General features: G+C 41.4%; 1 protein-coding gene, 1 long non-coding RNA gene and 1 other non-coding gene across 3 annotated transcripts; 2 read left to right on the plus strand and 1 right to left on the minus strand.

Moving 5' to 3' along the window:
- Window positions 1-36,498: 36,498 nt before the first annotated feature.
- LOC119646705 lies at window positions 36,499-239,990 on the minus strand. Its single transcript, XM_038047282.1, has 4 exons — window positions 239,220-239,990; window positions 157,321-157,389; window positions 80,701-80,788; window positions 36,499-40,615 (listed from the first exon to the last, which is right to left on the minus strand). The coding sequence occupies exon 4, from the start codon at window positions 39,922-39,924 to the stop codon at window positions 37,294-37,296; it is 2,631 nt and encodes an 876-aa protein (XP_037903210.1). The 5' UTR covers window positions 39,925-40,615; window positions 80,701-80,788; window positions 157,321-157,389; window positions 239,220-239,990; the 3' UTR covers window positions 36,499-37,293.
- On the plus strand, window positions 197,565-213,698 carry LOC119646706. Its single transcript, XR_005248764.1, has 3 exons — window positions 197,565-197,798; window positions 197,875-198,094; window positions 213,565-213,698. It is a non-coding gene; the product is annotated as an uncharacterized LOC119646706 (long non-coding RNA).
- A 36,196-nt stretch (window positions 239,991-276,186) lies between the features above and the next one.
- Trnat-ugu lies at window positions 276,187-276,258 on the plus strand. Its single transcript has one exon. It is a non-coding gene; the product is annotated as a tRNA-Thr (tRNA).
- Window positions 276,259-288,358: the final 12,100 nt, after the last annotated feature.

The following is a 288,358-nucleotide window of genomic DNA, read 5'->3' on the forward strand; positions in this document are numbered from 1 at the left end:
GATATATGTACGTAGGTGGATTTCGGTTTTTGTAGATTTAGGATAGCAGGTTTGATGCTTTGCTTTATATGAGCACTCATTGCACGCTTTTTGGGGGAAAAATATGGGAAGGGGCTTTGAGATATTTAATGAAGAGAACAAATATGCACAAGTTTATCCAAATACTTTAAACAATTAAGGGTTTAATTCGGCAAAATCATATGTATATAGATTACTTGATGTATTTGCTAAGCATGTTCATGCCTAGTATAGCTCTTCTACGGCCGGGTTCGTTGTTAAAGGATTATATGTGGAGCGTGAATGTGTGAATTTTGAAAAGCCGTGGGAATCTAATCCTAAATGACCGAGCTAAAGTGGTCTGTACGCTACTAAGTCTACGGATAAGTGGATACAATTTCTATGCTTCTCACTAAAAGCGCATAGTTGTTATTAGAATTTATTAATTTCATGTCCTCGCGCTGACAGTATTTGCAAAGAGGTAAGAAATGTTTTTAAATTGCTTTTTATATCAATAAATGCAAATTAAAATAGAGTCAAGTTTGGCTTGTCTCAGTAGATAATTTGTTCATTTCACCGTTGCCAGAAGGCCGAAGATAACCCAGTTTATTCAACGGCTTATTTGGTTCCGGGAACAGCACCGGCCTCTGCCCCTTCCTCTCTAGGAAAGACCTATCCTTTAGATAACCTGTACACGGACATATTTGCTGCTGCGTTAGTTGCCAACGTAAATTGGTTATTCTATGCGTCGGATACGTGGAGTAGATTTTTTAGCAACCATTGTATCTAAATATAGTGTAGAATATTTAGGGAAAGTGACTTTTTTTATATTCAGAGTCGTTTGAAAATTACAGTATTAAACAGGTCAAGTGTCGTCAGGTTTATGTCGATCACCGTAATAAAATGCAAATTTATCGATCGGAATGACGTTCGACTTTGCTAAAAGAGCGAGAATGGAAACCAAGGCTTTGCAAGGGTTCTTTGAAGAAACCGAAGGTTTATGGGTTTTCATGGTTAATAATCACATTCTAATTTTTAAATGCGTTTTTCTATAAACTGCATTTTAAAAATTGGGTGCAACAATTGGCCAAAATCTTTCTAACGATGTTTTGTTTAGGGATTGAGGGGTCCTAAGTATGCATCTACTTTATGTCGACCGCACCAAATGGGGAGTAACTTACCCTCTCTTTTCTTTGTCCACATTCACCAAAAGGATGAACCCCTTAAGCAACTTTAATGGGCGTTCAGAATTTTAGGGGAGACATCCTCTCGAAGGGTATTTTTACAGTGGGGAATTAGTGTCCTACTCTTGACGAAATAATCTCGTGACTATTTCACGCAAAACACAAGGATAAGAAACAAAGGAGTATCCTTGTTTTCTTAATTGTCGAAATTATTGACCTATATGCGCCTCTTCATAATTCGAGATCTACTGCTGTTTTTTTTTTTTTTGAACGTTTGTCCTCGAGGAGAGGCTGTTAATGGTGCCGGGGATTTCTTCGCTTGTGGCTTTGTTTTCTGACCTGCCGGCGATATTCTGGTACCATCTATCTAATTTGCAATTTGCAAATTTCACTAAAGGTTCTATCGTCCCTTTGGAAAGGAGGATTTATGGCCTTCTCTGCAGCTCTTCTGACTTGATCAATAGTCGAGCAGTAAAACCAATACACCGCCGATAACGTGTCCTCATCAAATGATTTTATGTTCTTCGGGTCGTCATAGCTGTTTATAAACTAGGGCCTATTACTATGAGTTGCTTGTCAATGGCGATGTACTATAAATAGCCTGCGTCTCTAGTCGTTCTATTTAAAATGTTCGTGAATTTCCCACAATATTGGTACGAGGTAACAGTTTAAACTGTAGACATCATCATCCTTTGTGCACCTTCATTTGTAATGCTTTTCTACTTCATGGATTATTCCATTTCCGAACTCCGCCATGCTATTAACATAGTATGCTGGTCCCAAGCCCAGGTAAAGGAGGAGGGTTTGAGGCAACGTACTCTGTACTATCCTCAGTAAAACAAAAATAAAATGCTGAGATCAGGGAAAGAGATAAATAGAGTATAGTTGGAGTTATTCTACTATGCTAAATCCTATCTGATCTCTCTTGGTGACAGGCCCCGCGACATGTCGACCAAGAAAATGCATAGAATGTTGTTACAAACATGATGATCGGATTAAGTCACAGGCCTCGGAGAAATGCTAGGGCGTCCACCTCAGTTGACGCGGCAGGACGGGCCCCGGTCCTGTCGAGAAATGGGCAAGGGTTCTTGACGCATGGACGGCGTCAGGACGTAAGCAAGTTAGTCCGCACACAACGAACAAAACAGATACGTGTCTACACGCTAAATGTTGGTACCCTAACTGGAAAGACGGAAGAACTCGCAAAAGCCCTTCGGAAAAGATGCATTGACATCTGCGCTTTGCAAGAAACCCGATGGTCTGGTGCCAAAAGCTGCGACATTGAACGCGAACGCGGTAAAAATGGCTACAAACTTCTCTATGTTGGTAACCCACACACTCAATATGGTGTTGGCATTGCCATCTCAGAGGGTTTCCGTGATGCCACGAAAGAAGTCGAACGATTTGATGATCGGCTGATGAAGCTCACCATTATATCAGCTGATCGCACTATTCACTTCTTCACCGCGTATGCACCACAGACAGGTCGACCTGATGCCGAGAAAGATGCCTTCTGGCATTTTACCACTGTAACTGATTGCAAAGTCGTTCCCTATGAGACCATCGCACCTCAACATCGGCCGTAGATTGCCGTCCTGCGAATTAAGCCACCGATAAAACGGCGTGAGGAACGCACTGGCCCGCCGCGCATTAAATGGTGGCGATTTGGTGAGAAGAAAGAAGAAACGGTCTCACTCATACGATTGCCAACCATTACGAATGTGGAAGAATCATGGAACCAAATGAAAGACACGATCCATAAAGCGGCCTCTGCAACCCTCGGGGTCACCAAGCCGGGTAAGCGGTACATGAACCGAGGTACTTGGCTTTGGAATGATGATGCTGAAATGAAGATCCGTGAAAAGAAACGCCTCTACCACAAATTTCTCGACGATAAAACGCCTGCTAATTGGCAAATTTATAAGAATGCCAACCGGGAAGCAAAGAAAGCGGTCGCTGTCACCCGAGCGAACCACTTCAAAAATCTTTACGATAAACTGGACACTCCGGATGGCGAGACAGATCTGTATCGACTTGCTAAAAGCCGTGATGAACGCACACAGGATATCGAACACTTCTGTTGTGTTAATGACAAGAACGGTACTTTGCTTACCAACCGTCGAGCCGCAACGGATAGATGGCGAGAATACTTCGAGCAGATTTCAACTGAAGAATTTGCTCATCCTCCACTTCCACAATCATTGCCGACATTTGGAGCAGTTCCACCAGTCAGCGCAACTGAAGTCGAGGAGGCAATAAAACAAATGAAATCGGGGAAAGCAACAGGACCTGACGACATCGCATCTGAGCTCTGGAAAGCGAAGAGCTGGGACCCAACACTGTGGCTCAGTGAATTCTTTAGCCGGGTTATTCAGGAAGGTAGAACACCATCCGACTGGCAAGAAAGTACCACTGTTCCAATATGAAAAAAGAAAGGTAGCGCAGCAGAATGTTCAAATTACCGTCCGATCCGGTTACTTTCCCATACCATGAAGATTTTTGAACGCATTCTTGACAACCGTATTCGCGAAATCATTGAAATAACCGTGAATCAAGCCGGATTTGTCAAGAACTGCGGAACTACTGACGCAATACACGCTGCGCGGTTATTCATGGAGAAACACCGTGAGAAGCATCGCCCTCTTTACATTGCCTTTCTGGATCTAGAGAAAGCGTTTGACCGTGTACCACACGAACTCATCTGGTATGCTTTACGACAACACTTCGTGCCAGAAGAACTCGTGCGCTGGGTTCAATTGCTCTACCACGATCCGAAAAGTAAAGTTCGAAGTATGGCGGGTGTATCAAAACCGCTTCGTGTCTCTGTTGGTGTTCATCAAGGAAGTGCCCTCTCACCACTCCTCTTTGTCCTTGTTATGGACACCGTCACACGGGATATCCAACGTCCAGCGCCCTACATACTGCTTTATGCAGATGATGTTTTCCTAGCATCTGATAGCAAAAATTATCTCGAGCTACTTATTCAAAAATGGAATGATCGCCTCATGCAACACGGTCTCAGATTGAATTTAAACAAAACTGAATTTTTGTCGACCGATCCCCATGAAACAGGCACAATCACTGTCAGCGGCAGTGATCTGCCCAGAACTGAGCGATTTAAATACCTCGGGTCAACGCTATCAGGCAATGTAGAACTGCGTTATGAAATTGCTTCACGCATTAACGCAACCTGGATGAAGTGGCGTTCCACAACTGGTGTCCTTTGTGATCGACGTATCAACGAACGTCTCAAATCTAAAATTTACCGCAATGTCGTCCGGCCAGTCGCTCTCTATGGTTCTGAGTGTTGGCCGACTATAAAAGACAATGAACGGCGTCTTGCGGTAATGGAGACGAAGATGCTACGTTGGACTAGTGGCGTCACACGTTTAGATCACATCCGAAATGAGGATATCCGCGATCGTTATGAGGTTGCACCGATCGTGGAAAAGTTGCGAGAGAGGCGTCTTCGATGGTATGGTCACGTAATTCGTGCAAACGAGAATTCACTTGCCAAGATTGGTCTGAACATCGAAGTCGATGGTAAACGACCAAAAGGCAGACCTAAGCAACGGTGGCTTAATACGCTGGATGGGGATTTGAAAGCCGTGCATGATTCAAAACCAACATTCGAAAAAATGTGGTCAAAGGATAGTATAGTTAAGGCAAAACGTGGATTGGTGCCCACGATACAGCATAAAACCTGGCAAGCACGTACTGAACCTATATCAACAGATCGGCTACCAAACAATATCTCCACCTTCACGTGGTGACCGCTGGGATTTTTTCTTAACAAAGAGTTGCGAGACGAAGACGAGTCTCCTGCAAGGAGACAAATTGAACCAATTAATCCTGCAGTTTGGGGTTAGGTAGGGCTACATAGAGAACAACTCGATACTAGGCCACAAAGGGATCTTCGGCCTGGAAGGAAGTTACAACGATGGACCCGAAAACGAAAACGATTTACCCATTTTCTCATGCCCCTGCAGAGGAGATTGCACAGAAGGATATCTTCTACGATTGAGCAAAACGTCCCAGGACTAATATCAAAATCATACTTGGGAATTTGAACAGGAGAAGACCTACTACATCATATATTATAGCGGCAAATCCAGTAAATCATGTGCTCGGAGTAAGTTTCTTAGTCAGCTGAAAAATGAAATACGCTATTATCAGCTTTGAAGCCTGCCCCAAGTACGATATCAAAATCATACTTGGAGATTTTAAAAGTCAAGAAAGTACGGAGCCCGTATTCAGACGATACATCGGCTCCCATAGCTTACATAAGGATACCGATGATAACGTATTGCAGACTAGCAGCAAACCCAGTCGTTCTTTCTGCCTGATTTTTGGGTTTTTAATAGTATCTGCTGCAGGTGCCGACCACTGTTGAACATTAACTTGGCTTTATGTCTTTCACCGGAAAGCTGCTTGTTGACACTTCTCTGTCGCCAGTAGTGGATATCCGAACCGTGCACCATAATTTCATCTCCTTCCTTAAGTTCATTGATTAGTTTTTCGGTTGTAATTCTAAGTATTTGCTGAAACCTTAGAATAGCTGAAATCAACATGAGTTGACATTATTCGGAGGAAAATTGGCCAGGGTTTACGTCACTGTTTTAGGAAGAACTATGCTTTTGAAAACTGAACCTGAAAACTGGAATGCTATTGGATGTCACAACCCGTAGCTGGAATAGCCTAATCATTAGGAAGATACGTATATTGGATTAGCAGATATGTGTGTTTTGATGAGATATTTTCGGAACGGCAAAATGTAAACAAATTGTTATTAAATGAGAAGGTGAACTTCTCTCGGTATTTGGGCACCTGTCATTGTTTCGGTAGATTTCGGCCCTTTTCAATATTTACATAATAGCGAATTAGAAAATAATCTCGCACTTTGCCATGCTGAAAGAGCTCAGTAAGGAAACCCCAGCTCAGATGTGTGTTGCTCAACATCAATACCACTCCATTATAGTTAACTTTGGCGCAAAGATAAGATATACAGAAATCAGAAATGACCGGCAATACTTGCATGGAAACCTGCGAGCACATCATTTTGGGTGCTTGGAATTTGCAGGTCAATGTCTAGGTGCATTGTAGAATATTATTCTCACTATCTTATCTAGGCAGAAAAACCGTATTTGAGAGAATGTTAAAAAAAATAATTATTGAGTCCAATCGATTACTTCAAGCCTTTTTATTTTTCCGTAGTGAGGATGATAAGAACGATTGATTGAGCTAAACTTGAGTTGGTGTTTCAAAAACTAGGCATACTACTCATTGGTGCTTCACCAAGGGACATTTTCTCGAGAGTTTTCTTCGGAGCAGTTGAGGATACGAGAATCGTCAGTTAAAAGCATTACGGCAAAACAAGTCGTAACAATGTGACTGCGTGCAGAAGTTGTAAGCACTACGGTGTAGACAGAAATAATAAATTCTAGTTTTGTCTTGGCGAAAAAAAGGTCTATCTAAATTTGTTTTCCTCAGTAAAACAAAGGTCATAACAACCAATTATGAAAAGAAGAAGAGAAAATGAAAACAAAAGGAATGCAAGAATTCAACTTTCATAGTGAGGATGTCCATCTAAAAGTGGGATTAAAAACCCAGATAATTAGGTTTCGGTCTTTTAAAGTGAATACCTGTCAAGTTAACTTAACACCACGGTCTTCCTAAGATGGATAGATTTTGTGCCAAGAATCAGAGCCCCGCTGCAACAAGTACAATATTGATGGTGTCTACTAAGTGCGCGGCTCAGTTTATTCATACTAGTGGATAGAAGACCTACTTAAATCTCTATGACACTAAGGAGCATGGCATCCGTGTTGAGGCCCGAAGGTCTCTGTTTGCTCGCACGTAACCACAACCCTCATGAAACTCTCACTAGGAACCCATCGTTATAACCAACCTGAAAGCACGTGAGACAGCAATTCTCACGAGTCAAGTGAGTTCAGGGCCTATCCCAACTGGTAAAGTTTTGATACCTAACGTCACTTCAGATAAGTCCCCGTGCAGACTCGGGATCCTCCTAAATGGGCCTTTAGAGCATTCATGAAAACTGCATATCCTGGTGCCACTATGAGGAGGTTCTTCTCGGTTTTGGTCCGGATGACAGGGTCGCGGCCCCATCTTCCTCTCCACCACCAGAGAGCACGAAAATCCAGGTAGTTGAAAAAGCCACTTATTTAAAGATAAATTTTTACTTTCAGCACAAGTAGAGTTCACTGTATATCCGCACGCAGTGCACATCCATTACATGAGATATGCAGTGCATTTCTCCAAGCAGGAGCTCCATATAGCAGGATGGAGCTCAATATCTTAACAATAAGAAGTACTAAACCGATCGTGACCTACATATATTCAGCGTTATCCTACCCAGAGCCATACTCGTGGTGGATACTTACTTCATGTGCACCCCCAAAATGGGCGAATTCGAGGCGATAATATGATTATTGATTGAACCTAATTTCTCATAAGCACAGGACTACTTACGATTCTCCCTCTGTTAGTCCATGGTTCTCTAAATAAACGTTACTATTATTAACTGTTTCCTTGGTATTCACTCAGCCAGTACTATCATCCAAGTTAATTAATTTGACGATAGCCGTTGTTGATTCGGTCCCCAATTGTATGGCATCAGCAGTTATTCTGACTTCACAGAATCCATACTGCCGATCTGAAAAAGCTCAGTCTTCCTCACGCGCCTCAAGCAGGCTTTCTGATAGGCTTGTTCTTTCCTTTTCATGATTCAAGCCGACCGAAAGTTAACCAGTCTACTTTTTGATTAGTGAGAGGTTTCGCTGAGGAATGCCAAATTTCAACACTGAATGGAGTACGGCTAGTACGCAATCGGAGAAGAATCATCGCTGCGAACGAAATGCGGTCAACATGTAACCTTTGTTGCAAAATTTCTAGTGAGCATAGATTCTCCACACCGATCATGCTTCTTCTTTTGTTGGCAGCAGTCACGTGAAGGAAGGTCACACAAGATCACACAAGGAGAGAACAACGGAAGTCGATAGATACCTCTGCAATCGCTGCTGTCTAAGCTTATCGACTACTGTGGAAATATAGATCAATCAGCTCCAACTGGATCTATTGGCCTAGAAGATGATCTATATACATATTCGTCGTGCGAAGAGAAGTGTATGTAAAGATTTCAGGCGCCTTAGCCTAACATCAGCAGATGATATCTTCTGATATTCGCAGGTGTTTGTTTAGCCTGTAGTGTCCTCTGAATATTCCCACTAGAATCCTTCTTTCGCCGTTAAGGTGAAACCACATATGTTGCAAGTATATATTTCATGTATTATATTAAACTCCCTGGGCTGATAGATTTCTGGTACGCTTACACATTACATTTCTCTTATTAGTTCTTCTCCTTTCTAACTGTTATAACCTTTCTCAATTTGATGGAAAGGTCCTTGACCAGGCCTTAATGTACCAGCCACGGCATTTCCATATGAGCTTTGCGTTCACTCCCTGTTAGAATCGCAATGTTTTGCTTCCTATAGTTCTTTCGAAGCTTAAAGAAGACAAACCAGTGCATATCATGTGCTTGCCCATTTGGTCAACTTTCAGGTCGTTTAGTCTATCTACTTCACGATAGCGATGGTAGCACCTCTCTCTATGGGCAACCTTGCATTATGCTCATGACTATAGAATTAGCACCCCCCTAATATATTTTCCAGTCTTGCGCCCATCTAGAAGGTCAGAGAAGAGTAAAGGTATTTCTTATTTCGTCATGCGATATGTCGTTTAAGAAAAGTTAATGTTCAAAAACCCGCACTGAGCACATCCATTAATTGATACAGATTTGATTGATATTCCTGCATATTAAAAGGTTAGTTGTAATGTAATTCGCCAGCATCTTCTTCCCTGTTTCCAGTACGAAAGTTGTCAGTCAAAGGAGTCATACTCAGAAGAATCCTTTCCGCCTACTTTTGGAATGAAGGCAGTCCCCATTTTACTCTTGCTTTCCAAAATAATAATTTCGCTGATTTCATGTTTTCTTTATTCCTACTCTAGTAGGTGTACCCTATACCTCTCATTTTCAGACACATACTCGACGTTGTTCCTCCCTTGTCTAATACCTGATTTTGCAGTCTGTTTGATAACATCTCAGAATGCGCTGCAATTATTTCGTTTGGCTTCCTTGATTGCTTGATTATCTATCGTCAGTCTGTTATCGTGCCTTAACCAACTTTCCCTTTTTGACCGGTTAGAAGACCTTTGATCACCAATCTGGGGTTCATTGATACGGTGTCGTCTTAACCGGATAGCTAGTCAAATATGTGTCTATAACTTCAAGTTAGTTCCTGTTGCCCTTGTCTACCTCTAGATGAAACTTATTATATATAGGCTATTTCTTATTATCCTGTCCATTTGACAATTGATCCCGGTTCCAAACTGAATTATTTTGCGCTTCAATATAGAAGGTTCATCTAACACTTACCAATTTCTAACTAACGCCTTCATAAGAATAGCCCCCAGGGTTACACCCAAGACCTCTTACCTAGAACTAACGGTATTTCAAATCTGTTACTGTGGATAAATCCGAGATTTTGGGTAGGTGTCTTTACTTCCCCAAACAAAATTTTTTACGTAGGTTTTGCAGCGGTTCTGAAGTGGCAATACCTCCGGCCCGCATTGCTTCAACAACCTATTAGCTATGACGGAAAAATGGCGGGACATCACGGCCAGATTTTTAATTGAATTTGCTTTTAGAATTGAGGAAATATTGTACAACGTCAATTCACTCGCATCCTTTTTATCAAACAGAACATTCCCGGTGTGGAACATCCACCACGACTCCGGACCCTCAATCTCCCTTCCCTGCAACAACGCCGCATTTTCCTTAATATATGTACTCTTTTCAAACTCTATAATTTTCTGATGGACTGCTCTCTCCAACTCCCATATTATTCATATTATTGTCCGTTTCACTTCTCGTAGTACGGACATTTTTTAAGTCTCCTCCGCGGAGCTCGCCATTTACTTTCATTACCCGATCCCAATACTGCGTCGATCCTACAACAGTCTTTAGCTTAGATCTTTTGCCTTGCTTAGTGTAAAACTAAGGAAAGTAGTTTTAAGCGTAAGTTATAGCACATACTTGCTCCTCCCTCCTAGGAAAACATATAAGTGGGAATTTGCTTTCTGTGTATTGTCCTTAACTGAAATAAAAAAAAAATATTTGGGCATTCTCCCGCACATTCATGTGGATCCGGGGTATGTCTATATTCCTTTCCGAAATCTACCAATTTCTTGCGCCCAGGGGCTACGCTGCTTTTGGTATGGACCTCATGTCGACTCCGCTATTATCTCCAACCATAGTACCCGCGTTTCCTACTATTGAGCCACTGCTTTTGTTGGATATCGGCGATCAAGAGTCCGCTTGCTCAGTCCCATAAACCAATTCCGCACAGGCATGGTAAAAGATCTTGTTTGAATACAGCCAGTTACCCCCGAATGCTAACTATCCAATTAGCATTGTTTGCACAATATTCTGGAATGGAGGTGGTAGTTTCGACGTCTGCGTCTACGTTTTAAACATTTTCGTAAAAATAGAATCACGTTGTGCACGAGCTATGGTATGGTTATCAGTCGCAGAATGACGAATATGTAGCAACCTCAACACCACTTGGGTCCAGTTGATAACCTCCAAGATTTTGATGAACGAACATTCATGCGTCAATGGAAATTTGACTGCGTCTTATCAATAATGGAAGATTAAAGCCAAAATATGACCGCAAGTAAATAAGAAATGATCCGTAACCTTTTCTCTCTATGAAATCGAAATTAGGTGCAAATTTTCCACATAATACAGACAGCTTGGATCGGTTTTCCCAAGAGCTTAGTGGACTCACATTCCTGGCTGTTTCAAATCTTCCAAGAAAATCTCTTCAAACATTTTCATTCACGGCTCTGATGATTATGCTAAATTGGGGTGAATGGTCGGGAAATCCGACATTCTTTGAAAAGGATATTCACACAATATTAATACTACCCTGTAGATTTCTGGGGCAAACAAAGAAATCAAACGGAGGAAATCTCAGCAATTTTTGGGGTCAATTAGGGCTTTCGAATGGGAAAATAGGAAATGAAAAAGCCATTCGTCAAGTTGAATTGTATCCGTAGTATGATGCTGTCTCTCCGTGGCTCCCACTTTCTGTCAGGAGCATGATTTTATATCTCAGACTCAATAGAAAGGCAAACTCCCATCGCTATTTTCCTCAAAGTCATAATAGAAAAGTCGGTCGTTCTGCATTTTGTGGCCTAGGAACCCAGCGAGGAAAAACCATTCTCTAGTTGCCTTTTTCCTAGAGTGAGTTTCCCACAAAATGGGACTCCTATGAAGATATTGATGCCATGTCTAAGCCATCGCTTAAATTTAATGGAGACGATCGAAAGGAGTGCTTGGATGGAAATTGAAAGGATATTGCAGGTTTCGATGGGTTTGGCGAAGGTAGTGTGTGTGGAGCCATGAATGGAATTAGGAACGCATAACACGTACGGAGATATGCTTTCAATATTAGCCCGTGAACCGTGTAAAGAATTTCAGCCGCTTTCGTAACGGACATTGACGAACGAATAGAGTGGCCCTTCAAGCAGAAAGCTTGAATATGACTCGGTAGGTGTTGCCGAATGTATCGCGAGAATCCTGGAAAATATTTATGAATTACGAAAGAGACTGAAGTTAAATATCTTAGATAAATTTTTGGATGTAATTATCAGAGCAAAGCTCTGTGACATCTCATTGCACGATTGACTTTTATTCTACTATTCTATTTACTTTCGCTGGTCCCCATTTTTCAGTGTATTTGCAACTCCTGTCCTTATCGCTTAATATAGCAAACTCGGCTGATACAAAACCCTGCCTGCAATCTAAAACTAGCAAATATCTTCTGTATTCAATGGACACTCCGATGATATTTCTGCACTTTAGTGCCCTTCGGCCTAGGTACGACGGAATGTAATGGGCCGACTCCTCCGGGTAATAGGAAAATCATGTCGGTCCCCGGTAAAATTTAAACCGTAAATGTTTGGAAATTTCCCGGGTACACATCCTTTCAGCTTTTCGAGTCCACGTATTATCCATTCCCTCTTTCACGACGGTGGTCTCATAACCAAGCATTCTCAAGCGATCCAGGAGATGACGACAGGGACAATGGATGTTATAGGTTACAGGTAAAAATTACCAAAATATTGTGGGTTATGGCTTGAGGCTTTTTATCCGCACCGGGCTGGAAAAATACGTAACAGAATATATTGAACATGATAGAAAATTTCCCGCCGCCTCACAAAAAAGACATCAAATAAACAGCACTTTCAATTTATGATCTCGATTTTAGCTTTTGCCCTTATTCACGGATACGGAGCTGGATTGAGACAAACACAAAGATGAAAACCGAGAGAACTCGAAACTCCTCATAATACACTCGGAAATAAAGAAAACAATTTTGAAAGACTTTTACGGTGTTCCGCACACATATTTTGACTTCTTTGGAATTTTCAAGTTATTATTATTTTATGGAGTTGATGGAGAACGAACGGAACGACCCTGAATTCCGGTGCGGCTGAAAGCAGTTGGGAGTTTTATGCCACCCCCGAAACAACCAGATAGTAGCGCCAGTGGCAGACAGAATGGTGTGGATCATAATAAAATGGAATTTACACACCTGGTGACGTCATTGGGATCGTATCGGTTTTCCCGTAAGCCCCGGGAATATCGTTGCTACCTGAATGTTTAGCGGATTTTCAATGAAATTGCCTCGAATCATAATAAGATGTGAGAGGATTTTCTTTTTTCGCTCATAGAAAGACGAAAGGTTTCAGAAAATGGCAGCTATGTGGTGCGTGCCTGCAATAAAGGATTTTTCCTCGAGAAATTGTTTTGTGTTGTCAAGGGATTATCGCTTATTGATTGTAATTAGTTTCGTAAAAAGGAGCGTGGGAATTTCGTATTGGGATATTCATGGTTTTTTCAATAGGGTTAAGGATATTACTTCCCAAAGAAGATTATTTTATATCCAATGGAAATGTTTGCTTAAATCCGAAGTCGAAATCAAGTAAAATGAAATCCAAGAATCTGGTTTTAATGCAAAGCTGGTGGAATATTTAGAAAGGCATTGCTGAGATAGGGATGCCAATATATGATCCTCGGCTATGATACTCTGAGACACCTTGTTGACTTATAAGGCTTTAGATTGTTCGATGTAGCACATATTATCGGTTGTTGAATTGGATGTGTGTGCATAAAGTGAGGAGAGGCTCAACCCCTGAGCACTTCGCCCGCGATGGGTTATTTTAGGGGTATTTTCCTGTGTGTGTCCCTAGAATAATGAAATCCTAATGAATCTAGCTAGAGAACTAATTCTACATTCGCGAACGATTTTTATGTTAATCAAAATATTGCTCTACACCCTCAGGTCTACTTGTCTATCTCTTCAGATCAGAATTCAATCGCTTGCGTTTTATATTTTCCCAAAGAAGCATCCCACTTTTCTGCTTCAGAGTCTTGGTTCGACTGTCATCCATTGGAGTAGACAACCTGAGCATATCTCGCCAGTTACCTCAGTTCATTTTCTGTGCTTGAGGCTAACTTTGTGTAGTCTACCTGTCAAATCCAAAAGCATTACATGAACTCGAACCAATTTTTCTAATATCTCCTTGGATGCTATTTTCCTGTAGGCCCAAATCATTTGGTCTATAAGCTACTCTCATAGCAGTACTCTGAATAAGCTGCAATATCAGGACTGAGTTCCATGTTCTGGAAAAATCCGTCTTTGTAGCTATTCATGTCCTTTATCAAGAAACTTCTTTTCTAGATTAACTACCAGGTATTTCCTTTCTTCGTACAATTAAAGGGTTGTTCCTCCTCCCCCTCCTTCATCATCACCAACGATGCAACAACCGGTATCCGGTGTAGGCCTGCCTTAATAAGGAACTCCAGACATCCCGGTTTTGCGCCGAGGTCCACCAATTCGATATCCCTAAAAGCTGTCTCGCGTCCTGACCCACGCCATCGCTCCATCTTAGCTAGGGTCTGCCTCGTCTTCTTTTCCTGCCATAGATATTGCCATTATAGACTTTCCGGGCTGGATCATCCTCACCCACGGGTCATTAATCCGTTGACCTACCCACCGCAACCTGTTAAGCCGGATTTTATCCACAACCTAACGGTCATGGTATCGCTCAGAGGCTTCATCGTTTTGTATGCTACGGAATCGTTCATCCTCATGTAGGGGGCCAACAATACTTCGGAGTATTCTTCTCTTGAACGCGGCCAGGAGTCCGCAATTTTTCTTGCTAAGAACCCAAGTCTCGGAGAAATACATGAGGACTGGCAAGATCATAGTCTGGTACAGTAAGAGCTTTGATCCTATCGTGACACGTTTCGAGCGAAACAGTTTTTCTAAGCTGAAATAGGCTCTGTTGGCTGCCAACAACGGTGCGCGTATTTCATCGTCATAACTGTTATCAGTTGTAATTTTCGACAATAGATGGGAGAAATTATTATATCAACGGTCTCAAAGTTGTAGTCCCCCATCTTTATTCCTCCCGTTTGACCAGTGTGGTTTGACGCTGCTGATTGGCTGGTTTTTGATGCTGACGTTGCCACCATATACTCTGTCTTGCCTTCATTGATGTGCAGTCCAAGATCTCGGGCCGCGTGTTCGATCTGGATGAAGGCAGTTTGTATGTCTCGGGTCGTCCTTCCCATGATGTCGATATCGTCAGCATAGGCCGGTAGCTGGGTGGACTTAAAGAGGATGGTACCCCTTGCATTTACCTTAGCATCACGGATCACTTTCTCTAATGCCAGGTTAGAGAGGACGTGTGATAGGACAACCCTTTGTCTTAGACTGTTATTGATGTCGAATAGTCTTGAGAGTGATCCTGCTACTTTTATCTGGCCTCGCACATTGGTCAGGGTCAGCCTAGTTAGTTTTTCCAATTTCGTCGGGATATCGAATTTCCTTATGCCCTTGTACAGTTTTACCCTGGTTATGCTGACATAGGCGGCTTTAAAGTCGATGAAAAGATTGTGCGACTGATGTCCACATTCCAACAGTTTTTCCATCGCTTGCTGGACAGAGGAAATCTTATCTGTTGCTGGTTTGCCTCAAATTAAGCCTCTTTGATATGGAACAATGATGTTTTGGGTGTATGGGGCTATCCGGCATAGCAAGATAGCGGGGAATATCTTATAGATGATACTCAGCAACGTGATACCTCTGTAATTGCTGCACTGAGTGATATCTTCTTTTTTATACATGAGACAGATAATGCCTCGTTACCAGTCGTCAGCTGTTAATTCGCTCTCCCACACCTTGAGCACAATTTGATGAACCACTTGGTGTAATTGGTGGCCTCCATATTAAACCAATGGGGCTGTAATTCCATCGGCTCCTGGCGACTTATGATTTTTAAGCCGATCGATTGCACGGACTGTTTCTCCTATACTTGGTGGTGGCAGTATTTGTTCGTCGTCTTCAGTTGGCGGGACCTTCAACTCGCCGATGTTCTGGGTTTTCAGTGGCTCATCAAAGTGTTCAACCCATCGTTCCAATATGCCCATTCTGTTGGAAATCAGATTTCCCTCTATGTCTCAGGAGGATGAACATCGAGGTGTAAGGCTTCATACTGCTGACTTGTTGATAAAACTTCCGCGCCTGGTGCGGTTGTTCCCTGTACTTTTCTAGTTCACAGACTTGTCGGTTCTCTCAGGCTTCTTTTTCCCGTCTGTGAAGTCGCTTCTCCACTCGCCGGAGTTCGTGATAGGTCTCTGTGCGTGCCCGCGTTCTTTGAGAATGCAACATTACTCGGTATGCAGCATTCTTCCGTTCCATTGCTAGCTTACATTCATCGTCAAACCAGCCGTCTCGACTCTTTTTACGGCTGGGGCAAAGTATGTTTGTGGCCGTATTTATGATGTGATATTCTTCAAGTGATTGTGAAGATAATTTGTTGATGCTTCATCTCCGCGTCCTCTGTTGACTGCGATTATTGCGCGATCCATTTCCCTCTTGTAGCTGTTGCGGCGGGCTGTGTTGTGGATGGCTTCAGTGTTAACTCTCACCTGATTATCAGAGGGTATTCTGGGTGGTAATGTTATTCGAGCTTTGAGCACCATGCCAGCGAGGTAGTGATCCGAGTCTATATTCGCCCCCATGTATGTCCTGACATTCATCAAAGTTGAAAGGTAGCAGCGTTCGATCAACATGTGGTCAATTTGGTTGAAAGTGGTTTGGAGAGGCCCGCAATTGTTTCTGGACCGCTTTCCGCGCAAACCAAGTACTTCCAACAACCATCTCATCTCAGGCTTCAAGGGTTTGTTCTACTGCCTCGTCGAAGGTATCCTTCTCCGACTCTGAAGTCTTCTCTGTAGGGGCGTGAAAGTTAATGAGATTTATATTTATAAATTTGCCTCGGAAGGATTGAGTGCGTAGCCCTTCGCTTATGGTTTCAAAGCCAATAACAGTAGGTTTCATTTTTTGGCTGACTAAGAAACCTACTTCGAGTACATGGTTTACTGGTTGGTCGCTACAAAATATGGTGTAACGACTCTTCTCCAGGAAACCGGTTCCTGCCCAACGCATCTCCTGCAATGCTATTACATCAGCTCTATATTGTAAAAGGGTATCGGCTAGCTGCTCAGCAGCTCCATCTGTGTACAGGGAGCGCACGTTCCATGAGAAAATGCACGAATTGTTATTCTGTTGTTGTTGCCGGGTTCGTCGTTGTGTTATCTGTCCGGTCCGAGGATCCTGTTGTGGCTTCGTAGCAAGTTGTTTTCCGTGTAGGGTTGTCAGCTCTACCCAACCTCCAACCTGGAGGACAGTTGGTACAATTTGTCCCGTTTTTAGGTGAGGGAGACTTGCCTCCATCTTTCTCCGTCTGTAGCTTTTCGTTAAGAACGAGCTCCCAGTGGTCACCATATGGAGGTGGAGATAGGGCTTGGTAGTAGAGCTGTCAGTGTCAGGTTCAGCAGGCGTTTCGCAGGTTTTATATTCCACCGTGGGTACCAATCAGCAATTCGCCCTGGGGCCTATGCTACCCTCTGACCACCTCCCCCTCCTTATTCTCAATAATTCCCTCGTGGCTTTATCTGGATTTACTGAATCAAATCAGCGGCGTGTTGTATCCGACTTGGTACCATTCCGAGACTTCTGTCAACGAGCAGAAAAACTACGCCCATCATGCAATTCACATAGCATTGAGTCGGTCAGGGCAGGCCCCAGAAATGTAGGATGGACGACTCCCTAGGGCAGCTTTTTTCGCTCCTTTCCTGAGGTAATAATCGGGAATGCCTTAACAGCTTGAACACGCTTACGTTTGGGGATTTAGACGTCTGAAGTGGTGACGAGGTCTCCACTCATTATTAGATTTAGGGACCATGAGTTGTCGCGAGGGGAACAACTGTCTAAACTCTGCAAATACCCTGCTTAAGAAGTTCTTCGAGATAAGATAAGGGATAGTGTTGAACATTATACTTATCGGGCTCGGAGAGACTACAATGGGTGGTAATGTTGCCGTCAAAAGTGACAGAAAGAGTGCTGGATGTGCAGGATGAGATTCTCCCTGCGGAAGTTATGGTGTCAATGAGGCACCTTCAATATAGATCCGCTAGCAAATTGGTGGCACAGGAAGCCTGTCGTCAACGGCACAGGAAGTCTGCTTCTACGATGGAAATGTCAATGTCCGCGATAATAAAAAGCCTACTCATGCCTACCTGCCTGTAGCCATCTATCAGCACGATAGACGAAAAATGACTGTTCCGGTTTCGATCGGTTTAATTTGAATTTTTGCACGGTGAATGCCGTTGCAGTTGACTTCATTTGCCCGTTTTTCAGTTTTTTTTTTAATTTGAAAATCGTTCTTTTCGGGGTCACTTATTTAGTAAAATAATTCGATTTTTTACGCTTAGAATAATATATTTATTTATTTTTCCCGTTGACTTTTTCCTCCTCTCTTGACTTTGAAAAACAATTTTCATGCTTTTTGCGTCTAGAGCTACCTACCAATGAGCGAAATTTGCCTTCTTGTATTGCAGCCAGAACCATGCCAGTCACCGTGTTGATTGTGTTGACAGTTGATCAAAGTTGCCTCCGTTTTCTCAAATAACGCGCAATCTATTGTAAATCACTCGTTCAAATAGTTTGTGAATGGTATTGACCAGACGTATTGGGCTACTCAATGGTTTACCTGACTTCGGAATGAATGTAACCATCGCTCGAGGAATTTCTCCCGTACAAAATTAAACAATCATACCTGGAACTGTCTTGGCTGCCACTTTTTTGGCGATGTTTGAGATACAATCCAGCCCTAAAGTTTTATTTTCAACGAATTTCTCTGCTGGGTTTACATATAATGCAGGAAAACTCGCTACGTAGCAGCTTTTAATATATGTACATTTTACCTCATATCTTGCCACGTCTGAAGCAAGCCTCTGGATGCACAGTTCCATATCGGTGCCTTACTGTTTTTGCCTGCTATACAAACTCCACTATGAGGAATTAGCTACATTGCTTTTGAACAAGTTCTGGGAAAGTAGGTATGTGCCCGCTGTCGCTTTCCTTTCCAGCTTTCGCTAATTAGACTAACTGACAGCACTTAAAGCATTTTATGCACTGGACTCTGTTGTATCAGGCAGACTACTCATTCAATTGGTATTGCTGTAATCGGTGTGTTCGCTGCTTCGATAGGACGACCGAGCTGTTCGGTTCGCAGTATAGGCCTTCTTAAGTCGCAACACATTAGGCTCACTCACTAGTTATATATGTAGGCCTAATTGGAGTTGCAAGACTTCAAATATCTCGAGGAAGGTCATTGCACTCACCACCGAATCCTTGTTAACTTTGACCGCCATAGCGTCATCTAGTGACAATTCGATTTTATTTTGTAGATTTTCTAATCCATTTTGAAGCGCTTTAAGGTCGATTTTCTTACGTGCATAAAATTTTTGCTCAATTCAATCATTATATTAGATTTCCGGGCAAGTGCACTCGCTGGCGTTTGTTATGATGAGCATGCCTGTCCTGGGACTCTTTTGCAACTGTTTGTTATTTTATACTTTCATCCAAAAAGATGTGTTTTTTTACGGCTAGATAAGCTTCTGTTTCCTGACTACCCAGGTTGTTCTGGCCTCGGTTCTTCTTTTTTTCCATTTCGCTGTCTATTGCGGAGATTGTACTTTTTCTTTTCGCAAGAGTTTCTTAGAAAAAGATTTCTTCAGCATAGTTTATGCTGCCATAATAACTTTCTGTTGGCCGACCGGCACTATTTCTTTTTATGTGCCTTCGCATCCTCCTCCGATCCTTGATCGCTAACTACCGTACTCTATTAGGTTCTGGATCATTTATCCCAACCTTGTGAGCGCATTAGCCTCAGTTTTAGAAGCGACTGCAGCTGCTACTATTTGGATGTGGATTTACGAGCGGTGATCGCATCGATTTAGCGCTCGGTCTGAAAGAAACATTTAAATTAATAAATAACAAGTCGGAATACCGGAAGCTCGCGCTTCGGGTATAAAGGTTTTGTGTTCATCTTATGTGAGAAACTTCAACGCACATTTTTCTGTCCGTATATAGCTACAAATCCAACATAATCCTTCATATTTTTCCAAACTACGAGACATACGTACATATTACAGCCATAGATATCACACTCACCCTAAACAAACAAACTGCCTATTTTCGAATACTGTACACATATAGGCACGTATATAAATTGATCGTACCCATATTTCCGATTTACTTCTTATATCTATTTGAATTAGGCACTACCCGCAAAGTTCATTAGCACGCATATATTATATACCTACATACATACATGTCTGGTTGACAAATGACTAAAAAACTAAAACAAAATAATTCTCTGGGACCCAATTCATAAGAACTCATTTCGTTGTGGTATTGACGAATTAATATGTGATGATGACGTCATGCAGGTTGTAGAGTGCACGAAATTCACAAAAAATTGTAAAGTTTCGCCCCCTATAACTTTGTTACTAATTGTTGGATTTTCTTCAAACTTGATCAAACTATGCATTGTATTCTTCATTTTACGCATGCCAAATTTTGTACTTTTGGGATGAACATAAGGGGGGGTGCCGGGTAAATTTCTAAAATGTGGAAATATACTATTATTAACTTTATTTGTGCAGATAACGGAACCGGATATATTTTGAGGCCTAGATTTCGTAGAGATGCACCACTGTGATTTTTTTCAGAATTTTCGGTTGGATAAGTTCGGAGAACGAGACCTGTTACACTTTTTGTGGGTCATATTTTGAACCCTCACTCCCCTATGTTTCATCTGATATCAAATATTGAACCAGATTCGAAAAGCACTAATTGATACCTTTCATTTGATACCCTACATGGCTACATTCTATGAAAAAAAAATTTGCACCCTCCATTCACATGTATGGGGAGCCCCCCCTTAAACTTAACACAAGATGGCGCCACTTACTGCATGTAAAGGGATCACCAGATTACATACTCTCACCAATTTTCGTGACAATCGGTCTAGTCGTTTCCGAATAAATCGGGTGTGACAGACAGACAGACAGACAGATAGACAGACAGACGGACAGACGGACAGACAGACACCGTCTCGATTCTAATAAGGTTTTGTTTCACACAAAACCTTAAAAATGGCGACGCCGTTTTGTTGATAAGAACTCCAGGAAGCTTCCACCACTGTCTGCAGTCAGATAATTTAAAAACAAGTCGGGAAACCGGAAGCTGGACGCTTCAGGTACGAAAGGTTTTGTGTATTTCTTAGTACGTAGCACGTAGTATATCGATATATTATGTGAGAATATCCACTTTCGGATGATATTGTCATTCATAGTCTTCAATTTGCGAAGAAGCCACAACTTTGACGTATTATAACTTTGTTAGTAATAGTGCGATTTCCACCAAACTTGGTAAGATCATGCTCTATGTCATACTCTATATTGTTGTGAAATTTCGTCGTGCTAGCATGAACTTAAGGGGGGTTTTGCAGTCAATTATTAAAAATTATAGTAATATACTATTATTAACTTGATTTGTACAGATATCACTATGGAAGGTATTTCGGAGCCCAGGCACCATATAGTGGCAGCCCTTTGATTTTTTTCAGATTTTTCAGTTTGGTAGATTCTGAGAATGGCCCCCTTAAAGGAATGATCACTTTCAACCCCCCGTACTCCCCACCTTTCCAACAAATGTCAAAACTAAGACCGGCTTCGGAAAGTACTAACCGAGAGCTTTCATTTGATACCCCACATGACTATATTTGATGAAAAAAAAATTTACACCCCCCTTTTGCATGTATGGGGACCCCCCTTAAATTCAACGTAAAAAGATGTAACTCACTGTATGCGTGAGCGTTCACAGTTCCCACCTTTCTACCAAATTTGGTGTCAATCGCTACAACCGTCTCCGAGAAAAATGCGTGTGACGGACAGACAGACAGACAGACAGACAGACAGACAGACAGACAGACAGACGGACAGACAGACAGACAGACAGACAGACGGTAAACCGATTTTAATAAGGTTTTGTGTTTACACAAAACCTTAACAAACTTGTGGTCATTTTCCACTTCTTAATATTTCCACTAAACCAAAATCCAAAAGTTTAAACAATTTTTTTTTAAATAGAAGAATCCCAGAAGAAGCCCTTCTCTCTGTCACACTCGATTTATCGAAAACGGCTGAGTGCATTATCATCATTTGTGAATCCCATTGCTTATATGTAGTAGCGCAATTTTCTATTGAGTTTAAGTCGCCTTGCTATACATATATGGAAAGATGGATGTATTTTTTCTTCACAGAATATGGTCAGGTGGGGTTTCAAATGAAATGGCTCAATTAGTACGTTTCGAAACTGATCAATATCAGGTGAAACATGTGAGTGAGAGGGCTCAAAATATGTGATTTAAAAAAAGAAACCGATTACGTTGTAGGAATCTATCCCTCGAATCATATATAAAATTTAAGGGGGTCATCCCGTGTGTCGGGTTGGAGAAATCGATTTTTTTTGCATGAATTGTATCTATATATAGTGGAGAATATGTGGGCAAACGGATTTTCCAATATTCCGAGTCGTTCAGAAATTACAGCGTTAAACAGGTAAGGAGTTTACAGCCGCGGCTAGAATACTCGATGAGAAAGAGCATCGAATCTTTTTTTACCTGTTAGTTTTTTACCTGAGCCTTATAAATTCGAACACAGGTATAAATATAAAAAGATAGAAAATCAATCAATTGTTTAAGCTTATTTACTGTTAGGAATAAAACGGATAATCCAGTCTAGAGTGAGCACTGAAAGGCTTTCAAGCTATACTCAGTTATATTTTGTTGTAAGTATTGTGCTCTTTGTGTGTTCAGTGATTTTTTTAAATGGATCGTACGAAGGGAGATCGCTTTAACGTTCAACGTCATGCTCGCACTAAACAACGAGTACTTCATGGGAATCGATACTTATCAGAGAAGAAAAAGGACTTCGCATCAACATCAGCAAAGAAACTTTTAGCAAGCATGAACATGGATGTTCCAATTGCGACAAGTTTTGTATATTGTATATTGGATTTTGCTGGAATTTTCTCCGGTATTTCTTTAATTGGGCAACCTTCTTGCATAAATGTTCTACAAACGAAAATCCACAGCATCAAAATTGTCCAGCAGGCGAGGACAGCTGGTGAAAATGGCGCAAAGCGGAAGCTCAAGGAGCACTGGATAGTTTCCACCACGAGAAGGCACCTTTGACTGAAGAAGTTCAAACAGTCATCAAAACTATCTACGAAGGTTTGTCACGAGATAATCTCTTGAACAGATGTTTAGGAGCAGCGACCCAGAATAACAATGAGTCGTTAAATGCATTGATCTGAACTTTCGCTCCTAAACAGTTTCATTCTGGGACCAAGGTCGTAGAAATAGCCACTTTTCTGGCTGTAATTATTTTCAATGAAGGATGCAATGGCATTCTCAAAATCCTAGTGACAATGAGATGTCAAGTTGGTCACATATGTCAGGTTTATGTCGCCCGCCGTAATGAAGCGCGAATTTGGCGGTCCGAACGACCATCGATTGACCTCGCTAAAAGAGCCAGAATTGAAACCAGAGAGCAACAATCGGCCTCACAAGACTTTTTTGAAGAAACGGAGGGTGCTCTCTATGGGCCAGGTATAGCAGATTAATGGTGAGTTAAAATGTTACTGTTGATAATCACATTTAAATTCTCAAATGCGTTTTTCTCGAAACCGCACCTTGAAAATCGGCTGCCACCATAGCTCAAAATCTATCCAATCCAATTCTTTGAAATGTTCACGACTTCTTTAATACATATTTCTACGGTCTGCAAACTAGGATAATTGCAGTCGAACCGGTCGTTTTTTTTTATTCATAAAAAAAAGCCGTAAAAAAACACCTAAATCCAAAAAATTAGGTTTAAAAACCCACCCCCTAATTATCCTAGTTTGCGGACCGTAGAATATTATCCACATTAAAATGCCGTTTAGTTTTTTTTCCTCAGATGAACACAGCGCCTTCCAGCGTGGCAACAGAAGAACACCTTTTTTTGGAGATGGGTGCATAAATTGACACGTATTCCTAAAACTAGCTACGATATCAAACTGAAAAATTTATGACATATACTAGAGACATCAATAAACATATGATGGAAAAATCACGTTTCTATCTTTACCCAGTCCTCCAAAATAATTTTTCAAAGAAAGGCAAAAAAAACGGCCTTCACACGAGATGACCCCCTTAAGTCTCGAAATACGTCCCGTTCAGATATTTGATATTTTTTAAAAAACCTTAAATTATTCCTGGAAGTACAGAACTAGAATGAGTATAAACGAAAATATAAGAAGCAATACTCAATTCTACCATTATTTCCCACTTCGTCTTAGTTCACTGCCCAATGCATCGCACAGACAACATATTCTATGTATATAAATACAGCTATGGACAAAGAAATGGCGCACTAGTTCACTTATCACAATCATATAAGTTAGTGTAATTCTTTAGCATAACAAAAACGTAAAAACCTATCGTAAATTCAAGTGCATACAGAAATGGAGTACCTTTGCTTTCCCGTAAAAAAAATTAAAATTACAAGATTTTTATGTTTAGGTTTTAGAGGAACCATATTTTTTATAACTGGCTCACATCATCCATCGTCCTCCATTTCTTCTTCCATTTCTGCCGTATACTTAAGACTTTCCAGTCCATTTACGACACACCTCTATGTTGATTTTTAATATTGTATATTAAGTTTGACGTACTTACCTATATTTTAACCTATTCTTCTCCGTCTACTTAATAATGGCTTCCACACATAAATAGAAAAAGCTCCCCAAAACTTGACATTGCCTCCGCCATATATAACTGTTTTTGTCGTACATAATAAATTAAATTCTTCATCTTTTCTCCGGTGTAAAAATGTCCTCTCATTGGAACCTATATGATAAACGTTTATTTCATTAGTAAAAATTATCGTATTCCAAAAAACGAAGATACTTTTTAGGAGCATTTTCTAAAATGGGAAGCAAGCACGTTTTAGTATTCTTTTGACGCTAATGGTTTTTGAAGCTTTATGTAAAATAAAATCTAATTAAAATCGGTTCAATGTCTGTCTGTTTGTTTATCCGTCTGTTCGTCTGTCTCTGACACGCATTTTCTCGCAAATTTCTCACACCTGAGGCATCGAGCTTCCAGTTTTCGCCTTGTTCATTTATTTCAGTCGCGGCTTCGCAGGACAACTTAAAAGAATTACCAGCAAATGGATCAGCTGACCCACTCACCACAACCTATTGAACCGGATTTTATCCAGGACCAGGCGGTCGTGATATCGCTCATAAATTCAATCGTTACAGAGGGTATGGAATTGTCCATCTTCGCGTAGGAAAATGGAGGATTCTTCTGTCGAACGCCGCTAAGAGTTCGCAATTTTCCTTGGCAGAAACTCAGACCTCCGAAGAATACATAAGGACTAGCAAGATCATTGACGTGTCCGGATAGCGGAGTGGTTAGAGCGCAAGGCTGTCGTACGGAAGGTCGCGGTTCAAATCTCACTGGTGGCAGTGGGATTTGTATCGTGATTTGACGTCGGATACCAGTCGACTCAGCTGTGAATGAGTACCTGAGTCAATTCAGGGTAATAATCTCCCTGCGCTAGTGTACCGTTACGGTCTTCAATGAAATGCTCTAACACACTTCAAGGCCCTGATCCAACATGGATTGTTACGCCAACGATTATTATTATTAAGATCATTGACTTGTACACTAAGAGATTCAACCCTAAATTGAGACATTTCGGGCGGAATACTTTTTGTAAGCTGAAAGAGGTTCTGTTGACTACCAGTAGCCGTGTGCAGCTTTCATTGTCATAGTCGTTATCGGTTGTGATTTTCGAACTTAGATAGGAAAGTTATAAATGGTCTCGAAGGTGTAGTCTCCTCTCTTCACTGTACTCGTTTAACAAAATCAAATAGCACTTAATGTTGTTATTTTTTTTTCGTTTTTTTGTGTGATATAAGATCTTGCACCCATCGTTACATGCTCGATTTGGATGAAGGTAGAGTGATCCTGCTGATTTTATCTGGATGGTAGATAGTGCAACTGATAACAATATTCCAACAGTTTTCCATCGCTTGTCGCAGAAAAAAAAATCTGATCAGTCGCTGATTTGCCTAGAGTGAAACCCCTTTGGTATAGGCCAATGATGTTCAGGGCGTATGGGAAACTATTTCCTTCAAGCTTGGTGGTGATAGCATTTGTCCGTCGTCTTTAGTTGGTAGAATCTCCAACTCGCCGATACGGCTGAGAATCAGATTTCCCCATTTTTCTCGACAAGATGGCCATCCAGTTATCATAACACCATTTATTTGACCCTTACGCGAATCTCTACTTCGCCCATGAGTAACAGAAATAAATAGGAAAATTTTATGTCCCATATTTCTCTCAAAAATTAAGAATCAGCATTTTTTTAGCAAGTCCGTTATTTCTTTGTTAATAGCCGACACTCGTCGGCCATCTTGGGACATTGGGTTCCACTCCTTAACATAGAGAGCAATGGGATCCTCGCTCATCTTTCATGATTCCACTGTGATTTCCACCTTCCAAACACATCGCCCCCCGGTGTCAAGTTTGTGCACCGCCCAAGTTCGTCGTTTGAAATAGTATCTGGCCTTTGTGTTCACGAAGTCTTCAAGATTTTGTGTGACAGGGTTGTCACCCATATAAGAACACAGAAAAAACACTAGCACAGAACATTCTTAACTTTATCTTCGTGGTAAGATTACCACATTTGCAGAGTTTAGACACCGACAGCACCGGCAGCAGAAACCTCTCTTCCTAGGTGTCAAAATTGATAGACGCCTTTGATGTTCTGCCCATTAATGCCCGATCTGCAGAATGCGATAACCAGTCAGGCTAAAAAACTTTTTGTTTGTGTTTTGTTTGTGTTTATATTTAGTGCAACTTTATTTGCGTTTCTTTCAAAATTCATAGTAATTTGGCCAAGGTCCATGACTTGATAAGAGAGTAAACAGATGTTAGCTGCGTAGTTGTAGTGAGGATGTCATTGCCGATTGAACTCATCCTCGTCCTTCCTCATAACAAGAAGAAATAATATCGGTGGCAAGATGCAACCGAGGTGGATTCCGAATACGAGCTGAAATTCCTCTGACATGTTACCTCAATGCAGAACGTGACATTTTGTGCCATTATATGTGGCTCTGATAATACTTATTAATTTCTTCGGAGTGTCTATCCCACAAAAAGTACGCTAGATATACTTCCTGTTTACGCTCTCGAAAGCTTTCCCGAAAACGATGAAGAGTGGGTTTAGCGAAGATCAAAACTCCGCACCGCAATGCAAGGAGAGCCTGCTGTCTGTTGATCAAACTTTCCAGATGTCCTTTGATGCATTCCAGGATGATTTTAGCTATTATTTTTGGACTGCAGGGAGCACACAGATATTTCAATTGTCACACTCAAAACGGGTCCTTTGTTTAGGATCTTGATGATCATCTCCTTCTTCCACCCTCTGAGAAAGGTCTCGGATTCCCAAGATTTGCTATGAGTGGGAGCAGATCTGTACAGCGAGGCTGTGGGAAGACCGTCAAGTCGGGCGGCTTTATTCGGTCTGAATGCATCGATGGCCGAAATTATTTCTCTTCTGATTGGTACGCATGTTACGGTAACTGGCGTAACTTTCGATCAAAAACACTTTCAACCCTTCATCGATCAACTTCCACGTGGTTAGCCAGATCTTAAGATGACGACCTGCATAGCACTCGAGTAAAGTGCAATTCTGATGGCGGCCGAAAACTCGATATTTTTGGGCAGATCAGTGTATCTTCCTACCGATCAGAAAAATTTGGATTGTCTCAGATCTGGAACTCTGGGAGAAATTTCGATTGCAATACGCAAATAAAGATAGGCGACCATCAGATGATGATCCCTTCCGAGCCCGATGTTAGCCCCTATCTTGTTACGCACATTCCAGAGATGTGTTGAAGCGTAACTAACCTTATGGCAACTTTGGGCTCAAAGAATATGCCACCAACTACGAGGCGGTAGAAACTTCCTAAATCCATAAACCTTCCACCATCGTCGTTACGATCGCCATGAGCGTGCTTCCTAATGACATGTTTCAGAACACAATGTCACCTTTAGGAAGCCTCCTCTGAACTGCGTGTAAATGCTGCTAGAAATCATCCTTCTTCACTATATCGGAAGTTTTCCTTAGCACGTAGCGCTATTCAGTGCTGTCAAACAAGAAAAACACAAAACCTTTCATACCTTGAGGATTCCCATCTTGTTTGACTTTAGAATCCGGAGGACCAAGCGAAAATTGGTATTTACTAGACTTATTCGCCTCCAAATTTCATTCTCTTGCTGGCCGTCCTTTTTCAGGTGTGCACTGAGATGTAGGAATCTATGCAGACTTCCAAGGCTGTACTCTCCTATCGGTATCCTTTTTCCTGTTAGTGCTGAATTTCTTGTTTTGATCATAAATTGTTTGGGTATTTTTGACTCTTAATCCAGTTTTCTTTGCTGCCGATTTCATCTAGTACTAGAAAAGTTGCTTCAACTTCTGATGTTGAGTGTGCCATGATGTTTGCATTTTCCGCGTCCGCTAATAATTATGGATTGATTTTATTGAGATGATTGATGCTGAAGGTGGAAAGAATGGAAGTGAGGCCATCTCATTGTATCAGACCTGAATTTGTGTTAAAACTCTGTGTGAACTCATCTTCTATCTTAACCTGGCATTCTGTGTTGTCCGTGGTCAATTTGGTTGTTCATACCAGTTTCTTTTTCCGTAGCTGCGCCGGTTATCTTACGAACACCAGAAACTTTGTTATCTCTCTGATCCTATAGAGCTGTTTCAAGCTCACTAAATGAGGGTAATCGTGAATACTGATACTCGAAGTGGAATGATAAGTGGAACTGCAATGTAAATTCAGATAAAGCAAATTACTAAGAAAGTTGCTTAGCCTGCAAAAGATGGTTAAAATTTCCTAGTACTTTTAAGGATTTTCATAGTTTCGGCAGAACGTTTTTCAAAAAGCTTCAAAGATATTACTTACCTTTCACGAAATATCTTCGAGTTTGAAAAACAATTTGCAAAAATAAATTAAATGAAAGCCAACATTTTATTTTAAAATTATTTTTTTTTATTTTCATCACTCCTTCAAATTCATTCCCATCCTATAATCTGCTGTTATTTTTTAATGTATGTGTTTTTTTTAAATTTATTTCCTTTTTTACAGTACCAAATATAATATATATGTATTTAACATTGTTTCCAAAATGTTGTTTAATTTTACATATTACTCTTCTTAACATTTTTTCTGGTGAATGTGCTTCTATTTTATCTGGTTTTGTATCTCTTCCTAATTCTTCATTCTTTAAAGTTTCGAATTTTTCGCTTTACATCATCGTCTTCATTGTGTTTATAGAAAATGTACAAATTATGTAACTCACTTTATACATTACATATAAGAAACAAACAAAGGTGGTATGAAAAATATTATGTACGATACTTTGCTAAAACTCCTTATTTGTATTTAATAAATGTGTGTTTTATATTCTTCTGAAATTCTTAGAGGCAAAGTTCAAATTCACTCAGTGTTTATGTTACTTTTATATTTTTCGGATGTGGTGTTGTTTTTTTTCTGTTTTTTTTTTGCGTTGTTTTATCATCATTAATGTTAAAGGGGACACTATGTTGTAGTTTGTCAATATGTTGTTCCGAATTTGTCACCTAATGTAATTTCGTGGGGTGGAAATAAACTATTTCAAAATTCTTGCATAATACAATAAAATATGGGTGTAAATATAATATCATTAAAAAAAGTGAAAACGTTAAAATATCGAATTTATGTTGAGCGTGCGATGTGCAAAGCAGGCCGTTAACGAACCAAAAAGTATCTTTTGCTAAAATAGTTAGTATCTCTTTGCAGACCACGAGCAGATAAAATCTTTTTCAACTTATTTCCTGTCAACTCGAAAATTCTATCTGCTCCTGGTTGCATATTTTTTATTGGTAGGCACTCCTGTACGGCCTATTCCTATTTTTATTGATAACAAAACCCAGGTTAGGTCCAATGAATGAGAATTTACGAAACAATTAAACCTCGCGTGCCTATTTACTCTCACTATTTGACAAGGGTTTAGCCTAACTATTTACAGGTCCTACATTGAATTGAATACATTTTTTGCAATGATTTTTTCCGTTTCAACATAAATTTACCTAATTTTATAATAATAACATTTCATTTTGTGTGAGTTGTATATAATGTTGTCCGTGTTATAAATTCTAATATCATCGTATATTTAGCATGATTACTTAGGGAGTAGTTTTTATATCTAAACTTTATGTACATGTTTTGTTACGCCGAAGTAATAACATGATTTATCTTTTAATTATGAATTTGCTTTGTTATCGTTACAAAGTTGTTTTGCAGTTGGTTGTTCTCTTTCAGGTGTACACCTTTTTACGATTTGAAAATGGCATTTGTCTTCTCACACGATAAATATCAGTTTTAATAACAATCAGGCTGATCAACATGCCAGGTTTCATTCTAACTTTCCAGAGATTTCCGGGCTTTTTTTGACGAGCTTGTTGTGTATTTGGTTTGGTAAAGTTCAAGTAGTATTTAATTTAAGAAGTTCGCCATAAAATTTATTGTTTTGCTACAAAGCTACGATTAGATTCGGGATACCAAAATATGTTAGCTCACAGAGTCATCATTCTCAGTTGCACAATAATTACGTTGCTAATCCATATATTTGATAAGATAATTGAGGGTTTACCAAATTTCTTTTTGTTAAAAAAAAAGAAACTTTTTCAACACTGGATTGATCGACAAATAACAAGAATCACACCGATTCACTACAAAGCATAGTATTCTGGCTGAGGGAAGATACACTGAAAAAGTAACGCAAAGATGCAAACTTGATTAGACAAAGAACTAAACTTAGGTGACTGTCACTTTATTTGGAAACAGTTTAACTTATTGACATAAAATTTGGTAAGGACTTTGAAACCATTGAAACTCCCTCACTTCGCGTGGCGTTCCGTGGCGTGGCGGTTCCGTTACATGTAAAGGGATGATTTAAACCTATTTTGCACCCAATGTAGGCAAATGAAAAAAAAATGTCGGGGAAGGCTTTCTTCTTCACAGTTGTCTGCGAAAAAGGCTTTGGGTTGAAGTATACCACGGAAATCGCTAACCCGATTTGTGAAGAGTGGGCTTTTGATTTTACTAACAACATTTAACAGTGTAAGAGATATGTCTAGTAGATGTACATGATCAGGATAAGATTTCGCAGCTCTATGGGTAGCTTAAACAAAGTAATCACCACTATATGCCGGTGAACACTGATAATTTCATGTAAACTGGCACGCCATATTGCTTCGTGTATATCATGCACTGTAAAATTCCCAGCAGAATTTTCGTCAGAAGATAAGATGGATGTCGGAAACTGTAGTTATGGTCACCTTTCAAATATCTTTACCAATGGGTATGCTCGCAGGTGTAGGCTTCCTGTCAGTCCAAGTAAATAAGCACAGATACTATTTAACCTGAAGAAAGAGCTTAGACTAGTATTTAAAAAAGAAATTGATGTTCTTTTATGAAAACTTCGCATTATTTTCTTTGGAAAAATTCCATACATACATGGCATTTGTTATTCATGCCGTGGCAGGACGATATTTTGGTGCCCCCAATCAGATGTACCTCAGGTTAAGAGGAAAAAAATAATCCAGTACAGATAGTAGCTATCTTAAATTAGTCCATCAGTGGAGGTTGAGTAATAATGGACTACCATGAAAACCAATTTTAACTTGGCGGCCTACTTCCTGACAAGTGCCATGAAACCCGGCTGAGTAAGGACATAAGGGAGCAGATCTATGCACTTCAGGAGCCAATGGTTGTTATTATCACAGCAGGTAAAAACAAGCATGACGCACTGGAGGACAAGCTATCCTGTGCCTTGACAAACGGAAATTTACTAGAAGTTTATTATTTCATATACTGCATCTCGATGTCAATCCCGATCGGCTTCCGCTTTTCGATAATGACCAACTTCACAGCTAGACCTAGAGCCTGATAATAGTAAATCTTATTACCACTGGCGAAGTTTTGTGTCTCGCTTATGAAATGCCTATGGTAAATAAACGGATTCAATAAAAGCCCGTGACTATTAATAATTGCATTACAATGAAGCTGGCAGTCTTTTCAGAGGACTATTTCTTGTAGAGCGTCCAGTTCTTTGAACTAGTACATAACCGATTGAATTTCAGGTGTCTGCATATTTGATACGGGTATTTCTTCCAAAAATCTTTAGAAACTAGTATTTTCCCAAAGTCTATAAAAGGGAACAAGCCTTGAAACTAACATCAACGTTCTGTAAAACGTCCACCTAGCAGGTGGATGATAGCTCAGTAATATTGATATGCATGAAAGCCTGCCAAAGGGTAGTATAGGCCCCAGGGTGAAAAGAGTGAACAAACACCAACAGCTCCACTACCAAACCGCATCTCCACCTCTACGTGATTATGGCTGCGAGGCGAGTCTCCCACGTCTAAAAGCAGGATAAATTATCCCAGCTGGTCCTGTAGGTTGGAGATTGGGTAGGGCCACAAAAGGAGTCTCGCACGGGATGGGTATTATAACTACGAAATCGGTAATAGAAGTATTAGGCAGCGAATCAATGCTTGATGTCTGGCAAGAGGCACTATCTGCGCCATAAGAAAAGGAAAAATTACGTAGTGCAGTATTATAGAGGCATCACGTTTTCGAGTACCATGTGCAAAATATTTCTCGCTATTTTGCTAGACCAAGTAGTACGCTCAGAGCCTCATCGGTCCATACCAAAGAGGATTCGCTTCAGGCTGGAAACCTAAAAGCAGGGCATTCATGTTATGTAGAACAATTCAAAGAACTTTTCTGTTCAGTCGCTAAAAATATAGTTCAACAACACGATAGGTGACATTGCGTTGACTATACATTGCGAATTAAAGTACGACAAACAGCAACTTTAGATTAGCGCTTGAACTGATTTTGTTAGTGCGTTCAAACACGGTTGCAACTTCACTTGAGATAGGAACTGCTGAGCGTAAATGGTCGAACAAAACTCAGATCAATTCTCCTTATTCTTAAGTTGAGTTCAGTGTTAAAAATTCATTGTATGAGTTAGGGTATTAAAAGTTCAGTCAAAGTATTTCCTAATTTTCATAAAAGATACACAAATCTTGCGTTAAACGGAGGCCACGCTTTGGTGGTTGACTGATGTATCAACTGTGATCAAACACTAGAGTGTGCTGCCTTTCTTCAACTTGAACTAGAATCCGAGCGGCATATACCACACTCCCTTGGTTAACCGAGGTAAGATGGTTAGACTCTGGAGAGTACCCCTCTCCCTCTTGCGGCAGTGTACTATTATACTATGAAAGAAACCTCCTAGAAGCAAATATGAATCCGGTGTCGGATAATGCCTACAACAATAGGAGTGAACCCGAAGATATCGCTGACATCCTTCACATCCTAAAAACCGATTTCGGATTGCATACTGACAGCGAAATTCCAATTTAAAATGAAGAACAGTTTAACAGTACTGGGGACAAAGGTTAGTTAATTTACTCTGGTGAAAGTAGCCGCGGGTTAAACGGCTATTGCCTTTTATTAGACCCTTCATACTATTCATTAAATTCGCCAATTCGATGGAATCCCTCTTGCGCCGTTCACAGGGTTTGAGGTCCATTCTTGAAGAAAACCTTACCTAGGTACCTTCGCCTGAAGACTAAGGAAGCCATATTGCCTACATTTAGCCGCGACCATCAACCTTAATATTCGCCAAGTATGAGCGCAACAAATGAGGCACTGAAATCGACATTAAAAGAGACCTCCATTCGTAACGTCTAACAAGGTTGGAAAGCTTCGTTCCTCCAAATCATTGCAGCCTTTATGTTCCAGCTGTCTTTCTATAATGGGAGAATTATCATGCTGATCGGAGAATAGGTACCTTAAGGAATCTATGGAGGTATATTGATGGACATTGGGGTACCATCAAAAGTGGTCCTTTCTTTGTCTTCACCTAGTTTCTCGGCAACGTCGCAAAAGAGCGCCTGAACGTGGAAGTGCATTAACGAACTTGCAATATTCGAGCTCCAAAATCACGATAAATCTCATTAAATGAAATGAAATTTGCAACACCGCTGGTGTGGGAAGCTGTTATAGCTAATAGTGATTCCAGTAACATATTTTATATTAAGAAATTCCTTGCTGCTGGTCTATCCTTAGATGGTCCAGTTAGAGATGCTAGGCAGGCTAGTCATCCACAATGATAAAAAGCTTAGGAGCTAAATATCCACCTTCATCCATGTGGATGCAATAGCCACGTTTACATGAGGATGCAGACTACTGCAGCAATCAGATACAATCAATATATTCAAACGGGAATGGTCATTGCATCCCCATCATGCTCTTTCTACGCAAATCGGGCAAATTCAAGTTCTTCCCCAGATAGTGAGAAAGGGGGGAAACCGTTACGATTATTGAGAGTCCATTAAAAAGAATGCTCATTTCAGGGTAATTTTCAGAGGATATTTGCGTTATCCCTTTTGTCGGAAAGATAAACCCTAAATGATCTTTGAGTTCCTCAAAGGACATCACGAGAGTTTAATTGTTTTCTCTTTGGATCTACCTGCCTATGTAACGGCGTAAAGTGCGCGGCTATTTGGGAACTGAGACAGATGCGACATCGGATGAGGATGTTATCCGCCGTAGATCTTTCCAGAGTGGTTTGTTAGTGAGTCTTCCCACTCCCCTCCCGCCCACCCACCCATCCTCTATCCCGGAGCAAAATGGCACAAGCAGAACAGTGGATGCACAAGTTTCCCAACAATTGATAGCGGCAGATGAAACACATTTTCGGCGCTTAGATCTGGTTGACGAACACGACAATGGCAACAAGGTCATTTAATTAAATATCATTCAAATGCATAAAATGTCAGATGCTACATAAAATCTCAGATTAAGTTAAAATCCAAGGTTAAGGACATAAGGCTGTATGTTTTCATCAATAGTGGTTAGTTACGGTGCCGTCAGTGTTTCTCAAATACCACGAAGGCAGTGATAATATATGGCGAAGTTTTCAAAAATTCATAAACTTTGGCAAAACGTTTCCAAATTAATTGAAGAGGCCAATAGAACCGGCCTGAAAATAAAAGCTACCGTTTTAAGTCCGACGATTTATTGAGTTTTTCTGGTTTGCATCCCTCAATGGACCCGTCTAGGTGGCGTGATTTCCACTGAGACTATCGTGTTTTTTGTCACACCATTCACTAGTAGCGCTAGTTCAGCTTCCACAACTCTATGAAAATGGAGACATACATATCAACACAACATATTCTTCTTCAGCCTTTGTCCCATTCAGATGCGTGGTATGCTCAACGTAATTACTTGCGCCATTTTGCCCGAGAAAAAACTTGATCTGGAAGAAGACGCGAGTTTTGCGGATGACCATTCAGCGTATCAAACTACCTTTGCTTGATCGGCCCTTTGGTCTTTTTCCATCGACTTCAATGTTCAGACCAATCTTGGCAAGTGAATTCTTTTAGCGCAAATTACGTGACCATACTATCGACGTTGCCTCTCGAGCTATCGCATCATCTGGCCTGATCAGATATAATTTCGGACGAGGTGTCAAATTACTAGACCGATCAGATATCTGTGAACGTGTTGATTAAAGGACAGCAATGACGGTAGAGAGATCAAATATCACGAAGAATTCTACAAATAGCTATGTCTATTCAGGAAACGCCCCCTTTTGACGCTAGTTGGCACAGAATAGGTGAGGAGGAGTAAAGGCTTCCGATACACAGCTACATATTACCATAAACAGGCAATATTAAATCTTCTAGGGAATAACTTCAAATTCGACTCGGGTACGCACTCGACAGGCGGCATTCAAAATGGCGGTGAAAATTAGGGTGTGATGCTTGATTTTTATTTGGTCGTGACGAGCAGTCATTTTTGCAAGTAACCATAAATAGATTTCTGTAAGTAACCATAAATAGATTCCCTGACCAAAAAAATCAGAAATGAAGACGTCGGAAGTTATCTTAGCCATGTTCTATATGATCTCGGAAATTTCAATAACAGTGCAAAGAAACAGTGCAAACTGCAAGTACTTTATATTCCAGGGAAATATAGAGGTATATGATACCGAGTTTCATTCAAGTTCATCCAATTGACCTCGTACCAATTGTGACTAAAGAAATGACTACGTCCAAAAAAGAGGATTAACATGATCCCCAAATAATGCTGTAAAATACGAGTATCAGACAATGGTTACCCTGCTAAGTTCGCGAATTCGCCATTAGATACACTACCTTTTTTCAAATTTATTCAAAATCCAGTGAACCTGGTAGAATGGTACTACCACCTTGTAAACAAATTTCATTCAAACCCAAATACGCGTTGAAAGTAAAGATTTTTCTCACCAACATTAAGGAGCTTAAGGACATGACAGCCATAAGAGTTAGGTACCTACAACTTAGGAAATCACGCGCTGTGAGCAAGTGTTGGGCCTCTATTAAGTAGGGCAACCACAATGCTGCATATTTCTGAAACTCGTGAAAATGTCTGCTTGCAGGGTTATCTGAGTGGCATTAGTATGAATACTCCCCACAATTCTGGTAGAAAATATGAACCCAGGGTTGAGTCTCATAGCCTACAAAGGTCTCAGAACCGCGCAAGCCAGAAAAAAATAATTTAGTTGGTATTTTGCTGGTACTATAGATACTAAGTTCCTAAACCAACATTCAAAATGTTTTCGGTGCCTTAAAAAAGCGAACAATTTTTCTGATCGATATACAGTTAAATCTCAATAATTCGCATTCTCGGCTAATTCGTACTAATTTTTTGAACCTCAGAGTCAATTTTCTTTACTTGGTACTCCTGATAATTGGTAATACTGATAATTCGTACCGAACCGTCAGGCCCTTGACGATACGGATTAACGAGGTTCTACCCTAAAGTTTGGTTCGAAATACCATAAATTCCTATTTCGATATGGACATGTGACGTAAAGCGTTTCTTTGTCTTTTAGTCAAGCATGTAAGCATCTCATAAGGTAACTTGCCACCTACCGAAAACACAATTTTTATTTTTATCCTTCTGTCAATTCATTAAAATCATCGTAATTTGCAATGATTAAGCGATGTGAAAAGTATCGATTATCTAACTATTTAGAGACTGAAAGCCTATGTAAAGATGAGTAACTCCTTATAACCCTAACAGAACAGTTTAGAACATGATACGTTGAAGACCAGCACTAAATCCATAATTAATCCCAAGTTAGTACTAGTGTGTTTATCTAGTAGTAGTAGTTTGCATCCTTCCGATTACTTCAGTTTCTTCAGAATTCGGAAATAAATTAAGAAGACCTTATGACTGTTACCAATAACTAAGTCAATAACTAAACCCGAAAGCTGTTAACCTATGATATAAACAAATTATAGTGCAACCGAGTCATCCATACCACAATCATCATTTGGTTCCGTTTGAGTATGGCTTGAACTTCTCTGTCATATATCTGAACTTTCCTGTGAATCTCCAACATATCCCTCATCTGGACTATCGGCCAAAGGACCTGCAAGATGACGCAGCTTAGAATGTTCTGCTTCCTCATCTCCTTCAGGAATTGTTTCTGGTTCCATTTCATTGGTTTGTTGTCCCACGCATCGTCTCTTCACCTCTGTTGTTGCAGTGGAAGTACTGGTCGTTGGAGTTTGCGTTGCACTCGATGTCACTACAGTTTGAACGGGTGATGCAGTTGATTGCGCTAAGGACTGCTGTTGTGGCTGTGTTTGCGATTGCTGGGATGGAGGTCGTGAAATCACCGTTGATGGCGTACTACAGATCACTTGACCTGTTGGAGGAACTGATGCTGAATAATGGATTGGTTGCGCATGGTATCCTGGCAGGCAGGGAGGCCACTGTTGAAAACCGGATTGTGCAGCGTTAAGAGGATCTCCGGACAGGAGGACATGGTCACTAGTTTTATAACCTTCAGGTGGTGAAGGGAATTTCACAGGATGTAAAGGATACCCTTCGGCCGTGAATCGTATGTTTTGCATTGCATATTGGTCATAAGTGGGTGTTCCAGTGCGTTGTAGGAATTCCGCTTCCAGGCTATATCGAGCACCTGGATTCGAAGCGGAGGCGAACACTTTGTTGTGACTGCGATTATGTGGAAGTGTTCTGTAGAAATTTTGTTGATTCATTGGAACAGCTGGTCCCGCTGTGTGCATGTGGTTATTACTATAGTCATAGGCATATCCGTCTTGCCCTAGGAAACATACAGGATTCAAATGCACATCCACCTGATGCTGACCTCCTGCTTTCGCATGGAGGCCTCGAGGTATAGTGGACATGGGAGGCGGAGCGAATCGTGCTTGGATACCTGTCGGCCGGATTATTTGTGATCCGAACTGTCCTGGCAATTGGTAGCAATTATCAAATGTGCCCTGAATGCTACAGGGGCCTGTAGAACAATCACTTCCTTCATATTCACTATCATTTTTCAATTTATTCTTTACACTTTCTGCATCGTTTACTAGGTCTGGATTTTTATCCTGGTAATTTCGTAAGGACGATGGAGGGCTGCAGTATTGTGTGGGCATATTTCCACTGGAAATACCATGAGCATCACCTGCGTTAAGTGGAGGACTTGAAGCGGATGACCCAGTAAGCTGCATACTACCATTGTCCATCATATGCCCTGTGGGCATTGTGGGCACGTACATCATGAAATTTTGCTTCATCGAGCCCTCGCCAATCATTATTCCATTTTCCTTAGATGTCTTTGGGGACATATCCTCCTCATTTATTATAGACGGGCATTTTAGAAGTCCTGAATCACTTGTGGCGGTATCTGTTTTACGGCTCTTATTTTTGGGGCTCTTTTTCCTGCACTTTATTACAATTGTGCAGAGTAAAAGGATAAATATGAAACCGGCACCACCACCACCAGCTATGATTATATTCATGTAGTTTCTTGAAAACGAAACTTCCTTCGCGATGGGCATTTCCTTCATGAGGACACGTATTGTGTAATTGCTGAAACTTGTTCCTGCTGTATTGCGGCCTATGCAAGAGAAAGTTCCATTATCTTCCGGCCCTACGTTGTAGATGAAAACTTCGCTGCGTTTTTCCTCACCGCCAGATTCATCAATGTAGTAATACATATGGAGATTCTCCAAGAGAGTATCATTATTAAGAACCTGACCATTGAAAAGCCAAAGAACTGTCGCTTCGGGAATCGCACGGACAGTGCACATCAGTGATATGTTCCGTCCTTCCACTATTTCCGTATATGCTGACTTAGGATCTATATCAGGTAGACAGGCCAATTCGTCCTTCTTGAGGGACTTAATAACTTGTCCTTTAAGCCGTGGTGGTTCAAGACACCGCGGTTCCTCTTCCTGAGGCGTATTGTAATTAATCAGCCACGCATGAACGTCTGTTAGTCTACAATCGCACGTCCATCTGTTACTCTGCAAGTTGATTCCATGCAGTGATTTCGGAAGGATGTGGCTGCCTTGAATGAAGGCGATGCGGTTGCCGTCCAACCGCAGCCATTCGAGATTGTCCATGCCTATGAACGCTTCATTCTCCACCTTCTCAATCTGACAATTGCTTAATTCTAAAGTCGTTAAAAATGCTAAATATCTAAAGGCTGCACTTCTTAATTCTCTAATTGGGTTCCCACTGAGGGAAAGTCGCATGAGTGATGTGTAATCTTGGAACGTTTCGCTTGGTACTTGCTGCAGCATGTTATCGGTGAGATCCAACTCGACTAGATTCGACAGACCCCTAAAGGCCCGTTCATGGATCTTAATCAATTGATTACGCGCAAAGAATATTTTCTGGAGATTTATTAAATCCATCCGAAGGAAACGTTCATTCTGCAATACCTGCAGGCTGTTCCCTGAAAAGTTCAAGACTTGGGTTCCCGCGTCCATTCCTTCTGGTATACTGGATAAAAGTCGGTCACCGCATTCCACCGTCTGCTTCCCACCTTTCCACTTGCATATACAGAACGATGGACACGCTGATGTCAATTTGTCACTCATAAATGCTATAAATGTCAAAAACGTGACAAGGATTAGATGATAAGAGAATGACCCCCGGCGGCGACTGTTCATTTTTATCATAATAGCGAAAGCGTCAGTGTAGGGAGGATTTCAATTGGTCCGCCTTCGTTGTTGTGAACGCTTTTGTTCCCGGCGGACGTGAACATGAATGAGTAGTGGCAGGTCCTTATTTTCGAACTTGTTTTAAGTAAAATTGATGTTCAATGTATCGAGATGATGTCCTTTTTGTCGGTGAATGAAAAGGATGTCAGCTTATTAATATGCCCAACCAGGAGATGCTCCTAATGATACAGCACGACGACGATGACTCGATATCATCTTCTATCCCCCATCATAGATCCTTTCATATCACAATGGCAGATGGCAACGTTCATTAGTTGGATGTATCAGTGCTAATCGCTGGCAGCTTCAATTTCTTTCGTTCTTGTCTTGATCCTGTCTGTCACATCCCCTTTATCCGACCAACCTTCCCGCTGAATTGAATCCTTTTGACTTGAGCTTGGCACCGAATCAAGCGTCTGTTGTCGCCGTGGGGGATGATGGTAGCTGCCTACGATATTCCTTGATGCTTGAGTTCCTCCTTGCTTTCGTTGTCGATACTCTTGCTAATAACGCTCGGGTGAAATTATTGCAAAGCTAGTTGACAATAGCTTTCCAGTTGACTCAATGCCGAGCTCTCCCGTGAAAAAACGTTTCCATTAGTGTTTGCACAGACGATGAGGTTAGTGATGGTGTCAACTTGTCAGTGTATCTGAAAAGATATAAAAGAATGATGAAGGATGCCATAAATGTTTGAAGCGAAAATAATGGGGAGAAATTGTGCACTATGTGTTATTTGCTTAATGGAGTCGTTTGATTGATAGTTTGATCAAATCAATTTGAACATGTTTTGGGTTTTGTAACGTGGAGCAAGTTAAGGGTAAAATGCAGAATTTTAGCTATGTAGAATCTAATGGTATGCACCTGAATTCACCTGCAAGGACTTTGCATAAAAAGATGAATTCAAATTGGAACAATGAATTCGCATTTACTGAAATGGCTTGTGTTGTGTAGCGTTAACTTCCTGGAGATCATTTTATTTCTTAACATTGACTTGTACTGTCGTGTTGCTATCAATGAAATAATAAAGGAAACGAAAGGTCGTTTTCTTCCTGATAAAGATTTAAATCAGCTGAGGAAGCTCGAAAATAGGTGGAAATCCGTTAAAAGATAGAAAAGAAATAAGTAGCCCTTTGGGATGTCGACAATCCTTCGAGAAAAAGAAAACTGCTCCCAGGGAACCGCAATGGGCGTGGGCTCACAAAAGTCGATTACTGGCGTCTCCAAAAGTGTTTATATCCAGTAATCAAAAATTAAAGCAATTATTAAGAGAAAACCAAAATAACTGGAATAGGTGGGAGTTACATGGAAATATGTGCCTTTTATATACTTAAGCTTTATCTCCCAATTCTGTATTTTTCAAAAAGTCAGTGTAGAGATTTCATTTCCTTAGTTGGCAGTATAAGTCATTGAGACAATGCTTGAAATGCACGAATCGAGCAGATCGATCTGGGCGAAGAACAGGAAGTGCTGGGCAAGTTAAATATAGCGACGACTCAAAGACAGGGTGTTGCCATTGAATTCTAAGAACTATGCACGGTAACCTTGCACACGAACAACTGCGTTAAACTAAAGGAGCCAAAGGATTTAGTAGTGTTAAATGAATTATAATGAGGAAGGCGTACCAAGCCACCGAAACTACAATAGCATAACATAGCCATGGCATACCGGCAAAGTAGTCTGCTAGAACTGACGCTGGAAGCAAGGTAAAAGTTGGTTGGGTCGCACATAAAGTGATAAAGAAGGTCTACCCTTCTCCCCATGTTTCAATGCCTTTGTACATTTTGTCATAGTTGATTTTAAAGATTTCTTTCATGAACCCTTCTCAGAAACTGCGCAACCCAGAAACGTGGAAAAAAGTCACGAAGTTCCCATTACATATTTGCGGGGTATTAAGCCTGTCGATTGAATCAAAACCAAGTGACCAAGGAGAACTTCCACGTATTCACACTGACTTCCTGATCGTGATGTAGTTGGCAGATGCTCGAACCCTGCACGTGGGCTCATTTGAAGTGGCTTCAGCAACGAAAGTTTCCCAGAAATTGTCTGGGATTATGGGAGCCGGGTTAGCCCTCTGGAGAATTCCTAGGGGATGTGCTCTCGACCCACTTATATGCAGTTGGCACCCTAGTGGAAACTACCACTGGGGTGGCGACTCTAGTAATGTCCACATCTTTCGGGTTTCAAACGTGGAGTTGGACTGCACAGCTCCAGTGCCATACTCTCTAGTTCGACGAGGGTTTTAGGTAGGTCTTGCATCCACCAGTATGATTGCTTCGCCTAGTATCGTTGGGCTTGTCACAACAGAGCTCTGATTGAGACTGACGCCGTGAATTCATTTATATACATTACACACTACCTGCAAATAAAACAATTCTACACTCAAATGTTCTTACACCTTACATACACAAAACCATACATGAAACGTTTGAGCTTCCGGTTTTCGACTTGTTCAGTTGTAGTAATTTCATTAAATTGATATCGAGGAAAAAGTGTACATGGTATAATTCAGATCACTACTAGGGGTGGCCGCGGTTGGTAAAGAAGGTTTTACGGACAAAAAAATATTTAGTATTTGGAGGACATACAATGGGGAAAACATCATCCACTTCTCAAGAAGTTGGAAATGGATTGGCTTAAAAGCTACTAAGGGAAATTTTGAAAATAAATACTAGGTTTCCATAGAAATTCGCTTTATTTAGTAAGCGAAGTCTAGAGAAAGCGGCTAGTAGCTAACAGCTGGGAATGCAGTCATAAGTGAAAAATATTCCCTCTGATGCGATGCTGACAATTTGTGATGCGTAAAATACAAAAACTGTACACACAAAAATTTGACCTAATATAACTTTGATATTGATAGGAAGATTCGCACCAAACTTTCTAATATCGTGCCCTAATTACGAATGGTAATGCACTTGTTCTGCGAGGGATTTTAGGGAGCTGTTTACCACAAATTTACAAATTCTGTCCATATAATGTACTATTACTAACTTTAATGAAGCAGTTATCTGGATGGAAAGTATTTTGAAGAATCGATTTTACATTGTGTATCTATGAATGAATTTCTCCTCACTTAAAATTAACAGTCGACACATCGAAAGACGAAGAGCCCTTTGCAATGTTGGATTCGGTACTACCATTTTATATCCCTAAATCAGCATCAATTTGGAGTCCTATAGCATCAATACTCTGTTTCTACTGTCATTGAAAGTAACTCAGGGAAGCTCACATTCCCTTTATATCTCATGGCCCACCTAAGGTGATATGTCAAAGATCATGGGAGACCAAGTATTATCACGCCTGAATGTTATTTGTGGTAGGAAAGAGTATCAGGTAAGGATGCAATCTGTCACACAATGGTGTACATCCGATTGTGACTAACGATAGTCAATTCATTGACCTACTCTTAACCAAGAATGTGATAGTGGCTTCCTTTTGAATTGGGAATCGGAGGGATAGATACGTAACATGCTCCTCCAAATAGAAGTGAAATCATCTGGGCCATCGATGCAATCAAGCAGGGTGAAGCCACTAGAATTAACGATTCCTCGCGGAACTATTCCCAGGAGCTGCTTCAGTGTTTCCAGAGCTATCTTATCTGAACATCCTGGGAATTTTTCCAGTCAGATAAGAAGGGTTAAGAATCAATTTTGGTTCAGTGTGATAATTGAAAGGATGTTTGCATGCTCATTGCCACCGAGAAGATATTAGCTTAAATTATGCGGAACGCATCAAGGGAGGCCTCGGAAGCTTGATCGATGTAGAGCCGAATAGTTTGCGCTCTGGTTATCCTATAGATTTTTGTGGAACTTGCGCGAAGTTTGAATCTCCGCTCCATCTGTTTTTCAACGATTTCACGAGGGCTTTCAAAAAAGTCAACAGATTGTCTATTTAAAAACCATAGGGGAAGCAGGCGACAAACCCCAGAGGTAATTATAGCTGTAGCCAAACCGACCTATAACGGCTGAAATTGTCACATGCTCGATTCTGCAACCCAGAGTAATTTGAATCTATTCATTATTCCTCTCAGCCCACATTATAATGCTCACTAATTGAAGATTCCGCTCACATCAAAATGCAATCAATAATTGCAATGTTAACACATTGTGAAAGTGGAGTCCGTCGTTATTTGTTCTGAGGGCGTTCTTCACATTGCCTTTGCTGGAAGGGTCTTATGAACAATGTCATCTTTCCTTAGACACCTCGCACTGCCGGTATTTAATTTCTTTATTTATTTATTTTATCGATAATAAATGGAGAATACTTCAGTTACTTATTTCATATAAGTACACATGAAAATCAAAAAAAAAAATTACAATCAATCAATAATTCTATTTTTGGCTAGGAATAAAACCAGAGGAGCAAGCTGCAAACCGTTATAATCACATAAAATTCTGAGCGAGAGGTGTTGAAATGTGTTTCTGAGTCTACACAGCTGTCTATGAAGTCTTTATACAGTTTGGAAACATAACGGGTGTCGAGGAGTTTGCAATATGCCCAAGAGAAAGGTGTCCTGCGAGTATCTCCCATCCAAGAGGAAAGTCATATATCTGCAAGGAGACATACAAACCAGTCACTGATGGAATAGTAAAATTACGGACCGACATCAAGGCAGTCTTTCCAGCCATTGAAAGGTCCCTCAATAGTAACAAATGAATGAAAATATAGAAGCACCTGCCAGATCAACTGAAAGAAGCAACAAAGAAGAATAATTTAAACTATTTAAAGCAATTGTGTAAAAAACCCGATAGGACCAGTGTAGCAGGATAGATTAACAAACTCGGAGAGCTTGGTAAAGGTCTAATTAAGAGGTCGCCTCATGGTTCTGAATGGCTTCAGAAAACTGTCGAATCACAATTTAATTTGGCAGAAGAAAACCAGATGGGCATATTGAAAATGATTGCAGGATATTGGAGCTCGGCAAAGAAGGAAGGACAGTGGCCCCTGGCTACACCAATCTAAGGATTGGAAACATTAAGCCAAAGGAACTGAATTCCAAAAAGTGATGGATAAACCCATTCCTGAAATTGAGAAATGGCTTCAGCTGAGATGCGGGTATTATAAACTACAACCTTATACGATTTCTATGAGGACAAAGTGGCTTCTTTAAAGGAACTATTTTTAGCGCTTTGACCTGAATTACTTTCCATATTTACCTAAATTTGATTATGCACTAGATGACATGAGGCATGCGCTACTTCTCTGTCCGATATTCGAGCCCCAGAGAAAGGAACTAAACGAAGTGCTCAAATGAATTTATGCTCAGAAGATATAATTGAGAATTACTGGTCATGTCCTTTTACCGGAATTCCCAACTTGAATACCGAACAAGTGGAGCTTGTGCCTAGTCATAGAGCTAAAATTAGGGAAAATCTCTTGAAGGTACTTAAGTAACGATAGTCCATATAAAGCAGGAAATAATGTGTAAATTTTATTCCTTAAACTCTAATTACTTTGGCGAAAGTCGAGAACTTTGAAGTTAAATTTCTCACTTTGTAATTACCTCCAACTTTTCAATAGACTAAATGACCTATTTATATTGAGTATGAGAGCTTCCATATTTTTTACATACCGTCTACCTTATTAGGTAGTCCTTTTGATGTGTTCGAATGCTTTTCAGCGTTTTATGGGGCGCTGGTACTCTTTAATTTAATGAATAAGAAGGAAAAAATGGGCTCATCATCACGCATACATTACTTCCCCTCCGAAGTATCTAAAGGCATGAGTTTTGCTTCACGATAACGAACTCCTGCTTTTCATTTTCGCCATGCAGTGAAAATTTCCCTATGGGGGGAGGATAGCAAGACGGCAACAGGCTGATGAAGAGCTTACCGTGTTTCGTCTGAGGACCCCCATCATCGATTCTCCACTCGAAGGAGGCAAAATATCTCATAGTGAAATATATGTTGAATTCACGGCATTTCAAATACTTTACTCTAGGCAACCACACCCTGAAGAACCTATTCCAACCGGAGATTACTTTGTAAAACATATTTTTACCTTTCCATAAAGTTCTAGTATTTTATCTAGCGGAGAATTTCGCCGTGAGTTAAAGAGGGCGACGGGGCATACCGTAAGTATTTTATACCCTTGGGAATGTTTTTTAGGAGAAAATTCTGCTGAAGTATGTTTAACTTTTGCGGTAAAGGGGTATCTATGTGCCTAGAACTCTGAGCCATATCTTGATTGGAATTATAGCCTGAATTCTTAAAATCGAGCGGCTCCAATGCGGGAGACTGAACGGGCGGAATAATAATTAGACCTCCCGCAGCTTTAAATAAATTTCTAAGAAGTATGACTCAAGTTCGTAATTGTTTTTCGGCTTTCGCTTTCAATTATGACTTGATTTTGCTTTATCTTTTGCTTGAGTGCCCACCCAGTGAATGTGATTTTCATTATCTGGTCGTTGAGAATGTTGCCCTTTTCCAAGCCATTCATAAGTCATCTAGAACCGATTGCATTCCACGTGCCAATGCGCCCCATGTGGCATATTAAGCGTTTAGTTACGCCAAAAGTAACAAAGTTTGTGATTTATCTCTCAACATGGCTAATATCTCGTCCTCAAGGATTCCATACTTTCGCACAAGGATCCTTTGCACCCGTCTCAAATTGCGCCCGGATTGAAATATCTCAAGGGTATCTATCGAGTGTCCATCGAGAAATTTTTGAAGGACCATTCATTGCAACCAATGTATCATCCACTCTCGCTTGAGCGCTTTTAAGAGCTTCAACGTAAAGATGCAATTATGGTTGGCCCAGGGACCATTTCAACCAGACCTTCAACGTTTCGTGCTAATGGAGTTAGTGCCATGGCCAGAGAGAATAGAGAATTACCCTTGCGGGGAGGTTTCTTGATTGGCCATCGCTTAAGCGAATAAAGTGCCACAGAATGGGGTAAAAATGGCAGAGGATGGGAAAATATTTGCTACGGGCTGTTACTGTTGTTGCTTCGTTATGTGCTCAAATATTTAAACACAGATTACAAGCAAATAGAACACACTTTTGCGTTCGGTGTTTGACTTTGAGATTAACAGGTCATGCCGAGCGATGTTGGGTAGAACCCTCTCGGGAGCGTTTGGGTGTGACTTGGCGAAAGCCAGGTGTTTTCGTGTCAATATTAGCCATTTGGATGAAATTTCGTAAAACGCACGGGTGAAGCTCTTGGTGTGGAGGAAGCTATTGAGATTTTATTTATGCCGTAGATTGCTTTCGTCTCTTGTCTGATGGGAGCGTAAAGGAACACAGAGAATTATACGTTATGAAATCTAGATAAACAGGAGTGACAGAATGTAAACGAAATATTGATTGGAATTGTTTATGTTCATATTAGTAGAAAGTTGTCCCAAAGTAACTAGAGTAAATAGAATTGCACACTACTCGTCCTCAGGTTCTGCAGGTTAGTTGCCTTGATTTTATCTTGGTAGAAGCATAGATACGAAGCCGTTTCTAAAAGAATTTATTGTAAGCGTCCATAGCTCCGAGCAAATAGTCTCTTAGAAGGAAGAGGTATATATTTCAGAATTCAACCAAAGAACAGAGAATTGTTGACTTATAGCGTATTGATTTAACGTATATCAGTAAAATTTCATCAATTGTTGCATATGAAGTAAGACCACCGTGTCTAATTTGCGCCGTCTAGTTAGGAGAAGGACGCTTCAGGTTTGAAAAGTTTTGCGTATTTGTTGTTTAAGGATATTTATGCAGAACTGGGTCATTTGTACTTAGCTAGCAATGTATGCATTTCGCGTATCAGACCATTCATTCTAGTATGATATTGATATTCAACGTTTTTGTTTGCTATAAATTTACACAAAAGATACAACTTTTACCTCCTATAACTTTGTCCAGATAGCTCAGTGGTTAGAGCACTAGGCTGTCATACGGAAGGTCGCGGTTCAAATCTCACTGGGGGCAGTGGAATCGTGATTTGACGTCGGATACCAGTCGACTCAGCTGTGAATGAGTACCTGAGTCAAATCAGGGTAATAATCTCGGGCGAGCGCAATGCTGACCACATTGCCTCCTAGTGTACCGTTACGGTCTTGAATGAAGCGCTCTAACACACTTCAAGGCCCTGATCCAATATGGATTGTTGCGCCAACGATTATTATTATTATAACTTTGTCAATGCTGGCAGAGTTTCAATGCAATTTACTTCTAGGATAAAATTGAGAGGGTCTTCCCTTCCATCGGTTGGATTTTTCGGTTGGGTGGTCCGTTAAAGAAATGGTAAATTTCCAGACTCCACACTAATCCCTTTTCCACTCAATGTCGAAACCAATTCTTGCTTCGAAAAGTATTAATCAACGCCTATGATTTAATACAACATGACTATATTAGGTAAAAAATGTTACGCGCTCCCTTTGCATGTATGGAGACTCCCCTTAAACTCAATATAGAACCATGTTACCCATTACATGCGTAGGTGTTCACAGTTCCAATCTTCCAATTTCATGTCAACCGTTAAAATCGGTCAACGCTGCACCAACCGGTATCTGGTCTAGACCTACTTAAGCGATTATTTCAGTCTTAAAAGTTTTTCTTTTCCGATTTTGTTTACTTATTTTGATCGATAATATGTTCAAGGACAGCCTTTATCCCGTTCACAAGCGGGGTCGGCTCGTCGTGATTCGTTTCGCCATTTGGTTCAATCTAAAGCCTGATCTGGATGCAATCGCGAGGCTTTGAAATCCCAATTAAAGGTATCAAGCTACCGTTATTTCAGCTGGACTTTTTTCTCGTTTGCCATCGATATAATCATAATCGGATGTCATCAAAACCTGTCACTAGTCGGTAATATTGTTCTTCTCCATTACCGCAAGACGCCGTTCATTGTCTTTTATAGTCGGTCAACACCCAGAAGCATTGAGCGCTTCAGAATTAACGCTATTGCGGTAAATTTGAGGTTCGTTGTTGTGTTGTGGAATGCCCCTTCATCCAGGTGGCGCTAATGTTTGAAGCAATTTTCTAACGTAGTTCTGCATTGCTGATAACATTGATCCGAGATATTTAAATCGGTCATTTCTGAGCAGGTCTTTGCCGTTGCTAGTGATTATGTCTGTTTCATGGGGGTTTCATTCCTTTCATTTCTAGACAAGTTGCTCGTTATTATTTTTGCTATTAGACACTAGGAAAACATCATCTGCATCAAGTAGGGTATAGGGCGCTGTATGTTGGATCTCCCGGGTGACGGTGTCCGTAATAAGAAAAACGAGAAGTGGTGAGAGGGCGCTACCTTGATGATCACCGACGCACGAGTCCTTCTGACGTTAATGTGTTGCCGTATAGCATACCAGATGAGTTCCTGTAGCACACGGTCAAACGCTTCCTCTAGATCCAGAAATGCAATGCAATGTTAAGAGGGCCATACTTCTCCATGAGTAACCGCGCAGCATGTATTACGTTGAAAAAAACTCTCTTCCACATTAGTCCAACCGTTTCGACCATTCATTTGAAAATTTGGGTGTTTAGTTCAAAAAGAGGGGCCGTGAACCATAGACATGGAAGAAAGTTTCTTCTCAATTGGTCCGATCCTATATCAACCGGATGCGATTGAGGACTTCCTCAATGCTCAAATAAAGTAATTTCGATTCGGCCTCATCTGGACCTAAATATACAGGCGGATTTCACTAGGACAAAATGTCGTGTTTGCTATCACACATATGTTAAAACAATAAAGCGATTACCACCAGTAGCCACTTTCGGTCACGGTCATCCCAGGACAGAAGTGAAGTGGCGTCTGATTAGCCTCTCCTCTCTCTATACACATATTTCGCAGCGGGCGTCGAACGGTTTCTATACAGTAGAAATCAACAATAAAGGCTTTTCCCAATACATGGTTCTTAGGCGTTATTTTTCCCACGATGTCGATATCGTCAGCATATCCCGGTAGTTGGATGGACTGGAAGAGGATGGTGTTTCTCGCATTTACCTTTACTTCACGAATCACTTTTCCACGACCAGATAATTAGATCGTTGTTAATGTTACTCGAGAGTGATCCTGTTGTTTTTATCTGGCCTAATCGTGGCACGATTGTGGACATTAGCGATAAATATCGTAGCAAATCGCAGACAGCTTCTAGCTGTATATTGATGAAGTATTCTCCGAACATGCTCCACTTACCGGACAAAACCGTGGAAAATAGCATGGGACCAGTCGAAGAACGGTCGATTAATGCAGCGGCTACTCCTGAGCAGAAGTATGTGGAGAAATTACCTCTATAAGCTCAATTTGGATGAACGGCCAGACTATCCTACATGTGCCTGCACAAGATTCGAAAGCCGAAGAAGAAACTTTAAAGGTGAAAAGTGTGGTGAGCTATATGGTGAAGTAGGATACAGGGTAGAATGTAGTAGTTGCTAAAGGAAGCACAAGCTAAGGGAGGCATAGAAACAAATTAATGCAATTAACACCGCGCACAGCAGTAGCAACAAATCCACCAACAATTAACAAAAGGGACTTTGTGAAGAAAATATGCTAGGTTTCAATCGGTAAGAGTTCAGCATGCTGATGGAAGGATTTCTTTCTGCTACAACGAAAAAAGACGGCAGACATTGAATCAATTTTAATAAACTTTAATTTTACATCAAATCTTTCAACTTTCATTTGATTAAAAGGAAACTACATACCATTAATACCGACGTGAACCAAGAATGCAGCCTTTATGCCTTTTTTATAAAAATTTAAAAAGTGGCGAACAAATTTAGTTAATGACTTCTCCGAAGTCCTCTATTTATATGGCTACCATAAACTTCTTCTACTATTCTGCGCCACGTAATTCTAGAACAACCCACTGTAGATCGTCCAGTCCTGACGCCGCCATTTATGGTTACCGATATCCCCAGATGAGGTATAGGGTGTCCACTATACCTACTTGCCTCTACGCTCTCCAAGGCCTCCCGAAAATGCTACACTCATCAAGTGTTTCTACAATGACCCACTCTTTGGCCACACTAGGATAATGACGTATCTTAAGTTATCACTCTTTCATAAAATATGAACCACAGGCCAATGTCTATTTTGCAGTCAACACATCTATCGATACCGAGCCCGTACATTAAAGGAGCTCTTGTTTGAAGCGGTCGTCTTCCATATGCTACTTTCAAAACAATTGTACTTGAACCAGAGACAAGAGGGCTCTCTAGTACAGCAGCGCAATGGCGCAAGAGGGAAAGGAGTACCAACATCTTACCTCACCTGATCCCAGAATGTGCAGCCTATATTGCTGAATTTCACGCTGAAGCTGAAGTAAGAGAGCATTCTGAGCAGTTTCCATATGACTGTCGAGAAACGTTCGCACATTCCCGAACTCAGTCACCGCTGATGGAATCGAATAGTCAAATGAAAAGACTAGTCCAATTGGAAAGGGTGAGAGCCTTTTCTGAAGCCGTTCACAAGTCTCCATACGTTTTAATCACCCTTTACGACATATAAGGAGAATTGTTTCAGCGGGCACCGACTTCTCTTTTCAATAATGAATATAATTATTCCGGATGAAGCTTACCCTAAAGTTTAGTGACTTTTTCCTTCTGCTCTCTCAGATTTGCTTAAGATCAAAGAAAATTACTATGGCTGCTTATGAACTGAGATGGTTCGGTAGTTCCGAGAAGTAAGACGCTCATGTTTACATCTTTATCTTCACGGGGGTCGGCTCTCTTCAGCAGTCTAACCAATTTTCCGCCCTACTGCTTTAGGTCATTGTATTCTTCTTTCTTCGCCCTGGTAGGTCATTATATATATTCTCAGTAGTCTTCTTGTTTCCTCTCTACCGCTGCTTTACATTCTTCCTCAAACCGATCGCTTCATTTTTGTCGGGTTTGAAATCCTTTCTCGTGTCCAACGATATTTTTTATTACAACTTAAAGTTTCGCTCAATTGTCGTCACCTGAGAACTCATTAAGGTGTGGTGTACGCTGTTCATTCTGAAGTTTAGAAGTGCCAAATTTTTTGAAAAAGCTGGATACTTTGCGAATCTTTCTTCAGCCTGTGACTTGTTCAGAAGCAGGGTCGGCTCGTGTTGATCGGTTGCGCCATTTGCTTGATCTGAAGCGTGGTCTGGATGGAGTAGCACTGCTCTCAAATCTCCATCCAAAGTATAAAGGTATCGTTGTTTTGGGCGGTCTTTTAGACGTTTCCCATCGACTTGGCTGTTAAAACTAACCTTGGCAAGTACCCACTTCAGGTAACAATAAAAAGTATCCTTCATTGGTCCCTGCGTATCTTTCGGTGGAACATGAGCACTGAGCCAAAGCCAGAACTATATTCGGTGTTTATCCGGAGTGTGCCTAATCGTTCGCTGATGGTTTTGAAGGCTCTAAGTAAAAGTCTTTAGTTTCTAATTAACTCAAAATACGATCCCAAACTCCCAGTTTTCAGAAAGATTTCATGTTTATAATTTCACTATCCGCGCGGGCTTCATTTCCACAACTTTGAGTATATTTCACCTGTGCCTGCCCCTAGTCTGAAGAGGAATTGCGCATTCTAGGTTCCAATAAGAGATTTCGGGTGGAACGAGACCTTCGATGATCTAGTCTGTCGGTTTGGCACCCACATGAGGCAAGTTTCGTTCCTTAATGTTTGACCAATCCACTTCAACTGTGCCTTGAGGTAACGGTGGAGGCCACTTTCCATGTGTCACTCATAAATGGTAACACAGGGAAAACATCAGCGCAAAATAGTTTCAACTTAATATTAGTGTTGAAATAACTGAATTTCAAAGCTTTTGCTGGTGTATATTTTCAGTCTGATTCTACTTGCCTTCTGTTGGAGAAAATGTGATGGCCCATTGAAGACAAGAACAACGATATATAAATCTGCGGGGAGACCGTTAAGTTCAGCGATTTTACTCCGTTTGAGTCCATTGTGGCATAAGATCATTTGAAATATTTCACATGTTATGGCAGGGAGCCATTTTATTCGCGAGAGGCGGAAATTCACCAGACATGACATAGTTGAGAAACGAGGTGAAGTGTTCTTTTCATCGTGAATGAGGAGTCGTTAACGGTCGTCCCACACAGAACCTTTACAACATTTGCGACAAAATGCCAGCTCTTTCGTGATGATGATGTGTTTACCCATGACATGTCTGAGGAAATTGTTTTCAGACCACACTTTGAGATTCAGATCACCCGTCACGATCACAATCTCACCTTAGCCTGGACTGCGTTCAGTTGCTCCTAAATAGCCTTATTCTCCCCTGAATTGAAAACCACACGAAAATCAGGGAAGCAAGAAGCATTACGAAACCCGTTAAAGCAAAGTACTTTCCTTGGTACTTACTACATAGGCCACCTCTAGAATCAACCCACGAAAGGATAAGATGCTGGGATCATACTCCATGATCAGAGTATCACTAGGAAATAACTATGATGCAAGGGTAACTAAAAGGTCCTCAGAGGGCTTCCACTTGAGCATAGTTTATGTAATCCTGTATTGATGGGTATTGATCCAGATCGAATTAGCTCTAAGATGGCGGAAGGTGGGAATATTTGAGACGTCGCCCGGGCAGAAGTGAAGAGACTGTAAAAAAAGCAAAGAGAACTGAGGTTATGAAAACTCTGCTTACGCGTGAGATAACATTTTTTGTGCAAGTTCTCTTCAACATCCAATTTTTAAGTAATAACCAAACTTTCCCTAGTTTTTGTTTCACTGCATATAAGTTAGCAAAGAGAAAAAAGGTGGAATGAAATGAAGTCCTTTACCCGAGACAATTATTAAAATCGCAATCTACAAAATATTCAATTCCATTTCTCATAACATTTCCACTTGAATTTTCTCTAAAATGCCTTGTTTAGGTAAGAGTTCTCCTACACGTGCCTGGTTAACCCTTTTCTTTTTTCTTCCACTATATATGCATGTGTTTTTTCAATTTTCAGAAGCAACAATACCCTTAGACTCTCTCTAGTGAAGAAATGTATCTGTCGCGAGGACGATGATGTTTTCCTTCAAAACGTTATCATATCCACATGGAAGCAATTTTATCTATCTAAAAATCCGCCCAACGAAAATTAGGTTACAAAACTCATCGAGGAAACGAATTGGAAGCATGTGTATCGGATATTGTAATATGAGATGGGCTCGGAGGGCGTAGATATGAGGATATGTGGGAATAGGGAATTCAGCGAAAAAAAGCTGCGTTTCCAAGTGGGAAAAATATGTTATTTTGATATCGTGAAAGTAAGGGTACTTGTGATTTAACAGTTTTTGAGTTTGCTTCGCTGGCATACTTTAAAGCAGAGGTAGACAACATCGGCTCACTGGACCAGTTATGATTTGGGGGTAAAGGATCAAGTTGCTACAGATACAAAACAGAATAGGGAAAGATTGATTAAAAACTTGCTAGCTGGGAGCAATGCTATTTAGGAAGAGGCACTGGAAGATTCGAGCATAATTATCATAAATACTTTATCAAGTGTTCAAATTTGGAACGACTCCCACGCCTACTATGATTTCACGAAACATTTAGTACTTGGTTTCAATCTAAACAATTAAATACTATCTTATTTGCTATTTTGCCTGAAGTGTACACCAAATTGCATACTATGAGTGTTTCCAAAGCATAGAAACTAAAACTTCTTCAAAGCGACGAGCCATGTTTTCTGAAAGATCTCCAATCTCTTCTCCGTAGACAGCACACTTGAAAGCTTAACATCTAACAAGGTTTACGAGCGCCTTGACAACGAAAACTCTTGGGAAATTATAATTTATGGATAATCCATGCTTGTGACTTTCCTCGACTGTGTGCAATTCGCTAAACCGAGTATACTATCAAAATTGTCCTACTAAGCCTTCCGCGGGTCCTTACGACGCCATTCATATCATCTAATATGGCCGTGGCGGTGGAGGTGGTAGAAATGACGGTTTAGATTATCTAGTGAAAATTCTGGAAGTGATTTATATTAACTAGATTAGGGATTGTGCGTTAAATCACAAGTTCATACATTAAACTTATATTGGCAGATTTATGTAGCCAACCTAGCGCAACGACATTCTAATTTATCTGGCACAAGGCATTCTATACGAGGAATACAACGTAAGTAGTTGCTGACAGCTATAGTGTCTCATTTGCCTACGTTGCTTTGGAAAATATGTACTCATATCTATGAAGAGGACCCTGAAGCTTGTTTGAAACTAGGTTGGATAAATTATCACAAAAGTTGCTTTAAAATTCATGAGCCCTTGTAGTGCATATTCGTTCTTACAAGCGCCCAAAAGTTTTTACAAAATTTGGAATCTTGTTAGCTGATTAGAGCCGAGAGACTAACTTTTATAAATTTCGCTTAATGTGAAATATAAATGAAGAATATGTTGGATGCCAAGGTATATTCGTATTTCAGTAAGTTTTCTCAAAAGCTGGAAGGAAACCTGCTTTAGGCGATCTGCATAACTCTCACTACTAGGAAGAATATAACCTTGACTGTACGGAGACCTGTAATAATGTCAATATCAGGGAGGATGTAATCCTGATTCTTTGAAACTCAGCCAAGAAAAAGTACAAATATTTCTTTTCAACCAGTAATAACTCATATCTTAACGGTGCACTTATATAAGATGCAGTTACTAAATTACAGCTTAGAATATCATGCCATTAAAAGATTGATAGATTTCGACTTTACACTGATTCCAGGATTATGATGTTGATTAGTTAGTTTAGCTCCGAACACTCAGGTGTTCAGTAGGACCCATTACACTATCTCCCTAAATCGCTTATTCAATGGCCCCCACCCGCGGCGTTCACGGCCTTTGGCTAATTTCCGAACTACCTTGAAGGAAAGAGTGGGCACATTTTACGTCCAAGGAAACCTTAACGAAGTATCCTCGCCTGAGATCTCAGAAGGTCGGGCAACTCCACATGAAATGCCGAGCGTGTCCTCCATCACATTAGCTACATATTACAGTCGAGTCCACCAACCCCACTTTTTCCTTGCGGTAGTTTAAGGAGCAGTACCTCAAAGGTTTTCATGTCCCACCACCTAAGGAACACGAAAAATATCACTATAGTGGCCCAGATCCTTTTACAAAAATTTTCACCTGGCCGCAGGAGTTCAAATTTTTGCATTTGGCTGCGTCAGGAATCTGTCGTTCAGTCAGCCAAGTTTCAACAGCAACCGGTCCTAACTGCTCAACTTTATATATTGTTGCTACTTAGATGTGATATTGCTGCCCGACTGCCGGAAGAGATTCGAATAGTGCGACCCCGCCATTTTTGTTGCACACACTCTCCTGTAGCCAATGAAATTGTATATATCTCCGGCTGAAATATGGTCGTCACTTTTCTGGGTTAGTTTCATAATCAGCTTTTGCAATCATATGGTCAGCAGGCATCGGAGCTATTTCCAGATGGACGAAAGATCGTATGATTGACTGCCTGCCCACATGCCAGTGGTATTAACCTAATATGTGTCCTTCTCCTTTCCTTTTTACTTCCAAGTGAATAAATGGTAGATTTAAGACAGCTTTGAGTGCTACGGTGGGCGTAGTAATCATTGCTGCAGTAGTACGTAGGTGATCGGGCCTTTGAATCTGCGCCATCAATTCACTTGAAGCCACCTAACGATGCATGCATATACCAGAATAGGTTTTTTTTTGAGCAGGTGAAGAATTGTGAAAGAAAGCCTGGAATGGAGATGTACTTCCACATGCTCAACCGTTTGTACTAGCTGGATGTCCGCCCCTAAAAAGGTGGTCCAGCGGCCCCACATAACGTTCCTAGTGAACATAACTACAGAGTCCAGTCTTCAAGGTGTGAGTCGTGTACGGATGCACTAACTGCAGATTACCTGTAAGTTTGCATGCAAGCGTATCCAAGTGAAGTCAGTGAAGTGGTCACTTAAGAATGTATGTATCGTATTTTCGTAGAAAGGAAGTTAAACTGGTGGGCCAGGAGCTTATTGCGTCTATGTATGCAGGTGAGTTTCAAATATCACGCCAGTTAGTTGGAATATACGCTACATGTTATGATAATATTCCAAATATTCTGCCCTTCGCTGATTTAAATAAAAACTCTGGTATTACAGACGGGGGTCAGTTATATAGATCTTCCTAATTCACACCAAATATGAGTCGATCATTGGGCGGTTGCTTACACTATTCATCTACCTCTGCAAAAGACGGTCCTAATGCTGGTTTAAAAAGAAGAAAAAAATGCCTAATTATATACTTTGGGTTCTGTAAAACACAGACACAAAAAGCAAGTAGATGGGTCGTTATTATTATGTTAGTGCCCACTATCAACTAAATTCACTACTAAGGTAGTGCCTTCCTTTTGAGCCCGTAATTAAGAATTCACTCGAAAACGTTCCATCTTGTGACAACAAATATCTAAAAGGAATTGTAATTTCTAGGCTGGTCCGGATAGCTGAGTGGTTACAGGACAAGGCTGTCGTACGGTTCAAATCTCACTGGTGGCAGTGGAATTTGCATCGTGATTTGACGTCGGATACCAGTCGACTCAGCTGCGAATGAGTACCTGAGTCAAATCAGGGTAATCATTTCGGGCGAGGGCAATACTGACCACATTGCCTCCTACAGTATACTGTAGTGTACCGTTATGGTCTTAAATAAAGCGCTCTAACACGCTTCAAGACCCTGATCCAATATGGATTGTTGCGCCAACGATTATTATTATTAATTTCTAGGCTAACAACTTGCAAATCCGAAACTTGCGTGTCAAGGAAACATTATGCACTCCTCGAATATGATTGAAATAGCATTTCTTGCTCACACATTGTGAATGTGATGGGTGATTTAAATATGAAGATGGTGTCTGATAACGTCATGTTTCTTCATTTCTGCAGCGTTCATCACCATGCCATAGACAGATCATTAATTAAATGCCGAGCTAGATACAATGTCATTAATTTCAACTAACGCCCAACGTACGAGCAATCATATCGTGTACATTGCGACCAGTAGAAGCGTTTTGAACTGTCTTCCAGATGTGCGTAACAAAGGGGCTCTGACATCAGCCTCAAAGGTGACCATAAACCTGATAGTCGCTTGTTTGTTTCGGCTGGTGTTTCCGGGAGAATTGGAGAACTACTTATTATTTAATAACTTAAAAGGCATAAACATCTAGTGACTGTGAATTTATCTTAAACTTAGCTAGACTTAATGAATTGAGTAACTGCCTTTTCACTCTGCTGTCTACGTTTTGTGAGCCGTGATTTCTGGCTAAAGGCTCTAGTCTAGCAGTTGGAGCATTGTGTCATCATCTAAAGTATACGCTGAGCTTTTCCATAACAAGCCAAAATCGACCTGTTTCAAACTCCTTGACTGCAATAGATATTGTGTCAAGTCATTTTATACTAGGAACCTAGATCTCTCTTCGGTTTTCCTTAACATTTGTGTGAAGTTATCCCCTCCCGCTGCAACGTTGGCTGCTGCATGACGTGCTCCGATGAGGTGCTGCTGTTGGGCCTTTCAATTTTGCAGCTACTTTATAGAGTGTCTGTATTTCGTCGTCTACTTAGGCACCCCCACTTTGTTCCTCATCTACAAGTCTACCGAAAATTTGTAATAATACTGGCGTCATAATTAAGTGGCCCCGAACACTAAGTCCTCTAGATAGCTCCAGCGTGATCTCAAATGATTCGTCCAGCATCTATGTTTCTTTAATGGGATCCAACTTTCTCCTGACGATATAGCGCCAAACTGTTTCCAACGTGCTTCTCCTCGAACGTCCACCCTACCTTGACAAGTTCCTTTAATTTCTTAAGCTGATACTATGTAACATGGAACAATTCATCAGATGCTCTTCTTCATGAACAGCTTTCAGGATTTAGATGGCATTTCGCCATGTATCAGTTATTTCGAGAGAGTGCAATGCAGTTAAAAATGTTCGTGAGAGGAGTCCTAAAATCATATCTGAGAAGGTTTTCTGTATTTTCCATGACAATCTAAATTACCTAATTTATTTCCGATTCAATTTTCATTTGTTCCGTCCAGTAATTTCTCCTCTTCGATACATCAATTTTGACCATTTTCTTCCCCGTTTCCATAATTTTCCTTGTGCTCTCGGTTGCTTTTGACTAAGTTCAACTTCATTTCCGCCTATTAACTTTCATCTTGATTTTCTTGAGTTTGGATTTTTGTGCATCCTTTTTAAGGTTTAGTGTCAAACGGATTGCCGTTAGTTTTTCGCATCGGAATACTTCCGGATATAACCATAGCTGCTTTCCCCTTGTTTTTTCGCCAGAGGTAACTTCTCTAGTTTTCGGTCATTATGGTATATTAGTGCAGCAGCAAGCCTCTCTCCAGCAAGCATTCTAACCAATCGCACGGCTATTCAACTAAGTCTGCAGTGTAGCTCAGGAAATCTTCAGCATGAACATCAAGATTTTGGACATTCTCACCAAGATCGTGTAGAAGATCTCCGAGTCTTCTATTATCAGCGCCAAACCGAGGCACCTGACTGCTCAAATATGACAATAACGCCTTAGCTTTGATAAATATAGTTTCAAAAAACCGAACCTTCCGATTCTGCACGTAGAATTAGTATCAGGGAAGAGAATCGTGTGACCTGTTGATGAGTGACATACCAAAATGGTCATCAAAAGTTTCGTGTGCAGAATTATACATCGGAGATGTTGTAAGTGCGATTTACCACGCAAAGAGTAAATGGCTCAATGTGGTTCGAATCATACTTTTCGAGGCATGATGACCATCTGATAGTTTCTTGCGTTAGCTTGCGTGTTGTGTCCTCCATTTTTTGGTAGTGCAGAATTACGACCTTCCAGGTTCAACATCGACCACTTGCAGGATCCAGCTATCGTGCTGAACGGACGGCATATATACTAAGTAACCTTCTTATATGACCTTACTGACTGTAGAATTGTGGAAGTAGGGTAAAGAACTGATGTGGTTGAAAGCTCTATTGACTGCTGTAAGTGATGGCGTGTGCGACGTACTCGATGTTCGATACCGTACCAAATCCCGGCAAGTTCAACGTAGTACGCACTGTGTCAAGAGATAATTTGCTGCAGCGCTAGTTAGGGGAACGGAAGATGGCGCAGAACACAACGATTTCAGAAGTGTATATCGCATCATGAAATAGCTTGCATGTCGTCGCGTACCTTTTGAGGGCCCTGTGAAGGACATTAATAGTCGACTCCTCATCCACAATGATGTGCAACTGAAGAGGCGGAACGAAGAGAACAGTTCTCAATCCAGTGAGGTACCCCCTCTTGTAGATTAAATAGCTAGCAACCACACCGACACGGCACATGCGGACTATTCGTCCGTAGAGTTATTTATCGGTGCCCTAGCAGTTACTACAGTGAAAGTGAAGGAACGGGATGATCATTAGCACCCACCATTGAGTGTGGTAGTTAGAGAGGTATCCGCGTGCTTGCCGCCCGCGCAAGAAAGATAGCTAAAATAATCCTGGAACACATCAAAGAACATCACAAAATTTGATCGACAGTATAGCTGGTTTCCCTCCACGCAACGAAACCAAGGTTCTCACTTTCACGGATCATTGCATCCTCTCTATCTGCATTACTGGGGAAAGTATCAAAGGCGTTGATCAGCTTATGTACCTAGGAAGCGGGGTTTCTTCCGACGACCTGACCGACCTAGATGTTGCCCAACGTGTTAGCAGCACTATATCCGCTTTGATTGCCCTGTCTAAAATCAGGAAATGCCGCTATCTTAACACCAAGATCAAGTTGAGACTGCTCTAAGCTAGTGTTCTTTCTAAGTTACTATATGGGAATAGCACAGACAAGGTTACCGCTGTCACTCGAAGGTTGAAAGCCTTTGTGAATACCTTTCTGCGTCGTATCATCAGCCTGATATCATTATAAACGAAGAACTTAGTCATTGCAGGCCCGGTACCCATATGCGATGTGATCGGAATGCGGATGTGGCAGTGGATAGGTTGCACATTAAGGGAGAGGTGACAATTAGATGGATGGCTACGTCATCCAATGGAATTCACTGTTCCAATGTGGCCAACAAGTAGGCCCCCCATAAAGGTACTTAGCGTAGAACAGTAGGAAAGGAGTGGGCGTCTTGGGAGAGCAGAAGAGCATTTCGGGTAACCACGAACAATGGCGCGTAGGTGTGGTTGCCCCGTTATACCAAATCAAGGGGGTAAATGGCCGGTCAATATATATGCGCGTCGAAAAGAAAAGATCAAACAAGTGGAAAGCAATTTAAGGAGGTATTCTAGGCTAATACATATTTAAGCCATAAACCTCAATGTGGGGCATAGAGCGTCCATTGCAACTACGTGCCATTGCCTATCGTTATTCGAGAAGCGTAGAATTTTCTCCCACTGTTTAAAGCCACGTGCGGCCATCCTGAGATGGTCGGTTCCGTTGCATGTTATAGCTTCCAATGGAGTTATTGCCTTTTTTCAATAGGTCACCTTTCCACTGTCAGCTCGGTCTTATCAACACGATCTCAGAAATTTGCCCTATACCTCGGTACAGTTCTCTACTTGTAGCTCTGGAGTAACAGTAACGGCAACTTTAGACATGGTACTCCCATGTAAAATTATAGTGAGAACAGGGGCGCATGGCAGCGTAAAAATTTTGTTGGTGTTGAGATAGTTGTATTTCCAAATTCTGGACAAACCCGCAAAAGCAGATGCAGAGCAGTTGTTGCACAACACCATCATCAAGAAGCATTGGCACATTCCAGACTCCAATAATAATTCGTAGTCGAAAGACTAGTCCAATTTCGAGGCATGGTAGCCATTCCCTAATATTAAAGAATTTCGAAAATTTCAGGTTGCTAGCCCACAACTCTCTATCCTTTAAGTTGCCTTAAATGACCAGCATCCACTTCCCCCTCCCCGCACGCAGGGGAACAGGAATGTCAACGTGCTAATCGATAAAACATTCACGTCGTCTTAAATAATAATAACCATTGGCGCCTGAATTAAATTCGATCAGGGCCTTGAAGTGTGTTAAAGCCCTTCATTTAAGACCGTAACAGTGCACTACAGAATTACAGCACCGTGTAAAAGACAACGTGGTCAGCATTGCATTCACAACTGAGTTCACTGGTATCCAACGTCAAGTCGCAATACAAATCTCACTGCCACTAGTGAAATTGGAACCGCGACCTTCTGTAAAATAGTCTAGTGCTCTAACCGCTAAGCTATCCGGACATATTTGCCTCTTAAAAGTAAATGCAGTCAATCCGGGTAGAGTTTACCCACCTACTCACAGAGACGCTTTGCTGTTAGGCGGTCATTCCGACTATATGAAATGTTCAATTCTTTTCTCTGAAAGATGCTTGGGATCGTCTATCCCAACTAAGAATAGTTAGGACGGATTCTTTTGTGGAAACCAAATTCCGAAGTCGATGCTTGGTATTCAAATCACTAAACATTCACCATTCTTAAAGTTGCTCTCCTGTTCCGCTTTCGCTTAAGATATTTGTGAATATGGAAACACGGACTTTACAGCTTATCTCCCGGAAGTGGGCAATAAATATCCCATCATCATCTACGCAATGATTTCTTGTTAGTCATACATCATAGAAGTTTGCGTCAAACCTTGTGAAAATATGTGTCCCTTAAGAAATAACGTGCAGTGTATATGGAAAACATTATCACGTTTCCCGCATATACTCGTATATACATATGAACATATTTCATTCAGTCAATTGAATTTTGGCAGGTCGTTTTGAATTTTCCGGGAGAAATATTTGATCTGGTTCCGTTTTTATGGAATGGAATATACGAGTACGCGTACGTTTGTGTTGGGATCATTTTCCGATATGTCCTTCCAAAAGCGATAGAACTTGTATGCAATTTTCCAGTTGTTGTCATGTTTTGTAATATTTTCATCAACTATTTGGAGTACTATTTTTCCGATCAATTCTCTAGAAAGCGCCCCCATGCAAGGATATATTTTTGTATAAAAAGTGCAGAGTAAAATGGTATCAATGCGAAGTGAATTTTTCTGGCGGGGAGAACCTTCAAACGACATTCAACATAAATTGAATGTGGAACAGGTTCGTTGTGTTGTCATAGTTTGTTGGCATCGTGGTTCTTTTTGTTGTCACTTTCGATAAAATAAAATTTTCGAAAATTGCTTTTGGCTGTGACAGCGTTTTCAGGATGTGGAACACGAGAATGTGTAATGGAACAGATGGATAGTTGGCGACTGAGAAAGTAGATTGCTGACCGGCTGATAGGGGGTTTCAGGAAGCTTTCGCTGGCTTCAATTCAGTATTCATTTGAGTATTATGTGCCTGCGGCTGACATACATAGTTGTAACAAATCGGGTTTTTGAGCTATTTGACATACTGCCAATGTCCATATTTCGCTTCTGGTCTTTTCGAATCAATTTCAATATATTCTTATGTGACTCGATTTATACGATTCAATAACATGTAGTGCTGCTGACCCTCCTCCAAAAATAATCTGAATAAATGAATCTACAAACAGTGATTTGGTCTTTCTACCTAGTGGTTATATTTGCTTTTAAATTGCTTTAAGAATTAAATTTCTCTGCACAAAAAGGTACAGTTCTTTACAGGAACAGTGCTGGGAATGTATTTCCAAAAAGATAGCATTCACAGCTTTGAGAACACATTCCAATTATATTTATTTTGATTTCCATCACCGCCTCATCAGCACTCGTATTTTCTTCACCCGTGTGTGGGTGGATACAAATAACCTGCTATGCTTCGAAATCGCTTTGGCTATGCCACCCTCCCTCCCAACCGCGGAGAATTCAGAACGTACCGCAACTAAAAACCACTCCATTAAATTGAGATCAAACAAAAACTTGAAACGTGACAAACTTTTTGATTCGTTCCCGTAATCAGATGGATTGGAACGTTACGTACGAGCGAATATCTGAAATTTGGACCCCGTTACCGCGGTGTACAGTGCAACGTGATGCTGACTCGGTTGAATTGGTTCGACCTGTTTTTCCTCCGTCACCATTCGGAGCTATAAAAAACTCATTCATTCGAGCAATGATTTTACGATTTAGCAACTTTTCCTCATCGCCAAGCATCCTCCAACCAAATGGACTATGCGGAGGAAGGGAAAAAGTTCCTTGCGGCAATGCTTCCCGGTCGACATTGTCATGATATTTGTACTCTTTGTTCAGGGGTTTATTTGAACTGGAGCTCCTGGTTTTGGGTGTAACGTGAAAGAAAAAGTGTTCTTTTGGTTTGCAGGAAAAGTGCAAAAATTTATGCAATTCATATTTTCTTGCAAATATTGAATTTTTGGGAACACTCGGAAAACTTCTCTCCTGAAAAAACAGGAAATATTACGTACCTTCGCTGGTAAACGTGAAGAGGTACTTTTTACTACATATGCCATGTTTGCAAACATTTGGAAGATAAAATTACTGGTGCGAAACATATCACAATTTTAGATTAAATTTAGTGCCCAATGCGTTTCATACTCATATCTTTTCGACCAAAGCAGGCAATTCAAATCCGGGTGCAAATAAATGCCCCAAACCAACCAAAAAAATTTTAAAAACAATTTTTTTCAGATTTTTAGTTTTGGTAGTTTTTGAAAATGGATTCTTGAAATAATTGATAAATTTCGAACACTCGCACTCCTCCCCTTTGCAAACAATGTCAAGTACTAATAGAGAGCTTTTATTTGATGTCCCACGTGACTATATACGGCGAAAAAACCATTTAGGTATATTGGCTTCCATATCCCCCTCCCCCCTCGCCCCCTTAAGTTTAAGGTGCAACAATGTAATTCACCACATGCGTAGGGATTCACAGTTGTTACCCTCCCACTAAATCGTTTCTGAGGAGGTGCGTGTGACAAACAGATTTGTGAGGAGATCTCCCCTCAGGCGCGAGCCCAGGTGGTGGATAGGGGCATACGTATTGATGTGTAAATATATGTTCATACGCTTTGCTGTTCTGACTGTGCATGGGCTAATGGTTGCTTGTTCCTGGTCAGTGGACCAAAATGGCTATTGAGAGCGGAGGGAAAGTCAATGAAGACTATTTAAAAACATTAACCCGGTTGGGGGCCATGTTTGAGCGCTGGCAATCGAAACGGCAAAATCCAAGGGGAACGAAAAAGGTGGATAGATCAAAGTAGTTCATACAAAGCCGAAGAAGAAAGCGCGCAAATCCGCCCAGATACAATTGTGATATCATAAGCGAACCCTATAGAAACCGTCGCGGAATGGCCATATGGGTATATTGTCGACAAGTCATACAATGTACTGCAAGTCAAACAGCTAGCATCTTTTTCTGGCCAAAAATAAACTAGTTATCTGTGTACAGTTGTTACATTTCACCAACCCTGACATTGTCCGAATTTGATGAAATGCTTGACAATCTTGTTCTCTATGCAAGGAGTCGTAGTCCAAGGGTGTTTGCCGGTGACTTCAATGCTTGGGCCTTGGGTAGGGTAGCAGAGAAATAAATGTAAGGGGGCGCAGTCTGAGGAGTCTGCGTCAATCGACCTAAGCTTTGTTAGCCCTGCACTGGTGCATGGTATATCCTGGTGCATCACCCACAGCGACCACCAGGCAAATTTTTTTGATCTATGAGTGAAGCCACAGAGCAAAGAACCATCATACCTGAAACCGAGAAAGGTGTCAAGCTGCGCTGCAAAGGCTTTGGATGAGCAGACCTTCCTAGAGGTGTGGCTAGGCCATCCTTAAAAAGCATGCGCTTCTACGGAAAGAGAAACGCCAAAGCGTATGACGAATTCATGCCTAGGAGGTGCTCATTCCTCAGTAGAAGACCATACTACTGGTGGGATAGTGAACCAATCGGCTTTCGATCACCCTAACCAAGCTGGAAGAGCGACTTAAAGGGCGGTAGGCAGAATTGACCAGAGGCAAAAAGAGCGAGCCTATGAGAAAGCCCGCAAAGCCCTCAAGCAGAGCCAGGGAAACCTCTCAGATCAACAGTATGGGTTCCGTAAAGCCAGATCAACCACTGACGCCGTCAAAATGGTTACTGCCCTGGCCGGAGATGCAATTCACGGAAAAGGTACCGCTAGCAAATATTGGGTGGCGGTGACCTTGGACATGAGAAGTGCATTCAATTCGGCCAATAGGAGCCGTATACAGAAGTCTCTGATGACGATTGGTGTTCGCACCTATCTCGCTTATATTGTGAACTGCTACTGGCGAAAACAGACGTTCTAGTATCACAACGTAAACGGACGCGTACTGGGCCTACTGCTGCAACGATGTTGATAATTTTTCGGTGGGGGTGGTGGGCTATGCCGACGACATAGAGCTGATTGTCGAGAAGGATCTTGAGGATACTGTGTTATACTCATGCGAAGCCATCAGTGCAGTTAAGGGTTCGTTAGAGAGTTCTAGTCTCATGTTTGCGGAGGGAAAAACATAAGCGGCCGTCAACACCAGGCGCCGCAATCCTACCAGCAAATACCTGGGAGCGATGATAGACGCGAAACTCAATTATAATATATTTTCAGGACTATCTCAGGTAATGCTGCATTTGTCATCTCGGGAATGCTGCCCATTGACATCTTGGCAGATGAGCTGACGAACATATATAGTTTATTTCTCCTTTATTGCAGCCGAAGAGCGCCGAGAGGGAGGAATCTCTGAGTAGATGGGAAATGCATTGGGAATGCTCGGGAAAGACACAGCGGACATCTAGGCTTGTAGCTGCTATCAAGGAGTGGTTGGAGAGACGGCATGGTGGTATCAATTATAATCTTACGCTATTTCCCACAGGCCACGGAGGATATCGTCAGTATTAGTGCAGGTTTATACCTCACTTGATTGTCCAAATTACAACAGAGTTCCAGAAAGCCCAGAGCACATATTCTTCCACTGTTTAATATTTGTGGGAAGGAAGAACCTAGAGGGGACATGTAGCAGTGGTGCTCGTACTAGAAAATCTAGTGCGAAGAATGCTAGCATATCAGGGGGACTGGGACGCTATCAACTTCATGGTGGCATCTATCCGGAGCAAACTGCGAAAGGTAGACGAAACGAGAAAAACACGGGTGCGTAGGCTGCATAGAGATGAAAGGTGGCAAAGCTAGAGTGCGCTGACTCCGCCCCGTAATGTAATAATGTGGTTACAGGGCATGTGGAGCTGGCGTGTCCATGCCAGTGTCTTTCGAAGATTTCCACTTCCTCCAAACAAAACCAAGTCAGGAAACCGGAAGCTGGGCGCTTCAGGCATGAAAGGTTTTGTGTATTACTTATATAAGGACATTGGAGTGTGCATTTCCACCCTTAATCACGTAGCACGTAATATATGCATATACTATGTGAGAGTATCCACTTTCCGATGATATTGACAGCTCAGCGTTGGCCACCCACTTCTGTATACGGCTTGAGTTTGCCGAATTGAATACAGTATCAGGGTTATTGCCACGCAATACTTGCTGGTACTACCCTTTGCAAAAGTTTCGTGTTTGCAAGTCAAAAACTAATTTGATGGCATCATTGATCTGGCTTTATAGAATGCATACTGTCGATCTGAAGGGCCTCCGTGGCCTTCATCAGCCAAAATGGATTTTACGCGAGTTTGAAGGCTTGTTGGTTATTTCGTACAGGCCAGGAACTTTGTACTCACCTATCCTGCTGAAAATCTTCAATAGCTCGTCTGTGATTACCGCCTGAACTTCCGTCACATTCAGAGATCTCTCAAAGTTTTCAGCGCCCCTCTCTTGTGGGGGAAATAACCCTGAATCATCCCATCAAAACTCTTTAGGTGCTCCCCTATTGCTCCACACACGCCTCAGAGGAAAATTCCTTAAAGTACTCCCTGGATATTCAGCTTGAGATGTTTGCCGACTTCCTCATACGCATGCTCTTTTTGCACCTGATCGTTCATCTGGCTCAGTTGCAGGGTAATTGAGCGCCAGCCAGTTGACTGTTAACATGTCTTGGAGATACATTGTGTCACATGAATTGCTTTTTCCGTGGGGCCACCGGCCTTCGTAGGCTGATTTAGTCACACTTCCATGAAGCTTTGACATTGCTTTTGCAAACCAGCCTTATGTCCTTCTTGGCTTTGTGTTTGATGTTTCCTTGCTCGTTGGCTGTATCCATAGTACGAAGATAATTGAATGGTGACCACTGTGGGGGTGGTCCTCGCTAACTTGCCAAGATATGTAACCATCAATGCAGGGCTAACAGAGGTCAGGTCTATGATTGAAGCAGACCTTCCTTCCAAAAAGCACTGGCATTATCTCCGTTAGCCGAAATCATATGCATACCGTTTCGTACATATGTATTTCTCATATTTCTACTAAACTTATAACATTAGATTGTACCGTTTCAAATCAGGTGAACGAAGAAACATCTCGTGGTCGGTACCTCTAGAGTATGAGGAGACTACCAAAGGTTACGTAATTACGGAGAATCTGAATTCGGAGTAAAAGCGTCTAACATACTTTAGCCCTTTGTGTTATTTTCTGCTTCCCCATTCACCTTCGGACTTTGTCCCCTTTACGTCGTGAATAAGGCTGCCCAACATGTCTTCAAACTCAGACAATATGTGACTAGGTGGCATGTAGCGACTGTACACGTACACGCTGCTTATTTTTGCCACACAAAGCCACTAGCCGACTGACTCATGATGCATTGCCTAAGACAAGCCCATAATATCACTCCACCAGTCGAGTATATGATCGCCATGAAGGCTTCTGTATGGTTTACGTGGTAGTCTGCTGATTGAGTTTTATTTGAATAAATCTCTTTTTTTTTTCAATGCAGTCAACACGTTATCACTTCTGGCAATTTAACGGTTATCGCCTCCCTCCTTTCTCTCTTCTTTTTACGCCGTCGGTAAGAGTCCAAATGTCAGGCACTTAAAGTACCTCTTTAATGAAATCTGCTCTCTGAGAAGATAAGCACCTATCCGATTCGCACTTTTCCTGACACCAACAGCTTCTGTGCAATCACTGCGGTAATCGTATTGTGGCCGTTTGTGTACTACTATAGGCTTCTCTCAGATTTACAATAGATGCACCCAGTTCCTCCAACTTAAATTGGTCTTACAATGTAGTACAAATTTATTCTCTCGATGTTACTTCATCGCAATCTCGCAATGAATATAGAGCTTCTGTTTTTGTACCCGCACTGTGGCATTCTCCCCAAGTGGGTCCTTAACTTGGTTACGAAACTCGTCAGTTCTGCCCAAGCCAGATTTCTTCAACTTAAACATTAGATCGCCTCTCTCGGTCTTTCGGATTTTGCTGACATACCCGCCTAGATATCCATATAGAGACCCATCCACCATTTTGTTCCGGTTGCCGATGATCGTACTTAGAGTAGAGGTTTACTCCCTTCCGTACTTTTCGTTCCGTTCTTCGAAACTACTAGCGTGCCGCTGTTCCTTTTGAGGGCCTGTTGATTCCCTAGGGGATCACATTTTTGACAGCAGATCGATGGCACTACGGTTAAGTGTCATCTGGGTTGCCGTGACATAGTTTGGGTGGACACATTTTTCTCTGACACTCTTTTAATTTGATGGCAGGCCGATGGCACTACGGTTAAGTCTTACCTGGGTTGCCTGTGATACGGGTGGACGGTTTTAGCTTTTGTTTGGGTGCTCTTTCTTCCTCCTCCGACCTACTATAGAGGACTCTAACAGCTCTGGCCATGTTTAAGATAACTTCGTGCACGTTGTACTTTTCCTTGATATACTCGGATAACTCAACTATTTTTGCGTCAAGCTGCATCATCGGAAGTTCTTCCGTGTCAGATCTCTGCTTTCTATGAGCCTTGTCCGTATTATTCTTTTTAGGCACATTGGTTTAATTTTCCTTCCCATTGCCATTTTGGTCCGCGCACTAGAGATGGGCAAACAGGTGCCTATATACATCCAGAAAAGAAAGTTCATGAACGCATTTTTCCACATCTAGAGGTATGCTCCTGCCACCTGAGGCCACGCCTCTTAGACGCTCTGGCAACTCCTCATAAAGTTGAGACTGAGGCCAATGCCCTCTCTATACTGTTATATGAAGACAATGCAAGGCAAACAACTACGACTGTCCTATGGAACTTCGGGGCTTCGTCCAATTTATATCTGCGCGGTGACATCGGGGTACGTTGCCCCTGTGCCACTACTGAAGAACTTCGTCGGCCTACGGACTAAATACAAATGAAAGTGTTGATCAGCCGAAGTGGTACTGGATAGGTCATTGAGAAAAAATGATAACTCCGTTGCGAAGTTTTGCATGGAATGGAATCCATTATGCCAGGTTGGCTGACAAGATGATCACTTTAGAGTTACGTAGTCCAGAGGAATGGAAGCTTCCCGGAAAGCCCCTTTGGGAGCAGGAACTCAGTGGTAAGAACCAACACAGACAGTGTGGACGCCTTTGGCATATTATGCCCCATTATGGCATTCGTATCGAATTCAAAAAACTCCAGATTTCACTGAACAGTAGCTAATTTGAGTATGTAAGTCTCGATTTTTCCGTAACAACACTGTATGTATTATACTTTAATATCTGAAATTGAACCTTTTCAAAATATTCTACAAGGAAAGGTCTTTTTAAAAGCTTAAATATGTCTAAGTCGTCTAACCTCCCCTTGAAAATCAGACACATTTTAAACTTGATAAAAGGCTCATTTTCTGCAAAAACTAGAATGTTCGAAAGGAGAACTTATTTTGTTTACGTTATTATGACTGTTTCTTTAGCTATTCTAATTCCGCCACTAATCTTCTCTTCATTTTTGTCTTCCTTTTTGTAAGTAAGGGGCTTTAGTTACTATTTCGGAATTCAGAGCAAGGAAAGAGAAACGGCCTTCCCGCCTGGTTAGGGAGGCTGGATAAATCACTCATAGCTCAATTGGATTCATTAGTTTCATTGCTGAGAAGAAACAAATTTTTCCCTGTGAGCAATAATGTCATCTGTGGGTTTTCTAGTTATGATTTCACCTAATTACATTTGACGGTCTAGAATGGCCAAAAGGGAAACTTCATAGCATCGCAGTTGCGAAGCGAAGTGGAAACAGCCAGCCAACCTTATTGGTATGTAATAAGGGCTGGGTCCGGTGAATATATTACCGAGAGCTCAAATATTCGACTTCCTTATATGGATGGAAAAATTTAATAAATCTTGTACCCAGAGCAAATGTTGGCTTCATAAAGACTCACATCATGCGCACCAGTTACTTCATAATCACTGAAAGAAACTATATGGAATGTTCCAAGTTACCTTGTCAACGTCTATAACGTCAAACCTATATGAACGGTGCACAATGCGATGTCGAAAATTGCATCGCTTTGATTTCACTCATGTGGAAAATTAAATTTTTTTCCCTTTCGCCATCGTAGCAAATATCCTAGTAGTCTTTACTGCATTTTTCTCCCCAGAGCAATCGTCTTTTTGTAGAGTTTTCTGTAACAGTGTTTATATGTGGTATGTTCCCTTCCTGGGCTAACAGTCGTAACAATAACGACAACTTGCTAAAAGTCATAGAGCTCATTGAGGAACCCCGAAGCCTAGAGCCGGAGCTTATTAGCTTTATGGGCTTATTTTCGCTTCGCTTAACACTTCCTGAACTACGTTTTTCGTTCTGTTGTGACCACATCGTAAAGGTATAGTCGTACCTTGCAGAAAGCAGTTGACGGTGGTCAACGAAGGGTGGCGAGCATTCAATAATTGCGAAAGTAGCTTGGTTCCACGGAAAGGATTCGATTGTAAGGTGCAGGTTGAAAAATAATCTGCCGGCACTCCTTTTGCTGCTTCACCTTGTTCCCGTGAAGTTTCATTTTGTCGAACTAGAAATGTGTTACCTGACGGAAAAATTGTCCATTCGTACTACCTTCAGGAATGAAAATTTACATTTGGGGTAGAAAATGGGAAACTAGTGGACTTTCTCGGATTCATATTGCTCACCGAACACCGCGCTTAGTAAGTGGGAACAACCCCACTATCAAATGGATGTGTATGTACAGCAACTGGGAAGGTTCCTTTCAATTTGTTTAATGCACCGAAAAGGTAGAATCTGAATTGTTAAATAGCACTGTACCCTTGTAGCGATTTTAGTGTAATGAAGTGTGTACCTCAAAAGGCGATTACCCTTTGGTAAGCATTGTAAGAGGGGTTGAAAGTAGTTACAGCGGAAATAACGATTTTGATGGTCATCAGAATAAACATTTATTCTAATTAAATTTGCAAACCATTCTGGAAACAGTTCGATACTCGCCATAAATGCTGAACGTTTTTGGTTTCCAGTTACACGCATATCAGCCGAAATATTTCCGTTGACCGATTTTTATAAAAAACATTCTAACGTGAAGCAATCGATTGAATAAAACATCCGTTTTTATCTGAATTCATGGAAAAACTGCTGACGAAGTTCTGGCATCCCGAAACATGTTTCTATCTAAAAGGACTCAGTAGATATTTCCGAGTTGATATTAATAGTCGCTCAAGGTCTTCATGCAGTACATGACCGTGCCTAGAAGAACAACCGACACAAAATTCAACACCCCCACGCAACATTCCTAAACAAGTTTTCCATCAATTACTCCCCCACACACTTGGAAGCTCTGATGTGTTGTTCACCCGCAACTAATCACTTTAGCCATTAGTCATCATATACTGCGTAAATCATCCTATCTTAAGGTCTTTGCAAGAAGCACCCCCATTGAAAGATAACCCGAGGAAAACATTTCAACTTGTGCCCGTGGCCAAGTCAGAGTCCATCGCCAACATCAAAACAAACATCCCGCACAAACCCTCGAATATACATTTTTTAGGAGATGAAAAGGAATACATGCATACATACATCCTTACATGCGTGGATAAGTCCACAACAATCGCCTTTTGGCACAAACACAGCTTCCGTCTCCAGCTCTCAATCTGATTGCAATCTCGAATAAAAAACAACATGGAGTCTATTATGTTTTTCGTGAAGTCTCCATTGTAGTGTCCATTTGATTCGTTAGTTAAGGGCAAACACAAAACTTTTATCATCATAAGCGCCAAATTGTGGCGGAGTGAGGATGGTGAGGGCAAGCAGGAATAGAATATTTATTTCTTACGCAATCCCGACTAGCGAAAGTCCGCACTGACTAACTGGCCGATGACGGTGGATCACAGTGGAAGCAGTGATATAGGGTCGTCTGACAACATCCTCGTGTAGATAAAAGCGGAGCACTGTCATCCGCATGTCCTTTTTCATCGTTCGAATTTTAAATAAATAAATGATGATGGTAACAATGAAGGACAATCAAACGAACGCAAAATTTCTCTTCGGCAACTATTGTATGAAGTTTCCGGAAAACTTTTTCCCTTCAATGTTTTATCTAGTCCTCGTTTGGTGTGGCTCGTCATTGTCCATCGTCCTTCAGTACATCTACTATGCTGGAAAAGTTGTCTCAGTGTTAACGACAGCACAAGTTTGACAAACTTTTTGCTAGTTGTTCAGAGACTTTGAGGAGACTTTCTATTGAGAAAGTCTGTTTTAGCTCCAGGAGGAGAGTGTGAATCTGGGTTTTTCCATGACTTAGTTTAATTATCAATTTTTAATTTTTGTCCAAAAGATAATTTTCAGTTTGAAATTTATTAACCGAATATACATTCATTGTGCTTAGCTCGAACAAGATGAACAAAAAAGGATCTACATTTTAAGAGGGCAGAGTATTTAAAAAGAAAACTCCTTTCAGATGCAAATAAGCAGCAATTAACAATTAAGCTCGGACCTTGTTTATGGTTTTCTTGAAAAACAATCCGGATAGCAAAGAATATCCAAGGATAAGAAAACGTTACTTGTAAAACAAAGAACTACTTTATGGAAGTGAATCGAAATAAGTGTTTGCTGCTTTGCTCGCCTCGATCTTCCCTTCCAAAGAGCTCACTCAATCGGTAATAAATATGAACGGACGACTCCGACCTATCTCTCTTCCACTCTGTCAATTGTACAGTGTCTGTACGAAGCTTACCATCGATTCCAAGGTGAACTACCCAAATCTGGACTTAGGGCCATTTTCCCGGGGGTGTCAATTTCTAGGATGAGTACCAGTTGCGCCAACGTAAATTATGGCCTTCCCTGATCGACTTTGCTCCGGAATGCAGATAGTGTAAATACTACAGGGAATATCTGATCCAGAATGCCTGACAAAGTGTTCTTAACTCCCCGCTTTTACAGACACCGCAATGAGGCATCGTCTTCCGCTAATGACATTAACGGTCATCAATATCGAGCTTCCACAAAAAGTGTATCCGCATTAATGTTTCGAGATCCTGAGAATCCTATCAAATGACACCAGTGGTCCTGAGTTTAAGTAGCCCCCAATCTGGCATAGTATCATCGTAAATTTAATAAACGTCGGAACTGTTTTCAGTTATCGCCCGCAGATTACCTTAACCATATGGTTTTTAGCCCGGACAAAGTTAGCTCCATAATCACTATATATTTCTGAGCAGATACCGCCTTTTGCTCTGGTTCGTTTTAAAGTGGCCAGAAATGCTTAAACAGGTAAATTGTTGGCCTATTTCGGTTAAAGGGTACTATAAGTGCCTGGGCGAAACCTGGCTTGGTACCCACGGTAGAGCATCAAACTTCGGAAATGCCTGCTGAACAAATGCCGATACATTTCCTCCCAAAACCCTATCTCCACCTCCACGTTGTGACCGCTGGGAGTTTTTCTTAATGGAAAATTGCAGAAGGGGAAGGATCAAGGCGCGTCTCCTGCCCCTAAAAATGAGACATATTGTATCAACTGGCCCTCCATGTTGGGGGTTGGGTAATGCTGACAATCCTACACAGAAAACCGTAGTTACGAAGCCACGAAAGGTGCCTCGCACTGAATGGATTTTACAACGACGAACACGGAACAAGGAACATACGCTCTCTGTAAAATTCGAATTCTGCCCATCAGCGATTCGATACCCCGCCTCAATTTAAATGGAGACGGTTTAATGGAGAAGAGGCAATATACTATATATTAGAAAGGCCATCCAATAAATTATGTCCTCGGAGTCGGTTTTTCAGTCAGTCAAAAAACGAAGCGCAATAATAATATTCGTCGGCGGAACTCACTAAGGCTGGACATTGCTAGGCTGCATAGGATCAGCACTGGCAAGGCTAGCAGACGGGTGAGAAATAAAGTGCCGAGGATTTCCAGAAACTATGCCATCCCCAGTGAAACATCGGTAGTTGAAATTCTGGACGTATGCAGTCGATTACGACGGCATGACGAAAGTTCCTACAAACATGTCCAGAATGCAACATACGCGAAAAACCAGCTGAGTGTTTTTCAGATCCCAACAGAGCATCTAGACAGAACAGTTTTCAGTAACGGAAGCGAAACTATATTGGTGCGGACTTTGGGGATGAATAACCGCCCAAGGCACCCGCATGATACTTTGCCTGGCATGAATTTTGCAAATGTTACCGAAAAGGATGTTCGACGGGCCGGCTCAAAAACTGGATGGACCCCGGTCTGGATTGGGTGCAGAATTTTTGGTATAAGAAATTTACCAGTATACACAATCGGTTGGAACATAACAAAAGTCAGGTTGTGAATCGACCAGAGGAATTTCCACCTTTCCTCATTGCGAGAATTACCTACCTTATCCCTAAAAGGGACACGATGTAGTATCCAGTAGACACAAGACCGATTACTTCCTTCCCACCTCTTTACAAATTCATAACATCCACTATTTGTAGAAGGGTCAATGCGCACCTCGAGACCAATAACATTCCGTTCGAGGAACACAAGGGCTGCCGAGTCGGGTCAGGGATTTGCAAAGAGTGACTCATTATCAACTCGGTAGTTGTAGGACAAGAAACTAGCCTATAAAGCTTAAAAACCCCTTTAGATATAGCAACTAAACGATTATGATCGATGTGCAATGTCTATATCGCATTGATCCAAAACTAATAAAGTTTTCGACGACAGTTAGGGAAGGTTGGCATACTACCTTATCAGTGCATACATCTGAGGGTGGCAATACCTCAGAGCGTATCCATATACGGAGCGTCATTTTCCAAGGGGATTCTTTAAAACCCCTTTGGTTTTGAATAGCACTGAGTCCCCTCTGATCTCTACTGAATTATGCTAGAGGGCAGGGTTTTGCAATCAAATATGGCCTACGTACTAAGTGCGAACTGACACGCTTAATGTATTTAGATGATATCAAGCTGTATGCTGATACTGACGATCACCTTAGAAGTCCGTTGCGAATAGTAGACATGTTCAGCCGTGCTATACGGATCGAATTTGGATTAGAAAAGTGTCGAATCTACGCCACCCGCAAATGTCATCACGAGTCGCATGCCGGACATAGCATTAGTGACCTCCACATCAGATCTATGACCGAGAGACCTCTACAAATACCTAGGAATTCTGCAAGGAATCCATTCTCGAGGTGGTGATCTGATGGATGTTCTACTGCCCGAATTTCTGCGATGTGTAAAGCTGGTCCTGAAATCGCATCTCTCGGGAAAGAGTAAAATAAGCGCATTGAATGTACTCGCTATACCTTCACTGGCTTATGCATTTGAAACATTGACGTGGACGAAAACCGATCTGGAAAACGTCCAGTGGCGGATACGGACTACTATGCCAAAATTCCAAATGCATCATCTAAACGCTGCCCTGGAGCGGCACAAAATCATCGTCAAGTTGACTCGCTGCGCGCTAATTTTTATGCGGCTGTCTGTAAGGCAGACTGGGGACTGAGTGCACTTAACTTGAAGGGTCAATCTTTCAATGCGGGTGAGGTGACGTCGAATTAAGAGCGGATCGATGAATGGAAGTCGAGGACAATGCACGGTAAACACGTGAGTTGTCTTTGGCAGCCATTTGTCGATTTGCATTTGTCGAACAAATGGCTGTGGAGCTCTTTTCTGAGACAGAAGGATTCCTGTGTACATTCAGGACGGAGTGGTCGGCACCCGAGCTTATAAAAAGTTTATAATGAAAGAGCGGGTGGAGAACGACCAGTACATAATATGTGGTACGACATTAAAAACATTGGACCATTTCATTTCCGGTTACACTGTTATGGCAGCAGTGCATGTATGTATGTAAGGTGGTCCATCAAAACCTTACATACAACAAACTTTGCATACAAGCATGGGCTGAGCATGGGTGTCCAGTTTCCCGATATGAGCGGCAAGCAGTACTTGATACTTCTGCGTCCAGCATGTATTGGGACCGGCGAGTTCTAACTGATCGCCATATTCCACACAATAATCCTAACGTGCTGTTAGTTGCCAACGGGAAAATGAAGACGGGTCTCTCCGCGTATATTGTGGATAGCAACATTGAACGGAATATATGGTGAATAAGGTAAAATATGAGCTACTGATAAAGGAAATCAAAGAAATTTGGCGTATCGGTGGTTGTAGTTCCCAGAATGCTGTCAGCTACAGGTATTGTAAATAAATCCCTTACGGCTTCCCTTGATATCCCTGGACTCTCACACACTCCGGTTCAAACCATGCATAAATATACCATTCTGCATGTGTTGTCGGGAGTACTCGACGGATTCTTCCATTGAGCTACTATCAGCGCCGCCTTAAAATTGAAGTAGGTAGGATCGTCCGAGCCTAAATGCTTGGCACTTAGTGCTAGTATTAGGTAAAATCCGATATCTGCCAAGATTGTGACAACTCGGAAAGTAACAATCGTGGGCACAAGAATCCATATTGGATCAGGGCGTTGAAGTGTGTTAGAACACTTCATTCGAGACCGTAACGGTACACTACAGTACACTGTATTAGGCATCGTGCTCAGCATTGCGCTCGCCCGAGATTATTCCCTTAATTTGACTCAGATACTCATTCACAGCTGAGTCGGCTGGTGTCCGACGTTAAATCACGATACAAATCCGACTGCCTCCAGCGAGATTTGAACCGCGACTTTCCGTACGGCAGCCCACTCTACGTTCGCGAAGCAAATTTCGAAATATAAGCCGCATTAACGTACACACCGGTACAGAGTAGGCTGTAGACATGGAGAACGATAGTTTTTGCGAAACAGTAGAGCGATGCCTGAAGGCCTGTCCCCGATGTGATATCAAATCAAACTTAGAGACTTTAACAGTCAAGTAGAGTAGAGAGTCTTCAGGCGATATCTCAGCTTCCATAGCTTACGTAAGGATATCAATGATAACGGACTACGGATTATTCAGTTTAGCAGTATCTCACAAAATGGTTATTGGAAATACCTGATTTGCACGAAACGGGGTCCTCAACACCCATGGGCATCTCCAGACGGGACCACTTTCAACGAAACTGAGCACGTGTGGATTGAACGCGAAAGAACGCGTGAACGCGGCGCAGAATCTTAGATAAACTCCATCGAGTGGAGAAGTGAATTCGCAGACTGAGAAACGAAGCCTAGTAAAACCAACAAATCTGTGAACTCGAAAAGTACAGGAAGCAATCGCATTGGACGCGAAAGCTTTACCAAGTCATCAGGATGAAGCTTTAAACGCCTGCTCATCCTGCAGAAACGAAATGGGAAATCTGACTTCCAACCAAATGGGGATATTCGAACCCTCTGTTGAGTATTTTGATGAACTGTCCAACAATAAAAAGGACGTCGTGTTAGAGGTCCGGACAAATGAAGACGATGGACAACCCTATACGCCCAGAACTTCATCGGTCCATGCAAAAGAGGCTTGACTGCATGCAAATCAAGAAGAGATCTGATTGTCTCTCTGCGACAAGAGATGGAAAAACTGTTGTAATACGACCATCAGTTACACCATTTTTTCATCGACTTCTAAGTCGCCTGTAAAAGCCTAGCCTGGGTAATACTGTATACAGCCATGTCTCTCATGGCATACGGTATCCCGACAAAGTTGGTAAGACTGACTAGGCTCACCATGACCAACCTGCGTGATCAGAGAAAAGTAGCAGAATTACTTTTGAGACTATTCAACATCAACAAGGGTCTAAGACATGAGAATGTCTACTACGCGTCCACTTCAATCTGGCACTGGAAAAAGTGATCTGTGATGCTGAGTTAAAAGCGCGAGGCAGTATCCTCTTCTTCCCGAGATGTACAATCTACCTTCATTCAGATCGAGCAAATGGCGAAGCAAGATGAAGTACACACATGGTGCCAACGACAGCACCAAAACGGTAGAACAAACGACATCAAATAGCGCTGGTGAAATGAAAACAATAAAGTTAGCAGACTACAACTTTAAGATCGTTGTTACTTTCTCCTATGTATGGTAGAAAATCACATCCAATAACAGTTACAACGATTAAATTGCCTTACTACCTTGTCCGTGAGGAACTAGGTAATGTGGTAGTTAGTCTCCCCAACTTTCAGCTTGAACGCACTCCAATGCTGGGAATGAGATTGTGCGTCAAACGATCCTCCGTAGACTCGTCCTATCTATGTTGCTAGAGATCATAGGCCTCTGACCTTGCCGCATTCCTGCGTTTTGTGTGTCCCTCCATATGACCTGTATAATACACCGCAAACATTTTTTTCGCCAGAATATCGACCACAATCATGGTCGTCACCACCAGTACTGCCTCATCTGATGTGGTTTCAAAAAGACTGCAAACAGAGCCTTCAGCCGCTAAAAAGAATTCTCCTTCTACTATTTCTGAGAGTTTTCGAATGCCTTCGCCCATACAAGTGACGCATAAAGCAGAACGAATCGCACTACTCCGGGTTGAAGCAATCACCGACAGTGTTCCGACTTTCAAACCATCGGCAACGTTTTTCCAAGTGCCACGGTGACATAAGTTGTCTTTTGATATGCATAGTGTTGATATTCCCCAAAGTTTAGTTTGGCATCAATCATCACCGCCAGTTCATTCCTATTGTCAACTGATATTCCCAGTTAACTTGCTGCTTTTGTCACTAGCTACCCGTAAAATATGGGCTGGTATGACACTGTTAACAGACCCATGGAGTATATTGTCTATACGGGTATTCCACAGCTGTTTTTGTGCTCACTATTGTGAAGCATCATATTCAAGGATATATGCAATTTTCAACAAGCTGTGGTAGTTGTTGTCAACTACAAAAATAGCATTGATTGCAGTTACAACACATTTTGAGGATGTCAGGTTGCGCTCATTTGGAGAGCAGCAAACGAAAATAATAGTCAATTCCACAAAGCGCCACTTTGTCTACTTTGTGGGAGTGATGGTTGGCGCTATATTCAACTTCAGGATTCAGAATGAGTGCGGGGCTGATTCCGAGCGCAGGAGGTATATATGTGGAATCCATATCGCATATTCCTCCTGAGCCCTGAGGAAAAGAGGCAAGGAGATGATTATTATCAGGCCTCTGATTTTCTCAGAGATACGGAATAGACGAGTTCACATAATTTTCAACTCGGGCGCGGATTTCCTCTACAGTCTTGCTACCATCTAGTCCTGTTTTCAACTTTCTACTCCGCTACTAAAAAATTATTCCGCGAAAACCGTATTAAAGTTCATTTTACCACCATTACCATTTTCCACCTTTTCCATTTGTTGACCAATAGTAAATTTTAATTAAAATTGTAATTTAATCTCAATTTCTATCACATAAAGCTTAACGCCTGGTTTGGTCAGTCCCTGCCAAAATTATCTTAGAACGAAATCCGGAATACTGGAAGCGGCAATGAAGTAACCAAATAACACAATGTGCTAAACCTGCCCTGAGTGATTCAAAATAGAATGTGGTTTTCGTTTCAGAGAGTGCAGGAACAAGTAAACAGAAATTGTGAAAAGTGGACTCACAGAAATGTCAAAAGTTTATTTGGAGCTGATGAGGAGGGTTGCCGGTTGTTAATGACCCTTTTTATACAAAAAGGAGACTTGCAGGATATTCGAATGGTATAAAATCTTACTCACCTAGCGCAAGCAATGTTGAGATGAATCGCTTTGCAGAATCAGGAGAATATGTTGGTCAGGCGTAGCCAAAATCAAGCAGTTTTGCGTTCTGGAAAGAAATTGCAAAAATTAGAACCTGTTTCCCGAAACAGTATAGAAATCAAGTTAAGTTTTATTATCAAGGTTCCTGGCCTACATTTGAACGAGATCCCTTTGAAAGGGATAAATACCTCGCCGTCGCAGGTTAAACTTTCATAGTCAAACCAGAAAGTAATGCCCCATTAATTTGAGCACTCCTAGCATTTTCACCTAAAATTTCATAACATTACTTTTATTATCTTCTAATTACCCTCTCGGAAATGGCAACTCAAACCCTAAGGGGGTCAAATCAGTGCTGGTCAATAGTATTTTCTCTGGCAACTGCGGCCATTTAGACCGTTTCCGGACTCCCCATCATCTCACCCCCGTATTAATGAACACACGTAGCTCTATAAAATGTAAATGCAAACTTAGTCAATTAAAAGTTTTAGGTTAAATGAGTTTTGACAACCCCGCCTGGCACACCTAAGTGGTAGCAGAGTCTGAAGTTTCCAACAGTTTGAAAATTCACGCAAAAGAACAAGAAAAAAACTCCCACCAAGGGCTCGGACAAAATGAAAATTTTCGAGCTGTTCACGATAAATTGCGCCTTTGCTTCGTAGAAAAACAAGAGGAAACTTTACAAAAAGGATCACCTGTAATTCAATGTTTTACTTTCTTTGAAGTTTCTGTTTTCAGTTTTTTTGCATTTTCACAAGTTTTCCTGTTTTTGCATTATTCAAAATGGAGGGAGAGGCGCAAAGATAAAAAATGTCCCAGAGAAATACAACTGACAGTATTTTTTTCGATTAAGGATTAACTTGGTAAAAAGAAGAAATTGAAAAGAGATTTCCTGAGAAAAATGGGAAGGCATTTCCATGACTTCAGAATTGTATTCTTGTAGACAGAAAAGACGAACTGAACGTAATACAAATTCATCTGGCTGCCACTCACGAAATCTGATATTTGATTTCCTGACGTTCTTTTTATTTTTGTTTACCGAAAATTTGATTCATAAATTGCAATTTGCTCAAGGATTTTCCTGTGGTTTTGTTTGTTCTTATTTTATTTACTTTTCATTTTAGATTGCGAATTGCGCCATCATTCTACGCAATTTAATTGATTTCCAAGGGCTTATCTGCGGAGTTGCTTTCAAGATGAAATGAACTCTATTTAATGAATTTATGCCCGTTTGCCACTCACCGATAGAACGAGGTTGTGACATTAAAATTCATTTTTCATTCCGGAGGAACTTGGGCTTCTAACAGAAATATAATGATTTTGCAGATAGAATTACAAATGATTTGAAATTTGTTCTGTATCCAAGAAGTATTGACATATCCTCATAATTTGTTGTTGCTTCGGCGAATGGAAAGCGAAGCCATGAAAAGGTCAATTTAAGAACGAATAAAAAAATGAAATCGGTTTTCGCAGATGTTGAATTTATAATGCTTCAATAAAGATCGGAAAATTATAATGAAAATTATTCATATCGGGCGAGAAAATTTGCCTGATAAAGTATGTGAGTATGTCGCCATTTGAAGGGAATCTCGTTATTCTGTACGCCGTGTACAATACCGGTTTTCAACACGAAATCCTGAATCCTCAGTATCCCCGTAAACAAAATTTTGTATTAGCATTTCGTTTCGATTCAATTTATTGATGTATGCCATTGCGGGTATTACGGGCAATTGGATGCACAGGAGGGGCGATAGTAGGGACGCTGGATGCCACGGTACTAAAGAGATAAGAACTGGAAAAATGTCACAGGCTCTCTTAGCTGACGACGTTGGACAGTTAATAATGGCAAAGGGGAGTGATTTCGCAATAATCGCTTAACGGTTCTGCAAGCGTAGAGTATTGTCTAAGTGGTTTTGCCAAATGTTCTGAAGGATTTTGTCAGTTGGCAGTATGTTTTGGCTATACCTAGATACAATATTATATATTTTTTTAAATTTTTTCTGACCCCGAACTCTTTTGAACTGATTTCGACTGAAGTGTTTCTTCTCGAGATGAGACCAAATTGATTATCAAATTCGGGTGAAGTAAAATTAATTCGTTCGGTTAGGCGAAAATCCTTTATCGATTCATTTGAAAGGCGAGCTTAATGCTCTTTAATTCAACAGATAATTACGTGAATCGCATTTTATAACCGTTCGGTCTGGCTGGACTGCAGTGCACCCTCTTGTGTTTATTAGAAATTACGAATTGTTGACCCAACTATCCCCTTTATAAACTAAGACACTGACCGGTCCTTAAAGTTGGAGGCTGCACAACTCACATCACTAATAATAACCTATTTCCCAAAGCAACGACCATTTATATCAGAAAATGAAACATGCTTAGTCCAGGACAAGCGCTTTCGAACCATTCTTTGAAAACTTCGGAAAGTGCCTATATACATCATCATCATCAAGGGCGCAACAACTCCGTATCCGGTCTAAGCTTGCCTTAATAAGCAACTCCAGATATCCCGGTTTTGCGCCGAGGTCCACCAATTCGATATCCTTAAAAGTTGTCTGGCGTCCTGACTTACGCCATCGCCCCATCTTCGGCAGGATCCCCATGTCTTCTTTTTCTACCATAGATATTGCCCTTATAGACTTTCCGGCCTCAATCATCCTCATCGATTGGGTCACTTAATCCCTCCCCCCACCATAACCTATTGAGCCAGATTTTATCCACACGGTCATGGTATCGCTCATAGATTTCGTCGTTATGTACGGTACGGAATCGTTCATTCTCATATAGGGGGCCAAAAATTCTTCGGAGGATTCTTCTCTCGAACGCGGCCAAGAGTTCGCAACTTACCTTGCCAAGAACCCAAGTTTCCGAGGAATACATGAGGACTGGCAAGATCATTGTCTTCTACAGCAAGAGCTTTGATCCTACGGTGAGACGTTTCGAGCAGAACAGTCTTTGTAAGCTGAAGTAGGCTCTGTTGGCTGACAACAACCGTGCGCGGATTTCATCATCGTAGCTATTATCGGTTGTGATTTTCGACCCTAGTTGGGAGAAATTATCAAAGGTCTCAAAGTTGTAGTCTCCTATTTGTATTCTTCGCGTTTGATTAGTGCTGACATTGCCACTATATACTTTGTCTTGCCTTCATTGATGTGCAGCCCAAGATCTCGCGCCGAACGCCACCTACTTGATCTGGATGAAGGCAGTTTGTACGTCTCGGGTGGTTCTTTCCGTGATATCGATATCGTTAGTATAGGCCAGTAGTTGGGCAGACTTAAAGAGGATGGTACCCCTCGCATCACGTACACCTCAGCATCACAAATCACTTTCTCGAGCGCCTGGTTAAAGAGGACGCATGATAGTGCATCCCCTTGTCGTAGACCGCTGTTGATGTCGAATGGTCTTAAGAGTGATCCTGCTGCTTTTATCTAGCCTCCACATTGGTCATCATTCTTATCAATTTCGTCGGGATACCGAATTCTCTCAAGGCCGTGTATAGTTTTACCCTGGCTATGCTATCATAGACGGCTTTAAAGTCGATGAGGTGATGGTGCAACTGATGATCATATTCCAACAGTTTTTCCATCGCTTGCCGCGTAGAGAAAGTCTGATCTGTTGCTGATTTGCCTGAAGTGAAGCCTCTTCGGTATGCGCCGATCTTGATGTGGGCGCATGGGGCTATCCTTGCAAGATAGCGGAGAATATCTTATAGATGATACTCAGAAACGTGATACCTCCATAATTGCTGCACTGAGTGATATCTTCTTTTTTATGTATGAGACAGATAATGCCTCTTTGCTAGTCTTCCGGTGTTGATTCGCTCTCCCACACCTTGAGCACAAGTTGATGAATCGCTTGGTGCAGTTGGTCACCTCCATATTTAAACAATTCGGCTGTAATTCCATCGGCTCCTGGCGACTTATGATGTTTAAGCCGATGAATTGCACGGACTGTTTCTCCTATACTTGGTGCTGGCAGTATTTGTCCGTCGTCTTCAGTTGGCGGGACCTCCAACTCGCCGATGTTCTGGTTGTTGTGCAGTTCATCAAAGTACTCAACCCATCGCTCCAATATGGCCATTCTGTCGGAAATCAGATTTCCCTCTTTGTCGCTTCTCTGCTCGACGGAGTTCGTGATAAGTCTCTGCGCGTGCCCGCGTTCTTTGAGAATGCAACATTACTCGGTATGCGGCATTCTTCATTCCGTTACTAGCTTACATTCGTCGTCAAACCAGCCGTTCCGACTCCTTTTCCGGCTGGTGCCAAGTATGTTTGTGGCCGTATCCATGATAACGTTCTTCAGGTGATTGTGAAAATCATTTGTTGATACTTCATCTCCAGGATCTCTGTTGACTACGGTTATTGCGGCATCCATTTGCCTCTTATAGGTGTCGTGGAGGGCCATGTTGTGGATGGCTTCAGTGTTATCTCTCACCTGATTGTCAGAAGGGATTCTCAGTGGTTAGCACCATGCTAACGGGATAGTGATCCGAGTCCCTCCTATTTGTTCTGACATTTATCAAGGCTGAAAGGGCGTTCGATCAACACGTGGTCAATTTGGTCGAAAGTGGTCCCGTCTGGAGAGGCCCACGTTTGTTTGTGGACCGCTTTCCGCGCAAACCAGGTACTTCCAACAACCATTTCGCGTGACCCTGCTAATTGAATAATCCGCAGTCCGTTATCATTTGTGTTTCGATGTAAGCTATGAGAGCCAACGTATCGCCTGAATATGGGCTCTATCCCTAATTGGCTGTTAAAATCCCCAAGTATGATTTTAGTATCATACCTGGGACATGCGTCGAGAGTTCGTTCTACTGCCTCGTAGAGGGTATCCTTCTCCGATTCTGCAGTCTCCTCTGTAGGCTTATATTTCTTAATTTGCCTCGCAAACGCAGAGTGCATAGCCGTTCGTTTATGTTTTCAAAGCCGATAACAGCAGGTTTCATTTTTTGGCTGACTAAGAAACCTACTCCGAGCAGATGGTTTACTGGATGGCTACTATAATATATGGTGTAGCGACTCTTCTCCAAGAAACTGGTCCCTGTCCAACGCATCTCCTATAACGCTGTTACATCAGCCCTATATTGGGACAGGGTATCGGCTAGCTGCTCAGCAGCTTCATCTCTGTACAGGGAGCGCACGTTCCATGAGAAATGCGGAATTCGTTATTCCTTTGTCGCTGCCGGGTTCGTCGTTGTGTTATCCGTCCAGTCCGAGGCTCCTCTTTTGGGTTCGTAACAAGTTTTTCTCCGTCTGCAGCTTTTCGTTAAGAAAGAGCTCCCAGCGGTGACCACGAAGAGGTAGAGATAGACTTTGGTAGTAGAGTTGCTGGTGTTGATTCAGCTCCAGTTGATTTTATGCTCCATCGTGGGTACCAATTCACGTTTCGCCCTGGGACCTATACTACCATTTGACCGCATACGTACATACATACATATATGCAAAGTGGGAAAATAAGAACAATTAGTAAAAATCCAATTTTACAGCCACTTAGAATCAATTCTTAATTCGTTCACCTCACACTATAAGAAGATGGTTCTCGCTCAGATCAGGAAGGAGCTGGTCTACTACGATACAATTGCAGGCTGGTATCGTATATATTTGATCATGGCCTTGAAGTGTGTTAGTGTATTTCATTCAACACCGGAATGGTATACCGCAGGATTACAGAACCCTTGCAGGAGGCAATGTGATTTGACTGGTATCCGACGTCAAATCCCACTGCCACCAGTGAGATTTTAACCGGATTTTCCGTACGGCAGTAAATTTTCACTAAAAAACGAAATGCAGCAGCAGTCATCAGTTTGTTGCAGCGAGCTACCTATTCTATTCTAAACTAGTTGGGCTCATCGGAGTAACAACAAATCAAAATAGACTATGGAAAATCAGACACAACACAGAATTGTACCTTTCGATACAATGACCCGGGAGCGACCTATGAGTCTATATTAAAGTTCAAAAGCTCAAATGGGCAGGTAAAGTAGATTGAATAGACGACAGGAGAGTTCTTAAACACATAATCAAAGCAAAGTAGAAGACAAGTAACTGTAACCTGGAAGTCCCGAAATAGATAAGATGAATGGATTGATAACACGAGCTATGCACTACTTAGGAGTACTTACCTAAATTAGAAGACGTGGGCGGTCGATAAATAAATGTGGATGCAAAGATTTTAGCAGACCAAAACACGACATCAGAATATAGCAATGAGAGGAAAAACTGAAAGTCGTAACACCTCCAATAAATCAGATTTAAATCTCAGAAGAATTGCAAGCCAACCATCCGTTTACGACCACCAAAACTATTTTCTCCAGCTGTTGGTTACACAACTAATGCTACTTTGTCCGCATAATATGAAGTGTCCAATAGGTCACTACATCATTCTATGCTAATGTCATCTACATAGCGCACAACAGCCGAGGAGGAATGTTGTCCCTTTGGATCGCCTGAAGTAAGCTACATCTTCCTGTCTTATATATTCCTGGTACAAAAACCGTGAGTTCAGCTTAAGAAAATATTTGATATTCAAGCAATGGAGAAGACTAAGATGAAGATGAGAGATTCCTAGAATCGAGAGCCTGCATTCTTATGTCAAAACTGTTGAAAGCGGCCACGGTACCACAATTCTTTTTTTCCAGGGCCTGACCTGGTAGTAATACCAGGTTAATAGCAAGAACGTTATAGGTTGCAATGAGGACGAGTAACAAATGCAATCCTATGGAAGAGAAGCTATTTGATTTCCTCTCGGCAGCTGGTCCGAAGACCGCAAACGTAAGGTGCGTCCCTACATTTGTGTAGCCAAAAAGAAAGGAAATAATTGACCTACAATTTGTGTCCGAATAGCTCAGTGGTTAGAGCACTGGGTTGTCATACGGAAGGCCGCGGTTCAAATCTAGCCGATGGCAGTAGGATTTGTATCGTGACTTGACGTCGGATACCGGTCGACTCAGCTGTGAATGAGTACCTGAGTCAAATCAGGGTAATAATCTCGGGCGAGCGCAATGCTGACCACATTGCGTCCTACAGTGTACTATAATCCTATAGTGTACCGTTACGGTCTTGAATGAAGTGCTCTAACACACTTCAAGTCCCTGATCCAATATGCATTGTTGCGCCAACGATTATTATTATTATTACAATTTGCACTTCAAAATTATTAGAGTTGCCTAGAGACTGGCGAATGCTAGACGAACTCTAATTCTCAAATCATACTTAGAACTGAACCTGACTATTGCTAGCGAATAGAGTGTATATATAAAGGCCTAATCCTGGAAAGAAGAATTGGAAAAAGTTCAATGGACCCCAATAAAGTGGAATTCCCTAGGCGCATACGAACAATCGAAGAACAATTGAAAACTTTGATTCGCTTCTTTGAAGTACTTTGAAGAGGCTTGTTCTATTACCTGGGGCAAAAGCGATAAAACGGTTCCCTAGTCGAGCCGAAATTGACTAAAATTCAGGAAGTCAACCACATCATTTCTCAACCTTACTTGAAAAAGGAATAAGAGTGAAAACTGTTTTGTCTAGGCTATACATATGCCCAGAAGGCAGAAGTTTAAGGTAGTTTTCATACCTCAGTCTGGGAAAGTTGGCTATTCAAATTCAAAGAACTTTAGACTGAGAAGCTGTCGTTCACGCTAGAATAGGAGAAGAATCTGATTGGTTCTAAATGAAAGCCCACATGCTTACCAACCTGGCGAGTCCTGTAAGTCCGCTCTTCACTTCACGGTTTCGAAGATAGAGGACGCAACTGTGAAAAGTGGGTGCGCGACGGGGCTGTTCATGGAAATTGAAGGAGCCTTTGACAGTGCTCTTTCCAAAAGTTTGAAATGCTGCCAGAGAGAATGACCTCGACAAAACTTTAACTAAATGGATCTGCGCTATAATAACACAGAGGGTACCGTGTGCGTTCTGAAGAGTCTATCTTTTGAATAAAACAATCAGTGGGCTTTTCCCTTGCGGCAATATGCAACCGTCTTTCAAGCTGAAGTGTATATGATTCTAATGGTAGCAACCTAACTAATTTAAGAACGATTGATGGGCAAGTGAATCGCAATTGGCAGCTATAATCAAGTGTCATTGATAGCATTGAGCTGTCTTTTAATCGCTCCAAAAATCGTCCAGGAATGTTGGAAATAAATGGAAACCTGTAACTAGATTAAAAACGGTGGAGCTACCCTATAGTAGTGCCTAGTCACTGTGATGTAGAGGAAAATGAAATCTCAGATGCAACAGCAAAGAAGGATTCAATCTCCCCCGTGCCGTATTGGCTAATGCTGCCATGAATACCAGTAATAAGATTCCTATAATTACAGGTGGCAGAGCCTTATCGGTGCTATTCACACCAAACTTTTCCTGTCAGAACCAAACAAATCTACTGCAAAGTTTATCCTGTCAAAAAGCTGGAAGACTTGTGAAGGTATTGTAAGTATTCTTACTGGCTAGAGTTTACTAGCTAAACATATGTGTGCTAGAATTGGGATTCTCCATGATGATACGTGTCGCTCCTCTAGTAAGGAAGCAAAATCCACATTCTCTGTCCAAATGCATACATACATACATTAGCAGGAATCCTGCGAAACATAAGTTAATCCTTGATATTGCGTTAAACAGAGGAACCGAGTCTAATGAATCACTATAGTCTAAGTGCTCAGAGGCTTTAGCTCTCCCCCATCTCATGCACACTCAAGCACACATAATACATAGTGATTTTCTTTTGAGCTCGGTATTAAAAATTCACTCATCGCTGTTTATCATAAAAACCGACTAAAATTGATAAACATCTACACCCTAGGACGGATTAGTTGCCTACGGCCTTCGACAATCATGCACCGGCACGGATTGTTTTTTGGAATGGGCGAAGGATCCTCGACAACTATATTGATAGGCCGCGCGCTTCCTCCAACCTAATCGTGGATTTCATTGCTACTGGCAGGACATTGTGAAGTGAAGTGAGATAAGATGGTGGAACTCAAGAGGTTATTCTTCTTCTTCTGCTCTCGCAACACTGTGCTATTTCACTGCGGAAATCCTTACAGAAGCAATCGTGAATTCGGTGTCGGACTATTGATTACGACAACCGCATGGTGGACTTTCGATACCTCGGAGTCGGTTTTGAACGGGATTCTGACTGCGAAGCAAAATTATGAACATCTGACTAGTAAAGTGTGGCGAATCAGGGGAGATTTCTGATAAGGAAGAGAAGGAGCCATTCTTTGAAAAATTGAATGCAGCCGGGGAAGTGTCTCCTAAAGGTGACATTGTGATCACGGTTCGTGATGTGAACGCAAAATGAGTTCCGACAATGCCTTGATTGCATGTGATTTAAAATTGAGTTTTGGCGACCACCATGCTAACGGTGAAATGTTTGGGGACTTCTGCAATCTGCATAGCCTCGCCATTGATATAAATTTGTTCGGACACTGATCCTTCCATAAGGTCAGTTGGGTTTCAACCAACCAGCAAATGTTCGAGCAAAAGGATTGACGATCAACAGTAGAGTTAGGTGTTGTCTAGATATGTGTAGCCAGAGGGACCAAGCCATCGGTCTGGAAACGAATCATCATCTGATTATAGCATGCTATCACTTGCGTATTTCGATCGCTGCTTCTGGCAGTATTTGGAAACTTTGACCTCCTGTGTCCAGCACCCCTCAAATGATCCAGCTGATATTCGACATTGACGAACCTTTTGCATTGATCGATTACAGTTGCCCTAATTAGTCTACTAAACAATATTGATGCGCTTTAGATCCCCATTAAAAATGATCTATACTCGGGTTCTTCGTCCTGTAAGTGTGTCATAGTTTAGATCCACACTTCACCCGCTTTTCATTGACTTTGAAAAGACTTCGATAGCATGAACACAGGGTATATAAGGAATGCTCTACGCCCAAAGGCGTATTTTGGAGAAACCAATAAGTATTATCAGAGCAACATATGATAGCACGAAATGAAAGTATGCAACATCGAAGTAAAATCTCAGAGGGATATGAAGTCACAAGCGGAATTTGTCAACTTCAATGCTTCAATGACGCTGATAAAAGTTACTTCTACGGAGCGATGGACTTTAACGAAATTGCTTTGAACTTTGGGATCAGAACCTAAGGATAAATGCTAGTAGAACCAAGGTTCTCTATCTGATTGATCATAGCATCTTTGCCACCTACAGTTTTAGGCAGAATATTTATCTGTATATCTAGAAAGGGTTGTTTCTGTCTACGGCGGCAGTTAGACATGTTAGCTGCGCCAGATCCACCTTCGGAATGGAATTCACGATCCCAAAATGACCATTGAGTGGTTCACCGTAGAGGAGTCCTGGTGGTACTTGATGTGCATTACGTCCAACCGACAACGATGACATAAGTCCAGGCTGGTCAGTATGTTCTTAAATTTGGTGTGGGGACAATTTATTGTCAGGAAGGTGCACTCAATAGGCGGAATTAGCTTGGAATAAATAAAGTCTGCAAAGTTAGTACTGCACTCTTACTCTGTTGTAAATATTGTGCTAGGGTCGGCATTTAAGGAGGTCAGGATTAGCAAATCAAAAAACAGGGTATGTCCTAAACGGAAAGAATTACAATGGCAACCAAAAACATTACAATTAGTTTTTACATTTTGATACAAGTAGAAAGTAGATTACTTCACCTATTTGCATTGCTTTGAAAATGCAGCACAAACAAGAGATTTACCAACAAATCACGACGACGATCAGTACCTGCTATACAATTCTGTTCATAATGTTCATAATCAAATCAGGGTTGAAGGGGAAGATAATAAACAAGTCGGAATACCGGAAGCTCGCGCTTCGGGTATAAAGGTTTTGTGTTCATCTTATGTGAGAAACTTCAACGCCGTCCGTATATAGCTACAAAGCCAACATAATCCTTCATATTTTTCCAAACTACGAGACATACGTACATATTACAGCCATAGATATCACGCTCACCCTAAACAAACAAACTGCTTATTACCGAATACTGTACACATATATGCACGTATATAAATTGATCGTACCCATATTTCCGATTTACTTCTTATATCTATTTGAATTAGGCACTACCCACAAAGTTCATTAGCATGCATCTATTATATACCTACATACACACATGTCTGGCTGACAAATAACTAAAAAACTAAAACAAAATAATTCTCTGCGACCCAATTCATAAGAACTCATTTCGTTGTGGTATTGACGAATTGATATGTGATGATGACGTCATGCAGGTTGTAGAGTGCACGAAATTCACAAAAAATTATAAAGTTTCACCCCCTATAACTTTGTTAATAATAGTTGGATTTTCTTCAAACTTGACCAAATTGTGCACCATGTTCTTCATTATACGCATGCCAAATTTTGTACTTCTGGGATGAACATAAGGGGGGTGCCGGGTAAATTTCTAAAATGTGGAAATATACTATTATTAACTTTATTTGTGCAGATATCGGAACCGGATATATTTTGAGGCCTAGATTTCGTAGAGATGCACCACTGTGATTTTTTTTAGATTTTTCGGTTGGATAGGTTCTGAGAACGAGACCTGTTACACTTTTTGGGGGTCATATTTTGAACCCTCACTCCCCTATGTTTCATCTAGTCTGAAATATTGAAACAGATTCGAAAAGTACTAATTGAGACCTTTCATTTGATACCCTACATGGCTACATTTTGTGAAAAAAAAATTTGCACCCTCCATTCACATGTACGGGGAGCCCCCCTTAAACTTAACACAAGATGGCGCCACTGCATGTAAAGGCAACACCAGATTACATACTCTCACCAGTTTTCGTGACAATCGGTCTAGCCATTTCCGAATACATCGGGTGTGACAGACAGACAGACAGACAGACAGACAGACAGACAGACAGGCAGACGGACAGACGGACAGACAGACACCGTCTCGATTCTAATAAGGTTTTGTTTCACACAAAACCTTAAAAATGGGTATGTAAACTTTTTAGGGGACCGATAGCGCAATACAGTTGTGAAAAACGAAATCTGCCACAAGCGTTGCAAAAGCATGCTGCAGCCAATTGAATAGAAATCCTTCAAAAGATTTTCAGAGAACTAAAACACGGAAATAGCTGCTACTGAGTATTGTACGAGGCGTTTTGCGAAATACGAGTATCGAAACCTGTTAAATTCCACAAACCTGAATGCTACACGGTAGAATTTTGAAATGGATACCACATGAGTATCAACAAGGAAATCGTTCTCAAAGACAAAACCGTGACCGGTGAGAATATTCACAGAGATTAGAACATCTCCATGCTTGCCGCATTAAATGAAACAATTGCTGAATAGAAAATGGTAGCTATGTATCTGAAATTCTAAAGGCCATTGATGAAAAGTGCATTATTTCAAATTTACAGAAGATTTGACAAGAGGAAAAAATCGATGCATTATAACCCTTCGAATTTTGAACAACTTTCATCGTCTCATCCTGGTGAACTATGGGAGTTTTAAACTTGTTACGTTCATTTTGTATCTCTAGCCTTTGGTAACCATTCTTTAAACGGCAACTACGTTCAGCTCATACCAGAAATTATTTTAATAAATTTGAGGTTCGATTCGATGCGAAAAACTGTGCAGCAGAATTCACTAGATTTAACACACCTCTCACATTGGATATCTTCCTTTCACAAAGAATACATACACTACATATATTATGATTCATATACTTGGAATTGAGCCCTCTTCTCAATCCTAATTTCTTAAGAATAAATCCATCGGAAAGGAGAACTTCACGTGCAAGTCGACCTTCCTTATTTTAATCCCTTTTCCTGAAGCAATCAAATATTATTTAATCTAAGCCCAAGACAATTACATGCAAATTCAATATTTCCGATAAAACACAAACACATGTGGATACATACATATTCCCTAAAGTACCATCTGAGGATGACTAATTAAAATTCAGCTTATGCTTCAGGCCCGTAGTTCATCCTCCATATTTGCCGAGGCGACGTAATTACTTGCTCCGTGTCAGACACTTATCCCTATAAATCGCATACGTTCTGGATGTAATCACATTATGGCGGCTTTATGTAAGTTCTCACTATACATGTCGTCCTCAATAAGGAACGACAAAAGCCCCGTCGAAGCAATTTGTCTTCGCCTCAGAAACTTGTAACTACTTTGCATTCATTGAATTTTCCGTTTCAATAATCATACAATGAACGATGGAGTTCGAAGTCGTTAATTTTAGATATGGCTGTGAATAGAGCGCACGGAGTAGTATAAAAGTTCTACATGGAGAAAAATAGATACGAATGCATTGAACATGCTTGTTCGCTCTTGGAGTAGAATGTATGCGGATTCTCAAGTGCGAATCCTTTTTAAAAACTGCACTACATGCTACACACGACCCGTAGTTCCTTTCTTCAATCAGGATTCTAAGCGATTTTGAACGACGTATTTCGTATAAACGAGATAATGGAATAATATACGAAATCGGAAAATAATTTTAATTCTTGACTTTATAGATGCAAACGTCTTTGTGAAGCATCTTCCCTTGACAGTGTAGGGAAGAATCGGTAAAGGTCCTTACTTTAAAATTGAATTTTAACTGAAGCCCGTATAGTTTCAATCCCATGTTCTGATTTCTCTTCCCTTCCGTGTGCGATCCCCTTCAGTCTTTTCACTTTCTCCCCCACTTACAAGTATCTGAGCCTCTTGAGTTGACATTGTCCCATTATTTTCTTAAACGGGATATTATACAGTTCCCTGCATTGTTGGAACTGACTTCGAATCATCTTATTACTGTCCCTTTTGTGCCATACCCTTCTCCTGTGTATATACGTAAATACTGGCATCTCGTCCTATATCCAGTTTGGTTAAAATCCTCAAACGGGTAGAGCACACAATCTAAAAGATATTGTCAGAAATTTGGTGAATTGCTCAGACAACTGTAAAGAAAATGCCATCTCTATCTTTTGAATATTTTGATTCCGGGGGATTCTAAGGACCAAAAGGGAATTTTACAGGATCAAAACAAAACAAAAAACTAAGAGAAAGGAAAGGACTAATCTAGCAATGACACTACGTTGGAAGGATACATTTACTGAATAGTATGTTTCTGATTATAATCGAGTTGAAAAGTAGAAGGCGGGTCCTTTTCTAAGGAGCTGAGTATCTGCGTATCTTGGCCTGAAGTAGATTGTTTTCTGCATGAATTTGCCTTGACTCCGTCCGATAAGATGTCGAAATTGCTTTAGTTTTCAGTGGAATGTTTCTATTTGGCTTTGGCTTGAGCCGTAACGATATGCATATCGTTTTCGACAATTTTCTTATTTAAAAGACTCAAGTTGCGCAGGAAAGAAAGGAAGGGCGACAGTCAAAGGAAAGATACCTAATTAGATAAGGGTTGATGATCACTGGCAAGCTTGACTGACTGAATGGAGTTGAAATATTTCTATTTTGTGGTTCCTTAAAGTGCCAATTTATTTTAGGGTTTGGAACTTCTCTTATTGTTTACTATTGTCCTTGTAGGCGTTTCACTTTACCTAGCTTAAGTTGTTGTTTTCTATTCCCTTGAAAATCGGAGCCCGTTTCGGAATGGTTGATACTCGTGCGGCACAAATCGTGTGGATGTTCCTGTAATTCTGCTCATGGAGTTACTTCTAAGAAATTTCGTTTAGCGTGAAAGGTTTCCACTGAGGTATGAATGATTGATGGATCCATAAATTACAGACGAATTTTAAGAGATCAACATATGTATGTATCCATGTTAAATGAAAATTGTTGAGAAATTGAATATTTTATCGTTTCAAGTTAACTCGACTGGAACAAATACTTTGAATACTAAGCTCTGGATGCTTAACTCACCCGAGGAGAAGTACAAGACTTGATAGATTTAAACAATGTCTGATATCGTGTAAATATTCACATCTGGTGAATACTCCTTTTAATATATAATAGCACTTTCGAAATTTTGATAAGGATTTCTAGAAGTTTTTATACTATTCTTTCTTAGGTAGGTTTCCCTCAAAATTTTATCTGAATGGAAATATTTCTTCCGATTCTTCTTAGTGGCAATATTTTGCTGGGTGACTAGAGAAGGAAAATGCTGAAAAATCAGCTCCTTGATATTACTGCCCCGGACTGCAATCCCGGTAAGTCATGGATACTTGTATCTGTCATTGTGATGTTTCGATGTATGGCAAATTGAACCACAGTCTCATTGATAATTAGGTGAAAAAATAATATTACATAAAAGACACTGTGGTCACCTATAGGAGTGAACAGGAGATAAATTGTTAAGATAATTCAAAGTGATATGATTGCAGAATCAGGTCTTTTAATTGCGCCCACTGATCAACACGTGACGGGAGGGCGTTTCAACTACTGCCAGGGCTTCAAAGGCAGCTGTCGCCAATGCCGCTTTAAAGTGATTCAATTACCGGCTTACTGGACGACCGACTTCGTTTTCTATGGTAAATCAGCAGAAGGCAGATTCATATATGCAGTGGTTGCATCCCTGGAGGTATTGGGTAGCAATGGTAGTAACACTGCAAGTTAGTCTTTCAAACATCATTGCGAAAGTCATTAATGTAGACCAGCCTGAACTTGTAATTGGCGCTGAGGGAACTGCAGATTTTCGAGGTAGAGATTTTACACAAAATCACTGTTAGTTAAAGGATATAGTCGATGTTTTATAAACTGACAGCCTGGTATCCTTGCATTTGTTAGTGGTAGTCTTAATTTCTTGCTTATTTCTTCTTATTATTTTCAATTTAACCGATCCTCAATACACTTACGCCTCCATCCCTCTGGCTAAAGTACTTCGAGAAACATGTTATCGTCAATTGAAACCCTCGATGTTTTCAAAACCAAATATGTGAGATGTCTAGTTGGAACCGAAGGCAACACACTCTGATATACCGTTGAAAATATCAGTTGCTCGCGCAGATCGTGAAACCTGGTAAGAAAGGAGGGGGCCCACGAAAATTATAGCCAATTCCATAAAAAATAATGTTCTGGTAAATAGGTCTAGAAGTTCAAACAATCAGATTCCCCTTAAGAACAAAGACAATTGATATGATGACTATATTCGGGGGAAAAAAATGTGCACTCCTCTCTTACGTGTATAGGGACTCCTCCTTAAATTCAACGTGGAACAATATAGTATGCGCACTTGCACAGTTCCAAACTTTCTACAGAATTTCGTGTCAATACGTGTAACCGCTTCTTAAAAAATTGCGTGTGATTGACACACCGATAGTAAATTAATTTTAATAAGGTTTGGTTTTCACAAAAAAAAATCCTTAGAATTCCTGTGAGTAATTTCAGTTAAGGGATCCTTCTGGCTCGATGATTTCATTCTAATTGAAATGATAATCAGCACTCATTCATGAATCATGGAACTACCATCCTCAATATCGTTTTATCAAATATGACTGCGAACGCTTTCCAGATAAAAGTATCCACAGTGTAAACAGAAGGCTTTGACTTCGTTAAGTTAAGTTATAATGAGGGGGACACCAACAACCGGCCAGCCAGGTCATCCCATACCTCCAATAGTTCGCTGAGTAATATCGGGGTTTTGTGATGATGTTCAAGGTAATAACTATTCTTTGGTGAACACATTCCTCATATAGTACTTCTGTGTGAAAATTGGTTCCACCTAAACCGATGCACACCATGCAATTAAACTTCAAAATGGTTTGCCAGAGGCACATCAAAACAAATTTCTGATAAATTCGGCATCAAACAACTCTTCCTAAGCGCTAGTGCCACCAAATTCACCTTCGCTCCAACAAAAACCAAGTCCACCTCTATATACATAGCTTCCCTTTACTATCCTAGCCCCCACTTGAACGCAGATGACCTCATAATAATCGGAACTTTCTGCAGGAGCAAAATCATGGCGCTTCATAATTAGGTTGACTTAAACGTCAGATATAACTCCTTATTCAACTGCTATATGATTGCCAAATATACCGTTGGTTGATAAGAAGCCCCCCTATAAGGCTAACTTTCTATTTTCGCCCAATACTTCCCACTTACAACGTAAATAGCTACTAACAATTTGCCTTTGGCTTGATTAGCCACAACATCAACATAAAATCAAACCCAAATAAAATCGCATTCCTGGTATAAGTCACTATTATCCTTAACATTCAGCTAAAAGATTGTGTCATCCGGGCGTCACCACTTATAACACTTGACTTCAGGAATATCAACTGGCTGCTTGTCAATCTCTCTATTAGATCTAGGCTATCATAAATTCAACTCCTTCAAAACCCTGATATCAAATTATAACAGTGATAGGATAGCTCCTTAGTACACTGAAGCAAATAAGGAAATATAGGATAGTACTTCCTTGAATTCCCACCCTTACTTTCCAAAGTTTTATCATCCTTCCAAATATCATTCTCGCAGATCTACTCAAAAAATTCCTACATTGAAGAATAGAGAAAGAGTGAAGGGGATAGATTCTCTCCACTAAACTTTTCGCTGAACTACGAAATCCACAATTTCTAAGCCTTAAACCGCAAGAAGATCCTAAATCTGAATAGAAAGTATCTGCATAACCGCTTGTCCAACATTGTAATCAATCCAGCCTGACTCATTGGATCGATTTTGCCAATTAATTCCAGTTACGAATTTTAATAAACACAGCAAGACCAAAAAAACAAGCCGGACTTGACAAAATCCCAAACGTTGTCCTGAACGAATGGCCTTTTGATCCTTTTTAATTAATCGTTGTATGTGCGCTAACCAAGTTTTTTATTCGGCCAGCATACTTCGATGAAATGACGCAGACTGCTGTTGATGAAGGATTGGTTCTTTCGACTGACAGTGGTGGTCACTTTCCATGTCCTACTCGCACATCGCAAAACAGAAAGAACACTAACATAGAATAGTCTGAGCTTAATCTTGGTTTTGAGGTAATTGTATTTCCGGATTTTAGACAAAGCAGCTATAACAGATTAAACTCTGTTAATGTGTCGGCCGATTTCAAGTTCTGTGTCACCGTCAATCAGGCTTCCTTGATATAAAAATTGGTAGCAAGAAAAACGTCACCGATAGCAAGAAGAAATAATAATATGCAACACTGAAGGACTCCGCTTTCGGCCGCAAATTCTTTTGAGATTTTACCTCGATGACATTTTTCACTAACATATGTCGCTCTGATAATAGCTATTAGTTTCTTCGCCCCTCCTGCGTAGAACGGACCAGATACACTGCTTGCCCATGCTGTCGAAACTTTCTCGAAATAGGCTAAGAGCAGGTGAAGCGCATATCTAAACTCTGTCGATGCCTTCAAGGATCCTTTTTCTTCTTCAGTCCGATCGGTTTCTCCATTGGGCTCTATCGAGCGTTTGATCTGGATATAATCCCGAGACTTTCAAATCACCATCCAGCGTATGAGTCCACTTTTGTTTCAACGGCCTTTTGGTCGCTCCCCATCGATTTCGATGTGCAAGCCAATCTTCTGTTAGTGCAAAATACATGACCGTACTACCGAAGACGCCTCTCTCGCAATATTTTCACGATCGGTGCAACCTCTGTCGATCGCGGATATCCTCATTTTGGATGTGATCAAACATCTTCGTCTCCATTACCTTTAGGCAGCGTTCCTTGTCTCATTGCTCTCGATCATAACGAGTAGTGGAACGCCACTTTATCCAAGTTGGGCTAATACATTCAGTAATTTCATTGCGGAGATATTCAAATCGCTCAGTTCTGGGTATGTCACTGACACTGACCGTGATAGTTTCATGGAGACCAGTCGTCAAAAATTTTGTTTTATTCCATTTTGAAGCAAATTGACCGAGATCAGCTGTATAGGGCGCAGGACGTTGGATATCTTGTGTGACCGTGTCCATAACAAGAACAAAGAGGAGTAGTGAGAGGGCGGTTTTTTTATGAACTATGACAGTGACACGAAGCGGCTTTGGTATGTGACTCACTTTCCGGATCGGTGGAATGTTGCCTGTGTTTTTGGAAGTGAAGGAGGCACAAATTCTCGTAAACGGATGGTTTCTTTTCTTTTCTAACAAAATCGTGACCATTGCGTTCTTCACGCTTTTTTTTCGGTGGCTTGATTTGCAATCAACTGTCTATATTGAAGTGTAATGGAATCATATGGAATGACTTTGGAGTCAATGACGGTGAAACATTGTCGGCGTCTTATGGGGATGCAATTTTACTGTGCTCGCTAGAAAATGTTGAAATATAAGACAATTATTTGATGACTTTAAGAAGTTTTTAGCCATTTTCATCACGTTCACTCCTTATATCGCAGCCTTTGGCACCACAATATTAAATTTCGCGCCTTTTCCGTAGAGCTCATGCGAGTTCCTCGGTCTTTCCGATGAGAATACCAATATTGAGCGTGCAGATACGTGCTTGTTTGCCTACAACTAAGTTGCAACCCTTGCCCATTTTCCGACAGGATCGAGGCCCATCCTGCCGCGTCGAATGTGATGAAGGTTCTAGCATTTTGTCGAGGCTTTGTAATGAATGTCGCGATCAGTTTTTATTTTGGTGCATTTGTTAGTGCAGCAACCTTATAAGCCCTTCACTACTGCGGGGAGAATAAGGATGGCAGGATCTAGCTCTACTTTACAACCAACGATCTTTTTGAGGTTCGAAAAAATTGTTTACCTAAATTCCGCATCGTGGCCGACATATATACAAATTTTCCAGGCGAACAGATTCTTACTCTAGAAGTCGTCCGTGATCTCAAAACTCCAGCTCGATGTAATATGATTTTGAAACATGCATCAAAACCCAACTAATATCGACGGTCTCCAGTGAATGTAGTTTGCATAATCTTAAATATGAAGTACTTCAAAGATTGGTTTCATCCAAGCTTTTCTCATAATGAACCGTGGCCTTTATTTCCATAGTCGTCACTTTGGTACTTATGTACGTAATCAGTCCTGGGGTTACTCCTATTTCAAGAGACAACAAATATTCTGCTCGAAAAGACAAGTAACGATGTGTCCTAAACTATCATTATCCATAAAACGTTTCTGTGTCCGGATGGCTCAGTGGAATTAGACTGTCGTGTGGAAGTTCGCGATTCCACTGGTGGCAGTGGGATTTGTATCATGGCTGGGAAACCAGGCGACTCAGCTATGAATGAGTACCTCAGTCCAAGCAGGGTAAGAATCACGGGATGCGAATGCTGACCACCTTGTCTCCTACAGGCTGCTGAAAACCTATACCGTTAACGTGTTGAATGAAGTACTCTAACACCACCCAATTGGACTCTCGATGATTATTATTATTACTATAAAACATTTCTTGACTATTAGTCCCTCTAAAAGGGTCAAGTATTCTACTCTCACTTGTACACTTGCCTCTCCAGGTGCGACATCTGACCTTTCCATTTCAAGTCAGTGGCTTGGTGGTTAATCAAGATATCTGACACTCACGTTCTGGAAATCCATCACTTCCATACCACAACCAGCCGAAGCTGATGCAGAGCTTCCTTCAGAATAAAATTCACCTAGAGATTCGAGTTCAGTGACTTACTGACATGTATGACACACATGTGTACAGGTATGTGTGTGTACGTAAGCTACCGCTCCGCAAAAGCTTCTTAGATATTGGGACAAAATAAAATAAATACTAAATCTGAACTGTCCAACCTAAGAAGGTTTATTCTGCCTTAGAGTGTTTTATCGCCATAAGCAAGCAGCAAAAGGCTTTTTGTTCTACTTTAAGAACGGTTTAATTCATGTGAAATGTAATGGCAGCGACATGTCTAACGGAGTATAACATTCCACAATAAGATAAGTTGTTTCTGTTGCGGAAATTTTAGAACAGAAATTTTTGGTACCATCATTGGGAGATTATTTGCTTATATGCTGACATGATTCAGGGAACTAATCTATAAATTTCCAACATTGCGATAAAAGTCTGCAGCGACATGTATAAAAACAAAGTATCTTTCATTTGAAGTCGTATTTTCCGTAAAACTCCAGGCAAACTATGATGTTCTGACGTCTATCCTCCAGAAAATCTATAAACTTTCAGAAATCCTATGTCATCTAGCCCTAGAAAGCCGTATCCGAATACACACAATACAGTCAAGTAGGCAATGAAAGTGAATAAACTCGAGATTCTTTTTACGCGTCAATTATAAGATTGACCAACTATGACTACTCCGAGTTGCTGGAAATTTTTCATTTCCTTCTTCTGCTTGAAGCGGCCATAAAAATTGAAATTCGTCCGTTCCTCACAAGAACAACTTAGAATAAAGGAAAGAAACAAAAAGCAAAAACGATAAAACTGGCGCCTTCACATTCACAAAATGAGAAGTTATTACCATTGACTGAGTCCTCAAGAGCTGTGTCCTTCAGAATCATTCTCATTGTTTACTGCTCTTGTCTTACAAAGGAAAAGAGGGCGAAAAATTTTTACGTCAATATATTTTTACATTGCCTCGCCTCCACACCGAAAGTAGTCTCATTCGTTAGACCTCTTTTTCCGCCACCACTGCCGGACGCCCGTCATTCTAGAGTTCCATAATTCCAGCGCTAGCTCCATTCCTATGCTTAAGTATGATATCACAGGGACATTATGTCATCAGGATTTATAGAGATGGCCGAGAATCGTTATTTCTATCTCTGGGAAGCGTCTTATGACATTATTAGTGGCCCGGATCTCTTTGTATGGGCACATTTTTTTCGGGCAGGACGATAGTACTTTTCCTTCGCTAGCGCATACCACCAGGCACGCCATGAGTTATAGATGACTTTCGGTCGACCGTTGATAGCTCGTGGATGGGGAAATGGTCTTTAAAGGGACCAAGCCAACGTAGCGGCCGTTCAGCTAGCTCCAGAATGGGGTGTTCCCATGAATAAAAACATCCAAAATTAATGCACTATGGAGATGAGATGACAGCTATATAGATACTGAATGGAGTCTTCGGTTAAACCAGAGATGCTTTTCCCTGGACTCTCGTCCTAGCTCAGTGACCTCAATATTTTATCATATTGGCGGAAGCAATCTTGTGTCAGTTTATTTTCGAATAAATCACACTTTGCTCGTGGACATTTCCTTCTCGAAATTAAAATTGATGTATGACATCTTATTCAAATCAAATTCGTTCGGGATATTTATTGAAATCACCCTCAATGGAGATAAATTGGGATAGAAGGTCCGGGCTATTACAATGAGTGGAAAATCAATACAGAATTATCAAATGTCTGTAGTCCCAGATTCGAATATTGGAGTAGAGGAAGGAAGTTAAGATAATTGACGAAAGCTATCAATAATTTTTTCGGTAATTTGTTGAAGCTAATGGCGAATGTTAACAAAAGTGTTGACAAATTTTTTGATTTTGGCTTAAAAAAATCGAATTCACTGTACTCGGATGGGATTTTGCTGTGAGTTCCAGGCAGGACATGTTCGCTGAGCTATTTGTGCCTGCACCATGAGAGCAGCGGAAGCTCGTATTACTGTCTAAAGCAAGTAAACCTCTAGGTGAACTTCCTTCTATACACCCATATGTCTTCTAAATACTATGTGGAAAATCCTGAAGCGAGTAATCTACAATGAATTGTTCCCAGTTTTTGAAAACCAAAGACGCCCCTCAGATCAGCAGTGCTGGCTCCGAAAAGCTAAATCAACCGTCGATGCCATCAAGTTGATTACTGGTTTGGCAGAGAATGTTATTCGCGGAGAGGGTAGTACCATCGAATATTGCGAACAATTGGAGTCGTACATTGAAGTCCCACTAGGCTCCGTATTGGACCCACTAGTGTGCAAGCAGGGGGCTATAGTGGTGGGTTACACCGATGACATAGCATTCGTTGTGATCGCACTCAGTGCTGTTAATGTCTGGTTGAAAAAGCTGGAGAACTTACGGAGGAAAAGACGGAAGCGGTCTTCATCACCAAGTACTGTAAGAGAAATTATGCTTGCATTAAAATTAGGAATTATTTCACCATGTCCAAGCCATCCACCAAACACTTAGGAGTGATCGTACATACAAAGTTCAGTTTTAAGCAGTATATAGGGTATACTTGCGATAAGGCGTCTACCACGGGTTGGCCTTAGCAAGAATGATGCCGAATGTGTGTGTATATATGTATATTATAATCAGGGTCCTGATTTCCAACATTCTGTATGCAGTTTGGGGAACAGCACTGCACATCTTATCCAACGCACATAAACTGGGTGCATTTTATCTTCAGGGCTGCCTCCGATGGCGTTCATTTCCTTGGCAATCGTGCCGATTGACAACTTGGCAGACGAAATGGCGATCAACCAAAAAAGGGTAACTGGGTACACAAGTCAATCCTACCATCGGAGAGTGGTTGTAGGGAACTACGAAAAGGGGGAAGAGGTCAGGAAGGCGCGTCTGCGAACGTCGCAAATAGAAAAAAGGAGATCTAAATGCGCCCCGTGATGTAATACCTAAGTGTGGTCACACGGGGCAGCAGGGAATCAGGGGTGATTGAAGCGGTTAAAAATCCCACACACTGGCATTTACAGGCCAGTGTCTTTTGAAGGTTTACACCTTCTCAGCAAACAAAAAATACACATAGTGGGCTCTTCGTATCTCAGGCGGTTCACTTTATTGCAAATTGATATGCATATGGGACAAACATTCCAATTTCGATGTCGTTATCGAACAACGCTCTGGAAATCATAGTAAATGAAAGACGAAATCTCATTCAATAATTGGTCATTTAATCTCGAAATTTGCAAGCCCTTAAAAGGTGTCTATTAGGGTTTTAGGGAAAGCAAGAAATAGTGTCAGTGAACGGCTTAGATAACATTATCCATCTGGAAATAAAGCTCTGGAACATGTACTGATGGCAGTGAATTTCTTTCTATCACCAAAAATTGAACTACGACCTTCGGTTATCGAAAACGGTTTCTGGTTGGTTTGAATGAATGTTGGCACACTTGTGAGCGCCATATTGTCTGTCAAAATTACAGCGAAATGGACTGGATATGGATATTTTGGTAGTACTACTACTGTACTGTAGTTTTGTACTTTGAAGCCTATTCGTAGCAGATATGAATCCCGTGTTAGACTGCTGTCGACGATTATTGCAAGGTGCTCTCTCACGAGCTGGGACCCAGTTTATGGCATGTTTTTAACTGTAAGATTCTAAGCACTAACGACGATTTCTGATATAGAGGAGACGAAACCTTCCTATGAGCAACTGCATGTAGTTTAGCAGAGGCTTCTTAGCATTAACATTGTGGAATACAATGGATCGATTTGAAAATATTTCTTCTTTGGCCAAACGATGAGGATGTATGGTCGGTATCCTAAATTCAGTACCGGCTGTCTCTGTGACCCAGCTGTCCACAAGTAGTTGGAAAACTTTCCTCCTACACAAAAGAAATAACTTATGATCAACCACTCCTAAAATTTCGGTACGATATTCAATATCACGCAAAGGCCTGCAAACAGTCAAAGGCTTTTCGATGATCCTGTCAGGGACAGTAACATAACAAACATCAGGTGAAGTTGCAAAGATAAGAAAATCACTGTATCAAGTCCGCTGCAGCGCTAAATTTCATTTTTTCTGAACTCTGTAAATGCAACTGTGTCAAAAACGAATCAAGTTGAGACTGTTCTGTGTCAATATTGCTTTATCAGAGTGACAAATGGAAAGTGACCACAGTTGCAACTCCGAAAATCCAAGCTTTCATCAGTTCATGTCTGCATCTTATCATTTCGATATTCGGTTTAAGAAAAAAAACAAAAGAAGCTCTTAATCATCGTACAATGCCGAGGGTGTGTTGATCAAAAGGCGGAAAAGACGGTGGTTAGGTACCATATTGAGAAAAGGCGGATTATGTCATGCAATGTACGAACTATGAATGAACTATCCCATGGTGACTGGCATGGCCGCAAAGAGCGAAATAGCCCAGAAAGGTGTAGGTAAAATGCGAGCTTGGTGCAAAAGCCTGGAAGACGCTGAAGCTGCCAGAAGCACAGTTATAATTAGTGTGCTATGCGCATATGAAGTGTATGACAACCTAAAGCAAAGACTTCCATGAGAATCACTCAAAACCTCATATGAAAGCTTCTTAGGAAATCATAAAGCCGAAAGTGTCGTAAAAATTATAAATACACAAAAGTTGATGTGGTCTCATATTGGACGATATACAAATCATCGTTATATATTTATTTTTTATCGTGTCAAGCTGGTGTCGAGATTCATTCAATTCTATGCAGCATTCTTATTGTATTTATTACTCTGCTCCCGATTTCCTTAATCCCAAACCAATTCAAATTCACTAAAATTTTACGTTATCCAAATATTTACTTTACGATCTAAATTTCAACCCAAAACCCTTCAACAAATCCTATTTATTATTCGTCAGGATCATCAACTTGTTTATCTAGTTAGTAAGGTCATAATGCCATGTTCATGCCGGTGACAATATGCAAGAGCATTAATGGATCACAATGGGTGAATCTCGTTATAAGTTAGGGGTTGCGGTACAAGCAGCAAAAGTCGCCGTAAACGTAGCGCATGGTGATACTCGCATTGCTGCGCATAACCGGCGGTGAGCTGCTGAAATGCAGGCGGCTGGTTATACTCGACAAAGAAACTGTCTTTGTTCTTTTCACTTCATCATTAGAACACAACTAAAATGGATAATTGTTGAATTAATGGGGAGTGGTGCTTTGGTGCGCCTGATTTGTGATTTGCATTAACAAAATTGGATTCAGCGATGAAAGACCATCCTAATTGATCAAAGTCAACCTAGAGGGAAGAGCTATTCCAAAAACCTCAACCATGCGTGTGTATGCATCTTCGTTAATCATGCTCGCGAATGTGGAGGTTTCTTTTGAGAACTTCAGTCCGTCACATGTCATTGGCTGGGGGTTGGTCAAACCCAAAACTCGTTTACACCATGTGCGCAGGAAAAATCATTCTACTTTATTTTACTTCTTGGCGCCCAACGTGGGATACAACATTTGTTTTGTTTCAATGCAATAAACTTATGGAAGGTTGTCTATCCCGGCTCCCAACTTCCATTTGACTTCATTCATAGGTGTCAGTTTTCCAAGTTTCTCTTTTTCTCCCAGAAACGAACACTTCGTAAGCCCTATTTTTGCAACCAACCTTGTAGAAAAAGTCTGCTATCCTTTCGGTTTTTTTTTCTTAAATGATGCAAACAAGATTCGTCGTTGAGATGGCATTTGGGGTATCTGCAAGTTTCGTAGGGATTGTACTAACAAATTAAATAGTTAGGAAGAAGGGCATCCTCCAATAGCATGGTCTGAGCAGCTCAAGGCAGGATCAGAACGCCAAAGGCCGCGTCTTATGAATATCTGAGAGAGGGGAAGTATCGATTGCCAATGAATCTGTCGTGGATCTTCCTCTCGATCATGGCAGGACGTTTTACGGCTCCGCGCGCGTGATCCAGTCTATGTCTTTTTTTTATTTTTTCCGAGTTTAGCTCATGTGTTCTCCTCCAACAGGTTCGCGAAATATCACAATGTTTGTTTGTTTTTCAGGTTCCCTTCCGACCCACCCATCGTTGTAAGAAAACTTAAAGTTTTGTGCAATGATACGTGATAGAGTGAAGCATTTTCAGGAAATTGCTGGCGCTTCAGGCATCGAAATTTTCGTTAATTTTTTATAGAAGAATATTTTGGGGTTGTACGCAGCTCATAATTTTTATACATTCAGTATTTGATTTAGTGTGATACTAATATTCGAAGTTCTAAGGTAAGACCGTGCCTACGCTAGACATTGCGTCGCGGCCACAAGCCGCACTGCACGTCACTTATTCTTTCTCTGATTTTGCAGGCATCAGTACATACTTAAGTGACAATGCGCGGCGCATCATCCAGCTAAAATGGTAAAACGTGCAGTTGGCTGCTGCACTATTGAAATATGGGCATGCCGCATCACGACAGTTGTACTCAATGAATTGTCAAGTCGCGCGGTGCAGATGCGCCCGTATTTTCAGATTACGGTAAATTTGCACAAAGGCGCCAAATATGACCAGTAATAACGCTGTTATTGATAGTTCAGTTTCCAACGAAATTGGTAGTATCATGCTCTATATTATTGCCTATATCATTACAAAGTTTTATAATTCCTTAAGGAATTTGAAGGGGATTTCCAGTGAAGTTTTATAAAATATGGTAATATACAATTATTAACCTTATTTGAGCAGATGTCGGTATGGAGGGTATTTCGGGGCCTAACGACCCCATTGTGGCAAATTCACGATTTTTTTCTGATTTTTCGGTTAAGCAGCTTCTGAGAATACATACGTGAAAGAAATTAACACACTAGCCTCTTTTGCATCAAACGTTAGATTAGTATTAGGTTATTGCACATGAAATGGCCTATTTGGTACTAAAATTTGAAGCGACTGTAAAGCTTAGAAAAATTTATTTAATTAATCAAAATAGATGCTGGTCGATTCAAAACACTTCTCCCAGCGAGATACGTTGTTCTGGATACATGGGGTCGTGCATTTCCAGCTCGTCGTTGTCAACCGACGGTCCTGGATGCCCACGTGGCTCGCTTTGAAGGTTTACGTCGCCTGACCGGAATTTTTCGTACCACCGCCGTGTGGTTCGTTACCGTATCAGCTCCGAAAGCGCTGTTAATGTTCTTGGTCGCCTCCCCTGCTTTATGACCGAGTTTGCACTCATACAGAAAAAGTATACGCTCTTGGCTCTTTTCCATCTTTTTTTTCCTTTTTATTTACTGTTATCACAACGATGGACAAAACTGAAATGATTTCTCGATTAAATGTAGGAGTATTTGTACTTCATTATCCGACACCAACAGCGCCAAATGGTGATGGTTTGATACTCACTTGATTGCCAAATCGGCCATTTCATATGCAACAAGCTAATACTAATTGAGACCTTTCTTGTTGATCATCATCATCAACGGCGCAACAACCGGCATCCGGTCTAAACCTGCGTTAATAAGGAATTCCAGACATCCCGGTTTTGCGCCGAGGTCCACCAATTCGATATCCCTAAAAGCTGTCTGGCGTCCTGGCCTACGCCATCGCTCCATCTTAGGCAGGGTCCGGTTCTTGCTGATACAAGACAATATTTGGTGACAAAAATATGAACCTCCCTTCCTTGAATGCATGCCCCACCTCTCCGCGCTTAAACTCAACGTAGAACGATGTTACACCACATGCGTGAAAGTCCACGGTTCCCACATTCACACCAAGCTTTGTATCAATAGCAACAACCAATTCTGAGGAAAGTTTGTGTGACCGACAGGTAGGCAGGCGGACAGACCGATGTTAATATGGTTTTGTTTTACACAGGTAGTCCATTAGACAATCAGCTTTATTTGATTTTTGACATATTCTGATATTTCTTCCTTCAAATTAAACCATAACTTTCTCACATAATCTTCTGACTATTTTGGAAACGCAGTTTGACCATTTTCTTGGTCTGTCCTTAAAATGTCCCAAAAACTATCTTCTATGTACAGTAAAAAGGGCAACTTCCTTTACTTTACCTATCATGTACAAAGAACGAGGAGATATAGTGGAGTTATTTTTAACCCGAAGCTGGTTGAATGAGTATCCTCTGGAGCATACTTTCAACAAACGATTATTTTTTATGAATACCTAAGAACTCCGTGTTTTGGGACCATAAATTTACAACGTCTCTATCTACAAAGCAAAAAATGACAGAATTGTGTCCCATGACACTAATTTTAGGGAGTTATGTGACTTTAAGTCAATCAACTGCTGCCATACCAGTGGAGAATCATAAATCGGACACCAACAGAAAACCATTTTAATCGATGCCGCTATTTATTTAGCTCATTTCAAGTCGTCAGATCTACATTTTTAAAATATCTTAATTATTTTTCCAGATTTTTTCGAATTTTGGGTGTTAACGAATAGCCAGTGCTATGAGCAATCGACATAAATCAAAAATAATAGACAAAAACAGGGATTTTTAAGAAAATGTCTATTTACGTATAGAAATACCATACTTAGCTGCATTTGGATAAGCATTGGCATCTCAAGAAAATTCAGATTCTAATGAGTTCGTCTTCAGTGGCAGAACTAATTTTTCAAAGACATTTGATATGTATCCACTCGGCTTACTATCCACTGCTCATCAGCCTTCACACACGCCGGCTGCATTCTGTATCTCACAGGACGTGTCTCCATGAATTGCCAGATGTCGCAGTAATTAATCAGCCGTAACCGATAAATTTATGAACATGGCAAAGGCGTCTTTCGGTAATAAAGTACTCAAACACCATCAGAATGACACGTAGTTGGGATGCTGCGTGGCTCATCCCCAAAGATTTATCGGCTGGATGGAGTCTAGTCGCGTTCCCGAGGTTATGAAAAAAGGCTGTAATCTTTTTGATACTCGTACCCATCTCAAAGAGTCTTGTGTCTATTTTTGTGTGCCGCAAATTTGTTTTTTATATACTGAAGATGGTATGGTTTGCGTTATCTGGTAATGATGGCGTATCACAAATCAGATCCAGACCGCAAATTATCCAAAATCATGAAGAAGAGAAAAGTACGCAGGGAAATGGCTGAAAGTCAGAGATTGTGGTTGAAATGTGGAGCGTTTTCCCTGTGATGTTGCGGATGCCGATACTGAAGTTGACGTTAATGCCTTTGTGGTTGATGATGTTTCACGCTAATTAAGGCCAACACCACTTGCACAAGGCGTGCACACATTGAACTAATTAAATAGGATGGCTTTGAGAGGACGCTTTGAACGTTGTACATACATACATAGCTTCGATGGCAGCCGTAACTCAATATATCCTATGGGATTGGTTTTCTGTTTTTATAAAAAGCATGCATACACAAAGTATATGGAAAAGCACAGAACAGCATTATATGCAAATTAATTAGTTCTATATAGGGAGACTGTAATTATGGAAAACTCATCCTGTATAAAAAGGACCAAACCTTAGACCATATCTAACAGATAAATAAATACGCAATTAATGGCGGATAAACTTTTAAACTGGTAACCTATACGTCAAAGTAGGGCCGGGAGCGAGATTTTTTTTACAGCAAACCACTTATTTCAGAGCTAATTTACTTATAACAATCATATTATCACAACATGGTTGTAGTTTCACCATATTTTTTGAATTTTCATTCAATGTGATTTTCTCCTTAATCTGTGAGAGCGCAAAACTAGCGGAAGCCCATTTGAGACATTTAATAAATAAACTCCAAAGTTTCTCAACCAGAAGATGACCTCAAGCAATGAACAGAACTAAAGCACAATATATTAGCCAAGGCGTTGATTAAATAATCTCCTGTGTCTGTGGTTGGTAGTTACTTATTTAGAGCAGCCCCTTTTCGTACTTTTGATGAAAAATGTTGTACCTCGAATGTGGCTATTGGTCTTCGCCTTTTTCAGCAAGAGCGGGATTCCCTAACCTTTGTAAATTAGAATTGCCTGTTTTTGCGGTTATATACTTGAACCACGGTCGGCCTTCGGGCCGTTTCCCATTGACTTGGATGTTCAGATCCACCTTACCTTATCATTGATCTATTGACTACTAGCAAATTGGCTTTTAGTTAGATAATTAATATTTATTAAATTAACACAAACCATTATCAAATTTGTGTCCGGACAGCTTATTGATTAGAGCAGCAGCTCATTAAACGTATGTCAGTGAATGAAACAGCTAATGTAAATCACCTGCTGATCTAACTTACGGCGTATGTGAAGCCAACTGCTGTGTGAAACGAAGCAATCGGATGGTGACCAAGTCGGCACAGAGCTGTTATAGTGAAGTGGGGGTCGCCGGACACATTGCCCGCTATTTATGTCGTCCACGCGTGACCCGTCGTTGGCGAGGTACATGCCTCAGCTGCCGCAGACGACGCTTTGTATTCGGAAAGTAGGTCTTAGTCTGGTTTCCGCAAAGACGATCAGGTAGTATATTGTCGGGACCCCCAACTGCCGGAGCGTGCTGATACCATGGAAATTTCACGGAAAAAGTATCGAAATGTGAGAAAAGTTTGAAATGTTTTTTACAAAAACTACAGTCCTGGGGGTTTAGCGGCGGCTACATGAAATATACTACCACAGTGCCGAACAATTTCTGACTCTTTGGCGCCACTACCTAATCGATATAGACGCTAAAGTCTTTATTCTTCCCGCTTCCCCGAATACTCGCCTAACACTTTGAAACTCGCGGCCTCAAGTCACACTTATGGCTACAGGCAAGTAGTCATTCGTTTAGGACTTCGACGAAAGTTTCCTTGGAACTTTCTTATTGCGGATATCAGCACTACCATCGTAGGCACAGACTTCCTGTTCCAACATGGATTGCTAAAGACCTACAACAACGCCAAATTTTTGTATTTTTTTTTTTTTGATAATAAATTTTAGTTTTTTTTTTCTTTTCGAACTACTCAAAAAGAATTACCGTCAAATAGAAGAAAAAAATATTATTTAGATGTGTACAAAGTTTCAAGTTGATTGGTCGAATAGTTTTCAAACTACCGTATTTAGAAACGTCATTTTGTGATAAACGAATGGCATTTAAAATTTTGGCCGACTATGGGAGACAGAAAGGTTTCGCTGTAACGGGATGATGATGGATGTATAGATGGACAAAACATTTATACGCAACTTTTATTCTTTACATATAATACTTTTCAAAACTAAGTTTTCTTTTTTTGAGCATAATTATCGTTTCAAAAGGATCTTTCGCACAATCTAGGGCTGGAACTTTTACAATTTTTTATAATGTCACTATCATTTAAAAAATTAAAAAAAAACTTTTTTTGGAACATTTCAATTTTGTATATCCCCTTAAGCATGAAGTTCAGCAGAACATCAATAATATGGGCGGGCCTATGTTTTCTAAAATGCGTCTATTATCACCGTAGGAACTCGCATTTGCGGGTAAAGGGTTCGAAGAACTTCTTAGGCAAGGTGTTTGCAGACCCTCAAATAGTAGTTGGTCTTCGCCTTGTGGCGGTTAAAGACGTCTAAATGCCCAAACGATTCCAAACCGATACTCCTTCCCCGAATCTACGACTTTGCGCACTTTTTCAGAGATTACCGCATTTTCTCGACCTTGAACTTAGTAGAGGGTTACCACCAAATCACTCTAGTTACTGAACACATTCCGAAAACGGCAATATACGAACCTCTCGTGCTCTTCGACTTCACCAGGATCACTTTTGAATTGTGTGATGTGGCCCAAACCTTCCACTGTGTGCTACGAAACATTCACTTTTGTTTCAATTATTTTGATGAAATTCTGGGCGCGTGAGCCGGAACATTTGGACCACCTCGAAATATAGTTTTTCAACGTCTTTTTGAGGCCAGCCTAATATTCAACATTGATAAATGCAAATTCTTGCACTCAAAGGTGAGATATCTCAGTCTCCTGATAACTCCTGAAGGCATCCGGAGCAAGCGATTTTGAGCTTCGCGCTTCCGAAAATAATTAAGGATTTGAGGAGGTTCTCGGGCATGATAAACTCCGCGTCGTCCACGGTTCAGATATGATTCCCTAATGATGACATAACATATTTTCAGATAATTCCTCTAATTATAACTTCTCTAGCTTATTTTTGATTTGATTTTCCCCATTTCTGAAGTGTGCATCTTATCGTCAATTTTTTGGTGATACTAATTAGGTACATCTAGAAAAGTAAAAACAAACATTCATACTCCTCGTACGGCACATAATTAGGGTGACACCAATTGAAAAATAAAGTAGCAACGGATTTGAACCATAATTCTAAATATTCCACCACCTGAATTGGCGTTGACTACGGTGCAATTATGAATTGCGAAATCTCGTGTCAATAGTTTACGGTGGAAAACTCCCCAATTACTGGCAAATAACGCTCGGAGATAATCATCAATTACGAAAAGTGCTTAGCAGATGCATCGAATACATATCAGTGCAATTCACCCGAGTCCCACTGTTTCCTATTAACAGGTTCAAGTGGTTTGCGGCTTCCATTTTGTTGAACTGTGCAACGACAACAACTGGTACCAACAAACTACAAACAGAGGATTCTAGTTCAGGAAGTAGCCAACAAAATAAATTATTTGGCTAATTGGCAGTTAGGAAGCGCAACTACCAAATGGGAAAATTGTTTATTTTTAACGCTCCTATGCACAGTAGTCGACAACAGCGCAATGCATGTGCGAGGGACGAAATATATGGTAATGCCAGATAAGACAATAGCTTATTTGGGTAGTATTCGATCTGATGTTGCAAATTATTCCATGTATCTGAGCTTAAAGGGAGTTATTATAGATGTAGCAAAAATTGATTGGCTATAAAATGTTTTCATATATCACTGGACGAATGGTTTTAAGGACGTTTTGAAGATGACCCAGTCATCTTGAATTACACTCAACTTTTCAGTATACAATATTTTACTGGCGGATTGTAAAGGTATTAATTATCCCCCTAAATAAAATGATGAAACTGTTTATAGAACTTACAGTAAAGGACCTACAAATAGCAGCATTTACCTGAAAATATATAAAAAGGAGGTTATTTTAAAATTTACACAGTATCAAAAAGTAATTTATTTTTCACAGGCGAATATAATTCCTCAACGTTAAATACGAAATATCGCATAAATTGAGAGGTGGTGATTTACACAGAACCCTAACACGAAGAAATCTCTCAGTGCCGCAATTCACGTAGTATCACGTTGCGGGTTGCCACATAATATCTGCAGCCTCATGTCATATCAATTTTCAGTTTCTCTATGGTCGGAGTCTGAGCCGCCGGAGAAATTCGTTAAATTGCTTACGACATACTCCTTTCTCCGATAAGATTGGTTTTTTTCATTTCACTTCCGCATATTCAATTCCCTGTATTCCACTGCGACGACACATCCACAAAAATTAACGTAGTTCGCACATCAATTTCAAATTACTAAATTATTTTAATTTGAAACTTTCAACCAGTAACCCTAAAATACGATTTAGTAAGTTTCACCTTACATAAATTTAAAATAAAAATGATCATTGACCTTATGTTTTTCACCTAATTGCGTGCCATTCAATGCATTCTGCCTACTCGTCCACGTACAGACAAGAGAAAAATTTTTCATATGCAGATAACTAGTGAACTCTGAAAGAAAGGTCTCTCCTAAATATATACTGAAGTCTGAGATTTAGTGGAATTCCAAATAACATTAAAAATAAAAGCTTGTGAAGCATATTAAGAATTTAAAATGATAAAATGGCCCATTTTAGTAATTATGGTCGAAAGATACCAGTGTAGGATGTAACCCCAAGGGCTGCAGATCCCTAATATCCAAAGGAGGGAAAATATGGGTTAGGGATGCGTTCCGTTGGGGATCTTCCCGTTCATTCACATCATCCGGGATACAAGTTTCACGACTCCACGCATGGTTAATAATTATGATATTCCCCTAATACCACAGGTACTTATGCGTCATGCACTGAAGTGTCCAAATCGACTCTCTATATTGCTGTCCCTGGCAAGCATTCAGGCATTCAAGTAAGTGTCGACGGAATACTTCAGAAGAACTGTACTCAGGTGCTGGCAGACTTTCACCGCTAATTCCGTAATTTTCTTAGGTTTTGGGATAGCTTAGCCCACGTGGTTGACCCTGGTCAAACTGGATGATCAGTTGATCAAATCCAAATTCAACAAGGGCTATTACCACCATTTATAAGATATACTCTGTCTGCCTTACCTATTTGGGGTTCCGTACTACGGTAGGTCTATACCATACAAATGGTGAAACTATGGCGCAAAAGAAATCCTCATAGGAAAAGCAAAATATTTACATTATCGAACTTCATGACAAATGTCTAATGAAGTACCGATTGATTCGCCTGCGATTCACCATTAGTAGCTTATTGAATAGAAACAGATACATTACTGGACTTATTTGTAAGTGCTTAATAGTGTATAAGAAGAACGGAAACGAACGAGAAAATGTGGGGTACGGGGCAATGTGCTATAGTTTCTGTTGCCTCAAAGAATTTCGGCGCAACATTACAGTTTTCAAATCAACGAATGAAAGAACTTGTGCGCTACGAGTAAAAACTAAATTTTCCAACGTTCGACTATATCCTCGATCTTAAGACGAGGAAACGAAAACACAAATTCTGGAGACGTCTTGAATCGACAAATGTTAAAATAATACACGGCAACATCAACGCGACGATCAGAGGGAGGTAAGTTCACCAATGGAATTGCCAATCTCATCAACCTGTCTCCATTACCGCATGAGAGAATATGGGCCTCACCAGATGTGGCGCACTTCTAAACAAACTAACCTCGGTCTCATTGAGAAACTAGCATCCTAGTTAAGAGGGAGGCCCGCCTACTTTCCGATCCAGATCCGTATAATTTGCACCTCCGAGCCCCTTTTGGTTTCGAAAGTACTATTGGAGCTCTGGCGTGACTGGCACAGCGCTCATACCAGTGGGTGTAAAATATCTAACATCTCGTCCGCGACTAAAGGGTACAGCGCTCACGTCATAGACGGCAAAAGAATTACCAGACATCCGCTCAAAAACAAGTCAGAAGGCAAGGGAACACTTGGAAAACAACGGATTAGATGGCCTAGGAGGTCGCTGCTGATGAGGATGGAGACGAAGGCGTTTGGAGTGCTAGAACCGATGTCAGACTTTTGCATCATAGAAGAAGAAGGAGACCTCCTTGTTTCTTTCTAGGGAATCACTACACTACACTATTTTCAATGCTACTTTGAAAAAAAGGAAGGAACAAAAATAATCTCTTGTGACCTATGCACTGGCTTGGATTCAAATAGTACCAACCCTATTCCGGCAGGGGAACAAGTCGATCAGAGGGATCGAATGTCTTGAGGGTAGCAACAGCCTGTAATTGGATAAAATTTTATCGTGACATCGACATGGAGGAAGCCGATGAATAGTTTTCAGCGAGGTTGCTTAAAGTTGGTGATCTTGGAAAGAAAACTGCCTTTAAATTCGTCTAATTCGGGACTGGCTTAAGGGTATTTTGACACTAATTACATAGCACTTTTCAACTCGGCGATTGCTACGGCAAGAAATGTATGTTGTACGATAGAGTATCCAGTATGATGGCTAAGTGAAAACAACGATGACCATCTGCGAAGATAATACGGAAATGACTGTAATTACGAAAACGCGAATGAAATTATTCACACCATTAAATTATGGTTAAGAATGCTTAAGTAGGTGTTGGCGATCCGATCCGATCCGATCCAATAATCTAGTTACTTATCACCATACCGTACCGTTATTATTCATTAAGTGTCCGCTACAAGCGGCCAGTGCCTATGAATAAGAAATATTAGTCCGCCATGTAGTGTGGACTTAGGGCAATATTGGGTGAAGGAACATGCATCGTCGATCGTCTCGTAATTGAAGGGCAGTATCTTCACCAGTGAATCGGAACAAATCTATACGATGTAACTGGAAACTTCCAAAAAATAATAATAATAATAATCGTTGACGCAACAATTCATATCGAATCAGAGCATTGAACTGTGTTAAAGCTCTTCCTACAGTTCGCTGTAGGAGGCAATGTTGTCAGCATTGCGCTCGCACGAGATTATTACCCTGATTTGACTCATTCACAGCTGAATCAACTGGTATCCAACATCCAGCTACGACAGCCCAGCGCTCTAACCACTTGAGCCATCCGGATACTAGGAAATATTTGTATAGCAGATGGTAGAAACAGTTGCAGTCTGTCGACCCTATCACTGATTCCGCATGCTGAAAAGGGGATTATGTATCATGTGGAACATTTCATTTGCTTTGTCCAGTGACAATCTGACGAGAAAGTGCATCTGATAATACATAGCATTTCCTCCTTCTTATCCCATTTGAACACCCTCTAGCTTCTTCAACACAATCCTTCCAATTTCCTAATTCCCTTCCAGTCATTAATTTATACGGAAGATTTAATTTTTAAATTGATCGATTTCAATTTCATTTACATAATTATTTTGTTTACAAAAATCTTACATCCTAGCGGTACCTTTCCCTAAAACACGTTTCCATTCAAAAATTCAAATTTAACATAATAATTCCATAACATATATTGTGAAGTGAACGTTGACTAGGTGAAATGCACGTAGACCTTTTAGCATGCACATAAGCTTGCTTCGGCTGCATATTATTGTATACAATCCTAACGTGTTGTTTCTGGCTCGGGTGAATAGAAATATGTTGATTTTCTTATTGTCACAAAGTTCAGGGTTGGGATCAATGATAGCAAAATTAGAAATGCCTGCACTGATTGATGAAGATGGACGAGTGGGCAGTTTACGCGAGTTTTTTGGGTTCCCGGAGTAAGAAAGCTTTGGCAATTGCGATTCTTCAGAGTAAAGAAAAAATAAAGCAGAGAGGACGAATTTTAGTGTTTCAAATTCGGCTAAAAAGTCGATAGGGGAGTGTGGTTAGAGCTGCACAACTGTTTGAATTGAAAGCTTGGCGAAGATGGACTCAGGATTGAAACTGTGAATGTCCCTATGGCATTTTCCCTTTTATGAAGGTAAACGTAAACGCAAAAATAACGTAAATATTTTCTTGGACCACAATAATGTACTTCAAATTTCAATACATGGTTAATATTTTGTAGCATACTCAAATATGTATTTATCTTTCAAGCTCTATTGCAGCTTTTTAGATTTTGTACGTTGCGTTGACGCAAGTGCTTCTTTTACTAACTTCACTGAATGTAATCCTGAGAATTTCTTCTCGTGTTTTTATTAAAAATTTTTACTATTGAGTTGAATTGTCAGAATGGTATGTTTCTGCATAGTTCGAACAAGACGGTATAATAGTCCCACAATATGAGGGAAAGACAACCTCGAAATGGCAAATCACTTTGATTTACCGAACCAGTGGCTAAGAGTTCATATCTTTCTCCACGCATCTGAAATATGACTCCTGCTATTATGAGGGATGTCAACAATAATAATATACGTAAAGGGTCCAGTCTTGCCAACTAGCAGCACATCAGCCTTGTTATGCGGTATATATTAGTCAGTTAGAACTCGCCGGTCCCTATAAATTCTATAAACAGAACTATCGAGTACTTCTTGCAGTTTGTTTCGGTAAACCGGACATGCTCCCTTGAACAGTTCATGCTTGTATGTAAGGTTTTGATGATTTACCTTACATACAGCATTATACATGTCCGTGTATCCCACGGGCAGCATAAGAACGCCGAACTATATATTCGGTATTGGTCAATCTCCGGGTGGCAAACAAGCCATCATAAATAGCACAGATAAATTCTCCAATCTCAAAAAACTTCCCCACCACACAGTCAAGCGCAGATCGTGAAATTGCTGCTGGAAACAATTAACATGGTCTCACTTTACCCCACTCATACTATAACATACGGCCATCTAAGCTCATCAAATGTGTTAGCTGGCACTTAGGAGGTAGGTCACATTTTATTGCGGAACCATGTCCTCTAGTATTATTCAGTAACCATGCAAGGGGGCTCCTGAAAAATGTCCCTGGGAATCCGGACCTTCAAATGATTGTTCTGATAATGTGGTATGCCACTCTACAATGAATGTCGCCAAAAATGTTATTTGTCTGGGATCAATGTGGTACAGATGTAAGATATCGACAACCGTCCGAGATGATGTCAAAAGCCTTGGCGTAGTCGATACAGCACCTAAAGAGATTTCTTTGTCATCTAATTGCCAGTCCTCCAGCTTGGCAGCCCTTCTGCTCCTCGGACAGAGTGTTGCTCGCCTCCAGACCAGGGCCCCTCCAGTTCTTCGAAATATTTGTGGCTCTTTTGTAATATACACAAAATTCATACCTGGCATAGCGACATGGCGGATGCTTACAGCGGTAATCCACTCAGTGTACTTAACAGACTGGGCGGGTGAATTCGACCCCAATACTCTTTTGCTTCACCGAAGCATCACCTGGTCTGGTCGTTCTGAAGGGATTCGCTGAGTAGTGTGAAAGAACTGCGCTGGTTTCTCAGGTATGTTGCATTCTGAACAAGCCATATGTACTATATGACAGAAAGTTTCTGTTGTAGTTTGCCCACAATTACAACTACGGGTGTCTCACTGGGGATGGCAGAGGTATGGTAAACCGTCTGCACTTTGTTTTTCACCCCTTTGCTGCCATTTCTAGGACTGATTTCAGTTAGCCTAGTTACGTCCCACCTTAGGGAAGCGGGATGACGTTCCAGACGAATTTTCCATGATAGGTCTCTTCATTGGCTCGAACCAATAATGCGAAAGCTATCTTCTGATCGCGCAACCTGGCAACCGCAATTGCACCAGAGTACACAAGTGATTGCACACATAGTTTCAGGTGCAACACATGAACGCACAGTCGAGACGCCATCTCATCATTGATTTTTGATTGAATTTCCTCAGTCAGGAAAGATAGCCTGATCTATGCAAAGAAACCATTTCCGAAAATTATATATACGCTCTTTGGAATTCGTCTAGATGTTGAAGAAGAGTGCTTGAGCGAATACTGAAACTTTGTCCCGCAGTGCCGCGTGGTGTTTTTGATGCCGCGCCTCTGCTTCCATCGACACTTGGTCACTAGTTTCCGCGGTGACCTTGAGTCGAACATGCTCTCTAATGATGGCCGGCACCGTGATATTATTATGTTATTTTTCTATTTTTACTGTTTCTTTAAATGTAATCCTTCTCTGCATGAAATCTTGTTAAAATTATATGGGAATAAATTTAAATTCTTACTGATTTGAGGACCTTCTCTCGAAACTCGCAAAACTCACAATAATAAAAGGACATTCTCCAATTCCAATGGATTGATGATACCAAGCCACGGAGGAGCCGCGCGTTCCGCATCTGAAGCAAAAGAAGCATTGATTGAGGATGCAATCGGTTCACAATCTTCCCTCGTGATTGTGACACTTCGGGTCCGGAGTTTCATGGCTCCACGCGCGTTGCCAAGGCGGTAATTTTTAACGCTAACGTTAATTAAAATCGGTTTACTGTTTGTCTGTCTGTCTGTCCGTCACACGCATTTTTCTCAGAGACGGTTATAGCGATTGACACCAAATTTGGTAGAAAGGTGGGAACTGTGGACGCTCACGCATACAGTGAATTACATCCTTTTACGTCGAATTTAAGGGGGGTCCCCATACATGCAAAAGGGGGGTGTACATTTTTTTTTCATCAAATATAGTCATGTGGGGTATCTAATTAAAGGTCTCGATTAGTACTTTTCAAGTCCGATCTTAGTTTTGACATTCGTTGGAAGGGTGGGGAGCGCGGGGGGTTGAAAGTGATCACTTCTTTAAGGGGGTCATTCTCAGAAACTACCAAACCGAAAAATCTGAAAAAAATCAGGAGGCTGCCACTATATGGTGCCTGGGCTCGAAATACCTTCCATGCCGATATCTATTTAAATAAAGTTAGTAATAGTATATTACTACAATTTTTTGTAATTGGTTAGAAACCCCCCTTAAGTTCATCCTAGTACCACGAAAGCAGTGATGTAGGCTATAATATAGAGCATGATCTTACCAAGTTTGGTGGAAATTGCGCTATTACTAACAATGTTATAATACCTCAAATTTGTTGCTTCTTTGAAAATTGAAGACTAGGAATGTCAATATCACCCGAAAGTGGATACTCTCACATAATATATGGATATATTACGCCCAGCTTCCGGTTTCCCGACTTGTTTATTTTCAACTTCAACTTAGCTTGCATGTTGATCTTTTGCTAGACCAGTGCAAATTTCCATTTTCGTTAAATTTCTAGCTCCAGTTCGGATCAATGCGTCGTGAAATTTTATTAAATAGCATGTGAAGGATCAAAGTGCTCAAAGTACCTCCCCTCCAACAGAGCTTGCTAGCATGGCAAACAAAGTCATATCAACGGAACACTTCGGTGGAGCTTCAATATTTAGGAGCGGCCCTTCACAGTCAATTTCGTCAATTTTTGTTCTTTACTTTTTAGGTTCTGGGGTAACTTTCCGCTCTTGGTCGTCTCCGACCACTGAGGATGGTCATGGATGATTAGACACAATTCTTCATGGGAGGCGATAATTAGTTTATTTTTATTGTTTTCCAGGTCGAAGCCTATGTCCCATTATTAGATTCACGAAGGCGAGAAGGAAGTCGGACTAGCGTGACAATGAAACGATCCAATTCGGCAACTTGATTGACTGATACGGAAGTGGGAGCAGAACTGGATCGCGGTAAATGCCACGATAGTAACATATAAAACAAATTTCAAGAACTGCAGGGGCAGAACCTACCCGGAGAGCGAGGCGAACGACTGGCTTGAATGGGCTTAACCAGAGCTATCTCTGTGAAGTAATACTTCGGAGTGGACCCTCGAAGAGCTGGAGCCAGTAGTAATGGGGGCAGATGTTTAAATGAGTATGACTCACACACCCTACTGCTTTCTGGCAGCGTAAGGTGTGTTTCTAAAATTGTTGACCCCTATTCATAAAAAATATTTGCTATTTTACAGCGGATTAAATTGCCATAGAGAAATAGAATTTGAATGAAAATTTCAATTGATTAATAAAATAGAATTGAAGGGATTTCGTCACTTATATCTGCAAAAAATGTAAAGCTATTATGAGCTTTATTTGGAAGGACTACACAGATGACTGTCCGCTGTCTTATTCGCTGGATTTATTCGAATCTTTTTGAGACAACCGTCACATCGTAAGAGTGGGAACTGCTTTATTCAAACAGCCAACGAATAATCTCCCCCAGGCTAAATAATATACTTACCAAAAGCGTTAGAGTATTCTCGATTTTCCCGAAAAATAAAGATAGGAGGCTGTTCGTCGAATACAAGATATTACCTAAAGCTATTGAATTATTCGTCTACTTCCATGCCAATTTCCTGAAAGTACCATTCTCTAGTGAGCATTAATAATTGAACATCAGTTCATATCAAATGAGACGTGAGAACAATTTCTACAAATCCTGTTCCTAATTAATAAATTAATCTCATCGACATCGCAAGGTCTTCGGAGGACAGCAAACCGAACACCATCCAAATCTTGAGAAAATTAAGTTCTACAGCATCCCGGCATGGTTTCCCCGATGAGCAAAGTTTGCTGCTGTACACTTGTCGGGTGTCGGGCGCAATGTACTATCATCCTGAAGTCGACTACGTAGGGGTAGTTGCGTAAAGTTATTAAAGTATTAGCACTAACGCTCGTGGCATTAATGTTTTGTTTGCATAAGGATACGAAAATGTCTAGTCGTGCCCAACAGGAATTTCAGCTACGTAGCTCTTTCATCCCTGCGAAATGGGTAGGTTTCCCGTCGAAAACTTATATAAATTTTAAAGTTACATTCCACCATATGAAATTCCCTTCTAGACATACATCTTATATGTGTTTCTGTCATGTGTGCACGCCCTCGTATAACCGAACTTATATGTATGCAACCAGACTTTAGTTTCTCTTCAGGGGGTGGTGCTGGGTAGTTTCCTCCTTGAGGTGTGTTCATAATTACTGCCTTTAGAAACCACTCGAAGACTAACGAGAAATGAAGCCACTTCGTCCTGGTATAGTGGAAAATTCTACAAATCTAGAGCGGTTAGAATAAAGTCAATGTGGCTGTAGTACATATTTGTGTGCAAGTCGGTTCCATCCAGTATAGTAGCAATTTAGGCTAGTCTTGCTTACAAATTTAGGGCTTTGTGAATGGTCCATCTCATTTTTCATGACTCGTGCAAACTGAAGCAGCCCTAGAAGATCTAGAACAACTTTAAAGGTTGTCTGTTGTGGTTTTTGGTATGTTCAAGTTGCTGGCTTTTGTTTCTTTCTTTTTTTATGACCGACAATACTAAATAGAGATGCTGACGACCAAATTTTGCGACAGTCCTCAAACAACGAATCACGGAGGCAGCGGGTAATTACCACCGAGTCACTTTCCTACATGGCTCTATTTATGCTAAAACTTTAAAGAAGCAAGTAAACTTACAAAAGATCCAAATCGAAACCCCAAATCAACCTGCTTCTTGGGCACCCCGGCCTGCCCTACCTAAACGCTTTTCCCTGAGGCTTCGAGCTCATAGTTTGAAAAACATATTCAAAACATTTCGGGTGAATATCTGATGTGGTTCTATTGAAGTTTAAGTGGATTTTATTCTGCCATCAAAGTTATCTCTGGGTTGTATCGGAGATACTGAGTAAGTACATTCATAAGCGGTTCCGATGACAGTGCGTTATGTAGGAGGTTTCCACTGCCCTGGTACTATACTTTGGAGGCTAGTCGGGCCGGGCTCCTTAGCATAGGCATGGAACTATATATGCACATCCATCCACCCGCTACGTCCTACGCTCGGGGTAAGGCCAAGTGTGTACATACAAGTATATTACCACCACTCGAGCATCCATTTTGCTGAAAATGTCAGGACACTAACTACAATTACTAGAACACATGAGCACAAAACACTCACCAAGTGCTCTTGTTCGGCTTTGAATTGCTTCAGTAAATTAATTAAATGCTTTTGGGTATATTAGAAATCTTGTTATGGTTTATTTACAAGGTCGGCTCATTTATCTTGTTTGGAAGAACGGACCGGCATGAAGAGCCGGAGATAAGATTGAATTTGTGTATTTGTGGAGGAAGAATAGTTTTATTGATATAACTCTTGATGAAATGATGTTGAACAGCAATATCCTTGATACTTCGACAAAGAAGAAGTTTTCTGTGTACTTTGGAAAGTCATGTAGATTCAGAAAGTCAATAAAGTCTATTGACGCGCATTACATGGCAAGCAAGTTCAGAACTTTTTCTCTGTTCTCGAGTACTTTGTGGGCAGATTACTTGCATACGACGCTTGGAATACGCCGGCCAATCTCTCTTCTTCCTATCTTGATTTTTTAATAATTTTAGTAAGAGAAATATTTTCATAGAATTGTCACAAGGTAAATTAATTTCTTCGCCCAGATCTTCAACGGAAGCGAAAGAAGAAGGAAGTATAAGTCTTTGATTCCAATTAATGTTTCTCTCGCTTGGTGAGCAGATAAATGATTTATGTGACTTCATAAGAAAGTAGTCAAACATCATCAAGTCATCGAAATATCTGAGCCTTAATAGAAAGAATTAAATTGTCCTATATTAGGACAATGGAGGGATAAAACCCCCGAGTAATAAATGGAAAAGTCACACGGGAAGACACGTGACACCTTGTTAAGATGGGAGGGAAAGAAGTCCTAGTAAAGGCAGTAGAGGAGAGAATAATGTGTCCTTAAAATGTTAGAATCAAGGGGGAAGTCATAGAAAGTTAAATGACTGGAATACTGGTAAAGTACGCAACGCATTTAGTGTGGTCTGAATACCTCGTACATTAAAGAAACCGAGCTTTTGGAAGAAATTCATACGATAGTAAAAAAAAACATCAAAAATAGAGCCCAGTTAGCAAATGTATTAGGGCGATAATATGAGCAGAATTTAGACAACATAGCAATAGAATTTGGTGTGGTAAATAAATAAGATCAGTGGAAGGCAGACATTTTTCGCGAGAATTGCGAGAATGTAGCAATTCGGTGCTATTACTTCAGAGAAAAACACCACGAAGGGGATAAAGAGTAGTATAGGTGGTCAAAGGGTAGTACAGGTCCTGGAAACCTGGGAGACTCCTGCTGAACCAACAACAACAGCTCCACTACCAAATCCAATCTCCATGGTGATCGTTGGGAGTTATTTCTTAACGAAAAGCTACAGACGAAGAAAGATGAAGGCGAGTCTCCTGCGCCTAAAAACAGGACAAATTGTACCAACTGGTCCTCCAGGTTGGGAGTTGGGTAGGGCTGACAACCCTACATGAAAAACAACTTGTTACAAAGCCACACAAGGAATCTCGGGTCGGATTGACTACACAACGACGCACCTGGCAACGACAACGGAATAACGATTTGCGCATTTTCTTATGGAACGTGCGCTCCATGTTCAGAGATGGAGCTGCCAAGCAGCTAACCGATACTCTGTCCCAATATAAGGCTGATATAACAGCGTTGCAGGAGATGCGTTGGATAGGGACGACTTTCATGGAGAAGGGTTACTGCATCATATATTATAGTGACCATCAAGTAAATCATGTGCTCGGAGTAGGTTTCTTAGTCAGGCAAACAATGAAATCTGCTGTTATCGGCTTTGAAAACTTAAACGAATGGCTCTGCTTTTGCGAGACAAATTTAGAAATGTAAGCCTCATTAACGTTCACGCCCCTACAGAGGAGACTGCAGAGTGGGAGAAGGTCTACGAGGCAGTAGAGCGAACCCTCGAAACCTATCCCAGGTATGATATCAAAAATCATATTTGCTGATTTTAACAGCCAAGTACCGACGGAGCCCGGATTCAGGCGATGCGTTAGCTCCCATAGGTTATATAAAAATACAAATGATAACGGACTGCGGATTAGCAATGTCACAAAATATTTATTAGGAGTATCTGATTTTGCGCGAAAAATGGACCACAAACGAACGTGAATTTCTCCAGACAGGACCACTTTCAATCAAATTAAACATCTGTTGATCGAACGCCACACCTCTCGGTGTTGATGAATGTCAGAACATATAGGGGGTCAGTATAGATTCGGATCTCTATCTTGCTGGCATGTTCCTCCGAACTCGAATAACAACCCCGCCAAGAATTCCCCTTGACAATCAGGTGAGAGTTAACACTAAAACCATCCACAGCACAACCCTCCGCTACACTTATAAGGGGGTGGTGGATGCCGCACTAATCGCAGTCCACAGAGATTCTAGAGATGAAGCATCAACAAATAATCTTCACAATTACCTGAAGAACTTTATCATAAATACGGCTGCATACATACTTGGCCCCAGGCGAAGCCGCTGGTTCGACGATGAATCTAAGCTAGGAATGGAACGGAAAAATGCTGCATACCGAGTAATATTGCATTCTCAAAGGACCCGAGCACGTGTGTACACTTCTCACGAACCCCGGAAAGCGGAGACGGGCGGAGGACGCGAAAAGGAAGTCTGGGATTACGAACAGGTCTATGAACTGGAAAAGTAAGGGAACAACCGCACCAGGCGCCCAAGTTTTACCAACAAGTCAGCAGTATGAAGTCTTACACACCTCAATGCTCATCCTACCGAGACAAAGAAGGAAATCTGATTTTCGGCAGAATGGGCATATTGGAGCGATGGGTTAAGTATTTTGATGAACTGCACAACAACCAAAATATCGTTGAGTTGGAGGTCCGCGTACTGAAGACGATGGGTAAATACTGCCACCACCAATTATCATAAGTCGCCAGGAGCCGATGGAATTACAGCCGAATTAGTTAAATATGGAGGCACCAAGCGGTTCATCAACTTATGATCAAGGTGTGGGACAGCGAATCAATGCCTAACGACTGACAACGGAGCATTACCTGTCTCATACAAAACAAGGGAGGTATCACGCAGTGCAGTAATTGCTCAGTCTATTAGATCTATTAGATATTCTCCGCCAGGATAGTCCCATACGCCGAGAACATCATTAGTCCATACCAAAGAGGCTTCACTTCAGGCAAATTATAATAGTTCAGATTTCTTCTCTGCGGAAAGCAATGGAAATGGAATGGACTATGCACATCTTTCATCGAATTTAAAGCCGCCTATGATAGCATAGCCAAAGTAAAACTGTACACAGCCATGAGAGAATTCGGCATCTCGACGAAATTGATAAGACTAACTAGGTTGACCCTGATCAATGTTCGAGGCCAAATAGAGCAGCGTGATCACTCTCGAGACCATTCAACATCAACACCGGTGTAAAGCAAGAGGATGCCCTATCAGAGGTACGATCCTCTTTAAGTCCACCCAACTACTGGCCTATGCTCACGATATCGACATCATGGGAAGAATGACCCGGGATATACAGCTGGCGGCGCGAGATTTCGGGCTGCACATCAATGAAAGCAAAACAAAATATATGCTGGAAACGTCAGCATTAAAAACCAACCAACTAACAACATCAAACTACACTAGCCAAACGAGAAGAATAAAAGTAGGAGACTACAACTTTGAGATCTTTCATAATTTCTCCTATCGAGGATCTAAAATGACAACCGATAACAGCTACGACGATGAAATCCGCGCACGGTTATTGGCAGCCAACAGCTTACAAAAACTGTTCCGCTCGAAACGTCTCACGACAGGGTCAAAGCTCTTACTGTACAAGACAATAATTTTGCCAGCCCTTATGTATTCTTGAGAGCCGCGTCTTAGCCGCGTTCGAGAGAAGAATCCTCCGAAGAATTTTTGGCCCCCTACATGAGGATTGACGATTCCGCAGCCTACATAACGACGAAATCTATGAGGGATACCATTGCCGTTAGGTTGTGGATAAAATCCGGCTCAATAGGTTGCGGTGGACGGGTCACTTAATCCGTATGAATGAAGATGATCCAACGCGAAAAGTGTATAAAGACAATATATATCGTAGAAAAGGAATACGAGGCAGACCCTGCCTGAGATGGAGCGATGGCGTAAGTCGGGACGCCAGACAGCTTTTAACGATATCGAATTGGTGGACCTCGACGCAAAACCGGGATGTCTGGAGTTTTTTATTAAGGTGGGCCTAGACCGGATATCGGTAGTTGCGCCATTGATCATGATGATGATGAAATCTGAAAAATGTACCGCAGGTAAGGTTAAGGGTTCCCAGTCGGCAGGCACAGTGGCTGCCTTTGAAGAATATCTATTACATAAGAAGTCGGGAAACCGAAAGCCGGACGCTTCAGGTGTGAAAACTTTTGTGTATTTTTTGTATAAATGAAATTCAGTGGGGATGTCTCTCATTTGTACCTAACAGGTTATGTATTTGCATATATTATGTCAGAATACTCAGTATGCTGTATTTGAACAGATATCGGTATGGAGGGCATTTTGGAACATAGGCGCGGCATAGTGGCAGCTTCGTGATTTTATTAGATTTTTCGGTTAGGTAAGTTCTGAGAATGGGTCCATTAAAGGAATGACTACATTTCAGCCCCCTCCTCTCCGTTTGCATTCAATGCACACACACGTCAAGTGTCCAGTGTTTAAGAAGGATTTGCTTAGCTAGAGCATATATGAAAGGAAAATCGACGTTACCATTATTTGTGAATAATATAAGGACCTGCAATTCGGCGCATGGACAAGCGGCAATAGTGAAAAAACTGCAGTTTGGGGCTGTGGAAATCGATCAATAGAGGGAACAAATGGGAATGCGCATATATATGCAGTTGGTACGCTGTGCCAAGCCTCTCAAATGAGTACAAATCGTAGATTAAAAGATTAGTCCGAAATACAGAATCGCATCATCCGAAAATTATAGTGGGTGATTTTAATGCCTGGCCTGAAGAATGGGCCGCCGCGAAAAACTCAGCAGAAGATACATACTTCTTGAATATTTCTCCAGCTGGAATATTATTTTGGCAAACACCAGAGGATTTAACATATTTCGGAGAGGAGAAATGGGTTCTAGGATAGATATAACATTCTTCAGTGATACCTTAGCAAAAGATCTCGAATAGCACGATAACGAGTATTACACGTATAGTGCCCATCAAACGATTGTATTTCCAATGAGGCACATCATTAGACCAAAGTAACGCAGAACTCTTTACGTAGGATGGGCTTATAAAAAGCTCGATGAAGAAATATTTCCGGAGATATTCCGGTAAAGTACAAATTTATCAAGGAATGCAATGGATATGGCTGCACAGATTCTGGAACGAATTCAGTTGGAAAAAAAGTTAAGCGACGACGGCTTTACGGTTTCTTGCCAGGGCAGAGGCAAATCGTCAGACGCTCCCTCACCTCTGCCCTGGGAGCAGCGTGACCGTCGTCGCTTGACTTTTTTTAAAAGTTTGGGTGGAAGCCCTAAGCGAGGGGTCCGTGGACGAGGAAAGAGAGAGTAAGTTGCTCCCCATTTGGTCCGGTCCAGCATTAAGTTGATGCGAACTTAGGACCCCATCATTCTCAAAACGAAGAATTCAGTTGGCTTATGACGCTTCTATGCTCCAGTGAATGGGATCCGTGAATTTCTGGTGGAACGCTGAAATCTATGAATATCACAAAGTACGCTTAAATGCGACAAGGAGATGTCAACGCTGTAGAAATAGTCCAGAATACGAGGAGCTACACCAACTATACAAGGTTGCCAGATAAAAATCCAAATCGCTGCTGGAAAGAGTACCATGCATTACAAACAGCTCTGCGCGGAATCAGACTCTGACCCTTGGGGTGGCGCATTCAAGACAGTTATGGCATTCATCAAGGGAAACCGTTGCCCACCGATTACATGTCCTAAGTCGCTGAACGACATAATTAACGTCGTATTCCCTCACAATATTAGCGATGACCTTTCGCGCGTTCAAACAAACCCCGATGAAGTACCAGAGATAATGGACGAAGAAGTATTGGAAGTGGCGAAGCATCTGAAAGTCAACAAGGCTCCCGGCTTAGATGGCATACCGAGCATAACTAGCAAATTCACAGTTGGAACAGTACCAAAAACTTTCAGGCAAGTATTTGCTGCGTGCTTGAAAGAAGGTATCTTCCCTATATAGTGGAAGAAAACAAAATTGACACTCATCCCGAAGTCAAACAAGCCGCTAGGCGAACCTTTTTTTATAGGCCAATAAGGCCTTTAAATACCGTCGGCAAACTTTTCGAGCAAGTCAACTATAATATGTTATCAGGGAGGTAATTTGGATTCTGGAAAGCGAAATCAACGATCTATGCGATGAATTTGGGGAGAAATCTGACGTAACCAGCCATTAAAGGAGCTGCTCTAACACACTTCAAGGCCCTGATCCAATATGAATTGTTGCGTCAACGATTATTATTATCACTCGCAGAGCATCGATATTTTGGCAATTGAAGCCCTACGAATTTACGAAATTAGTGAGAATAATGCCGATCGACACCAGTGAGAAAGGGTCTATCACTGGTAGAATGGCAGAAACGATGGGACGAGAACTTGAAGGACGATGGATTCATAAGTTCACACCGAACGTCACAAGCTGGACTAAACAGAGGCATGGTAACGTGGGCTATGTTTCTAGGTGGACATGAAGGTTATCAAGGATATCTTCATCCGTTCGGCCATGATGATTTTCTGCCCGATTTGAGAGTACGCAACGAAGGATGCGAGGTATGTACTCTTTCACTGCCCAAGCATCGCATCTTACAGAATGGAAATGGAAGCGGTAGACAATATTCAGTTAGCAGCGAAAAACATCGTGGGGAATATATTGAGTTCGATTGAGGTGTGGGAAGAGGTGGAACAAGCAATAAAGCATATCCACGGAACATTACGCCAGGGAGAGTCTAGAAGGAAGGAAGAATCACAATCATAAATTACAGTAAAATACGGATCCAGCCCCGCGATTTAATACATGGGAGTCCCGCGGAGAGATTGGATGGAGGAAAAAATGGTTTTAGTGTGTAAAAGCCCCACATAACCGTATGACAGAAGTCGACGGCAGCGACGGCAAGAAGACAGACGGACAAACAGTAACCCGATTTTTATCAGGCTTTGTTCTACACAAAACCTTAAAAATGGAAGCTGTTGGTATATATATCCGTTTGTAATCGACAGACTCCGAAACCGTCGAACCGATCGCCATTAAAATTGGTACATATATGTATGTTTTAATGGAGAAACTTTATATGTACATACGTTACTGTAATTCGCCACTAGATGGCACTGCAAAGGATCAATTTCTACACTGTTCACCCGATCACCATAGAAATTCGTGCATATGTTTATTCTTCCATGGAAAATATTTTGGTCCCAGAAACGTTGTTGGAGCTCGCCACTAGATGACGCTGCAGCAAACCACTGTTTACACGATCGACATGAAAATCAGTGTATTGTCTATGTGGTTTTAAATGAAAAATAGTTTGGTATCATCTGCGTTTTTGTATGATTTGACAACTTGCCAGTTTTAGCTTCCACTTGAGGGACCGGCGAAATATCTTTGCAATATGTTGTACGAATTACAAACCTTCGGGGAAAAGCGTCTCCTTGCTGCTGGAATTTCCTCAAGAGCGAAATATACGATATGTAGCTGGCGGCCACGACAGGCTCGAACAAGGTTTAGAATCCAACCCGATAAAACTATTCAACTATATTGAAGCCTACGAGTAAAAAATGCATCGAAATTTTCTCAGTGATCTAATGACTTTGTTGCGCTTACAAATTCGCGCTTTCAGTAAGGAATGCCTGGCATGTATTCGTCCACTGGCCGGTTCAATTCGCCACCACAGCATATTCGGAAATACTATACATGGTATTATTTCGAGCTGCGAATATTGCAAAATTTGGTAATGTCACTCCCGCATTTGAGTTGCGATGTGGGCACAACTGCAACACTGAAACTCCTACAAGGAGACCAACTGCAAATAATCTGGGCAGGAGGACATCTCCCAAGAATTCTTTTGGCGCATATGCTTCAGACGGCCACCCCGGTTCCGGTGGCAACAGAGGCATGGTAACGTGGGCTATGTTTCTAGGTGGACATGAAGGTTATCAAGGATATCTTCATCCGTTCGGCCATGATGATTTTCTGCCCGATTTGAGAGTACGCAACGAAGGATGCGAGGTATGTACTCTTTCACTGCCCAAGCATCGCATCTTACAGAATGGAAATGGAAGCGGTAGACAATATTCAGTTAGCAGCGAAAAACATCGTGGGGAATATATTGAGTTCGATTGAGGTGTGGGAAGAGGTGGAACAAGCAATAAAGCATATCCACGGAACATTACGCCAGGGAGAGTCTAGAAGGAAGGAAGAATCACAATCATAAATTACAGTAAAATACGGATCCAGCCCCGCGATTTAATACATGGGAGTCCCGCGGAGAGATTGGATGGAGGAAAAAATGGTTTTAGTGTGTAAAAGCCCCACATAACCGTATGACAGAAGTCGACGGCAGCGACGGCAAGAAGACAGACGGACAAACAGTAACCCGATTTTTATCAGGCTTTGTTCTACACAAAACCTTAAAAATGGAAGCTGTTGGTATATATATCCGTTTGTAATCGACAGACTCCGAAACCGTCGAACCGATCGCCATTAAAATTGGTACATATATGTATGTTTTAATGGAGAAACTTTATATGTACATACGTTACTGTAATTCGCCACTAGATGGCACTGCAAAGGATCAATTTCTACACTGTTCACCCGATCACCATAGAAATTCGTGCATATGTTTATTCTTCCATGGAAAATATTTTGGTCCCAGAAACGTTGTTGGAGCTCGCCACTAGATGACGCTGCAGCAAACCACTGTTTACACGATCGACATGAAAATCAGTGTATTGTCTATGTGGTTTTAAATGAAAAATAGTTTGGTATCATCTGCGTTTTTGTATGATTTGACAACTTGCCAGTTTTAGCTTCCACTTGAGGGACCGGCGAAATATCTTTGCAATATGTTGTACGAATTACAAACCTTCGGGGAAAAGCGTCTCCTTGCTGCTGGAATTTCCTCAAGAGCGAAATATACGATATGTAGCTGGCGGCCACGACAGGCTCGAACAAGGTTTAGAATCCAACCCGATAAAACTATTCAACTATATTGAAGCCTACGAGTAAAAAATGCATCGAAATTTTCTCAGTGATCTAATGACTTTGTTGCGCTTACAAATTCGCGCTTTCAGTAAGGAATGCCTGGCATGTATTCGTCCACTGGCCGGTTCAATTCGCCACCACAGCATATTCGGAAATACTATACATGGTATTATTTCGAGCTGCGAATATTGCAAAATTTGGTAATGTCACTCCCGCATTTGAGTTGCGATGTGGGCACAACTGCAACACTGAAACTCCTACAAGGAGACCAACTGCAAATAATCTGGGCAGGAGGACATCTCCCAAGAATTCTTTTGGCGCATATGCTTCAGACGGCCACCCCGGTTCCGGTGGCACCAGATAACCTCCGGAAAGCTTTCTGACAAGAATCACTTGAAATGAGTCCCATAGCAGACTCGAATCTCATAGTCCTCGTCAAGCACGGGAGGACGAGGTTCAAACGCAAATGTATCATTTAATTTGTTTACTTCTTCCAGTACCCAAAAATATCCGCCATTTTTGCAAATATATCTAGACAGAACAACGTCTGTTGGATTCAACCAGCAATTTATATATCCAGAATTTAGCTACTTTGCAGTAGCATGCGAAATCTATGGAAGATATGGCACTTAATTAAAGATCAGAGCAAAAAGCCATAGAAGTGTTCTATTAAGAAGAGGAAAAACGGTAAAGATAGTGGCAAATGTCCGGAATATAGGAGAATCTCCAATTGCATAGGCAAATTATGCTAATAAAAATCAACGCATACTACTGTGAAGCATCGCCTCTCAAGCTAACGATAGCGGTAAAGTTTCAAATAGACCACCACAGATTTCAACATGGTGGAATGGTATTGTCAGTTTAGGCACTTCAAGAGCAAATTCTATTCGAAACTTCTCCGGTATTCGCTCTTCAACAAGAAGCAGAACTATTTATGCAACCAGGAAACTAGGATGTTAGTGTCGCCCTTCGAGCCCTTAGTACTGGAAAGAGGAAGAAGTCCGATCACCAGCCACTGGGAAAAGAATATCGGATTTCAAAAATACTATACAAGTGATCAAACGAAGATACTACAGGAACTTCATCTTCTGGTGAATAGCAACTCACGGGATGCCGAGAAATGTACTTGAATAAAAATTTCCTCAAATGACTTATCCATAACTGTCACAAATATAAGTGTAAAATTTTGCCAGCTGGAGCTAGATTGAAAGTACTTCGGCGGAGTTAGACGTCTTTAGCTTCTTAGTTCAGTTAATCGAGGTGGGGTTTATATCAATTAAATTATTTGAAATAATTAAGACTTGGCTTTTCTTCTCTCTAGTAATATTTATTAACCTTATAAATACCGATATTTCGGAAACCACTTGTTCCCTTCATCAGCGCTACAAGTCCAGTACAGTAAAGTCTTAAGTTTGCAAGAGGAGGTGACGGTGATCGATTTTGGGAACAAATCAACGGTAACTCTTCCTGCCATATGCGGCGCTCAAAGTATATGGTTGCATTGAAGATAATATCATTCATTACTGTTCTACGTAAAGTATCTTTGGGGCGAACCACTAGTCTGCCATCTGCTGTGAGTGGATTCCACTGCCACTTCCGCCTTATGAATACATCGCCGACGCGTAACTGGCCTGTGTGCCGATCAAGTTCTTCGCTTATAACAGTACCATGACATCGTACTCTGGTGATATGACACAGACAAGTGTTTACGAATGCTTGGACCTTTTGAGTAACTGAAGTGTCTACTTTTCATGTGTTGCTCTCATATAGAAACACAGAAAGAACACTAGGAGAAAGCAATCTCAGCTTGACTCTCGCGTTGAGATAATTGCATTTCCAGATTTTAGATAAAGTTGATCTAGCACTGTTAATGGGTCGAGACACATCCAGTACGGTATTACCGTCGCTAGACGCCACGCTTCCCAAATATACAAATTGATCGACGCTTTCAGCGCTCAAGTTCGATGACTCGGTGAAAAGAACACATAAATTGCCATCAGCATTATCGAGTTGTTTGAGGAAAGAACGTCGTTGATAACAAGAAGAAATAATATCGGCCCCAGGATGCAGCTCTGGGGGACGTCAAATTCCTCTGAAATTTTACCTCAACGAAGAAAATGATCTTTCGCACCATATGTCGGTCTGATAATAACTATTAGCTTCTCAAGAATGCTTCTTCTGTATAGATTATGCCAGTGCTATTTCCGCTACCAAAAACCCTCCTGAAGTAAAAGGAGAGCAAGTGAAACGAATATCTAAACTCAGTGTATTATTCCAAAATGATGCGCAAGGTGCTGATCTTGGTGAAGCATAAAGATCCAGAGCGGAGACCAACCTGCACTCTGCAGGCATCTTTCGAGATGTTCCTTGATGCGCCCAGGATACCAACCCACTTGTTGCATTCAACACTTTCGAATCTAGCAACCATTCCCTTCTTATGCGGTACCCGAAAAAACCATTTTTGATGCCCAATGGTTATCGATATTCTCAGGCGAGTTATTCAGTGTACCTACCGTTCGATCAACTTGATAGATCTCCCACTCTTGAGCGACATCTGGATCATACAAGTGGTCGATGTCGCAGCTCTTGAACCCGAACGCAACACACAAGGGAAGGCAAGAGGCATGGTGGTTCTTTTCTAGACCAATGTAACGTTTCTCTTGCTACGCAAATACAAAAGGCAATTCTTAAATCTACTGCTAATTACTAAGTGGTGATTTGATTGCTTGTGCAGTGTCTGCCAGTTGAAATGCAACCCCAAGCACCGAACTTGGTATAACGTCAGCAAGCTCTGTGCTGGAACAATTTACCAACAACGACACGGGGTGGAACTTGAAAAATTCCCCATGGCTTCCATCATAATCATTACGGTTTTCCCAGCCTCACTTGGCAATCATGTCACTTTTTACGGCAACAATGTTCTATTTATGAGGCCTCTCCTGAACTGCCTATAACTTCTCATAGAAAGCATCCTCTTCCATTGTAGCGGAAATAACCGTTAATACATAGTACTATGTATAATAGTTGTGATGCTCCGCAACTTGGACCGGAATTTTACAGTCAGGATCGTGTTAGAAATCGGCTGTCAGGTCAAGGGAGTGCACCTTGTGGTAGGTGTCAATAACAATCTGACACCAGATTCGGGTCTACTATCATTCAGAGTACAGAAGCACATGTCCCCAAGGGGGAGAGGAGTAATCTCCTGAGTCCCACCATTTCAATTTGTTTAGGACCAAAAAACATCGTTGGAATTTTTGTTCAAGTTGGAGACCCTCGACATCGTTGCCGAGGTGCATGTGTACATTCCACAAACCAACCATAGTCTGTTTTCGATAGTAATAGGTCGTAGTTGTGAGGTCAGCCCCAATCAGAGATGTCGTTTTCGGTAGCGGTAAATTTCCGAAATTTATAGGTTGTAAGCCTACAGATTATACCCAGGGTAAAATTAGACCCGTGTCTACAGGTATATAGCAAACAGATAGTCATCGAACAGTAGTTTATTCGGTAAAATTTTTAAGCTGAATTTGAATATTAATTTATATCCCAGACGTTTAAAAAATATCCGAAACCGAGCCAATTAAGAGCTGTTATCTCCCCTTGCACAAACTCTAGATTTGGCAGGGCCTTTTTTAATGGTGAAGGACGCAAAACAGCGGCTGATTTCAAACTAGTAGACCTTCGCTGAAAATCGAAATGGTTCGAATTGCTTTGGAGTTACTGCGTCGTTAATGGTGATAATCAGCCGCGGTAATAACTGTGCTTCAGGCCCTCACCCTCGTTACTATATTCCATTTGAGAAATGATTCCAAATTCACATTTATGGTATAGAGAGCAAAAGCACTTTTGATTTTCCGTTTCGATTTTTCAAAGGTTTCTTTCGCGAAATTGCGTAAAGATAGTAAGATAACGTCTTCACCTATTTAGTCTAAAAAATAACCGAAAGGGCAGTTGTTTCTTTTGGAAATACACTTACATTCAACCTGTAGGTCAGATTTATCCCACGAAGAGATGCAATGAAGCCTCGGCTTTCGGACAATCGAGAATCGTTTTTTTTTTTTAACTACGCAAATTTTTATTGAATTCCAGCAAACAAAGTAAAAGCCAACCAAACATGCCAAAAATGTTCGCCTCTGTCAGATATCACATTCCCACTGTATAACGATGTCTAGACAAAAAAATCCTGACTGAAACTTGCTTCAACACGTTCACCTTCAGCATTGATAGACACAGAATTTACGTTAACGTTCGAACAGATCAGGTTAAAGACGAAGAAGAAAGTTTGGAAAATAGGAGGAGGTCATTACCCAGCCGCCCATATATCTGCCTATATCAACTTCACGCATAGCATTCGCACCACGAGTCTAAGGGCTGTGTAATATCAATACCATCGACAGGTACTTGTACTCATTTGAAGAAGGCGCAGCTCTATGTTTTTATTCTGCCTCTGTTTCGCCTCTGCCCTAAACACCAGCTTATCTCCACTGGATTAGGAAGAGGTGGGGTGTCCTAACTTCCATTGTTTTGAATTCTGAATTGAACTGAATTATATAATATATATATTTTCTACCGCCGTTGAGACATTTATTGAGAAGGAAGCACACAATTCAAATAACAACCTCTGTCCCTACGTACCGGGCAAAAGTGAGAACCGAACATTCATTCTCATCCAAACTCTTAAGCCTCATACTCTTGATATAATCGTTAAGGGTAAGCAAGACAACTTATGAGCGGATTCTGAGTCCCAATTCACCGGGTAGTCGTCATTTTGGTAGTTTAATAAGTAGAGCATAAACGTCGATAATGACTGCTATCAAATACACTAAACTTTCAGGTTCACCTTCCCATAAGACCCGATCTTACGATGTCATCCAGACCACGGTGAAACTTCGTTTCTCCTGCTCAACGGCTCTCCGGACCATCTTTTCTGACACTCAACCTCGATTTGGTGTACGCACATAACGCTTGCTTCTGCAGATACTAACTTATCAGTGCTTATAAATGGCTGCAATATGAGAGCTCCATGATACTATCAGGCCCATTCTATAAAAGCCAATTGAAAATATCTCTCCCTGACACCGACGTTCGACGTAAATATTTTTCATCCAGAAACCGTTTCACCTCCCCCACCACAACTCTTAAAAACACTAGAAATATTTTTCCTCTATCGAACGTCGAGAACAAAAATATCCTTTTCACGTCTTCGATGCCATTACGGCAGTAAACTAACGAGAAAAACAGAAAATAAAGATGGCCCGATTTTCCCGGCTCCTACTACAGTTTTTTCCTTCGCTCGGTCAGGAAACGCAAATAGCGGAAAACGATCCAATTCCCGAGTATATGTATAGTGGTAGCGATCAGGGATGAGAACTGTTTATCGATTCATAGCACATAGCTTGCAGATGAAATGGGCACATTCCCGCATTCCAACATATCAAGTCGACTCCTTTCGGGGGAGTCATGAAGGCGGAAGATGAGCGCGGGTCTCCTGAGAAGCGTGGACGGCGTATGAATGTTGGTATGTATTACTTTTATTTGCGTCCGTTTTGTGAGTGTACTCTTTGTTGATATTATGACGAGCGATGAATTCGGAAATAACGGAATAAGCCTCTGTTGAAAATGGAAGTGATGACAACTCCCTTTGGACGTTCTTTTGTAATTTTTAACCTCAATGAAGGCAAATGCTTTTTCCTTCTGGGAAATCCTGGCATTGGTGAGGCCATGGGCAATTTCACCCTCCACTTTCCAGGAAATCCTTGATTAGAAAATCTGAAGGACTTTTGATGTCTATCGCTGTCTTTGTTGGTGCAGGGTGACATGAGTACCGTAGGTAAGCATTCTCAAGTGTTAATCAAAGCCAGGGGCTCTGAAGAGCATGACGGGCAACCTGCATATGATAGAAGATATTTCTTTCTTAAATGGTGTGCCTGAGCAGGTTTATGAATCTTTTAAATGAACACTTTACGCAAAATAAATTAGGCGAAAATGTTGGGTAAAGCATGAGAATATGAATAATGGAAGTCCCCAGGAATTTCATTGGCCAAAGCCCATAAATGGAAGACACTCTCCTTTTGTTTTCGTGATCTATAACCACATATGTGCCTTCTACCGAAAAAGGTGAAAACTCACTGACATCAGATTAAGGATGCGTAAGTTTATTCCCAACTGTACATCACGACTGAAACTTGTGGTTACTGAGAGTGCCCACTTGAAGTTGGTGAGAGGATACACAACACACACAACATGCCTGGCAATAAAATCTGACGAAAGAGGATGGGAATACTCCAGGGAAATGTCTAGGTTAAGTAGTAGGCACCAAGCATATTTGCGAATTTTTTCTATGCTCCTCACACTCCGGCTCAACCGTAAATATTCCAAACCTAACCCGGTCAAAGGCTCTCGTTCCGAATTCTGTTGGGACAGCATTCATGGGAATAGGAAGGAAGTTGATATGATTATACTTATTCAAAATGGTCGATGGGAAGGTACGAGGACGGGTACAAGCTTTTCACTCGACCTTCGACAATGACACGAAACGAAATTGTTTTAGGTTATCCCTTACTATCACTTGGGGGATTACAGATGAATTCGAGAGGATCCGGGACCCATGTCGTTGACACGTGTTTAATTGAATAAGGCGTAAATCTCTTAATATATTTTTCCCCGTCAGCTACGGTGATCGAATCTTCTATTGATAATTGGGATATTTGATTTGATTAAGGACGAATACTTTTATAGCGTGGGAGCTACAGAGGCGGTTAGGAAGGACAGCGCGAATGCGAATATTTTTCAAGTTTCCATGCTTCAGATTCCAAGGTAACGCAGGAGTGAAGGTTGAAAAACTAGAAAAGTCCACGAATCTGAAGCGTGCACTGAAACAATATGCCGTGGTCCTGAAGCTATTCTCCTATACATATATAAATTATATTCTACATTCATTGTGTGGCTGAGTATTCAAAGGATATAGCTCGGAGCTGTACACAAAACCGGTATCCGGTTCTGCTCAGAATAAACAAAACCGTATTGTATTCGACCACAACATTTTTTTCTGGGATTCTCTGTTTAATTAAAGCTTGAATAAAAGAGGATAAAGTTTCAGTTGTCCTTGTTTACGTTTTTGCTATAATGACAAGAGAGGGAAGGTACTATTCTAATCGGATTCAGTGGATACTCGCATCAAACATCAAATTAGTAGAGAAAGAATCAAATACATTAGGTTCTCAGAAATAGGAGTCCAACAAACTGAGACTGGGTATTTTGGGTAAAGGGAAAATTCCATGTTACAGATTATGGGTATGCCATCTTCGTCATTTTGAATCTGAAATATTTCTGAGATTAGTTTCGACATGATAGTAGGGTCTTGTATTAGCGTTGAGAAAGAGCAGTTGAAACTTTTTGACATGGGAAATAAAATCTCTTGCTGGGTGCAGAGTTAATTTTTACTTAATGGAGCTGCTGCCAGCCTTAACCGCTCTCTGGCAATCAACAAATCCTAACTTTTAGAGCAGCCACTCTCTTAACGTGGATTTATAGAACAGATAAATATTCTATGATAATTTAGCTTCTTTATTTTAAAGCAATAAGATCGAATTTCATGACAGCCCGCCAAGAATGTCTATGGTTTCTCAGGAAATAACTGGAAACCTCAATAATTTTGCTACAGTGTTCCTTGTTTGTCGGAAAAACTGAGAGTCTTCTAGCATCTTAGTGGGCACTTACTTAGAGATCCCACTGGAGATCAGACACCTATCGAAGAACTGCCAAAACGAGGGGAGGGAGTGGTCTTTCCACGTTTAATATTGGGACTCTACCTATCTCGTTGCAATAGCGTCTGTAGACAATTCATGGACACTATTTATGATCATGGGCTGCAACTGGAGTGTCGGCCTTAAGGCGGCTAACAGCAAACATTAGGGATCCAACCTCGAACCGAAGGCATCCTCCTATTAGTAAAACGCAGTAATTTATGTTTTAGGGTGCAGAGTTGTGCTGCTATTGCTCCTACCAGGGAAGTATGTAGCAACCGCCTTGCACATTTACAGAGACGAGGAGCCTTGCAACTGGCATCTGCCTGCGGTATTGTCTCATAACTGGCTAAGACGGTGATCGTAGGAGTGACCCCCGCTGCCTGAGACAGGAGAAATGTGGACTGCGCTGCTCATCGGCAACTAAGGTCCGTGGTTGAGCCGAAAGCATGGTAAGATTGACTTTTTAATTACCTAGCTTCTAAGCGAACATGAACGTTTTTAGTCTTACTTGCACAATATTGGGTGGACATGATCCTGACTGTATGTTTCGATATGTATGATTTAACGAGAGGCGATCACCTTTTATTTTCTATGGAAGGTGGGATGGGATTCGAGAGCAACTCTATGATGTCACAGGAAGTTTTCTCCGAAAAAAATTGACAGAGAGATGTTGTAGCGATAGTGGCGTCTCCGAGGTGCCCGAGCAAGTAGTTCTGACGCCCATTACACCTGCGTCCTAAGTAGTAGCCTCGAGAGAGTTTCTCGGTGAAGAGCGAACTGCTAATGACCGATTAACATTGGGACACACTGGGAGCCCCCGGAGCTGTAGGCAACTTCTTGCCGACGTCGATGAGGTGATGTGAGCCTAGGTGATAGTTGGTGACATGCATTAGGAACCAGCCCATTCCGGACCATGGTAGAGTAGTGTGCACTGAATGCTGATTCGACCTTGAGAGCTGGAATCAGCTAAGTATCGCCAGGCCTCAGTGACTTGGGGCTTTATTCCCGAGGCTACACCCGTTTCTGACTATTGCGGCCCGGTCCCTTGCACATTATGGACTGGAAAAAACTTCAATGGAGAACAAAAATTATAGAGGAAACAGTAAAGATAAAAGAGAAAGAGTTGGCTGCATTTGTGCACAGCGAAAAGATGCGTCGCTCGTCGCTGTGTCCAATAAAAGAAGCAATAAGGGCTGGAGTACTTGCCGAGACCTCGGGATGCGCACAGTCAAATAAAGAAGAAGACTCACCAAGTCTATCGTACCTGGGACGGAGGCGGTAACCCAGACAGTATCGCGCAGTTCTACTGGTGTAGAAGGAGGCTCAGTAGAAATTGCTTAAGCTGATGTGATGGTTTGGAATATAAACTGAGTCATTCGACTGTTCTTTCGAAAGCCAGGATCCAACAACACGTCGCGTCATTAGAAAAACCACTGCCTAAATTTAAGGCAGATATGAAGGGTGGACAAACAGCTCTGCTTATTAAGTCAACGGCAGGCAAACTTTCGTGCAAGTTTTCAGCAAACTGCACAATATGATCAAACCGGAAGATGGCAGGGCAGAAGTGTCTTCGATTCGCACAGCGAAGAGGGGTGGAATCCTGGGCCCGAAAACAACAAACAGACTTACGTCCTATGCTGTTGTCAAGGGACTACTGCTTTGATTTATAGCCTAAAAATGAAGTAGAATACGTAATAGGCCAATTACGAATATCCATAGGTAAACTATGCCCGGATGAGTATAACCACTGGGAACTCTCAGTGCCGAAGATTCGCTATGGCGGAAGTTGACGGGTAATACCCGATGAAACCAATAGTAAAATCCAAATTGGTTAGATAGTGTGTCCAATACGAATTCGGGCCGCCCACACTAAGTGTTAAAAATGTCTAGATTATGGGTACACGTCTGCAATCTGCCGAGGATCTGACAAGAGGACAACATGCTGCCGATGCGGCCAGATAGGTTATAAATCAAATACCTGGAGCGAAAAAGAAAGTTGCGATTTATGAAGGTATCGTCGGTTGAGGAATCGTGACCCAATACCGAAAATTCAAGGATTTGCGAGTCAAAGAAGCTGTTGCAAGTTTTACTCCGATAGTCAACGCGCTCACTACGCCGGACATGACAAGAAAGCCAACTAACCAAGCAAATAATGCGATATCCAATAGAAGCGGGGCATTGACAATTTGCAACTTTAGGGACTAGCGGAATAGTAAAATTATCAAACGATACTGATTAATAGTCATTCATTTCTTAATTTGAACCCGTAGGCCTCTGTTCTGGTACCATCATTTTGACTTACATACATAGCTGCATCATTGGACCATACTCGACCATCAAAATCAAAATTTCATCTGATTCGATCCATGACTCACTCGTCGCTGTCATGATCTTGGTTGCTACAAAAAAGGAGAGATCCTCTGTACAGTCAGTGAACTAGTAGCAATGAACATATTAAAGTCGAAGAAGCAATTGATTAACACTGCATTGCAAACAAATCAGGACAAATTTACTTTCTCGACTTTCCTTTGACATAATCCTTGGGAAGAATAGCGGATAGGAAATGCCTTCCAGATTTAACTACACTAACAGTTGCTGTAACACAGCAACGCATATCTTAGAGTACGTTTACACCATCAAGGGAAAAACGACTTGAGGCCAGATTTATCTAATAACCCGGATGCAATTCTTGTTCCTCCGTTTTTGTTTTTCTGCTTTTGTGACTCTGTCAAACGTCAATAACCTGAAACGAATTCGGAGCACGTCAAATTCGGGCTTTTTATTGGGGGTGAATTAGAACTTGAGACCTCTACATTGATTAACTCTTCCTGCATAAAATAACCCGTGTCGAATGCTGTCCACTATGGTTCACATAGGTTCCACTGTGGTTCACACAATGACCGTTCGAACGAAATTCCTCCAACGGATCACCAGAAGTTCGAAATCGTTCAAATTCATTACGATGGCCTCCCACAAGACATTTCAATATCGGTATCCGGAAAAATGCGGGGAGGCTGAATAAAACATGTAGTAGGCTGATATCAGGGACACACTTTCCACTGCGATGAGGTGTGTTTAGTTTGGCAAATAATAAATCCTTCGCCTTCAATAGAATAATAGGAAAGCAGCATTTTAGAGAAAGGCGGTGAACGGTCAGAAGTCAGGATTGGAACTCTCCGTTACTACTTTGTCATACCTATGGCTCATTTGTCACTCTCTTCAACTTCGGTAAAAACTCATGCCGGTCACCCTCTTTAGAAACTTATGATGATATCAAAATGCCCACCTTTTCAGGTCCCATCTATAAAGGGGAGTTTCGACCGGAATTTTTGATAAGATTGAAGAGGCAGAAGCTCGCTCGTGTCTTTACATGCCCTTTTTCTTTAAACTCTACCGATCTTACCTGAAAATAGCCTCACTTTTGAGGCATCGTAACTTTAAGTGGGAGATCGATATAATTCTCCAATGGCTAGAACAATTCTCCAATGGGGCTAGAACGGACCTGCCTTCTTCTCCTATAACAATTTGGCTGAAAAATTCGTAGGGCTACATAGGAAAGAAATTTTGATAAAATTTGATTTTTTTATTCAATTTAGTTACCTTCGAAGGCATAGCGGTCATACAATTTTTCGGTACCATTTTTATAGAATGGTTTATCTTAAGTCTTAAAATAGACCTCAGTTTTGGCGATTACCTCTTCATCGGCGTCAAATTTCTTTCCAGCCAACATTCCCTTGAGATCTGGAGAATACGGTAGATGTGGAAGTAATTTGAACCACAATATATAGTTTCAATTTTGCCATCGTTTTCATTGATTTCTGTTTCTTCAAATGGGGCCGTCTTTTCACGATTTAATGCAAACGCTCCAACAATACTATGTAATAGACGCTGTTGATGGTGTTTCCCTTCTTAAGATAGTCGGTGAATATTACACCATGCGCATTTTAAAATACTGGTGCCCGCCGATTGATGTATCTTTGCACGTTTTGGAGTCGGTTCACCACGTGCAGTCCACACAAATTATTATTCTTTTTGATTGTGGTGTGAAATAATGGAGCTACATTTCGTCCAATGTCACATATTGCCCCATAAATTCAGGTTTTCTGTGGAGGAATAGAACTTCGGGTACTGTTCAGAATCATCAACTTGTTGATGTTTTTGGTTGATTATGAGCTCGAGCAGTACCCTAAGTTACTTCACTTTCCGGTCATCAAAAATTATTTTCTGAAGTTTATTGCTGTTTTCGTCGATAGCAGCCTCTTTGAGGCGTACACTGCGTGCATCGCCTTCGGTGTTCACTTCGCCTCGTTTAAATTTAGCAAACCACTTCCCAACTGTTGATTTTTCAGTAGAAAAGTCAGAATAATATTTATCAAGCCAAGCCTTGGCTCCAACAGTATTTATTTTCGCCAAGAAGCAGTGCTTTATTAACACATCAAATTCATTTTTATCATTTCCTTCAACCTATCAAAAGCTACTTCACTCAAAACGCTCTAATCTCATAAACAACTAGTCAGGCAGTTGTCAAATTTGTACCCGCGTTTTTGAAGGTTAGAGTTACCTACGGATTTAATACTAGTAGCACGATCTCGTCATCCCACCATTTCCAGAAGTAGGGCTGAAAACTAAAATTTTACTATAATTTGAAAAAAAAAGATTATTTATGGCGCTGTAACTTTCAAACGATTCTACGACTATCGATTCCTTCTTTAAAACAATTCCCTTTCCTCTCCAGAGATTTGGTAAAAACACAACCTTTACGAATGAAAGAATTCGAATTGGAAATGGAAACTCTCGGACTCAGTTTTGATAGTGATCCCTATTGATTCCTTACAGACGTCATATCGCGTGAAACCAAGAATATTAAACATAAATTGAAAAAAAATCCGAAATTAATAAAACTTCTAAACGAGATATTAAAAACGCCAAAATCTCCACAATTATCTGGTGAATTTAGCGATGGCTTCTGACCCTCCCGGCCCAAATAGGTTTATCAAAAAAATTTGAAAAACTCTCCATTCTTTGGTTCCCGAAATAAGTCGAATAGCGCGAACAGAAGCTTTATCCTTGTGCTTTACGCTAAGCTAAATTTTCATTCGCTACTCATAATAAAGTGAGCAGAGGATTAAGTCAAATAATGACACATCACCATGATAAATTCACTTTGCCTAGAGCATAAAGAAGAATTTGCTTTTGTAAAATTCCTTGATTGCCCTGAAGTCACAAACAAAACTTTGACACTAAACTCCACCAAAGCCTTTTATTAGAATTTACCGTCCAATTTTAGAATCTAGCTCCGACTTCCAAGAAATCTATTTCGAGGGCAGTCCATTTGCTTGAAGTCCAAGTAGGCTTGCATCTAATTTGACTCCCCATGCTAGGATAACATTTTCCTGAAAGCGTTAATAAGCATAAAAACCGTCTCCATGGTTTTCAAATTTTCCGGAATCCATTGAAACTTCAGAATCCGTTAAAATCCATCATAATGGCAATCTAAATCTAGAATTCTAAGTAAAGCTCTCCGAACACGCTACATTTAAGGGTGATTACAATATTCATTGATTCCAATATTTTCTTTTTCTTCTTGTGTATTGTTAGGCCTACTTGTCCATAAGTATTAGAGACTTCTATCAATAAGATACTGAAAAAAAAACTAATGAAAACAATTCTTGGAGTTTTTCATCCCAATTCGAGGCACGTGTACATGGACAAATGGAAGAAAACATGTTCAGTTGTTTCCCAGAAGTTATCAAAAAGTATGGGGCAATTTGTGAGTGATTTCAGTAACTGATAATTGGGAATGTCATGATATGTCCAATACACACTGCAAAGTTTCTTTATTCCTTATAAATGAGGGAGTTAGCATACTTTAAATTTCAGGTACATGTGTCACTCATATCTCAGTCTCACTGGCTTTTCCATTGTAAGAATTACATCCATGTTCATTACACTAAAGGGCGATCACATGTTTCATTTCACCCTGAGTGAAAACAGTTAGGTAGCTAACAGAGGTCTTGCTAATGAGCGCTCCAGTGACATGCACAGAACTTGTAATAATGACCTTCCTGCTAATACTCTTTTCCCTAGCCAAACGGTTGACCTGACTGATGCCAATCAGTTCTGTCGGTAGAAGCGCTGTGTCCTTCCTGCTGGCAGTTTCACAGTCAATGGATGTATCAGTCGCAAGGATTGCTCAGTCCTCCGACGGTAATTGTAGAACCACCTCCAGATAAAGAGCGGCTAAGTCGGCTTTGTTCTATGAATTCATCTCCACGTAAAGATTTTTCACTTATATATATGGATATCATTCACTCCTTAATTGTTTGAAATAGTATTAGGCCAGTTTACAACGGTGATACGTCGCATACAAGAGTTCACCAAGGCTTAGAGCTTTCGAGAAGCAGTGGGGTCACTTCCCATGTGCCACTCCCATGTAATAACAGAAAAAACAGTCTCAACTTGAGTGTGGTGCATTTTCAGGTTATAGGGAAGGCAGTTAAAGTGGATCTAGCACTTCCAAACTGATGTCGATCATGCTTTAGAGATGCAGGTGCAGCGATAAATAACTTTACGGAGGACCGTCGAGCCCAACGACTTTACTCCTTGGAGGAACAGTTCTTATTGGGGAGGGAGAGCCGTTGCTCCATGCAGTCACGTCTTTTCTTAGGGCAATTGTAATGTCCCCGCAAATTAAGTGATCTCCGACCTGTTGCGTTCGTAGGCTTTGCGAATCGGAGCACTTTCTCCAGTGGCAGAGAGTTCGCAAATTCGTTGAAGAAAACCTTTCGGAAGTATCTTTGTCTGACATCTGAAGAGCCAGGCAGCTGCATATGAAGTGCAGGAACCTCCCAATCTTCTCCTCACATTCCATGTGGTATTCGTTTTGAGAATATGAGATGAATGTCGTGTTCTACGAACTATATAAAGGAGCATTCAACATCTGCGAGCCGCTACGGTCACGCTGCTCCTAGGGCAGAGGTGAGGCAGCCTCTGACGATTTGCCTCTGCCCTGGTAAGAAACCGTAAAGCCGTCGTCGCTTGACTTTCCATGTGGTAGTTTAAGGGGTAATCTCCACGCTCATTTCTTAAGGAACGACAAAAAGGCAACTCTAGCGGCTGCGTGTTCTTTCACATTTTCGCCTGCCCCAAGAGCTAAAATTTCTCCATTCGACTGCGTGAATCCAAGCAATTTCAACTTTCAGAGTAGATTTACGACTAAAATGCCAGATGCAGAATGCTGGCTCAGACCCCACCACTGTGATTCCAGATCCTTGGCGAGCCAGTTTATCAGTTTCCGCAGTACCAGCCATGTTTGTTTGCCATAACAAACAGGAATGTTGCATTTAGTTGGCAAGGTTTCAGCAGCATTGGTTGCAACTCTGCACAAGCTGGCTTGATATGTTGTTGCTGTTTAGTGTTGCTAACCTTGCCCGATTGTCGAAGCAGATTCGAATACTGCGATCCCACCATTTCTCCTGTAGCCAATGAAAAGTCATCTGTTTCCGCCTAGAACATGGTCGTTCCCAATTTTTGGAGTGCTGTCTCCGTGGATTTGAACGGTCCAGGCTCATTATGAAATCAATGTGCCTGTCATCCGTGATATCGTTTGATAGTCTCCACTCTCTGAAAACAGCCGTCATGTCAGAGGATGCCACCGCAATGTTGATAACCTGCCTGAACCACTAGTCATTTGGTTCAAAAGAAACGCAACTTTACTAGGTGTAATACGGTTAAAAACGATGGTGAAGTGTTCTTTCCTTCTCCTCAATTGCTCGTCATCATGATCACAATGTCACCTTAGGAAGCTTCTTTTGAGGTATGTAATTTCCCATAGGAAGGGTCTGCATCTCGGAAGTCTCCGATCGTGCAAAGCACTATATAATTATGATGTTCCTCAACCTGGGCGGGAATATCGCAGTCAAAATCGTGCAAAAACTGGCTCCGAAATCAAGATAGTAGTGTGGCAAGAGGGGGGAGAGTCCCACCATCTTACCTCGCTAAGGTCCAGAATGTTCAGCTTCTATCACTGGGATTCTCGCGTGAGTTGAAGAAAGCGAGCACTCTTAGGACTCTCGATACCGTTTGCCAAGAAGCGTGCATAGTCCTTTTTCTTTAGCCAAAAGTCCTCAACGTGTAGTTAGCCCCTATCCGAGGTGCTGTTGACGTTTCGGTGGCAGTAAAGTTTTGAAATATGCAGGTTGCTAGCCCACAAACTTTTATTTCGTTTAGTGACCTTTTACGAGAAGCCGGGAAGACTTTGAGCGCATTCTTAAGCTCCAACGCATAGGGCCCAATTTTTGATAGAGATGATTGCAAAACCTTGCGAATCCTGTTCAATTTCTACCTATAATTCTTTGAAATTTCCCGAAGGCTCCTATTGGTGTGTTTTTGGTGACACAGTCACTTCTAACAAAGAGGCACAGACTGGAATTGTTTGTGTTATAGTTGACGATTTCCTTCGACGCCAGAAGGGTTCTTCTGAAGTAGGGAGGAGACATCTCCCAGGAAGTGTCCGGATGGCCCAAGTGGTTAGAGCGCTGGGCTATCGTAACGGAAGGTCGCGGAAGTTCGCGGTTGAAATCTCACTAATGGCAGAGGGATTGTTATCGCAACTGGATACCAGTCGACTCAGCTGTAAATAAGTATCTAAGTCAAACCAGGATAATAATTGTCTGCTATAGTGTATTATAAAATACCTCTGCGGTCTTGAATGAAGTGCTCTAACACACTTCAAGGCCCTGATCCAATATAGATTGTTGACTTCTGGAAGAGAAAGATCTACCCACTCATAGGCCTCACTGATGCCTATAAAAGGAGTGATGATAGGTTTCTAATGATTTTTCTCGATAGAAGTGTGAAGCAATAGTAAATGTAGGCACTTGGTGGTGAATCTGTGGCCTCTGGAGGCAAACTTGTTGGGGAAGCGGTGATGATCTTCGAGGAAGAGATTTAGTCTGTGTCCGGTTAGCTGAATGGTTAGAACACAAGGCTGTCGTACGGAAGGTTGCGGTTCAAATTTGCCAGGCGGCTGTGGGATTTGTATCGTAATTCGACGTCGGATACCAGTCGACTCAGCTGTGTGTTTGTGTACCTGAGCCAAATCAGGGTAATAATCTCGGGCGAGCGTAATGCTGGTCACATTGCCTCCTACAGTGTTCTAACACACCTACAGTGCTAATTGTTTAAATGTCGAAAGTCTTCCCCTTTTCAAGCCTCTGATCCAATTAGATTGTCCAACGATTATTATCATTACTTAAGGACTCCAGGGGAAGCATTTCAGCAAATGGGACCTATCACTGTATTCGTATCGATGATGCCATCGGATCGGGGTGCTTTTTAGGGCAGGAAAGACATATCCCACGAGAAAGATTGTCGAATGTACGGAGCGAACAGTGTCCCGAGAAAAGTAAGAACCTATAGATTGCAATGTTTGTTTAGTAAGCAGATTTTGTAGTTCCATCCCTATAAACTTTCAATGGTGTCTCGTAGAGGACAACAAAAAATCAATCTGCTCCCAGGAGTTTTTGGGGTTACTGTACCCAGATAGCTGCGCCCAAGTAGTATTCCTCCGCTTTCTTAGTCTGGTAGCCCATTTGTCCCTGGCTTTCACGGAGGCTAGGTAGATGCAACAGTTTGAAATCGACCTAAAATTCCTATAGGCAAGCTGTCACATATGAGTATTAAAGTTAGTGGAGTCTACCATCGATACAATATCCAATTATTATCGCTCCGAAATTTCGAACATGTATAAATCTTAGTCTCTATTATGAACAAAGCTTCCTATTCTCTTAATGGCATTCAAACTACTTGCACATCTAACAAATTACAGCAGATACAGAACAAAAGGAACACGTTCGCCTTTAATACTTTCCATTTGTAAGTCGCATACAATATTTTTCATTACTTACTGAATTCTCCATTGCAGCAATGCTAAATGCCATCTCGTATTTTCAAACTGCAAATCCCTTTGTGCCACTATTTTTTTCCACCACGCTTCAGATAAAATATGCATACCTGAATGGAACTATTTGATGATAAATATGATACAAATCTAGGTCACTATTAAAGCATATGCACAGCTTCACTCCCACTAAAAATGCAGGGTGCAAGCGTATGCATTTCAATCTTGATAATTGCATTCAAACAAGAAAGCTTAATGACTGCTGTTCCTCTTTTAATATCCAAACTGACATATACCTGCAGCATCCAAGCACCTACGTGTCGGACTCTCAACACTCTAATGAAAATTCTTGCGAGAACTAGACCTTGAGCTATAAAATCTACGTGGAAATGAGTTTCTAAATTAACACATGACATCCAGTACATAAAGGTTGTACGTTTGCAAACTGAAAGCGGAGCAGATGTATGCATTTAGATTTCCTGGACCAAAGGACTAAAGGTGTTCAAATAGGAATGCTGAAGCATTTCAGGACATTTCAAAGGCTCTATGGCTGGGATTATGACACAAAGATAGTTGTAGATTTACACACTCACTAAATCTAATGACCCTGAAAGTTATCCATTTACAACGGTCCTGGGAGGAAATTTACTTTTACTAATGGATGCTTTGAGTGTAATTTAAGAGAGTGCTTAATTTTTTTATATTTTCATTTTTACACTGTTTTGATGGGAGAAGTCTGAGCATAATTTAATGCATTTTTAACCATATTTACTAATGGCTAATTAGTTTCACTGTTGACCTAGTAATTGTTTGCCCAGGGTCTTCAAATATTCCTACTTAGTATCCTCAAAAAATTGCCCATTAGAATTTCTAAAAATTGCATATCATCCACATACGAAAAGAAGGAAAGTCCGGGTTCTTATGGTCGTCCAATGTTATTTATAAACAAAGCAATTAAAATTGACAAAGTTGTTGTTTCAAATCTAAGTGCAACCGATGAGATCAATGCTGTCTCAATACATAAGTATCTTGCATGGAAATAACAGCTGGCGTCCACCGTTAGATCCTGCAACAAGCAAAAATCCGCAGGCCTGAATAAGACTGCTTATTTTCATGACAGAATGAGCTGCAAACCCAGCGTCAGTAACAAACGCAAAATAAATAGGCGCCTTCATTTAAAGAAAATTTTCGTTTAGGGTACCAATTCTCACTCCCTAAACTACACTAATTTTCTTCGGGAATTAAGAAGCAGCAGATGTCCCATTGGGATTGCACTTCGATTTAACATCCACATCCGTACTGTTAAATCTTACTCTCACTTCCTTCAGGCTGGTCAATGAAAACCAGCAAACAAGAAGTTGAACGGCGAATTTGTTGCGCACACAGAAAAGATCTGGTTCACTGTGGCCTCATTGAATTCGCTTCCAGCCTCACCAGATGGGATGACATTCAGCCAGATTTACTATACCCTCATTGACAAACTAAAGATTGAAGCGCTAGAGCAACAAATTCTGAAGACGCTAAACCGACCCCAAGAAGCGAATAGCTTCGATGTGAAGTGGAGTCCGCTGAAAGACACAAGATGGTTGCAGAGGAAGTCATGGGATCGTATCAAGTTCGACGCGAAAAGAATAAATAGTTTGAGAGAAACCTTCAAGATTGAGGCAGAAAAGAGGGAAATATCTGAGCGAAATAATCGGCGCTTATCAGGAAAAATTGATGAAACTGTCAACCAGTTGACCACACGTTACTTTGTCGGAGAGGATGAACCTCATACTTTCTGCATGCAAGGGCAGAGAAAATAAAACCACTTTCTAGGTTCGGAGTGGTTTTAGAAAAATCCAGGTTGCCGTCTTCATTCCGTGGACGGGGAAACTGCAACATAAGCGGTTACTTTGCTTCAAGTTCAATAAAAAATTAATCAAAACCGCAGAAAATTTCATCTGCGCTACGCTTTTTGATTCCGGCGATATGTGTAGTTGCCAATGAACCCTACAGGCAATGTAACATAACCTAAGCCAGGTGGATTTGTGGCAAACTTTAGACTTCATCCAGTTTAACTAGTGAAGGAGCCACCACATCAAAATGTTGCAAATGGGATTCTCGCTTGCGCAGATTCGTTTGCAACTGACAGGATTTATAGCGAATTGCAAGTTAAGATGAAAGGGATGAGTTAAAACTAATTTGCAAATGGAGATTCGCGTCGTCTCACGCAACTTTAAAGTCAGGAGTCTAGACAAAGAAAGGGTAGAGAAAGCAATGAGATGAGGCTACTCTGATATTTCTAATCTCACGATTTATACATCTGTCAACTCAAGTGGGCAGAGACTGGGTCCAGGAAAACAACGAACCAACTGATTGATGGCGGCAAAATAAAGATTAAGTAGACCATCTGTACGGTGCAGAGATTCCAACCTAAGATTTCAATTGGTGGACCCATGCGAATGTTGCTGCGATGTGCAGAAACTATGAATGGAGCACCTTGAGTAAGAAACGTGGGGAGCCTGGACATTAAGCCAAGGAAACCGGTATACGGATAACATATGGCCTGCATTTCTGGTTAAAGCCGATACCAAATCCCAGAAGAGAGCTGCAGGAAGCGAAAACCCAAGGACCGCAGTTATTCATAAGCGGGTGAGATGGTACTAAGGTGCACCTGTCATTGATCCCATACCGTAACTCCGTTAATTTGTACCATGGCCGGTATAACCAACGACTGGGTTTGTTATATAGAAGAATAACCCTTTTCAACTTTTGCTTTACACCAAACGAACTTATAAGTGCATTCTATAATCATCATAGCCAAACGCTAGCCCCATACATTATAATACAGTAAAATTCCGACGTACAAACTGCCTTCATCTAGATCGACCAGGCGACGCGAGTTCTTGGACTGCACATTAATGAAGGCAAGACAAAATATATGGTGGCAACGTCAGCACCAAAAACCAACCAACTAACAACATCAAACCGCACTGGTCAAACGGGAGAATAAAGATAGGAGACTACAACTTTGAGACCGTTGATAATTTCTCCTATCTAAGGTCAAAAATCACAACCGATAACAGCTACGTTGATGAAATCCGCGCACGGTTTTTGTCAGCCAACAGAGCCTATCTCAGCTTATAAAAACTGTTCCGCTCGAAACGTCTCACCAAAGGTTCAAAGCTCTTACTGCACAAGACTATGATCTTGCCAGTCCTCATGTATTCCTGAGAGACTTGGGTTCTTAGCAAGAAGAATTTGGAACTCTTGGCCGCGTTCGAGAGAAGAATCCTCTGGAGAATTTTTGGCCCCCTACATGAGGGTGGACGACCTACATAACGACGAAATCTATAAGCGATACCATGACCGTCCAGCTGTGGATAAAATCCATCTCAATAGGTTACGGTGAGCGGGTCACTTAATCCGTATGGATGAGGATGATCCCACCCGGAAAGTCTATAAGGGCAAATCTATGGTAGAAAAAGAAGACGAGGCAGACCCTGCCTAAGATGGAGCGATGGTATAGTTAGGACGCCAGACAGCTTTTAGGGATATCGAATTGGTGGATCTCAGCGCAAAACCAAGATGTCTGAAGTTCCTTATTAAGGCAGGCCTAGACCGGATACCGATTGTTGCGATTTGATGCAAAAAGTATTGAGATTGCCAATTATCGGGAGTGCAAGATAAAGCAAAATGTGGAGATCGACAAATTTGTACGAATTACCTGGAAATCCGAAAAATCGATATATGAATGATCGGGATTTCATGGAATTTTAATCGAAATCCAACAATGGTTTTAGGTTCACAAAATTTGGTAGAATGGTTCGAACTGTGAACAAATGTAGTGAATTAAATTTCTGCACGTTGAACTTAAGCGGATCTCTATAGACGCAAAAGATGGCTGAAATATTTTTTTTATCAAATATAGTCACGTAGAGCATCAAATGAAATGTCTTGATTAGCACTTTCTGACGACAATATCATTTTTGACATTACTTGTAAAGAGGAGCAGTATAGGGGTCCTAAAAGGATCAATTACTTCAAGGAGCCGTTCTCAGAAATGGCCTAACCGAAAATCAGGAAAACATTGGGATACCGGAAGTCGTTACATGTCTACCTGGCGTAATTGACATTGAAATATACATTGAAATACAAATAACCAAAATGATAGAGCTATGATGACTGATGGCCAATATCGAACGTCCCGTATACCGTAAGTAACGTCTGCTAATGAGTATGGTTCAGTCACTTTATTTCTGCAGTTCCACGGTGTACGATTATGCCCTCCTGTAAATAAATGTGCTGCAAGCGCCAGCTTCAGATTCAACGGCAAGAGCTTTCCAAGCACCGCCTGCCTACCGCATTTATAGTTAAAATGCGATATCGAACTTGAGACACACACAAAGTAGGAATCATGGGGTGAAACCAGCTGTCTTCGGCTTGGAAAACATGAGCGAACGGGTGTTAACGAGCAAATTTCAGAAAATAAACCTTACTAACGTTCACGCACCAAAGTACACTACAGAGTCGGGGAAGCATACCTTCTGCGACGCAGAAGAACGGACCCTGGACATCTGTCTGAGATAAGATATCAAAGTTATACTTAAAAATTTGAACAGGCAAGTAAGGACTTAGCCCGTTTGCAGGCGATGTGCTGCTTATACAAAAACACGAATAATACCCGGTTGCGGGTTATTCAGTTATCAGTGTCATACGAAATAATTATTGGAAATACCTGGTTTACGCGGAAAGCGGACCCATAAACAAACGTGGTGCTCTCTAGTCGGGACCACTTTCAGCTACACTCAGCCTACATGAATGTCGTAACATATAAGGAGGCTAATATAAATTCAAATCACTATTTCGTTCGCGAACGAATAGGGAAACTTGTAAAATGAACTCGAAAAGTACAGGGAGCAACCGTTCAAGATAAAGCCATGTAAACCTCTCGGCTCACGCTGCCGTGACAAAGGGAGAAATCTGATTTTCAACCGGGCATACTAGGGCGTCCGCCTGAATATTTTGATGAACCGGTTAACAACCAGAATATCGACAAGTTGTAGGTCCCCCCAACTGAAGACCATAAACAAATGCTGCCACCACCAGGCATGGAAGAAACAGACCGTGCAATTTATGCGTTCAAAAATGGTGAGGAGCCAGGAACCGATGGAATTGAATTCCAATTGGCTTAATATGGAGGTAACCAACTACAGCAAGGGGTTCACCAACTTACGCTTAGCGACGGTGAATCAATGCTTGTGACCTGGCAAGGAGGTACTTTCTGTCCAATTCATAAAAAGGGGGATATCATACAGTGCAGTAATTATAGAGGTATCACATAACTGAGTACAATTTCTAAGACATGAGTCTAAAGAGTCTAAAAGAAGGGAATATCTTATTTTGAATCTTTTTTAACCTGACCCAGGAAAAGTGATCCGTGATACTGATGTAAATGCGACAGTCTTAAAGTCCTCGTAATTTCTGGCCAATGCTCACAGCCACTACGGCGAAATGCCCATACGGATGTTGGCTCACAACAAAACCTGTTTCAGCTTATAAAAACTTTTCCACTGGAAAACTCTCACTATGGAGTCAAACCTTTTGTCATTTAACACACTGATCTGGCTTGTTCTCATGCACTCTCCGAAGACTTGCGCCCTTAGCAATAAGAATTGCAAACTCTTAGTCGCGTAAGAGAAAATAGTATGGACGGTTGTTTTTGAGCAAATAAGTTGCGGAGGGCTTGCCATTTAGTTCCTGTAGGTGAGGATGGTCCGGCAGGCAAAGTCTATAAGCGTAGTATGAATGATACAAAAAAGAAGACGTGGCCGAGCTTCCCTCAGGTGGAGGGGTGGCGTTGACCAATAGGCAGACAGTTTCTAGTGATATCAAATTTGTGGAACTCGGCGCAACATGGGGAAGTCACGAGTTCCCTACTAAGGTAGGCCAAGACTCGATTATGATAATGAATCGAGGGTAGATGTGCCGCATTAGGTCCGTGGAGTAGTGGTTTAGTTGCAAGTATGATAAGATTTTTTATTACCTAACCAAGCAGTTGGCGCAATTTTTTTCGATATTACCTCCAAAATTTAAAACTAAAATTTGGCCGCAAAGCTGCAAAGAAGAATGCTGCGAACCACTCAGCAATACGTCATCTTAAAATCTTAGTTGATATATTTCCTATTAGAACCACGCCATCCTATTGATCCTTAGCGAAAACACCGTCAATTCTAGCATTACATAAAGCTCCAGAGTAATTTTTAATACTCGCACTTCATAACTCACTCACCTGCAAACCAGAAACATTGTTCAAACGCGAAACTCACAAAAGGTGCTTTCTACCATTTGTGCCGGACAATCGAGTCTTATTTATGTATTTTGCTGGCACCGAGTGTGGGCATGGGTTACATATGAGGATGTACAAAGGCTGCTGCCGGCAGAGGTGTGACTCTCTATATAATACATTACTGAAAGGACTTACCTGGCGCTAGTCCATAATTCCTTTAGCATTGTCTGGTGCTTCGTAGTGAAACGCGCCAACGTTCAGGACCTGCAAAGAGGAATTTATACCAATGCTTAGATGACACGTGATTTATTAAAATATTCTGTTGGCAAAGCATGCATTTGTCCAGGAATGGTATTATAAGGGACAATGACTTATGTAAAGAGGCATAGTCGTGAGATATGCTCCGGTGTTGTAATATTGGATGGAGTATTTGTAAATTGAATTTAAAGCTTAGAACAGAGAGTTAAGAGATTTATTGTGCTAATAAATTTCTAATGATATTTGACTTTAGATGGCGTCGGAGAGAAAGTTGGGCCATCTCGTTTTCATTTATTGCTTTCGCCTGTGAAATGGATTATTTTTCTTTGACAGCTTAAGAGAGTACATATTTGGGAAGTATGTCTGCTAAGTTTAAATATCATCTATTTTCGACTAATATAGCTTGTTATATACATATATTCATTAAACTGTCAAACGAAAAAAAACGTTTCTAAAAATAAAATAAATTGGCCCTACAATTTCCATTGAAGTGTCCTACTAACACATTTTCGTACGCGTCGGTGCGGCCTAGGTTCGGGAATTCATGTCCCTTCACCTTACATATAATTCATTGGGATAGTACAATAACAAAATATGAAAAATTAAGTTTTGGAAATCATAAGAATTTACAGTAACTGCAAGCGAAGCCAAATGGGATAATAAAACGAAACCAGCCCGACCATGGAGTCGGAAAACTTAGAACTTAGAAAATTAGAACTCCAAAGGCCCCGCCACTATGACACCTGATGAGGATGTGACTCGGCGTGGACCTTCCTTTCCCAATCGCAATTGTGAATTTTCCGACTCCACAACCTTCATAGGTTACGATCGCACCTTGATCGATTTTAACTGCATAAAAGTTTCGAGATCCGATTGCTAATGCTATTTAAATAAGTTAGTCAAAAAAGAAAGAAAACAAATAATAATAATTAGCCAAATTTAGTATAGGCCGTTTTCCAAATCAAGCTGTTTTGCATCTGTATAAAAACTTTGGTAGTGGATTGGTCTGGCAGTGAGGCTACAACTCCATTGCAGGATATGTTACGCAATGGAACCCACAATCACAGGGTGAACGGCGAATAGACTGCCCTAGAGCTATGTGGCATAGAGCAGTGGAGGGGGAGTGCAAGTTTCACAGAAAATCGTAGAGGCAGTTGAAGCACATTGCCGGGAATTCCCCGATGGTGCGTAGTTGTGGTTTACCCGCTCTGCTTCACTTAGAGGTTTGTGGAAGTCTTATATATATACACATTGACCCAAACCTATAATACAAACGACTTAAAGAGTCCCTTGTAAATTGGATCTGCCTACAAAGAGTGAAATAAAGGAATGTAAGCTAGACTACACAAAAGTAACAGATTTAGGATCAATAATTGGAGTAGTATAGTGGGAGATCAACAAATAAAGTGTTCGATAGCGTGTGTGGAACAGACCAGTTCGTCAAATTTAATTCCCCAATTGAGCCATGGAAATCCACGTCAGATTGTATCTTGATCTGGTACTTCTTCTCGCTTGACTATCTTTGGTTCGAGTCATTAATGGTGCAATACTAAATAAAATTAAAACTTTGCGAAGAATTTAGAGGAAGGCTAGTCTTAAAGGTTATAGGTTACAATTCTAAGGTCAAAAGAAGTCAAATGTACCCCATGAGCATCGTGGCCGCAACCAATGGAGAGAGAGAATATTATGTTTATTTCGCTAGGCAATGTGGCTACTTATGAGTTGCTATTTTTCATTTATAATTTATATACCAGTCTGACTTCCCTTGTTGCGCGTCAGAAATTAGCAAAGTATCTGCAAGGTCGTTATGATGCAAAAAACTGGCAGTGATCTCATTGTTGTTATGAAAGATGGAACCTTCATGATTTCAGACTTCGCGAAGTGTTTCTAGAGGTATTGACTTCAGTAAAGGTTTAAAAATAGTAACGAGTAATGTTCACTTTTTCGTTAAACTCGTTATCTTTGTTGTACATAAATTATAAGAACTTCGTCCTCTTTGCTGTGTTTGTTTCCCTTTCGTTTGGATGTTTCACTAGCAATACATTTGTTATTGTGATTCTTAATGCCTTCGAAATGTTAGTGACCAGCACCTGACTGTCTTCGCCATGTATTCCAGACGATAGTGGAAGCCGGTCGATATTTGGGGTATAATTTGTGCTTCAAGCGTAAAATAACCATTTTAAACGCCAACCAAGCGACTATTAATGCTTTCTACTCAATGATGACATCCTCCCAGTTTATGAGGTAGCGCAGGGATGCACTGAATAGTCTGCGCATGACTGGGGTTCCCAGTCATAGGAACATAGAAGAGAATGAGTGGGTTGACATACTTACAAGGCAGCCCCTCGGTGAACACAGTCTGCGTCCCGCTGGCGGCAGTCGAGAGCAGAATTAACTCACACTACTTGGTAGCTGCTGACTTTAGTTGGCGGAAGCCCATCACCTGCTTTAAATTAACGAGGATTTGGCCTGCCTATAACAAAATCCGATCGTGTGGATCCGTTTTCTGGGTGGGACAACCAGGATTACGGCTTGCATGAAGCACTGGCCTCTAGAGCACCACTCCAGCAAGCGGTCAGGATACCATACAATACTCATTGGGATACTTCATTTGCGACTGCTCAGCCCTAGTTAGAGCCAAGCTAAGGACGCTAGGTAAACATTCTTTGAAGATCACCAAGAGGTGTTTAGTTGCAAGGTGGGAGAGCTAGTATCCTTTGCGAATGCTACGGTCTGGCTCTGAAAATTTAAGCCGGCTGTACTCCTGACAAAATGGGTATCAGTCACACTGGTCCAAGTAGAAACGAATTTGTTCTAGGTTTAGAGAGCCTTGAGTCTGCTCCAAATTGATAATAGGTTGGATCAATTGGAGCGCAACTGTCTACCAGTTTTTTAGTTTCTGGGCACTCCGGCCAGAGCAGAGTCTATTTATTAGAAACAGCCTCCCCTCTGCCTCAACACCAAAGGAAGTAGTGGATGAAACCGTAGTCCTTAATTTCGAAAAAAGTAAGTGTTATTCGTAAAATGCAGGATACAGTTTTTCCCACAGTTTTAGAACTCTCTTAACCTTAAAACAAAAGCAATCTGGAAACCCGGAGCTCGGCATTTCAGGTGCGAAAGGTTTTGTTTGTTTTTTAAATTTCAGTGCAGAGCTATCCCATTTGTACGTAACTCATAATATATATGCATATTTAGCATGTCAAACTACTCACTTTAGTGTGATATTGGTGTTTATTATTTTGGGTTGCAGTAAATCTGCAAGGAAAATACAATTTCGAGCTACTGTAACTTTATCAGTAATAGTACAACTTGTGGATATCATACTAAAGTCTACATTACTGCGAATTTCTATAACTCTAGGAACTTGATAACATTACTATTATTAATTTCAGCGGATATCGATATCGAGAGTATTTTGAGGCCTGGACACCGCAGCTTCATGATTTTTTCAGTTACGTTGGGTTGTTTCTGGGATGGGTCCGTTAAAAACGTCATCACTTTCGACCCTCCGCACTCCCCCCGTTAACAACAAATGTGAAAACTGAGACTGGTTTCGAAAAGTACTCATCGAGATGTTTCATTTAATAACCAACAGGACTATATCCAGAGGAAAACAATTTTACACTCCTTTTTTCATGTATAAACTCAATCTAGGATGTGGACGGACGGATGTGGGCGTTTATAGTACCATCTTCTCACCAAATTTCATGTTAATCGATATAGCCGTTTCTAAAAAAGTGCTTATGACAGACAAACATACGGATTGGGTTATCCTCTCAGAAGTGGTGTTGCTTGTTGGATGAATGAGAAATATGAGGCGGTTAGGTTCTCTCTCTCGATATTTTTAGCTATGTAATTGGTGTCGTGGGTCCAAAATGACCCCAATTAGAACAAGTTGGGAAACCCGAAGCTAGACGCTTCAGGTATGAAAGGTTTTGTGTATTTCTTTAATAAAGAGATTTGAGTGTGCATTTGTCCCATTAGCATGTAGCACGTAAAATATGCATATATTATGTGAAAATTTACACTTTTAAGTGATATTGACATTCTTAGTCTTGAATTTGCGGAGAAGCGACAGTTTTGATCTAGTATAACTTTGTTAGTAATGGTGTGATTTCCACCAATGTTGGCAGAATCATGCTCTATGCTATAGCCTATATTGCTGCAATTTTGTGATTCTAGGCTGAACTTAAGGGGGGTTTTCCTGTCAATTACTAAAAATTATAGTAATGTACTATTATTAACTTTATTTGAACAGGTATCGGTATGAAGGGTTTTTCGGAGGCTAGGCACTATATAGTGGCAGCCCTCTGATTTTTTTCAGATTTTTCGGTTGAGTAATTTCTGAGAATGGGTTCTTTGAAAAAATGATCACTTTCAACCCCCCGCACTCCGCACCTTTTCAACAAATGTTAGAACTAAGACCGGCTTCGAAAATTACAAACCGAGACCTTTCATTTGATACTATATTTGATGAAAAAAAAATGTACACCCTCCTTTTGCATGTATGGGGACCCCCCCTTAAATTGGACGTAAAAGAATGTAACTCACTGTTTGCGTGAGCGTTCACAGTTCTCACCTTTTTACCAAATTTGGTGCCAATCGCTACAACTGTCTCCGAGAAAAATGTGTGTGACGGACAGACAGATAGACAGACGAACAGACAGACAGACAGTAAACCGATTTTAATAAGGTTTTGTGTTTACACAAAACCTTAAAAAAGCAAGTAAATAGCATATAAAAATTGTGGCGAAAAACTGCATATTTAAAAAAATAAGACATCCTAAACCAAGGGCACGTGTTATTTCCTTTTGTCCTTTGTACTATAATAGATATCCACATAGACTCGGAGTTCCGAGCAACTAACACTCTCCACTTTTTATCTATCACTAATAAGTTTATCGTGACAAAATTTCCTTCTATCGAGGACGTTATCACTCTCGAAATCAAACTTATCTTGTAGAAATGCATGTACCGCGTGGGCATTTAGATTTCGTGACATTTTTGTTTCAAATTAATGGAAAAACAAAAATAATATCCAAAAGGGAATTCACTGACGCACGTATGCAGGTTGTATTGACTTACCAGGGTGAGTTAATACCTGCGGTTGCGATTCCTCACGGCCAGTTATCAGGAAACATCAAGATAGTCTGCAAAAGCTATCATTCATACAGTTTTGGCAGGATCCGGCATGCAGGTGAATTGACGAAATGCCTCAGCTGGTGGTAGATCAGTGACCCAAAAAGGTAGGTAGAACTAACTGGACGTTATTTCGTGTATCTTGCTCCATCCGCTGCACCCGTTCAGAACTCAACATCTTCTTCTTGATCTGTTCCTTCTTCTTGACCTGTTCCCGCTATTTGAACATTAGTGTTTTGCGAGGTAGATTCTTTTAGTAATATGATACAATTGCAGAGAAACATTCACTAAAACTTCCTTTTATCGGTAGTCCAAGTTCTCCACCTTTTGCTACCTTTGACATGCTAGAAGATCCCCTTCCGCTCACCTCCGCCTTCCCTTCTCATACCGCCTTTCGGTCGACGGAAAACGTGGGAATACAGCTCAGCGGTTGTTAGCTGCATCTGGTGTCAGGACCGATATTCCTCAATCAATTATCAGTGGATTTAGGGTCCTCCTTCTGTACCTGTGGCATTGATCGGAGGACGAAGATAGTTCATGTACCCGCATGCCGGAAAGGCTTTGAGAGCTTCCGGTAGGAGATTGGCCCACGGGTGACCATACTCCGATTCCCTAGTTTAGGTAAGTGTTTATCTTGGAAAGTATGGTACTTTAGTATTAATCACCTCGAATAATAGCTTCCTGAATAAAAAGTTGTCCTTTTAGGATGATAGTCTTTATTCCTAGCTATAAGACAATGTGCAATTGCAAATTAATTACAATTAAAATAAATATGGGATATGCGGTAGGGACTGCCGCGACGTGCTCATCAAGGTACTTCGCTAGAAGAAGAAACAATAGCGCGGTGATGACTTATAACTGAAATTAAGTCCACCCAAAATACTCAGAAGCCAGCAAGATTCCAGATCAACCGAATATTTCCGTGCTAATGCTTATCTACTGTAAGTAATTAGGAAGAGTTGTCCTAAACAATTCCCCATGTCCCTTAAATAGTTTTTTTCTGGTTAGGCCAAACATTTTGGCTTTGGTCGTAATATTGATTAATCAACGTCGGCCACTTTCTCTACCTCCTGCAAAAAGTCTTTTGTTGACAATCGGTTGATTGTTTGTTTGTTTTCAACCGAATTAATCTTATAACGTCTACCACGTGCATGATCGATACTCATGCACACTCCCACACAAACCCAGAGGTTCACTGCGATTCCCGGCTTATATTACGCTCGCACTCTCGACTTTCAAGTATTTACCAACCATACAGGATGTCTATCATTGGGAGGCGGAATTTATATTGAAGAGAATTGGCATAGCAATTTATAACACAATCGTTGCCCGTTATTATGTACCGTTCAACTGATTGTTCATAGGGGCACTAACACATAGCATAGCAGCAATAATATAAGTTCGTTAGTTTAGTTTAGTGGGAAGAGCCGCAGCTCCAGGTACTATACCTTTGCCGGCCGGCCTCTCGTCAACGGTATTCGTATTCTCCAGAGAATGCGCTGATCCTTCGTTGAGGAAAACCTTACCAAGGTATCTTCGTCTGAGGTCTGAGGAGACCGACCAGCTGCATACGAAGTGCAGGGCAATCTCTTCTTCCTCCTTGTATGTGGTAGTTTAAGGGGTAGTGTCACATTAAAGGCCCTACTAGGGTTTTCATGCCCCACTTCTTAAGGGACAACAAAAATGCCACCTCAGGTTCCTTTACAAAGATTTTCGCCTGCTGGCAAAAGTTCAGATTTCTATATTCGGCTGCGTGAATCCTTCCCATTTCCCCCATCAGAGTAGACTTGACAGTACATGGCCGGATGCCAAAAGCTGGTTATGGCCTCACCCTTGTAGATTCAGAACTTTGGTAAGCCAGTCTGTCAGTTTCCTTATTATCATCAATGTTTGAGTGCCGTGACACCCACACCAGGAATATTTCATTCAGTCGGCCAAGTTTTAACAGTACCAGGTGGCAACTCTACTCAACTGGCTCGATATATCATTGTTCTTTGGTGCTGATAATTCTGCTTGACTGTCGGAACAGATTTGAATGGTGCGACCGCTCGATTTGTGCCGCAAACATTCTTCTGCTGCCAATGGAATGGGTTATATCTCCGCCTGGAATATGGTGGTCATTTCCCCGGGAGGTCGAGCCAGTTGCATAATCGAATTTCCCGAAAACACCCCTGCGTGGGTGGTTGACCCTAAAGTGAAGATTATAAACTCTGTAATCCCAAAAGACTCATAGCTAGTTATCAACCATTCTTTTCTTTTAGTGATTACGACGGAGTATGCCTCATCGAACACGAATCTGGAAACCATGTGATCGGCGGGCATCAAAGCCACACCGGATGGACTTATGACCGTATGATTAGCTGCCTTTACGTGCACCAATAGTATCAAGCATATGCGTCATTCGATGCTTTCCAACTGAGTTGGGGGTAAATTTAGAATAGCTCAACAGCTTGCATTCAGTTTCGGCCACCAGAGTATGCATGCAAACATCAAAATGGGTTTTATTATGGATATTACATCCAACGAATCTGTTTTGGTGAAAGTTCCCAGGTCTCACCTATCGCAGTCCTACAGCAATAGAGCAATCTGCAGGATTTCTGCTATTGTTCTTGGATCTGGTACTTCCACGTTAACTTGAAGTCGACATGCACGATGCACGATATTTGATTGTTTGTACCAGCTGAATTTCCGTCTCTGCTAAAGTAAATAGCAGTTCTTCCATCTGGTCCCCTTCTGAATATAACTAGTCCAATCTTCCTAGCGTTCACCGGGAGTCGTTTATGGGGGCGCCAACGGTGGATTACATGCAGCACACACTTTCTCCGCTCTAGCATGTGAGTATCCAACTGATTAACAGCGGATCAATTCCATGCTGTCTGCTGTACGTTACAAATCGCCACGCACAAGGCATAATTGAAGGCGCCCTCGATGTCCATGACTGCGCCTAAGGCATATTATTTATCGGCCATCGCCTTGTTATTTCTTTCCGTTAGCTCATGGAGTACAGTTTCCGCGGATTTGCGTTTCTATTAGGCATGTTGCCTACAGTTAAGTGAACATATATTCCTTATGAACCAATCTATTAGTGTTTCCAGTCCTTTTAGCATAAAAGAAGTTAAATTGATCGGTCGAAAGCTTTTTATGTGTGTGTAGGTATGTTTCCCTGGTTTGGGAATAAATATTACCTTCACATCTCGCCAGCTGGTTGGAATATAAGCCTGTGTTAGGCAAGCGCGGTATATATTTCGAATGTATCGACCCAGGGCATCTACTCCCTCTATTACTAGAGCAGGAATATTGTCATCCAGACCTGCAGACTTGTATCTATGGAATGAGTTAAATGCTCATTTCACTGGTTCCCGTGAAACTACTTTGCATGCGAGAATTCAATCTTCGGTTGAGGGCTGTATGTGTCTGCCGGCCCTGAGAATTTGGACGCTGCCTAGGAAGTACACTTCAAGCAAATTATTTGTCGTTTCCTCATCGCTTTCTGTGTACCCTCCCGCTCTCCCCGCTTTAGCCTTGAGGTTGCCTCACGAGTAGTCGAGAGTCGGTCTCTTCGCAAAAGTGTCTAAATCATGGTCGTTTGGTCGATTGTACGCTCTTCTTTAGAACTTTTTTCACCTCTTCGTACCGAATGCAGACAGCTACTAAATCAGACTTTAGAGCTCGGTTGAGGAGCACCCTTGTCGTTCTCCTCTGTTTCACGAAATCGGTGCTCGTCCATGATGTTTTACCGTTCTTTGAGGATCTGTTCCTACCAGATATTGCACTAGTCTCGATCCTCTCGCGTTGATGTTGGAACTTTCCTAGCATAGATGGTGTTTTCAAAGAGAGCCATTAAAAGATGGCCTTTGTAACAAGCAGAAGAAAAACGGAGATCTATCACAGCCCGAGAGGTCATGGGACACTGAACAGTTGGAATATGATAAACCAGAAATCTATATACTCCGGATGAGAATTTGACTGACTTTCGGCTACTCAGTTGGTTTTTTATTCTATAATCTTTAACATCTCTTATCTCTTATCTTAATCGGATACCAAAGTTTGGTCTTATTTTATTCTGGGAGATATTATTTGAATTTTTCCTGAACGAACCGTATTGTTCTATCGGAATCATAGTTTTATTGGCTAGAAGTGGGCCATTCGCCAGTGTAGAAAGTCATCATTTTCATTTCTTAAGTATATATCTGCTATCAAATGGAAAGGGTAATTTAAGGCAGTGTTTCTTATGACGTGACAGTTGAAAGGGGTTGTGAAGAGCTCAGGACGAAGGCCAGAAGTTGTGGGGATATTTAGTCAACCTAGAGTTATGTATTAATTGTAGAAAACTCAGTGTAATTTAAAAACGGCCCCAGGTCCATGCATCACTTCTCAAACTTAATAAGGGAACATGTTGTAAAAACATGAAATTCACGTAAAATTTCCTATTAAACTCAAACACCCCACTTAAGTGAGACCGTGTAGATTCTCCAATTGTCATATTTGTCAAGTCATTTTCAATAAATCAACAACATCAGAGAGACCTTCCCTCACTTGAAAAACATCAACCGTAAATCACTTCCCACCTTCCAGACAATAATAGATAACTAACTGCGGATACCGACCCACATATTTTTTTTTTAAATTCACACACATCATTCAATGCTCCTCCATGGGTGGTGATGTTTGATTTTAGGATCAATCGAAATGGATAGGAAGTAAAATGTTGACTTTCCTTTGCATGGTTCGTCGGTAAGTATGGAAATTAACATTTTGAAAGCTGGGTATACTTTGGCTGGGAACGTGGTGGGAATGGAAATTTGAAATTTTGTGGAGAGTGGTAGAATGGGGAGTTTTCATCATGTAAATTAAAAATAGTCTTTCTTCCGTGTTGCTAAAGAAGTATCTAACATTAGCCAAGGAAATATCATGCATCCTATGCTGCCAAACCCACTTAGCTAATCAATTCGAGGCAAAGAATTGCCAATCTTGAGCAATGTCGAACTTGAAAGCCAAGATTCTGTCAAGTGTGCCCTTTAGGTAGGTGGAATTTGGATGAATATATTCATCCATAGAAGAAACAACCTCGGAGCGAAATCTCTACTCTTTGCGCCTCTCGTCTGATTTTCTAGAAATTTAACAACCACCACCGTAACTTGGCAAGAAATTTATGCAATTTTATGCTCAATTTCTTCTGGGCCAAGGACTACACGTGTAGCTTACAATTATAACAGATATGATGATGGGACCACGCCAGAATATGTTCAAATAACAGGCCCTATTCAGTGTGTGATATTTCAACTGAAAACAACATAGTCGAAACGAAATGGTTCAATTCTTCGTTATTCGAATAATATCTCCCTCTCTGATTTCCAGCTTCCTCAAGAAACGCATTAAATTCGTTTTTCTTCCTTTTTATTTCAGTTGATCAAATTTAAATCATGGTCCAGCCGATATAATACCAGCATATAAGCGGCTCCTCCTACGAAAAGAGCAACGTGCTCCAATCTGAATTAAAGCAATTCCATCAATGAATTGATTTCACATCTTTATTTTTTATGTTCTTGTTTTGCTTGCTTTCTCCGTGATTCTTTGTACGGATTCTATCCTATTTATTTGCTCTTCTCAGACCTAACGCCTGATTCACTGCTGGCTGGTCCAATCTTCGATGTCGTATTACGTATCTCCGCTTAGGTTCACATGCTCGTTTTCCTCAATAAAGCCAAAATGTACTATAGGTTCTTAAAGTCGGAAGAAGACTAAACAAATTGCTGAAATTGTGCTATGCTTTCTCGGAGGAAGGAAAATTTACTATCTGTTTTCGACTCATGATGAATGTATCCAGGAAGTACAATATTATGAAATTCGGTGTCGAAATTTCAAGCTGAGATTGACAGACATCTTCTGAAGATAATGCCTTTGTTTGCCTGCATAGTGTATATTCTTTTGAAATATTTTGATTTTGATTGATTGATGAGGTTTGGAAATACGATCTAAACTTATTTTATTTTCATAGAAGAGTTCGGCGGATAATAAAGAAATGAATTGCAAAGAACCTTGAATTTTGTGCTTAAAATTTGAAAAACAAGTAGGAGAAGAATCATTTTATTATATATTGGTAGATTGACATAGCTTTAAGTTTAAATATCTTAAGCAAGTTATACAAACGAATTGATTATGACCAGCGGTTTCCTCTGAATTCATTCAGTTTAATATACATATGGTTTCAGTTCACCGCTTGGGCATAGCACGTCAACCACGCTTATGCGCTACCATTTACGGGATTCAACTTCGACCAGGACTTCCCGATATATCCGCAATCGTCCTCCTTCTAGACAAGGAAGCGAAGACGGATCTAGTGCTGCTAATCGGCAGAAAATACCATTCATGCGGATAGGGAGAGTACGACGACCCGTCAGATTGAGAACCTTGGTTTTGTTGTTGTTTATTTTCAGTAGAGCTCCGCTTGTCTCTCTCTCCAAATCCACAACCATTTGGCCAAGGCCCATGACCAGGCGAGAAACCAAACAGATGTCATGAGCCTACTTTAGGTATTTGACGAAAGATGTCATCGTCCATTGAACTCCTCCATGTCTTCTGGACAAAGCGGGACGAAGGACGTCTGCGATGACAAGTAGAAATAATAGAAATAATATTCATGAGAAAGTACAACCTAGCCGAACTCTGCTTGGACCTGAAGTTCCGAAGAGATTTTACCTCGATGCAGGACGTGACATTTCCCAATCATATGTCTTGCTATTAATTTCTCCAGAATGAATATCTTGCGTAAAGCACGACAGATATACTCCCTGTTCACGCTGTGGATATCCTTTTCGAGATCAATGAAGTGCAGCCAGTTTGCTCTCCAGGATTATTTTAGACGCCCTCTTTGCGATGGGATGAGCACGTAGCAGATGCCCTTCCTTGTCGCAATCAACAAGGGTGCCTTTATTTGGAATTTTGATTACGGTTGAAGTAGCAGCTTTGCACAAATTGCAGTTACAACGATGAATATCTCTGCGGGGGACCGTCGATCTGTGCGGCTAAATCCGTTTGAATGCTTTGACCGTCGAGATGATTTCCTCTTTGTTTGAAGTAGCGATTCGTATCCGCATGTTACGGTGGCCAGACGTTTCACCTACAAGAGGCGAAACTTTGTCGGATGAGGAGCAAAGTGTCCCTTCCAACACTTCATTGTAGGACATCCCCCACAAGACCATCAAAAGATTAGCGACTACATACAAGTTCTTTCGTAACGCGGTATACAGTTCAGAAATTATTACAACCTGCGACAGCTTCTGACCTTTCACGGTGCACGCTACGTTCAACTTATCGCGATTTCATTAGGCATCGGAGCTGGAACACGTCACTCCCGCCATCACTCGCAGCAGCCAATAAAGATTTCAATCTCTTCCGTTAACTGCACTTACCCGGATAATGTGATGCTCCTTCGAGACGTGGTCGACGACCTGCGTAGCACTCGAGAAAACAGCATTTTTTATCTCGGACCAATGTATCTGAGCTCGCCCACTGTCGAGCGACAGTTCGATCATATAAGCGGTCGATGTTGAACTTTCGGAGGGTCTCGGTCCTGTAACCCTGCGAAAAGTGGCGGACGTAACATGCAAGCAAGAAGGTAAGCTACCATTTTATTGCAATCCTCTTCGACGTTCACATCAGCGCTCCTGTTGTTACGCGACCGCTGAAGGGAACTCCTGAATCTACTGCTGAAGCCTCTCCTAAACTGTGGGTAACTGTTCATAAAAACGTCCTTATTCGCTATGGTTGGAATCTCCGTTGGTGCATAGCACAGCAAATATTAACCTGGACCGAAATCTTGAAGCGAAAACCCTGTCAGAAACCAAGCGTTCCTTGCAATAACCGTTAGTGACAATCCAATAGCAGATTCGTTTCTGCTACCACTCGGCAGTCCAGAGTGTAAGACGAGATTGCCTCAATTGAGAGGACGGTACTCTCAGAGTTTATTACTTCGCTTAGGCCCAGAATGTGCGCATTCCGGAAACCAATCATACTGCGTTTTCGATAACCAAATATCGTAGTTGGTGAGGTCAGTCTCTATCCGAACGTTGTTAACGTTTCGGTAGCAGTAGAGTTTTGAAAATTGCAGGTTACTCAACCATTCCCCTCCTCCCTCCCCATTCTATCCCTCTTGGTGGCGTTTTACGACAAATAGGGAGGAATGAATGTCATTTTAAGCCCAAACTCAGGGGGTATATATATATGTAGGTGTATCTTGTGTAAGATTGCTAACTATTTAAATGTTATATAGGCATTTGTATCAGTGCGGAAGTAAAGTAAAAAAACGAAAATGCAAAATATTACGCATACTAACTGAAATCTTTCCTAGCACCCTACAATAGTGTTAGTGGGAATTGGGGGATATTAAAGAAGATTTATAAACTTTGCCTTTGTGACACCACAATATGGAACAGGTCGATATGACTTATACATAATAAGTTTATCCAAAAATCTTTCTTAAATTTTTATCAACGCATGAACTTCACCTGGTAATTTCTAAATTACTAAAAGGCTGAATAAACCTGCTCAATTCGACTCGCCACTAAAATTAGCAAACGGTGGCAAGGCCGGAGCTGATGCCGAAAAAAGAACAGCGTTTCCATTTACTGCAAATGGAGATAAGACCATTTCGTTCTTCAGGCTGAATTATAAAATCTGCAAATTCAGTGAGGACAAAGTATATTGTTTTAGCAGATACCACTATGTAAGATCTTTTCAGGGATCACCGCGATTTTTCAAAGTTTACGACTCATTCATTTTTGAGCGGCCACTTGTTCCATAGCCCGCAATTTTGAACTCATGTCAAAACTGGTACTTGTTGGCAATTGGCACTGCAAAAGTGATCCGTGATGCTGAGGTAAAGGAAGCCTATGCTAATGATATCACATTTCGACTCCTTCGGGAAATAGATAAACCTTCATCAGAATGGATTGCCAGCAAAGAGGAAAAAAAACCCACTGGGTGCGAGTGAAACTGAGAGAGTTTGTCATCACCCACGTTCTCTCGTGGTTGTTTGCCTAAGTGGTTGAATGAGCTATCTGCCACCGACTACTTGATGGTGTCGCGGACTACAGTGATATACCGCGGCAATAGCACTGCCGTGACTTGCATATATTGCTGCTGGGGATCTGTTATGTTAAACCTCACCAAGTTAGTATCTATTAGTTTGAACCAAATTTCGGGATCATGCGAATTGAAATATGGGAATCTCATTGCACATTGCCGCGGTTGCAGTCATACTCGTGTCAGCAAGCGTGTTACATGTTCTTGTTATGGAGGTGGTTACTGCTTTGTGCTTTCCTCGTATCGGACAATAATAATAATTATCGTTGACGAAACAATCCAGTTGGATCAGGGCCCCGAAGTGTGTAAGAGCACTTCATTCAAAACAGTAAACTACGGCATCACGATGCATGGTAGGAGACAGTGTGGACAGCATTGAGCTCACCAGTGATTATTACCATTATTTAACTCCACTCAGCCATCCGGATCCTGCAAATGGACTATCAAGTAAATAAATAATGGGAAGAAATTTTGAGTCATACTCATACTACTTCTTGAAAATGATTACATCCCCGAAAAGGATGACTTATACATGGTTGCTATTCACCTCTTGGTGGTGTATAACGCGTTAACCACACCTCTGGGCCATTGTTTGCAATTTCCTGAAATGCGCTTCAGTTCCCCCAGAACTTCATGGGATGCCCTCCCTCTTCCTGTACTCCTCTGCGTCAAGTGCTCTCGGCGCGACCCACTCATCGGCATCTTAGAAGAGTGTGTTCTACTGTACAGCATAGCCAGAATGCCATTGTCGCACCTCCTTAGTATGTGATTTACATACTATACTTCCGCCTTTCAATCTCATCGCGTACGGGTCAAGGGCCTGTGTTCCTACCAAGGTCTTCCTTTAAAATAGTATCACGCCAGCGTACTTCGATGACATGGCGCAGAGATGTGTTGACAAAGAGCTTTCGAGTGACAGTAAGAGGTTACTTTTCATGTACTACTCCCGTATAGCAACACAGAAAGAACGTTAGCACAGAACAGTCTCAACTAAATCTTTATGTTGAGATAACTGCATTTTAATATTTTAGAGAAGGAAACGAAAGCGAATGTGGCGTCCTTAATTCCTCGGGCACAATCCAGTTGAATATCATCGTCGGCAAAAACCACGCTTCCTAGATATACAAATTGATCGATTGTTCTGCCCATTAATGTAGATACTAAGAATACGATGACCTTTCAGTCGGAGAACCTTGGTTTTGTTGGTATTTATCAGTGTCAACTCTACTTGCCTCTCTTCCCAAATTCAGAACCAATTGGCCAAGGTCCATGACCAGGTGAGAGAGCAAACAAATGTCATCAGCATAATCGATTTGCTTGAGGAAAAATGCCATTGTCCATTGAATTCATCCACTTCCTTCCGTCAAGGTAGCATGAAATACGTCACTGATAAAGATGCAACTATGACTTAAAGCTTCAAATTACTATGAACTTTTACCTAAATGCAGCACGTAACATTTTGAGGTATGATATGTCACCCTGATATTAGCCGTTAGTTCCTCTGGAATGTCCCTACTCCGAACGCTGTCGAAAGCTTTCTCGAAATCGGGAAGCGCTCTGTCCCCGAATTATACACAAGATGTTGATGCGATCGATTCAGGAAGAATCAGAGCGGAAACCAGTCTATTCTCTGTCGATCAAACTCTCGAGATGCACTTTCATGCGTTCTAGAATTATCTTAGTTATTATCTCTGTAACGGGAGGGAGCACGTGGATACCTCTCAGTTGACATACTCAAGGCAGGTGCCGTTTTTGCAATCCCCACGATGATTCCCTTCCTCTCTTTGGGAAGGTCTGCGATTTCCATCGTTTCCGTTTGAGTAAACGTAAAAGATCTGCAGAAATTGCTTAGCGATAAATAGCTCTAGAGGGAGGCCATCAAACCCAGGAGATTTAGCCCGTTCGAATGCACTGATGCCTGAGATGGTTTTTCCTCTGCACGGAGGAGGAGTCCGCATCCGCATATCACGGTGACTAACCATTGCATTCACAAAAGGCGAAATTTTATCGGATGTAATTCCGTTAAGGACCGTGTTGTACCCTTCCTCGAGTCGACTAGTCACATCCTTCACGGGTCATGATGGGATACACACTTTTGGCATTATTACGTTCTGTGGCATATTCCACCTCTTTTATCAAAATTACAAATTCCCTTTTATCATGGCGGACTGCAACTGCATATGATCCGAAAGAAAAGTATTTTGCCTGGCGGTCAAATGCTCATCGATATTCTTATCCAGATGACAAAGTGCAACTGCCGTCCAATCAGCAAGATAGCTCTCCCAATGAAAGATAATATCAGCAATTATTTTAAACCCGGGGGTCACGGCTCTGCAACCACACGAGAAGTGGCCGATGCAATACCCAAGCGAACATTAGCAATTATCAGCTGATGATCCCTTACGAGGCCGATGTCAACGCCTCCCTTGTTACGTACGTTCAGAAGATAACTGCTAAATATACTGCTGTTCGCAATATGGTCAATCTGATTGCTCGTATGGTGTCGATCAGTTGAAGCCCAACTGATGCTATGTCAAGTTCTGTGCTCAAACATTATGCCGCATCCTCCTCCATAATGTGAGAAGTCTCTATTGGTGCGTAGCACTGTAGAACTGTGTTGCTCCTTAACCTGGACCAGAATCTTCCATTGAGAAAGCAGCCACGCGCCGGCTCCCAGGTCAAAAGAGCGTGACCTGTGGTAGTTAGAAAAAAACCTGACACTAGTTTTTCGTCAGCTATCACTTGACTTTTCAGAATATAAAAGCGGGTTGCGGCAAGAGGGAGGGAAAGGAGTACTCTTCAGAACCCCACCATTTTACTACCTTTAGGCCCAGAAGGCCGACGGGGAAAGCGAGCTTTCTGGGGACCGTCGGTCGTCAATATCGTTGTTGAAAAGCGTGCGAACATTCTAGAAAATAATGATAGTCCGTTTTCATCAGCCAAAAGTCGTAGTCATGATGCCAGGCGTTGTTGATGTTTCGGTAGAAGTAAAGCTACGAAATTTGGAGATTGCTAACCGACAAACTTCAATCCCTTTCAATCCCCTTTTCTGGCAAGTAGGAAAGACTTTGAATATAACTTCTCAGGGCGTATAACCATAACTCATGTATAATTCCGTGAAGAAAAAGCCTCGAATGTCAGAATGGACAACACTGGTAATTAGTATTTGTGTAATTTCAAAATATATGGAACCATTTGCCAGTAAATATCCGTGTGTGGAGGAAAATGCCCTGCAATTTGGTAGATTTTCCGACGCTCTATGAGACTTGCAAGGTAAAATTAAGTTATAGTTTTTCGCCGGACACTCATAGATTAAATGTCTAAAATACGCTTTGGACAGGACATGCATACTTTATTTGCTGCTAAATACCGCTAAGCTAAGCTCCATAAAAATTTATGAGAAGAATCCAAAATCCAACTGTAAAACGTACATTATCAGCAACGTCTAACTTTTATCTGATATGAATATCGAACGATTTTCAATACCATTCACTGTGATTTGCGAAAAAATATGGAACAAATCCTTCATTTAAGTGGCGAGGCTTTTCCCTATAAATGCTTTAACAGTTTCACTTGCACAATAAAAGATTTCGGGAGAAGATACAAAACAAAAACGAGATTTAGGTATAATCCTGTACGATTTCAGACAATTTAAAATTCTCTCGTTCGCCTAATGTATTGAAAAAAGGACGAGAATCGAAAAGCAGCCGGCACCCACTCAAAGTACCAGGAAGAGCAAGATGGAGAGACCACCAAAAAAACATGAAGGTTTGTTATCCCGGAATGGAGTTTGATAATGGTGATGGGCATAAGTTTTGGCAACATGGTAGCATCAAAGAAATAACGTTATGGGCATTGCTGCTCGGGCTGAATGAGAGACTGGCAATCAGTGGCGGGATTGGGGATAAAATGAGGCAGGATGGAGGAAAATGTGAGATAAAAGGATATCTGACGCTGTTTCGGGATGAAATGACGACGTCGACGACGGCGATGAACAGAAGGATGTATAAGTTATGGTAGCAAAGATAAAACCGGAATTTACGTTTATCGGGGCAAGAGCATTTCAGGCAAGTAAACAAAAATGAAATGATAAAGGAGCGAGGGGGAGAAAATAAAAGAGATATTCTCAACATTTATCCATTTTTCCTTCCAAATCTGGATTAAAGTTATTTGCGTTTTGTTCTTCGTCCATTATCTTTTTTTCGTGCCATTATGCTGAGAAAATTGTTGCATTATTGTTTTTTCTCTCCTTGTTTAAAGGAGAAAGCTTAGATGTCTATTCTTATCCGTAATTATTAGAGCTGGGAAGTGTAAGCTTGGTCTCCTTGGAAATGAAAAAAACTAAAATATAGAAAAAATGGTACTTGTCTAACGACTTGCTGGCTATCATTTCAATTGCATTGTGTATTTCTTTTTAATTTTCGAAATCATCCCCATATTTTTTTTAAGGTGCCTTTTTATGAAGTCGAAGCTAGTGTTGTTTTTCAGGGATTTCTAATCCTTCTGTGAATACAGACCTACTTTCAGCAGGTTGGCTCATAAGAAGCGTAATTAATATTTAAATGATTCAAGGGGAGGCAGGAGTTTATATCTACTTATGACGTGTTTCGTGCTGGCTTTATGTGGATCTCTTCAGCTAAAAAAATTTGCTCTACAGAAAGACGAAAGAAAAAGTATGAAAAGGATGCCCAGATGAAATACTTTACTTTTGTCACCTAACAAACAACCATTCTAACTTCAAATAAATTAGTGAACAGTTTCCCACGTGATAAAGAGCCATTTTTGTAATATGTTAAACTCCTCAGGCGCAAAAACTCCTCAAGATCCGAAAGCTAGTTTTCAAAAAGAATTTGGTTTCGAGATTCAAGTTAACGTTGGACCGCATGCCGATAGTACAGTGACACTCTGCAATGGACATAATTGACATACTCGTAGAAGAAGAGAGCCTTTCAATAAGTCCCAGCAAAATTGCTCGAAAGCTAAGATGGTATGGGAAATTTTAAACGGTATTTGACTGAAAATCTTGATTATCATGGTAAAAGGCCAACTGAATTTCGACAGACCGAGGACGCCCACCAGATCAAATCATTTGATCCATATACCAGTTGTCCTCAGAAAATATATAAAAGAAAAGGCGCCAGAATCATCTACGGAAAACATTACTTGCTGATCACCGCTTTTCACTTAAGTACTGTGTCTGCAACTGTCAGCAAGGCTTGGATGTTAATTCAGCTTCTCGCTTAATGGGGGATACATAAATCATAGTGAGTCCGGGATGTTACTAAAGCTGATTTCGTGTCTAACTCCCAAACAATTATTGACCATATCGGTGTAAATATGATCGCAATGTATTCGACATTGGCGTATCATCACGCACACAAGAGATTTCAATCTTATATGCGTGGCAAAAGAAATTGGAAGTGACTATTAATCTATCTATATCTGTAAATTTTAAACGAGAATTTTCTCCATTTAAACATTGGCTTATACACTCTTGATTTATCTGAAGGACAAACTCGAAACCAATGGACAATGACATGCTTTCTTAAATGAATAAAGTAAGTGTCATCTGATTTATCCTTCTTTCAAAAAAATAATTCGGTCAGATAATGTAATGTTCGTCAAAACTTTCGGATTCAATTACTGTGGATTAATGGCAGTGGTCTAACGGCCGCCACCGCAGTTTCAATTATCTCAATGCCACCAAATTGGTCCTGCTTGATAAAGTTCATAATCCTCGTAAATGAGAGGGAGTCTGTCGGAGCAAGTATTGTTAGAGGTTGAATCAGTGATCCTAAGTTATGTTCCAAATACCATTGTTCGGCAGAGCTCATTCAAAATTTTTCAAATCAAATTTCGAATCTTCCAAACCATTTCAAATTTTTCCAAAAACTAACTTTAACGGTTTTCCAAGTCAATTTCAGAATGTTCCATTTCAAATTCAGACTTTTCGATTCCAAAATTAGAATTTTCCATTTCAAATTTAATTGTCTGACTTCTCGCTTACTCCCGGCAAATGTTTGAAAGTAATAAACAGCCCCACAATTAAGTTAAACTTCTTAATACTTGGGAAGTCACGGAAAACAGACAGGCAGATGTTTTTTTCACAGATTATGAAAATAATAATAGGAAAATGATGAGCAGGTCAGCTCCCCCTTTTCAGGCTTTCGGTATAAAATCTTATAGAAAGGAATTCTGAATTTGAAATGGAAAATTCTGAAATTGACTTGGGAAAGTCTGAAAACGGTATAGAAAAACCTTGTTTGGAAAATTCGGAATTGGATTGGAATTGGAAATTCTGAATCGGGCTTGCAAAACCTATAGATGGAAAAGTTGTTGTGATATACCATCAAATGAGCAATTGATTAAACAATTTTGAGTATTTCATGCTTCCTTGCCGGAATATACAACCCTCTCTTGTGCTTCACCTTCGGGTTTCTGCTATCAGTTGTTTACGTTTAGTATAACTTTTGGCTTACCAAGTTGGAAACCAGATAGCTATTTTCGGCTATCAACCTAATTTTGGTGTATTGGATAGAGAGACAACAGTTTCTCGACTTGATTCCCAGCTAGGTTTTAAACGCGCTTGACTTCGTTTTTCTTAGTCTGGGTTACCTGCCTTTGCCTGGAAGCAAGTCCTTCTAAGTTTCACTTTCCCATCCCACCTCGTAGGGCATAGTTCCATACCTACCCTATCTTTCCTTTCGTTTGCCATAGAATCTATCGTCTCGTAAGTGGTTGCTTTCCTCTACAGACCTTTGCGGCTATACCTACCTATGAAGCCGTCTCTTCGTTCAATTGAAAAGTATCATATTTGTTCTTTTTAAGGTTTTGTGTAAAACAAAACCTTATTAAAAATCGATTCAATGTCTGTCTGTCTGTCTGTCGCACGCATTTTTCTCCAAAACGGCTAAACCAATCCGAACGAAATTTGGTGGACAGATGGGAACTATGAAATCCCAAGCATACAGCGAGTGGCATAAATTTAGGTGGAATTTAAAGGGGGGCTCCCCATACATGCAAAGAGGGGATTAAAATTTTTTTTCACCGGATATAGTTGTCTAGGGTATCAAATGAAAGGTCCTGGTTTGTACTTTCCGAAACTGACATTAGTTTTGGCATAAATTGCAAAGTGCGTGAGTAAGGAGTCAAAATGTACGCGTTTCCTTTATAGTCGGCCAACACTCAGAACTATAGAGAGTGGTAGACGGACGACATTGCAGTAAATTTTAGATTTGGGACGTGCGCTGATACGTCGATCACAAAGAACACCAATTGGGGAATGCCACTTCATCCAGGTTGCATTAATGCGTGAAACAATTTCATTACGCAGTTTTCCATTGGCTGATAGCGTTGACTCGAGATATTTAAATCGCTGAGTTCTGGCAATGGCAGTAACCTGCCCTTCGAGATACTTAAATCGCTCAGGTCTGGCAATGGCAGTAACCTGCCCAGAACTGAACGATTTCAATATCTCGGGTCAATGCTATAAGCCAATGGGGAACTACGTTATGCTCCTCACATAGGGAAACACAAAACCTTTTATACCTGAAGCGTCAAGCTTCCGGTTTCCCGACTTGTTTTTTGATGGAATGAAACGACGGGAAATATGAAACTTTCATGGAATACGGTGGCAGCTGGCCCAAGCCGTGCCATTTTTTCCTGAATGTTTCATCCCCATTTTGGTATCAGATTCCAAACGGAAAAGATGAAGTTCTCGCTATTCTCTTTTGTTTTGATTTGTTGTTTTGTGTTCACGCACGATCAAGTTTGCGATTGAAATGTCATTTTTTGCTACCAGTGAGTTCCCGTAATTTCCCGTAGGTTTAATTGATTCTCCCAAGAAGGATCCAAGAGCGGCGGGTGTCTATATTAGTTCACAAGCTTAGAACACGCTCCCACTGCATTAGGTACCAGGGGCAGTTTCCTGTGTAGAATGTTTAAACGGTAAACATAACCATATATCTTTCAAAGATTTAAGAAACACTTTAACGAATATGACGGCAAGTGTGAATCTAACTACTCTTATAGACTTGACAGCAGATTTGGAGGGCGTGGTTTGGTTGGTTGATTTGGTTTATAATGACACACCAACCTCGTTCCTTTTCCGCGTGGAAGCATTTACTCACTAAACTCTAGAAGAGGATTTTGGTCCATATTGTGTCCATATATACCCCTTCTCCGTTAGATAATATCCTTAGATAATATCCTTGATAATATCCTGGAACCGTTAGATAATATCCTTGAACGGAAGTGCAGCTGCACCCGTTCTGCTGAATCTGAAGAGAACGTGAGCCTTAAACGAAGGCACTGGAAACACTGATTGAGAATATGATCCAGCATGGGTCTTTCCTCTCAATTGTCGCTCTCAGGTCTCGAATTTTACAGCTCAGCACATACCGCTAAAACAGTATTTTTTGGCTTTAAGTTTCAATCTTTTTAGGTTTTTTGAATACCTCTACCTCCTTGGTCGACTTCTTCCAACTAGGATGATTTTTTAGTCATGGCTAAACCTCCAAGTCATCGCAAGGAGTTGTCTTCAATGTTAAACATGATCAGCGAAGCCAACGTTGCCGGAAATAGCAATTTCTGCTTCCATTATTTATTCCGAAGGATGGTAGCGGTTCCGAGTGAAGCAATTGGAAGGGTACTCGATTCGGCAGTGAATAAATCACACGGATAAAACGGGAGGGAATGCATTTGTGGAAGAAAGCGGCTGCGATATCCACTGCATTTAAGCAAGACAGCTCCCACTACAAATTTTCGAAGGTTTAGGAATTTTTAGTTAGTTTTTTCCAGGGTGCCGTTATTTGGTTCCTTACGAGATGGTGACCCGTTACTTTTATTAGATGCAAATAGGAGATCAAAATTCATACATAACGCCATAATTGCAAATTTAAGTCTCCTTAGATTCTACCGAGAAAACCAACAACTATTTGCTAATCAAAAATTTCCGTGAAGTTGGGAGCCAAATTAGTTAAGTTGCCCGCCTTTATCAAGGATGAGCACAAGGCACCCTAATAGAAAAACGGTGGGAGCCATTGGAGTATAAAACTAGTCGCAGTATAAATAAGAATGTATTGATAACTCACAAAGCAAAACAAAACTAAACCAATAAGTGTCTAAAAGACAAAAACGAGTTGGCCTCTGGCAGCAATACAGCTAAATGACCAGGAGGTGAGGAGCCAACGGTCGTAGTACCAGTCTAATAACAGCCGAGGTGAACCGAGAGCTTGATATGAGAGTAGCGAGAGGAGGAGTTACTATTGAATGGCCGCGTAATACCTTGGCGTCTTAGGATATAGGCGTGGACCAACGCCGTCCTGACTTATAGTAGTTTTTATTAAGGCACACAGCCAGTACCCCGCTGAAGTATCAGATGTGATATTGCCGGAATTTGGGGACATATTTGACTACCTGGTTCTTAGATAAACTAGCAAATTGCTGTCAATATTTGTAGGATAACTATGTCCAGTTCAGTTGCAAATTAGCCTTTCATCAGTGAAGGCAAGACCTCCACTCTGATTAGCGGTTTATTGTGTTTGGAAATAGGGAGGAAGATTTATCCAGTGGAATAATGGATAAACAAACTTTCATGAACTTAGTTACTCTACTCTCATGCGTAATCAATATGGTCGTCATAAGTCAATGTGTGAGGCCGAACTCTTTAGCTACACCCACGTGTCATCATTTCCTGTTCCTGATAATTTACTTGCTTCAGTTTCCCGCGACTTTCCAAGAAGCTTAAACTCTTCCTTCGCCGTTCTCCGCTATGTAACCATAGAGGAGGAAGAGAAATGTGAAAGAGCTTGATTCAAAGACCGTCTATTTTCGCACACCCTAACCTTTTATTAAAATTTTTCCTGCTTTTACGCCGTGAGGAAGTGACTGGTGTTGACTGTTTCCAAAACTTTCTCGCTACGTTGTCGCAGGCACTGTGCCTGCTAGAAATTTACTGTTGGGCAGGGACAAGAGAGTTTTGACGGCAGAAAGCAACCAAAATTACTGGATAGTATATGTTGGCTGTATAGCGCAAACTGTACATTTTCCTTGTATTATGGAAGCGGCAGAACTTTATTAGTCCCTGAAAGTGGCAAATCCCTAAATGAGCTCAAGTAAAACCATGACAAATTTTGAAAATGTCCGAGCTACCCACTGCTCTTAAAAATTGAACTAAACCCTAAATTATGGTCATATTAAAATGTCGTTCAGTACAATGTGGGAAAACAAAAGTAATTGTCAAGAAGGAGGCCTAGGCTATTCTGAGCCTTCCAATACAAGCTCGAGTCCGAACTTCAAATGCAACGCTAAGAAGCCTACAAAAAGCAATAAATAACCTTCTGCTAAAATTGCAGAGTGTACTAGGTTTAACAATTATCAAATCAAGGAAAACAATAGTCGTTATCACCTAATTTGCCTGCGCCAAGTCTTATCCCCAAGAATTCGTCTTTACCCGCGAAATCCTTCTAACTTATTGAATTGGTCGATATTTTCCACATATTCGAGTCTTCCCAATTTAATATCTCTTCATTCCGTGACAAGCACCTATCCAAAATCAGATAAAATCTCCTCAATTAAAAATATCGCCGCGTTCATAACATTCTTAACACAGATAGCTGCAATTTCTATTCCCAACAAAAGCAATTGGTTTAATTTTCTAATTATGCTAAAATGCCATAAAATTGTCACGCTAAACGGTTACACGTTTCTCAGCCTTTCCCATTTCAAATAGTTACAAATCCACAAGACTCGACATCCTCATTTGTATCCCTAATACGTTTGCGGGAGAAACGCGGGGTGGAAGGAGAATCCACCTGAACTATATGGGCGAGAAGGAAAAAAGGGGATAAACTTACTTTTGTTTGGAGCTAAGCCATTGCGTTCTCAAGGTACTAGTTCCAGTTTCCGGCTTACAGATTGGATAAAAAAGTTTTAAGTAAAATTTTATACGCAAGATGCTTGGAACATTTGAAATTTATGCTTATTGGTGGCTAATTTTCGAGTCAAGGGAGAAGTTCTTATTTGTTGCCGATTCGTGGCTAACATTTTGATAGAAATCCTTGACGATCCCCTTCCCATTTATAGGAGAAAACACGGGACATATCTGCTGCTTATAGGAATCGAAAAACTAAGTGAATGCGCTCCTGCATACTACTTCTACTCTGGCTTTTCCATAATTTTTATCGTTCCTATAAAATATGCGACAGCGATTCCGCTGCAAACTGTATCCACTAACCCACTCAAGTTGAGACCAAAAGCATCCTCGCGGTGGGCATGTCAACATTTCACTTCAAAGTCGGGTCGCTTGGAGGGTGCGAAATAAGAACAGCAGCGCAAATAGTCTTTGATACTGCACCATCTCCAATCCCATTCAAAATGATCCGCCTAACCCAACACTGAGCCGTGAAATGAGAATTAATTTCGGTTAAGTGTATTGCGGCAAAGAAGTAAAGAAGTCCATGACAGGAATGTAATTAAGCGTTGGGAACCTCATTACAGCTTCCAAAGCTAGAGCGCCCCCACCCCTCATCTTACATTCACATCGCTCTTATATAATCGTGAACTGGGAGCCGAGTCGACCAAATGCTTATTCCTTGCCTGAATACAAATGGCTTGCATTGATCGAAACCCTGAAGGCGAAGCGAAGTACTAAACGGATAATGGCTTCTAACCCTATTAAAGACATAATGGGTATTTCAATTTCGACGTATAACATACATCTCACGCTTCCCAGGGGCTTAGACCGCGAATATATTATACGATTTCGTGTCGAAATTAAGTATCATTAGCACATTTTTGTGTACGTATGTCATAGGGTATTTAAACGAGTCATTTTATGGGTAGAGGCAGATTGCTGGAGCGTTCGTCCTCTTTGCTAGGCTCTAATTGCAGGGCCGCATTTTTCTTCTTCGAAATTAGAACAAGCTCCTAGCAAATGGGGTGAATGTAGAAAGTTTAGTAGGCGTAGCAGTAATGACGTTCCGCAGATATGGGAAGTGTTATAATTCTTAGCCTGTGTTCGCTACAAATATGGTTTGAAGTTTGTTAGGCTGAAGAGACTCTTAAAGATCCCTTCAAGAAGAGAATCAAAAGAATTCGTTACTTTTGTGTCCTGCGTTAAGATTAGAACCATATCATCGACGATATATTCGAGGCACGCATCTAGTGAAGAACACTTTCCGGTAGGTCGACCCAATTTCATTGAGTGAAATATTTTAGCTGAAAACTTCAGGTTTGCCGGGAGATAATCACTTGAGGTAGAGATGGGAAAGCCTAAATTGTTGAAGGAGATAAATTACCTTAACTAAAGTACAAATAACTTAATCTTTACAGTAAATTCAATGAATCACTGACTGAATCTAGTGAATCCAAGAAGCAAACGACTCCCGCCCGCGGTGTTCGCCGGCTTTTACGAATCAGAGAATATCCACAGATGCTTCATTCGGCTATGGGAGCTAACGCAACTTCACTCATTAGAACAGAGATGACTGTCGATGGCCAAATGCCAAATGCTGGCTCGGGTCCAACGATTGAGGAGCCAAACCTCTGACAAGTAAGTTGCTGAAGCTACTCATTGTAAGCGATGTTCAGGTGCCCTGGCACAACATCGAGAATGTTTCATTCAAGCAGCCCTGTTTCAGCAGCTTCTGCAGCTCCATATCAACTGGTTTTAGATGGTTTTTCATCCTTGAAAGTAAAGTTGACAATAGGTACCCGGATACCAAAAGCTGATTGTGTATCTAGGACTTCGGCGAGCCAGTCTGTCAGCTGTTTCATTATAGACGATGTTTGAGTGTCTTAGCACCCACATCAGGAATGTTTCGTTCAGTTGACCAAGTTTCAGCAAAATGTGGTAAAAACTCTACACCAACTGGCTTGATGTGTGTGTTGTCGCCGTTTAATGCTGATAATTCTGTCCCATTGTCGGAACAGATTCATATTGTGCGAGCCCTCTATTTTTGTTGTCGCAAACATTCTTCTACTGATAATTAAATGACATTTATCTTCGCCTGGAATATGGATGTCATCTTTGCCATAGGTCGGGCCAGTTCCATAATCGGATTTTCAGAGAACATCCCTGCGCCCGATGCGTTTTCCATGACTGACCCTTCGTGAAGATTATTAAGCCTGTATTCCCAAAACACTCGCGACCATTTGTTGACCATTCGTCTCTTTTGGTGATTACGGCAGAATTATTTATCCCGTTGCAGTGAAGGTACACAGTCTTATAGCACTAGAGCAATCTGCAACATTTGTGCTCCTAGATATGGTGCTTCCATGTTAGCTCCAGGCGAAGTGGCATCCCAATCATTTGATTATTTGTAAAAGATTTATTTCCGCCCCTGCAAAGTGGTTAGTGTGTAGCTGTCCCACCTGACGTTCCTAGTAAAAATAATTAGTCTAGGCTCCCTAGCCGAAGATTTTTGTGTCCTCTAGGAGCCATAAACAAGAGGCTAGACAAATCGGTCAGAAGACTTTTGCGTACGTGTAGATATGTTTCCTTGGTGTGGAAACAAAAAAAATCACGTTTGCATACCGTCACTTAATTGGAATATAAGTGTATGCTAATCAAATACGGCATATATTCCGGAGATGTATTCCCTCTATTACGACAGCAGAAGTAATGCCACCCAGAGGGAGGAGGTAAGTGCACTTCAGGCAAATAATTGCCGTTTCTGTATCGCTTTCTGTGTACATTCCGCTCTGTTGACGCAGATAATCGTGCTGCTGGCTACGTTTTTTGATAAGGATCCTCTTCCGATTTCAGGTTGCTACAAGAGAGTTGGTCTTTTCGGAGAAGCATCTTCATGATGATCGTCTAGCCCTTATGCCCTTATTTAGAGCTCTCTGAGGCTGCTTGAACCGATTTCAGGCAGCGGCTGAATCACATATTAGAGCTCGATAGAGAAGTACCCTTGCCCTTCTTCTCTGTTTCGCCAAATGCTCAAGTCTCACCATGGCGTTTTACCCTTCTTGGGCGTACTGAGTGGACATCTCTCTTTGAAAGCTTTTCTCATGTTATTTGTGGTCACCTGGGCTGTTTTTTTCAATTTCAGAAATGGATTTGATGCGCTTACCAACGATTAGTGTTGTGTGAATTCCCAAACGAAGTGGTTGGAGAAGAATTCATGCCCGTTACGAAATCAATGAACCTGTGATCCTGGGGAGGGATATCGTTTAATATTTTCCACTCTCCGACAAGAGCGGCAATGTCGAGGGATTCCACTGTGATTTCAATGACCTTTCGCCTGGCCACGATGAAGAGAGTGGGTTCATTATCCAAATTGAAGATCTATAGTACAGTTCCTGCCAAATAATCCAGTAGCCTCGATCCGCTCGTATTGATGTTGGAGCTTCCACAGCATATATGTATATCACATTTGTCTTGGCGTCTGGCATATTGAATAGCTCTGGTGAATGTTCCACGTCATAGGGAAAATATGAGGATCACCAAAGGATCTTCTAGTCTCCCCTTCGACTTTTTGTGATCAATTTATTCGCTGAGGGGTCGCCATCCGTTGAAGGGTTTCGCATTCATTTCCATTAGCATATAAGAAATCAGCATGTCGAAAGATTAAGCCCCTGATTTTCTCACCAACAACCCATGATTCTTGTATGAGGTATAGACATGTCCTGTAGCTATTGATCCGACGACTGATAAGTGCAGTTGCCGCTTTACAATGCTGGAAAAGCCCTTTCTCCGGCTTGGTTGCCTAACAACATCCAGGTGTAAGGTTATTCTGTACACTAAGTTGGTCCAAGCCCATAGCACCATTACGCCCCTCCTCCTCCTTTAAACGATGGCCGCTCAGAGATCCTTTTTAGTGTCAATCGCGCACCCTTTCACACATGATTAAAGAAGGAGCAGTACTTTCCTCGGCAAAATTTATCCGCAACATTTTACTGCATACATCTACCGACTAAAAACGAAGCTTAATCCCTTGCGAAGCTGCGTTCCTTACAACTAGGAGGAGTTTCCTCTTAAGCTGTTCGTACTGCTCCCAATGGATTGGTGTCGTCATATAAAACCCTATCGGCTTTGATAGCATGGGCTACAAGGAATGATTTGGCGGTTGCTACCCGAAGCCTATTTGCTTTCATTTGGGCTGAAGTGAAGGTGCCTGAACGCATTATTTCCCTCAAAGGTGGTTTCCCGGGAGGCTATTTGCCGTCGTGGTGTGGTTTCCCGTAGGCAAGATTTTAGCCTCAGCAGGTGGCGCTGACTGAGACAGGGGCCAGAAGTGATGAAGAAGAGGACTGCTTCGGTTCGGACTTGTTCCTACTTCAATAAGGATAGAATCTGAGTCTAGACTGAGTTTCGCTATAGACGAGCTTAGAGTTATCCCTTCCCTCAGGGTTGGACCGAAATTTAATTAATAATTTTATTTGTTTGGTGTTTTTAAGTCTGTTATAGTTAGCTGTGGTGGCCTTTTATTTAGCACGGACGATAACTCGATTTGGGCAGAGTCCTTTTTTGTCGAGACAAAACTAGTTGAAACTGGGGGTCGCCTGTTACCCAGAGTTGATCATTCACAGCCATGTCTTAACCACTGTGACCATTCAGCTCTCGGCAGGGTAGTCACACCTTAGTTTCCGATTTTGATTAACTCTCCTCACCTTTGGTACTTTTCTTCAGAGCACTCAACACCTAAATAATACTCCAGAGCTCGGTTAAAGAGTACTCTTGTCGGTCAGAGCTTTATATGTCTACCTATGACAATTTGCAATAATCCACGTTGCTACTCCTGGTGGCATGAAATGCTGACCCTCCCAAATTTGTTTCCAATCCTGTCATGCAGAAACCAGAGTGCTAGAGATACGAACTGGGTAAATAAGGGGGCTCAAACTTCAAGTTACGAGTATCTAAATTTTAGAAACGAAACTACAAGCATGATGGCCGAACTAAATTATTTTCTAATTTTGAAAATTAGCTGCACAAACTAAGAAGTCGTCTTCTTCAAATAAGGAATAATATCTGTCATCTCCGGGTGGATGGCGGTTCAAATTTCATTGGTGATAATGAGATTTCGTATTGTGACTGAATTTCGGATACCAGTCGCGAAATCAAAACTGACCATGAACTTCACATTGTCAAAGGAAATGCTAAGCGACGTTTGAAATTCCAGGAAAGAATCTTGAGATTTTTCAGCTATCTAAGACCAATTCTTGTTTCGAATCACGACCATGGTTGCAATTTAGATCTATCACTTCGACTTAGAGGCCAAGCAATAGTGCTTTGGAAGCGACTGTTATTGCTTCGAGAAAAATCAAGGTACTAGACCGGTCAGGATCAGCGGTTGCCATTCACTTTGCCACACTTTTTGTGGCAGAACAAACAGATATCATCAGCGTGTTAAAGGTATTTGAGAAAAGATGACAGGTTTAAAAAAAAATTATCCTTGATAGAATGCAACCCTGACGAAGTCAACTTTGTCCTTCGAATTGGTCCAATATTCTAACTCCACCTGGTATTCTGGACCATCATATGTCCATCTGATAGTAGATTTTAGTTTCTGTGAACATTTCAGGTGCATTCTCTGTTACCTTTTTCGGTAGCAATTTTCAAATCTTCATGTGGAGCAGATATTATAATTCGGCACACTGCGCCGTAATGATCCAAACAGTCGGTACAGGAAAATCGAGAGCGAAATCATTGATACCTTCCAGGATAACTTTATCTACTTTTTTCGCAGCGACAGCAAGCACGCAAATAACTGTCTAGTTATAGCATGTACGACAAGTGTCCCTCTCGGAAACTAAACGATCTCTTTCTTCCACTCATTTGGAAAGATCTCAGATTTATAAGATTTACGGACGAGTAAAAGTAGTAACTCGCAGAGACTGCAGGGGCGGCAAATCACAGTTACGCAAATTAACTATCGAAACCGGCGGATTTATTCCTCTTGTAGGCGTAGATGGGAAAAAGTTTCGTAACGGGGATCCACCGTGTCTCTTTCGTCCCAATTTCAAGTCAACAACAAAGCTTTGAGCTCCTTTCAAACATAGATTCACCTCCACGTATCTACAGTGATATTATTTTGAGACGTTTGCGTTTCATCTACGCTAGACATAAAGGCGCTGCAGGTTGTTTGTGGTTATTAATATTCTCAGGTGCCTTCAAAAGATCACTTCTTTTGAAGCCGATGTCAAGTGCTCCTTTTCTTACACCGCTTCAGGGGGCATCCGCCAAATTTACCACTGATCGCGAGATCGGATTTTGTTTCGTTCTAGTCGGTCAAAACCTAACTGACTTTGTGGCAGGCCTGTGCCCGAGCAGTGACCTGTCGATGATGGATGGGTAAATTGGGAGATATCTACAAAACTTTCACCGTTATATGCCGTTGCACAATAGAGCCCACTATTTCAAGATGACCAACAAATTCTTTCCTTAGAATTACTTGGCGCAGACCAGTGAAGGAGCAGTGGAAGCTTCTGCAAAAGTCCAAAAGTTCAAAGAAGGGAAGTACATATGCCGAGGAAGAAACACCTTTTGGCATTTCCTCGAATTTATGAAAGAAAAAGTCAACGCTTGTGTTTCCAATAATCGGTATTATTCTGTGAATCAGACCTAAAAAGATACATCATTATTCAATAAATAAAGATGGAACTAATTGATAGACTCAACCGTTTTCAACCAATATCCATACTAGATTTATGCCTCATATTTCCCGTTGAATGTATTTGATCACGATGATAAATTAAGTGTTAAATTCTGTGGAAGTGAAATAGCTCCTGAACTGTAGAGCGAATATTATCTGCTTAAATATTCATCGCTTTCACGATGCATTTGATTCACTGTATGCAGATCCTCTTGTATGGGTTTTCATTTTCAAACTGTTTGTGAAATAACTTATTCAATTTAATTGTGAATATTTAATTGAATCTATGGAACCAAATCACTTCAGTTCAGTTGATCCATATAAATCGATGAAGTTTTCAAGCACAGGTTTTGCAATAAAACCTGAATCGGCGGAAAGCTGAAAATAGCAAATCTATTAAAATCGTATTTGCCGATGGTAATGGAATTGTTTTTAATTAATGTAGATTATACTCACTTTATGAACGGAACCAAATATGGGAGAGTTGATTTTTGGAGATTTTCGAATAACTCATTGGTATTTTTGCATAGCTCGATAGTTGATGGGTTATACCCACGTTGGCTACAATATGAATGTATCCTATTCGCTCCTATGTGAAGGCTAGACTTGCATAGATTTTCTTTCTTATTTTAATCATTTTGCCATCATTTCATATTCAATAAAGCATTGATTCAGTTTCATTATATCACATTTAATGCGGTACAAGTGATAAGTCTTTAGCAACGGAATAGCGTGAAGAAGAACACCAATATCCATGGTGAACTGGAATTCAGTTCAATCCACGGGGGCAAAAGAATCGTGATGCTGACTCTCATTCAACTGGATATTCGCACCTTAAAGAAGGATACTGCTGGTATAAATTGCAGTTGTGTGCGGAATTTTCACCCAGCCTGCTATTCTGCCCACATTCCCAGGATACTTCCGTAGGGAATACTGCAGACCATACAAGTCACGTGTCTGTAGTCCTAGCCTTTCTTTTCATTCCGGCCTTTGTGGTGTTTGTCACGATTTAACGCCTGAGTCTTAGCATCTCTTCAATAAGATGGTATCGATCTCCTTGTCCTCACCATCTCAGACAGTGGAGCCCAATCCGATCCCATGGAAATGTTTTTATAATCACCGAACTGTGGAAGAAACCCTTCCAGGTAAAGATAGCCCACCTCGTTCATTAGATGTTTTAGTACAAACAACCGATAAGCCAAACTCATGCTCCTGCGGTTTACAAAGTTGTCCATTACTCCCGTTCAAAAATGAACTAAGGGAGGCAGGATTAGTGTACTATGCCAGCAAAATGCAGTTTGCAACTATGCTTTGACCTCTACCTGTAATGGCGTAGGCCAGGACGCTAGACATCTTTTAGGAATATTGAATTGGTGGACCTCGCTGCAAAATCGGGATATCTGGAGTTCCCTACTAAAGCAGGCCTAGACCTAGCTAGCTTGCTGGTCACCGCTTTTCACTTAAGTACTGTGTCTGCAACTGTCAGCAAAGCTTGGATGTTAATTCAGCTTCTCGCTTAATGGGGGATGCATAAATCATAGTGAGTCCGGGATGTTACTAAAGCTGATTTCGTGTCTAGCTCCCAAACAATTATTGACCATATCGGTGTGGATATGATCGCAATGTATTTGACATTGACATATCATCACGCACACAAGGGATTTCAATCTTATATGCGTGGCAAAAGAAATTGGAAGTGACTATTAATCTATCTATATCTGTAAATTTTAAACGAGAATTTTCTCCATTTAAATATTGGCACTCTTGATTTATCTGAAGGACAAACTCGAAACCAATGGACAATGATATGCTTTCTTAAATGAATAAAGTAAGTGTCATCTGATTTATCCTTCTTTCAAAACAATTATTCGGTCAGATAATGTAATGTTCGTCAAAACTTTCGGATTCAATTACTGTGGATTAACGGCAGTGGTCTAACGGCCGCCACCGCAGTTTCAATTATCTCAATGCCACCAAATTGGTCCTGCTTGATAAAGTTCATAATCCTCGTAAATGAGAGGGAGTCTGTCGGAGCAAGTATTGTTAGAGGTTGAATCAGTGATCTTAAGTTATGTTCCAAATATCATTGTTCGGCAGAGCTCATTCAAAATTTTCCAAATCAAATTTCGAATCTTCCAAACAATTTCAAATTTTTCCAAAAACTAACTTTAATGGTTTTCCAAGTCAATTTCAGAATGTTCCATTTCAAATTCAGACTTTTCGATTCCAAAATTAGAATTTTCCATTTCAAATTTAATTGTCTGCCGACTTCTCGCTTACTCCTGTCAAATGTTTGAAAGTAATAAACAGCCCCACAATAAAGTTAAACTTCTTAATACTTGGGAAGTCACGGAAAACAGACAGGCAGATGTTTTTTTCACAGATTATGAAAATAATAATAGGAAAATGATGAGCAGGTCAGCTCCCCCTTTTCAGGCTTTCGGTATAAAATCTTATAGAAAGGAATTCTGAATTTGAAATGGAAAATTCTGAAATTGACTTGGGAAAGTCTGAAAACGGTATAGAAAAACCTTGTTTGGAAAATTCGGAATTGGATTGGAATTGGAAATTCTGAATCGGGCTTGCAAAACCTATAGATGGAAAAGTTGTTGTGATATACCATCAAATGAGCAATTGATTAAACAATTTTGAGTATTTCGTGCTTCCTTGCCGGAATATACAACCCTCTCTTGTGTTTCACCTTCGGGTTTCTGCTATCAGTTGTTTACGTTTAGTATAACTTTTGGCTTACCAAGTTGGAAACCAGATAGCTATTTTCGGCTATCAACTTCATTTTGGTGTATTGGATAGAGAGACAACAGTTTCTCGACTTGATTCCCAGCTAGGCTTTAAACGCGCTTGACTTCGTTTTTCTTAGTCTGGGTTACATGCCTTTGCCTGGAAGCAAGTCCTTCTAAGCTTCACTTTCCCATCCCACCTCGTAGGGTATAGTTTCATACCTACCCTATCTTTCCTTTCGTTTGCCATAGAATCTGTCGTCTCGTAAGTGGTTGCTTTTCGGCTCTGCAGACCTTTGCGGCTATACCTACCTATGAAGCCGTCTCTTCGTTCAATTGAAAAGTATCATATTTGCTCTTTTTAAGGTTTTGTGTAAATCAAAAAATTATTAAAATCGATTCAATGTCTGTCTGTCTGTCACACGCATTTTTCTCCAAAACGGCTAAACCGATCCGAACGAAATTTGGTGGACAGATGGGAACTATGAAATCCCACGCATACAGCGAGTGGCATAAATTTAGGTGGAATTTAAAGGGGGGCTCCCCATACATGCAAAGAGGGGATTAAAAATTTTTTTCACCGGATATAGTTGTGTAGGGTATCAAATGAAAGGTCCTGGTTTGTACTTTCCGAAACTAGTTTTGCCATAAATTGCAAAGTGCGTGAGTAAGGAGTCAAAATGTACGCATTTCCTTTATAGTCGGCCAACACTCAGAACTATAGAGAGTGGTAGACGGACGACATTGCAGTAAATTTTAGATTTGGGACGTGCGCTGATACGTCGATCACAAAGAACACCAATTGGGGAATGCCACTTCATCCAGGTTGCATTAATGCGTGAAACAATTTCATTACGCAGTTTTCGATTGGCTGATAGCGTTGACTCGAGATATTTAAATCGCTGAGTTCTGGCAATGGCAGTAACCTGCCCTTCGAGATACTTAAATCGCTCAGTTCTGGCAATGGCAGTAACCTGCCCAGAACTGAACGATTTCAATATCTCGGGTCAATGCTATAAGCCAATGGGGAACTACGTTATGCTCCTCACATAGGGAAACACAAAACCTTTTATACCTGAAGCGTCAAGCTTCCGGTTTCCCGACTTGTTTTTTGATGGAATGAAGCGACGGGAAATATGAAACTTTCATGGAATACGGTGACAGCTGGCCCAAGCCGTGCCATTTCTTCCTGAATGTTTCATCCCCATTTTGGTATCAGATTCCAAACGGAAAAGATGAAGTTCTCGCGATTCTCTTTTGTTTTGATTTGTTGTTTTGTGTTCACGCACGATCAAGTTTGCGATTGAAATGTCATTTTTTGCTACCAGTGAGTTCCCGTAATTTCCCGTAGGTTTAATTGATTCTCCCAAGAAGGATCCAAGAGCGGCGGGTGTCTATATTAGTTCACAAGCTTAGAACACGCTCCCACTGCATTAGGTACCAGGAGCAGTTTCCTGTGTAGGATGTTTAAACGCTAAACATAACCATATATCTTTCAAAGATTTAAGAAACACTTTAACGAATATGATGTCAAGTGCGAATCTAACTACTCTTATAGACTTGACAGCAGATTTGGAGGGCGTGGTTTGGTTGGTTGATTTGGTTTATAGTGACACACCAACCTCGTTCCTTTTCCGCGTGGAAGCATTTACTCACTAAACTCTAGAAGAGGATTTTGGTCCATATTGTGTCCATATATACACCTTCTCAAACGTTGAGCAGCATATGGGAATTGTGACTATGAACAGTCTGTGGCACTAGTCGAGTGAGACTTTTCACCGCCAGTTTAAAGACCCGTTAGATAATATCCTTGAGGGGAAGTGCAGCTGCACCCGTTCAGCTGAATCTGAAGAGAACGTGAGCCTTAAACGAAGGCACTGGAAACACTGATTGAGAATGTGATCCAGCATGGGTCTTTCCTCTCGATTGTCGCTCTCAGGTCTCGAATTTTACAGCTCAGCACATACCGCTAAAACAGTATTTTTTGGGTTTAAGTTTCAGTTTCACAATCTTTTTAGGTTTTTCGAATACCTCTACCTCCTTGGCCGACTTCTTCCAACTAGAAGGATTTTTTAGTCATGGCTAAACCTCCAAGTCATCGCAAGGAGTTGTCTTCAATGTTAAATATGATCAGCGAAGCCAACGTTGCCGGAAATAGCAGTTTCTGCTTCCATTATTTATTCCGAAGGAAGGTAGCGGTTCCGAGTGAAGCAACTGGAAGGGTACTCGATTCAGCAATGAATAAATCACACGGATAAAACAGGAGGGAACGCATTTGTGGAAGAAAGCGGCTGCGATATCCACTGCATTTATGCAAGACAGCTCCCACTACAAATTTTCGAAGGTTTAGGAATTTTTAGTTAGTTTTTTCCAGGGTGCCGTTATTTGGTTCCTTACGAGATGGTGACCCGTTACTTTTATTAGATGCAAATGGGAGATCAAAATTCATACATAACGCCATAATTGCAAATTTAAGTCTCCTTAGATTCTACCCAGAAAATCAACAACTATTTGCTAGTCAAAAATTTCCGTGAAGTTGGGAGCCAAATTAGTTAAGTTGCCCGCCTTTATCAAGGATGAGCACAAGGCACCCTAATATAAAAACGGTAGGAGCCATTGGAGTATACAACTAGTCGCAGTATAAATAAGAAGGTATTGATAACTCACAAAGCAAAACAAAGAGCGGCAAAACAAAACGGAAACCAATAAGTGTCTAAAAGACAAAAAAGAGTTGGCCTCTGGCAGCAATACAGCTAAATGACCAGGAGGTGAGGAGCCAACGGTCGTAGTACCAGTCTAATAACAGCCGAGGTGAACCGAGAGCTTGATATGAGAGTAGCGGAAGGAGGAGTTACTACTGAATGGCCGCGTAATACCTTGGCGTCTTAGGATATAGGCGTGGACCAACGGCGTCCTGACTTATAGCAGTCTTTATTAAGGCACACAGCCAGTACCCCGCTGAAGTATCAGATGTGATATTGCCGGAATTTGGGGACATATTTGACTACCTGGTTTTTAGATAAACTAGCAAATTGCTGTCAATATTTGTAGGATAACTATGTCCAGTTCAGTTGCAAATTACCCTTTCATCAGTGAAGGCAAGACCTCCACTGTGATTAGCGGTTTATTGTGTTTGGAAATAGGGAGGAAGATTTATCCAGGGGAATAATGGATAAGCAAACTTTCATGAACTTAGTTACTCTACTCTCATGCGTAATCAATATGGTCGTCATAAATCAATGTGTGAGGCCGAACTCTTTAGCTACACCCACGTGTCATCATTTCCTGTTCCTGATAATTTACTTGCTTCAGTTTCCCGCAACTTTCCAAGGAGCTTAAACTCTTCCTTCGCCGTTCTCCGCTATGTAACCACAGAGGAGGAAGAGAAATGTGAAACAGCTTGATTCAAAGACCGTCCATTTTCGCACACCCTAACCTTTTATTAAAATTTTTCCTGCTTTTACGCCGTGAGGAAGTGACTGGTGTTGACTGTTTCCAAAACTTTCTCGCTACGTTGTCGCAGGCGCTGTGCCTGCTAGAAATTTACTTTTGGGCAGGGACAAGAGAGTTTTGACGGCAGAAAGCATACCATAATTATTGGATAGTATATGTTGGCTGTATAGCGCAAACTGGACATTTTCCTTGTATTATGGAAGTGGCAGAACTTTATTAGTCCCTGAAAGTGGCAAATCCCTAAATGAGCTCAAGTAAAACCATGACAAATTTTGAAAATGTCCGAGCTACCCACTGCTCTTAAAAATTGAACTAAACCCTAAATTATGGTCATATTAAAATGTCGTTCAGTACAATGTGGGAAAACAAAAGTAATTGTCAAGAAGGAGGCCTAGGCTATTCTGAGCCTTCCAATACAAGCTCAGGTCCGAACTTCAAATGCAACGCTAAGAAGCCTACAAAAAGCAATAAATAACCTTCTGCTAAAATTGCAGAGTGTACTAGGTTTAACAATTATCAAATCAAGGAAAACAATAGTCGTTATCACCTAATTTGCCTGCGCCAAGTCTTATCCCCAAGAATTCGTCTTTACCCGCGAAATCCTTCTAATTTATTGAATTGGTCGACATTTTCCACATATTCGAGTCTTCCCAATTTAATATCTCTTCATTCCGTGACAAGCACCTATCCAAAATCAGATAAAATCTCCTCAATTAAAAATATCGCCGCGTTCATAACATTCTTAACACAGATAGCTGCAATTTCTATTCCCAACAAAAGCAATTGGTTTAATTTTCTAATTATGCTAAAATGCCATAAAATTGTCACGCTAAACGGTTACACGTTTCTCAGCCTTTCCCATTTCAAATAGTTACAAATCCACAAGACTCGACATCCTCATTTGTATCCCTAATACGTTTGTGGGAGAAACGCGGGGTGGAAGGAGAATCCACCTGAACTATATGGGCGAGAAGGAAAAAAGGGGATAAACTTACTTTTGTTTGGAGCTAAGCCATTGCGTTCTCAAGGTACTAGTTCCAGTTTCCGGCTTACAGATTGGATAAAAAAGTTTTAAGTAAAATTTGATACGCAAGATGCTTGGAACATTTGAAATTTATGTTTATTGGTGGCTAATTTTCGAGTCAAGGGAGAAGTTCTTATTTGTTGCCGATTCGTGGCTAACATTTTGATAGAAATCCTTGACGATCCCCTTCCCATTTATAGGAGAAAACACGGGACATATATGCTGCTTATAGGAATCGAAAAGCTAAGTGAATGCGCTCCTGCATACTACTTCTACTCTGGCTTTTCCATAATTTTTATCGTTCCTATAAAATATGCGACAGCGATTCCGCTGCAAACTGTATCCACTAACCCACTCAAGTTGAGACCAAAAGCATCCTCGCGGTGGGCATGTCAACATTTCACTTCAAAGTCGGGTCGCTTGGAGGGTGCGAAATAAGAACAGCAGCGCAAATAGTCTTTGATACTGCACCATCTCCAATCCCATTCAAAATGATCCGCCTAACCCAACACTGAGCCGTGAAATGAGAATTAATTTCGGTTAAGTGTATTGCGGCAAAGAAGTAAAGAAGTCCATGACAGGAATGTAATTAAGCGTTGGGAACCTCATTACAGCTTCCAAAGCTAGAGCGCCCCCACCCCTCATCTTACATTCACATCGCTCTTATATAATCGTGAACTGGGAGCCGAGTCGACCAAATGCTTATTCCTTGCCTGAATACAAATGGCTTGCATTGATCGAAACCCTGAAGGCGAAGCGAAGTACTAAACGGATAATGGCTTCTAACCCTATTAAAGACATAATGGGTATTTCAATTTCGACGTATAACATACATCTCACGCTTCCCAGGGGCTTAGACCGCGAATATATTATACGATTTCGTGTCGAAATTAAGTATCATTAGCACATTTTTGTGTACGTATGTCATAGGGTATTTAAACGAGTCATTTTATGGGTAGAGGCAGATTGCTGGAGCGTTCGTCCTCTTTCCTAGGCTCTAATTGCAGGGCCGCATTTTTCTTCTTCGAAATTAGAACAAGCTCCTAGCAAATGGGGTGAATGTAGAAAGTTTAGTAGGCGTAGCAGTAATGACGTTCCGCAGATATGGGAAGTGTTATCATATAATTCTTAGCCTGTGTTCGCTACAAATATGGTTTGAAGTTTGTTAGGCTCAAGAGACTCTTAAAGATCCCTTCAAGAAGAGAATCAAAAGAATTCGTTACTTTTGTGTCTTGCGTTAAGATTGGAACCATATCATCGACGATATATTCGAGGCACGCATCTAGTGAAGAACACTTTCCGGTAGTTCAACCTAATTTCATTGAGTGAAATTTTTTAGCTGATAACTTCAGGTTTGCCGGGAGATAATCACTTGAGGTAGAGATGGGAAAGCCTAAATTGTTGAATGAGATGAATTACCTTAACTAAAGTACAAATAACTTAATCTTTACAGTAAATTCAATGAATCACTGACTGAATCTAGTGAATCCAAGAAGCAAACGACTCCCGCCCGCGGTGTTCGCCGGCTTTTACGAATCAGAGAATATCCACAGATGCTTCATTCGGCTATGGGAGCTAACGCAACTTCACTCATTAGAACAGACATGACTGTCGATGGCCAAATGTCAAATGCTGGCTCGGGTCCAACGATTGAGGAGCCAAACCTCTGACAAGTAAGTTGCTGAAGCTACTCATTGTAAGCGATGTTCAGGTGCCCTGGCAGATGGTTCATCCTTGAAAGTAAAGTTGACAATAGGTATCCGGATACCAAAAGCTGGTTCTGGTCCCACCATTGTGTATCTAGGACTTCGGCGAGCCAGTCTGTCAGCTGTTTCATTATAGACGTTGTTTGAGTGTCTTAACACCCACATCAGGAATGTTTCGTTCAGTTGACCAAGTTTCAGCAAAATCTGGTAAAAACTCTACACCAACTGGCTTGATGTGTGTGTTGTCGCCGTTTAATGCTGATAATTCTGTACCATTGTCGGAACAGATTCATATTGTGCGAGCCCTCTATTTTTGTTGTCGCAAACATTCTTCTACTGATAATTAAATGACATTTATCTTCGCTAGGAATATGGATGTCATCTTTGCCATAGGTCGGGCCAGTTCCATAATCGGATTTTCAGAGAACAGCCCTGCTCCCGATGCATTTTCCATGACTGACCCTTCGTGAAGATTATTAAGCCTGTATTCCCAAAACACTCGCGACCATTTGTTGACCATTCTTCTCTTTTGGTGATTACGGCAGAATTATTTCACTTATCCCGTTGCAGTGAAGGTACCCAGTCTTACAGCACTAGAGCAAACTGCAACATTTGTGCTCCTAGATATGGTGCTTCCACGTTAGCTCCAGGCGAAGTGGCATCCCAATTATTTGATTATTTGTAAAAGATTTATTTCCGCCCCTGCAAAGTGGTTAGTGTGTAGCTGTCGCACCTGACGTTCCTAGTAAAAATAATCAGTCCAGGCTTCCTAGCCGGAGATTTTTGTGTCCTCTAGGAGCCATAACCAAGAGGCTAGACAAATCGGTCAGAAGACTTTTGCGTACGTGTAGGTATGTTTCCTTGGTGTGGAAACAAAAAAAATCACGTTTGCATACCGTCACTTAATTGGAATATAAGTGTATGCTAATCAAATACGGCATATATTCCGGAGATGTATTCCCTCTATTACGACAGCAGAAGTAATGCCACCCAGAGGGAGGAGGTAAGTGCACTTCAAGCAAATAATTTGCCGTTTCTGTATCGCTTTCTGTGTACAATCCGCTCTGTTGACGCAGATAATCGTGCTGCTGGCTACGTTTTTTGATAAGGATCCTCTTCCAATTTGAGGTTGCTACAAGAGAGTTGGTCTTTTCGGAGAAGCATCTTCATGATGATCGTCTAGCCGCCCTTATGCTCTTACTTAGAGCTCTCTGAGGCTGTTTGAACCGATTTCAGGCAGCGGCCGAATAACATATTAGAGCTCGATAGAGAAGTACCCTTGCCCTTCTTCTCTGTTTCGCCAAATGCACCAAGTCTCACCATGGCGTTTTACCCTTCTTGGGCATACTGAGTGGGCATCTCTCTTTGAAAGCTTTTCTCATGTTATTTGTGGTCACCTGGGCTGTTTTTTTCAATTTCAGAAATGGATTTGATGCGCTTACCAACGATTAGTGTTGTGTGAATTCCCAAACGAAGTGGTTGGAGAAGAATTCATGCCCGTTACGAAATCAATGAACCTGTGATCCTAGGGAGGGATATCGTTTAATATTTTCCACTCTCCGACAAGAGCGGCAATGTCGAGGGATTCCACTGTGATTTCAATGACCTCTCGCCTGGCCACGATGAAGAGAGTGGGTTCATTATCCAAATTGAAGACCTACAGTACAGTTTCTGCCAAATAATCCAGTAGCCTCGATCCGCTCGTATTGATGTTGGAGCTTCCACAACATATATGTATATCACATTTGTCTTGGCGTCTGGCATATTGAATAGCTCTGGTGAATGTTCCACGTCATAGGGAAAATATGAGGATCACCAAAGGATCTTCTAGTCTCCCCTTCAACTTTTTGTGATCAATTTATTCGCTGAGGGGTCGCCATCCGTTGAAGGGTTTTTGCACTCATTTCCATTAGTATATAAGAAATCAGCATGTCGAAAGATTAAGCCCCTGATTTTCTCACCAACAACCCATGATTCTTGTATGAGGTATAGACATGTCCTGCAGCTATTGATCCGACGACTGATAAGTGCAGTTGCCGCTTTACAATGCTGGAAAAGCCCTCTCTCCGGCTTGGTTGCCTAACAACATCCAGGTGGAAGTAAGTGTTGAGGTTATTCTGGACACTAAGTTGTTCCAAGCCCACAGCACCATTACGCCCCTCCTCCTCCTTTAAACGATGGCCGCTCAGAGACCCTTTTTAGTGTCAATCGCGCACCCTTTCACACATGATTAAAGAAAGAGCAGTACTGTCTGTGCCATTCGTGTGTACTCTCCTCGGCAAAATTTATCCGCAACATTTTACTACATACATCTACCGACTAAAAGCGAAGCTTAATTCCTTGCGAAGCTGCGTTCCTTACAACTAGGAGGAGTTTTCTCTTAAGCTGTTCGCACTGCTCCGTCCGGTGTCGCCATATAAAACCCTATCGGCTTTGATAGCATGGGCTACAAGGAATGATTTTGGGGTTGCTACCCAAAGCCTATTTGCTTTCATTTGGGCTGAAGATATGGAATCGTCAAAAGACCGCTGCCGCGTTGGTTTGCCTTTAGCAGCAGATGCAGGAGGGTGTTTGCCTGAACGCATTATTTTTCTCAAAGGTGGTTTCCCGGGAGGCTATTTGCTGTCCCGTATGGAAGATTTTAGCCTCAGCAGGTGGCGCTGACTGAGGCAGGGGCCAGAAGTGATGAAGAAGAGGACTGTTTCGGTTCGGACTTGTTCGTACTTCAATAAGGATAGAATCTGAGTCTAGACTGAGTTTCGCTATAGACGAGCTTAGAGTTATCCCTTCCCTCAGGGTTGGACCGAAATTTAATTAATAATTTTATTTGTCTAGTGTTTTTAAGTTTGTTATAGTTAGCTGTGGTGGCCTTTTATTTAGCACGGACAATAACTCGATTTGGGCAGAGTCCTTTTTTGTCGAGACAAGACTAGTTGAAACTGGTGGTCGCCTGTTACCCAGAGTTGACCATTCACAGCCATGTCTTAACCACTGTGACCATTCAGCTCTCGGTACGGTAGTCACACCTTAGTTTCCGGTTTTGATTACCTCTACTCACCTTTGGTACTTTTCTTCAGAGCACTCAACACCTAAATAATTCGTTTTAGGAATGATGGGGTCCTAAGTCCGTATCAACTTAATGCTGGACCGGACCAAATGGGAAGCAACTTACTCCCTCTTTCCTGGTCCACGGACCCCTCGCTTAGGGCTTGCACCCAAACTTCTCTGGTAAGAAACCATAAAGCCGCCATCGCTTCACTTTTTTGAGAAGTTTGGGGCCGGTCAAAACCCAACTGACTTTGTGGCAGGCCTGTGCCCGAGCAGTGACCTGCCGATGATGGATGGGTAAATTGGGAGATATGGGTCTTACGTAAGCACGGCAAGCTATATTGTACCGTTGCACAATAGAGCCCACTATTTCAAGATGACCAACAAATTCTTTCCCTAGAATTACTTGGCGCAGACCAGTGAAGGAGCAGTGGAAGCTTCTGCAAAAGTCCAAAGGTTCAAAGAAGGGAAGTACATATGCCGAGGAAGAAACACCTTTTGGCATTTCCTCGAATTTATGAAAGAAAAAGTCAACGCTTGTGTTTCCAATAATCAGTATTATTCTGTGAATCAGACCTAAAAAGATAGATCATTATTCAATAAATAAAGATTGAACTAATTGATAGACTCAACCGTTTTCAACCAATATCCATACTAGATTTATGCCTCATATTTCCCGTTGAATGTATTTGATCACGATGATAAATTAAGTGTTAAATTCTGTGGAAATGAAATCGCTCCTGAACTGTAGAGCGAATATTATCTGCTTCAATATTCATCGCTTTCACGATGCATTTGATTCACTGTATGTAGATCCTCTTGTATGGGTTTTCATTTTCAAACTGTTTGTGAAATAACTTATTCAATTTAATTGTGAATATTTAATTGAATCTATGGAACCAAATCACTTCAGTTCAGTTGATCCATATAAATCGATGAAGTTTTCAAGCACAGGTTTTGCAATAAAAACTGAATCGGCGCAAAGCTGAAAATAGCAAATCTATTAAAATCGTATTTGCCAATGGTAATTGGTAGATTCGATAATGTTTGAATGTTCATCAAACCGGTGAAAAGACTGTATGGAATTGTTTTTAATTAATGTAGATTATACTCACTTTATGAACGGAACCAAATATGGGAGAGTTGATTTTTGGAGATTTTCGAATAACTCATTGGTATTTTTGCATAGCTCGATAGTTGATGGGTTATACCCACGTTGGCTACAATATGAATGTATCCTATTCGCTCCTATGTGAAGGCTAGACTCGCATAGATTTTCTTTCTTATTTTAATCATTTTGCCATCATTTCATATTCAATAAAGCATTGATTCAGTTTCACATTTAATGCGGTACAAGTGATAAGTCTTTAGCAACGGAATAGCGTGAAGAAGAACACAAATATCCATGGTGAACTGGAATTCAGTTCAATTCACTAGGGCAAAAGAATCCTGATGCTGACTCTCATTCAACTGGATATTCGCACCTCAAAGAAGGATACTGCTGGTATAAATTGCAGTTGTGTGCGGAATTTTCACCCAGCCTACTATTCTGTCCATATTCCGGGATACTTCCATAGTGAATACTGCAGACCATACAAGTCACGTGTCTGTAGTCCTAGCCTTTCTTTTCATTCCGGCCTTTGTGGTGTTTGTCACGATTTAACGCCTGAGTCTTAGCATCTCTTCAATAAGATGGTATCGATCTCCTTGTCCTCACCATCTCAGACAGTGGAGCCCAATCCGATCCCATGGAAATGTTTTTATAACCACCGAACTGTGGAAGAAACCCTTCCAGGTAAAGATAGCCCACCTCGTTCATTAGATGTTTTAGTACAAACAACCGATAAGCCAAATTCATGCTCCTGCGGTTTACAAAGTTGTCCATTACTCCCGTTCAAAAATGAACTGAGGGAGGCAGGATTAGTGTACTATGCCAGCAAAATGCAGTTTGCAACTATGCTTTGACCTCTACCTGTAATGGCGTAGGCCAGGACGCTAGACATCTTTTAGGAATATTGAATTGGTGGACCTCGGTGCAAAATCGGGATATCTGGAGTTCCCTACTAAAGCAGGCCTAGACCTAGCTAGCTGTTATTGTGTCGCTGGTGAAGATGAATGCTATGCCACCCCATCGCATGGCCGAACAATGTGAAGTCGAGTTCCACTTTGGCTTTCATATCAGCAATCGTGAGTGCAATATCGGTTTCATAAATTCTCTCCTGAAGTGCTTGTAATTGTTGCCCTATATTGGAGATCTCCTCATTTATGGCGTATTTAGAACAGAGTCTCGCATTCAAGGTCCTGATCCGGTTCCCAGGTCACGCAAGCCGTCAGTTGTTAAGAAACAAACCATTCTGGGGTGTCGATATCGTTGTCCAGAAGCGTACCCACATTTCAGAAAACAATGAAAATCCGTTTTTGGCCAAAAGTTGTAACCGTAAGGACAATTGCCATCCTAGGCGCTGTTGCTGTTTCGTTAGATAGACAAGTTCGTAATTTGTAGATAATTAATCCAACAAATCGGGAAATCGGAAGCTGGGCGCTTCAGGTATGAAAGGGTTTGTTTGCTTCTTGTGTGAGTATATTTGAGTGTAGAACTATCCTATTTGTACGTAGCCCGTTAAGAATATGCATTTAGTATGTCAGATTTAATACTTCGGGTTGTAAATTTACACGGTTAAGACAATTTTGAGCTACTGTAACTTTGTTACTAATACTATTATATGATTTTGATTGGAGATAGTATGCGTCATATTATATTTTATAGTATTGTCAACTTTTATAACTCTGAGATAAACTTAAGGGGCGTTTTACTCAATTTTCCCAAAAATATGGTAATATACTATTATTAGCTTAATTTGAACAGATATCGATATGGAGAGTATTTTGAGGCCTGAGCACCATATAGAGGCAGTTTCGTGATTTTTTCCAGATTTTTCGGTTGGGTAGTTTCTGAGAATGGGTCCGTTAAAGAAATCATCACTTTCCACCCCTTCCACTCGCCGCCTTTTTAACAAATCTCAAAACTGAGACCGACTTTGAAAAGCACTAATTAAGACCTTTCATTTAATACCTCACATGACTATATTTGGTGAAAAAAAAAACTTACTCCCCCTTTTGCATGTATGGGGACCCCCTTAAATCTCAACGTAGGAGGATACCACGCTTTGCATGCCTGGGGGTCCACAGGTCCCACCTTCTCACCAAATTTCGTGTCAATCGGTATGGCCGTTTCTGAGGAAAGTGCCTGTGACAGACAGACAGACGGACAGACAGACAGACATTGAACCGATTTTAATAAGGTTTTGTTTTACAAACAAAATCTTAAAAATGTCTGTTCCTTTGTCGATTTATCGATTCAAATTATTTCCAACAGCATAAATTATCAATGCATGATAATTGAACACACTAAGGAGCGGTTGCGATAAGTGGGGTAGTCTAGGAAATTTCTTTATAAGAGAATTTTATCAACATTTTAGAAATGCTATCGTTTAATGAAAGAAAAGAAAATTCATAACGGTTGCCCATTCCATGGCATATTGCGTCCTTTCCCATCATAACTTCAAATTTCTTTCGAAAATTCTTTTCGGCCTACACAGAAAATACTTTGTGATAATATCCTAAAAATGACAGATATCGATATTTCAACTTGTTCGTTTTTGTATAATCATGCAATTGCCGAACGGGCAAATAAATCGCGGATTACGCCTGAAGTTCATAAAAGCTTGACTCCGTTCTTCGAATCGTCATGTCGTAAACATTCGCTCAGCAAACTGTTTTATTTTTCCCTAAGCAATTTGCAAAGGTTAGAGTGCAAATCCTTTCCACTTTAGAAGTCTTCTTTGCTAAATTCCTTATCTTTGTGTCTCAAGAAGAGCAAGGATAAAGTTCTTAGATATTTCACTTGAATAACTTGTTTGTAACCAGTGTCCTGGGAAAACATGTGCCTCAAAAAATATCCCTCGTTTCAATTTCTTTTTTTGTCTGTGGAGTTACATTTTGCGCTAATGAAGCAGCAGGCTTAGACAGGCATTGAATAGGCGTCTCAGACATGTTTCCAGGTAAGCGATACTGGTAAAATGATCCAGTGCCTGGATGAAAGCTTGCTACTGAAAGACTCGCCAACTTACGGGATGATTTCATTATCCTGGACGACATGTCAGACTATTGAAGAAATTGAGTTATCTTTTTCTTAGTACCGTGTGAGCTATTTGGTTGTTTATAATAATCTTTTATCCAAGTCTTCATCATTTTTTGAAGATGGAAAATTCAACGAAACCATAATTCATCCCTTTATTTCCATTTTTTTTCCAGCTGTGAAAAGCGGTCTATTTCTAAGGTTGGGTATGTGCCATTTACTTTCTGAATAATGTTCAAGCACCCCAAGATTGACTTGGTGGAACTATAGTACTTACTAAAACAAACGGATCGTGTGTGGCCCTCCCGGTATTCGACGCTAACATGATGTATGAAAAGCCCAACAATTCAAATAATATCAAATATCAAAAGTCAAGGAGAAAATCCTTGGTGAATTTTCTAATTCAAATGAGATTTTGAGCTATTCGAGAAAAGTAACCAAGGATAAGTCTCCTTTTATCTGAATTTAATGAAATAATGAAAATTTCAGCATCTACAATTCCGTATTGGAGACAAGGATGACCTTTCTAACACTCTTCTAAGAATTCTATTTTCGGGATATTCATCAGCATTTCTGTTGATAATTGGGTCGAATGATGGATGCCTTGTTTTATATTGGTCAGTAATCAGTTTGGATGACTACGCAGTTCGTGTTAGCGATGCCCCTCTTAATTCCTCATCCCGCATATCTTCAGCAGTTACAAATGGTATGAATGTCTTCACAAATCCTTTCTCCCTATAAGTGCAGCGTTTACTCCATTTTCATTTATAATAGAGTGAATTATTTGAAGGACCTATTCTCAAAAATTACCCAAGATGAAAATCTGGATAAAAATTATAGTGGTTCCTAGGCGTGGTATCTCACGCCCTTCAAGTTTATTTCAGGTTCACGTTGCAATAATATAAGGTCTGATACGGTGAACCGGATATCTTACTATTATTAGCAAACTTATAATACGTCCAAATATACTAAATATCAGTGTCACATCGAATTGAATGTTAGGAGTACTCAACGTATATACGCTACGAGCTATGTATAAATGGAACCATCGTTCGCTAGATATTCTTACAAAATAAAACTTCAAAACCTTTCATAACTAAAGTGCCGAACTTCTGGTTCCCGACTTGTTGACTTCAATGTGATAGTAGCAATCTATACTTTGGGGTGCGTTAAATAGAACAGACAGGAGTGACATGCTTGTCTTTGTTTACTTACAACAATAGAATTTTCACCAACTTTGCCAGTGTTATACTCAACGTTATGATCTGTACTAACGTTTCAAGGATTAATTTAAGAGAATGCTTGAAGAAAATTCACAAAATTAAGAAATTTACTGTTTTTTAAGGTCTAAATGTTACATAAGGGCGTCATCAATAATTTTTTCTTTTCAGAGTTAGGTAATTCCATAGAGTCGATTTGGCAAATAAGGACCCTCCTCTCAAATCTCCCTGCCTTTCGAGACCTTGAGATATAATGAAACGATATAACCTCAGCATTAGCTGAACATAGGCATTGTCAAATGAAAGGAAAGCGATATCTGATGTGCGGATGCTTCTGGTTACTCTTCATAGTTGCCTATAAGAGTGCGAAATGTTTAGAAATTGCCATTGATTCGAGTAACCGCGAAAACTGTTTGTTTTCTAGATTAACTCATCTGTGACCTAGGTAACTAAAATCTAGTAGTTTCCAGCCCAAATAATAGGGTCTCTCGAATGGAACGTTGAACTTTGAAGAATCTTGGGTCCAGTGACCACCTTCAAATGGCAAATGAGGAAGTACAACATTGGGTTGTACATAATATACGATGTACCAGGAGCAGCACTCAATATTAAGATTCAGATGCTTCAGCAAGCGGTAGAGCGTATGTAAAAGAGTCTAACAAGGTGGAAAGTAAATTACCACGTCGAAAACTCGGAAGCAGATAGAAGGACTTAGTGGTTAACACAAGTTACATGCTGCTCGGCTTTGGAAAATGGAGAAAGTTCTTCACCATACCTCGACAAATCGCTTAAAGTTCAGTAAACTGCTTAAAATTGTAAAGTCGAGAGAGGCCGATGTCCATGTCATATAGCGCACCAAAAAAGAGGAGAATAACTATTTCCACTTCTCAAGGAAGCTGAAAAAGCGTTGGATAAGGCCCAAAAGAAATGCAATAACTGGAAATATCATCCATATTGACCATGTTAAAACCACTAATATGGCAGGATTATGCAGGGATTATACATATGCAGATTTCAGTCCCACCTGGTCTCTGTTGAATTTAGAAAGGATGTCTGTATGTCTGATGCTATTTATGCACTTTATATGAAGGTGAAGTTATTCATACCGCATTTCCCAGAATGCGAGGAGTAAGTCAATGAACTATGAATCTTTCCTCAAACATCACGAATATAATGATCATGTTAATATTTGTTAAGTACGGTATTGGTTTAAAATGTCTACCTGAAGTAGTAAATCGAAGATGTAACACAATTTATCAACATATGTATGTACGCAATCGAAGTGGGTGGCTCTCAAAGCACTAAATGTCCTTTCGAATGCTTGTCTAGTATCCAGAAACTCGCTTTATATCCCTGACTGCTCCGTGGAATGAATGTGCCCATTGGACCCACCGAAAACCCATGAGGAGTGCTAACAGCCATGTGGTCGATGATAAAGCGGACACGATAACGACCCATTTTTAATTTACCCACGGCCTAAATCACTACTACCGCAATTCCTACATAATAATAATTTGTAGCCGGTCCCAAGCCCGGCTTTGAAAATGAGAGGAATGAATAGTTTAAGTCTGAATGGCTGTAGGCCATCGCAACGTCTACGGAGGTAGGTGAGGGAAGTACTGGAACTTGGTAATTTTGTAAATTACTCAACAAGGAAACTGCAACCACACCCGGCAGTTACGTATAAAATACGAATCCATAAAATCAGAAGCAGGAGAGAGGTGCTAATCGTCGAGTGGTTCAGCGTCTAGGTGCAATGATGGCCAGGAGCATGGTCCTGTTTTGATAAAGCTGTTTCGCTGGTGATTGTAGTGACTACTCCAGGAGCTTTGAACGGTAGACTGAGGAAATGAACCGTTCTACTATCCGCTCCTTTTACGGAATAACATCGATGAGGGCAGGTACAACATCATACCGCCCTTTGTTGAATTGAAGATTCGTCGGCCTTTTTCCGCAATACGCGAATGACTATGCAATGGGTTGCAGACCAGTACTGTTGAGCGTGTTCGACCTGCTAAGTACGAGCTGACACAAGTGATGGACTTAGATGACATCCAGTTGTATACCGGTATTCACGACCTTTTCAGAAGTCTATTGCGAATAGTAGACATGTTTAGCCGTGAAATCCGAATAGAATTCGGATTAGATAAGTGTTGAATCTATGCTATCCGAAAAGGACATCATGATCCGCATGCCGGACATATCATTGGCGACTTCCTCATCCAAGCTACGCCGAGGCAGACTTCTACAAATATCTTGGAATTTAGCAAGGAACCCATGCTCGAGTTGGTGGTCTGAAGAATGCTATGCTGTCTGAATTCTTGGGAAGTGTAAATCTGATACTGTGTGCTGGGGAAATCTTTGCTGAGACGGTGGGATTCATGCGTGCCATTCAGGACGACGTGATTGCCACCCAAGCTTATAAAAAGCTTATAATGGAAGATCGGGTGGAGAACGGCCACCGGTGCACTGTTATGGCGCCGGAGCAATACACGAACGGACGTAATGTTGTATATAAGATGATTCCTCATAACCTTGTATACAAGCATGAATTGATTATGGGAACCTGCCCGGTTTATCGATATGAGCCGGAAGTAGTACTTGATATTTCTGCTTACATCATGTATTGGCACTGGCAAGTCCTAATGGATCGGCATATACCGTACAAAAAGCCTGACGTGCTGGTTGTAAGTTGACATGTTAGGATGTTGCTATCCCCCATAATAACAACATTGAACGGAAATACGTAGAGAAGAAAATGAACTCGGTCGGGAAACCATAGAAATTAGGCGTCTTGAGGAGTGGGAGCGGGTGGCTGTAATTCCCATAACATTGTCAGCTACAGGAATTGTGACTCGCACCCAGTTTGTTTGAAACCAAGCATTATTCTGCATTATTCTGCATACGTACTCTTATTCGATGTTGCGAGGAGTTCTCGACGGATTGTTCCATTAATTTGCCACCGCCCACCACCATTAGAGCCCCTTTATCTTCTAAATAGGTAGGATCGCCCGAGTCTAAATGCTGGGCACTTGGTGAAATCCGGTATATGCCGAGATTGTGACAGCTCGGAAAATTTAAAACAAAATAACATAAATAGGTAACTAACAAAAATAAATAAAAAGCCATAATCTTGAATAAAATAATAAAATACACTAAACACTAAAATAATAAGACAATATACCAATTAAAACAGTAAAATAAAGTAGGAAAAGGTCAAAATATTCGTCACCTAGAATTCCAGGATTGCTGTACAAATCGTTCCTCACAAAAATTTTCAGTTTGCATTTACACGACCCTATTAAGACATTATTAGCTCTATGAATATAATTACGGGCTATAGACATGCAGAGTAAATTTTATCTGGATCAAGCGACTTGTAGTGTCCGGATAGCTGAGTGGTTAGAGCACCAGGCTACCGTACGGAAGGTCGCGGTTCAAATCTCACTGGTGACAGTGGAATTTGTATCGTAATTTGACGTCGGATACCAGTCGACTCAGCTATGAATGAGTACCTGAGTCAAATCAGGGCAATAATCTCGGGCGAGCGCAATGCTGACCACATTGCCTCCTACAATGTTCTGTAGTGTACCGTTACGGTCTTGAATGAAGTGCTCCAACACACTTCAAGGCCCTGATCCAATATGGATTGTTGTGCCAACGATTATTATTATTATTATTAGCTTCCTACTTGTATTCTACCTCAACAGTAGTCCAGAACATGCCCCGAGATTGTATGTTAAGAGCCAACTTCCTCAGCGTAGAAACCTGAACGCATCTCGATAATTTTAGAGATAGCACAGGATACAGTTTGGTACCATCATGTAATTTTGGAATCTTCGGATATATTTTCGTATTAAATTTAGTTTTCTATCTATTTTACCAAGTAATTGAAGGGGTATTTGTATATATCTGTGGTAGTGTGTGGTTCTCACACAGAAGAACAAAAGAATGCAATTACCGACCCTGACTGAGATTCCGACATTTCGTCAATCAAGGGTCCTTGCACTCACCTACCCTAAGCGACGTCCGTCGCCCAACTACAATTCCGGTTTAAAAGTCCACCTCGCAACTTAATCATTCATACCGTTTCCATTCTTGCGAGTTTCGGATCACGCATTCCTGACCAAAACCAATAGAATTTTGTCCCAAGATCCGCCCAAAAACACTGCGAAGGCAATCAATTCAGTACACCGCAAGAATGTTCTGAAATGTTTCTCCGCCGTTCGTCATTCAAACTCCTACCGAGGTGGCTCCACCTTGAACAATCGACACCGGTAAATGAAAAAAGTAACCTGAATCCGGTTCCATCAATCCAAATAGCGAATTTATTGTTTATTGGTAGGGTCAACTCCATTTGGTCTGGTGCTCTTTTTTTTTAAAGGCATGTGTATCAGGGTAATTACCGCAGGGGTAGGTATTTTGTCCATTATTGTCTCGAAAATATACACTAGGCTTTCACTTTGCCCAAGCCAAGAACGAACTCTGCGCCGAATCCAGCAGATCAATTTCCCTATTTCATCAGCCGTCCGGATCCCGATAATTCCTGATTCTGCTGACCCCCGCAAGAGCTAAAATTAAATCAAATTTTTGCATTACTAAATGCATGCACATTCACCCCGGCCTAGATCAACCGAAGAGTCAACGTACAGTTTTCCCGGTCAATGTTTGAATACTAGAATAATAATAATAGAATAATAAGCAACTGATTTTTTTGAGTGAACATTGATTTAGGGTTTAGGTAGACCAGGTGGAAATGGTTTGGAATAGTTAAAATAAGTCTTAGGAGTTAGTGTTAGTTAATAAAACGTTCCAATGTCCCCTTTCCACAAAATAGCCATTGACCAAAAACAAGTACAATCAAGAAGCATTTCAGTTTTGCAATCGCCGGCAGCAATATGAATATAAATAAAGGACTCAAAAAAAAGTAATTTAACGGAAATTTGAAAATGAAAATATCTCAAAATATATATTAAATTAATTCACCAACAGACCAGACGTTCTCCAGTGGCGGGGTCGTTATATAGGACGCATGCAACTCAGAGGCATCTTCTTTGATTTGCAACTTCACAAGTGAAACGTGTCCTTGCGGGCTTTGTCTGTCTGCGAGCAACAAGCTGATGATTCGAATAATACCTCGCATCATTCTAATGGAAATTTATTTTTCATTTAGAATTGTTTGTTTTCAAACGAAATTGGTTTTCATTTGAAATTCGAAAAATGTGCGTTCATTTTAGCTCGAGGTGTTTGACTTTGTTTCGATTTTTTTTATTGACTGTCTTCATTTTGTTTTCATTTAGAATGGAGTCTAGTCAATTCAATTTTCCTCGCTTCTAGCAATTTGAACCTATTCTTACTTTTAGCGACTTTTTTTCTGTCTGAGAAATTCTATTATATTCAGGACAAAGAAGTTACATTGTTAGCGCTGAAGTGCTCGCTTGCTAATAAAACGTAGCGTGCCATATCACATTTAAATGATATTCCTCACATAGTTTAAAAATAGCTTCCAAACCCATTAAACAAACCGATTGAGTCCTCTGATAAGCACACTTCCAGGCTTGTTAGCAATTATTCGTCCTTTTATCGTAAAATACGCGTCATGTATACAAATCCATTAGATCGGGTCCAGATAACTTTTGGCTCACAACTCTTAACGCTTTCGGGGCTCCTCGATATCCCTTTTTAAGAGGCTTATCTAGCCAAATGCACGAATTGCTCCTGTCGCCAAAAGGCATTGGAAAATGTTTCTGTTTTATATTCACGTAAAGGACCTTCAGGGTCGTCATCGACCATTTTAAAAGATACCTGCGAATACCATTTTAAGTTTCCCGAAATGTTTTTGCCGGGACGAAGGCTATAAAAGTAACTTCTCATTTTCAATAAGCCGTTTATAGCTCAGCTTCCACCTGATAGTAATCTCGTCTTGTTTCCTTCTTGCATAGCGTCGGAATAGGGCAAGGACATCTCGTAAGTGCGGGCCGGATGGGGATCGAGGTGAAAGATAAAAGAGGGTAGTTATCCAAAAGTAGATTTTGCTGTCGAATGCAAAAATCTCCTAAACAAGATAACGTGGGCTTGAATAAGAGAAATGGCTATTCGCAAAGCCAGATGGAACTTCTGAGCCTGATGAATGTTGCTGGAATGTTTGGGAAGGGTTTTTTTGATTGAACATCAGCCTTGAATGCATAAATAAAACAAGTGGTTCTTTGAATGCGAAAGTGGGTCTACATCATAGCTATCTAAGTCGAGTCCTTAAAAACAGGAAAATTTCCTAATTATCAGATTTAAAATTTATTGCAGTCGTTCAAATTGGTGTTGGAAAGGCGGAGCAAAATTTAGCCATTTTCAAGTGCTCCATGATATCGTGTTGACTTTGTTGCGAAAATCTTGACCGTTTGTTCAAAGGGATCCGATTGCCTTCGTAATTTTTTACCACCTACCTTTTCACTGCTTATGTCAGAAATGGAGAAGTAACAAAAACAGTTTCGGCAATAAGAGGTTCCCATCCGCATTTCCTTATTTCTGGAGAAAAAGCAATTACAGCCAACGTCTTAAATTTCACTAAAACGCTTGAGTTTTCGAGTGCCAAGTCCTACGTTATATATACATAAAACTGGAACGATACACAGTAACCTGTAAATGGGAAGCAAGGTCATTAGTACCCACCCCAATATTTCCACCTCTCATCTGTCTCTGTTTGCTCTGCTGCCCATCTTCTCCTTTTGAGCTCACCACCCTGCGATGCCATCATAAAGCGATTTTAAACTCGATTTCATTATTATGTTATGATATATCCCCACGTTCACAAACGAACACCCTTCACTCGACATCCTTCAACTTTAAAAGTTCCGCTTGCAGATACGTAGCTGGCGCCTTGCTCCGGTTTCACCACCACCCACTCTTCCATTTCGATCCTTTATTCCCGGCGAGAAGCGCATTTTTGGAAGCAAAATTAATTTTATTCATCTGAAAAATCATTTTGTTATTCATTTGTCTGATTATTTATTTATTGTTCGTTCTCGTTTCGTTAGGTTGTAATTTTTTTATTGCGTTATAAGCAAACGAACGGGCGAATGCGAGGCTACTCTGAGGGCACAATCAGGAAAGCGAGCTCGCGTCAGGATAATCCCGTCGACTTTAACAACTGTATATAGTACAAATGCTACTATTAACCCCCTTTTTGGCGATGGTCACAGGAAGTGAATCGAGAGTGTGCAAATGAAAAGCGAAGCAAACGATTGCCGACAAGAATGAATGAGAATTTATTCTGTTTTATGCTGTTGAAATTATGTACGTGGTCGGAATTAAGTAGTCTCGAAATGGAGCATTCAGGCTCCATATACTTTGTTCAGTGTCTGGTCCGTTGTTTATGGAAAAATTGGCACAATTCGATAAATGCTTCTTTATTGTCTACGTACATTTGGCGCCATTGTGCTGCATAGGGTATAAATGGAAGAGAGGATTACATACGGATGAAAACCTTGCGGCCAATGTAAGTGCGGTCCCTGCAATGTCATTGCTAATCTTCAGTGTTTCGAAAAATGTTTAATGACTTCCGCTCCAGTATAAGCCTTGGATTATGGAAAAGCGACAGCTTTTACAGTCTACCATCAACGGTGAAGACATGTAGTCTAAATATTTGCAAGAATGAATGTAATTAACAGAGCATCCCTTAGTAGGATTGCTCTGAAGATTACCAGGTTTTCTGAACAGACTTTTCCTCAACTGAGAAAAGTATTTTCAGTGCAACTTAAGTATGAAGAAGAATACCTTCAATTGTACAGGATGGAGCAAAATATTTAAGCTTATAGGCAGATTTCATCTAGATGGCTCAGTAGTTAGAGTGCAGGGCTTTCGTAGCGGAAGGTCACGATCTAAATCTCAATGATGGCAGGGAGATTTGTATCGTAACTGGATGTCAGATGCTAGTCGAATCAGCTGTGAAAGAGTACCTGGTTGAGGATATCGTAGCCCTGTAGAGAACAATTCCGTTCCATGACGATGATCATCATCCCTCTCCCCCCCCCCCACACTGGGTTCAAATATGTTTCTCCAGGAGCCGTGCCTCTCGTCGTAACCATTTAATAATTTGGAGTCAGGGGTAAATGAGTATATTTGAACAGAGCTTGACATCTAGTCACCTCAGTAAATAAGCTGGGTCTTACTATGACACTGGAGGCTACTCATATACCACACCAACAAATAAGCAGGACCCCAAACCACACCCAAACCGATGCATCAGGTGGGGTGTATCATCGCAATACTGATACCAGGTGACGCCACTCATGAAGGAAGATGTTGGGAAATAAGATAGCGCTGCAAAGCCAACACCGCCAAAGGTCTACAATCAGATATAAAACAAACAGGTCTCGGCCTCGTAGGCCCCAAACAGTAACTGAAATATCTGAAGGCCTGATACTGATGAGGTCCTAAGAGGCATTCAATATAACCCTAGGCCTTCAACGATGGAATCGTGTAGAAATTACCAGCAGAAATCAACGTACATGAGTGGTATGATTCCTAACAACCAAAACCTGAATTCAAAAAGGAAAACCTCGTGTAAGTCATTGGCGAAAGTAGATACCAGGACACCCGACACTGGCAATTCTAGCGCCGTGAAGAATGTCCTACTGGCTATCATACATAGATCACTTCCGGAGCTAATATATTTGTATATAGAGAGAAACAGAGCGGTACTGTCAGACGCAGAACCTTGATTTTATTGGTGTTTGTATCCAGTCCAACTGAAATTGCCTCTCGTTCCAAAAACCGGGGCCATTTGCCAGGGTCCATGACGCGGTGAGGGAAAATACATATGTCATCAGCGTAGTGGAGATGTTTGAGGAAAGAGATCATAGTCCATTCGACTCCTCCACGTCTTCCGGACAAAGCAGTGTACAGAACGTCACCGATAACAAGAAGAAATAATATCGGTGACAAGATGCAACCCTGGTAGAATCCGCTCTACACCTCAAAATCCTCTGAAATTTTACCTTGATGCGACATTTTGAGCCATAATATGTCGCTTTGACAATAAATTAGTTTTCTCGTTATTCTCCGGTTGCGTAAAGAATGCCAAAGAAACTTCCTGTGCTCGTTATTGGAATCTGAAAACGAGAAAGATGAACGGCAGTTTCCGCGAGCATCTAAAACTCCGCGCACTGTTCCGAAATGATCCACAGAGTATTGATATGGTCAATGCAGGAAGATGCGAAGCGTAAACTAGCCTGCTTTCTGTCGATCTAGTTTTCAAGATGTTCTTTGATGCGTTCCAGCAATTTAGCGATTATCTTTGCGACAGCAGGAAGCGCGCGGATACCCCTCTCATTATCACACTTAAAATGAGTGGCCTTTTTTAGAATCGTAAAAATAATCCCTTTTTCCACTTTCCGGGAATTGTCTTGGATTCCGAATATTTTCGCACGAATGGAAGTAGCACGTTTGCAGTAAGTGCAGGAGCAACGATAAATAACTCTACAAGGAGACCATCAAGCCCAGCGGCTTCACTCCGTTTGAGTGTATTGTAGATTATGCCTCTTCTATTTGAAGGAACAGTCTATATTCGCATGTTACGGTAATCAGGCGTTTAATCCGTAAGACTCGGAACCTCACCACTATGATACGGTTAAAAACCGTTGTGAAATGTTATTTCTACCTCTTCAGTTACATGTCATCACGAATCACAAGTCGACCGTTTACGTTCTTCACAGGACCATCCAAAGATTTGCGACCACTTGCAAGCTCTTCGGCGGTGAAATATAGACTTCTGAAATAATTGTGTTCTACCGCATATTCGGCTTTCCCCACCAGCGCAATTCTCTGTTGTCATCGCGGATACTACGCTGAACTTCATGGAATTCCACTCGGTGTCGGAGTTCGAACCCGTCGTGTCCGCCATTACTCGCAGCGGTTAATAGTCTTCAACCTCTTCCGTTCTGCGATCTGTTTCCGCGATTCCGCAGCCAGATTTTATGCCGCCCTATTGGGATGTGAGAGAGGGGGAGGGGGGGGGGGCAAGAATTACCCAATGCTCCTTGATATGCTCCGGCGTGTTACTAAGAATATCTACGTATTCAGCAAGATACCTCTTCCACTGTTAAGCGACAGCTGGATAATACAAACGCTCGATCTTGAACTTGGTAGCGACAGCTCTAAAACTCTATGAGAAATGGCGTGCGCAAGACGCAAACGAACATAAGCGACCATCCCTTCCGAGGTCAACGTCAGCGCTTTTCTTGTTGCGCACTGATCTACTGATGATCGTAAAGTGGTCAATCTGATTGTCTGTACGATGTCGGACAGTTGAAATCCAGTTAAGCTTATAATAACGTCTGTGCTCGAACAATGTGCCACTAATGACGAGGTAGTGGAAGCTGCAGAAATGTATGGAGAAAGCATCCTTCTCCACGATATAAGAAGTCTCCGTTGGTGCACAGCACTATATATTTGTGGTGATTTCTAATCTGGGCCGCAAACTTGGAGTCAGAATAGCGTTACTCTTCCAAGTCAAGGGAGCGGGCCTGCGTTAGCCGCCAGAAACAACACGACACTGTATTCACTTGTCTTTCCAGAGCATATTGCCATTAATGTGGTAAAAAAGGAAGGAGTACAGTGAGTTTGCAGAAACCCACCATCTTATTCCGCTTAGGTCCAGAATGTTCAGCTTAAATCGTTGGAATTCTCGCTCGAGTTGGAGAAAGTGAGCATCCTGAAGACCCTCGCTACCATTGCAAGGAAACGTGCGCACATTGCAGAGACCACTCATTATCCGTTTTCTATAGCCAAAGGTCATAGCCATGACCTCCTACTTCCCGACAATAGACACGTCCGAATGCCTCACGATAATAGATCTTGCATTGCCACATTGCAAGGGAGCGGAACTGTCGACATGTGCCGGGATTTATATATATTATGGGCATGCATTGTAGCAGCTACCTTCCCAAAGCTGCTACAAAGAAGGCGGAGAAGCTTCGTAACGTAGTAATTGCCCCAAATGAGATTGTCCACAAGAGGGTATTTAGAAGCAAAGCAGAGGGCAAAGGCAAATTCACTTTCGTGATGGACGGCGATTTTCTGGAGAAAATTATAAGCGAAGTACGTTTGCAAGAAAGGATTGGAGAGGATACTTTGACACAACAGCTGTGATTCCCCGAAATAATCACACAGATTATGTAGATTCAAATTTCAGCAATCAGTAAGTAAATGGAGTTAGAGCCTATGGGGAAGCAAAGGCTGAAAAATCTATACATGCATCTGAAGCTCCCGATAAACAGCGCAAGCGCCATATTAAAGGAGAAAGACTATCCTTTGATATTGAATAAGAACAACAAACCTTAATCGACAAGCAGTGAGTCACAAGCAAATATAATGCCGGAGAGACTGGAGAATACTCTGAGAAAAAGCTTCAAACATCATTGGGCAGCACTAAGATAGCCCAGGTAAAGTTCACCATCCATTCGCATCTGTGGTAATTGCACGTGCAATTTCCAAGGCCAATAGTGGTAACGCCGGGGACAATCATTTGGGTGAATAGAATCATACTCGGCACAACAGTCAGAGAGTTACAAAAACTTTAAAGACTGAATTGTATTGTGCTACTATACTTTTACAATGTGAACAATTCCAGCCCCGTGTGGAAGTGACCATAAAGTGCCAAACATCAGGCTCAAATAAGAGTTTTTCTTCTTTGAGTTCTCTTAGTTACCTAAGTGAAAAGCCATTCAATTCTGGCCGGATGATTTCTTCCGTGTTTTCATCTAGATTCACAATTATTCAACTATTGGGAAGCCCATTGAGAATATGCCTTTACGTGAAAATTTAATGAGTTATAATGTAGCTGCTTTTGTTCGGCTAATTATCGTGATAATCGCCTTAATTGGGATCATCTACAACTCTTACTGTTGAACCAGGTAATACTAGTTGTTTGTAGAGAATTCTCTAGTAGTCCGAGTTTTAAAAAGTCGCAGCAGTTCAAATTATATTCACCCTGAAAGTTTGTATATAGAATATCGTTTTGGAATCCATAACATAACATTTTAGTAATACTCTTATCTCATTAACTCCTCTTCATGGATTAGCTCTCTGCACACTAATTATTTCAATTGTTTTTATTTCAAACAAGTGGGAGGATGATTTACCTAATTACGAGCGCTTATTACAGGAACAACGAACTCAATTTCGTGCTAGGTATTCGCACTTTTACCTGACTTCCTTGGGCTCGATAAAAAAAGGACCAACAAGATAGCAGCAGAATTCCAACCACAAAACACAATTTTCATTGAAAGTCGTTGCAACAAAACCAGATTGCAAATACAACTGAAGTGGAATGAGTAGATAGTTGTGTTCTAATATTGAAAGTAAGCGAAGAGGAAACGCCTTTGGGAAACGTTAGGATCTCTAGGAAAGCTATTAGGCTGTTGCATATGAAACGGCCGTTTTGGCAATCAAGTGAAGTTAGTTGCGATTTTGTTGTATGAAATCACCACCAGCTGGCGCTGTTGGTGTTGAATATTGAAGAAGAAATTCTCCTACATTGAATCAAGGAGTCATTTCAATTTTGACCATCGTTGTGATAACAGTGAATAGAAAGGAAAAAAAGGATGGAAAAGAGCCAAGAACGTATACTTCTTCTGTATGAGTTCAAACTCGGCCATAAAGCGGCGGAGGCGACTAAGAACATTAACAGCGCATTTGGAGCTGATACGGTAACCGAACGGACCACATGACGGTGGTTCGAAAAATTCCGGTCAGTCGACGTAAACCTTCAAAGTGAGCCACGTGGACATCCAGGACCACCGATTGACAACGACGAGCTGCGTTTGCTAGTCAAATCCGACACAAGTCAGTCTGTGAGGGACATTGCAGGGAAACTGGGCGTACACTATTCGACAGTTTCCCGGCACTTGCAACAACTTCGAAATGTGAAAAACTCGACAAATGGATTCCGCATGCTCATACGGAGCAAAACACGGCGCTTTGAATGGAAATTTGCAGTTCTCTGCTCACCCGCAACAGAACCGATCCCTTTTTGCACATAATAGTGACATGTAATAAAAGGTGGATATTATACGACAATAGTCGCCAATCAGCACAATGGCTAGATGCTGATAAGCCACCAAAGCATATGCCGAAACCGAGCCTCCATCCGAAGAAGGTATTAGTGATTGTTTGGTGGTCTACAGCTGGAGTTATCCACTATTCTTTTTTGGCACCTGGAGAAACGATAAATGCACAGAAATACTGTGCCCAGCTTGAGGTAATGAACCAAAAATCGAGTACTCAACCGCCGAGATTGGTCAACAGAGATGGTGTGATACTCCTTCACGACAATGCACGATCTCATGTTTCCAGAGCAACGGTTCAAAAGTTGAACGAATTGCAGTATGAGACTCTGCCTCCTCCACCATATTCACCGGACCTTTCGTCAACCGACTACCACTTTTTTAAGCATTTGGATCATTTTTTGGCGGAAAAGCAATTTAGGGACGAAGAGGCTGTCAAAATTGCCTTCGACGCATTTGTCAAGACCCGACAGTTGGACTTCAACGAATCGATCGGCATCTACTTTGATTAAATAAATAAATTTTTGTATGTCGTAAGTCGTTTCAAATGTTAGTACAAAAATGGCCATTTCATTTACAACAACCTAATATTTCTTAAGCAATATTACACCTACCAAGTGAAAAACGCCAAAAGGTTGCCGGTATTTATGCAAGGTATAGAGAGGTATAGGTAGGTGTTGGTACCAACGAAATCTGAAAACTAAAGGTTTAAAGGTACAGCAACTGCATTAAAAATCCCTTGCCTTTATCTCGCACCGAATCGAAACAAGTTGAAAACTGGAAGCTCAGGCTTCAGGTAGGATAGGTTTCGTTGGTTTTTTTATGCAGAAATATTTAGGTATACAAATGTTTCATTTATATATAGCTCATCGTGAATATACGTTAAACATACCTGGTATTCAATTCGATATGGTGCTGACATTTTATCTAACAGAGAGTTGTTATTAACAGTAGGATTTTCACCAAACTCTCCAGTATAATGTTTCCTATTAAGCCTATATTACTGCAAAATGAATTAAATAATTAATTAGTTGATTGGAATGAACCTAAAATAAATTTTCAAAATATAATATTAGACTATTATTAAGTCTATTTGAGTAGTTATCGTTTGCTTGAAATAATTGACCACTTCCAGGCCCTCACACTCCATTCCTTTGTAATCAATATTGAAACTAATACTTGCGTCAGAAAGTACTAATCCATACCTTTCATTTGATATCCCAGATACATATATTAGGTAAAAAAAATTGCAGCCTCTTTTGTTTGCCAACAGCTAAAGGGATCCAAATCCAGGTTGCACTCGGGTTTGGTTAAATCAAGGAAGGCGCTGGATGAAACAGGGAGAATGATTATGAAAGGAGGCATCTCTTATACTGAAGGTTAGGGCAGATGCTACGCTGAAAGGATAATAGTAATCGTTGACGCAACAATCCATATTGGATCAGGGCCTTGAAGTATGTTAGTGCACTTCACTCAAGACGGTAACGGTACACTACAGTATACTGTAGGAGACAATGTGCTCAGCATTGCGCTCGTCCGAGATTATCACCCTGATTTGACTCAGGTACTCATTCTCAGCTGAGTCGACTGGTGTTCGACTTCAAATCATGATACAAATTCTACTGCTACCAGGGAGATTTAAACCGTGACCTTCTGTACGACAACCTTGTGCTCTAACCACTGAGCTATCCGGACACACGCTAGAAAAGCTTAGCGATAATGAAACCCGTCGGAACTATCGAAGAAGAAAAAAGGATCACAAGGACCTAAAAAGCAACATGGAGCCTTCATCCGACGAGCAAGCGATCGTCCTTGTCAGTTAGCCAATGGTTATGATAGAGTGTAGAGATCCTGACGAGATCACTATTAAGGAGAAAATTTGTGCAGCGCTCAAACACCAACTGAAATTGGAAGGATGTTTAGGAAACGGACATTAAACGCCCAAGGAGAGCGCATGGTGGAAAGTAAACAACGACCCTACCTATGTAGGTGAACTCAGCTACAAAAGCACTGTCTGCGGGTAAAGTCGTATAGTAGCTGCGTGAAAAAATTCCACTAAAAAGTGTTTCAAAAGCCACCGATAGATTCAAACTGTGTCGAAGATGTGGAGGGGAAATCATTCGGCAAAGGACTGCACTAAAAATCCTCACTGTCTTCTATGCAGTAAAATGAAAGGTCGCGATTGCAACCACATACCGGATAGCACTAGGTATCCAGCCCGCAGGGTCGCTCTAAGTATCCTATGTAGATGAGAGAAATCGATCATCTAAATCACTGCCAAGCTGTCCAGGAGCTACTAACACAGAATATGTATCGAAAAGAAATCGATGTTATTACTGTCTGCTTGGGTAATGGAATGGGGAAGCCGCGAAACAAATGAAATGGGCAGAATCCTGCTAGAGGCGTTCTTTTGCCCTAACGCCACCCAAATCAATATCGGAAGCGTAAACACTTTTAGGTGTGGAGAACTAGGCTCCATCGTAGGTTTTTCTTTCGTATGTGATTCGCTAGTCTACACTGGCATGTTGGCAAAGAATAGGCGCATAGCGACCCCCAGGCGATATATATTACTGCCGATAAGGGATACAGAACAATAAATCCTCACCTGAAGAAATCAGAAACAGATTGATCATCAAGAGCACTTGGTAAAGATACATTTCTGGAAGTATTGCAATGGAACACCGAGTTTACTGGAACGGCCACAGAAAAAGCATCGCAACTGTCCCAACAGATATACCGATCATGTGACACTTCCATACCAAGACGTGCACACTCTCCGAAGCGCAATTCTAACTACTAGTGGAACGCTGAAAAAGCGATGTTTCGTACGGAATGCCAGAAGACCGAGTCAATTCCGAAAAAATACGTCAGAGTAAGGGTACCTCGAATATAAACAGGCACGCAAAAAGTTGCAGAGCGTACAAGTCTATTAAGCACCCTAGATTTTTGTGGGAGAGAGTTTCGACATCCTTTCCCCCCATCCCAACATTCGGAAAGTAACTTGAAATGAATGATACCAATGAGGGCTGCAGATATCTCTCCAGTAACCCGAACACCAAGTTCTGAATGCAATGAAAAGTGCCCGGGATATCGCAGCTCCCGTATTGATCGAATCCCCAATAAGGTGCTGAAATTAGAATGGCAGCAAGCATGTTCGTACAGGTATTACAGGTACTACAGGTATTACAGACTGCCTAAATGCAGGGTGGCAGGTAACCCAATAGGTGAACCTACATCTTATAAACCCATCTTTAAATACAGTAGGCAAGGTTATTCATCAAATAGGCAGTTTGGCATCCGGAAGGCTCGATCAGCCAGAAAGGTCTACGGCGAAGGACGACTCTCGACATCAAGAATGCATGCAATTCTGCAGATGAAAACGTATCATCGAAACTCTCATTGCAACACAAACGTCAAAATATATATGAAATATAAACTCCGACTACTTCCGACAGTGGAAGCTACTTTATGATTCGGAAGAAGGGTCGAAAATGTATGATATAAAGGCAAAAGTTTTGCACGGATCTGTTTTGGGTCCTTTGGTATGGCACTTAATGTATGATGACGTTTCAATAGTTGGTAACTAGCAATCCCTTGTCGTCAGATTCGCAGATCATGTTGGAATGGTCATAACATCCAATCATCCCGACGAAGTAGAGAACTATGCGAATTAGGCTACACGGACGATCAAGTTTTGGCTTAAAGACTTTGGGCCGTATATCCTACTGGATATACTAGCCGATGAGGCAAGCAGCTTGTACGAGAATCAGGAAGGGCAAATAGCATAGGATCAGGTGGTCGCTGGACACACAGACTCCCAAAGAGAAGTATGTGGACAATGCGGAATGCGGAATTACGATGAGACGAGCTACGATCTGCCTTAGTTCTGAACGGACACCGGAAGAACCCCTATAGGTTCGGTCTCGATAAATCGTCCGATAGTCCTACGTGAAAACGTGCAGCCGAAAATGTAAAACACGTTTTCTTCACCCGCTCAAGATTTAAAAGCTCGAGGAGAAACCTTGAAACAAAGTTAAATACCCGTTTAACGGTGGAAAATCTGGTAAGGGACATGCTGCAAATCAAATATAGAATGGGACGCGGTTGCTGCAATGGTGAAATGGATCCACCAGCAACTAAAGCCCAGCGGTGACACAGAAGGGAAGCTACTGTAATTAACGCCACGCGAAACTGTACCAGCTCATTTAGAGTGCTAAGAACTGAACTACCCTGCGGAGCAATACCAGAACGGTCGTCCTGACGGGAGAGTCTGGAGAAAATATGGGAGGTTTTAATCGGTAAGAGCCCGGTAGCGTATCCAGATGCGTATCCATGATAGATCTCCCCCAGTCAAAAAAAAGACAGAAGACAGTAAAACGGACAGTGATTTGCAATGGTTTGTTAGCCTACTAACCAGTAAGAAAAAGTTTGGTCCATTTCAGTATCACAACAAGCTTATATAATGTCCTACTAACTGCTGAGGTATGCATCGACCTTGCTTTAAAGCATTCTCTAGTGATTATAAAAATCTCTAGACCTCTTAGGTCCGATGAAGGCTCTGGAAAATTATCGGCCAAATAGACTATCTCCCCCAAGTTTCAGAAGTATGTGAACGTCCACTTGACAACTAAAGTAGTACTGGAAACTGAAATCGATATGAAGGTCCAGAGGTTTGACGTGAGTACCTGCCGCACGATTCCCTTCGGACATGGATTGATTTAGAATCTCGAATCAGAGCTCTGCCGTGGCTAGCACTGCCATATTGGTTATCAATGGGCCCACAGCATATTCCCCCGGAATTCCTCGATATGCTTCCAGAGGGCCATACCAATTCCCATGAAATAATAAAAAACTTGTTGTTTCTTTTTCGTTGGTGTAGATATTTATTCTTGCTAATATCGATATTTCTGGAACCACTTGTTCCCTTCATCAGTGCTAACAAGTCCCCTTGGGAAGTTTTTTATTAGTTCAAATAATTAAGCGTTGAAAACACCGCATAATTACAAAATTCCCATGATTTCAGTTTCTCCTCCAGATTATGCCGGATGGCTTTACGGTTTCTTACCAGGGCAGAGGTAAATCTCCAGACGCTGCCTCACCTCTGCCATGGGAGCAGCCGTGACCGAAGCAGATGTTAAGTGCTCTTTTATATAATTCGTAGAACACGACATGACCTTGGGCCAAGGCTTGGCTAGAGCTGAACATATTTTTTTAAGGATTGCAGTGTCCTAAGTCCGTATCCACTTGATGTCGAACTAATCACTGTTGATCAGTTGAATAATGGCTTGTAGGATGGGAGATGCTCCCCGCCGTATGAATTCTTTGATTCCTTCAATTTAGTAAACAGTCTGGTGGACTTATATCTTGACTGTAGGGTGCATGAGACAATAGTTCCCAACCTTACTGGGGCATTAATTTGCCAAAATGGGCAGGCGTGCATTTCCATGTAAAATTAGTGTCGTACGACTGAGCAAATCAGGCCATATTTACGCATTTGCGCTAAACAAAACTTTATTAAAATCGATTCAATGTATCTGGCATATCTGTCTCCCGGTCTATCACACGAGATTTACACCGAAACTGCTGGAGCTACCATCACGAAATTAAATGAAAATATGTGGTTTCTACAGTTAATTTAAATAAGATAAAAATATTAGAAGAAAAGTTTCCGGTTATACTAAATTTCTCAGACACAAGATATGTCCTTCTTCAGTGCTGGCTTTGTACATGAGTTTTTGCTAATCACAACTATCACCAACGAAGAAGAGCAAACTTTCGAAGTACGTATTCAAGCTCCGTCAAATAAAACTTGAAGAAGCGTAACACCCATGCACACAAACGTCGCTTACCATAGCCGATATAAAACTACTTCATTCGAACCCATATGTTTCGATCGCCGAATTTAAGGCTAGGTCCCTCTATATTAACAAAATATCTATCAAGTTTCATTGAATTGTCCATTATGTCCCCGTCGCATCCTTCCTTCGACAAGCGGTTGTTCATGACTCGTTTTTAAGATCTAGAAATTACTATGGATACTTTAGGTAAAAAAGACAACACAAAGAATGCCCGATATCTAGATAACGAGCACTTAAGTTTTTGATTTCAATGAGGTCACTCCATGTGGATTAGACTAGGACAAAGATGTCGGTACTGCGCCCATCGACCATCGTAACCGAAACAAAGGACCCGATACTCTGCTGGACACGCCTCATGGCGGTTTTCCAACTTACCACAGTTTCAACATCTGCAATTAACAACTGTCTTTAACCTCGAATTAATCAGAACTTCTTCCAATCGTTGAGGGGCGGAGTTCAACTCGCCGGAACATATTTCAAACCACCGACCTTACACTTGAACAACAAACTCGGTCAAACTGTGATGAAAGGTAAGGAAGATTGTAAAGCAAGATGGTAATTTACGGCAATTCGCGAACAAGTTATCGCGAGCAACTTGTCAAAAGGAGATTAAAACGGATGAACACAGTATTTCACTCATCTGGTTGAAACAATTCTTGGAAAGCATCCAGTGCTGAGCTAGACGCCTAAAGGCAATGTACCTTATTATTGGTGGTGAGGGGGGCAAACGGAGTGAATGAGCAGTAATAGATAGATAGATATAATAAGGTATTGTCAGAAAAATAGGCGCAGGAAAAATGTTGGTAGTATAATGAAAACGTATACCAGCTTGCTCACTTTTAATCAATATATCATATAATAGCACAGGTAGAGAAACTTTTTTCAAAATTAGGCTCGACTTTCTAACACCAACAAGATTTATCGGATTAAAGAAAATTACAATGACGGAGACCCAGTCAAAAAGTCAAAATTCAACAAAGAATTCTTGGAAAGTTTTGAAATAAAATGGCTTGAACAAGAAGATGGCCTCGCTCATGGCGTTGGAATATGCAATCGGGAATATAGTACTAGTCAACATTAATGTAGTATGTCATCAGTATAATACCAGCTGGCATTAGAGAGTAAGAGTGTCCGTAGCATTTGATAATATGCAGAAAATGTCTAGGCATTTTCACCAGCTTTTCAGCTTTAATCATAATTTTACTCTGAATACTAAGTGAAGGTGACATAGGCTTTCATATATGTATCAAAACAGATAAGCAAATGCGTGGTAAGTAACACAGAAATCCAACTGAAGAGCATTATTTTTATTTCGGGGGTGAAGAATGATAAGTCAAACAAATCAAAGCAAATTGCAGCATCTTACGTGCGAATCTCCACAATGAGCCCTTGTACTGAAGGTAAATGCAATGTTAGAATACTTGTAAATGGACCCCCATTGGTGGGGAAATTATAGGCTAAATCCTATTTATTAGGGACCTCCCTTAGACATTCAACGAGAGAAGCGGAAGGCAGTTGAGCTAAAAATATGAACCAAACTATCACTTTGTAGGACTGTGGAGCGGCAGGATTCGCGGCATTCGAAATTTATTTCGAATGTTGCGAATGTGAGCGGTCAGATGACGCCACCTCTCCACACATTTTCTAGAACTCGCCACAAAAGTGGAGAGCGCTCTCGATAAGTAGGCGGCAGAGCGAGGTAAAAAAATAAAATAAAAATATTGTGGAGTCTTCTGTCAGCCGTCAGGTCAATTACATAATCGAATTTGCTAATCAAATAAAATATATGTATATATTGTATCTTAATAATTACATAATAAAGTAAAATAATTGTAATTTAACGAATAATAAAATATGTATATGTATTATATATATTGTAACTTAATATTCATGAAACTAAATTGGATTAATCAAAAGACCACCCACCGGACACTACAAACCAGAGAACAACAAATCTTAGAGGAATTATAACGTGAGGTGGAGCGTGGCAGGTAAATCTGGTGGTGATAATTAGATCCTAACTGATAATATCAAAATGGTTGCCATAAGCTCTGTTGCATAGCATCTCAATTTAAACTCTATGCTTCACAATTTTTCGATAAGCGGGTATCTTTCCTCGATTTTCAATGGAGTTTTTACCCTTTTCCAGTGTTTCATTGCGTGCAAGAATATCTGACCCATAGACCACCGAAGTTCTCCACTTGTCATTGTCTCAGAACAGAATACCCCGATCACATAGCATAGACATAAGTTGATAAAAATTTGTAACTTCCATTTAACAGTGACGGTCGCTTTTTAAGGTTTGAAAAAAAAACCTTTTTCAAATCGATTTACTGTCTGTCTGTGTGTTGTCAGACACTTTTCTCAGAAACGGTTAAAGTTGTTGACATGGAATTTGATAGAAAATTTCGAATTGTGAACCCCACACATGACGTGAATTACATTGTTGGACGTGAGGCGGGGTTCTCATGCCGAATATTGGCATGTCGGGTATCAAATGATAGGCTTCGGTTAATATTTTTCGAATTAGGTATTAGTTTTGACATTGGGTGTAATAAAGAGGAGAGGGGGAGCCAGGAAGAATCAATTAATTCAAGGACCTCTTCTCGGAAACTAACCATTCGAAAAATCTGAAAACAATTACGGTACTTCAGGCTTATAATGTATAGGTCCTGAAGCCCTCGTTACGACATCCACTCAAATAAAGTTAATAACGGTATATTATAATCATCACAGTAATATTTATTGTGAGCCTCCCGTAAGCCCATCCTGAATCTGTAAAATTCTGCAGTAAACCACATTAGGAGGTTTTCAGAATCAACTTTCTTTATTATGATACATAGACCGTTGACTTACTTTCCCTAGAATAAGATGCAGAAATTGCAAAGCTAAATACCCCTTCCTTTAGATTTTATGGGTATAAAACCGAGCGATTATGGGGTACAGACCCAGTGTGGGTAGGAGGAGGTAGTTGCTTCATGTCTTTACGTAAATAGTGTATTTATAAATAGTTGTCGTCAGTCCCTTCGATGAGTGCATTTGAATTCGTTGTAATCGTATTTTGTTCGTGATTAAGTGGAATAACTTCGCGTAATTTTTTTTTTATTTTCGGCCCGCCCGGGCTCCAAGTTTTCAAAACAATTTTCAAAGGTTATTCGGCATTTCGCTAATATAATATTTAAATTTGATTGACTACCAATCAATTCTGCAAACTTAAATGAAATCTCAAAAAGTACGTGAGAAAAAGCTTTCTAATGTGGTTTTCTCCTTAAAATGGAACATCATACTGGAAACTTTGGAAAAATTCAATTATTATTAGCAAAGTTTCGTATCAAAATGCTAGTCCCTAGAAGCCAGTACCGTATTAAATTGAATATCGGGTACACTTAACATACATAAACTGCGAGCTATGTATAAATGGAATCATCGTTTGCACAAGTATTCTTACATGAAAAATTGACAAAACCTTTCTTAGCAAGAAGAATTGCGAACTCTTGACCGCGTTCGAGAGAAGAATCCTCCGAAGAAGTTTTGGCCCCCTACATGAGAATGGAAGATTCTGTAGACTACATAACGACGAAATCTATGAACGATACCATGAAATGATCCAGCCCGAAAAGTCTATAAGGGCAATATCTATGGTGGAAAAAGAAGATGAGGCAGACCCTGCCTGAGATGGAGCGATGACAAAGGTCAGGACGCCAGACAGCTTTTAGGGGTATCGAATTGGTGCACCTCGTCCCAAAACCGGATGTCTAGAGTTTCTTATTAAGGCAGGCCTAGACGGGATACCGGTTGTTGCGTCGTTAATGATGATAGGAATATTGTGCGTTAAGTGCGCCTTATAACACGGAGATTTTAGAAAAATAAACTGAAGGTACTAGAAGAGAACTGATACGATCGTATTTACAAAGAATATATACACTTGCATATAACAAGACTTCTAGATCTCATTATAGTGTTTTATTGCATGGTTTTTTACCTATTATTAGAAAATTTGAACCTAAATGCATTTCCTTGAAAAAGAAGCAAATCATAATTTTGTTTTTGGATTATGGATAGAGAGAGGGATGGCTATATAGTTCCGCGTGCGGGCCGATAATAAAAGATAATGAATGACGCCTCTCCGTAGCGGGAACGAACATTGGAACAGTGGTGTCAGACGCTATGATCACATCCGAAATGAGGAAATCCTCAATTGGAATCGTGGAAAATTTCGAGAGAAACTTCTTTGATGGTATTCCATTGACGAAAACTTATTTGCTAAGATTAGTCTGAACATCAAAGCCAATGAGACGGTGATTTGAAAGTTTCGTGGCCCCGTCCAAATTAGGCCTTTGACAGAGCGAAAACGATCAAGACCAAGCAACCAAAACTTGACTTCTACTTTCGATCACGCTGTTCTCAACACAGAGGTAAGGCAGCGGATACTGTCTAGCCTCTGGCCGATACTACACTGGTCCTTCATCATCAACGGCGCAACAACCGGTATCCGGTCTAGGCCTGCCTTAATAAGGAACCCCAGACATCCCGGTTTTGCCCCGAGGTCCACCAATTCGATATCCCTAAAAGCTGTCTGGCGTCCTGACCCACGCCATCGCTCCATCTTAGGCAGGGTCTGCCTCGTCTTCTTTTCCTACCATAGATATTGCCCTTATAGACTTTCCGGGTGGGATCATCTTCATCCATACGGATTAAGTGACCCGCCCACCGTAACCTATTGAGCCGGATTTTATCCACAACCGGACGGTCATGGTATCGCTCATAGATTTCGTCATTGTGTAGGCTACGGAATCGTCCATCCTCATGTAGGGGGCCAAAAATTCTTCGGAGGATTCTTCTCTCGAACACGGCCAAGAGTTCGCAATTTTTCTTGCTAAGAACGCAAGTTTCCGAGGAATACATGAGGACTGGCAAGATCATAGTCTTGTACAGTAAGAGCTTTGACCCTATGGTGAGACGTTTCGAGCGGAACAGTCTTTGTAAGCTGAAGTAGGCTCTGTTGGCTGACAACAACCGTGCGCGGATTTCATCATCGTAGTTGTTATCGGTTGTGATTTTCGACCCTAGATAGGAGAAATTGTCAACGTCTCAAAGTTGTATTCCCCTATCCTTATTCTTGTTCGTGTTTGTGTTTGACCAGTGCGGTTTGATGTTGTTGGTTGATTCGTCTTCGGTGCTGACGTTGCCACCATGTATTTTGTCTTGCCTTCATTGATGTGCAGCCCAAGATCTCGCGCCGCCTGCTCGATCTGGATGAAGGCAGTTTGAACGTCTCGGGTGGTTCTTCCCATGATGTCGATATCGTCAGCATAGGCCAGTAGTTGGGTGGACTTGAAGAGGATCGTACCTCTTGCATTCACCTCAGCATCACGGATCACTTTCTCGAGGGCCAGGTTAAAGAGGACGCATGATAGCGCATCCCCTTGTCGTAGACCGTTGTTGATGTCGAATGGTCTTGAGAGTGATCCTGCTGCTTTTATCTGGCCTCGCACATTGGTCAGGGTAAGCCTAGTCAGTCTTATTAATTTCGTCGGGATACCGAATTCTCTCATGGCCGTGTACAGTTTTACCCTGGCTATGCTATCATAGGCGGCTTTAAAGTCGATGAACAGATGGTGCAACTGGTCCTCACTTTAAGAAAAAACCGCAATTACACACCAAACTCAAATATTGCCAAATTGCTGGACGGCTAGTCACCTAAATAGTTAATTCTTTAGTAAAACTATTAAAAGAAAAAAATTCCGGTTTTACTATAGATTTAGTGTGAATTTTTAAGAGAACTTCACGATTTAAGATAAATAAATATTACGTATTAGGTTAATTGGTTTAATAGGTTAAGATATAGAGAGAAAAATGCAGAAGAGTAATAGTTGTTATAACTGAGATCCTAAAGTGAACAAAGAAGAAATTATTGGGGAATTGAAGCTCAACTGCTTGCAAAAGAAATACGTGTAATATGTGAATAGCAAATATGAAGTAGTCGTGAAAAAATGAAACCCCGAGAAGTATTATACTTACTACATAGAAGAATCGCAATTGAGGTAGCCAGTAATTAGATGTTAAAATTGCCTGAAGTATGAGCATCCTACACTACTAATTACAGGGGCTACCCTATCCACGTTGCAATTAACATAAAACAGATATGTAGAAAAATTATTTCAGAACTACCGCACCTTTCAAACTTCTACCGGCTGATAACTGCAAAAACATATATGCTGCTATATGCTTCTATGATGACGAATATAAAACTCCACCTCCTAGCGCAAAGCTGGGCTTCATTGAGAAACAGGAGAGCTTAAGATAGCACTATATGCAAACAAAATAAAACAAACTAATTTGTTACCACTCCCTCTCATGGATCTACTATTTCTTACAGAAGACATCAAGAGGATCAAGAATTTTTTTCTCGAGGATACGAAACCCTTAAAAAGCTGAAGCTTTTCCTACCTACTTATCAAAGAAATTGCAAACATTCAAAGTCTTGAATTTGCACTGAAACGATAACTTTGATTGATTATAACCTTATTAATAATAGTGTAATTTACAACAAACCAGGATCATGCTCTATGTTATAGCCCACATTGCTGGAAATTGTTTTGATTCTAGAATGAACTTACGGGGGTTTTGCTGTCAACTACTAAAAATTATAGTAATATACTATTATTAACTTTATTTGAGCAGATATCATTATGGAGGGCATTTCGGAGCCTGGGCACGATATGGAGGCAACCTATCAATTTTTTTTCGATTTTTCGGTTGAGTAGTTTCTGAGAAATGATCACTTTCGAGACCCCGCACCCCCGACCTTTCTAATAAATATCGAAACTAACATCAGTTTCGGAAAGTACTAACCGTGGCCTTCCATTTGATACCACACATATTTGGTGAAAAAAAATGTACACCCTCCTATTGCATGTATGGGGACTTAAATTTGAAAAAGAATGATTTAACTCACCGTATGGCTGAGTGTTCACAGTTCCCACCTTTCCACCAAATTTGGTATCAATCGCTATAACCGTTTCTGAGAAAAATGTGTGTGACAGACAGACGGACAGACCGATTTTAATACGGTTTTGTTTTTCACAAAACCTTAAAAAAGGTTTTCGGCAACTTTTCGGTAGGTTCTTTTGGATACGCATTGCTTCAACTGCGAAAAGAATAAATGATAATCTATTCGGATGACAGTCAATTTCAGCATTCAATTAGCTGGACTTTCATCAAATTCGTGACTATGGCTAGGAAATTTGTCACACGCAACTATACTCTCTGTCCGCTTGTCTACAACGAAGCTCATTTCGAATCAAACCTCAGGGGACAAAGTTTTGGGCAGGTAACCACTTTCAAACTAGTAGATGTTTATTAATAATCGGTGAGATTTTCAGTGTAGTTTACAGGTTTGAAAATACCGTTTTTCATTAGTAACCCGAAGTTTTCGAAGTAACTTCTCTTCTGCGTTATTTAGTATTCGGTAGTATTCCGTTCTACAACTACAGCTATTTTATGGCCACTCACATGATGATACAGCATGTGATAATTGTAAATGCGCATTCCTATGACCTGACGCCTTCAGATTACCAGGTTCACCTCCATGAAGGTGAAAAATATAGAAATAGATGAAACAGTTGGCTAAAGATGAGATAGGCATAAACAAATTGAGCCCAAACTTCATCAACTGCGTTGAAAGAGACAAGGACTATGTTGGAAAAATATATGAAAATTTTTTCTTAGACTAAGTACTTTTCAGACTTTTTCATCATTTCAATTGCTTTTTACCTGGAGGCAACTAACTACACTAAGCGCTTCGTCGACTTGTAGATAGCCCGCACAGAATATCATCAACTCATATCAGAGATCAAATTTTCTATTTGTAGCAATCGATGGAAAAACTGTTCATAAATGGCCAACAATTGCACCACCTTTTCATCGACTTCAAGGCCATCTTTATTAGTATAACGAGAGTAAAACTGTGCACGGCCATGAATGAATTGGGAATGCCGACAAAATAGATAGGACTGGCTAGACTGACAATGATCAATTTCCGAGTTGGTGAAAATGGAGGATCACAAACTTAAAACCGTTTTTGATAGTCAACAGAGAACATTTCAGCTTAAAAAAACTACATATTCCACTCGAAACGTATCAGCATTGGGGCAAAACTCTTACTATACAAGACAATGGTTTTTCTAGTCCTTATGTATTCTTCGGAGACTTGGATTCTTAGCAAGGAAAATTGCGCCTGAATTCTGGAGAAAAAATTAAATTCACTACAAGAACATGAACAATTTCATAGCCTAGATAACCATTAAATTGATGAGCGATGCTATGGCCGTTTCCGGAAGAATAGGTTGCGGTGTACGGTTAACCTTATCCGCATGGCTAAGAATGATCTAGCTTGGAAAGTGTTTAGGGACAATATCCATGCTATAAATAAGTCGGGAAACCGGAAGCTAAACGCTTCAGGTATGAAAGGTTTTGTGTATTTCTTATATAAACACATTTGAGCGTGCATGTACCCCATGAGTACGTAGCTCGCAATATATGCATATATTATGTGAGAGTATCCACTTTCCGGTAATATTGACATTCATAGTCTTGAATTTGGAAAAAAGCAACAAATTTGACCTATTATAACTTTGTTAGTAAAAGTGAGATTTCCACCAGACTTGGTAGTATCATGCTCTATGTTATAGCATATATTATTGCAAAATTTCGTGGTGGCACGATGAACTTAAGGAGGGTTCTGCAGCCAATTATAAAAATTATAATAACATACAATTATTAACTTTATTCGAATAGACATCGATATGAAGGGTATTGTGGAGCTTAGCCATCAAATAGTGACAGCTTCTTGATTTTTTTCAGATTTTTCGGTTGAGTTGTTTCTAAGAATGTGTCCATTAAAGAGATGATCAGTTCCGACCCCCCGCACTTCTCACCTTTCAAACAAATATCAAAACTAAGCATGGGAAGTACTAATTGGGACGTTTCGTTTGATATCCCACATGACTGTATTTGGTAAAAAAATTACATCCCGCTTTTGAATGTATGGGGACCACCTTAAATTCGACATATGATGTAACTCACTGTATGCGTGAACGTTCACAATTTCCATCTTTCCATCAAATTTGGTGTCAATCGCTATAACCGTTTCGGAGAAAAATGCATGTGACGGACAGACGGACAGACAGACAGTAAACCTTAATTACCCACAACCTTCAAAAAGACTTGCTTGAGATGAATGGATGGCGTAGGCTTAGGAATACTCAAGTGGACCATGGGCCTCGGCGTAAAGCCGACATGTGTGGAGTTCCTCATTAAGGATTGTGGTAATGAAATCTCTGGACCAAACGAAATCTGATGAGGTTTTTTAGACTGACCCAGGTAACAGTAAGTAGTACCTGAGTCATTAGCCAATCCTAATAAACTAAAAGACATTTTAGAAAGATTGGTGGTAGGAATTAAAAATTAATAATTAAAAGGAGATTTGACTGCAGATAACTATTATACCAGCTTCCCTCTCGCTTATCATTTTCTCACAATGAAGGAGTTAACCCCACTTGTAGCTTTGAAAAAAATTGACGTTTAGCATATTTTTTAGAAGAACTATTTGAGAAAACATATAAAAATGTAAAAAAAATCAAATATTTTATTTATTTTTTATAATCAAATCGAACCATTAACTTTGACTGCCTGCGATTTTGTGGAAAATATATGTTTTTTAAAATCCTTCAATCAATCACTAGTTTTAACCCTTATTTTACGAAGTCCATCGACATTTTTTGGTTCAAAAGATCTAATTCGTCACAATTTTGGTCATCGGAACATATAAAAATAAGGATATTTTTTTAAAGGCCATTTGTAACACGACTGCGTATTTTTTTCCAATAGAAAAATTCTAAAAGTACACAGATCACTGTAGGTGATCATTCAAAAAAGTTTCGTACTTTAAAAAAAAAAAATCGAGGAAATGGCCAATTTTCTGCGCAACTTAGGCTTAACCCCTCAACGGCTACGTAAGATCATGGACAGTCCTGTATGATACGATTTTAGTACGGTACATCATTTCCGAGGTTTATCACGAAATGGTAAAAAGCTGTTGAAATGCCAACTAGAGACAAATATTCCGATCCAGATGCTTGATTTTAATATAATAGAAAGCAGAGTTAATAGTGTTGATCCCTAATTCGCTTTTTCCATATCAGCTAGAGCAAGTCAGCACTCATAAGGCTTACCTCGCTTGACTAAAGATTTGATAGAAGAAAACCTGATAGAAAGAACCAATATAATGGATATCGTTTGCCAGACACACAACATTGAACATATTGTTACCTCAGTAAACCTGAAAGGTGATTCATTTGGACCATCTTTTAGCATAGAGTTTTTTTTATTCGTGTCAAACTGTCACTTTTATTCAGTATCCTTTGGCAAGTCGTCATGGTAAGGATGACGTCTCAAAATTGTTGGGCTCTACTATGAAATTCAAAATTAGGTAAATATGCTTTTCGTGTACTTGAAAGTATTTATCAAGCAAATCACTGGTGCATTTCTGGTTCAATGGATTAAACCCTAGCAGTTTGGAGAGCCAACACTACTTCCCGGGGGAATCAGTGGTTCATATTTCGTCAATAATTAGGCAGGACAGGACAACCATAGTAACGAATTGCTCGGTATCTGAAACTGAAGCCCGCGATCTTGGTATGTTTTGGTTTAAAGAAGATGGTGCTAATTGCCATACAGCGTGATAAAGATAAAGTGATTAGGAAACCGTTTTAATGGGCACTTGATTTCACATTTTGGCTCGCTCCGTTTGCCGCCTAATTTTGCGGCAACATCTCTTTTTATTATTTTCTTAAGGCTTATATGCAACTTCTGGAAAGCTTGAATCAATGCTTTGGAAGTCCAAGCACTAGGCTCGAAGGCTTTTTAAAAAATTTGCCGCCAAGATGAGCCATCCAATCGTAGTTGCGGGCAACATTTAAACGAAACAGAATTTAAAAAATGTATGCCACGGATTGTTCTTTCTAATTGTAATTGAATTAGATTTTTTTGAATTTGAAAAACGGTTCTAGTATTCTTATTACTAGATAGAATACGGCAGAGGCAACTCACCAGATACTACCTTACATCAGCCGTGAAAGCACGCTAACAGAAAGTGGTTCCTAGATGTTAGGCGCTCGCTTATGACCTAAGCGAGGCACCAGTCGGCTGTTTTTAAGGTTTTGTATAAAACAAAACCTTGTTAAAATCGGTTTTCTATATGTCTGTCACACGCACTTCTCTCCAAAGCGGCTACACCCATTGAAAGAAAATTTCATGGACAAGTGGGAACTATGAAATCCTACGTATATGGTGAATGATATAAATTTGCGTGGAGTTTGAAGGGGACACTCCATAAATGTTTCAATTTTTTTTTCACCTAATGTATCCGGGTGGGAGCAGTTTTGACATAAATTGGGTGATTGAGTGGTGAAAGTGTGCAAACGCAAAGTGAGACAGGACTCATTTTTGGAAACTTCCGAAGCAACAAATCTGATACGCTTGTATAAAATCTAGGCTTCATAATAGTAGTAATAATAATCGTTGGCGTAACAATCCATATTGGATCTAGGCCTTGAAGTGTATTAGAGCACTTCATTCAAGACCGTAACGGTACACTACAGTAGACTGTAGGAGGCAATGTGGTCAGCATTGCGCTCGCCCGAGATTATTGCCCTGATTTGACTCAGGTACTCATTCATAGCTGAGTCGACTGGTATCCGAGGTAAAATTACGATACAAATTCCACTGTCACCAGTGAGATTTGAACCGCGACCTTCCGTACGGTAGCCTGGTGCTCTAACCACTCAGTTACCCCCTTTCTTTTTTCTGTTTAATCTGAACTTCTTCAGACTTGCACGCCGAGTGTGAAGCGGGTGAAGTTGATTATCATCATTGTCTGCAAGGATGATAGATTAAAACACAAAACACAAATTCCAGAGTTTAGGCAAACATAGATAAGCATCTAAGAAGATCGTGACATTTTCACTTTCCCGGTCTTTTGTTCGTAGTTGGCCTAGGATGGAGAATCTACCTACCTACTAAGCCCCGCGACATAGAGAGTTGAACTAACAGTTGCGGAATTTTCCAAAGACATATTAAAAAATATATCAAGGCCAAATTTTGTGATTTCCGTGCTAACTACCCATTTTTACTGCCAATCTTGGTAACCATTCAATTCTCATTTGCTAATAATCACAATAAGATCTTTTCTTCGTGGCGGCTTATTTTTTAATCTCATCAAGTTTTTATTTAAATATTTTTTATTATTGCAAGCCGATTATTTTCCAGTGAATTTGCCAAAGATCATTACATTGCTTCTCGCCAGACTTTTTACTGCTTCAAAGTAAACCGGAAACTCTACTAGTACTTCTACCAGTTCTCGGAGTTCGGACCTATCACTTCGAGTTCTGTCACCACCATCGTAATGATCTACCATAACGTATTTCCGTATTTGCCCTGAAGTGCATTTAGGGATTGGAATGTTGTTGATACAACTTTGGCTATGATCTTAAGAAGGTGGTATCCGATGGTCTTATTAGACAGGACTGTCATAATTAGTGGGATGGTAATAGAAGAGAGGCCGTATACTGCAGTTTAACAATTGGATATTCACAATACCAGCTAATAAGATATGGTATGAAATAAAAGGCAAATAACAGGAGGAATGGACAGCCAAATAAATGCTAGAAGGGAACCAGGATTGGTCTCACCAACATAGAAACTATCTGTGGTAAGAGTTGAGGATTAGAGCCTAAAGTTAAACGGTTCCCAATTTTAATGTTCTACCATAATGGTTATTTTGGGCTTCGATTTTTTTAGACTTTAGACAAATACGAATGTGATTTGACTACTTACGACTAATGGACCTGTTAATTTGCTCCCTTATTGGTTATACCCTCAAATATATGGAATAAAAAACCGAAATGACAGTACACTTTGAACGACCGTCCAGAGGTAAAATTCCGGGGCAGAAAGTTTTTAGTTATTTATATAATACTGCCTTATACTGATTACAGCGTAGACCTGCAAATATTCACACATACAAGGGGTTGCAAGGTTTTCCATTAAGCATTTTGATGAGTTTAGAGGTTCCTACCAAGCCTTTACACAATTTTAGGCCAATTAATTGTATATCTAAGACAGCTTCCTTCCAAACAAATATGCTACGTCACAAATTCTAAAGGGCCCCATTAAAGGCAACATCGTTTTCCATGAAAACCGTGGGGTGTCACAAAGTGGTAGCGATTAAATTATGCACACTTTGGCAGCAGTAACAATATTATTGAAAATTCTTATTAAGATGTAGAACTGATAATTCAAATTAAGATGAAATTAATTCTGTTTTAAATTATCGTGTACTTTTGGCAGGAAGAATTGACTACTTTACGGCTTTAAATCAAACAGATGAGAATAAGACAAAAATTTAGCAGAAAACAGATAAAATTTTCTTCTTTTCTTCCTTCAGTGCAAATTAGTGAATTTTGTAATAATAAGGAGGATGTTGAAGGCGATCAAAGTAATTTATACCTTTTATCTAACCTCTAACACCAACACTGAGAAGCCAAATATCTCAATGCCTATGCATAGAACTAAAAACAAACTGACGTCTATCTTGGTCAAAACTCAAATCACGTGGTATTGTCCTATCCTACTCTTCCTAGGACCGAAGAGCAAGCTCGGATAGAAAATTGTATAAAGTTTTCGGAAAGGATGTAGATAGCTTACATTTAGATCCCTTGAAGCTCGATGTTAGTTGTTGGCAGCTGCAGAATCCCTTTCATAATCCCTTAGTAATCCTTTTGATATTTCACACAGGATACAACGTTTCGCACAAAAATTGTTTTGAAAACTTTCTGAACAGAATACATGTACAGTAAAATTCCACTATCTCTGTACACACGAATATTATCCTTTCAGCAAAGTATTGGAACTACGGAAATATGCGTTCAAATTCGAATCACTTCTCACAAATTTATGAGATGATCGATTTCAATTCAATATTTAGGAAGCATTCACGTGATACACTGATAACTACGGCACTAAAGCTCTCTCTCTCGAATTTCAATTTTTCCGCATGGCATCACAGGACACATCCGGGAAAGGAGGAACACATCACATATCACCGCCCGACATTCAATTTCACCGTGGACTCACTGGTACGTTTGATTTTGCAACGATGATGTATAACCTTTACTTCTCCTCGAAGCCACTGAACACACACCTTTAATTTCTCATCGAACGCCACTTTAACACTAATCCTTCAACTCAGACCCACGCCCTTTCCATCCCCAGAGCATCTATTTCAATAACTCTTTCAGGCTTTCCCACGTTTCACAAGCAAGGTGCTTTCCCCCCATCAAAATTCATTGAAAAAATCGCGTTCCAAACAATTTTTCATTTACAAATCACAAACCAAAAAGGTAGCTTCAAATTTGAGTCTTGAAAATTGGCGCAAGACATCGTGGCGTCATAAACGATAGACGCTTGGAGACTGGATCCAAAATCACAGATTTTCCATACATTCCTACACTCTCTAGAGTCGCCCGCAGAACGACGTGTATGGCAGAGCTAAGCGCTCCATCGTCTTGGAGCTGGGCTCCCCTATGCCGTATTTGTCGGTTGCTGGGTGTTTTGCTATCTCAGAGAAAGCCGGAGACAGTCTCCGGTGAAATTTCTCTTATTTTCCGGCACCGCGTGCACGCTGCGCTTGGAATTTTCCTGGTGATTTTTTAACGAAAAATGGATGGAAACGACGATAACAGCGACGTCATCTTCTTCGTCAATACTATTGCGAGTTGTTATGAGAGACATTTTCCTGGGTACATTGAGGGGCACACTACTAATGAGACCATTGAAATTAAATAATCGCCTTTGGAATAGGTTGGTACTGAATTTTCGGGGATAAACAGAAAAAGGATAACTCATGCTCGGAGGGGTTGGTAATCATCAGAAATCCACATATTGGCACTAAAATGATTTTCAAATCCGCAATGTTGCCTTCGAGTCAACGTGCTATTACCGTGTTTATTTATAATACCATAAGTAGAAATATCCTTTACAGCAGGGTATCGACATTTTTCCTCAAACTAAAGTATATAACAGTACAATTGTACTTCCAACTACGGCGTGGCAAAATAACAGGAAAAGCTTCCGCTTTGCCCAAACCACGTTTATTTGAGAAAAAATTAAACAATCCACAAATGAGTGAAAGTCCTCAAGCAAAAGGACATTTTCGGTATTATGTGGACTCTGTGTGTTCTACGCATGTACTCTCTTCGTTCCCATTCGTACGAGCACCAAAGAGTTGCCCGGGAGAATTCGCAGTCGGCTAGGAGAGTCCTTTCACACTACAGATGTTGTTGTCCTTAAAGTCCTATATTCGATGTGTTCCTTGAATGAAACCCAAACACACTTTCAGCTGCGGCTTGTGAATTGGCAAAGACGTCGTACAGCATTTGCTGAAATTGATAATGTTACGCAATTGGGTTTAGTCAATGCTAGTCAAAGAGTCCTTTTAGGCTGGGGATGTTTTTTTCGTAGCCCTTGAAGCGACTCGCCATATTTTTCACGTTAAATTAGTTTTCCACTTCTTAATTGGCTTGTTTTTAACTCCTTCTTATGGGGATTACTTAGACAAAAAATCATGAAACTTGATCTTCCTGTAATTGGAGGAAGTCGATGACCGTAGTAAGGAGTCCCTGGAATCGTTTCATCGGCATAGTGAGGAGGATTTTAGGACTGTTATAAATAGCATAAGTCGTGGGAAATTTGATATGCGAGCAAGTTGAAAAGGAGGAATGTATAGACGTATTAGAAACTTGATTCTGACGGCCAATTTGAATTTTAAATAGAAATAATAACACCACATTTTGAAGGGGAGTTAAAGGGCCGCTAGAATATCAATTACGAAATTGCGCTTGATTCCGTCCAAAATAATATCGAACCCGTTTGAAGCAAAGAGCGGGATGGAATTCTCATCCAAAAATATCCAGCCAGAAATTAGGGAGAATGAAAATTTGTTGGTTATATTTAAGCACATACATATTGTCTCCCATTAAATTGGGATGAAGATTTTCATACGCAAAAAAATACGGTTTCCCATAAAAGACAATTGAAGAGAACTACGATTTTTAGCGTTGCAAACAATATAATCAAAGAGGTTGAATTCGCGACTCTTACCCCATTCTGGTGTGAAGAAAATTGAGTTCTTTTTAGCACAGCTTTTATTTTAATTTCTCATCGAAAGTAGTAATCAGGCAGTATTTAGTGCTTGATTTACATTTGCAATGATACTCTCCGGTTCCTTTGGTTGCATAAAATCATCGGTAGGTTATGAAGAGTTAGACGAAGTTCTTCAATTATACACTCTCCACGACGAAAACGACGCCAACAATAATTCGCAGCCTTCGTTGCACTTACTCCGCATAGTAGATCGCTGAGGACCTAAAGGACGGCGATAAAATAACAAAATTCCCGTGGTTTCAACGCCCCCCTTCTTTCGGCCATATGTATCCTTCGGCGATGTACTTCGGAGTGGCGCCAGTTCGCCGATTAATCATGGAAATTTATGTTAAGGATAAATGCGGTGACAAATCGTCTAGCCTTGAAATATATGTACATTAAGATCATCGAATTGGATACCAACTTAGTAGTTGGTCGGTACAAGTTCGAGTTGTTTCTCGATGAATGCAACTTACAAGTAGTATTATAGTGTGAAACCTAACTGATATCGCCATATTCTCTCATTTTACAACTTTAAGCGGTTCTGAACCGATAGGCAATCTGCCCCAATCTCTTTACGGAGGCAAAGCAATATTAACCTCCGACTAGTTCCTCACTACACAGTTCATTCTATCCGAGAATGCCGTCAAATCAGATAAGGTTGCCATACATAACATAACCAGCTTGGCATACATCGTCTCTGCTTATTGTCCTGGGCAATTCTTTGTTCCGTGAGACTTACCCACAGGCGGATCAACCCACCCAACTGGAAAATCGTGGTCACTAATCTTAGGGCAATTCAAATGCCAAACACGCCTCCTGGTTTGACTCTTATCTGGACAACAATGATCGCCACCTCACTATGTGAACCGCCATTTACCCTTTACACAGCCACGGTGCCCTCGTAGGCAAAAACAACGCGTCCTAGGTATACAAATTAATCAACGTTTTTGATGCAGATATGGAGAGTGCAATGATCCGTCACACTGACAAACTTGGTGTTATTGTTTATTGTTGTTTATTTTCAGTCTACTTTTAGCTGTCTTTCCTTCCAAATTCAGAACCATTTGACCAAGGCCCATGACCCGAGGACAAACAGATATCATCATCTTAGTTGAGCCCTCAACTACATCATTAGCTGACAATTAATCCCATTATATGAGAAATCTCCCCGCCACCGCCATTACCTACCTACAGAATAAAGTTTGTGATTAGTGGCCAAATCAACATAAATTCGAGCGTAGCTATCCCTAATACCCTGGACAAACTCAGTCATCGGGCCATCCGCCCAATGTCGCTAACAGCACCTCACTTCAAAAGTACCAATCATCAGTTGCTTAGATCCAGACTCTCTCAAATTCAACTTCCTCAAAAGCGCCGCGTTTTGAATGATACTACTTACACCACAGTTTACCAGTGCACTGAAGCGATTCAGGGAATATGTGTCCAGCTTGTGGCGATACTACATCCTTCCTGAAGTATATGTACAAAATCTCAACGCCGGAGACTATTTTGAAATAGGGACACTCCGCAGTATTCCCTCCTTAAAGGAGTAATTCAGTATTCTGACACTTAAATTCGCGAGAGATTCCGTACCCTCTATACCATCCATAGCTACAACCTTTTGCTCAATTTAGAACTAAATCTAAATATAATAGATGTCGGGAAATCCGGTAAAAATAACTTCGTTGCTGACCAAAGTTGCCAACCCTAATGATATCCTGTCCAAAAATATCTTCTCTCCCGAAAAAACAAATCTCCTTCCGAAGAATTTTCTGAAAGCCCGCCATTCCACACTATACGTGCATAACCAGAGCTTTCAGTTACTGCACTAATCGCCTCCTATAAATCCACAATGTCAGACTACTAAACAACTTGCCAAGCTGAACTATAATAATAATAATAATCGTTAGCGCAACAATTCATGTTGGATCAGGGCCTTGAAGTGTGTTAGAGCACTTCATTCAAGACCGTAACGGTACACTAGGAGGCAATGTGGTCAGCATTGCGCTCGCCCAAGATTATTACCTTGATTTGACTCAGGTACTCATTCACAGCTGAGTCGACTGGTATCCGCCGTCAGATCACGATACAAATTCCACTGCCACCACTGAGATTTGAACCGCGACCTTCCCTACGACAGCCTTGCGCTCTAACCACTCAGCTATCCGGACATCTGAACTATTCCGGCAACAATTTCATCATTTCTTTACCCCAAATGGTCTCTAATGCCATTAAGCAGAAGAGGTCTACTAGGTTTGGCAGAGTCCCAACTATTATCTTAAAGAACTGCGCTGTTAGTCCTTTCCTGCTCTCTATAATAATTGTTTACTGAATGGCCACTTTCCAGAGGGCTGGAAGTGTATACAAATAACCCCAGCCTTTAAGAAAGAAACCAAATCGTCTCTTTCCTGATCTTCATCCTGACGACTTCCGCAGACATCTTCTAGGAGATCATAGAAACAATTCTATTTCTGACTTACGTGTTCATTAATCTAACAAATGACTCGGTTGAACACGTCCTTTTTATTGTTAAAACCTGTTCGGTACTAATTGTAAGATGCCAACTTCAGCTTGCCTTTTTCGTATGAAGGATTTGATAACACCGAGTCATAAATTAGATTCCGCCCGCACCCTAATCCTTAGCTTCCTGGCCGTCAAAGGTTAAGGTTCAGTTTACTTCAGAATATATTCGCCTTGATAGAATTTCGCAAGGCTACGTCTGACTTTCAGCCAGGATCCAATCAAAATACTTCAATCTAAGACGTTATCACATATACTTCCACGGAAGGTATTGTGTGCGATCAGGTTCGTCTATATTCGTGTATGGACGTTGTTTACCGGTACTTTACTAAGTGAAAACTTGCACTCAATCTCCCAAAGGGTCAAACAATCATCCTTCGTAGAAACAGAATGAAAACGTCCCCAAAAATTACTTCCAATAGCAAGAACCTGATCCTCAACGTACTCGTATATTCAACTCTAGTCCTCAGAGACAAGTTGGGTTGCTTCCCAACCAAATGGTTAGCAAGCAATGATAACTGGCCACTCAGGAAATCAATTATATCAATAAGTAAAGGGGAGAGGTGAATTCCAGTAACATTGAATGAAATGCAAAACTATCATAAACAGTCGTGTCAATTTCCCGAGATTGCATTGTGAGACTAATTCCTCAAAAAGTTGATGATGAAAGCTGGTACAGGGAGATTACAAGCTTAGAAATAGAGAAAGATGAATATGATGCGAATGGTTAATATATATAAACAAGAAGAATGTACGCATGAGAGACAACCTTGTGAGTGCTTCTTCATCTTACCCCAGCTCGAAAAGGTTGCATCCGAAAGATTGATCTTCGATGCTTCTATTTACTTTCTCGTCACTTCCTAGGAAAGCAAACATGGATATATTGCCGAGGCTATTACACGTTTTTGCTTCCATTAAGCTTCGTCTAGAGGAATTTTGAAGCATAATTCACTCAGTAATTCCTGCTTTTGATTCCCGCCGGGATATGCGGAGCTATAAACAGCTGTGCAATGTGTGTTTTTATGACAGTTACCTGCCACATGCCCGCAGCAATTTGCAGCCATGTGCTCGCAACCACGTGGGCACACATCAACGCACTTATTCGTGGAATTGGGGTCACGCAACTCCGGCCGCGGTCAAACGTGTGCAAAACTTTCCCGTCTCCATAAAATTGCTAAGAATGTGCTGGGAGTTAAACCTCCTGTGTACAGTCTTCTTGGAGACAATCTATCTGATTTCATCATTTCAACTGGCCTCATTATGCGAAGGTGTAGTGAATCCGGAATTGACTTAACAATTTGCATTTCAGTGGGTTAATCAGAGGCTAGTGCTGACTGTAAATTCAAGTAAAAATACGACGGTACCATTCCAAAAAGGGGAAAACTCAATAGTCTTTGTCTTCCAGAGATGACACGAAGTGGGGGTTACTCTAGACACTTATCAAATCAGCCACACCTATCATATATGGTCCGCTAAAATGAGTTTCATTTTTTCCAGGACTTGCAGAGACTCTTGTATTTCGCCTCTGCTGTTCTGTACTCCTGGAGCGACCCATCCCCGAAAGCAAATTTACTGCCTTTAATGTGTTGAGCGACATCCACTTTGGCACCACTGTCAGTAGTAACCACGTTTACTGGATATACAAATTGATCAATACTTTCGATGGTCTGTCCATCAATGCAGATAAGGAGGAATTCATTAGGTCTAGAAATGAATATCTATTTCGCAGTTGCCCTCAAACGCAAACAAAACTGGGATAAACAAAAAGAATTCTGGGGGGACATGCTGAGGTTTTTCAGAAACAGAGCAGAGTTCTGGAGCAGGAGCTAACCTTTTGAATGAAAACGAAGTGGTATTTTTCTTTGTGACATTATTTTATACCTTTTCAGGTTTAAGATACTAAATCTGAATTCTGAATAATTTAGGAAGGCTGGTCAAGCTGAACTTAAGGCGTTCAGCATGGCTTTCATGTAGCTACTCACGAGAAATACAGACACGCTTTTTACGCAAATAGTGAAATCCTCCTTTTCCAGCCGCGATACTTAACTTCGCCTCATATAGTACTTAGCTACTTACTTCACTCTTTCTTTTTCATTTTGGATAATCTTTCTTCCACTTTTTACAGTTTCGTGTGAAACAAAACCTTATTAAAATCGGTTCAATGTCCGTCTGTCAGTCTGTTTGCCTGTCTGTCTGTCTGTCTGTCGATTTACTTGGAAATGGCCGACACGATTGACACGAAATTTGGTGACAAGATGTTGGCTGTGTGTCCTTGTACATGCAGCGGATGGCGCCATTTTGTGTTGAGTTTCAAGGGGTTCCCCGTACATGCGAAAGGAAGATGTACACTTTTTTTCACCGAATATGGTCAAGTAGGATATCATAGACTCGATTAGTACTTTCCTAAATTTATTTCTGATATTAGGTAGAATGTAGGTGAGTGAGGACTCAAAATGTTTGCCTCAAAAAATGAAACAGGTCTCATCCTCATTCCCTTTCCAAGGGAAAACTCTGAAAAACATCACAGTGATGCAACCATATGAAATCCTGACCTCAAAATACATCCTATTCCGATATCTGCACAAATAAAGTTAATTATGGCATATTACCATGTTTTAGAAATTTGCCGAGAAGCTCCCCTTAAGTTCATCCCAGAAGTACAAAATTTGACATCAGCATAGGCGATAATATGGAACATAATTCAGGTTTAAGCTCCAATCATCTAAACTCTCTTTCCGGATTTGGCGTGTTTGCACTCCTACGAACTAAACTTCGATCTATGAGGAACTTAAGAAGGGTCCCCATATATGCAAAAAGGAAGTGTAATTTTTTTTCATCGAATCTGTTATAGCACGTTAGGTCTGGATTAGTACTTTCGAATCAACTTTCTCAGAAATGATCCACTTGAAATTTACTGTGAGCCCCCCTTAAGTTCGCTTTGATTCGTAGAATTTTTCATTAATATAGACTTAAATGAAGCAGCCTACTAACAAGTTTAGTGCGAATCCTACCATTATTAGCAAAGCTCCCTCTTGGCAAGAGTTAGGCGGCGAAGTGTATGGGTCTCCATGGTGACTTGGTTATAAAATGGTCAGAGAGATAGTCCTCTCTTCGACAAATAAAAGGATCCTAGGACTAGGCGGTGGGTACATAGCCGTCGATCCCGATACTCTCAATTCCGTAAAATGGAAATATTCAGATATACTAAATAGGGACTGGGACTTGTTTTGTGAGATGTTGAAGGACCAGGGGAAGATGAGGATTACTTCAGGGATAGCAAAGGGGACTTCCCTAATGCCGGATTTCTGAAAGGCTTCATACGAAAGTCTCCTTGGGCTGGTCATGCTACAAGAGTCGCGCCTGGTTGTTATTTGTTCCGCTATTGAATGAAAAAGCTCGGCATATTGATGCGACGGGAAACCTGAGGTAAGATAGGCCATGGCTTCAACTTTGTCAGTCAATAGTCTTAAGTAAAACGGTCTTGCTTCTTGTGGTGTTCGAAGAGGCTATTATATTGGCGTAGCTAATTGTAAAACACCTAAGACCGAGCTACTTCGAATAATTTCAAGCAACGGGAACAAGGCTGCAGCGCCCTCGAATCACTAGTATGCTAAAGACGCCGAATCGCGATCCCTGCACAGAACGCATGATCTTTCAGCTTTTCCCTCAGCGAGCCCAAACATCTGCAATACTTCTTGAGGGCTACCCGTGCTTATTTTTCATATTAATCAACCAATTTTTTTGTTCCCACTACTAAGAATATTCCTCGCGTACTGTTCTGCAACTTTCACCGAAACGATTGTTTTGTCTGATGTAGGTGTTACCTATCCGAGTATTCCCCTGACTATCCACACTTGATGACCTATTTTATTTCAGTCTTTTTTGTGAAACAGTAAATATATAGGATTTCGAAAAAGCTTGACAACCTACCAGGAATTCTGAGCCCTTCGCTTTTCCTATGGAAAACATTTTTAATTCATTCCCTACGGCCCGGATCGATGGTGATCTCGCCGTGGATTTCAACAAAACGCAAGCTGTCTAGTCCTCTTTAGCTTCTTTGTATTTTCTTTGTTGCATCCCCACTTATATTTGACTAATCTTTAAAAAGATGGGTTTCTATCGGCGTTTGGACTATTTCTCCTTGTTGTCCCTCGCTCTTCTTTTCAAGGTTTTTTGTGAAACAAAACCTTATTAGAATCGAGACGTGTCTGTCTGCCCGTCTCTCCGTCTGTCTGTCTTTTTTTTGAGGAGGAGCAAATCTTCAAAGACACTAGTCTGGACACACCAGCGTGTGGGATTTTTACCCACTAAAACCACCCCCGACTCCCTCCCCGCCCCGCGGAACCACCATAAGGTATTACATCAGCTCACTCTACCTTTGTCACTTTTCTTCTATACGTGGCGCACGTGGCCGCGTTTTTCTCCTCTCCTCTGCGTTTCGTAGTTTATTTTGGATAGAGGCGATTATGAAGTTGACCGCATCCCAATTCTCTTGATGTGCTAGCATTTTCGGCACCAGATTTTCTGGTAGCAGCACCTCTCCTAGAGTCTCCTTTAGATTCCCCTTCCTTCCAAAAATCTCGGACAATGGACGAATACATGCTCTGGGTCCTCTGGGACTCCATCACAATGTGGACAGTCGGGTGAGGTCTCCAATTTAAACCTGTGAAAGTATTGAAAATATCCTCCATGTCCCGTATGAAACTGAATGAGATTATAATTAATCTCACCGTGTCATCTCTCCAACCACTCCTTGATGGCAGGAATGAGCCCATGAGTCCACCGACCCTTTCCGGAGCGTTCCCACCACTCTTGCCATCTATTTATGGATCTCTTCCTTTCAGCCTTCTTCGTCCGCGATGAGGAAGAGGTTGGCTTCGCATTGAATATGTTCGCCATCTCATCTGCCAAGATGTCAATCAGCACCATTCCAGAGATGACGAATGCTGCATCATCTGAGACAGTCCTGAAGGCAGAGCATATCCTCAGGGCTGTCCTCCTGTAGACTGAACTGAGTTTGGTAGCGTTTCCTGACATCCGCAACGCCTCGCTCCAAACTGGGGTTGCATAGAGCATGATCGAGGTCACCACCCTGGCTATAAGCAACCTAGAGGTATGCCGTGGCCCTCCCATGTTCGGCATCATCCTTGCCAGGACCATACTTGCAGTGGATGATTTGTCGCAAACACACCGCACATGGTGCTTATAGCTAAGCTTCTTGTCTATCAGCACCCCAGAGTATTTGATGGTCGGTTTGGAAGTGATGACATGATTCCCGATTCTAATACAGGCGATTAGTGTTAGTGTTAGTAATGAGGACCGCTTCCGTTTTTTCCTCCCCAAGTGTCAGACCAGAGCTCTTTAGCCAACTTTTAACAGCACCGATTGCCTCGCTTGAGTATAACTCAGCATCTTCGAGATGCTTTGCGACAACAACCAGTGCTATGTCATCAGCGTAACCCACCACTGTGGCCCCCGAAAGGGGAAGATTAAGTGCATCGTTGTACATGATATTCCACAGTAGTGGGCCCAATACGGAGCCCGACGAAACACCCGCGGAAACAACGTTCTCCCGGAGTCCGTGATCGGCTACATACCAGAGCCTCCTTTCAGTTAAATAACTATCGACGGATGGCTCAAGTGGTTAGAGCGCTGGGCTGTCGTAGCGGAAGGTCGCGGTTCAAATCTCGCTGGGGGCAGAGGAATTTGTTATCGTGATTGGATGTCGGACACCAGTCGACTCAGCTGTGAATGAGTACCTGAGTCAAATCAGGGTAATAATCTCGGGCGAGCGCAATGCTGACCACATTGCCTCCCACAGTGTACTGTGGTGTACCGTTACGGTCTTGAATGAAGTGCTCTAACACACTTCAAGGCCTAGATCCAATATGGATTGTTGCGCCAACGATTATTATTATTAACTATCGACGATAGCAGGGAGATAGGCGGAAATATCAACCCTCGCTAAAGATTTCCGTATTAGATTCCAATTGGCCGAATTGAATGCATTTTTCACGTCCAGGGTTACTATCACGCAATATTTACTGGTACTGCCCTTTCCGTGAATTGCATCTTCGGCCAAACCAGTAACCAACTTGATGGCATCAATGGTTGATCTGGCTTTACGGAACCCATACTGCCGATTTGAAATACCACCTTGGCTCTCAACAACCGGGAGTAATCTATTATTCTGCAAACTTAGGGGAGTGAGGACTCAAAATATGACCCCCAGAAAGTGTAACAAGTCCCGTTCTCAGAACCTATCCAACCGAAAAATCTGAGAAAAAAAATGTATCTCTACGAAATCTAGGCCTCAAAATATATTCGGTTCCGATATCTGCACAAATAAAGTTAATAATAGTATATTTTCACATTTTAGAAATTTACCCGGTACCCCTCTTATGTTCATCCCAGAAGTACAGAATTTGGCATGCTTGTAATGAAGAACATAACGTACAATTTGGTCAAGTTTGAAGAAAATCCAACTATTATTAACAAAGTTATAGGGGGTAAAACTTTGCCATTTTTTGTGAATTTCGTGCACTCTACAACCTGCATGACGTCATCATCACATCTCAATTCGTCAATACCACAACGAAATGAGTTCTTATGAATGGGTTCCCAAGGAACTATTTTGTTTTAGTTTTTTAGTCATTTGTATATGAATATCGATTACTCCAAAACAGAGATGTGTGCATGTAGGTATATAGTATATGCGTATTAATGTTTCACAAACAAAACAGCCAAAGGGATCGGAACCCAAGTTGGCCTTTGGTTAAATCAAGTAACGAGCGGGGTGAAGCAGGGAAAATTATTATAAAACGAAATGGTCAAGAAGCGCTGGTAATAACAGCAAAAGAGGGTATGTCCTATGCTGATATTTTACAAAGGGTTAAGGCAGATCCTGCGCCGAATGAGCTTAGCCAAAATACCGCGAATTAGGCGGACATAAAAAGAAGGATTGCTGTTCGGACCATCGAGGGAAAAGAAGGATCACTAAGACCTACAAAGGAGTATCGAGGTTTCACTCAGCGAACAAGCGGCCGTCCGCATAAGTCGGCCAATGGTTACAATAGATTATAAAAATCTTGACGAGGTCACTAACAAGGAGGAAACTGTGTGGAAGATGTGCGGAGGAAAATCCGTTGGCGAAGGATAGCAGTAAGAACCCTCTCTGCCTTCTATACACATAACCATATAAGGGGTAGCACCATGTGTGCCGCTTACAGGATCGCTTTAAGTACCCTACGTAAATGAGAGTTATCCACCTAAATCTAAATTACTGACAAGCCGCACAGCGCGTGCGCGTGCTAGCATAGAAAGTGTATGAAGAGGAAATAGATGTTGCTATTTATTGTTTGCGAAAAATGTAAAAGCCTCCATCAGGGCGTTTGGGAGACACACATAAGTGAAAAGGCTGCGGTGTAAGACTGTGGTAACCGAGCCTTTCCACAAGCAATGAAGCATCGCGAACACAATTTGTGAGGGCTAATATCGATGACCTCTACATTTACAGCTGCTATGCCGCTTCAAATATGACAATACCAGAGTATTGCAACATGCTAGATAAACTAGCGGGAGACGCCAAATATCGCAACCCCAAAATTATTGTTGGCGACTTCAACGGTTGGGAGTGGAGTGGGGAAACCGAGAAACAAACGAAAGGAGAAGAATCCTACTCGAGGATTTCTTCTGTCTAAACGTCTCCCTGGCCAATATCGGAAGCATAAATACTTTTGGGCGTAGAGAGCTAGGCTCCGTTGTGGATCGTATTTACATACGCTGGTCAAGCGTCTACAGTGGCATATTAGCGAAATATATACGCATAGCGACCACCAGGCTATATACTATATATATTGAAAAGGGACCCGCAACAATAAATTCTCACTTGAAGAAACCAGAAACCGGCTGATCATCAAGAGCACTTGATGAGGATACATTTTTGGAGGTATTGCAGTGGAACATCCAGTTTACTGGAACGGCCAAAGAAAAATCATTGCAGCTGTCCCGACAGATATACCGAGCATGTGACGCTTTCATGCCAGCACGTGGTTGGAAGCGCAATGCTAACTACTGGTGGTGTTGTACGGAATGCTTGAAGGCTACAAGGCGGAGCCAACACCGAAGAAACACGCCAGAGTATGAACAAAGGTACCTCGAATATAACCAGGCATGCAAAAAGTTGCAGTGGGTCATCAAGAAAAGTAAAAATGATTGCTTCAAGCGACTATGTAAATAGGCAGGCTCCGATCCATGTGGAGGAGCGTACAAGTTGGTTATGTCGGCAATAAAAGGCAAATGATCCCCTCCTATTATGTGACCTAGTTTATTGTTGGAGGTAATTTCGGCATTCTTCCCCCTACATCCGGAAACAGTCTTCCCAATGATATCAATGAGCGTCCTTCCAGTAAGCGCAGACGAAGTTTAGGGCCCAGTGAAGAGGGTCCGAGCTACCGCAGCCCCCGGCATGGATCGAATCCCCAACAAGGCAATAAAACTTGCAATGAGAATGGCATCAAGCAAGTTCGCAAGAGTCTTTACGAACTGCCTGAAAGAAGTGTCCTTCCCCGCATATATTGATCCTGAAGACAGGTAAGCCGGTAGGTAAATCAACATCCTGTGAACCTACCTGTCTTTTAAATACAATAGGAAAGGTCCTCGAGCGGGTAATCTATATCCATTAATTGATGGAGGCTCGATCAGCGGTTTATGCCACCAAACTGGTTTTTGACATAGCCAGAAAAGCATACGACGAAGGGAAATATTGCTCACTGGTAACTCTAGAGTAGGTAGGTAGAGATATAAGTGAACGAGACTATATGGACGATTAGGTTTTAGCTTAAAGATTACCGGCTGGAGCTTGCCGAACACAAGACGCAGTTGGTGCTCTTCACAAAGCGCCGGAAATAGAAAACTGTTCAAATTTGCATTGGAGCACATGTTGTTAGCTCTCAGCCATCGCTGAAATACCTGGGAGTAGCATTCGACTCCAAGCTGAGTTTTAGACCTCACTTAAAGCTTACTGGGCAGTGGCGACTATCAGCTCAACACTGGCAAGGATGCTTTTTAATATAGGCGGCCCGAAACACAGTCGACGATTACCTTTATTGCGAGTCTTCAGTTCTGTCCTTTTATACGCGACAACCACTGTAGACGTCGACGATGAAAATCGGAGAAAATCGCAGACAGCTTCGAGCTACATAACGGTTAAGAGCTCTCCGAACATGTTGCGCCTACCGAACAACATCTTATGAGGCGGCATGCGTGATTGCGGGGAAGATCACGGTGGATCTGCACGGGACCTGTACTGGAATCAGGAAGTGAGCACAAATAAGCAAAGTGAGCGTTTGCGATCACTGACTTGAAGGCAAACAGCATGGGACCAGGCGCAGAATGGCCGGTGGATACATAAGCTTATCCTAGACATAAGCCTCTAGACTGTGAGGAATCACGGTGAGAGAGTTATGTTCTGACTCATTTCTGAACCGGACACGGTGGATACAGGAAATATCTCTATAGGTTCGGTCTCAATGAATCACTCGATAGTCCTACGTGTTAAGGTGCAACTGAAAATACAGAATACGTTTTCTTCGCTTGCCCAACATTTAAAAGCTCAAGGAGAAAGCTTGATACAGCGCTAAATACTCATCTAACGTTGAAAAATTTGATAAGGTACTTGGTGCAATCAAATAAAGCAAGGGACGCGTTAGTTGCAATGGAGAAACGGATTCACCAGCAGCTAAAAGCAGCAGAAGCGGGGCGAAGACATGGAAAGGAAGCTACTGCAATTAACATTACACAAAGCGGTAGCAGCTCGTTAAGAGTGAACAGCAGAGTCATGAGCAGCCCTCCCCACGGGGAGAGTGTGGTGAAAACATGGGAGGTTTTAGTCGGTAAGAGTCCGCCATAATGGATTTCCATAAAAAAAAAAAATGACACACAGACAGTGATTCCATTTTAATAAATAGGAGTGTCCGCTGCCGGAGACCAAGGGTCCACTTGGGCGCCATGGATGACGATGATGGAAAGTGTGTAAATAGCTGATAGCACCTACGATTAAATTTCCTCAAATGGACTTGCCTTAATTGTGGGACCACACCAGAGCGAACGACAATTTGGCCTGTTCCTAATTTCCAGTTTTTTATATTTTCTCTCCATATGTGCATATTGCCAGTCACTTTGAGAACTGTTAAGATCATATAAGATTCAGACAAAATTGTCATAGACATTTGAGCATGCGGTTTCCTCTTCCTGAATTTCCTCCTGAAAATGTAGATGACCACTCCAAATCGAAGCAATAGTGACCCAGTTCTCGCGAGGTGTACCATATGGTTTCCTCGTAATTATAACCAACATCAAATATACTTTTCTTAACAAAAACAGCTATACGTTTTCAACATATATATATGTAGTTTTCCGGAAATGCTGACGAAGAAAAACGGTAGGTTCTCTCCCTAACTAAAGAACAATTCATTATATTTTTGCTCGGGTAATCACCATGTGTGTAGAAAGCCCCAGAACGAGAAAAAGTTCGAATCATGACGAAGTAATCAGTCTCCAGGATAAGAGCCAAAAACACGGCCAGACGACTGGATACACGAGTACCAGCGAACATAGTGGTATGTTCACATCTACGTAGTTCCCATTATAAAAACTGCAATTAGCCCAGCGAACCGCTGTTGGAATAGAAGTAATGGTTTCGGGGGTCGGTGAACTGATACTACTTTCCACCAGGAGCATTTCCAGTCCTACGCAGAGTCACAATCAGAGGAAACATATTGTTTTATATTGTTTTTGCTTGACGTAGACTGCCATTGTTTTTCACATGGAAAAATATCCAAAATTTTTCGGCCGATAAGAAAACAAAAGCGATTCCGACAGCTCATTAAAAGCATATTTAAATTTGCGATAAGAGCAATTCATTGGAGTGGTAATTAGTGCTCGGGATGGCATTCGCGTGAGCAGTTTTTTGAACCCCAAGCACGATTATCCTGCACCTCTACACCTACGTGCGTATGATGTGTGTAGCCTTTGCACGAGCTAGTGGCTGCTCCTTTGGAAAAAACTGGACCGAGATGTGGTCATTTCTAATGCAAAAATATTCCTTCCAGGACTAAACATTCTCGGAACAGAGCATCACCCTAAGAGCGTGCCCTCTATATGAAAATTAATGATTTCTCATTAAGATTCAAATTACTTTCTATTTAATAGTGAACAACCTGGAAATATTGGCGCAAACTAAGGGCTTTTGTGCACCTGATATACTCTTTCATTAGCATTGAAAAGATGGCTATCATAGCATACATAGGCGTCGTTGCTTGGAAAAGGGGCTCGAATGGAAACAGAAGCAGAGGTTCAGGTTCTGCATAGCAACTCACGGCAAAAAGCTGGCAGATTCTGCACATTTCAGTAAAAGTTCGGAAAAACTCCTGGATTTCCACCATTAAGCCCTTGTTGCTGGGGCATACCTCGTCTCGTATTGAATAATTCCACCTTTAGAATTGAATTACCTCCGCTAAAATTGGAGCAGCTATTCTTGCGTCTACAAACGAGGATCTAACTCTTGTGAGGACGATTACTGCAAAACAATTTCTATCATCTGTTGCCCTCTGGCGCTTAATAATCCGAGCACGAAATATTATTAAAAAGCACTTCAAGATGAATTTGAGTAATGCCAAACGGGAAATGGGACACTTCCCTCGCGTGCCGTTATTGTCCATGAATAGTAATCTCCGCTGTTGGCTCCTCTTTCCTATGCGCTCCTTTTCGGAGGAAAGCAATTGGAAGTTTGTTCGGTGATTCGTGCACGTACATACGGGGCTTTTGGCGTATAGTACAGCGGAGGGTAATTAAAAACATCTGAGCCCCCCTTTTAGCGATTCCTTCATAATTTTTATTAACTTCCATTTAATTAAAGTTTAGCGGAAACATAGCTTCCCGGCCGGGTGGTTCCGGCTAGGCGGCACTGCGGAATAACTTTTGCATTAAAGTTTACAGATTTATGCAAAATTCCAACTCACATTATGTCGCTAATGGTCGTTTTTTCGGAGCAAAGCTTAAATTTATTTTTGCGACCTGAGAAGGGAGGTTTTCCAGGCCGTGCTCGGAGAGATGAGACGTTGGCGCTAGTACGGGGGGAAATGTAATTACGCGCCTACTTCATCATTTCCATCATCACGTGTAATGTGACGGTTTTCGTTCGTCGGTAACTCGATTGCCTATGAATAAATCAGACGTTAAATGGAACCCGGGACGGGGTTCGGGACAAGTGCTCATTACAGTTCACCGCCCCGTGCGCCGCTCCAAGGATGCCGCGAGTTGCGACCATGGCGCCATTTGACGAAAACCCTGTTACGTGGCGTTCACTTCAAATTGGTTAATATATAGTTAGACATAATTTAGAGATGAAGATGAGATCATTACTGGCAACCGGTAACGGCCTCGTGTTGTTCTAGAGGTGATTCCTACTCTGCTTTATGGTTCTGTTAATTTATTATTATGATTTAGTGGATTGTTATTAGGAAAACTTAATAATCTGGAAGAAATTGCGACTAGCGTGAACAGCGTGTAAATTACCAGAATTGTAGTCCTATATTTTAAAAATTGCACGAAAGTTTAACGACAAATTTATTTTTGGGGGTTGGTTTCTTCACGGTCTCCTCCTGCACGAAATTAGTCAAACGCGACTAATTAGTTAGAGTTAAAATTAGAGGTGATTATTTCTAATCAAAAACGGTTAAAAGCCTGGTTGAAACGTGGTATGCAGTGGCTATTTTGGTCACAACAGCCCGCAGAGGCTGAAAATATCAGAGAATAGTTGGGTTGCTGATCAAAGTACAGTTAGCAAAAGATACAATTTATTGAAATGAGTCTAATCATCCGAAGGGGCAACGACATCATGGTGAGTTGAATATTTAAAATTTACTCCTTAACGTGTAGCCTATCCACCGTCACTTTCGCTTTCCGATCGCAATGCATACGGGTGGCAAGACTGTACGCGGACCAAGTTCTTTATTTGAAACAGTATCAGGAAAGCGTACCCCGATGATACTGCGTAGACAGGTGCTAACGAAATCTTGGAACTTTTGAGTAACGGGGGGGGGGAGGCACTTTCCATGCAATACTCCCATATAGCAACTTAGAAAGAACACTAGCACAGAACAGTCTCAACTTGATCTTTGTATTGAAATAACTGCATTTCCAGATTTCAGACAGCATAGCGAAACCGGATCTAGCGCTGTTATTGCGTCAGGCATCATCCAGTTCGGTACTACCATCGGCATAAACCACGCTTCCTAGATATATAAATTCATCGACGCCTTCCATGCTTTGCCCAATAGTTATAGAAATTGGGAGAATGCGATCACCCATCAAACGAAGAACCTTGGTTTTGTGGGGCTTTATCTTCAGTTCAACTCTACGTTCCTCTCTTCCCAAATCTTATGTTTGGCCAAGGTTCATGAATCGGTGAGAGAGCAAACAGTTGTCATCAGCATAGTGGCGATGTTTGATAGAGGATGTCATTGCCCATTGTGTTCCTCCATTTCCTCCGGACAAGACAGCGTGGAGAACGTCACCGACAACAACAAGAAATAATATCGGTGACATGATATAACCCTGGCGGATTCTGCTGTTCCTCAATTTCCTCTGAGATTTTACTTCGGTGAGGTCAGTCCTATCCAAGGAGTTGTTCACGTTTCGGTAGCAATAAATTTTCAAAATTCGCAGGTTGCTAAACTTGTGGTTTAGCTGTTATCCCTTCCAGTCATCTGTTGCGACGAGCAGGATACACTTTGGGTGTATTCATAAGCCCCAATTCACAGGGCGAAACAACACATGGTTGAAAAGGGAAAAATAAAAAAAAGCATTCGATTGCACCTGTGGAACCGCGGAGCTCGTGACCCGAAGAAAAATCGCATGCTCTGTCGAGTCATTAACAATGTTGATACGCATGCCATATGACCCTATGTGGAGCATACCGCGCCATAACCATGCGCCATCACCGTCAGTTCCAGACCAGCCATGCTCTCCTCTTCCTCTTTTCTAACCCACTCAGCACTAGGGCACTCCGCTTGACAGCCATCCTAGCATAGTGGGTTTCGTTAAATTGTATAACCCGCGAAGGAGTCGCCGTTTTTCCTTACGTCCACGAGCATTGTCATATAATCGAAACCCAACTGACCTTGTGGCTGGCCCTATGCCTGAACAGTGTGCGTCGTTGCAACCGTTGCTATGATTACGGTCATCACATTCAATTTTGATTGCTAAAGGTGGAAGCTGTGAAGTCAATCCCTATCCTAGGAATTATAAGCTTTTCTATTGCAAGGTGTTTGTAAACTCCCACAAATTTACATCCTTTTAGTCGCATTTAAGACAAGCAAGGCATATTTTAGATATACTCTTAAACTCCAACAACAAGTGGCAATATGATATACATGCTATTCAGAGGCAAATAGAATATAAAAACGTAAAATTACGTAACAGAGTAGAAACCAAAAAATAATAACTCAAATACAGTAGAAATCAAATAATAACACCTCCGCCGTAGACGATTCCAAGCTCGGCTGTGAAAGGTGGAGGGACGGATAATAATAATAATCGTTGGCGCAACAATCCATATTGGACCAGAGCCTTCAAGTGTGTTAGAGCACCTCATTGAAGACCGTAACGGTACACTCCAATATACTGTAGGAACTCTTGTGGAAGGTGGGATAGGGTTCGTCAGCAGCTCTATTTAAACACAGGGGATCTCTCTCCAGACAACATTGTCGAAGAGATGCTGAGGACTGCTGACAGGTGGAACCGTGTTGCCCATTACGTTCGGGCCGTTCTCGTTGCTAAGAAGATAGAACTCGACCGGTGAAGGAGCCGGATTGCAGGAGGTTCCTTGAACTGACAGTTCCCTTCCTCCTCTCCCCTCCCGTTGGTGACAGGAATTCCCTGATTTGAAGGCTCCGCAAAGCGGGAGCGGGGGGACTAGCCCGAAGTAATGTGACAAACGGTTCCAGGCTAGCTCTCTGACGATGGGGAGGTGTTTAGTTGGTAGTCCGAGGACGTACGTGTTTAACTTGAAATCATAGCGGAAACCGGTGACCAAGGGTCAATGGGGGTAGAGGCGGCGGCATCGACAATATCACGCCGCAATGGAGGCGTACTCGCCGAACCGCTCTTTTCCAAGTTCCAGCTAAAGTTCGGGACGAATCCCAAAAAGCGTGTATAGAATTCTTGGAAATGGACCCTTTTCGTAGACCAGGTATTCCCAGGCTCTATGCATATCCAGCAATTCCGAGAATTCTATATAAAATCAATGATGAGAGTAGATCTCGGCTGTGTGCTAATATGTCACTACATGTACAGTTATGCAGTTCTCAGTGACGGAAGTGAGAGAATATTGGGGTGGGCTTTGGGCGTTACCCGTCCAACATGCTGAACATGATGAATGGATCACCGCCGAAGGCAACTGCCATGCCACTATGCCTGACATGAATTTCCCAGATGCTACCAAAGAGGAAGTTCGATGAGCCATAAACAGCTCGAAAAAACGGAGGGCCCTGGTCTGGATCGGGTGCAGATTTTTTGATATAAACAAATTTCCAGCGTACACAGTCAGTTGGCGCATTGCATAAATCAGGTCATTAGTCGGCGGGAGGAATATCCACCCTTCATCATTGTGGGAATTACCTACCTTGTCACAAAAAAGGACACGGTGGAGGACCCTGCGGACACAAGAACATTTAGTTGCTTACCAACCCTCTACAAATTCACAACTTCCATTATTATTGCAAGGGTCAATGCCCACCTCGAGACCAAAAACATTCTGTGCGAGGAGCAGACGGGCTGTCGAGTCGGGTGCACGGGTTGCAAAGAGCAACTCATTATGAACTCCAAAGAAACCTCTTCAGTTGTTATATCGATTTTGTCGAGGCTTTCGACAGTGTTCCGCATACCTGGCTAAACGATGTCCTACGTCTGTATCGCATTGATCCGAAACTAATAAAGTTTTTGGCGACAGTCATGGAAAAGTGGCACACTATCTTATCAGTGCATACATCTGAGGGTGCTAATACCTCAGAGCCCATCCCTGTACGGAGAGGCATTTTCCAGGCAGATTGATTCCCCTTTGGTTTTGCATTGCACTGAACCCCTTTTCACGGCTACTGAATGATATTAGAGGGCTTGGTTTCGCAATAAAATTTGGGCTACGTGCTAAGTGTGAGTTGACGCACTTGATGTACTTAGATTATATCAAGCTCTATGGTGATGTTGATGTTCACCTTAGAAGTTTGAGGCGAATAGTAGATATGTTCAGCCGTAATATTCGGACGGAATTTGGATTAGACAAGTATGGAATCCAAGTCATCCGCAAAAAGTTATCACTAGCCGCATGCCGGTCATAGCATTGGTAACCTACACGTCCAGGCTATGACTGAGACAAATTTCAACAAGTACCTAGGAATTCTGCAAGAAACCCATGCTCGAATTGGTGATCTGAAGGATGCTCTGCTGTCCGAATTCCTGCGACCTGTGAAGTTTGTCCCTTGCATAAGGCTGGTTGTAAGGCAGACTATGGACTGACTCTACTTCACTTGAAGGATCGATGTTTCAATCCTCTGGGTGGTGTGAAGTCGGACCAAGAACGGATCGATGAATGGAAGTCGAAGGCAAGGCAAGGTAGACACATGAATTGTCTTTGGCAGCCAGTACTTGATAGTTCTGCTTACAGCATGTATTGGAACCGGTAAGCTTTAAGTATAACTTTTTAGTTCGTACAACAGAGGAACTCAATTAGCACGAAAACTCCCAATCTCGTTGAAAAGCCAAATCGTCAAATAACAAATATAATAATAATAAAACTTTTTAAACTTTGATTCAAGTCACGAGCGATCTAATACCGAGTGTTCAGCGCCGCGGTTGGATACAGAAGAGACCGACTTATTTCCATGCGGTCCTTACTGTCCCAACCAACGGCATTTTTCCACCGCTAATTCTCCACTCCCCTGGTGCGTTCAGAAAATGAATGAGTGGAGAGTTCGCCATCTACCCGTCCGCATCCGCAACATTCGAAATAAATTTCGAATGCCGCAGATCCTGCCGCGCCACATCACTCCGCCCCCAGACGAAACCTAGGGGGTTTCGGCGACGGATCCCGGAACTTCGTTCGCCGTTAATCCACAAAGCGGACACGACGCTGCTTCGGGGCGCACACGGGTTTCAGCCTGGACAAAGAGACCGCCTTTTTGTGACCACCGATCTCGAGCTGGAAGAAATGCTCCCCCCTCTCGAGAACGCGGTACGGGCCCTCATATGGAGGCTGCAGCGCCTTCCGGACGGCATCCGTCCTGATCAGCACGTGCGTGCATGTGTCCAGTTCCTTGGGCGAACAAGCAGGTATGGACGAGTGTCGAGTGGGTGGTGGCGCTTTGATGCGTCGGAGATTGTCCCTCAGCAGACGCACCAACCCCGACTCCGTGAGACCCGATCTCTTGTCGAAGACCGGATCGCTTGGGAGTCTTGGGTTCTCCCCGTATACCAGCTCCGCGGGGCTGGCAGCAACTTCCTCTCGGCGGGTTGTACGAAGGTCGAGTAGGACGAGAGGCAAGACTTGAGTCCAGGACGGTTCGTCGCGTGCCATAATGGCGGCTTTCAGCGTCCGGTGCCAACGTTCCAGCATCCCATTGGATTGCGGGTGGTATGCCGTAGTCCGCTGGCGTTTAAAACCCAGGAGTTTGCCTAACTCGGAGAAAAGGGTGGACTCAAACTGCATTCCCTGGTCAGTGATGACCACTGCAGGGACGCCAAAGCGAGGTATCCACTCCCGGCAGAGGGCTTCGGTACAAGATTGCGCCGTAATGTCTTTCAGAGGTATTGCCTCAGGCTACCGCGTGAACCTGTCGATGATTGTGATGCAATACTTGTAACCGTGCGAGTCTCGCAAAGGCCCTATTATGTCGAGGTGTATGGTGTGGAAACGCTTGGTAGTGCGGGGGAATGAGCCCACTTCTTTCCTTACATGCCTGGAGACTTTACACTTCTGGCATGCGATGCACTCTCTGGCCCAGGAATTGACATCCTTATTCATAGAGGGCCAGAAGTATTTTCCGGTGACTAACCGGTTTGTTGTCCTGATGCCGGGGTGCGCCAAGTCGTGAACTGCGTGGAACACTTCCTTGCGAAATGTGGCCGGAATGTATGGCCGAGGTCCCTTTTCCGAGTCTTCGCAGCAGAGCGAGAGGTTTGAGCCGAAGATGGGCAACTCCCGAAATTTGTATTTGGGGTTGGACTTGAGGCTCTGAAGTGCTGCGTCATCCACCTGCGCCTTGGCAATAGCCGAGAAATCGAGTGAGGCGGGGATGTTAACTTCGGAGACACGAGACAAAGCGTCAGCAACTATGTTGTCCTTCCCGGACACGTGCTGGATGTCTGACGTGAACTGGCTTATGAAGCTCAGGTGTCGAAGCTGACGAGGGGACGCTTTGTCGGGCTTTTGTTTCAAAGCATAAGTGAGAGGCTTATGGTCCGTGAACACTGTGAACGGCCTGCCTTCTAGGGAGAAACGGAAGTATTTGATGGACAAGTACGCGGCGAGCAGTTCGCGATCGTAGGTACTGTAGTTCCGTTGAGCGGGATTCAACTGTTTCGAGAAGAAGCTCAACGGCTGCCAAACTTGATCCACCTTTTGGTGAAGGGCAGCACCTACTGCGATGTCGGAGGCATCAACAAAAACGGCTAGGGGTGCATCTTGATGAGGAAATGCCAAAAGTGTAGCGTCAGCCAGTTGCTGTCGGGATTTGTTGAACGCGCGGACAGCCTCTTCAGACCACACAATCTCTCGTGTGTCTTTTGTTTTGGGTCCAGACAAGTACGCGTTCAAAACGGACTGGTGATGGGCGGCCTTGGGCAGGAAACGACGGTAAAAGTTTAGCATGCCCAAGAGCCTCCTCAACTCCGTCACTGTTTTTGGACGCGGGAAGCTTGTGATTGCTTGCACCTTGTCTGGGTCGGGCTGTATTCCTTCAGAGGAAATGGAGTGGCCGAGGAATCTCACCTGTTGTTGAAGGAATTTGCATTTCTCAACGTTTAGGACTAAACCGGCCTCAAGGAGACGTTGAAAAATGCACTCGAGATGGGCTAAGTGCTCAGACTCAGTGGAAGAAGCGACCAAAACATCATCCAAATAGACGAAACAGAAATCAAGGTTTCGCAGGACTGAGTGGATGAACCTTTGCAAGGTTTGCGCCGCATTGCACAATCCGAAAGTCATTCGGGTGAACTCGAAGAGTCCAAAGGGTGTGCATATTGCCGTCTTTGGAATGTCTTCAGGAGCTACTGGGATTTGGTGGTAGGCCTTGGCTAAGTCCAAGGTCGAAAAGATACGGCAAATCGCGAGGTGATGCGCAAAGTCGTGGATGAGTGGAATCGGATATCGGTCAGGAACAGTCTGTGCGTTTAGCCTTCTGTAATCTCCACAGGGACGCCATTCGCCATTTGGCTTAGGGACCATATGTAAAGGGGAAGACCAACAGCTGTTTGAGGGCCTGCAGATACCCTGTTGAACAAGTTGTTCAAATTCTTTCCGCGCGATAGCCCGTTTCTGGGGTGGTAGAGGACGCACCTTTGAGAAAATCGGGGAACCAGTAGTATTTATGTGGTGCTGCACATTGTGCTTCACTGGTTTCGAGAGACTACACTCGGTAGTAATCTGGCTGAACTTTTGGAGGAGTGTCCGAACACGAGAGTCGGAGATGTCTTCCAAAAGAACGGAAAGGTTATTGTCAGCGTGAGATACCATTTGGCCCGACGAATTTAGGTTGGTTGTGGGGTCTATAAGGGACTTATTTTGCAAGTCCACCAGCAACCTATAGTGACACAAGAAGTCTGCGCCTAATATGGGGAAGCTGACATCCGCCAGGATGAAACGCCACGGAAACGTCCTACGCAAGCCAAGACCCACGTCCACTTGCCTGTACCCGTATGTATTGATGCGGGAGGAATTTGCTGCCGCCAGTTTGAGGGGTTGTGGATATAGTTGATGATGCTGGGGTACGGGAAGAACCGAAACCTCCGCACCCGTGTCGACGAGGTAGTTGCGCCTGCTGAGGGGGTCGAAAATAGTTAGGCGACGTGGCGCTGCGCTCTGGGTGGCCGTCGCCAAGACCCCCCGCGGACCTAGTTTTTTGCGGTAGGCGCGAATTTGCAAGGTAGCGTACATCTTGTCGCTTTATCTCCGAAGTTACGATGATACCAGCAAATACCTTGGTCCGCAGGCTGTCTTGACGACCTGCTACCCGAACGCCCTTTTCGTGTGGCAGACCGTGAGCGAGCTCGCGACCTGGCACTCGAACGCTGAGCGTCCAACGTCGCCCGCATCTCGGCCACGCTGGCAGTTAAAGCCGCTATCTCGCGCCGTAAGTCGCTCACCTCATCCGACTGTGGTTGAACGGCCGCTATGGTTGGGCGAACGTACACCTCCTGTACCTGGTCGGCCGTCGCTGCTAGTCAGAGCGACTTGATCAGATCGTCGCCGATCTTGCTCCCACCCAATTGCCTCATTTCACGAAGCAATTGGCTGGGAGTTCGATCACCCAACGTTAAACCCGCCAGCAAGTGGTCTAATTTTGCCGACTCGCTTGCCGACAGGCGCCTGATCAACTCGCTCTTGAGCTGCGAGTACGATGCCGACTTCACTACGTCGGACACCAGAAGTATGGACTCTTCGTCCAGGCCGACCACCGCGTAGTTGAAGCGGGTCGCGTCCGATGTGATGCCGGACATTTGGAACTGCGCTTCCAAATGCACGAACCACAGCTCGGGGTTCCGCCGCCAAAACGGAGGAACGCGTACGGCGAGGGCGGTCACTTGTGGGTCCGATGGGCCTGCCGCGTCTTTATTGTCAAACGACATTTTTCTTACCGAAAAGTACGAGTTTGTGATGCAGACGCGGTGAGTTTATACTGAAACGCGGTGAAATTTACACCGACACGGCAGGCCGCACCCACAAATGCACGCACGAACCGAGAAAAACGACGACCGAAGCGGACGCTCTCCAGCGCAGACCAAAAACACCAAGGAAACGGAGAACCCGCGATGCGAAACACCTCAACGCCGTCTCTTGCAGCGGCTTTAATTTTTATGATCACTTTTTAACTTTTAATATAATTAACAATTAGTGCGAATATTGCACAACTAATGATAACAATTAAATTTGATACTGATATAAAATGAGTAAAGAGATGAGATAATAATAATTTCACTTTTTAGGATAAAGTACAATAGTAACGACGTCGCAATAAATATAAACTAGTTCCTTCCGTGGATAAAATATGAAGCCTGAGATTTTCGCTACTTTTAAGCCGAGCTGGGGTCCTCCTCGACGGCGGCGCTGGTTCGAATTCGTCGGGCTGTAGCTGCGGCGTTGGCGGTGCTGGGGACGGCCGTTTGCTGCTGTTGTTGATCGTTACCGCGACTACTTCTGTCCCTGCTGCGTGGCTCTGCAATCCCAGACGTTCGATGAATGTGCTACGCGCACCGGACTGTAGACCGAGATTTTGCGAAGAACGAGCGATTCAGTGAATTTCGATGGTGGTTTTATAACGTTCTCGTGTGGAAAATAGACTGAACCGTCGAATCGAAATTCGTGGAAAAGTGTGTTTGGTAGCAAGTGCGGCGCAACAAAATGAGTGGAGGAATGCCTGAGCTGGGGAAAACACTGCGATCCTTTCCCTCTTCTTTTTTATCGGGGTCACCACTTTTTAGTTCGTACAACAGAGGAACTCAATTAGCACGAAAACTCCCAATCTCGTTGAAAAGCCAAATCGTCAAATAACAAATATAATAATAATAAAACTTTTTAAACTTTGATTCAAGTCACGAGCGATCTAATACCGAGTGTTCAGCGCCGCGGTTGGATACAGAAGAGACCGACTTATTTCCATGCGGTCCTTACTGTCCCAACCAACGGCATTTTTCCACCGCTAATTCTCCACTCCCCTGGTGCGTTCAGAAAATGACTGAGTGGAGAGTTCGCCATCTACCCGTCCGCATCCGCAACATTCGAAATAAATTTCGAATGCCGCAGATCCTGCCGCGCCACAAGCTCTAACTGATCGGCTCATCCTGCATAACAAGGCGGGTCGCTTCGCGTGCATTATTAATGTTGCTATCCCCCCTAATAGCAGTATCGACCAGAAATACGTGGAGAAGAAGGTGAACTATTAGCCACTGGCTCGGGAAATAAAAGAAATTTGGCGACTCGAGCGGATGGTTGTAGTTCCCATAATATTGTCAGCTACAGGTATTGTACCTAAATCCCTCACGGCTTCCCTTGATGTCCTGGGACTTTCGCACAATCTGGTTCAAACCATGCAGAAGTACACCATACGTGCTCGATGTTGCGGGGAGTTCTCGACGAATTCTCCCATTGACCTACCACCAGCCACTACCATCAGTGCCCCTTTATAATTTAAGCAGGTTAGATCGTCTGAGCCTAAATGCTTGGCACTTAGTGCTAGTAAGAGGTAAAATCCGGCATCTGCCGAGATTGTGACAACCCGGAAATAATAAAATAGCAATGAACCTCGTCGTGTCCTATTCTAAACCCAGTTGTGAAAGGATGAATAGTTTCCGTCTGGTTGAAATGAGCGGGGGTAGGTACAACATCTTACCGCCCCTGGTTGCACCAGAGATTCGTCGAGCGTTTCCCGCAACTCGCGCACATGAGTGCGCAGCGAGTCACAGAGTAGTACCGCTTTATTACCCGCATCGATACAATCCCAGCCATCATCAGGTAGCCTGTTTGACTTGAGGTCGTCTAGCGGACTGGTAACCAAGGGTCGAAGAGGGTAGAGACGGCGGCGTCAACAATACCACTCTGCATTGCAAGGCAATAGTTTCAGTACTCACCGAAGCACTCTTTTCCACCATCTGATGTTTCCGATAAGTTTCTGGACGAATTCCAAAGAGCGTATATAGAAATCTCGGAAATGGATCCTTTGCATAGACTAGGTATTCCTAGGCTCTATCCATCTCCAGCAACTCCGAGAATTCTATCTCAAATCAATGATGAAATTGTATCTGAACTGTGTGCTGATATATCGCTGCTCCAACTACCATTACTTATTTGTTGTGGTGCGGTTAAGGCTGTCAGATTACACGCTCAGAAGATTCGCTTTCGCGTTATTGGTTTGAGTGACAGAAGACATCCACCATGGAAAATTCGTTTAGAACGCCGACGGGACTCATTAACCAGGACATTGCTAGACTGATTGAAATCAGCATCGTGAATGCCAGGAGACGGGCGAGAAATAAAGTGCAGAGGGTTTAAATGAACGATACACTTCCCAGTACGAGTAAAAAATTTCCGTCGGTTATGACGGTATGGCGGAAATCACTCCGGACGTATTCAGAATGCAAGGTACGCAAGGAACTAGCGGAGTTTTTTCATATATCTCAACGAACCCAGACAGAACACCCAGACCATACAGTTTTCGATAACGGAAGCAAAAGTGTATTGGGGTAATCTTTTGGGGGTTACCTGCCCAACATGCAGGCCGCGTCTCCGCTGAAAGCACCTGCCATGACGCTACGATTGGCAATTTTGAGGATGTTACCGAAGAGGAGTTTGCCGAGCCGTAAACAACTTAAAGAACTTTAGGGGCCCAGCTCTGGATCGGGTTCAGAATTTCTAGTATAACAATTTTACCGGTATACATAGTTGATTTGAGGGTAGCTTAAATCAGGTCATTGTTCGGCCGTAAAAATTTTCACCCTTCCTCACTGCGGGAATTACCTATTTCGTCCCTAAAAAGGACACGGTGCAGGACAGCGCAGATAGTGTATCCAATACTTGTTTGAAAATCTACTACAATTTCATAACGTCCATAACGACCAATAACATTCTGTCCTAGAAGCAGAAGCACTGCCACGTCCGGTCAAGCGGTAACAAAGAGCAAGTCATTATGGACCCGTTAGTTGTAGCGCCCGCAACTAGAGGCAATAGAAATCTCTTTGGTTGCGATATGAATTATGTCAAGACTTTCGACAGCGTCCCGCACACCTGGTTCTTCGAAGTCCTACATCTGCACCGCATTGATTCCAAATTAACAAAGTTTTTGGCGGTAGTCAAGGAAAGTTTAAGTTTATCAGTGCATTCATCTGAGGGTGTCAATACCTCAGGGCCCATCTGAATACGAAGTGGCATCTCCCAAAGGGATTTAAGCCCCCTTTGGTTTTTTGTGGCACTTAACCCCCTTCAGGGCAATTGAATGATGCTAGAAGGCATGGTTTTGCAATAAAGTATGGCCTACGCGCTAAGAATAAAATAATTGCATTGAATGTATTCGCTATCCCTTCAGTGGTTTATGCATTCGGAATATTGCCGTGAACGAAGACTGACCTGGAAAACATCCAACGACGGATTCCAGCGACGAAAATTCAGAATGCATCATCTAAACTGGTAGGCCATGGCTGACGTGGCGGTGCAACATCACTGCCAAGTCCGCTCGCTGCGGGCTTATTTTTACAGGAAACAGCAGGCGGGTACTTGCATGCGGCAGTATGTATGGCAGAGTATGAGCCGATTCCACTTAACTTGAAGGATCGATCTTTCAGTCCTCGGAGTGAAGTCAGGTCAAATCAGGAGCGTACCTGATAGTTTTCCTAACAGCATGTGTTGAGACTGACAAATACTAAGTGATCGTGACATACAATATAACGAGCCTGATTTGCTTTTAGTTGATAAGACGGGTCGCTCCGCGTCTATTGTTGTGTTCCTATCGCGCATAATAGCAACATTGAACAGAAATACGTGGGGGAGTAGTTGAACTATGAACCACTGACTCGGGAATTCAAAGAAATTTGGCGTATCGAGCGGGTGGTTGTAGATCCCATAATATTGTCAGCTACAAGAATTGTGCCTAAATCCCTCATGGTTACCCTGAATGTCCTGGGACATTCACACAGTCAGGTTCAAATCATGCAGAAATATACTTTTCTGCATAGGTGCTCGATGTTGCGGGGAGTTCTCGACAGATTCTCTCACTAACGTCCCACCAGCCACCACCACCAGTGCTCCTTTATCTTTTAAGCAGGTAGGATCGTCCGAGTCTAAATGCTTGGCATTTAGTGGCAGTATTAGGTTAAATAGGAATACTATTTGTTATGTCGATTGCACCAAGGCCTTTGACAGCGTCCCCTACACCTAGCTAATCTATGTCCATATTGCATTGATTCGAAACTTGGGTCGATGGGTGGAAACCGAGAGTAATGCATGGTGAACATATAAATTGCCCCTAACAGCCGCTAGTTGATCTCCATTTGTCGAACAGATGACTCCCTGCTGGGGATCCTTTTGTTGCGACTGCAGAATATGTGTAGGCAATTTAGAACTGTAGTCGCTTATAATGAACTAGTAGAAAACGACCAGCGCCGAATTTGCGATTCAGTTTTAGAAATGTTGGACTAGCTTATTTTTGGCTCGCTTGTAATGGTATCAATGCTAAGCGCATGCAGCTATAATACTGTATGCAAGCTGATTCGTCAAAGCCTTGCAAATATAAACTGATCACGTAAACTTATTCGGTTTCCCGGCCTGTATGTATTGGGACAGGCAAATTTTACCTGATTGGAGAAGAGATAAAAAAAATAAAATAAACAAAAATAAAAAAAAACTATAGTACCCCACCATGCAAAATTCTATCTGATATCTCCGAACAAACGTCGTTAAGAAAGTGATTGGGGTGAATAAAAAGCCTCTGATAAATTTAGGGCAATGAAATCGGTTAACGCAACTGCACAGGTTTCCATACTGTCAAGGATTGAGCAAAGGTTCTTGACAAATTTACGGCTTCAGAACGTGAGTAAATTGGTGCGTAACAAACATACGTTTTCACCCTATATATTGGTACCCTCACGGGAAAAAGAGGGGAATTCGATAAACCCCTTCAAAAGAAGTACATTGATGATCTTTCATAGAATCGAGTGCCTGCTGCCAGTATCTGTGGAATAGAACGTGTTAGTAATAGTATGATTTTGATCAAACTTGGGATAATATAGTTCATATTATATTTTATACTATTACCAACTTTTACAACTCTGCGATAAACTTAAGGGGGGTTTTACTCAATTTTCCCAAAAATATGGTAATATACTATTATTAACTTAATTTGAATAGGTATCGATATGGAAAGTATTTTGAGGCCTGGGTACCATATACCATATAGATTTTTCAGTTGGGTAGAGTTTCTGAGAATGGGTCCGTTAAAGAAATCATCACTTTTCACCCCTCCCACTCCCCGCCTTTTTAACAAATCTCAAAACTTCGAAAAGTACTAATCGAGACCTTTCATTTGATACCCCACGGGATTACATTCGGAGAAAAAAATTGTACACCCCCCTTTTACATGTATGGGGACCCCCCCCCCCCCCTTAAATTCAACCTAGAAGGATATCACTCACTGCATATCTGGGGGTCCACAGTTGCCACCAAATTTCGTGTCAATCGGTTTAGCCATTTCTGAGAAAAGTGCTTGTGACAGACAGACAGACAGACGGACAGCCAGACAGACAGACATTGAACTAATTTTATAAGGTTTTGTTTGGCAAACAAAACAGTTAAGCAGAATATTAAAATCACCGTCGAACCACGCTGCGCGGTTAGCTATGGTGGAATACTGTAAGAAGCAGTGCTGTCGCTACATTGCATCTCTAGATCCACAACAAGCACTTGATTGTATGCTACACAAATTCATCTCGCATGCTCAGTAGTAATCCGATCCGAATACTGAATTCGAAGTATGGCAGGCATATCAGAACTGTCAAAGTGTCTCTGTCAAAGAAGCACTCTCTGGCCAATCACCTTTGCTTTTGTTGCAGACTCTGACATATTGGCCATCCAAGTCCAGTGCTTCACACACTGTTTTATCCAGATGATAGGGAAACCGTCTCATTAAATCTGATCTGGTATGATCGTTTAATGCAACACAGTCTGAATTAATCAATCTGTAAAAATAACAGAATTTTTGACGATCGATCGAAAATTAAACAGACACTTTCCCAGTCAGTAGCAGCTATCTGCCCAGAACTGAGCGATTTAAATATCTCGGACCAATGCTTTCAGCTAATGGCGAACTGCGCTATGAAATCGTTTCACTCATCGGCGCCACTTAGTTGAAGTGGCTTTCCACAAATAGCGTTGATTGTGATCGACATATCAACGAACGTCTGAAATCCAAAATTTACTGAAGTATCATCCACCCTGTCGCCCTTTATAGTTCTAGCTCTGGGTGTTAGGCGTAGTGGAGGCATAGATGTTTCGTTGGATAAAGTGCATTACATGCCACATCGCATTCGAAGTGAGGATATCCGCGATTGATATGGGGTTACGCCTTTCGTGCAAACATTACAAGAGGGGCGCTTCCGATGATATGGATATCTAATTCACCCTGAGGAGAACTCACGTGCGAAGATTGGTCTAAACAACGATGGCATGATTGCTGGATGGTGGCTTGAGAGCCTCGCGAATCCATTTAGATTAGTTCAGACAACCCAACCACGTTTTTGAATAGAACAAAGACTAAACAAGAAGAAGAATAATGTTTTTTTCCATCGGAACCCCGATCTAAAAAAAAAACATTCACGTATTGCCTAGGACGACAGCTAAAGGATTATCTGGCAAGGTAGCCTAAGCATTTTACAATATTCTTTATTAAGAAATTTGGAAGCATAAATTACAGAATAAACTGAAGAATGACACCACAATAAAAATTATCACCGCCAAAGGAAAGAGGAAAATCTGATAATCGGATCATGCTAAACTGGGGCAGAAGATGAATTTGGAAATAGCTTGTCCCTAGAAGTAGCCGTTAATAGAGTTCATTACGTGTTGAAAATTTGGTTATGGAGTCCTAAACTACTGACCTGATTGTTTTGGAACATTTCCGGTGATATCTACATCATCTCAAAACTCAGCAGTGGCAGTAATTACTCCTTCAAAACACGACCCGTAAAAATGTCGTGTCTCTCCCGTTGCCGGGCACATCAGTCTGCCCTCCACGATAAACCTTGGTCAATCATTTGCCTTGTATAATTTCTCGAATATAGAGGTGCTTCGGTGTTAACTACTTCCTGCAAGCATGTGCCCTACTTGATATCGGTATATTCGAAAGGGCTATCCAAGTAGGGTCAACTCAGCTATAGCTTTAACAACAGTCAATGTCAATCCCTAACAACACCGCTTCTTACATCTTCGAAACCGTCCTTTTGATGAAGTTGCTGTTAACTTGTACTCCTGAATAATTAGGACCGTACAAACCGCTACGGATCTAGACTGGGGAATCGAAAAACACCTCCCCCAACCCAGGGTGTCTTCCGAACCGTGCCCATTGGATAGTTTTCAGTCGGGAGTAACTGTACGTAACGTAACTCAATAAGTAAGTTCGACCTTACCGTGGTTCGGGGGGGCTATAGCATGGCGGACCTTCTAACCCCCATAATCGTGGAAATCAAATGGGTAATGTTACAAAAATAAGAGCCAAAATGAGAGCCAGGAGATTACACTCAAGAAGGGAGAAGTTGGGACTCCAAGCAGTACAGGTATACTGCGAAGACAACAACCAGCAAGCACTACAGCTTAAAAAGCAAGAAGAAGCAAAAGCATAATAATAATAATAATAATAATAATTCTGCATACGTGCTCGATGTTGCGGGGGGTACTCGACGGATTCTCCCACTGACCTACCACCGGCCACCACCACCAGTGCCCCTTTAGTTTTTAAGTAGGTAGGATCGTCCGAGCCTAAATGCTTGGCACTTAGTGCTAGTATTAGGTAAAATCCGGCATCTGCCGAGATTGTGATAACTCGGAAATAATAATCGCTGGCACAACAATCCATATTGGATCAGGGCCTTGAAGTGTGTTAGAGCACTTCATTCAAGACCGTAACGGTACACTATAGTAGACTGTAGGAGGCAATGTGGTCAGCATTGCGCTCGCCCGAGATTATTACCCTGATTTGACTCAGGTACTCATTCACAGCTGAGTCGACTGGTATCCGACGTCAAATCACGATACAAATCCCACTGCCGCCAGCGAGATTTGAACCGCGACCTTCCGTAGGACAGCCTTGTGCAGCTATCCGGAAGCAAAAGCATGTCTGAGATAAATATATCAGGAGGAGCAGGAAACTATGGAAGACCTTGTCGTCAGGCAGATGTGGAAGGGATTGATTGCGAAACTTGTGTTCACCGGGATACGCTTTCGATCAGGTCATGGTGGAGTGCGCGGCGAAAGAGACTATAGAGTGGCCTCAGTTCCTCAATTGCCAGGCTGGGAAGGAGCAGAACCGTCTACATGTGCTGAGGATGATATACAAGGAGCACACATGATGACACTGTATTCCTTCCGGCAGCTGCAACAATAGAGGCAAGAAGGAATGAAACGTCGGTGTTGCCATATCAATTATCGATTTGGCTACATACCTGTGCACTTGAACAAGGAAAAATCCAGGAAAGACACCTCGGAGAAGGCACCGGGTAAAAAGCATACCGAGGTCCCCGAAGAACTTTCGAAAGCCATCAATCCAGAAAGGACTGGATCAAACAGAGATTTAGACCTCTTGCCCAGTGAGGAGCAGAAGCTGGACGACCCAGACCTAGAAATTCCAGGGCTTAGGGTGGAAAACGACGCACATGAAAGCGCCATGTAGGGGGAGGAGGGTGATAGTGTGACAATGGAGAAGAGCTTCAAACAGTAACGGAGGCAGTGGCAAGCAGTAAGATACCCTAGATAAACATCCACCATGCGGAAGCTGCATCTGCGTTGATTGGAAGGGCAAGTTCCAAGGAGAACATTGAAATGGTGCTGGCTTAGGAGCCCTGGGTGTACCGAGGGCACATTCGCGGTCTGCAAGGAAGAAGCATGCAGATAACTTCGGACTCTGCTTACGACAAACCAAGAGCTTGCATAATTCTTAACATAATTTAAAATATGTATGTCTTTTCAAACTTCTGACCGGGACGTTGTGTGTATCCAAGTCTCATTAGAAGCCGGGGGAAGCACTCAAAAAGCAGTCATGGAATCGAGCTACTTTCCAGGGGGTGACATCCGCCCATTTCGCCTCGGCTTTGGTGCCAACGCCTATCACGAAGTGCAGCGACACCAATCGAAGAGGTGAGCACCTTCTTGAGTGTATTCTTAGACATAATTTAGAAATTTATAACATTGAGAACACTCCGACATTTGTGATCAGCACTAGACAAGAGGTACTGGAAATAACTCTAGGAACTACTCTAATAAGCGAGCTGGTCAGAAATTGAAGGGTATCGGATGGACCCTCTATGTCTGATCACAGAATGATCAGATTCGATAGTGAGGGTAAATCCGAAATAAAAAGAATAATAAGGAATCCTAGGAGAATGGATTTGGATTCCTATGCAACGCACCTGAGCAACAACATGGCACACCTTCAAGGGGGCGGTGACATCAAGAGCGAACTGGAACTATAAATAGTGGTGGAAAACCTCAACACGGCTTTCTGGATGGGCAAAATGCTAGAAAGTAGGCAAATAGAAGTACGATAGGTAAAAATTCTATTGTCATGAATACTGTTCAAGATTGTCCACAGGGCGTGGTGTTATCGCCGCTTATATGGAGTATGGTAGTAGACGAATTCCTGGACGTGCTAACAAATACTGAAAGATACATACTACATTGTTTTAATTTGTAGGGGCAAATATGAAGATACCCTATGTGATAGAATCCTAACTGGACTAAGGGTTACTAGTGCCTGGTGCAGGAAGGTGGGACTTCGTATCAATCCAACCAAAACCACCATTCACAAGGAAACGTAAGCTCGATCATCTGAGAGTCATAAGGCTACATGCCATGGTGGTGAAACGAGAAACAAAGGTTAAATATTTGGGAATTACGCTTGACCACTCTGGAAGACGCATGTCGGAATCACTTCTCGGAAAGCTACGAGGGCTCTGATGACTAGGTCCACAGCAGCAGGAAAAAAGGGGGTTACAGCCCGAAGATACTGCTTTGGGTATACACTGCAATAGTAAGGCCAATGATTATCTATTGGGCGTTAATCTGAGCAGAAAGAATTGAACTCAGCACACAAGCCAAGGAGTTACATAAACTCCAAAGACTGGCATGCGTGTATCAGTGGGGCAACGGCATCCCTGGAGGTCCTTCTGGGATTAACCCTTCTCCATCTACACATTCAGATGCAGGCAAGGAGGGCAATCTGGATGGCCGCGAGTATTATTGAGGCGGGAAGCTGCCTACACCGCTTGGCTCGTACAACAAGGTCTGGATACTCGGGGTTCCAGACCATGTTGAGTTGGAAGGCAATGTGAGGCAGCAGACGAACTAGCCAAGAAGGGAGCAGGCACGATTTTGGCTGGTTTATGGCTGGTTCTCTGATGCTAGTATCGCTCCGCTAGGAGTATATGCACAAAGCATGCCAGAGTGTTCACTGTTATTAAACTAGGAAATTTCTACTTTCAACAGAATTGCTAGATACACACTAAATAACTGGTGCACCTGAATCAAACAATTCCAAGAGCATATGTTTAACTATCAATACAAAGTAATAAAAAGCTTAACATAAACGTAGCATTGGTAATTCGGATCAAAAGCGAATGCAAGGAGCAAAGTTATTTTCTGTAAAAGTCCGCACTTATCAATCTCACAAAGATAATTGTTTAGATTGCTTATGAGATTTACGAGGCTACGTAAATATTCTAATTCTCATTTAACTAAGAATGTTAAACAAATTATTTCCATGCCCTTGCTTCTTCCGATGAATTATTCAAGCAGTGGAAAGAACTTTAGAAAATTGGGAATAAATTATTGAATGCATCTTTAGAAGCTCGCTACTATCATCAATAGTTGGAAGTACTTAGGAATAAATTCTGTATTTCTTGTCTTTTAAAGGCGATATGCGTCGCCTCTTTAGCTCAGTGGCAGAGCACTGGTCTTGTAAACCAGGGGTCGTGAGTTCAATCCTCACAGGAGGCATGGAGCTCCCTAATTTCTTATTACATTCATTTTCAACCAAAATTCTACATTTGTGTGATTGTTTAAGATAACTGTATTATAAATAACGGAATACACATATAAAACGCTTAGAGTAGCAATCCCTTTATTAGGAATCTATAATTACTGGTAAAATTTTGAGTAAATATGTTGTTATAAAATATATATATTGTAATAAATATATAAACATGTGAAAACAACTTGAAGATATTCTGCTCAAGTTTAAGGCGCATTTTGAATTAACGTGCTGAGTGCCGTACAAAAATGGGACTTAAAGGTGGCACTGAATAAATCTAGGGAAGAGATTCGAGATAGTATCGGAGGTGAAGAAGAGAAGAGTGAAACTGCTTGAAGTGACTTATTGTTTATGATAAGTATGATACATATAGGAAATATTTATGGAATGCTACCACGCCAACTGCATGTCTAAAAGTTAGGTAGGGAATGACCAATAAGTTAATATGAAATCGTAAATAATGTTAGTTGGACAGGTTCCTATTTGTACACGAAGGTGTAGAAGTGTTAGAAAGGCACGTCCGGCCCAGCTTAACCGCGCGAGCTTCGAAACTTGAGCGGAGGTCTGCGGGGTTTGCACTCACTAAAAATCACCCCTGACCTCCTCTTTCTAATCTCAGTCGCTCGGGATTACCATTTAGTTATTACTTCCCCGGGTTGGGATCTCTTGGCGATTTTTCCTGTCGCTCGTTTAAAACTTTTACGATTGTATGGGAAATCGTAATCCACTCCTCTTTCAACCTTAGCATCTCTGCAACTATATTCTCCGGGCTCACGCTCATGCCAAGTACTTTGTTAAAGTTGCTTCTCCCAATTGCAAACCTTGTTGGGTTGTACTATCTATGTTACCGGAAATTACATGATTCTGACCTTACCGTATTCCTACATTCTGTTTGCCCCTCCCTTCGCACAGCAAATTCCCAAAGTCATCAACGAGCAAACCGAATTCACCTGCTTCTTTTTCTGAGAGCTTGGAAGTGTCTTCATTCGCGCAGGCGACGCGTAAAGCAAATGGATCGTCAGCCGCGGCTAGAAGCAATCTCCGACAGTGTTTCGATTCGACAATATTCGGCAACATTGTTGCAAGTACCGCAGTGGAACTAGCTACTTTTTTAATTTCATACTCTAGGTTTTCCCTAAAGCTCATTCTGACATTAATCATCATCTCCGCGTATTTGATATCCGGCTTTAAGACGACCACGGTTTGTTATTAAGACCATTTCCGTTGTCTCACCCGCCAAGGTTAGTCCGGCTCGTTCCAGTCAGGAGTTTACCGTTCTTGATGTCTCCATCGTGTGGACCTCCACATCCTCCCGGGTGCTTTGCAATAACAACCACAGCTAGGTCATCAGCGAAGCTATCATTTGTAGTTTTTCCTGGGACAGGAAAATGACATTCCACAGCAGACGACCCAGCACTAATCCCTGTGGTATCCCTACTGTGACGATATGCTATTTGAGGTCTCATCTATCCCGTACTCGAAAGTTCTCTTTGAGAGGTAATTTTCAAAAAGACTCATCAAATATCTAAGAACACCTATGTCAGTCAACGCTCCTTTCATTAAGTTCCACTTGGGAGGGATTTATTACGTGTTTAACATCCAATGCCAGACAGATTGAGCGATGTGATGCTCTCCAAATTCTTTACTGGGATTGAGAAGTAATACTTTTCCCACTGAGTAGAGTACATGCCTTCTTTCCTTTTTAGCTTGGTTATAAGTGCCAAGCAAACCTGGGGTCCTACCACATATTTCTCGCTCTCCTCTTCGGTTACTGGAGGTATCCTATTTTGGTGCCATTTACCCCGCTTAACCTGTTTTGGCGCTGAAAAACAGAGAGACAATAAACCTTTTCAGAATGTGTGGGCAAATTATCGGGGGTGGTCTTCGCCACGAGTTCATTACCAGCGTATAGGCTTCACCCCAGTGGTTTATATCGGCGTAATCGATTTTTGAAACATTTGTTATTGACTCCTCCCCATGGCTTTTTTTAAAGCGGCTCTGTAAGTATTTGTATTTTTCTTCTACCACGCTACCACGCTCTCCCCTAAGTCTTTGTTAAAATTTCCTTGTCCGGTAGCATGCAAACTTGCGATTTTGTTGTTCCATCTATAGTAGGGTTGTCTAGCAGGGGCAATAGCTTTCTGCAATGTTTGTTAATAACGCTAACGTTCAGTCTTATCTTCCAATGAACTTTCCACAGGTGGCCACCTTTCAACAGACTACCATATTTTCCCTCCCCTGATTGGTCGAAAATGACTTATATATAAAATAATATATCATTGGTTTTTCATAGTGATCAGAAATCTGGACATTCTTGATACTTTCGGGAAATAAGAAGGAGCTATTGGGGTCTACAGTGTTTTAGGACAAAAGAGCCTGGAGAATGGATAAGCCAAAACGAAGTCTAGTCGGATAATTTTAATTCGGCTACTTTGCTAGTATTGCCCGTTCAAGGAAATAAGTAGAAGCAATGATGGTAAGGAAAACCTGCAAACTACTCTGAGAATCTTATCTTTCTATAACATGGCAGAACTCGATTATGCTCGGTAGAGGAGTCTGCTGTAGATTTGCAACTATTCTTGAGCATATGCTTGATCTAAGTGGAATGAATAGGTTTTCAGAGCATTATTATTCAAGAGCTTTTCCTTTGTTTTGGATTTTGAGGTTAATTTATAGGCAACATTTTAGCATAAGTGCAAATGTTTAATTTTAAGAGAGGTTTATGTGCTTTATTACTGCCAGGACTCTGTAAGTTTCGACACAAAAATTACGAACCTACGTCATCTGGTATCACAGAAGTAACTGACAAAGGGCTAGTTACTTATGTTATCATTTAAGGCAATAACGCAATAAACTTTTAGGTATTTAGTACTTTCCTTCATGGTATAATAATCTGAATGCATCTGCCAGTGAAACCATATACAACATGGCATGGAGTCACCGCAGTGTTCATCCGGCACATCCTTTCGTGAGCGGATAGGAAACTTGCAAGTCTAACCACTCGACTGACGAAACGTGCCTTTGTTTTTTCTTGCTCAACCTTTGTGGAATGTAGGCCTTCCATAGAGTTACTTCGTAAAGAGCCCACTCTGGGTAATAAAATGATGATGCTCTGTGACTTCATTAAGAGACCCGGGCACCGGAATAATGACAAGTTGAAAGATTGTCTTCTAAGATATTTTTCCTTTTTATTGGCTAAAAGCATTTTGTGATATATACAAATACGTATGTCAGGGACCAACTGTCCCCTTCTTCAGTGTTTTGTTTATATTTTATAAAGAAGGGGACATACTCGTATATCACCAAATACTTTTAGTCAATAGGAAGGAAAAATATCTTCGAAGGCATTCTTTCATTTTAAGACAATATCGCTGACAAGACGCATACAGCCACAGGAATGAGAAAAGGAGGAGGATGCAGAAGCCTAGAGCAATGTGGCACCTAGTGAAAGAGGCAACAGAAAGATATGACAGGAGAAAATCATCATCTCCCAAGGGGGTGAAGTATCATACACCGGCATTCTCAAAAGAGGTGGTTCCAGAGCTCACTAGTTTGGACGAAAATGTTAGGCGCATAAATCGGTCCCTGAAAAGAGACCTTTTGTTGGAACCCAAGAAGCCGAAGTGTTTGGGGAAGTAGTTTAACTAGATTTGACTTCTAAAATTAGCTGTAAAACGAAAATCCTGCAGTGAGACACACGCACCTATAATCATCCTACTAGTCGAAGTAGAGCTCAAACAGTTGGCAGGAGGTTAAAGGTAAGCTGGGAATGTGTCTGCTTAGAAGGGCATTTAAGCTATGATATAGGTCCTTTTACGGAGAAGTAACACCCGGACTGCCGATTCATTATAATCAAGGTCGATAGAATTGCTATATATAGTTACTATACTGGATGTGGTATTTGGGAATATTGAGATTACCAACACCTTCTGAGGAAGAAGTCTGGGGTCTATAGCAGACATGACGTATCTGAGCGCCACTTTAGTCATAAGAGCTACTTAGCATTTTTATGAGAACTATATTCGCATCGATCACCACACTGTATTGCAATCGAGAGCAAATGGTTTGAAGCCTGCAGTGAGAACCAGCACGATTTTATGTAATAAGTACAGTTTTGAACTTGGTTACAGACACTTTGAATTCTGGTGTGTGCTGTGCGGTGTCGGCGTTAGATTTCAAAAACGTAACTCCGTCAACTGGAACAGGTACTTCTGAATACTTGATAAGCATGATTGTCAATCACTTCGCGAAGAGGACTCTCTTGAATGAAACTAAGAGTACATTATTACAACGGGAGTACCATGTGTCATATGTATACCAATTCAGAAAAGTCTACAATTGACGACTTTCCAAATGACTGGGGTTATTTCAACAAAACATCCAGAGGATGTGAAGGTCTATATAATGATGACGGTAAGAATGGTGTAGTTCTAGTTGGAGAGAGGAAGGTTGCACTCCTCCGCTGAAAAAATTCCGCAATCAAATACCTGGGAGTAATGATTGGAGCCAAACTAAGCTGTATGATGCACCTAGAGCATGCAAGTCGAAATGTTGCCGAATGGTGAATATTAGTTCTAATTACAGTGGTGAAACCTACCCTGCTGTGCTGGTCGCCTGTATGAGCAAACACGCTTGCTAACTCACAGAAATGGAAGCAGATGAATTCGGTTTACCACTTTAAGGCTCTGAATTCTTTTACAACTACATCGGATGAGACCGTACTGGTGGGGGTGGGCTTGATTCCGATACTCTTGTGAGATAAATAAGTCTGCTGCATTATGCATGGTACCAGAAGCATACGAATGCGGTAAGAATAAAATCGCCTGCTTTCTAGTAAGGTAGATGGGACTACTCCTCGGTCGATAGACGCTTAGGCTCATTCTCAAGATTAAGAAATAGCTTGGACGGAGACACTGGGAAACCAATTGCCATAATATCCGTTTTCAGCATCCATCAGTTAGACGACCAACAACAAGCACACCCACTCGGAAACCAGGAAAGGTCACCATGTTCCATTCCAAACAAATCTTGAGTAACTTTTATCGACAGTTGTAATATAAGAAGAAATTAACAACATATTAATGAATAAGTGCCTTGCTGGAGTACAAATATTTCGCTTGAATTCCTGGACATGCATTCCATCCTCCCCAATCAATGCCTAATTTATCAGTGAATTTAAACCTAGCACTCATTAAAATTAGTTTGTATCTTGTCAAGGCTGAACTTAAAACCGTATCTAACTTTTCAAATCCTGCCTTCATAAAGTTTTTGGCATGCAGGTGAGATGTTTCGAGAAGACGCAGTAGAGGCGACTCTCAAGATTGTCTGATATTAAGTCACAAATAACGTTAGTAGCAATGCCATCAAGGAAACCTTGACCAGTATTGGATTGGATGCAAAGAACGGTAAGATCCAGGATAATCAAGCCGGATCTAGTGAGCAACCACTTGAGTAAAACTGTGAACTGACTAGTGCTATTCACCACCAAAAAGAGTGGGGTACCTGAATTCCACCTACCGCGACTGAATGTGCAAAAATTGGTCCATTCAGCTAATGTAAAGTATCTGGGTGTAATCCTGAATCCAAAGCTAAATTGGAGATTGAACATAGAACTGCGGATTAGGAAGGGCTATATAGCCTTCTGTGCCTGCAAGAGAACCTTTGGCCGAGGTCAGTTGTGGTGCATCCAATCCTAACGTACGACTCTATTGTATGGTGGTAGGCTTTGAACAAAAAGTACAATAGAACGACTCTTGATAGGATTCAAAGAACCACGTGGGAAGGTGCTACTGGGTCTCCGCAGTCTTGCCTGGCACAATGTACACCTGCATTTCCTCCTCCTAGACCTCCTCATTAAATACGTTGTAGCGCGCAGCGAAGACCTAGGGCCATGGTAACATCCTAGACGAAATACGTCGGAAAATCTGGGCATTCCCACGGACTATACGCACGGACTACAACGCAGGCTGAACTTTAAGAAAAAATTTTCTGTGGACAGGGTAGCTTACAAAAACTGTTCCGCTCGAAACGTCTCACCATAGGGTCAAAGCTCTTATTGTACAAGACAAAGATCTTGCCAGTCTTCAGGTATTCCTCGGAGACTTAGCAAGAAAAATTGCGAACTCTTGGCAGCGTTCGGGAGAAGAATCCTCCAAAGAATTCCTGGCTCACTACATGAGTATGGACGATTCCGTAGCCTACATAACAACGAAATCTATGAGCGATACCATAACCGTGCAGTTGTGGATAAAATCCGGCTCAATAAATTACGGTGGGTGGGTCACTTATTCCGTATGGATGAGGATGATCCCACCCGGAAAGTCTATAAATATCTATGGTAAAAAAAGAAGACGAGGCAGACCCTGCCTAAGATGGAGCGTTGGCGTAGGTCAGAACGCCAGACAGCTTTTAGGGATATCGAATTGGTGGACCTCGGCGCAAAACCAGGATGTCTGGAGTTCCTTATCAAGGCAGACCTGGACCGGATACCGATTGTTGCGCCGTTGATAATGATGATGAGAGTGAAAAACTGGTGTCGTCAAAGATGGTATGCAGAGTCGGTGCGCAGGTTTTTTTACACACAGTGTATCCGCATCGTATTGTTTCCCAAGTTTCGCCAGTGTATTTCAAGTAGAACCACCAGTATGAATGCTAACCCATGCACTTGGTATAGACTAGTACCGCTGTTGCTTGTCTCAGCGGGGTTCTGATTGTGGTCACAAAATCAATCCGTGTCTGAAGAGGACCGTAGGATTTAAGTCTCACGACAGGTGCCTACGTAAAACACCATGGGCTTCACTGCTACTCGCACTACTTAGCAGCCGCAGATACCAGACAGCGAAGGCTCACCACGTGTGCAAAGTCAAGGAGAATTTGGCCCGCATATAACAAAACCAGATCACGTCAGCTCCTGTGCGAGACCCGTGCAAATGTATGCAAGATTGCGGCGGTCTGCACGGCGTACTGGCTCATAGAGGACCATGACGCTAGGCTCAGCATACCCTACAATTCACATTGGGAAAGTTTGCAGAGAAAAGAATGAAACCCTCAGGCACTTTCGTTGCGATTGCCCAGTTCTAGCTAGGGTCAGACTACGGACACTGGTTAAACCATTCTTTGGGGACCTCAGAGAGATTTATAGCTGTAGGGTGGGGAAGCTGCTTTCCTTCGTTGATGTTGGACTCTGCCTCTGTGTTCTCATAACATCAGTCACGTTCTTAGGAATTTGTAGCATCAAAACGGCACTCCAATGAACTAATTGGATTTCTCGGAACCGGCACTGATACTTACCTACCTACCCTTATCGAAAGTCAGATTGAGAACTTTGATTCTGTAATTGATAATCTTGTCCAGTCCTGCATACCTCCTTGTTCAAATCCAGGACCATTTGGCCAAAGCCAATGACCTTGAGGGGAGAGCAAGCAGATGTCATCAGTGTACTGGATGGAACATCTAATCTCGGCGTATATAGATGACCTGAAGAATGTTTGTTCGGCCAGTATAAAAGGAAACTGGACGGATCAAGTTTTCAATGTGTACTTTAATACGCTTCAGGATTATTTTAACCAATATCTTCGCAACAACGGGACGGATACAAATACCCCTCCAATTTTTCTACTCTCTTTTTCGGAATTGTAGCGAACATCCCCTTCTTCCACTTTCCCAGGACTTTCGTATAATTGGAAGTAGCAGTATTAGAAGCAGCAATGAGCGATGAGTGATGTCAAGGCTAACGAATTTACTCCGGTTCCAAGGTATAACAAACTTTGGAATTTGGGGTGCAAAGATCGTTCTACCGGTTTACCTGCTCATTATTGTGAATGAGAAGCCTATTGTTAACGTTGACAGGATCACCGGAACCTCTGCAAGATTTTTGGTGATCCGCTATAGTGTTTTGCTTAGTATTTTATTGTTCATGCTGAATACTGGAAAGTTCCACAGTTCTGATTATATTCTGTTGACATCAGGAACATCTTCCAGAGATTAAATGTGATAAATCCTCCCGATTATCTACTTTTTTTATATACAGGGTGCGGTAGCATAACTTCCTTTTTTCAAAACTCAATAAAAACTATTGTATGCATCGGAAAATATTTATTTATTTTTTATAATGTAGGTATATGAAAATGAAGATCATCACGAAGAATTCTTCTCACAGAACGATCGGATAGTCCAAGGGCAGATGCGTGTTTGCGCGCAGAATGCCGTGGCGATCGCAACATTGACGCTCTCACTGCTTCAATGTTCTCAGGTGATCTAACGGGCCGAGGGACTCCAGTTCTTCCTTTTGTCGCACTTGCAGTTTGTCTGAATGTAGTGACCCATGTAACAATTGATTTGCGGTCTGGGACGGGAGCCAACGGGGCTAAATTAAAGCGATTCCGAAATGCACGCTGTGTTGCAATAACCGAACATCCGCTTGAAAAGTAAACCACAACGGCAAAGGCACGCTCCTCACTATTCCAACTCATGATGGCGACTGAAACATGTCGGGACAAAACTTTACAGTATCCCCTCTTGAACGAGACCACTAGCGCTCCGCTATGACATCAACTAACTGAGTGGCGCGCATTTTAAAAAAGGAAGTTATGCTGCCGCACCCTGTAGATACATATGAAGAGGGAAGTATTCATTTTCGGGGAGTCATACATACATACTTGTGTAGATCTAGTTTCATGCGTACCATGTCGCTTGGATTATCGATGTCAATCTTAGCTCACCCGTAAAGAAGAAGAATGTATAACTCTCGCCGGAAATGTAGCACTTGTGGAAGCTACTCCTCTGAAGAAGATGAAATGAAAGATGACGAGGATCGTTTGATGATGGTGGTAACTCCGTAACTTCTGTTTAATACTTGCAATGGTGCTGTTTTCAAGTCCCTTGTTAGGGTAAAAAACAGTATTTCATGACAGCGGCGTTTGATAACGGACCTGATAAAGCTAGCCGCCGAAATCTCTTTCAATTTTTCCCTAGAAGTGTGTTGGAAAAGTTGATTGAAACGCTTGGTTTTATTATATGAATCAAAGCGTTATTAACTCTAATAACTTATTATTGCGAATGTAGTATTTGTACTAACGGAGCCTTGCACGCACTAACGTTACGAGAACTAACCCAAGCTAAACTAGCCGCTGCAAATTAGGGTCATGAGCTTGCATAATTTTGCGGAATGCAATACATTACAATACATCATTGCAAAAATCCACATTGATACTGAACGCCACAGGCATAAAATCCTTGAGAAAACGCTTTGACTAACTTTACGCTTCCATTAAAAATTAAATTAGCCATTTCCCAACGAGTTACGCCGTGCAAAAGCTATGGTTGTTGAAGTGTGTGCCCTACTCTCTCTGCTTTGGTGTCGATTCAGCTTCACCATTATAGCCACGATATCGTGGTTGGGAGGCGAGGGTGAAAGCGGCGGCATGGTGGCATGATGAACAGCATTAGTGTCAGATTACTTTTTCCTTCTGTAAAAAACCCCGTCAGCGTCGTTGTCCTCATTTAACCGCACTTGGATGAATTTCACCAGGACACAAAGCAATTCCGCTCCTCCAGTTGTTTGAATCGTTCGTTTCACGTGAGCACTCTTTGAGGCGTGCAACTCCGCCGACACGGAAATATCAAGTTGGCAGTTGACGAACACTAAAATATTTAAAATAGTCGGCACCAAGCCAAAAACGAAAACACTAGAGTGGATGGAGTGCTGGGAATTTGAGTACGGAAGGACGAAGGGAATTGAGATGTCGCGGTTATGGTTGGAAGCGAAGACCGTTTGAATATCTTGGAGGCAATTTTGGCACTCTCGAAAATTCAAGTTAATTACTTTGTTGCAGTTTCCAGCTTGCACTATTGTGGGTTTTTCTTTTTGTAATTGCAGGTACGCTAGATTTCCTTCCATTTCCTCCTGAACTAAATTCCAATTTGTGGTTCACTATCGCAGCTTCAATTAAGAAAAATTCCTTGTTTAGGCAAATAGTTCTATATCGTCTGCTTATCATCCTCTAATGGGCTGTAATAAATTTGGAGTTTGAGCATGTTCAGCCCCTAAAAGCATTCCCATTCCAGTTTGGCTACTGGTTAGAATAGCAATGTTTTGCCCTCTGTGGTTCTTTTGGAGGTTGAAGGAGGCACATCTATCTACGGTGTATATTTCTGCCTGGAACACGTTTACCCATTGGTTCAAAGTACATTTTCCTTGGACCAATGACCCCTGGACCTGCTGAGGACTGCTTCAAACTTTTCCTCAGCAAGTGCCAGCCTCCGCCTAGCCAACCAAGCCTTAATAGCACTGATTGCTTTACATGAATACAAATTTGTATGTCTGTGGTACTTCTCAACCACAACCAGTGCTAAGTCGTCGGCGTAGTCCACCACTATGGCCCCCTTCGAGGTTGAATACATAATTGAGCGTCATTTTCCAAAGTAATGGGCCCAATATGGATCCCTTGGGGACAGCCGCGGAGACAAAATACTCCTGGGGTCCGTCATCGGTGTCATACTTCTGCTAAATAACTATTGACAATGCATAATAAGCAGGAATACCAATTTTCGTCAGGGACTTTCGTATTTGATTCCAGTTGGCCGAATTGAACGCATTTTTCACGTCCAAGGTCATTACCACGCAATGTTCGCGTGAACTACCCTATCCGAAAATTCTTATAATAATAATCGTTAGCGCAACAATCCATATTGGATCAGGGCCTTAAAGTATGTTAGAGCACTTCATTCAAGACCGTAACGGTACGCTAGGAGGCAATGTGGTTAGCATTGCGCTAGCCCGAGATTACTACCCTGATTTGACTCAGGTACTCATTCACAGCTGAGTCGACTGGTATCCGACGTCAAATCATGATAAAAATCCCACTGCCACCAGTGTGATTTGAACCGTGACCTTCCGTACGATAGCTTTGTGCTCTAAGCACTCAGCTATCCGGATCAAAAAAATTCTTAGTCCAAGCCAAAAGTCAATTTAATGGCATCAATGGTTGATTTGACTTTACGGAGCCCTTATTGCCGATCTGATATCCTTGGCTTTGAACAGCCTGCTGCTGCATTTTACCCATGGTCTTTGACAGACACATCGGTCTATAGGAGGATGGCTCACCATTGCTTTGGATACCCAGCTTGAGGTCTTTTTGGTTTTCCACGTGTACATGCTCTTTTTGCAGCTGATCGACCCTGATCGCCCTTAACGCCTTTCGTCTGGTTTAGTCGCAGGTTCATCCAAAGCCGGCCGGTTCACTATTCCACCAGTAGTTTGGTATTTGACTGGGGAAATCTCCTAGAGATGGACGCGCGCGGACGCGTCACATGCGGTTGTGATGCATTGCACCTTCTGGGAAAAGCTACCCATGTGATAGGTAGCTTTCCTGGAAGGTAGACTAATGCTGTCTATGAAGTTTTGCTCAGTGCTCTTGTAAACCAACCTGAATCCTTCTCACCCTTGGGTATGCTGTTTCCCAACCGTCTGGCTGTCTCTATAGTTCCAAAATAATTGCCTGGTGTTCGCAGGACAAGCAAAGATCAGGTCTCTGATTGAACCAGAACCGCCTTTCCGAAAGGTACTTGGATTACCTTCGTTGGCCAGAACTATATCCAGTTGTGCAGAAGCCTTTAATAGGCTTCGGCCATTTGTGCTATTCCCTGTGGTTACCCATTCCAGTCGCCGGCAATTACCTTCTGACTTCGTTCCCTTGCGTAGTGAACAAAATTGTCATACATGTCTTCAGACCTAGGCAATATAAGATTGGGTGGAGCGTAGTAGTTGTACACCTACGCACCACTAATTTTGGTTCACACAAAACCACTAGCCGATTGATTCATGTTGCATTACAGCTTGCCTACCGCAAGATTACATCGCTGCTCCAGATGAGTCTGTGTCCCACACGCCGTCGTAGAGGTATGGTTCAGTTTGGATGGCAACCTCCATCTCAGACTCTAAAGTGATCTGTTTAAGTCAATCTTTAGCGACCCTGCAATGGTTGAGGTTTATTTGAATGAGCCTCATTTTATCATTGCATTCACCACTTTCCTGATTTCGGGGCATTTACTATTTCCGACATCCCA

The sequence above is a fragment of the Hermetia illucens genome, chromosome 1 (assembly GCF_905115235.1).
Source record: "Hermetia illucens chromosome 1, iHerIll2.2.curated.20191125, whole genome shotgun sequence".
NCBI classification, from domain to species: Eukaryota; Metazoa; Arthropoda; class Insecta; order Diptera; family Stratiomyidae; genus Hermetia; species Hermetia illucens.

Excerpts from the sequence above, each read along its gene's own strand:
- LOC119646705 (XM_038047282.1), bottom strand. The coding sequence starts at position 39,924 with ATGATAAAAATGAACAGTCGCCGCCGGGGGTCATTCTCTTATCATCTA.